Source organism: Microtus oregoni, unplaced genomic scaffold, assembly GCF_018167655.1.
Source record: "Microtus oregoni isolate MIOR12 unplaced genomic scaffold, Mior012 000023F_ref0000262, whole genome shotgun sequence".
Classification (NCBI taxonomy): domain Eukaryota; kingdom Metazoa; phylum Chordata; class Mammalia; order Rodentia; family Cricetidae; genus Microtus; species Microtus oregoni.
Window position 1 is genome coordinate 27497665 of NW_024543082.1, and position 288358 is coordinate 27786022.

At 39.6% G+C, this 288358-nt stretch overlaps 1 protein-coding gene across 1 annotated transcript; it reads right to left on the reverse strand.

Annotated features, from left to right (window-relative positions):
* Positions 1-266: 266 nt before the first annotated feature.
* On the reverse strand, positions 267-126979 carry Col8a1 (collagen type VIII alpha 1 chain). The gene is made up of 4 exons (XM_041673304.1): positions 126675-126979; positions 50757-50874; positions 8188-8521; positions 267-4841 (listed from the first exon to the last, which is right to left on the reverse strand). Exons 3-4 carry the CDS (start codon positions 8516-8518, stop codon positions 2932-2934), a joined length of 2241 nt encoding a protein of 746 aa, XP_041529238.1. The 5' UTR covers positions 8519-8521; positions 50757-50874; positions 126675-126979; the 3' UTR covers positions 267-2931.
* Positions 126980-288358: the final 161379 nt, after the last annotated feature.

Here is a 288358-nt window from a genome sequence, read left to right on the forward strand (position 1 = left end):
AGGTCAACTATCTTTCACCAAAGCAGAAGAAGACCAACACACTTGGGTGGAAAAACAAGAACGCAGAAAGAGTGTGAAGTAAGGACTACAGAGGAGCCCTGGACTGCTTGTATACAGAACCGTTACACTGAAGAGGAGTTCAGTGTCCTGTTTAAACTATGGTTATTCTTAGGTCCTAGTTCAGTGGCTCCTTTCTACCGGGGTGATTCAAAACCATTTTAGGTTCCTATAGTGTTAGTCGAGCAATATAAACAAGACAAGAAACATACTTTTAAAGATATTTAATGATCTGTTTTTCAAATCAGTACAAAAATTTAAATACAAAATTGATTTGCCATTAAGTCTCAAATCTATTCATGGAAACCCAAACAAGTTACCAGTCTTTTCATCACTCTTTGTTTCTGTAAAATATCCGAGGACAATTATCCTCTACAGACATTCTTTTCCCCTGTGGGATGTCATACTACTTTAAAACTCTGTGTTTAAATAAGAACAATGCCAGTTTGGTCTATTTCACATGGAAAAGCTCTAGTTAATTTTGACTTAAATAGGGATCATTAGTGTCCCTAGGCTGTAGAACATATAGTTGTTTCACCTGCTTTCACACTAATGTGTTAACATGATGTACAGCACTCCAAAGGGAAACGCGGGGACATAGATAATTACTTAAAACTCTTCTTTAAATTAAATGGAGTATCATTTAGCTCTGATATTAGCACCATGGTAGAATATACAGTATCCGGCATAGATTTTGCTCCTCCTCCATTTAAAAGTTTAGAAGCATATGCCTGATATATGATAACACACACATGCACACACACACACACACACACATGCACACACACATATAGGCAATTGAGTAACAACCAATAAATAAGTTGGAAAATATCTCAAAAAGTGAAATTTGGTTTAACTTAAGAGATAATTTCTACCTTTCTTTGTGGAGACTAAAATACCATACATGTACAGATAAGAGCAACTTTATGATGCGGCTGGCCCATCTGTCCGTCAAATCATTTTAATGTAGCATTTAACAGAGATCCCAGGGACCCCTGTGACTTCCAGTCAGTCACTCACTACAAGCCAGTGTCCTCAGGAGCAACCCAAAGGACAGCTATCCACAGAAATGCTGCTTACTTTGCAAGTGAAGGCTAGGTAGGACTCCTTTCAGATGAGAAAGTGCTTTGTACAATGAACCGTGAATGAGAAACCTTGTGCTAATGAACTCATTTGTCTTAAAATTTGAGAAAAATGGAGCCTGTGTATCATAAAAAGGAAAAGACGAAGATTAAGCCAGGATAAGAAAATTTGTGGTGGTAAAATAATTCAGATTTGGAATAGCCCAAGTTTTATACTGTATTTATTTGTGTCTTTTCCAATCTATGTCTATCTCTTCAATTCCTGACTCTCAAATTCTGAGGAGAGGAGATGAGATCATCGTTGCAGCCCCACGTTATTTCCCCAAATACCTAACAGCAAATGAAGAGGAAACTTTCAACTGCTTGTGTTTGGAGCAGTGCCCAAAGGATCTAGTCTGTGCCTTAGTGAGACTCTGAAACATTTCTTTCTCCTTTCAAACCTGTTTCGGCTGTGCTGCTGAGTGTGTGGTGACGTCATAGGCATGGGCTCCCAGAGCTTTGTGACATTCCAGCCACCTCTTCCAAAGGCTGATGTTAAAGAAACGGTCATTTCCCTACAATTTTAGTTACTATAGCTGGAAACAACACATCTGCTATTAAATATCAAATCTTTTAATTACTCTTTTAAAATTAATTATTTTTGCATATAATTCTGAACGTTTTTTTCCCCCCCAATTAAAAAAAAATGGCTTGGATTTTGGCAAATGACTTTGGAACCTCATAATATAAATCATATTTTTAAAATTCATAGTTACTTGGAAAAAACACAGCTACTAAAACACGTATGGACAAATGGAAACCTTACTACCATTGGTTGTATGGGCAAATTAGGGGGATTTTTTTTAAACACATGTAAACATAACTGATAGTTGCTTTTAATAATAAAAGTTCACAAAGTGGCAAAGTTATTTGAGGAAGACTTTTTAAAAATATGTTTATATTGTTTAGGCTATAGTATAAATTATGGGAAGGAAGAAGAAGAAAAAAGAAAAGAAAAAGAAAATTGGGTTCCAGAAAAATGCCAAACTGAAGCTCTTTAGGTGAGCTAATGCATTAACGTCTCTCAGCTAAATTACGAACCCTGAGCACTCTGCGTTATATCACACACTAGACCCTCACCCAGTTCTCGACAAAGAGAGTGCTGAGCAAATATGCAATGGGCCGTCGACACACCTGCTCCTCTGGGGAGACCACTAACGCACAGTTCTGACTAAGTAGTCCTGCAGCTAAACGCACAGCCTCTGACATGGAGAAATCGCCTTTGGACTAGAGATTACCATGGTCTTGGCACTACAGAACAACTCTCCCACATCCCACAGCAAAGCATCTGCACAAATAGAGAGGAAATTATGCAAATAAATACTGTATGTAGCTGTCACCGGGAACCTCTCAAGGCATATTCAAAAATACTTTTTCAAGGGAGCACAAGGAAGGAGTGACTTTCATTAGCTATGATCATCCAGACTGACATATTTTGACTGATTTGAATAAGTAGGCTATGAAATCATCATATAACGTGCAACAGCTAATGTGTGTCCAGTGGGCACAACACACATGTCTGTACTTGATCCATAAATCTGTCCCATCATTCTGTTACAATCTGCTGTGCACAGTATTAAACATGCATCTTAGTTTTTATTTGTACATGATGGTCTAAACTTTCACTTAAAAACAACTTTCCAACTATTTAAGTGTTTTGAAGCATTGTTTATAATTGGATTTTTTGATGTGTCATTTTCTTTTCTTCTATTAAATCTCTCTTTTTCTTTCTTTTTTTCTTTTTCATTTTTTTTTACATGGGATACAATAAATATCCTGAAAAGGAGGAGTGGACATATTGCCCGGCGTACAGTCCGGCCGCCTGTTCTGAGGGCATTTGTAGGAACACCCGGTCTCCAGGTCGGAGGAGCAGGACTGCACTCCCAGAAGCCTGGTCCAGAAAACCCTTCTTGTACTCGTCGTAAGTGTACATCACGGGTTCGTTGTTCTTGAAGAGCGCAACCCACACGTTGCCTCCCTTGCAGTGAACATGGTAAGCAAAGTAGTAGACACCCGGGACTTCACAGGTGAAGATGCCCGTCTGTGGGTTGTAGTTCTGTCTGCCGTTGTAGAGCAGCTTGTCAAACTTTATTGGGGCCCCCACCGGTGGGAAAGGGGCAGTCAGCTCTGCAGTAAACGCTGGCATCTCATAGGCTGGCCCACCGTTCTTGCCCTTCTTGCCCGCATAGGCATGCGGAGGTTTCACTCCATCAATTCCTAGTCCCATGTCTGGCAGGTATTCTCCCTGGGGCGGTGGTGTAGGGGGCATCACAGCTGGGGGTCCTGGGGGCCCTGGAGGGCCTGGGGGCCCAGGAAGACCAGGCTGGCCCTGAGGCCCAAGGGCACCAGGTTTCCCCGGGGGACCGTGAAGGCCTGCCACTCCTGGCTTCCCTACACCTGGAAATCCAGGGGGACCTGGGAGGCCTGGTTCTCCTTTGGGGCCTGGAATCCCAGGTGGTCCAATAGGGCCACTAGGTCCTACAATCCCTGGAATGCCTGGGGGTCCCTGTAGACCCTGATCCCCGGGTATGCCTGGTTCTCCCTTGGGTCCAAGCAGCCCCGGAACTCCAGGAAGCCCTGGCAACCCTTTGTGACCAGCTTCTCCCTTGGGTCCAATAGGACCAGGCAAACCCCTCATGCCAGGGGGACCTACTTCACCAAGAAAACCTGGCTTTCCAGGGAAGCCTTGGAGGCCTGGCTCACCCTTAGGACCTGGTGGACCCTGTGGTCCTGCCACCCCACCTTCTCCTTTGGGCCCAGGGAAACCAATAGCACCTGGTGGGCCCATGGGCCCTGGCATTCCAGGTAGGCCTGGTTCTCCAGGAGGACCTCCCACTCCAGGAGCACCTGCTGGTCCTTTTTCCCCTCTTGGTCCAAGAGCCCCAGGAACACCCCCAATGCCCCGGTCCCCTTTGGGTCCTGGGAAGCCTGGCTTTCCAACCCCTGGGAGGCCTGGGGGTCCAGGCAACCCTGGCAGTCCTTGCTCCCCTTTACCACCTGGAAATCCTGGCTGGCCAGGGATTCCATCCTGGCCCGGTTTTCCAACTCCAGGCATCCCGGGAGGTCCTTGAACTCCTGGCACACCAATAAGACCTTGTGGTCCAGGTTCCCCTGGAGGGCCTGGCTTCCCCAGGGGACCCTGGGGTCCAGGAAAGCCTGTTACACCTGGTTTTCCGACTCCTGGCAGCCCAACTGGGCCAGGAGGGCCATGCATACCTGGAGGACCCTTCAGACCCGGCAAGCCTGGCATCCCGAAGCCCTTCTCTCCTTTGGGACCCTGAAGACCCGGAGGTCCGGGTGGTCCTTTGGGCCCTCTTTCACCTTTTGCTCCTGGTTGCCCTGGTAACCCTGGCCCACCCGGTTTCCCGATGCCAGGAAGTCCATGAGGTCCTGGAGGTCCTTGTGGTCCTGGGATTCCCATAGGCCCGACTTCCCCTTTGGGTCCAATTTCACCTTTGGCTCCAGGCATTCCCATGGCTCCTGGCTTTCCAGGCATCCCAGGCATACCCGGCTTTCCAATTCCTGGATATCCCTGTGGCCCTGGTTTTCCTTTGATTCCAGGCATTCCATGACCTGGCAAACCTGGTGGCCCAGGTGGTCCTCTTGGTCCAGGTTCTCCACGGGGACCTTGTTCTCCTCGCAAACTGGCTAAAGGTATTTCTCCTGGAAAAGCAGAGAAAGGAGCAGGGAGAATGGTTATCCCTTATTTGAAGGAAGTAATAGTAGTCACTTAATTTGGACACATTTGCCTGTTATGTATCAAAAGGGAAGGCTAGAGATAATATGCTCATCTTCCCAAGCCTTCTCCTGTATGATACCAGGATTTTAAGAAAAATCAAGCTGCCAGGTTCTGCGATGTGTCTGAGTTGTTGGGGGAAACTCTTATATTCAGATGCTTGTATCAGCACTGGTTAAATTTTAAAAGCTGAAAAATAATCAAACAAAAATTTTCCACGTGCAAAAATTGAAGATACCATAGTGTATTCATACAGAATTTGGGAAGGTTCAAGTTATGTAATGAAAGGACCACCACCACCACCACCAACAACACATTGCCATTGAGCCCACATGGCAGAGGTATGGTATTTTCAGCTCATTTGTTTAAGGCACACATTTGTGTGTATTTTAGAGAATGCTGGAGTCATACTCTGTTTTTATTTTTTTAAACAGTTCTACTTGAAATTATATTGTATTTTTCCATGACTGTCTTATCAATTGAGAGATTTCATTATAAATTGACAAGTTACATGGTGTGTTTATGGGTTTCAAAGTATACAATTTATGAATAAAATGTGGAATAATTAAACCATCTAATCAGCATTTCTATCACCTTACATACTTATTTTTGTGGGTACAGCATTTGAAGTTTTTATTAGTTTTAAATATATATATTTACCACATTTGGTAATAGAATTAAAAATAAATAAAACAAAATCAAAATCATATTCTTCCTGCCTGCCTGCCTGAGGCTTTGAATCTCTTGACCATTGTCTTCTCCATCCATTCCTCTTCTCAACTCCTTATACCTCTTAGCATCTGCTATAGGAACCACCAACATTCTTGTCTCTGCTTCTGTGCATTGACATAATACTACATATTAGTCAGACCCATGGTGCTTGTCTATCTGTGCCCAGCTGGCTTGTATTATTTTTTTAATTTAATAATGCAGGGCTAAATGATGTTTCCTTACGTGCTGAAATATGGGTGATGAAAATCACTCTGCCATGGACCCAGGAAAAAGGGAAGCTTTTTATTTCGTGTGTGGTTTAACAACATCTCTCCACATCTATCTTCAAGACCCAATGGATTTGCTTAGTGTCTTTGACATGGTAGAAGGTTTCTCAAGCCTCAAATATACGATTTTGAAGAAATTCCTTCTCTTAGAAGTTTAGGTTTAATGAGCATTCAGTTCAGACTAGGAGAGAAGCTTGATTTAGAAAGAGGATATCTTGTTTCTCTTTCTGGCCTGGGCATGAGGTTTTGACTAGGTTACTTAAGCTGTCAGCATCACTGACTTCCTACGGCCATAGCCAGAATAACACAGCCGCATACTAGAGAATACATGGGGCAGCCCTCATACCTTGCTACTGAAATACAAAGCACGTGTGGGAGTATGCTGTGCTTTGCAGACAAACAGCTCTGGATATTCCATGCTCCTGGGAGAAGTGGGGGAATGGAGACATGAAATATGTGCTTCCAAAGTCTTCTTTCAGCCTGTAAGTCTGATCATTGTGCTATCTGCAGAACTACTGCCAGGAAACAAAAGAGAATCTTAGAAGCCATATTCTTCCCACGTAGGAGTAATCATCTGAATAGATACAAGAGGCACCAGAAGCCAGGCAGGCCATGCAAGAAGGGAGGGGGGAAAAGGACCTGGAACAGGCCTCTCTCAAACTTCCTAATACTGCAACCTTTTAATACAGTTCCCCATCCGTAAAATGCTATTTCATAACTGTTTTTGCTACTGTTATGAATTGTAATGTAAATATCTGCATGTTCCGATGATCTTAGATAACCCATGTGAAAGGGTTGCTATACACCCAAGGGGGTTATTGACCCCCATGTTAAGAACCTCTGACCTACATGACTCCCTAAAAGGTATACAAGCTCCTGGAGAGTAAAAATATGAGAAATACTTACATTAACACACACTAGTAAACAAACTGTAGTCAAGGGAAAATCTGATAACCTCCTAATATACATTAACACTACATGTGTGGAGCCCAGGGTGGCCTTGCGTTTGTGATCCTTCTGCCACAGCCTCCAGACTACAGGCATAGGCCAGCACCCTGAAGTATCACATCTTATTGCTCTGGGATCCCTGATGTTTATTTAGCACAGTTCCTGGAGCACTTTCCCCTCTGCCTGAGCATCTGGAATGACTGACAGCTGCAGTCACACAAAACCCCTCGATGCTTTAGTGCTGACTCAGCACCACTTGCCTTACGCCTCTGATTCTCTCAACAACCTTATTTTAAAGACCAGGGGAGTGAACGAATAATTTCCTCTGATTTCTGGGTTCTAGGCAGCTAGGCTTCTTCATGTCCTCCACATCCTTCATGGTGATTGCTACTCTATGGTTCCCATTTCCCCCACACATGCTATGAGCATCTCACAGCAAGGAGTACTTTGTAGGTGTAATAGACCTAATACATAGTCCTAGGAAGTGACGGGAAATTTTTCTGTGCATTTTAGCTTCCTAATGGCTTAGTGACAGACTTGTGTACTTTGGAGCAGTACTGAAAACTCTTAGGTGTAGCACCTAGTTTGTGAAATGCTTTCATTTGAGTTTTATTTTATATAAGTTCCCCAAAATATTATTTTCTTGACTTGGAAGAGTGACTTGTTACTCTTCTTTAACCCCGTAGTTTTATCCTTCTGCTCCTTGAACTCCCTGCGTCTGCTCAGAGTCTAAGCCCCCGCCAAGTGCTCACTAGAGAGCTGGTGACTGTTTAAATAAATTAATAATATATTTAAAGATAGACTCTGGTTAAATATGCTTTGTTCAGTCTGATGTTAGCTAAAATATTAAAACCAAATATAAGTTATAACTTTAACTTTTTATTAATGATGAAGATCAAACCCCTGTAATAATTTTTATTTTTAAATTAAAATATGATTACATCTTATCTCCTTTCCATTCTTTCCTCTAGCCCCTTCCATGTGCTCTCCATCCCTCTCAAACTCAAGGTTTCTTTTCCTTTACTTATGGCTGTGTGTGTGTGCGTGTGTGTATAGTGCATAAATATGTAAGTAAAACCTGCTGAGTCTATTTAGTGTTGCTTGTATGTATATGATTTCATGTTTGACCACTTGGAATTGCATAACCTGACCTAAAGGCCCTTTCTCTGTATCTTTCTTTAAATTTGAACTTTGCAAGAACTGCATGTGATTCACAGCAATAACAAATTTAAAAATAAAAGTCCTTGCATTATATTTTTCCCTCTCAGCTTTTATAGTTTAGGAGTCTGTAGCACTGCTATTTTGAAACTGTGTAATATGATGTTACCTTTGCCTTTCTTGGGTACCACCTCCTTGCCCATTCTTGGCACAGGTTGGATTTCCTTCATATATTGGGGTAGGTGTGGGTACTCTTTGCCATACTGCATGTGAGGCATCTCCTTGCCCATGGAAAGGCCATCTTTGCCCAATGGCATGTGAGGTACTTGCTGGCCCAGGGGCTGGTATTGTGGAATTTGCGGTGGTATCTGAGGAGGAATTTGAGGTGGCAGCGGCTTGATTCCATAGTAGGCACCAGCCTGAGCGAGCCTGACGGAGCTCAGTGAGATGATGGTGAGCAGCACTCCCAGCAGCTGTTGAGGCCTGGGTGGCACAGCCATCACCTGCGGAAAAAGGAACACAGCGACACAGTGAGGACCTGCAGGCCAAGAGACTGCTATCGGCTTAGAGACAAGAGATTACAGAAAGTGGGTACAGTCTTTATTGCCAGAGCTTTATAAGAGGAAGGACGATGAAATGAAGACGCTAGCTTTTAATTAGAACGAGAACAAATGCCAGAAGAGTCAGGTCAGTCAAATTAAGGCAATTAGTGGAATGTAGTCTAGAGATTGCTAGTGTCTCCAAATACCAATTCTGCAATTTCCCCACAATGTCAGAAAACCCAGCTTTTAGCGTGGAATAGAGAAACTCAGAATAAAGACATCCAGATAGTTGTGATGATTTTGTCAATTTTTGCCAATTGAATATAATTTTAATAGATGCTACTGCTGTTTTCTAGAAGGCTCCTTGGAAGCAGTGAGAATGCTCCTCCCTCTCTTCCTCCTTGCTGGCTGGATTGCTAATATACTTATTGCCTGGAAATGAACCAGAGCCCTTGGGACTATGTCATAAAAATCTTTGTATTGGGGATTGTAGAGCAACAAACTTGAGCCCTGGCTGACCATGGAGGAGCTACATCCATCCTTAAATTTATAAGAGAGAAAAATTGGGTTTTATCTCTTTAACACTTTGACTCAGATATTTCTAGCCTTGCTCAATAGGACAGTAATGGGTTTCTAACTGCAAACAGTTAAAAATGTCTGGTCTGTGACAGGAGAAGAGATTGCTCATCTGCTAGATGCTTTCCTGGTTGCCTTGAGGTGTCATAAATACATATAAATATGAAGGTACAATAAGTATAAAAACAACACCAAAAACTACAGAGAAAGGACATTCCATTTGATAGTGCCAGGCGGTCATTTTAAAAATCACTGCCGTAATTATGTACTTCTTGCTTCGATTTAAATACTATGAAGTGATTTGTTCAGAATTTGGTTAGCTGGAGCCAGCGTCCATTAAAGGTTATCTTTGAAGTTTTATGAAAGAAAGGAAGTTTACAAGGCAAATTAGTTGTATAAATAAGACAGAGGGCGATGTCTGACTATTCACAAGAACAGACTGTTTCTATTTAATGGTGCTCTTTGCAAGTAAACAGTTAATAGAATAAATATAAATGGGAGCTTATCTGCTTATAAAGACCAGATTGAGGAGACTTCTATGTGGTAACACCCTAGGGTGGAGACCAAACAGCCAGGGACATGCGATGTGCACTAATGGACATGAGGGGGCAGGCACAGCACACTTGGAAGTCTGTTTAGTGTCCTCTCTCCCACCACTGAGGAACCTGTACTGGTCCTGAGTTGGTGTTGTACTCTATGCCTTATTAAAAGACTAATTGCAAAATAGAGAGTCTCATAACACTGGAGAATGAGAAGGAGCAAGAGCATCACAATCATTGTTAATGTAACTATGTCCTGGAACATCTCAAAAAGACGTGTGTACAACTAATTTAACTTCTGTTTCCATGGGAGTTTTTCTTCGCAATTAACTATCTACCTAACTTAATTCTAGATTACGATGTTCGGCTTTGGCATTGAATTTGTGCCATCCAATTCAAGGGTGATGCCAGGTATCTGAACAGAATACAGAAGGATTAGTTAATAAAGCAAAAGAAGACAAAAACGAAACAAAACAAAAATCAAAAACCAGAACTAAGAAAATATTTAATGTGAATCCCTATCAGAAAATTCATTGCTTTCTCGTTTTTCTAAATATACAAATTAATCATTTCTTTCCTTCAGGGAATAAATGAAGTACATGAGTCATTAAATGATTTATAAAGCATTCTCCATGATATAATCAGCACAGTTTCAAGGAAGAACTGTTTATTTTAATGTCCGACTAAGACATGGACTGGTGAGAGGAGTTAGATATTATTGTTATCTTCTGCCCCTCTAAATGATCAAGTGGTTATTAGAAGCCATTTGGAAAGAACCATAAAATGAGTACTGGCTTATTTTTATTAATATTAAATTATTTTAGGTTTAAAAGAACATCTGCTGTAAAAAAAAAAAGTACACCATAATTTAGTAAATTCCTATCAGAAACAGTGCTAGGCCCATCTGAGAAGTACAAGGTTGAATATAATATAATCACTGAGTCCTGGCCTCAGGGAGCTACACTGGGAATGATGACAGAGGTGCATACCTTTAAGGAGTAGCAATGCACATTGGGAAAAGAATAAATTTTGCATCAACTTTAGTTTTTAAATCCCCTATTTTCTCATTGCTCTTCCATGTTTTTTTTTTCCAGAGTTAGTTTACAAATATTCAACGCAACATAAATTTCTCTAAAACTCAAATCCAGCATACTATACACCCTACTGTTTTCACCCACTGAGACGGGTACTTCAACTTTATTTTTTTGTCTAGATATTAGTTGCTAAGTAAAGCCCTTCCAGATCTTCACTTGTTAAAAAATAGGTCTCAGTTTTATTTGAAATTCTGCCTGATTTTAATATTCAGTGTCTTTAGGTACTCATTAGAAAGCTGAACGTGTTAATTCACACCAGAAATATATGGCAATCCCTGATAACAGAGATGCTAGGACTTCATTAGTATGTGATTCTACCCTTCAGGGTGAATGAACTCCGTTATTGAACCTTAGTAATGGACTCGCATGCTTGCCATCACCTTTCCAGCAGTTCGGCTGATGTGCTAGTTCACACTTAAATAATGCACTTGGGAAATGCTGGAAAACTAGAAGGCAAAATAATGCCTAAAAGACCAGGTAAATCCCCAGGACTCAGCAGGACTGAGTTTCCTTCTACCAGGTCCTCTCAGAGGCTTGGCCTTTCTCTCAAACCATCTCATCCAGTCAGCCTTCTATCATTTCTCTGGTTTTTTATTTAAGTAAACTCTGCTCAGTTTTAACTTGAATATTTATGGAAGGGCCTTGGTTAGAATTTATCGCCAGACTTATCCTTACTAATTTCCTTCTGGTCCCTGAAGATGGTTTTGGTGGTCAACGTGGTATAGTGGTTCTTTCATATAACTCAGAAAACACCAGATTTGCTGCCATATACAAACACCTATAGGGAAGAAGTAGCTGAGAACCCCTGCTGGGAAGTGATGGTGTTGGGTTTCCTTGCCTCTCTTCCTTTTCTAAGAATGGAAAGCACAATGCTGTGAGTTTTCTTTGCTAATTTTTTTTGCCATTTTTTCTTTTATGATTGATGTGTGTGTGTGTGTGTGTGTGTGTAATTGTGCATACATGAAAATAAGAATATCTAATGGGGTAGACATTGCATCTTTGCCGGCTAGGTGAACTAAGTGAAGGCTCTCATTCCCTTTGAGACATATACTCTGGAACTGAAAAAAACCCTCTGTTTGACTTTCAGCTCTGCAATTCTCCATATTAATACTTGAGCAATCCCTTATCTTCACTGCATCTCAGTTTCCTCACGTATGACACAAAAATTGCAATCTCTGCCTCTTTCTCAGAGTTGCTGTGAATAATAATACCAGTTCTTTGTAAGCTGGAAATCACTGTTTAAATTAAGTTATTACTAATGCAGCACAACAAAAAAGACCAATCAAAACCAACTGGAATGCCGAAGACTTTCAAAGGAAGACACCAACCAAAATAAATGAGAGGTTAACTGCAATAATGATAAACCTAATGTGAATAAAGCAATGATAGCCATTAAAATATGTTCAAATATGACAAAAAAAGAATAGCTGAACCAAGGCTGTAATTCATTCTGGTGTCAGATTTGCCAATCCTCATCACTTTGAATAGCCTCCTGGATATTCCTTGTAGTTTCCTCGTGTGACCTGTAATGTACACATAATACTACCATGATAGGTATTATTTTAGATGATCTAAGCATATCTTTTGTACATTTATCCTCATGAGATTTGGCGTTGCTATACCAAACAGTATTTACGTATTTAACCTTCAATCTTAGCTTTGTATCTAACTTAGTCTTGTTTATGTGTGTTTATGGTGTGATGGGGACAAGCCCCTCTTATCTGCCAGTCTTCTAGGGCTTCTTGTTCTGATATGGGCTTTCTCAAGAGCCTTAGATTTATCCCTTGAAGAAAGGGGAACGAGGCAGAATATTCTCCCAATATTTCCCAGAATTGCTTCTCTGTGTATCTTAAAAGAAAATTATCTCTTTGTTGACTGTATACTGTCCAAACTAGACCAGCAGGAGCAAAAGTAGGTGACTGCCAAACTTTGCCAGGACAATGTAGGACAAGTTCTTCAAAATCCCCTGCTTCTCAAAAATGTCTGTCAGATTACTAGGCCTATAGACCAAAGTTGGATGCCCCACTGTTATGTGACTGTCCAGGTAGCCAGCTGCTTCTGTCATCTCTTAAATTTGGAAATCACTTGCTCTGTACTTCCTGTCTATTGAGGTATTATTATGTCTTTCTCAGGTCTTTGATGAGGTTGAAGACTAGACAGTTGCAATTCTCCCTAATCATGGTAGAAAGGAAATTAAGTACAAAACTCTGGACTCCTCAGGAGAGAACAACTGATGGAGTATTTTCTCTATATTGCCAAATACAAATGGGCTGGATACTGTGACTGATATTGTAACTGTAATTCTTACTTGATAACCGGTTTTGTTGTATATAATTTTACTATGTTAACATTAAAACCTTCCTTCTTAATTAGACAAAAAGGGGAAAGCATGGAATAATCCTTTTGCACACCATGAAGACATGTTGCTCTTATTGTTAATAAAATTTTATAATAATATAATAATCCTGCCTAGGATTTTTAGGGCAGAGAGAATGCTGGGGTGAAGAAGGGCAGAGTGAGAGGAGGGTGTGTGAGACACAGAGTGAGCAGGATGGGAAGTACATACATGAGGTAAACAAGTCTCTGGGTAGATATAGATGAATAGAGATGGATTAATTTAAGTTATAAGAGCTAGCTAAAAACAAGCTAAGCGATCAGCGAAGCATTTATAATAAATATTGAAATTCTTTATGTGGTTATTTGGGGAGCTGCTGGCAAGACAGAAAATTCTGCCTACATTTCTTGGTTGCATTTTCCTGGGCAATTAATCCATTAGATACAATTAGTTATTGAACTATAGGTTTAATTTTTGGAGGGGAAGGACAGAAGATACAATGGCCTAGTAAAATGATGGAGTTTTATTTTATTTAACTCGATTTCTAGTAGTGGCAGGTGATAAGTTAAAATAAGTTTGAATATTGGATACAAGTGCCGTAAAGAAAGCCAAGCAGGAATCTCTGTCTACTCAGTTTTGTCTCGCAAATATGCAGTAGGCTGTCATTTGTTCATCAAAGCCTCCATGACTCAGTACATCAGATTGGGTGTTGTACAAAACAGAGCTCAGAGGTCTGGAGGCTGCAAAGTCCAAGATCAAGATGCCGATGACAGGTGTCTGGAGAGGACTGCTTCCTGGTTCACAGCTGTCAATCTTCTGACTTTCTCGCCATGTCAGGGGAGAACGGAGATTTGTTTTGGCTCTTTCCCAAGGACACCAATCACATTCCGAAGGTTTTTGCTCTTGTGACCCTATCATTTCTCATACATCTTCCAGCATCATACTGTAGGTTAGGATAATGACGTGGGAATTTGGTCACAAGCACAAATTGTATAACACTGGAGTAAGCACTCAAGGATGACTTGAAGCGGGAAAGCTGGGAAGGGCGGTAGTTGAAGACATCAATGGGAAGTAAATTATGAGTGAAGATTTGAATATTGAGATTTTAAAAAAAGATTTATTTATTTTAATATTAATGTGTGACTATTTTGCCTGCATGCATGCATGTATACTAAATGTATGCCTGGTGTCCACAGAGGCTAGGTTTTCAAAACTCCTGGAACTAGAGTTATAGACAGTTGTGAGCAGCCATGTGGATGCTGGGAACCAAACCTGGGTCCTCTGTAAGAACAAATGCTCTTAACCACTGAGGCGTCTCTTCAGTCCTTTGTTTATTTTAAAATAATGCCTCAAAAGAGGCCAAATGGGAGAAGAGGGACACACCTATTTATTAGAACATAGTTGTGAGTGTTTTATTGTTTCAAAAGTACACCCTCATCGTTGTCTATCCTCTACAGAGTGACATCTTTATTTTGTTCTTTTTTCCATTAGGTATTACTATTATTGTTTTTTAATCCCTCAGATTTTAAATCTACTTATATCATAGTGCTACAGGTACCATAATGAAGAGTAGGTAACCAACAGGAATTTATTCTTGTACAATTAAGGAGGCATAGAAGTCCAAATGCACTGTTGGGGTGAGGCCCTGTTGAGGGCTTCTCTGGGATGTATATGGGAGTCCTCATTGTATGACCTTACGTGCTCTTTTTCATGTGTGTTTTGTTTTGCAGTCATCATAATGACCCCATTTTAATTTAATTTACCCTTTAAAGAGCTAATCTCTAAATAAAGTCATAGTCTGGGGTACCAGGGATTAAGATTTCAACATAGATTTTTGAGGTGGGTGAATCAGTTCATAGCACCCATCTTCCTCTGGACAAATTCAATTTTTAGTTCAGTTTTAGGCCTTTTTAGCCTTCCATTATTTGCCTCATCCTACTACAAGTTTCACCAAAACTTAAATGTAATTGTAACCAACTTTATAATTTTTGATCCATTAGCCAATTTACTAACCTTCTGGAGAAAAAGAAACTGTGATTTTTAGCGTGTTTCTTGGTGCTTATTGACAGATCCTCATAATCAAAGCTCTTGAGATGGATAAGGACTTTCAAAATATTTCATTAAATCTCAGCCTTTGCTTAAAATAGTCCTTACAATGGTTGTTAACATAAAGCATTAATATTTTCTGTTTGGATATTAACAATGATGGGAACACTCATGAAGCAACCTATTGTCACACAACTTTGTTACTTTAAAAAAAATATATGAATAATTTGTAAGAAATACTTAAGGCTCACACCTTTAATCCCAGCACTTGGGAACAGAGGCAGACAGATCTCTGAGTGTGAGGCCAGCTGGGCAGCTGGGTCTACAGAGTGAGTTCCAGGGCAGCCAGGGCTACACAGAGAAATTCTATCTCAAAAAAAAAAAAAAAAAGTCACATATGGCAGTGTTCCTGTAGCAAGATGGGTTTGCATGTGTGTGCAGGTGTGAGGGGCTTAAGATATCCTGAAATTGATTACAAGGCCAGAAGACATGTGAAAATGTTCTTAGTTAAAAGGTCACAAGAACCAGAGACTTTGGTAGTTTAAATGTAATTGGTCCCTATAAGATCACAGGGAGTGGGACTATTAGGAGGTGTAGCTTTGTTGGGAGGATGTGTGTCGCTGTGGAGGTGGGCTTTGAGGTCTCATATATGCTAAAGCCACTTTCAGTGAGACAGGCCACTTCCTGTTGCCTTTTGAACAAAACAGAAATCTCCAGCACTACGTCTGCTTGCATGCTGCCGTACTCCCAGCTGCCATGCTCCCGCCATGATGGTAATGGACTCAACTCGGAAGCTGTCAGCCTCCACCGTAATTAAAGGGTTTTTTTTTTTTTGAGTTGTCATGATCATGGTGTCTCTTCACAGCAATAGCAACCCTGACTAAGTCAGCGCCCCACTCAGGAGTCCCATAAAAATACTAACTAAATTGACAGCTGTAATATATATGCAGAGGACCTGGTCCTGTGCTTGTTAATTCCGTCTCTGAGTTCACATGACCTTCGCTCAGTGAGGGCCTTGCTCTCTTGGTGTCCCCCATCCCCTCTGACTCTTACACTCTTTCTGCTGACTCTTCTTTGGGGTTCCCTGAGTTCTGAGGGCAGGAATTTGGTGGGGATATGCCATTTAGAGCTGTGTGTTCCAAGGTCTCTCCTTCTCCGTGTAATATCTGTCTGTGGGATTCTGTATTTGTTTCCATCTACTCCAGGAGAAAGCTTCTCTTATGATGACTGAATAAGACACCGATATATTGAGTAAAGGAGAATATCATGAGGAGTCATTTTATTGCTACTTTCTTTATTTTAAATACTAATAGTATTTGGTCTTACGCCAGGTCTCTGGGATATCTAGTCTCTGGTTCTTGGTCATGCAAGCAATATTGGGGATGAGTTCCATCTTGTAGAATGGACCTTACATCAAATTCGATGTTGGTTGGTTGCTGCCACAAGCTTTGTGCCACCTTGCCGCAGCATATTTTGTGAGCCGGACAGCAATGTGGGTCAAGGGATTTTTGATCTTCTCTTGAGCTACCTTTCTTCTGTTGGCTTGCCTTATCTAATTTTGATGTGGTGACTTTTGTTTTACCTTGTTATATTTTATTTCTGTTATGTTGGGATGTTATCACTTAGAAGCTTGTTCTGTTCTAATGACAGAAAAGGAACGGCTCTGGATGGGAGTGGAGGTGGGGAGGAACTGGGAGGAGTAAAGAGAGCAGGGAAAGTGCAATCAGAATATACTATACGTGAAAAGAATCTATTTTCAATGAAAGGGAAAAAAATAAAAGGTTATGGGACCATCCTTTGCCCACTCCATGGTTAACCAGAGATCTGAATTTTGTTGTAAGATAGATTAGTATTACAGATATAAATTACTCCGTAATTGATATTGATTAGCACTTTGGGATTATGAGGTTCTTTTTGTCATACTATTAACCAGTTTTGATCTAATTTAGTATAATATTAATATTCTTTTTTTTGTTTTGTTTTTTTGAGACAGGGTTCCTCTGTGGTTTTGGAGCATGTCCTGGAACTCTCTGTGTAGGCCAGGCTGGCCTTGAACTCACAGCTATCTGAATATATATATGTGAATTGAATTATAACAGATATATACATATCATGTTATAGTTCAAGGTAGAAATTTAAAACTCCTGTTGGTTCTAGGAGCACCACATCTCCATTTCATTTCTGAGGTACAGATTCATCTAACTACACACTCACTTTTTCATTCAATTCTGCCCTCCAAACAACTAAGCCTTCTTGTTGTTTGAAACTATGAAAATAAGATCTTGAACTAAATTTGGTGCTCTCTGTTCTTAGGACTAGTTATTCATGATGTCACGAAGGCACTTGTGAGGTGAATATGCTGAACCTGGTAACAGAATCCAAATAAATAAACCCATCAGATACTGGCCAATCAAGCCAATGGATAAATTGGGCTAGATCACTCAACAAATGTTTAATGATTTCAGTTCATCTGCCCATCTCCATATGTCAGGACTGATGAAAACTAAGCTTGAGGTGTATGTTTCACTCACAACCCCAGTTCCATTATAATTAAGAGCACCCAGCCACCTCACCTGCTGGCTACCGGCAGAGTGTGACCTCGTGGACATGCTGGACTAGAGAAGTTCATTAGGCTTTGCCACACACATAACCCATGAAATGAATGTACAAGCACCACATTCCAACAGCTCTCTGGAGGAGATTGCACAATTTCTGAATGACCAATTACAGTACTTCACATAGTCCCTAATATCTAATTGGAATCTCTTCTGCTGGACCTTATGCTCATTTCCTCTTTTCCATTCTCAAAGGAGGTGGGAAACATCTGGAGAATATTTTTTCTTCAAATAATAGCTCACATATTTGAAGCCTGTAATTAGCTCCCTTTGTTTCCTTAAGTGGAATATTGTCAGCTGCAAAACAACTTACAAAACACTGGAGAGAACCCTTGAAAGAGAACATTCTAAAGTGGGATTCTTCCCTTCCTGTGAATGAAAGCATCATTGTTTTCAGCCAAAGCTGTAGCTCTGACTTAGCCACCCATCCTGCCTGAGTATCATTTCCTTTACTTGCAGAATGAGGATGTTGGTTAGTAGAATTCAAGGCTTTTTGTATGTCTGATGTTTTCTAGTAACCGAGAATCTGAAGAAAACCTACACGTTCATAGGCAAATGGACTTCTGAGTTGAGATGATTAAGGTTTTTGATGTTGGAAAGCTAGATGTATCTCATACTTCCAATGACTTTTCAACCTTCTGTCTTAGAGTTAGGGATAGAATTTATAAAACCTCTTTATAAAATTTTTCAAAAAGATAGCAGCATCAGGTGAGAAAGCAAAGGAAGGTCCCAAAATAGGAAACATAATTCAGGAATAAACTTAATATGCCTTAAGGAGGATTCAAAGATTGAACACAAATGTGGAGGTTATTGAGAATTCTTTACAAAGTGGCTGTAAAGGCCAGATATGATATTTAATCCCAGCATTCAGGAGGCAGAGGCAGAGGCAGGCTGATCTCTGTGAGTGTAAGATCAGCTTGGTCTAAATAGCAAGTTCTAGACAAGCCAGGGCTACATAGTGAGACCCTGTCCATTCAAAAATATGTCTGTGAGTGATGTCTTCCTATAATGTGTGACATTAAAATTCTTGCAGAGTCATTCAATAAATATTAACTATGCCTTCTGAAGGAAGAGTGACAAATGAATGGCCTGGAGATACTGTTCATTCATTAAAATTTGGTCTTTCAGTAGACCCAGGTTTGGATTCCTGCACTCACATAAATACAAGGCTTCCCATGAAAAGTTATTGCCAGTCCATCAGTGCAGGGAAGTTGTGGTTGAAGTGCTCATTTGTAGATAGCATGAATTTACTTAATAAAGTAAGATGATAAAAATTAGACATTTTAGGCTAAAGTTAAAATCATATTCTGCAGAAAGACAAAAGCAGACTTGGTTTCTGAATGACTTTCACCTAACTCAGAGCTTTAAGAACCAGTGAGCCCTAGGGTGGCATTGAGTGTGGGAGACAGGGGTAGGGAAGACCAAATGTTGGGCCTCAGCTTCTCTTTTCTCCTCTTTTGTAATCCAACTGGCCTTCTGAGTGTTCCATTGGGGCATGGGGGTTTCCTGAAAAGGTTGAGGGGTTAGAGGAAACTCACATGACTTCATGGTGTTTCTTACTGCTAGAAAATTGGACAAGACTTTTGAAAACTGAGAAATCTCAACTATTAAGTACAGTGGGCTCAGTTTCCAGTTGACAGGAGGTAAACCCTTCACAGGCTTGTGTATGTGTGTGTGATTTCTGAAGACAGTGACCGCATGAAATGCCATTCCTTGTGTTCTGTTCTGTCAGGCATTGCATGATCTGCTCCACTCTGTCAGCCCATTCATTGCATGATCTGCTCCACTCTATCAGTCCATTCATTGCATGATCTGCTCCACACTGTCAGCCCATTCATTGCATGATCTGTCGGTGTATATTGAGATGATCAAGCCTTGTTGGCATTCTCTTTTAATGAACAAGCGTTATGTCAGTAGATTATTCCCTATGGCATTTTAATGAGAAACTGTGAAACAAACAAATACCCCAAATCAAGGAACAAATTTGAACTTAATTCATTTTCTGTATACTATCATGTTTATTAACTGAATCTCTGCATGTGGTGTAAGTGTCCTGTGCATTAAGAGAAGAACTTAGAGGCCATACTCAGTGTTGGTTTTCTTTCCAGCTCTTGGGACAGTTGCTTTGAGGACTTCAGTGTTTGGTATTTTATTTATTTCAATCCTATAACGATGAATGACTTGATAATAAAACGAAATCCCTAAAATTCTTATCCTACATGAACAAAATATTAAATCAACTCAACAGCTCTTAGAAAATAAAAGTAATCACCCTCTTCCAAAATGGACTCCTCTTACCCCTTACTCACCACTACACACAGAACTCATTTTTGGTCAGTATACTAGTCTTTCAAAAGTTACAATAGTTAATACTGAAGCTTTCTGAATTATCAAAGAATTAAAGAAAATCAAGTTTCTTGGTCAGTGGAAATATGTTTATTTTTTTCTCTGTTGCATGGTTCAAAAGCAGCAGAAATCATTCCACATTACTGCTCTCAACAAAGAGTTTAAATTTTAAATAATTTAGTCCTCAATCTGGGACTAAGCCTAAAACATCAAATTATGATAAATTGTCAACCACAAAAAGGGCAGTCTCTAAAATCTTCCACTTTGTAACCACAGCTCCATCTAGATAATTAGCCTGCGTGGTAACATCCTGCCCTTTGAACGCAGGCAAAGTACATAGTGCAACCAAACCACAGCTATCTTGGTATTGCAAGCTCCATTTATTTAAAGGGTGGGATTTATTTTGAGGGAGAGAGAGATGGATGTGCTGTCTGGGAGGAAAATCATAAGGTTTTTCAGTTAATCCGGGGAGCATTCTTTAGAGAAAATGGAAGTGGAGAAAGGATGGAGAATTATGTAAATATGCCAGATTGGGAGGATTCATGAGTTATACAGGCTGGGAGCGTGCAAGGATGTCTTTATGAGTAGAACTCATTACATGGCATAAGTAAGTTTACAGAAGTGTACCCAGTGCCATTGCAAAAATGCTTTGTCAAGTGTGATTTCTAAGGACACCATTGTCAATAGGATCCTGAAATAAATGAAAGACTCAATGGGTAGGTTTCTCTGAGCTCTGTGATGATGTCCTTATATGCATTTGAAGACTGTCTTTTACTAAATTATACAACAAAGGAAATGAATTAGATCAGATGGAAGCCCCGTGCCTGGAGGGAGTAGTGGAGGTGCTGGTCTGTGGTGAATGTGGTAGGCACAACTTGCCCATTCTGAACTGCCCACTACCTCCCCATTCACGGGAATGTTTCCTTTATTTGGGCAGCTCTTCCAGTTTGTGGAGGGAAGCTAGAAGTCTGTTCATGCTGTGAAACTTCAAAATTAAAAATTTGGCTCATTTGAACATTATCTGGTAGGAGCAAGGTCTCTCTACCAGGTGTCTCTAACATCTCTCATTATAAAATATTGTTTCTGGTATTTCATATACCATGCCTTTGTTTTCTAAAACTTTAAATTTCTGGCTTTGTTTCTTGCCACTGCCAGTGGGTTAATTTAATTACCAATTTCATACTATCTTAACAAATGTTAACGTACAGTATTAATAAACAAACATATATGAAAATTAAATAATAATATGCACCCAAAAAGTTTATGATCAACAACAGCTAAAAACAAGATATTCATCATATATATATATATATATATATATATATATATATATATATATATGCAGGATGAAGTTGGTCTGGACTGGTCAGGCTCAAAGTCCTTGAAGGAGAGGCATCAGAACTAAGAACAGAAGGGTAAGTGGGGATTGTCATCAGAAAGAGAGAAGTGGAACTCATCTCTTCATCCAAACCAAGTAAAAACATTTATGTGATGTTCTGAACTGTTAAAGAGCTGAAGTATGGATTGGTGGGTAAGAGCAGTAACTTTAAGCTAAACTACCTAAATGAAGTCCTTATTTATCCTTTTTTATGGTGCTGGTTGTGTGACCTTGAATTCTTGATGGTTTGGGGATGATGACAGAAGGGCCTAGCTCCTATCTTAAGAGGTTTTCAGTAGATTCAGGGAATTAACCCCAGGAACGAGCTTAGATCAAGTTCTCAGCACTAAACTGTCCTAGTTGTTAGTCAAATGAAGAAGAAAAGGCATAGGAGGAAAGAAGAAGATTGAGAAAGAGGAAGAAAAGGAAGAGGAGGGCGGGAGAATCTTGAACATATATTCTACCATGTTTTGTTGCAGTCTTATTTGAAGAATATGAATGATAATATTTCTTTTATTCACTTTTCTCCTGACCTGTTATAAAGATCAGGCAGACGTTTCTATGGTGATAAGCCCGAAAGTGGCTTCAGGATCTAGAGGTGTATTTTTGTTGCTGAGGGAAGTAAACCTCACAAATATGAGCTTCTATCCCTCAACAGCCATCAGTTCATTGTTCTTCCTAGCTTGATCTTTCTGTGCTTTGGGACTTCAGTAATATAAATATTGCTATACTGATTTCATATTTCGAGTTGTGCCTGAAAACTATACTCTCCACCTTTAGATGTCTGATTATTTCAAAAAACATTGAGTTTTGAATCTGATAAATTCAATCTGACAGGTATCACCTTTTATGTACATTCTTTTATAGTGCAACAAATTAACAACTTCAAATCCAAAGTACTAGATAAGTATGGAGCCATATTAGTCATGAACATTTGTCTAAGTGCAAAACATTGATTTCCTCTAAATTGATATAAGCTATGATTTATTTTGAAAAATAATTTTTTTTGAGACAGGGTTTCTCTGTGTAGCCCTGACTGTCCTGGAACTAGTGCTGTAGACCACGCTGGCCTTGAACTCACAGAGATCCTCTTGCCTCTGCCTCTTGAGTGCTGGGATTAAAGGCATGTGCCACCACTGCCTGGCTGAAAAATAAATTTTTATTCAAGAGCTCTAGAAGCTAGTGATTAAGGAGAGGTACACTTGACATTAAGTCATTCAGTTGGCCAAAAGTATAAGGCAGAATCTTCTCTTTGTGCAGTCTCTTTATATTTAGTTCATAGTTGTGCATAAAGTACACTTGATACATTCTTTCAAATGAATATATGAACGGTCTCATTTTCATCTTGTCCCTTGCCTAATCTAAAGGCAAAGTTAGATCTCGGGTACGTGTTGGCTGAGAGACCAGCATAGCCACTAATCTTTTATTGATAATGCTCTTCTTTGTGCATACTATTTTTATCCTTATGCCGCTAATTTCGTATTCTGATCATAAGAATGGAAAACGCTACACAATAGCCATTTTCTTTAGATGTTAATGGAGAGTGCTACTTTTGGTTTTGTAAACTTTATAATGAACAGAGAAGCACTAGCTGGTCTTAGAATAAATGAGATTTGTAACAATTCATTAATTTATGAGATCTTTATAAGATTCTCTTTATGATAAAGGTCACAGATTTGCCTTGAGCTAAATTATAGTATCAAGGAGGCTGATTTCTAAGTCTCCAATCTGATTTTAAGTTAAGACTCTCATATATCAAGTAATAATCTTTGAAGTTCTTCACAAAAGTAATTCCTGACAAGCCATCTCTGTATATAAAACCCTGAGTGGTGGACTAAGTGATCCCTAATGTGCTTGCAGATCCAAAGACTCATGGCCCTTTTCTTATTCATTGCTCCCTGTTAGCTGTGCTCAGTAGCGAAAAGGTTCAGGCAGTAGGTGGAGAGTTGAGAATGAACATGCAATCAATCCCATGGACTGAGGAGGAGGTGAACAGACACTATTGTTTCCTGGTCCTCTGTAGTGTTCAACAACATTTTGCAAAGCTCTATGTTTTTCACTGTGGTTGTTTGTGGTCCTCCTCTTTGCCATGAATTTCTGTCTCTTTGTGTGGAAACCAGCCAAGGATACATTGCTGGCCACCTACCCACCTTCTTAGGACGACTCCTCAAACTTATTTTCTTTGCTTTCTCCTCCTGCTGGTTTATGGCTTTCCCTTATGTAGCAATAAAACTCTTGGAGAGCCCTCTTAGGGATGAATTAATGCCACTTAAGTATGTTTCCGTTAGCTGCCCTTTGATGGTGCTGTTTAAAAATAAAAGGAGAGTTGGGGCAGCTTGGTTCTTATTGAAATTTTCCTTCTTTCTGCTTTAAAATTGCCATCCCTCAGAAACAGTTACACTCTAAGAGAGCTTCGTTAACACTGAAAAAATGTCTGGGAAATATTGTCAGGAGGCAAACTCACCATCTTTTCGTCATTTTTTTTCTCCGTTGGAAAAGTATTTACATTACAAGGATACCCAGCCTGTGTGAGCTTTGCTTGTATTCCTTTAAATACCAGAAAGTGTGCCTGGATTCCGCAGGAGATGAATGCCATCTTGTTCTCCATCTAATAGCAAACAGACTAAGGCTCTGTTGTCATGATCCCATTCCAGTCCTGCGTAGTCTGACTATGTACTGTATTTTAATAATTCATTTGAATCTTTTTTTTTTCAAGACAGGATTTCTCTGCAGCTTTGGAGCCTGTCCTGGAACCCGCTCTGTAGACCAGGCTGGTCTCGAACTCACAGAGATCCGCCTGCCTCTGCCTCCCGAGTGCTGGGATTAAAGGCGTGTGCCACCACCGCCCGGCTAATAATTCATTTGAATCTTACATTTAATCTATCCCCTTATTGAGACAGAATGTTCTTTAGGGTTTAGTACCTCTCTCTCATCCTCCAAGTTCTGAGAATTGGAAGATGAATGCCTTGCTACATACTGTTTTAGTTTCTTTCAATGATTGCTTTGTGCCACTATGAGAGGAACTGAAGAGGAGTCAAGATCAACTGGGATACTGCTTCTGCCTCAGTGGATATCCAGACAAAGACAGACATGCTTGAAAAACATGCAAAGAAGCCAGTGCCACCTCTGTTCCCTTTCAGGCAGCGTGTTCCCTCTTTCTCTCTTGTTTCCTCTTTAATTTGTCTTTCCAGTCATCATCTCTGATTGCCTTGCTCTTGACCAGATAGAGATCTGATGCCCATTTGGTATTCATAATCTCACCAGAACACTTGGACTCTGTGCCAGAACACTTTACTAAGGGCATCATGGGACACCTGAGTTAAAACTATTTTCTCTCCTTGTGGCAGACTTCCTGTAAGCAAGGAGACATGTCAAGGGCGGAAGGTTAAGGTGGTGCTAAAAATCAGACACCACTGCCTCAAGCCAAAATCCTTCTCCATTGGTCTGCTCTGTACTGGAAATTTCAACTAAATTTCCAGAACCTAGGAAAGTTAACGCAGCTTTGCAATTGTGCTAATTAGCTGACCCATGATTGAGGAAAGGTCAGGGGCACAGGAATATTGAGACACTCGAATGGGCTGTCTTGACTGGTACTGGGTAGAGAGTAATGCGAAGGTTCAAGGTAACAAGCACCTTGGGGAGAACAGAGACGTGAGAGGGAGGCAGGAAGCCAAGCCATGGAGTGAATGGCTGGTCATGATGGGAAGAATAATATGTAGCTATTGCATTACCACTAACAGGTAAGTGTGGTCGTATTCTAGAGGGATTCCTATATTCCTGTAGAGAGCATCATAGGAGTAGAGTTAACCTCCAGCAATGCTCTGTGGAGACTGGTTGTCCTCTAGGTTTGTGCATAAGATGAGAAGCTTTGGCTTCCTGGCTGCCTTCTTTCCCATTCTCCTATGGCAGGGGCCACTGTTTCCCAAACATGCATATATATGGAGTAAATACTGACACCTTGGTCACATCACGTAGCTAGAATTGCAAAGCTGTCTCCTAGGCAGGAACAAATCTGATTCTCTCTTCAGCTACACTGGATGAGTGGCCAGGAGAAGGCCAAAACCTAGGTTCTTCCACATCATGCTGCCGTTTTATTTTAGTCTCTGATCACATGTGTGTGTGTGTGTGGGGGGATGTGTGTGGGTGTGTGTGGAGGGGAGAGAGCTGACACTTCTTCAATTAGCACTTTAAATGCCTCACAGTCCAACGGACAAGCACCCTCTCCTGGAGCCTGACTTCCAGGCCTGGCAGATCATTGTGCGGATTCTTGGTCTGGAATGTGCCAAGGACAGCCAGGACCCTCACATTCGCTACTGCCTCCCTCTTGATAAATTTCTCCTAATAGACACCTCTTGGCCCTTTGGCATTGTTTGCGTAACAATCTCCAGCACCGTCCAACATTCTATTTAAGAGAGTCAAGTTCTCAACAAAGGATGAGAGAAAAGGGCCCGGCAGTAATTAATCAACTGATTTGTCCATTCAATGCAGTTCAGTACCCAGCAAGTGCCAAGCAGGTGCTGGAGACACAGTGAGTAGAGAATGAAGTCCTGTCCAGAAACCACTCACAGAGCAGGGCTGCCTGGCTGAGGACCCTACCACTCAGATTCCTCCCCTAAGTCAGTTCTATCTCCATGAGTAAGTAACGGGGAAACATTCAGCTCTTGGTTGTGTATCAGGCTGGCCAACTCAGTAAGACAGTAACTGCCAGCAGTTTTACAATCTCATGTTGGCTTCCCTCCACCTCCCAGCATGTGATTGGGCTTTTTCTACCGTCCAGTCCTTGATGTGTATCCACAGAAAACAAACTTATTTCAAGACCTATCGGACAAGACTTGCAAGGAATGTAAATAGAAGACACTGCGCAGCAAGCATAAGGAACATTTGAAAAATCTGCATGAATATTTGGCCTTATACAGAAGTACATGGAAACAATAAAATAATAAGTTAGTCATAAGAACTATAAGAAGTGGAGGAGTTACTAAACTTATATATTTCTGGCGTATGTTGATATTCTGGATTTTAAAAGAATCATAATATATTATAACAAATTCTCCTATTACTTGTTCTAACTTCTAATGTCAAATGGTTTGTAAATGTGATGGTTCTTCTTGGTTTGCTGACTACATCTGAAATTAAATAAAACCCCAGTCTCTGGGTGCACCTATGAGGGATTTTTTTCTTAATTCAATTATTTGAAATGGGAAGCCTCATTTTTAATCTTGATCTCTTGAGGTAGAAAGATCCACCTTAATCTGGGCTGTACATTCTGCTGGCGGCCTACATAAAAGACATAGACGGAAGCTTGCTCTTTGGCCTGCTGTCTCTCACTTCTGGAAAGTCCATTCCTTTGCTGGCACTGGAGTCTACTTCTTCAGGATACCAGTATATCCTGAAGACCAGCTGAGACATCAAGTCTTGCAAACTGAACAACTACTGGATTCTTGGACCTTCTGTTGGTAGATAGCCATTGTTGGACTATCTGGACCACAGTCTGTAAGTCAATCTAATAAATCCTCTATGTTTATATAGATTCATTCAATTAGTTCTGTTCCTCTAGAGAACCCCGACTAATACAATAGCTATGATGAAAATTTCTTTTTAAAAATTTGAAAAGTATGCACCTATCTGTAGCTAATCATCAAGTCTGTCATTTCTCCCCCTCTACCTACAGTTATCAATGCAGACATTTGACACAGAGACAAATAGGTACAACTGTGGCTTGTTTTTTAGTCCTGATTGAGTATAGAAGTAGCTATTTTCAGCACATGTTAAAGGGGCTTTTAGATTAAGCAGGTAAAATATATACTATGTGAAAAATACTAAATGAAAATCAAAGAACTCATATTACAACAGTTTCTGTTGACATTTATTTACTTTTAAATATGTATGCCTCTGTGTGTGCCACATGTATGCAGCTGCTACCTAATCCCCAGGGGCTGGAGTTACAGTGGTTGTGAGCTGCTCAGTGTGGGTGTTAGCAGCTGGACATGGGTCCTCAGGAAGAGTGGCAAGAGTTTTTAATGCCTGAGTCAACGCTCTAGTTTTTTCCTTCGCCAAAATACCCCAAATAAGAATCTATATGAATAGAAATTATGATAGGATTTAAATTTATCTTGTGTCTTATTTATGAAACATAGCCAGTGCTTTCCAAGATTGCTCACTGAGTCCCCTCATATGTGCTAAAGAAATCTCAGGTCAACACCCACTGTGGAGTTGGGGTACCCACATGATGTTATGAGGGGTATGAAGGGTCACCTGCCTCCCTCCTTATTATATAACAATTGAATTTTGTTTTATTCTTTTTTGTGTGTTATTTAACTTTTTAAATTAGTAGATAATTTTAAAACTCACAGCAAAATTGAGGGGAAAGAGTAGAGTTCCTGAACATCCTTCCTTTCTCCAAACCTGTCCATCATCAACATCCTGTACCAGAGTGGTACACTTGTTACACATGGTGAACCTACACAGGCACAGCACCCTAAATCCCTGATAACAACAGGAACCTCTCTTGGTATTGTACCTTCAGCAGTTTGGGCAAGGGATACTGATGCACACCTGCTATTCCAGTATCACCCGGCATAGTTCCACTCCTTTAAGAATCCTTAATACCCTGCCTGTTCATTCATCTCCACTCAGCCCCTGTAACCACCAAATCATGTTTTAAAGGTTTACACAAGCTCATAGTAGGGAGGATTTTCATACCAGCTTCATTACTGGCAGCGTGCCTTATGTAAGCTTCCTCCATGTCTTTTCATGGCTTGATAGCTTGTTTGCTTTTGGCGCTGAACCATATTCCATTGGCTGGACATTTTCCAAGTTATTTATGGACACAGTATTTTAAACCCTTATTTCGATTTCTTAAATCTCTCCTCTGCCTTAAGAAAACCTGGAAGGTACTCATGACTGATAATGATATTATTGGGTAAAACACTCGTCTTTTAGTAGTATTCCACATATGCAAGAAGAAGCGTGTGATGGGAGGCAGAAGAGTGAAGATCAACTGGAAGAACTCAGAGGGAAGTGGCTTGTTAATATTCTTGGATGATACCATGTGGTTCCCTTGAACCAACAGAACGAGTGAGCTAAGATTCTCTGAACACCTGTCAAGTACTATATTTTTGATTCCTGGGCATCTTCACAGTTAATCTGCTAGATTTTCATGAGTGGAACGGAAGAGGCCAACTTATTCTTAGCTATATAGAATGAAATGAGCACAGATCACAAATCCAGCTTGATATTCTAGAAAGGTTCCTGCTGAAACACACCTGCTGGTGGAAAGCACACCAGACTTGAGGAGTACCAATCTGAAATGTGCTTTCAAGTTGGCTCTGCTCAACATCTTCTTGGTCAGCATTTGCTAAAGTTGTCTTTCATGTCACCTGAGTAAGGATGGGTCACCAAATCACTGAAAAAAATCTTATAATGACTTCGAATCATCGCATGTAACCTAGTGCTGAAACAATACTTCTGGTTAAAAATGGTGTATTTTGACCAGCCTGGTCTACAAGAGCTAGTTCCAGGACAGGCTCCAAAACCACAGAGAAACCCTGTCTCGAAAAACCAAAAAAAAAAAAAAAATGGTGTATTTTACATAATTATTTGAAAATTGGTACGTTATGATGTATCAGTGGTTTAGAGCAGTGACTGCTTTTTCTGAGTTCAGTTCCCAGCACTCACATGGCAGGTTTCAACTGTTTGTGATGGGACCAGATGTCTCCTTCTGGTGCGCATGCAGACCAAGCACCATATACATAAAATGCATAAGCAAATCTTTAAAGTACAAATGTCCTTTATGACTGATTTTGTGGAAGTGTGATTATGCAAGTATTTTTATCATTTACACCAATCAAATAATATAATAATGTTCTGCCAAAAAATTTCTGATAGCTTCTTTACTTTTTTTTTTTTTGAGTGTTGTTTGTTTTGTTTTATAAAACCAACAAAATTCCTTTCCATAGCTTACTTATCTGCATCTTGGTTGGTGTATGTCTCGTGTTGTTGCTTCTTTTCCTTGGTCCAAGACCCAGTTACTTTGTTCACTGAATTCATCATTTGGTTGTGTTGTTCTTTCTGTGAGAATAGGGTCTAGCGAGGGGATAATGCCTTTTCATGGTAGGATTCCAGCCAAATGCCATCCCCAGTGAGAGGCCTTTCCTGATCATCCTGGCCAATGCACTGATCAGATCCATTCAGTTCATTCACAGCATTTTGTTACAGTTGATGTCACCCTGTGTATTAATTTCCTCATTGTTCCTCTTCCCCACAGTGTCTATGAGCCCATAGAGAGAGGAGATTCGTTTTGCCTTATTTACTGTTTATTTCCCAAGCACTGTGTTTGATCATAATGTGAGACATGACTGATTTAATGGATTGTATATAGATGGTACTCTTTGTTTCTTGGTATAAGAATATATATTTTGAGTGTTTACTTTTAGGCAGAAACACAACTTTTTCTGGTCTCTCTGTTTTTTTACCTCTATTATTAAGTGGGTAACACACATCAGGTTCCATGTCTATCTTTGGCTTCTGTATTCCTCAGAGCACACTTTGGGAGATAGCAGTTTGTTGAGTACATATTGGTAAGTGACCAAATGGGTTTTCAGTCAGGGGTAATGAATCCCTTTATAAACAGGCTTCATGGGTCCGTAACATGGCTCAGCAGGAACCTACCACGAAGCTTGAGGACCTGAGTGTAATCTCTAAGACCCACACAGTGAATGGGGAGAACTGGCTCCTGTAAGCTGTCTTCTGACTTTCACAGTTAGGAGATGGCAACATGCCCCTCCCCCGGGAAATTAATAAATGAATACAATTTAAAAACATTAAGGGCTCTGCCATTTTGACATTGGACAGAAGTCTTATCCACTGCTCTGAATTATCATACCATGGTATGACGAATATTTCAAACTGAAGGAAACTAAGGAAATCTTAGAACCAGGAAGGCCACTTTTTGGCCGTCTGCTGCTTTTCTCCACTGAAATGGGCACAAATAAATTGTACCTGCCTATCCTCAATGGAAGTCATAAAGTCCCTTATTTTAGAAGTGTCATGACCTATACCCAAAGGTCAAGAAGAATATAGACAATTCTGTCTTGCCAACTCCCTCTTTGTTTATTACCATTAGACCTTACCTTCTTCAATCATACTTACACATTACTGCCCACAAAAATACACAGTCTTTGTCACACATAGTTTGTAAGAAATGAAGGGGAAAAGGGACAACATCTTTTTCCAGGTTTGAGATAATTAGTTTGAGATAATTTTTTTAGTGCTGTTTTCCCTTTCCCTCTTTCGATAAATATGATTTATGATTATCAGTAGCATTATGTGACTCCCATCTCCCGTATGTTGGAGAACCTGCCTGGCCTCTCACCACATTAAGGATGCAGCGCTATACTCTGCTATTGTGATTCAGAAGCACAGTAGTCAGATGACTCACATGTTGACTGATGTTTTGATAATCAAATGAAGTGGTGATGATGGGCTGAAATCTGTTTGGGTCAGAACAAAAGGTTCCTGCTAATAAAATGTGACTTCGTGAAAGGAACGCTCCCCGTCCTCTCCAGGACTGAGCCAGGTCACCCTGGGCAGACGGGAGGTATTTGAGCTTTCTCTCTTTCTTTCCTAATCCAGAAACATGTTGGGCCTACCAGCTGTTACAAAGAACATTAATAAAAATTTTGTCATCTTAGAGTTATTGCTGTTCCTGTAGAAAAGATAGATGTATGTATTTTTAAATCTGGACATATGAAGGTTTAAAAAATATTGTTGTAGAGTTCTCCTGGCTACATTTCCTGTGTTCTTTTCCAAGCTTTTGACTGGAGAAACTGAAAAATATTTCTGTGCCAAAGTGAAATAGTAATGAAAACCTCATGTCCGAGGAGCTCTAGGATTAATAAATGGTGGCAAAGTGGGTAGGTCCTCAGCAGTCAGAGGTAGAGATTGCTGTAGGAAAAGGAGGTCTGTTGGGAGCAAATTCTTCCTGGGCTGTGGGATTAAACCATTTGGAGAAAAGGTGGACAGTGGTATGTATAATTCAACTATCAGGAGGCAGCATGTTTTAAAAGAATTCATGGTATTATTTACAATTTACATGTATACTTTAAAATCTTTTCAAGACGGGGTTTCTCTGCATAGCCTTGGCTTTCCAGGAACTGGCTCTGCATGTCCAGGTACATGTGCTCTTTACATGGTATACGCTTTGCTGCTGAGGGAGAATGCAAAGATATGCAAGGACTCCTAAGGAGTTAGCGCAGCACAGGGCTATGCAGCAGCACCACATCATCAAAGGGGCTTCTTTCCGGGAGGACATAGGCTAGCTCTCAGTGCACTGAGCTTATAAAGGAAGCTCAGTCAGCAGAGCAAACAGTAACTATAAAAGTGACACATTTCACTCTGAGGATTATTATTTTTCTTTTTTTTCAAAGGAAACGCCAGGGGCAAATGAGATAAGGTTAAAGAATTCTACAATGAGATAGAAACCTTGACATCCCTTCCCCAGTGATTTAGGGATAATTTGCTTCCTAGTCCTAACTGCATGAATTTGTTGAGCTGATGCAGTCTCAATTCTTCCTTCTTAAGTATCTTACAGTGACCCAGGGTCAAGTGTGACCTACAATGTGAGAGGAATTGAACTCAAGACCTCCTGGACTTAGATCCTGACTGCTTCTTACTGCTTGTGTACTCCTAGAGTATGGGAATAATAATCCTTACAGGGATCATATTTGGTAACAAATGTTGGATAGTTTTCTACTGACTAGTAGAAACTCAACAAAGGACAATTATTACAACACATATTATTTTTTTGAATTCTTACCATTATGCTTCCAGTTCAAAGGAATATTATATACTTTTTAATCAACAAATTTTGGTATCTTATGCAAGTCTATAACAAAATCATCCATTAAAAGTCCTTATCTCCTGGATTTGTTAAATTAACATCTGATGTAAATACACACTAGCTTCAGAAAGAAATTTCCTGTGGTTCTACGATATGCTTTGGATTTGATGTTTCAAACACTTCCTTGAAATAAAAATGGTAATGTTTCAATCCATTTGTGTAGGTATCAGAAGAGAAATCTCCTACATTAGAGCGGAGGATTAAGATTTGAGATGGAAAACACAGAAAAGAAATAGGAGGGAATTACAAAATGTTAACACTCCTAGGCACTCGCTGGGTCAAAAGTTAAAGACCAGAAGTTAAAGAAACTACTAAACAGAACCCTGGCCATCTCACTTCTGACTTAGGCTAACTATGTTGAGAAAATACCTTGTGCCAATGAAGTCAACAGTAAACCAGGTGCAATATAGTAAGTGCTTCAGCCTTTACCTGGAAGCAAAAGGAAAGAACACAAAGGAAGGAATTTGGGCTCCAAAAGAAGTTAAACAGGTATGTATGCTTTGAAACATCTTGGTGGTCCTGCTGTAATTTCATCTAGCTTCACTGTGAAGAGTTGAAACAGAAAATGGATGTTTGTGACTTCTCATTGCATTACTTGCTGGATGGGGGTGCTGGCTAGGGATTATGGGTTTTTTTTTCTCTTTCTACTGGTGTGAATTTCAGCAATTGTTGCTGACTAGTGCTAAAATTTACATCTCTGTTTTCCATTATTCCCACAGATAAGCTGTTGGAAAAAGAGAAGAATTATTGCATCAATAGCTAAGACTGTGTCTCTGAGTTTGATTTTCAAGCTGTAGGTTTTTGCATTCCCCACCTGGTGTTAACATGTATATACTGCATTCTGTTGGTACTGGTTGTATGTGGTTAACTATTATTATTAGCTATTCTCTTATATTTTTGGTTTTGAGCTTAGCCTTTAACGGCTGAGCCATTTCTCCAGCCCACCTATTTTCTTGATAATCATAAAGAGAGCTAGGCATGTTGGCGCACCCCTTTAATCCCAGCACTCAGGAGGCAGAGTCAAGTGGATCTCTTAGTTCAAGGCCAGGCTGGTCTACAGAGGTACACAGAAAAACCCTGTCTTAAACTATTCCTCCCCTCAAATCATAAAGAGATAATAATGTTACTCTATATCTTAGGAGACACAAACATTTCTACATTGAAAAATACCATATTTATGCTTATAGCAAACATTTATGGAAGATGTAATGTTTTCCAGACATCCTTGAGAGCTTTTACTATTGATTGAGTCCTGTAATCACTTAAACTGATGAACTAATTTAACCCTCAGAAAAGTGCCTCTGTGTACATGATTCCTACGTCCCAATTTCCTGTGAAGAGATGAGTATATAGGGCTTAAATAACACATTAAACACCCTAAAGGGACAAATAGTGTATTTAAATGCATGTACAACATTCTCGAATCAGTAAATAAAAGGACTAGAATTTGAGCTCATGAAATCTGTTTTCAGGTTCTAGGTACAATTACTGGAATTTATCTTCTCAATAAACATCTCTCTCTCTCTCTCTCTCTCTCTCTCTTCCTGTGTGTGTGTAGATAGTGTTTTTTCATATTTGTATCACATATAATATTTGAATTTGGAGCTTTTCTATACGACATTCTGTTCTTTATATTCAAATTAAGCTGCCAGATCAAAACTAAGTTATTGACGAATATGGTATAACTTCATTCATTTAGAAATATCTTTTATATGCAAGGAACCTTTCTGAGAAATTAGAAAAAAAGGCTAAATAAGGCCAGATATGTAGTGATTTACAAACCACAGATTCAAAAATTCTCATTCACAAAGATCCCGTTAAGAAAATCCAACTAGGTGTTCAGGGAACTTGAGGCTGCTGTGCTTTCTTAGGCTACCGGCAGGTGATTGCCATTGGGACTAAGAAGGAGGAGACTGCAAATCCCAAAGAAAGCAGAACATATTAGGCCAGCCAAAGACATGTCTTGTCTAGGTCAACCCCCCACTACCATGGCCAAATTCATGTCCACTTATGGAGCATAGCAGAGTGCAGAGGGCGAGCAAGTAGCTGAGTGAGTTCTTGGGTCATTTCAAGAAGCAGGAAAACAGATTGCTGGGTACAAAGACTCCAGAATCACAGTCTCTGGGTTCACCTACCAGTTTGGAATTGGGAATCCTTATTATTCAATGTTATTTCAGTCAAGGTTTGTTTTAAAAAGAAGGATATATTTATCTCATATTCCTTCTCTGTAAAAATAACATTTAGATCCTAGGATATAAGGAGAAATTATTTGTGAAATGCTAACCATGGAATTTCCCAGAGAGTAAGAGCAATGCAATAGCAATCATTATTGCCATAATGATGCAGTAGGTAGACATTTAGACAGGCAGGGGAAACCTCACTTGGAACAAACACAAACCCAAAGCACTCACCCCTGCTTACCATTTCCCAGAGACTATGTCACTGTCTAACATTTGGTTTATATTCTACAGAAATTTATAGCAATGAAATCTATATGTGTGTATTTACTCTCTTTAAACTTATTTCTACTTCAGAGAGTGATTCACTGTGATTAGTGTCTCTTTGGGATTATCTCATGGGCTATGCTTCTTTATTAGCTTTAGTCCTCTGGAACAGGCAATCAGGTGGCTGGTCTTGTAATTCAAATTGCAAACTGAATAATCCTAAGTGCAGTTGAGGTAGAGATACCTTGCTTTACATGAAGCCCTGGCTCTTGGGCCTCTCGTTTTAGATATTTTGAGATACATTTCAAGGCTATGTACAAGGGTGAGTGGTGTGTAGTGAACAGGCTAATTCTCACTAAGCTCTTCCAGTTGGGAAATCATCCCCAGGTACCACACAGATAGTGTGAACACACAGATAATTTCTTCCAGCTCCATTTGCCCCAGTTTTACTTGTGTAAGAAGTCAAAAGATTATGCTATGCAGAGCTTGTATCTTTCTTGAATATGCTCTGGATACCTGGAACATTACTTGGAAATCTGTTGTGGTCTCTGGTAGAACTGAAGGCAGGAGAAAGAGAACGATGGCCAGGTTGTTCTCCCTGAATCTCTATACTTTGATGCATTGTTGTAGGGAATTCAAGAAATTTAAATTTAGCCTTCCAGGTTTTTATGAAAGCATATTTATTTTCCAAGGTAGAGATATATAACATGTTATTTAATGGTTTGTTGGCTCAGTAAGTTTTAAATATCAAGATGTATGGCATGTGGACTTTCCTTTGAACTTTTTCCCAGTGCATCACAAATATTACCTTAACAAGGACATACGTAGTGTACACACACACACACACACACACACACACACACACACACACACCATGCTAAAATGTCCATGGTTTTCTTTGCCAATACAGAAGTGCTGAAGAAACAGAGCATCTACTGAAATTCAAGAACAGAGAAGTAGCATAGTATGAGAATGACTACCTGTTACCATTTTTATTTTTTCCATTATCTTGAAAATTATATTTCTGGGAAAGAAAATATGATCATTCGAATAAATCAAAACCAATAATGGGATAGTTTCATGAGAAGAAAGGCCTAGAAGAAAGCAGAGGGAAATCCCTAGAGGTCAATTGTTCCGAACATGGTATGTGTCTATTCTCTGTCAGCCAAAGTTGTGGTGTCTCAAAAATGATTGCTGGAATATCTGAAATTCTTAATAAAAATTCCAGGAAAACTGGGGGCTTCTGGAAGCATTTGTGAAACCAAGGATATTTAATTTTCTGTAAAAGTCACATGGACCAAAACAAAGTGTTAAGACATCAGTTAAGTGTGACAAGTTGTTCGTTTTCATTTTTCTTTTGTTTGACTGCCTCAAAGCAGAGAACAATGGAGAGGGAGAACCTTCATTCTGCCCTCATGGTTCTTGGGGGGAATGTTGTGTGGAGGCTCTTCTTGCTTCCTGAGGTGGCAAGGCTGAGCTCTTGTTTGGTGACTTTAGCAAGGAAGTGCCTTTCCCCTACATGGTTCCATGTAGAAGCCACAGTAGGCCACAACTTCCCTAAAGAGGATCAATGTTTGATCAAAGATATGGGAGTAGCTGTGTTCCCACTGCGTTGGTCTCAGAACCCTAGACTAATTTCTCCGATCTGAGTACACTTTGGTATTTGAGCAAGATCTCCTTTGATAAGTGTACCTCAGTCTCTCTGTTTACAATCCTTGTGGCCTTTTGGTAAATCCGAGATTCTCACGGAGCCTCAGTGTATCTAGGTGTACAGTGGGAGCTGCAACAGCCTGTCTCTGAGGCTTTATAAAACTGCAGACACAGTGCCAGCTTTGCTGCTGCTGCTTTTCCTCAGGGTGAGCTCTTTTCAAGTCATTTGTAGCATTTACAAAGTAGTCCTATATCAGAAACCTACTACTGGTCTTTTCTTTGAACAAGAAAGCCTCTTCTTATTCCATCCATCCCCATCGCTAACATTCGCAACATGCAGGTCTAGCTCTGAGGTGCAAGGGGAGCCAACATGAACTGAGGAGCTGTTGTGGGACTATTTTATACCTCTCCTCCAAGGAACTCCTGAGTGAAAAATGCATCTGGCTCCCATTTCCTGCAGAAGTTTGCTTATTTGAAATGTTTAAGAAATCAATTGATCCGACTTCAAACAAACCAGGATTTGCTGGCTGTGTAAAAGCCCAAACTCCTTTTGTGTCACTCCCAAGCCTGGACTTCACAAACACCCAGTTCCCTTCATACTTTAGCAGAGGACTTCTTCCTGGCCATTGCTCCTTCATGCTGAGCCAAGTGTCAGGCTGGGAAGGGAGGCAATAAATCTCTGTGACTCTTCATTTCTGGAATTTTTCCTGTTGCTTCTGATAAGGAAATGACAGAGAACTTCAGCTCTATGCATAGATCTCAGAGAAATGTAGAAACCAAATCATGTTTTGCTCACAAAAGAGAAAACAAAATGTGCTAAATTTGGCTTTGAGTTTATCCAGATGGTTTTCAGAGGGCTTGAGCGGTGGATGCAGAAATTATCTTTGTTCTAGACTAGATTGTACTTGGAAAATCTTAAAAATGAAAACAAATTCCTATCTTTCAAATATTTTGACTAAACATTTCTTAATGGGAGGAAAGCAGCAAAATTAGTCCTAAGAGGAGGTCTTTGCAAAGAAAAGATTTCTTGCCCTCTGGAGTAAGAGATTACTCACTATCTGTGCCTTTCATCTATCTCTCCCCTCATCTGTCTTGGTACTTCCCAGTTTCATACTAGGTTTTAATGACTGAAATGAATGTGATTGGAGACCAGCAATCCTTCCAAAATGGAAAGATTTTTCCATGACCTCTGCACACGATGTGGGAAAACTAATGAAGCCAACTTGGCTCTAGCCAACTCTATGCATGGCTACTGCAAAAAGACACTCTCAAAATAAAGCGAGGAAGACAGTTGGGCTTTGAAAAGCTTCTAGTTAATATTTGAATATTTCTATCTGGTAACATCACCGACAACATTCACTTTCTGGTATTTTAGTGGAAGTGGTAAAAGTTGCTTGGAACAAAAAGTTTCATTCAGCTGCCCTCATTTGCTTGAGGCTCAGTACCATAAGTGTAGCAAAGAAAGAGGGCAATATTTCTCCACGGGGGATTGGTGAGCATCGACATGACCTCAACTAACAAGTGGGGCCTCTCAAAGGAGCCAAGGTTTTGAGCCATACTACATGAGAAGCTCATTAAAAACCCATTTATAATTAAACATCCTGTCTCTAGAGGCTACAGCCTGTTTGGGTCCTGATGATGACTTTGTTGGCACCCAGCAACACAGTCAGAGATCCTGACACACTCACCGTTTTGAGCAAATTGGCCTATCATTCCTCCTACTTTTAAAAACAGTTGTCCTGAGCTTCATTGACTTAATTTTCTCTTTTAGAACCACATAGATGCAGCTTTTGAACTAGTGAAGCAGAGCCACTATTTAGCTAATAAAAGCATTTGGTCAGTCTGCAAATTACTTACCTTTGACCTCAGCATGTGTCTTTTACATATGTCTGAACGTGGATCTGTCTGATATCTTCAGAGTTCATTATCAAGCAAAGTACAGGCTTTCCATTTTAATTGTTACCCCCCACCCCTAGCCTTGTTTCTCATGATCCCCCATCCTTGCTTCTCATGCTGTAAATGGGAAAGGGTAGATGAGAGCATTTGGGGGTTAGAATTTGTTCCTGAACTTTCTACTTGTATAATAGGCTTTGGAAGTTTTAGGAAAGCATTTGGCAAATACAACTTATTTCCTTTGCATTTTCTGTGCATTTCTTTAACAACTATTTCCTCAGTGTTTCATATGAGTCAGGCACTGTGCTTCCCTACAGGGACAGATGAGATTCCTGTTTGCACAGAGTCCTGTTTGTGTGGAGGGGTCAGGCAATGGGCCTAATAAGGTCATTTTAGACAGAGGCAAGTGATGGAAGGGAGAGGAAGGAGCATGTGGGATGAGAGTGAGATGTGATAAATTCCAATAGGTAGTAAACAAGGGGTCTTCCCGAGGAGGTGGTGGACGAAAGACGGTAGCCATAGACTATTGCCTGGACAGTGTACAGGCACAGTGCCCACCACTGGGGATTCTGAATAGATTAATATGTGTAGAATATGTAGATCAATCCCTGCCTGGAATCTATAAAATGTGAACTGCCTTTCCTGCACTAAATATATTCATAGTATCTTCCAAATTCAAGTCTCCTGGCAGGTGCAGGGAATTATAGAGATTGACTTCCAGAAGCTCAAGTGACATACTCCCAAACAAGGCTTCCCCATGTGTGGTTTACAGACCATTGGTTTCTTACTCACTGGCCTTTCTCCTTGCCAGTCTGTTCCCATGGAACCTACTTGGGCAATCATAGAGGAAAGGTCAGAAATATACATTTTGCACAGACTTGCTGCAGCTGATTCTTGAAATCCGCATTGCTAATAGTTTATGTCTGAACTGTAATTGCTTCTGATTCAGCACTTTCCATGACATCAAGAATAATTGTCTCCAGTGCAAGGAACACATCAACACATCTGATGAGCTCAGTTTACTTTGTGAAGCCATGGTGTGCTATGGAGCTACATTCCACAGTTACCACTCCAAAATGCTCAGGGTATAACTTCACTGGGTTTTGATCTGACCAGGGAAGCTGTGGTTTTGGATCACCCCACTTTTGGCTATCTATAATTTGGAAGGTCTGTCTGATGCTCTTCAGTGCCCTTTTAAGACCTGCCAAAGAACAAAAAGGTTTTTTACCTATTATGTATAAGTGCCAACCAAAGTTTGCCAAAGGCTCTTGTATCCTGGAAGACATTCTACTTGTAAGTACATCAGGCTAAGTAAAATTCCCCCTTATACCGATTTAAAACATGATTTCCTCAAGAGGGGAGATGGATACGGCTTATTTTGTTATCTCTCCTTTCCCATTTAATGTATCTATTCATTTTCTCACTTTGCAATGACTCATAGGCATTTAAAAAGTCTTATATCCAAGGATCTCAAAAGAAACTTGGATATAAGGAGATATTCATACCGATTCCTGGGGCTGAATGAAAACAGACTTTAAAATCCAGATTGGTGTCTATGCTTCAAAAGTGTGAGACCTCTGTTTTGCTATCAAATACTTTCCTAAAAGGGGCTTAGTCTGGGAACACATGTATCCATCCATTTTCCTTTGCCTGTCCCAGTCTTCTCTCTTTATTAGTTTTTATTGATAACTATGTGAACAAATGCAATGACAGCAATGGAAAGAGGCCGGCACTGACCAAGAGGATGAGAGCGTGAAAGAACTCATGTGAGTTTAAGTCAATTTAGAATTATAGACACAGATCTTATAGCATAGGTTGATTGAGGAAGTGGTCAGAAAAAGGCAACTTTTAGGGCTGTCGGTCTGCCAGCCATTCATTTTTTTTTTTCTTTTAAAGCAAAACCCTTTAGGCTGACAGTGTCACCTCTAAGGACAAAGATGGGTGATGAATGTAGATCACATAAGAACCTGGGGAACCCAAGGCAATCTGTAAGACTCACTGTCACTGAATTACATCCTGCAATAAGCTTAAGGGTTACACCAGAGAGAAGGATGCCCTACACAAGCGCCCCCTCACCTAGAGAGAAAAGCTTCTGTCCTCCCCCTCCTCTGCATCTCACTCAACTTAGCCAAACTTGAAGCTTTCTTCATTCATTCAATGCTTTGCTGAGTGCCATATGAATACCAGGTACAAGTGGTATACTCTTGTTTCCAGATTCCTGCCCTTCCCAAGTCCCTGTTCTGACTTCCTTCAGTGATGAACAGTAATGAAGAAGCATACACCAAATAATGCCCCCTCCCCCACAAGCCGCTTTTGGTCACAGTGTTTCATCACAGCGAAGCCTAACTAAGACAGTGTCAGTGGCAGTACTGTTTGTTCTTGTGGCCACATTCCTTGGATAACCCGACTAAAGAGAGCTGAAACTGATTCCAAGTCTGATTCCATCTCAGTGTTCCCCCTTTAATGCAGCTGGGCTGCCTGTGAGTAGGAATATTTCTGTAATTACTGTACGTGAGATGATGTCATTGGGAAAATTCAGAAAGAATCGCCTTTGCTCACCTACGTTTGGGGGCTCTTTATAGAGACCGTTTGTTTCATCAGCTGTGTTTTTTTAAGTTAATAAAGGAACTAATTTAAAAAGATGCTCAAAATTATGTGTACTTATGATCTACAATATTATGATTTGGATTGTAAAATAGTTGAATCTAGCTAAATAATATATCTGTTACTTCACACAGTTTGTGTGTGTGTGTGTGTGTGTGTGTGTGTGAGAGAGAGAGAGAGAGAGAGAGAGAGAGAGAGAGATGATAGCACAGTTTTCATTTTTTTAAATTTCTTTTTCAGAAATGCATCATCAGTATAAATCACCCTGCTCTCCCACAGCGGACACTTAAATCGGTTTTATATGTTGCTGTTATGAGAGACTGCCTAGTGTATTTCTTAGCAACTGCCTTGGTCCAGTCCAATCTCTGGCAAAATCCATTTGCTAGGTAGATGATAGTTTTTACATTTGTAGTTGTCTTTTGTCTCTACAATGGAGAAAAAACTGTATCTCACTGAGTTGCTATGAATAATTGAGTATATATAAAGCATAGAGGGTCTCAACACAGTAAATATTAGGCATGTATTCATTTTTCAGTACTTCTGTACAAATGCAGATATGATCAGAGCATATTAAAGTTTATTTTTATACTTATCTTGAACATACTTTTGTCAAAAGAATTAAGAAAAAGAAAAAAGAAGAAAGGAAGAAAAAAGACAGACAGACAGGAAGACAGGAAGAAGCTATTTCGAAATCATTTCATCACCTTCCAATGTAGTTATTCAAAGGCGTCACTAGATGGCAATTGTGATTCATAAAACTAGCAGCAGATGGTTGACCTCAATGGGTCTGACCTTGGCAACAGCGTTTCCTGTGCTCTGGAGCTTTAGACTCAAGCTGTTCCTTCTTACTCCATGAGCCTTAAACAAAACTATAGCCAGCAAAGCTTGCCTTCTGTAGGTGTTCTCGGCACTCCTTTATGGGTGCTAGTCCTTCTAAGCGCAGCTATACTGAGCCAGGGTTCCCTTGCCAAATGCCTATCAGGAGTGTTTTTAGATCAGGTGACAATAGTCAAAATCCTGGGCTAAGAAGATCTTCAGTGATCTTAAAGTGTGTTCACTCGTTAGCATTGCCTGGTTATGTATTCAAAATGCAAGTTCCTGGCCTTCTTAGGTCTGGCAATCAGGAAGTCAGTGTTTTAATAAGCGTCTCAGGTGATTCCTGTGCCTGCTCAAGTTTGTGAACCACTGAGATAACAACCTTTCAAATAATATAAATGTTGGCCCTGGCAGATTCATCAGAGCACATTCCTTCCCCACTTACGTTTCACTTTAAATGAAACCATTGCCAAGTTATGACTCTTGTAAAATGTAAAAGGATGTACTGAAAATGATGGCAATCCCCAGCATTAGATGTGGTAGAGTCAGAATTTATTCATGTTGAATACCCCAGCTTTTCCAACAATGCATTTTACCACCCTCCTCCTCCAAACTGAGGCTATACACTTACACATGTGTCCTAATTAAAAAAACTCATGCATGCATTATTTATGCAAGAGTTTATTGATTTCAATATATATTTCTATTTGTGTGTGTGTGCGTGTGTGTGTATGTGTGTGTGTGTGAGACAACTTGTAGGAAGCATTTCCTGAAGTGTGGATGCATCCATGTAGTGGAGGAAGAGAAAATCAAATAAAAAAGCTATATGTAAAAAACTTACATGCAGAGAGTCTTGGAAGACAGGTGGATGCCACTAGAGATTAGGGAAGAAAGGCAAAGGTGGAAACTTTCGAGCTAAACTCTGGATGTGGCTGATGCTCACCAGATGAGGTAGTAGATCACCAGATAATGGAGAAGAACTGCTTTTAGAACAAGCCATCAGCATGTATATGGCCACAGAGTCATGAAACTGGGGAATAGCAAGGTTTGTTCAAAGGGAGAATGTAGTCAATAAGTTTTAAGCAGCAGTACTATGTCTATTAGCCATAGCTGACACTCATCGCCTGTTCATGTGAACACGGCACGGATCATTTTATAGCTGTTATCAACTTTGCACACATCCACTCTCAGCCTTGCATTACAGATGATAATAGACATGCACACATTGCAATATTTTCCCGGAAAGTCGGTGTTTCTGTTTCCATTTCTGAGAGGGACATTGCACTTAAAAATAGATTTAATATTTGCTTCTTCTAGAACATTCTCTGTAATGTGAAGTAAGTATACATTTGTAGAGAAAGATGAATACATTCTTAATATAATCGCTCTCCCCTGTTTTGATTTTTTATCAAAGTAAAAAATGCATGCTTTAGTCCTATTTTATCTTATGCAAGTAGGACCTTTCTAAGCAAGTACAATTCCTTCTCACTCAGCTCAGTGGCAACTTATAACTACTATCTGTATGGGTCAGCAACTCTTACTAGTTAGATACTAGTAACCAATAAACAATGTTTCTATAGTACTTTCCACTAAATTAAAAATGAAAAAAAATGCCTTACTTAGTAACATCTCTGCAAAATAGCTTTTTTCGGGGCTATTCAATTAGTAAGTAACCTCAGGGCAGGATAGCAGGAAGACTAGTAGTTGGCGATGAGTCTGGGTTTTAGTAAGAATGTGGAAGTGAATCTGAGAAAGTTGGAAGGGTTCTTCTTTTTGGAGCAAGTGTCTTAACACAATAGGACTACAATACTTTCTTTTTTACTTTTTAAAATGTTTTTTGAGGTTATATTTACATTTTCCCCTTCCCATTTGTCCATTGCATTATCCATAATAATACATACATAGATATCTATGTATGTACATCTTTCTTTCTTTCTTTCTTTCTTGCTTTCTTGCTTTCTTTCTTTCTTTATCTCTATATAAACACATATCTGTGCCTGTATGTATTATGCATTAGGTAAAAACAATGATGCCTCACATATACATGTGAAAATATTTTCACAATAATATATTTTCACACACATATGCCAAATATATACATATGACCTTCTGTATGTTTAGTGTTACTTGTTTGTATATGTTTTCAGGGATGACCATTAGGCAATCTTATCGCAAGTGCATTTTTCATAAGTGTATAAAATTAGAAGGTTTTTGTTTCTCTTTCTTTATTTCAGCTCAAGGACTAAGCGTCCGGTTATTCTTCATTTATCTGGAATGTTGGACGTGGCCGGGTTATCATGATAATAGGAGAATTGTGAGGGAAACGTGGCAAAGACTTGAGTCACTAGGAAGAGGAAGCTGAGTCATGAGTGACTAGCTGCTCTGAAACCACGGCTTTATTACATTTTTGTTTCTATTTTATAAGCACTTACTGAGAATGTGATTTTTCACAGTCAACCTTTGCATCTTATCTTCCCTGGTTAGAAGTGCCAACTACTAAACTGGAAATTCAAATTGTTCTGAAAAGTTTGGCAAAATTCAAAATACTGTGCATGGTCCTTCCTAGTAAGTACAGATGGTCAAGGATTACTTAGATTCTGTTTTTATTTTTTTAGCTATTTAACTTTTTCACGAGAAAATTATTTTTCTATAATGTAGGTTTTGATCTATAAAATATTTGTATTGGATAGAATAATTGAAAAGACAGCCCCGAGGATCTGTGTACTTATGAGGTAACAAATAAATGGCACAGAATACTAATTTCTGAGTTTTCACTGTAGCAAAATTTTAGTGTTGAATTAATAAAAGAATGTATTGGACCAGATAGGCCTCTATGAGTTGATGTAGGATCCTCAAAACAGTTCTGTAGTTTATCTGTTAGTTTCAGCGAGACCCTATTTTACCTCAAAGCTGCAGTTACGTGACTTATTTACACACGGCCTTTTGCATGTCTTCCTGGGTAACACAAAGGCAAATTCTAACAGACTGCATTAGTGGTTCATGGCCCACTTGTTGGAAGGTAAAAGAAGTGCAGCTCACAGCAGCTGCCTGTGCTTTTGAGAACGACCGTGGCCATGGCTGCTTTACGTATACATTACAACTTTAATCTTTAAACGTATGTTTGTGTCTGAAAGTGTCCTGCTACCTCAAGAGTATCTAGAAAATTTTTTTAAAAACTTTTTTTAGTCTTTGGTGCTTGAATAATCTACAGGGTGCTTTGTTCTGAATGAGAAAGAAACTATGATCAAGAAAGAATAATCTATAAATCATTGTTATTATTTTTGGTACATTTGTGATTGATAACAAAATTATATTTAATAACTATTTCCCATACCAGGGATAGTTGTCTTTCTAGTTCACATCAGTTTTGGAATCAATTGCAACAAATTTACACACACACACACACACACACACACACGAGCAATATGTGGTCACTTTGAAAATTTTGCATAAAAATTTAAATAAGGATGTAGAAGTATCTGGAATTCTGTCACCCAGAGCTGGCTATTGGTAACAGTTTTCTTTCTGATTTTATTCTGGGTAGGCATTAAGAACATTCTACTTGGAAATCTTTAAAAATTATACACATACTTTCAGTCTCTTATTTTGTGAATGACTAGAAATTGTGATTTGATTGGTGACTGTTCTCTGTGTGTGTGCATGTGCCATTCTTTGGATTCATTTGTTCTAGAAAGTATTTATTTTTTTCTCTCCAAATAAGAAGTCAAACTTCCAGAAATTCATTCTTTTTTTTTTTTTTAATGAGAACTTTTTTTTATTCACAAGGCTACTGCTCTGGGGAATGAGGTCTAAAATGATTTTATTTTTTTTTATAATACACAGATGATCTTTAGAATGTGATGGAAAACTGCAGTGGTTTGAAAGAAAATGTCCCCTAAAGAAAATGGCACTATTAGGAGGTGTGGCCTTATTGGAGTAGGTGTGGCCTTATGGGAGGAAGTGTGTTACTGTGAAGGCAGGCTCTGAGGTCTCATATATGCTCAAGCCATGCCCAGTAAACTAGACCACTTCATGTTGCAATGGGTTAAGATGTAAGACTCTCAGCTCTTTCTCTAGCATCATGTCTGCTGTGTGCCAGCATGCCACACCACGATTACCATGTTGACAATGGACTAAACCTCTGAAAAATGTAAGCCACGCTAATTGAATGTTTTTTTCCTTTATAGGAGTTGACATGGTCATGGTGTCTCTTCACAGGATAGAAAGCCTAACTAGGAGAATGACTCTCTCTTTTCTAACTCTTGTTTGTAAATGTATGCTCTTCACATGCGTACAAGCTGGTGCATTCTTTGAGGACAATCTTTCCGGTCAATGTCCCCATAGTGTTTACGACTGTCTCTGACCCAAATGCTGATAGAGCTGAAATCAGTAATACTGAGTGAATCCCAAAGAACCGGATGTTGTCTTGCTTAGCTGCATTGACTTCAGTTAGAACTGAAGAAGCAATAATAACGAAGAGTTTTGGTTTCTGTTTCCTCTTGCTGATTTTCAAACCTCTAAGGAAATTAAATGAGTCAATTTTAGTCTAGCTTTTAGGGTAAGACTTGAGCCCATATAGTAAATGACAGGTAGATGTTAGCTGTTAGTGTTTGGAATTATATTCTTCCTTGAAGATTTTTCAGTTAGATTTTCCAAAAGAGCTGTTACTTTTGGGGTTATAGTAAACAGGACAAAATTTACAGGTAACAAATTTAACAAATAATTATTATTTAGCTTCACCTTTACTAGTGTAACAGATATCTTTTTTACTCATAGTATTTATGGAAGAAAACTTTTTAAAATAAGCAGTGATACAGAACTATGAATATAATTTATGATTTTCCTGTGGAATTTTAGTTCCTAAGACTTTCATGCATGAAGCAAGTTTAAAATGAACTCCTTGTCATAGATGAGCATTTTGAAGCATCCAGGAGTGAAGCTCCATCTTTCCCCTGCATACAGAAGGTATACAAGTAAGGCTGACTCTTTGACGTTAATATACCTATGCTCTGATAGCATCTTGGGAAATTTGTTTAAGTCACATCAAGGCAAGTGCATACACAAGCCCAGTAGCATGAAATCATACTGCAGGCATTGAGCACTGGAATTTTCTGGTGTAGCACTACCCCACAGAAGCATGTGAATCATATACACACCTACATATCTTGGTAGCTGTGATAAAAGCTGTAAAGATGTAAAGAGACAGGCTAACTTACTCATACCGAGTTATGCACATTAACACATTAATTAAATCTATGCTATTTCATTCAACTCAGGATAGGACAAATATAATTTCAGCATGCGTTCTTTTTTTTTTATCTTGCTCTAGGAAGCATGATATATCTTCTATTGAGAGTATGTCTTAATGTCTAAGTTTATTATATTGGAAGACACCAGAGAGTGATGATGTGGGTTAGAGGGATGACAGAGACTAGCCCTGCATCTAAAACTGTCTGTGCTCTGATACTTGCTACCGCTATGACTATGAACAAGTGATTTAGTTTCCCTGAGTCTCAAATCCTTGTTCTTTATAATGGAAAATTTTATAATACTACTATATTTCTCTCAGGAGGCTGGGGGTAAGATTAAATATGATATTGTATGTGAAAGTGTGCTGTTAAACCATAAAATGCCATGCACATGCAAGGCATTATTGCTTCTTTTATTGTAGATTTTGCTCTCATGATTTGCCCAAGGCCACATTCCAAACTGGTGGAGAATGAAGGATAGTATCTGAGGCCTCTGATTTTCAGCCATCTGCTTCAGCTAAAGGCTGTTCATGCCAAACTAGTTTAAAAATGGTGTTTTTTTTTCAAAAAAATCTTGTATTTAAAGGATTGAGGAAAGAGAAGGGTGACATTAAGAAGTAAATTCCATATTGAACAGCTACTTGCATAATGTTTTGAGGTAAAAGTATATGTAAGGATATTTATATCCTTATATATATCTAGAATTATAGTCATCAAGGACTGAACTTTACTGATGTCATATAACATAAAACCCCATATTCTTCAAAGTTTCAAACGACTTTTGAATTAAACTATAGCTTCTCAACTCCATTTATCTCTAAAACAGTACAACCACAAGAAAGTCCTTCTGTACTGGACTTGATTAATAAATCAGATATGGATCAATTCAGCAAGTTTTCCGTGGATATTTTTGGTTACAGATGTACTTCATTAATACTTATGTGTGAGACAACACCACTTACAGTGTGGCTCCGAGAGGCACAGTAATGATAAACAGAAAGTGGGAATTTGTGGGCCCAACCCAGATTATCTGGTGCTCACTGTGTGTAAGGCATGCTAGATGTTTAATTGTCAAAAGAAGTTTGTTTCTTTTTCTTTTTTTTAAATCACTCACCTATATGCCGTTTCATTATAGAAAGTGTGGAATACATGTACCCAGATGTCTGTGGTACATGCATAGGTAATCTGTGCTTTAGAAGATAAAAATTGATCAGAAAAACAGTTCTGCTTAATTGGGAAACCCAGCTGACCCGAACTTGTGAGAGCTCACAAACTCTAGCCCTCTAGCTGGGGAGCAAACCAGGCCCTCTGCATTTAGGCAACAGCTTTGCAGCCTGGTCTGTTTGTGGGACCCCTGGGAGTGGGGCCAGGATCTATTCCTGGTTCATGAGCTAGCTCTTTGAAGCCCATGCCTATAGTGGGATGCCTTGGTGCAGCCTTGATGCAGGATGGGGGATCGATCCTGCCTCAACTGAATATGCCAGGCTTTGTTGACTCCTTACCCTTTCTGACAAGTAGATGGGAGTAGGTTGAGGAAAGACGGGGGAAGGTGGAGGAGGGAAGGGAGGGGAAACTATAATTGTTAAGTAAAATAAATTTAAAAAAAAATTAAAAATTAAGGAAAAATTTAGGAAGATCCCTTGTGTAATTTTGGAAGCCCCAGAGCCATATAATGGTCTGTATGCCTGTTATAATGTTCATATTATTTATGCATTTTGGTCATTTTTTTCTATTGTGTAAAATGGACATCTTTGCAGAATTTAAAGACATTGAAAAAACACTTAGACTTTTAGTTCTACGTGAAATTCATTTTGACAATTCATTTTGACAAGGAAAAAGATGTATACTCAAAAGTTCTTTATTTTCCTCTCAATCAGAACCCTTTCAAATGACTTTCAGATGGTTATTTTCATTAGAAAACCGGTGATTAAAGCTTCAGTCAGTTCAGAAAGTTCAGTCATGCCTGAACTTGCCATATTGAGTAGCGGTGATTTTTATTCCGACTCGCCGAACCACTGCTCTGGACTCAAATAGCTCATTGAGTCACTTTTACATTTTACTGCATTTGCACCTTAGTTTAAAAACAAAGAACTTAATTTTTTAAAAGTCTAATAAAATGTATTTTTGATCTTTCTACCACAACTTCCCAAGCAGTTCCCCTCCTTTGCCCTGTAATAATCACCTTCTGCATTTTTTATGATATAGCTGAACATTATTATTGTAATTTTTTTACTGGGTGAGCCTATCCATGTCCCTGGCAGCAAGAATTTGTCACAAGAAATCCAGAAGCTGAGTTTGTAGCTGGTTGTAACATCGACAGTTTCTCTGGAATTTAGCTCATAGCCTTCCCCAAGAGTGGATACAACCCATACCATGCCTCTGCCCACTGGTTTCTCCAACCTCCATAACCTTGAATCCTATAATCAATCTATTGCTAAAACAAACATGTATATTTTATTCAATGACTTTGCATTGTGAGTATTTTATTTGGAGAACGTCTGATTTTGATGAAACCCAGTCCAAATAGTTGGCAGTATCTATATTAAAAGTGTAATGTCTTAGTAAGATCATTAAATTGTCTGCATTCCTGCAGGTGTTCTGAATGGATTCATATTGAGACAGGTCATGATGTGTGGTGGGATGCTGTGCCGGATGTGTCTTTTTGTTCAAACGAGTCTCCAGCACAAGAGCACAAAGAACCCGAAGAATCTTAACATATCAGCCTTTCAATGATAAACTAAAGCTACACTGTAAAAAAGTCATTGTGCTGCTATATATTAGGAACTTGCAAGCCATGAGTCCAAAAGTCACACTTAAAACCAGGCCGCGGTAATAAGCATAGGGCGGTGTGGCTACTCTGGGATAACGTCTACTTGTCAGAAATGGATGCTATGTTTTGGACTTTTTTCTCCATCAAAGTTCAAAAGCTAATGATGTACTTTATACTTTTTGCTTCTACGGAGACATCACTTAAAGAATAAAAGATTCTGCCATGCTGGTATTACTTTTCACTGTGGATATATTATATATCTCATGTGAACAAAACCACATTTGTTCTGTCAAGCGGTGCTTCAAACATCCTAGATTGTCCTTGGGAAAATTCAGTCCATATCACTTCAGTCATCTGAAATGAATAATTTCTTCATTATAACTCATAATTCCAAACTATAAAATATCAGCTGGAAAAAAATGGGCCCAATTAAGAGAAATATGGTAATGGTAGAAAAACACATATAGACATGTCTGAGAGATGATAAGATTATTTTAATTTTCCCATTTGCACTGGAATTATTTATTTTACAAATCTCCAGATCTTTTATTACCTAAAATCCTTTGCTGAATCATGAAAAGAAGCTTAAGTTAGCAATTTTTCCCTGTACAATCTAGCTACTAACATCTGGCGAACACTTGGATACCTACTCCGGTCCTATGGAAATGATTATTCTGAGACTCTACTTCAACATGCCCGGACTTACAAATCAGCTAGACTTGTACTCTGCATGTTACTGTGAGTTTATTTTTTAAGCTTGATGTTAGTGATAGTCTCAAGTCTTTTTCAGCGGTGTAGATAGTATGGGAGACAGGACAATAGCTCTTGCAGAAAGGCTGGGTACCTATCTGCCTAATTGTTTAGGAACTCCATGGCAACAAGCCTCTGCTTCACCTGTGGGCCAACCCGTGGCTGGTGCCTTCCTCCCTCTTCAAACTTACATTTAGACTTGGCTGGCCAGGGGAATGGAGGACGAGTATTCCTCTTTGCCTCTTGTTGTAGCACCGCGGGCCTGGGGCCTGTCTCGTCACAGGATTTTCTTTATTTCCAGAACAGCTTCTGAAGTAGAAAAATGAGCATGCTTTTACTCCTTTGTATGCAAAGTAAGAAGGTAATTATTACCAACTATATCTTTCTATCACATGAGAATTTGATAGTATATACAACTTATTATATGAGAAATTCTATAGTAGAAATTTATAAACAAAATTTCAGTGCACATTCAAGACACAATAAAGATTCTTATGTATTGATATGAAGAGAGTGAGCAAGCGTGTGTTTTACTTTTATTTACACAACTCTATGTATACTTTTATAAATAGGTTACTATAGTTTAGATCTGGAATCTCTTCAGAGGCCCATATATTAAATGACTGTTTAGTCCATGTGGTCACTGGGAGACAGTGGAACATTTGAGAGGTGTGGCCTAGTAGGAGGATATAGTTCCCTGGGGGAATGCCCTTGAGGAAACAAACATTGGTACCCTGACATTTCTCCTTTGTTTTTTTGGCTATCACAAGGTGAGCAAGCCTCCTCTTCCACTCATTGCCACAATAATGTACCACTAGAAGCTCAAAGCAACAAAGTTAAGAAAGAGCTCTTGACCTGAAATTTCTGAAATCAGTACCCAGAAACACTTTTCCTTTCTTAACACATTAGTTAGAGACACACATGTATGAATTTGTACGAATAGATCATGCACCTTTTGTCTTTATTAGTTTTCATCACCATGGACTAAGTTTTCATTAGTTCCATTCTTGCTGACAAAAATTAGAGACCCTTTGCTGTGGCATTTCCTATATAGGAAGTCAGTTTGTGAGAAAGTAGTCTCCTTTAAGAAAAGTCATGCATTTTCCATCTCATTTGCATACAGTTGAATTAGAAGTTGTTCTTAGTTAGTTGTCAAAAAGGTCACGGTGGGCTGTGACTTGTGTAAATTTTCTTTCAGTGCTGTCACAACTCCAGCAGATAGACACACTTCGTCCATCTCCCCCATTCAGACGATTCACGGAGCATGTGAGATCCTTCCCACGGAAGCCAGGTTTCAGAACTTCACTGCTCTTCATAACAGATACTCTCATTGGAGAGTGTGCCCCTACACTCGGTAACTTCTGAAGCTGGTTTATGAAAGAACAAGAGGCTGTCCCCTGTGCTAGGCTGTGGTCCTTTGGAACATGGGCATCTGACGAGTATGACCTTCAGACCACACACAGAAGCTTTACATCAGTCTTTCACTGTCAGCTCAGTTCAGCCTTCCTTCCGCCCCTCACCCAGGAATCCTTTCCCCAAGACCACTCATTTCAATCTCAGTGTGAACATCACTCCCTCCCAAAGGACCTTCTTGCTCTGCACTAAAATAAACTACTCATGTTCAGGCATCTCTAACCTTGCTTTAATCCTACACTAGCATTAGAACTTCCTTCTTTGTGCATCATATCCACTTAAAGTCTGTTTTCACATGAACTTTCTTCTCTTCCAGTAACTTTCCTTTCCTTCCCCCTCCCAATCACATTCTCTTTCTCCTTTCCTTGACAGGGTTTCAGATAGCTCAGGCTAGCCTCAACCTCATTAAGTAGCTGAGGATGACCTTGAACCTCTACACCTCCTGCTTCTGCCTCTCAAGGAACTACCGGCAGGTACCAGCATACCAACCTCTAGTTCCCTACCTGGGGGGCAGTAAACTTGTTTCTTTTAGACAAAAGCATCTTCTTGTAATTAGAACTGGGCCTGGCACATGGTGCAGTGTTTTAAATACTTGTTAGACCCCTTCTAAATAAACACATCTTGCAATTCTGAAACACAGAACTCAGAGGGAAAGAAAACCAGTACTTGAGATTTTAAACACTTTATTTTCTTTTTAAGCCAGAAATTTTAAACTCTATGGGTATTTTAAAAGACTTTGATGGTTCTGATTAGAGTTAAGTACATTCTTTCTATTTGGAAGAAAAGAAAAACCCACAAACAAAATCACAGCAGCGTAAAATTTTTTCAGGAGTATGATGAGAGCTCCCTCGTCAGATCACATACTTTTGAAACTGTATCACCATTCAGCAAGGCTCTTTGCTTTGAAATGAAGAATGTTTATCTCTCACCAATATTTGATTGCTGTTGAACATGTGGTTATTTACTGGATAAGGAGAAGTCTTAGTAAAAAGACTTTCTTTTATCATTATAAGCGTTGAAATCAATCTTGTTTTGTTTTAATTTTATTATTTTGTTTTTTGATACTGGCTTAATTCAAACATCTAGAATAAGGTGGCATATTTACTGCATTTGGTAAGTGTAATGAGAACTGTTCCCTGTGGGACCACGCATTGTGTGATACAAGAGCCTTGTGGGTTGGGCTTCACTAACCAGGGATGATCTATGATCATAAGATTCTATAGTACTGAGATTTAGTTCTATAAAACCATTGAGCATAATGTGTATTGCTATTCTAAATTGCTATTTATAGTTGTGACATAACATTTCAGGAAGCATATAATATTTTCTCAGACATCTAGACATAGGTTTCAATACATATATCAACACAGCCTCTCCTAACCAGACTTGAATTTCCAACATAAAGCAGGCTGATGATATTCTTATGGCTTCTGAAGAAAGAGGGGATACATAATTGTGCCCTTTGGGCCGGTTCCTTGCTAATTGTGTTATCTGCCTTCTCTCAATTAATCCTACAACTGTGCCACAAATGAATAGAGACAGGGAGATGAAAGATTCTATTTTTTTTTTGCACAGCACTGAAGGAAAAATTTGGCAAACCAGGAATCAGTAAAACAAAACTGCCCAGTCTTATTCGATCAACATCATTCAGGTACTAAATCTCAACTTTTGCAAGGGATACCAAATATCACCTTACTGATGCATAGTGGCATCAAGAACAAAAACAATGTCCACTGCTTAATACTGCTACAAAACAGTATTGCAATGCACATTTGAGTTTTTGAGAAATGGATGAACTTAGGAAAAAAATTGAGTTAGGCACCTTGAAGCTACTGGAAGCCAGTCTTTCTTTCCTATAGAAAAGTCTATTGATTTAGTCCATGACTGATATAATGTTTAGAAGCGGAAAGAGCCCATTACCATTTTAATTAACAGAAACTCGAGGCTATATATTATGAAATTCCTTTCTACTGGAACAGGATCAAATCTTAATTAACAACTGAATCTTGATAAATAGAAGAAAGGAAGACATTCTAGGGTTATATTAAGCCACTAACAAGAATCTAGATTGCTAAATCGCTGGCTTTCTTTTAAGCATGATTAGTGAGACATTCATTTCCTCTTTCTTATAAAACACATCAATGGTCTCATGACTCCAGTAATAAGGTTCAAAGGGGCCAACACTGATTGATCTGGGAAAAACGGAAAATACTTGCATCTCTAAGGTATATATGGCATGATTGGATTATAGTACTTTGAAATGGGGACAATAGGAATGTGGAATCAATTATTAAAAATGCAAATGTACTTGAGAAATGGTGACTTTAGTTTGGAAGGCTAGAGGAGAGGGACTTCCATGGTTGGGATCTGAAATGACCTTCACTATAATTCAAGTGTTGATATTTGACAAAAAGTTTCCCTGAGATATTTTTACTGTTGGTGCATCTGTCCATCACTTTTTTGCAACATGTGTTATTTCCCGGGGGCATGCCATCTTCACTTAGGGAATAAGAAAGGCACACACTTTCTTAGAAAAGCAGACAATGAAATAACTCTTCAGATAGGCTACAATGTTAAGAATATAATGGTGGTTCAGGCCGGCGAGAAGCCACCCAAATAACACGGTAAAATAAACAAAGATTATGTCTTTTTAATTGTAAATGGTTAAAGGGAATAAGATATAAAGTCTTCTTTTATGGATGTAGATATTTGACAATATAAAACAAATCTTAAGCTGAATCAAAATATAAAAATATGTAAATTTCTAGGCTTAAGCTAGCTGTATTTTAACATTTTTGCTTTAAGTCATCTCATTATTTCCATTATGACCAGTTAACAATGTCTAGACAATGACTGATTTGGTAATCAATTAATTAAATGTAAATATCTTACCTACAATAATCTATTAAGCAATTTGTTTTCAAAAGTTAAAGGTTGGCATATTCCGGTTTAATTGACTTTTGTACCTTCAAAACACGTGAAAAATTTCAAATTTATCTTGTTACTGTTCTGTGAAATAACCATGAATTGGGAGAAGGAGGGAGAGAGAAAAAGATTTTCTATGATCTTGGGAAGGGACCAAGACTTTGAAATATCCCAGCAAGAACAGGATGAGAACCAGACTCCAGACATCAAAGCGTGGTTGAGGTCCAATTTTGGTGTGGTCATACTGACTTCAGTGTTCTAGATGATAATTTTATTATTATTATTATTTGAATGTGATAATTTTTCATCCCCTAAAAATGAAATTAAATTGCCTATTACCTAAGGTAAAATTTGCTTTTAAAAATCTTTTCTACAAAGTAGTTATAAATGAAGTTGTAGCAAGCAATACTAGTGAGAGCTGTTATTTATTAGGGTGTCTTATATCTAGGCTCTGTCTACTAGGTATACTTTATATTTGATTTAGTCTTCATCACACTCCCACAATATGGCACCATTTTTATTTTTAGTGTTTTTATTAAGTTATATATTTTTATCACTTAATATAATCTTTAAATAATATATACACACTCATTTTAAAGATTAACCTTTTAGTATTTTAATTATGAATATGTATGTATATACATCTGTGTATGTACAATCATGAATATGTGTATCTCTCTGTGTGTGCATATATGAGTATGTAGTGTATGTGTGAGTGTGTCTATATATGGGTTATGCATATCAACACAGGTATTCATGGAGGTTCAAGGCATCAGTTTTCCCTACACCTGAATTTATAGGTGGTTGTGAGTTCCCCAGAGTGGGCGCTGGAGGCAGAACTCTGGTCCTCTGGAAGAACAGGGTGCACTTTTCATCAAAGAACCATCTCTCTATCCCTTGCTTGTCTACATTTTAAAGACAGAAGCTAAGATTCCTTTCATTCTCCCCGGAACGCAGTGAATGGCTCGTAGCTGGTGCCTAGAAAATATTTCTTAGATTAAGTGAAATGTCATTTCTTATGCTTACCCTGAGGGACAGATTTCTGTTAGTCATTCTGTCCTTTTAAAAACACAACTTTGAAGATCCCTAAGGAAAAATGGAATTTTTAACCCAACAAGCAAAGTGGAGTGACTCACCCCTGTCTTTCTGGGTGAGTGAGGACCGCTGAGAGATAAAGGGAAGATTGAAGGGTATTTTTACAAGGATGGGTGGGAAGGTGGAAATACTAATTCTAGTAAAAATGACTTGAGCTTTCCATGGGTTAAAACCAAAGACATAAGGCAACCAGGATGCTGTGAACTTACAGTCTTTTGTGGGGGCACTAGTTGCAATAGCCCCAAGTGACCACCAGTGGTCTGAACTGAGAACCCCAACAAGATGGGACTTGCACACAAAAGATGGGAAGTTCATGCTTGGGGGCAAATGCCTAAATAAATGCTATCTTGTTTGTTTTGTTATTTTTAATTTCCAATCCCGATTTATTAGCCTTTCCAGTTGCTTGCTCACACTATTCAATCCCCAGCATCAATTATTCTTTGTTTATTCTCCTACACATAGGTGAATCAGGAGATTACAAAGACTCCTCTTTCTGAGTCCATTCTTTACTGCTTTGATCAATCAATGCACAGTATTTTTTTTTTAACTTTCAATCATACCAGGCACCATTGTTACCAAACGGTCCCACCTGCACATGTGTGCACGGTGTTGTATAAAGTAAATGAAACAGACTCCACACCTTGCCTCTAGGAGCTCGCAATAAAAACCAAACAATTGGTAGAGTGAAAACAATGGGCAAACAGATGGACAGCTGTGTAAACAGAGAAACAGAATCAATTAGAGGATTTGCTACAAAGTGCTAGAACCGGTGCTGTTCTCAGCTGCAACTGAAGCAAGTGAAATTCTCACTCTGCAAAAAACTTAATACAGTTTGTATTGAAGATAAGGAAGGAGAGACTGATGAGGAAGGAAAGAAGCTTCCCTCTGAAGCAAGAGGAAAAGGGTATTTCCCACTCTGCACTGGAAGGGTTCATGTACTGTTACTTTGGTCTCCACTATTTTCTAAAAGATTTGGTTGTAACCAGCCTGCAGAAGGAAAATGAAAATGTATTAAGCAGTGTACAGCCTGCCAGAGAGATTTCATAAGCCTCCTTTCTTTCCACTGGAAACCAGGCTAAAAAGAAAATAAAAACCAGAATGTATTATAATTGTACATTCCACTTATAACCAACGAGCAGATGCCAATTGATTTTCCAAGGAAATGATTACTTTGGGTTGTTCTCAGGAGCCATGCCACTCGCCATTCTGGGGCCTGCACTGGGCTTGACAGAAATGGAACTGCACCTACCAAGCTCAGCTGAGAGCAAATTCCTGCGTCTCTGCTCCAGCCACCCAAGGCTGATGGGTATCTTTCTTATTGTAAATACATCCAGATAGGAACTTGAAAACCTCCCCCGGAATCTTTTCCAAGGTTTATAAAGCCTTTGGTGCCAGGGAAAAAAATCTTTCCATCTCACTTAAATTCCTTTATTTGTAATTTAAATTAATTTCCTCTCCTTTCTTAATCAGAGAGGACACCAGGCATTGCTCCCACCCCCTACCTAGTCATTTCCCTACAGACAACTGAAACACACACCCGGGCCTGTCCTCAGACATACAGGACTTCTATTTCACGTCTATTTATAATCTTTCTTTTCTCTTCCCAACTTTGTTCTCTGTATTTTTTTCTTTCTATTAGAAACTTGTTGAAGAGCTCTTAGAATTGTCATTTCATTGTTGATTTAGTGAGGATTATTCTACAAACATTGGCATGTCAGTATATTCCATTTCTCTAATACCTGCCAGGTTTGAATTGATTAGGTCATACGAAAACTAAAGAGCTCCAGAATTTATGTTTCCTCGAACCTGGGAAGATGACCTCAAGACCTGGATGGCCACTGACTTGCTCTTAACAGTGTGTTTAATTTATCTCTAAACATCATGGTGGGAGAATGAAATTGTTTTTTACCTTTGAAATGAAATGATGGATCAAATAATTGTATAGTAATAACCATCTTTAGTACTCAACTGTTCTATGGATATAGTCCGAGTGTTCTTTTGGTCCAAAGAGAAATTATTGTCCCTTAATAGCCATTATTTTTGTTCTTGGTGTCATTTTATTACTGATTTCTCTAGCAACAACCTCAGAATTACAACTTGAATTTCTCTATTGAATATTTAAATACTTTTAATATAATTTCTCTCAGTACTTTTGGTCATACAATACATATATTTATCATTGGTTTTTTTCACATATTCCATTTTTTTTTCAGTAAATTATTGCCTGAATATTTTTGCAAAATCACTGATACCAAATGAGGTGTTTTTGCTTTTGTCTTTTAAGATCAAGTAGCTTTTAGGCAAGGAGGAAGGCAGTGTGCAAAACTGCAACTACGAACCTCTTCTGTCCATACGGTTGTATTTCTTCCCTTGCATGCCCAGTGAACTTAAAAAAAATGAATCTTTTGAGACTATGCTAACACCCAGATTTCCCTTTATTCCCCAAACTTAAATACTATAGAATTAAAACAAATATAACACCGAAACAATTGTCAAAAGTAGGGCTTTGAAAGCAGTCAGTGGATGTGAGTTTTTTGGAGGGTTGATCTTGCTCTTCTGTGATGATCCAGTAAGTGTCATTTTTCTCCTCCTTCCCCTTTAAAGCTTGTCACTCCCTCCTAGAAAACTTTCTGCTACAATATTTTTAGAGGTTTTGTGTGAAGGTAGCTGGGTATGATAGGGGCACCTTTCCCTTAGCAGTGTGGCCTGTCCTGCCCTTTCTCTAGAAGACACACCATTCCTTAAAACTATCTTCTGTTTGACTTGAAGAAAATGTTACAAACCTAATAGCTAATTAAGTAATGGAAGTCTGAATTCAGTCGTACTCCAGATAAGAAAGCAGAATGAATGCTGGTTGCAGAGTTATGTGTCTTTTCACCTGTGCTAAGGTTATCAGAAGTCTATGTATTTTGCCTTAACAAAATGACCTCAGTTTTAAGCCATTTCTGTTTGTTTCCTATAAGGATCTCCATGCCTTTCTCCTCCTCTCTCTCAGCCTTGACCTTCAGACTTCTTTGGTGGCTCTGAGGGACCTGAGCACAAAGCAGATGTTCTGGACTCTCTGGTTGACCCCTGTCCTGACAGTTTGTTCTATCTTATGCTACATAGCTCATACTCCCATGTATCTGAGCAGCTCAGAATTTTTGACCAATAGCCATGCCACGTGGCAGGAAGCCAGCTGTACTGGAGCTGGTGGTGAGCAAGGGAGATGGCATGCTCCTGTTATCGCTGTGTAACTCCCTATGTTCTGAATGGCTTGGGAATGCTCTCTCCATTCCTTTCATCCCTAAAGCCCTTTCTTTTCTTCAAGAGTCCTCTTCTGTTCAGTCTCTTTTTTGCTCTCTTCTCATTCTCCTTTTTACGAACTATGTATTTTAAACTTTATTTTACTTAAAATACAGCTACATCATTTCTCCCTCCTCACTCCAACCCCTTTCTTATTTTCCTCTCCTCTTTAAACTTCCTGGCTTCTTTTTCCTTATTATTACACACACACACACACACACACACACACACACACACACACACCACAAGCTTAATACGACCTGTTGAGTTCATTAAGTGTTGCTTCTATGTGTTTAGCCAGTACCATTTGGTATTAGATAGTCAATGGTGGCTCTTTCCTAGGAAGACTAACCTGCTCTTCTTATTCTTCTACATAGTCTATAATAACCAAGAAACCAAGAAGTTCCAAAAAGGGGAGGTTGGGGACTAAGTAATTCCTTATGGAGAACTTCTGTGAGTTTTTGTTTGTCAGAAGCTTTACTGTCCTTTAAAGTTCTTGACCTAAAGGTTCCTCTTTCCCATCTATTTTTATTCCAAACACCGCAATTGCCTCTTCTTAGTGACAGTTTGGTGCTAGACCCTAGGTTTTGGACACATGACTAGTTTTTTCGTTTTTCCTGCTCTCTCACTAACCAAAGAAGCAGCTCATTCATCCATGGCTCAGAAAGGTAGAAAAGACTGCTTTAATTTAGGTTGCCTCACTAACTTGGTGATGTCAGCTTGTATGATATATGTATATGAATATAATTCCCTTGAAGCTCCCTATTGAAGACCTATGTGTCATTACACTCCTTACATAACTTTATCACTTTAAAGAAAATTTCAAGTTAGCAGAGAGTCATATAAGGAAACTATTCATGAGAATACAGTGTATGGAACTAATAAAACCAACATGTGAAACACAAAACCTAAGAGTCTATACCTTTCTTGTATCTTCCTCTTCCTGAAAATTTCCTATGTGTCATTGAGTATTAGAACTCAGAACTCAGTAAAACTACATTCAATTCACTTGCTTCCTTTGCTATGATTTTGGCAGAGAAGTATCTGCTAGTTCAGTAATAATATGGTGTCTGGAAAATGGGAAAGGGTCAATGAGATGGCTCAGTGAGTGAAGGGGCTTTCAGCTAAATCCCATCCCTAATATCCACAAAGTAGAAAGTGAGAACTGGTTCCCACTTGTTGCCCCTTGACTTCCACACATGCACCAAGGCATCTACACTGTGACATGTGCCCCACCCAGACACAAAATAAATAGATAAATAAATGTAAGAGAAAAATGAAAGAGATTCTACAACTCAGCAGACTTAACTGGAGGTCTGGAGGTCTGGTGTAGGAGGCCCTTCTGTATTTGTGTTGTTTTCTTTGGTTATTAAAGAAACGGCCTTGGCCTAGTTGATAGTGCAGAACTCAGGTAGGTGGGGAAGACAGAACAGAATTCTGGGAGGAAGAAAGCGGAGACAGGGAGACGCCATGATTCTCCTGCCTGAGACAGACGCTAGTTAGACTCATGACAGTAAGCCACAGCCAAATGGTGATACACATTAATGGAAATGGATTAAATCAAGATGTGAGAGTTAGCCAATAAGAGACGAGAGATAATGGGCCAGGCAGAGTTTAAATTAATACAATTTCTGTATGGTTATTTTGGGGGTTAAGCTAGCTGGGCGGGAGGCGGCCAGGTCCTTCTATTACAGAGGTCCTCTCAGTGATCTTTGTATACCTGTAAGATGTCTGTGTTACCAAAACTGTTAAAGACAGGCCTAGTTCTGAGAACAATAGATGATTATGATTACCATTCTAACAATGAAGATTAACAATGTAGATATTCACAAATGAGCGCCAACACTGATCTAGCTTAAAGCAAGTGTCAACTTGGAAGACCCAGTGAGCATAGTTAGAAATGGCAAGTGATGTTTAGTTAGTTCCTCCTTTTATAGAGATGAATATAGATGAATGGTGTCTATAAAGATATTTGACACTTGCTTAGTGCTGAATTTTATTTGTGAAGTGTATCATTTGTACACTGTTTCGGACAAATATTTCCTTTTTAATTAAGACTTACTTTTTGAATTAGCTTACAAAGCAATAGATTTCCACATAGGGTTTTCATGAATATTCCAGATTGGTTGATTCTCTCCCTCTCCCTGTAACTCCCTGCCTTCCACCTTTTCCCCCATTTCCCATTATCTCTCTTTCCATTTTTATTTATTGTCTGTCTCCCTACAGCCCCCCCCTTTTTTTGTCACTGGGGTCCCTTTCTAGTTCATAAGCAACATTTTCTATTTATTACACTAAACAGATGTGATAGCTTCCCTAAGATCACTTAGTCTACCAATGACAAATTGCGATTCAGCTCCCAGGTAGACAGTACACAAACTTATGCTCTTTCCTCTGGGAAAAACGCTCCTGTTTGTGAAGAGTTTTACAGCACAACCTCACTAACATTTACCATAGCTTCTGGTTGCATACAGAGGTGAGAAAATTCAAAGTCAATGCTAAGGAATTAGACCTGTTGGAAATAATTAGGATTTTGAATTTCCTGTTAGGCTTAGGTCAGAGAGCCAAATAGCATGACTGGAATTTAAAAGGCCCTGAGTAGTCTTATGACTAATAATAGCATTTGTAGTCATGAGGCCTGAGACAAAAAAGGAGCACACAGGGAGCTCTGAGGTCAAGCATTCTGCTCCAGGAGGTTAGGAAAATACTTCTTTTCCTAGGTTCAAATGTCATGCAAAGAAATGCAAATGATTGACTACAGTTGCACCTTCTGCCACTTACTAATAGACCTTCTGGGACTATTGCAAGCCACCTGCTACATTTTCAGTCTGGAGTCTACTTGACTCAGCAGTGATAGCAGAGCATTATTGTTGAAATGCTAATCGTTTATTAAGGTCTTTTCTGTAAAGGAGTTCAGGGCATGCATGTAAAATTTCTAGTGAGGGTGGGCAGTTGAGACCATGCATTATCTTTAGATGGTCACTTAGTTCGCCAATTGCTTCCAATCATTCAGACAGACTTTGTTTTAGAAGCGATGTTTTCCAGTGTAACTCTCTGGGATCTTGTTCAAGATGTTCCTCATAGAAGAGTTTTCACAAGCTATAGAACAGGATTCTTCACCAGTGTAAAATTATAATGCCCAAGAAGTCTCTATGTTCATGTACCAATCAATTGCAGTTAATAAAGTCTATTAAAAGAAGCATACATTTCATTTTATGTTGTTTTGCACCTATATTTACCAACCTGTGTGTGACAGAGTATGATAAACTGAGATGTGGCATGACCTGCTTTAACTAGGACGCCAATAGATGTTGCCCTAATAAGTGGTCTGCTGACTGCAAATTCTTACACTGTGAGCTGCAAAGAATCATATCAGTATAATATGTATGACACTAATGGCGGTAGTCTGAGAGTTAAAGCATAAGACCCAAGCCTATTACAGACTCCATAAAATATGAAACTATAACAGACTTTCCAAAGATAAAATATTCAAGAGTCCACTAGCCTTGCGGTTGATTTTAAGATGAGACGTTTCAGGTCACCTCTCTAATCCTGCTTTTTGTGTTCTCATGTACTAATGGCTCAATTAAATTGCTCATTTCATTGAGAGGAATGAAAAATAAAAAGGCAAGAATTTGCTTATTGTCTCATTTTTGTGCATCCCAGGGAAAATTATTTCTCATTGCTATGAGTTTATGTAGCTCTGGCTCCAACTGATGTTTTGCTTGTCCTGAGGTACATGCACAAGAAAGGTACATTGAAAAGCTGAGCTCTGATGACAGATACAGATTCCGGAAGCATAAGTACTCCCTTATATTTCAAGAAAATATGGAATAAAAAGAGCACTCACTCTGCTCATCCACAAGGAGCCACTCTGAAGAATTGGCAGTATTGCTTACTGAAGTCAGACTAGGTTGCACCCTCCCCCATTCCTCATAACTTAATCAACCACGAGGTCTGTCAACTCTATCAATTATCTCACTAATAAATGCACCTCTGATGGACTCCATGGTTAGGGCCAGTCACCACAACTCTCATTTGTTTACCACATCAGTCTCTTAAACATTTTTCCTGTTTGCATTCTTGTTCTCTCCCCAGAAGCCACATGATTCATTGCAATTATGAGTCAGATCATGTCCCTCCTCTCCCCTCAAATCTTTCCATGGTTTTCTAATGCACTTAGATAAAACTAATTCCCTTGGTTTAGAAAGTTCTCTGGGAACCTCCAGATCCAACTGACACCTGACTGCTCTGAGCTTGTTCTAGAAAAACAGTGCCTTCTTGCTGATCTGGAGATATACCATGCCAGTTGAGTCCTCTAAGGTCTTCCCATCTACAATTTCTTAGGCTTGGAATCATATTTAAAAGGCTATTTAAATGTAGCCTTTTCTGGTGTTAGCTAAGCTGTTGTTCCCTTAGAAAGCATCCCTGCCTTCCCCCATGTAAAGTGGCTGCGACTTCCTCTCCAAGCTATAGTCTGTTTTCCTATTTATCATGTGATTTTCTGGTAGACTCACAAGTTCCTTAAGAGAAAAGGCTTCGCCTGCTCTTTTCTTTGCTGAACTTTACAGTCCGTCTTGGGTAGGATGAAGAATAGGTGGAAAGTTGAATGATGGAGAGGTGGACAGAAATATATTTCTAGGATTATTGCCAAAGAATGCAAACGGAGTCACTCACAGGTGGCTTGGAGGTACAGAATGGGTTTAAACTTACTGTAAGGCTCCAAAGCAAAGGTCCATTCCTCCTATCCTATTTCTTCATTACTTCTGTTGAAATTTTAGGAAACACTAGACACCTAAATGAGTCATTCGTTTCCTCAAGGGATGGACTTTAGAAATGTCTTCCTCCTCCTGGCCACCTGGTTCAAATGATTTTGCTTTCCTTCCATAGCAAAGGGCACCCTTGGGGGAAATAGAATACTGTGTATTGAAATCGAGGTGGGTCAAGGTTTAGAAAGTCAAAGGAGTATTGAGTCAAAAACAGATGGTGTAGATAAAAAAAAGCAGAAAGGAAAGAAAGATGGAAGGAAAAGAGCTGTTTTCTAATCACAATTGTGTGGTGATAGTCTCTGATACATTGATCATAAACACATATGTTTTAGACATGCCTAGGGAAAGATATCAGGGGCCCCTATTTATAATGGGAAAGACTGGATTTGTTGTCTTAGTACATCTATGGTTAGACTATTTTAGCTTTTTACCTGAACATAGGACCAGGCTGCCTTCTTCTGCACCTCCCCTCTCATCAAAGTCACAAGTTTCCAGGATTCTGTTTTTTATATAGCAAACCAGGTTACATAAGAACAATTTTCCTTAATAAGATTAATCCTTGTGGCCAGTCTGGGACATGTTGCATGATGATATTTATTTAATAGAACACTGCTAAATTTTTTTAAAATGTATTTTCTTCCCAGGGTTTGTAATACTCTTAAATGGTAAGTAAAGTAATAGTAACAGAGGCAACTTTATTCAAACAATACCAGTGGTCCTTAAGAGGGGATTTAATGGAGCTCATAGCAGCCATCTGGCAGGGTGCTTAGCTCACAAAAGGCTGCCCCGTGGCCTAGGATCAGTGGCTGAAAGCACTGCGGAGCCTATTGCTGGAGGTTTCAAGTAACCTTGCTAGAAGACTTTATAACTTTATTCCATAGAAGCTCATGGATCCTGTTTTAGGAGGTGCTAAACCAATTGGCATTTAACAAGCATTTGCTTTACTGGTTTCTCTCTTCCTTGGTCTATTTCTTGAAGAAGCACCTGGCATCTCGTAAGGTCCTGGAGCAGCAGGAAGAGAAGAAATATACCCTAGTCTAGTTGCATCTTAAAAGTTAAAGAAGCTATGGGGAGTGAGAAGTATTTAATAGGAAGGCGGGGTTGTTTTATTTATTTATTTATTAAAGATTTCTGTCTCTTCCCCGCCACCGCCTCCCATTCCCCCCCCATCAAGTCCCCCTCCCTCGTCAGTCCAAAGAGCAATCAGGGTTCCCTGCCCTGTGGGAAGTCCAAGGACCACCCACCTATCCCTGGACCCAGCAATACCACTCTTGGGAATATACCCAAGAGATGTCCTATCATACAACAAAAGTATATACTCAACTATGTTCATTGCAGCATTGTTTGTAATAGCCAGAACCTGGAAGCAACCTAGATGCCCTTCAATCGAAGAATGGATGAAGAAAGTATGGAATATATACACATTAGAGTATTACTCAGCAGTAAAAAACAAGGACTTCTTGAATTTTGCATGCAAATGGATGGAAATAGAAAACACTATCCTGCGTGAGGTGATGGAGGAAGGTCATTGTCTAATAAAGGAACTGCCCTGGCCCATTTTATTGGTTAGGACATAGGTAGGTGGAGTAAACAGAACAAAATGCTGGGAGGAAGAGGAAGTGAGCTCAGAGACTCCACCGCTCTGCTCTCGGGAGCAGACGCCTCAGGGAGATGCCATACTCCCAGCTCCCAGGCAGACACACGCCATGAAGCTCGACCCAGGATGGACTAGGCTAGAATCTTCCCGGTAAGACCGGTGCTCACCGATTATTAGAGATGGGTTGATCGGGATACCATAATTAGCCAGTAAGGGCTAGGGCAGAAGGGCCAAGCAGTGATTAAATGAATACAGTTTGTGTGTTGTTATTTCGGGCATAAGCTAGCCGGGCAGGCGGCTGGGGTGTTGGGGACGCAGCCCCGCCGCTGCCCTTATTACTTCAGTGAGGTAAGCCAGACCCAAAAAGAGGAACATGGGATGTACTCACTCATATTTGGTTTCTAGCCATAAATAAAGGACATTGAGCCTATAATTAGTGATTCTAGAGAAGCTAAATAAGAAGGACAACCCAAAGAAAAACATATAGGCATCCTCCTGAATATTAACCTTCATCAGGCGATGAAAGGAGACAGAGACAGAGACCCACATTGGAGCACGGGACAGAAATCTCAAGGTCCAAATCAGGAGCAGAAGGAGAGAGAGCACGAGCAAGGAATTCAGGACCGCGAGGGGTGCACCCACACACTGAGACAATGGGGATGTTCTATCGGGAACTCACCAAGGCCAGCTGGCCTGGATCTGAAAAAGCCTGGGATAAAACCGGACTCTCTGAACATAGCGGACAATGAGGACTACTGAGAACTCAAGAACAATGGCAATGGGTTTTTGATCTTACTGCACGTACTGGCTTTGTGGGAGCCTAGGCAGTTTGGATGCTCACCTTACTAGACCTGGATGGAGGCGGGGTTGTTCTTGATGTTTATTCTAGCTCTGTTATAACCACCTGTATGTACTTGGGCATATCATAGAACTTCTCTGTTATTTACTCTCCTCATCTCTGAAATGGGGACAATAATAGGGAACTTTCAGGACTGTAATCAGAATTAACTGGCATGTTTGTTGTTATGATTAGAATATGGCAGTGACATCCACAGGCTCAGACTTCGAATGCCTGTCTTCTCTGCGGTGACACTATTTCAGGAGACTGGGGCCTTAAGGGAGGTGGTGTCTCATTGACAGAGAGAGGTAAGCTTTTGTAGGTTATAGTCTGGCCTTCGGTTCTGGTGTCTCTGCTTCCTGGCTCACCATGGGGTGAATAACCTCCATTACACACTGTTGCAGGGATGGAAGGACTGCTTTACCGTGTCTTCCTGCCATGATGGGTTAAACCTTCTGAAACTGTGAGCCAAAGCCAGTATTTCCTGTCTTATCTTGTTACAGCTCGATATTGTAGTTTCCAATGTGTGTAACTAATGCCTATGTGAAGCCCTGGCTGAGCAGGGCCTCAGATTCCAGAGCAACAATTCCACAGCGTGACCTGCTATTATCAGAGTTCTTGTTCGTGTCTTCTGCTTCAGGTAGGACAAGTTTCCCCCAGTTTCTGTTTTCTCTACATTTGAGCCACAGCTACATCTAAATGATCCTATCTGAGTGATCACCGTCATTATTAGCACCAAGCTGAGGCCATTCAGGGACTTCGGATCTTTGGCAGTTAAAGCCAAGGGTAATCTAGCCAACCAGAGGAGCGGGTCACTTTTGGAAAGCTCTATGCCTAGATTCCCTTCTGTGAACTCTCATGAAGGCTATGGGATCCTTCATAAACCAACCGCTGATGAGGCGCTTAGAAACATCTGTCTTGTTTCTAGGAAGCTGCTAAATGTTTCTCCTTAGGTCCTCTCTGAAGATATGAGACAAAAGCCAATGCTGGGGTTCACATGCCAAAAGAAAGTGGCATTCTTTAGGTACCCCCGACTGGTTGGTTTTCAATTCAGGACTCAGGACTCACAGTCTTGGTCCGGATGTCCGGTCCAGTCAGCTGAGGGCTGAACCGTGGGGAGGAATCAGGATAAACTGGAATGACTTCTGCCATTGCCTTGGCCAGTGTGTTTTGCCAAGTGGTTTTCCCCTCAATTTTAAACAAATCAATGTTAAACAGGGAAATGTACTCCACATGTAGCTGATGCCTTTATCCTCAATTCACAAGAATGCCATCTTAGAGGTAGGGTTTCCAGGAATTATTCGGACTTTTTCTCTCTCTATCAAAGAAAAAAAAAACTATTTTAACAGTCACAAACAATTCTTCATAGCCTTGGTGGGGACAGTAAGATCTGATTGTGGTTTCTTCCACACAAATGGCTCTAAATGCATTTTCTCCTAACCTTTAAAAATCTTATTCCAAAGTATGACTTTATCCTCTTCCAACAAGAACAGGTTTTCTGCTTTGTTCACTTCCAAGTTTACCTGAATTTAATAGAGGTCAACAAAACCCTGAAAGGCCCAAGTATTTTTACTAGTGGAAAGAAAGTCACAGACCAGAAGCATTGCTTCTATTTATTGATAACATCAAAATGCCATTTTCCCCACTAACCCTGGTTGGGAGACATAAATCATAATTAGGGAGATGGACAGCTGGAAAATATTATTCCAACTTTGATGACTACCCCCCTCCAAAAAAATTACCAAAATAAGACTCTTACTACTTAGTTCTATCCTATGATTCTCTCTATCCTAGAGCGTTTCCTGGTACTCTGAAAGTTAAATTCACCTGATTTTTTTTCACGATCCTATCAGTTTATCACTGAGCTCTTATGTGGTTGCATTTGTTCATGGTCTGAGGACCAGACAGGCTGGCAAACTTTTCCTTTGCTATTTCTCTGCCAGAGTCTCCTAGGTATTAGGTCACCTCCATTTGTTTGTCTGGTGAGGACTGGCTTTCTCTTCTGGGGATGGATGTCAGACTGGTCAGACTGGTTCAATACAGGAATAAGCAACCTGGAACTGACATTGATTTTGCAGATGTGCAAAGAATCCCAGGAGTTTTTTTTTTGTGTGTGTGTGTGTGTGTGTTTTTTTTTTTAAATAGAAAGGGAGTCAGGGTGAAGGGAAAAGGCCCTGAGAAGAGAAGAGAGTGTTTTTAGAAGGCTGAAAACAAAACAGTTAATCATATGGTGAATCTGGGAGTTGTTTCTACCAAAGTGACCCACTTGCCCTGCAGTTTAGACTACAGTACAACTCTCTCTCTCTCTCTCTCTCTCTCTTTCTCCTTAACTGGGGGATCACTATCTTACTATTTTCCCCCTCTGGTGCGTTATTTCCTTTCCCAGGCTTTCAAACTGTCTCCTTCTTAATCAAAAAAGTAAATAACTTCGTTTGTAAGAGAATAAGGAAAGCAAGCAAACAACCCGGCAGCTAGATTGGCAAATGGAAGAATATTCTCGAAAGCCTTGCAATTATCTGTCTGAGGACAGACTTGTCTGTTGATATTTACAGAAAGTTAAGATGGTAACTTTCTCCTTTGTAGGTAATGCCCTGAAGTGGGGCCAGCAATTACATCATGAAAATAAGATTTTTTTTCTTCTACCTCACATTTGCCTAATTCATCAAGAAATTATGACTCAACACTTAAGAGTTACCAGATTTCTGTCAGTGCAGAAGCAGAAGTCCTGGACTCATATATAGCCTGGTTGTCATTGTTAAGTTTATCTCAGAGTTAGTATGGATGTTGACAGCTATCTATTGTCTCACTCATAAGATAGGAGTAAAAATCTTGATGATGATAAGAAAAACAGCAGGCTCTCATGTTTTGGGCCAACGTTAGCAATCCTGCACACAGCATCATCAGACTAACCTTGTCTACCGACAGTGACTGCCCAAATGGGTTACATTTGTAAAGGTTTGCTTGAATTTCCTTAGCTTCTGTATATTCAGTGTTACTTTAAATTTTGTTTACAGGACACTGGAAATTTAGTTTAATAATGTCCCTTTTATTCAGACATAACTATCTTTAACTTGAAGATATTTTTATTATTTCTGCATTTTAATGCTTGTATTGTTGGCTAATGGGGACAGAATTAGTGCATTCACTTACTTGTGACTTTCACTCAGTCACAGCCTGCCCACTGCTTCTCTTCATGTGCCACTTGTCATGTGGGTGGAGTGAGGAGAGAGAATATTTGGTGAGAAGCCCAGTCTGGAATCTGGGAAATCTCCCAGTTCTACTGATGACAACCTTAGTGTTACCACTAGTTCAGGGATTCCCAAGTCATCTTTTAGTTTAGCAGAGAACCTAGAGTTTTGTGTTTGTTTCAAAACTTTTTTTTCAGTGAATTAAATATGTGTGCACGTAGAAACACACATGTACGTTCATTGCAAAATACAAAGCTAAATGACATTTTAACAAGTAGATGCTCATCTTTAAAAGAGACATATTATCCTGAAATATGACCTGCTCATCTCCTCACACTGGAGAAGAGGGAGCAGCCTGTAGAATTAGAAGGAACTTTCTTATGTTTTTTTAAACGTTTCCTTATTCTTTAGATTTTGTATGCAAAGTCTTTTGTGCTTTAAACCTTCTTTAAGAAAGAAAATCTTTAAGAAGCAAGAATAAAACTCATCTTTAGTCATTGGCAATGCTTCTGCTGCTGTTCAGAACATTGCTAGTAACAGTGCAGCTCAGATAGAGTGGCCATAAGAGCTATATGATCAGATACATGAGCTTTTTTTTAGATATAGGTTTTTAGAAAGTCAAACTCTGTATTTAGCTTTCTTTTTCCATTCTGATATGTAAGGTGGCATGTACCTATATAGATTTTTTTCATGTATGTTGACACACATGTGTGGTTGCCATGAATGTACGTCAGCAGTTCTCAACCTTGGGTCATGACCCTTTTGGGGTGTTAAACAATTCTTTCACAGGGGTCACCTAAGACTATCAAAAACACAGGTTATGTTTCATTATGATTCATAACAGTAGCAAAATTACAGTTATAAAGTAGCAATGAAAATGATTTTATGGTTGGGGTCACTACAACATGAGGAACTGTATTAAAGGTCATAGCATCAGGAAGGAACCACTTGTCTAGGTACACACGCATGTGTGTGCAAGTGGAAGTGGAAGCCCAAGATTGATGCTGGGAATCATTCTCCATTGCATTTGTACTTGATTTATTGAGGCAGGGTCTCGAAATCAACCAAGAGCTCATCAGAATGGCTGGTTTTGTTAGGTAGTTTGTTCTTGAGAGCCTTTTCTTCACCCTTGGAGGCTGAAACTGCAGGCAGGTTGCCACCCAAGGACATACGTGGATTCTGGGGATTTGAACTCTTGTCCCGATGCTTGTGTGGTCAGTTCTCTAACCACTGAGTCTTCTCCCCAGCCCAAGTTATGGCTATAATTTTAAAAGTTAAATTCTTAATATAAATGTGCTTTATTGGGGGTTTTCTCTTAAAGGTGAAACTAGACTAATTCCTGTACTGAGGATTCCTTAAGAGAAAAAATAGCTCTTAAATATTTCCTTCTGTTTGGGTGAGTAGATACTTATTAGTACCTATTTAAGCTAGAGAGTGATGTCCTTGTTCTGACTGAAGTTATGTAGACATTCAACAGGTGGATCACTAGTGTCGTGAAAAGATGGGAAGAGCCAAAGGAGGGTGGAATACGACATTGAACTCTTTATAGAGCACAGGTGCTTAAACTTTCTGTACACAGGAAGCGTCTAGGTATTTCTTCAATCTCTCACCTCTGGTTCCTGGATATAGAAAATCCACAGGCCACAGCTGGGTAACATTGATATAGTGAATCAGAGAAGGGACATACAATACTATCATACATTATATATGTACACACCAAATATGCAATGTATATATATATATACATATATATGTGTATATATATATATATAACATTCTAATTGGTACACACTAATTGTTCATATTTATGGGGTACAGTGTAATGTTTCAATTTATGTAAACAGAGGATAGTGATTAGATCAGGATGATTAATATAGCTATCATCTGAGAAGTAAATCATTTCTTTATGTTAGGAATACTCAAGATCACCTCTACTAGCTGTTTTGAAGTTTCTGTGAATTCACCCTTATCCAGCTACACTCAGACACCCATCAACTATCCTTTCTGCATATCCTGTCATATTTCCCTGGCTCTAATAAGCACTATTTGGTTCCCTATTTGAGAGTATTTTACGAAAAGCTAATCTGAAAGTAACTATCAACTAAGATCTGAGGGCTGAGGGGCAGAAAGAGTAGAAAAGGCCAAGGAGGTAAAATCGGCAGGTTGTGTTCCTTTGGGGTCCTGATCCAACAGGCAGAAGATGGGCCTGGACCATTGCTTTTAGGTGTGAATGGGAGAAAAATAACGTTTCTTTGGGAGTGTACTCTCTATGGGCATTTGTACAGCAAAGTTTATTTTTCTAGGCAACATTTCTAATACCCCCCCCAAAGAAAGAAAAGAACGAATTAGACAGGGAGAAAGGAAAAGAAACTATGTGCCCTGGGTCTAATTTCACCCTCAGACTACTCCACCGCTGGGGATGGAGTGGTCGGAAAATGCCTTCCTAAGCAGAATTTGGTGTTATAATTAGAAAATTATCTTTTCCTAGAACATTTTGTGAAATTGTGCCGTGAGGTGTCAGCAGGTCTTTGTGGGGTTCTGTCCAGGCGAGATCGACTGACATGTAAAATCCAAGAGAGTTCCAAAAAAGCCACTGTAAAATCCCAAGTATGTAGAAAGAGTTTGGTGTGCTTGCCAGTATGGTTTTTCCGAAAAAGAAAAATTCTAAAGAGATCAAAGAAGGGCTGAGGAAGTGGGCTCTAGGCTCAGGCGGAAGGTTTTATCATCAGAGTAATTCAGGCTGGTGTTTTCTGGCAGGGCAAGTCAATGGGCCAAGTGGAGAAGTGAGCATCTTGGCTTTTGATGTGGGCAAAAGGGAATTGAGACTCAGTAATGAAGGAGAAATGGGGAATTGGGGAGAGACACTCTTCCTGAGCTATGACTCTGACCACAGACTGTCTCGAAGCATCTGGCATCTTCTTCAGTTTCCAGTTCTAGGATTGGGTTTGCCCAGTGTATCCTCAGATGTCTGCTCACCACATTAAATGACATGTCTTTGAGAAGAGAGTATAAGTGATGTAGGAGCATACAAATAACCCTCGGAGATTTTTCTTTTTAACTTTCCCTCCTTTTTTATTAGAAGACAAGTCAGGCCAAATGGAAGAAAAGGGAAGTCACAAATGGCGGTGCCTGAGAGGGGTGTGGAAGGGTAAAGGCTGAAGCAAGTGGGTATGGGCATTCACAGTAGAGTGAGGAACTCTGGGGTGGGAATTTTAGGGTCTAAATCTCAACTTTGCCACTTATAAGCTTTGTTATTTGGACAGTAGTAATTTGTCTTTTCTGTTACTACATACATAAAACAGAAATATCTATCTGAGAGTTATTGAAAAGATTTAAAAATATGGAACATCAAGTCTTAGAGCAGTGCTCTACACAGTGAGTACACAATTAATGTTAACTGTTATTTTATTGATCTTCTACATGCAGATAAAGACTTTTAACTATGTCACTTCTCTGAAAATGCCCTAGGTTGGGTAATTCCTGGGCTTGATCATGTAGATTCCTTTCCATGTCTAACCCCCTCTTCAATAGATTAGAAACCAAATTTAAAGCAGTGGACAGCCCAGTGGCCTCTTCCTGAGCACAGCTGCCACCCCTGTCAGGAAGACAGTGTGCTCCTCAATGAATGATTGAGACTTACAGGCAAAGACAAAGTGACCATGGTCAGCTTGCATAGGCTTGAAGCTCTCCAGTGTCCACATTAATATAGAGCAGGTAGTTTCTTCAGACTTAAAATCCACCATCCAAGGAGTAAAGGCGTGGCGATCCTCTCTAGCGATTGCTGTGTTACCACCCTTCTCTTGGGAGTACAGAAGATACCCTTTGTGCCAATAATGGGCTTGAGATAGGGGAGAAGGTGAGACTAAGAGAAAGAGAACAATGAGAGAGTGAGGGAGGAAGAAAGAAAGAGATGGAGGAAAGGAAGGGGAGAATGAGAGAGAATAATTGATCATGCTTGCCATGGAAGGAAAGGCCCTATCTGTGGCCTGTCTTCTGATGTGGGATTCCCCTCTTTATGCTGTTAATATCATTGATTAATCAATAATCTGTCTTGTGCCTGCACAGGGAATAGAGGTAGGCAGGGAAAACTGAACTGAATGCTGGGAGAAAGAAGGAGGTGTTTGGAGAAGCCATGGAGCCACTGCTGGAGACAGACATGCTGAAATTTTGCTGGGAGGCCACGACCTCACGGTGATGTACAGATTAATGGAGATAGGTTAAATTAAGATGTAAGAGTTAAAAGCTAGCACTAATAGGCCAAGCAGTGATTTAAATAATATGGTTTCTGTGTGATTATTTCAGGACTGAGCATCCGGGAACCAAGAAGCAGCCTCTTTACAACAGTTGTGCATTGTGCCAGAGTGCACACTCAATCATACCCCTTCCTGTAACTCTCCACGTCACTATTCTACTCTATTAATTCTTTTCCTTCACTTATTATTTAAAACCTATTTTATCCTACTCCATTGTCTGCTCCATGATATGCTGACCCAAATAGTTTTAGAACAAGGAAAGTTAGTTATTCAAGAAACACACATATAAGCTAGTTTAAGGCTTTTATCATGTAACAAGACTGGTGCAATGTCCTTGTGTACAATGAATTGCTTCCCGACTCTTTATATGAGAGTCTCTTTGTTCAGCAATTCCAATAAACAAATGGTAAGACACAGGGCTCAGTTATTTAGATGAGACACGAAAATATGCACATGAAGGTGACGGAGGACAGTCATCCACATTCTTCAGAGAGGGTAGCTATGAAATCTATGCTAGAAGTTCTAACCAGCCAAGAAATCAGAATTGTTCACTATGCTCATCAATCAGTGAAAACGTATTTGAAAGTCTGTAATTCTAAGGCTGGAATGCTACTTAGGATTGGGCGGTTTTCCTCTCATTTTCCTCAGGTACGGATGTCCTGTTTCAGAAAATGACTCTAGACTTTCAGTTTGTCTTAGTTGGATTCTAGTTAAGGAGACAAAGAGGAAAAAGAATCTACCCTGCAAAGGAGAATAATTCTCATTGAGAAGCACCCCCTGCTTTTCCGAGTAAGATTATGTTAGGAAAATAAAAGGCTGGAGATGAAGAACCTTTCCAACTGTCAAGAGTTCACGCTGTCACTGATTTTCTAGTGCTGAGGAGGGCAGGTACAGACACAAATGTGTAGATTTTTGGAGGCGGGTGAGGTGGGGTTATGGGGAGGTCAAGCCTATTTTGCTCTTTTCTTTTCCGAAGTGTATATAGAGACTACACGTTTTCCCAGGTCAACAGTAATTTATTTACATAGTCCTTAGATCAATGTATTTATGGTTAGAGACAATTTAGATGTTTTCTGAAAATGCCCAAGGTATTTCTGAAGGTAGAATGGAAGATAGTACAAAGATATAAAGCAAACTGAGCAAATGATTTTTGACATTTCAAAACAAGCACTATTTATCATCTTATTTTTTTCTAAATTGGCAAAATGACAAAATTAAATGAATTGAATAAAGAAAGTTTTGTTCAACCTTGACTATGTTCATTATGTCCCCCCACAAAGGATCATAATTGGGGTCAGGGTTTATGATTCCCCACATAGGAATGAAGTCTCCTTATTTATTATGAATAAATGAACTTAGGACATATTATCATTTTAGGAACATATATCACATTCTTCTTGTACAGACTTATGTGTATCAAATGATCTTCCTTGTATTGTATTTCTCTCAACCAGTACTGTGATAGATTTCTCTCTTGAGGTCTTAATAAAATGCTGTAGTATGAGCCTCCCTCTCACATCTTACCATCTCCCCAGGGCAATGATAGATTTATTTGCTAGCTACTTAAGAAAAAGGTAAAAACTTTGCTATTTGTAATTTGCTTAATTGGAATTCCTGAAAACCAAGATTCTCATATAAGTGTGTGCAAATAATTCAACTACAATGAAAGACAGGATAAATAAAATCAAGTGGTTTGCAGGATCTTCTTGATAACTCTGATGCTGCCCTTTAGTTCAAGAGAAAGCACATGAAAATCCAAAGAAAGAAATAATACAAAGGATTCTTTATTTGCTACTGTGAAGGGTTTCCAATGACATAAATCAGCAGTTGTGAATGGAAAATACAAATTGCCTATAGAAATGATGAAAGTTGGTCCCTCTAAGGCCTCTTTAATCCATAGCAAGGGAACTATAAATTTACTAAATTAACAAATAAACTTGCAGTTCTAAAACCTGGCTTTGTGTTAGAATTACCTGGGGATTCTATGTGAAACTGAATTTTGTGGGTCAAGTAACTCTATTGTTACTTTGTTTTTTAAGAGCTGGAAGCACAATAGCATATAACCAGTAGGAAAGGGTGTACAGAAAGTTGTATCTGTTTCTATGAATGTACATTAGTAGCAGAGGCACATCATCATAGTCAATAAACGTGCTTTAATAAACACACAAAGTGAAAATAAGATGGAAACATAGATTAGGGGCCATTTGTGTACATTTTTTTCTCCAGTGCTATGGATCTATTTTGGGGCCTCATTTATAGTAGGCAAATATTGGACTACTGAGATACATGCTAGTCTCTTATTGTATCTTTCAAAAAAGGAAATTATATAGATTTTCTTCCTCCAACTAGGTTGTAAGCTCTACCAGTGTGGAGTGGCAGCTTCCTCCCCTTTTATCTTTCTTCATAACTAAGTGGCCTAGTGACAAGCTTACTAAATTTATTTTTGAACCGTGACTTGATTGCTTATTCTCGCTCTTTTTCTGATATCAGTTTTTGCTATTTCTTTTACAAGAATGTTTGCAGTTGTAGTTTATAAAGAAAGTACTTGCTATCAGCAAGGAAAGAACCAGTTTTGTATGAAGAGGCATACTAATGAGGGATGAAGTGCTCACACATGCATATACAATCCTTCGCAGATAGAATTGTAAGCAATCTTATGTATCTAAAGATTTTCATTATGCTTCATCAGTGAGAATTTATAATTCTCAGTTTTGGAATTCTGTACTTCTCAAGCTAGGGATTCCCCTAGGTGCTGGAAGATTCTCAAACCTTCTCTCCATTGCTAAAGCACATCCGGGTAATTACATAAACATGTTTTTATCTCAGTTTCCTGCTTCTTAGGGGAATGCCAGGATTTGAAATAAATTTAGTAATTTATCTTTCAACTTTCTAATATGACTAATTTAACTCTGAATCATAAATCCATAGTTTAATAGCAGTAATTGTGCCAAATATTGCTTCATACACTGCCCCTTTAATGTCTTACATAGCCAGCAGGAAATATTTCATAGTTCAGATAGACATTTGGATATTTTGGGTGTTATTTTAAATTTTTGTGTAGTTTTATAGGATCTTGAATTTAATAAATACATTAATTATTGCATATTATACTTTCTTTCCATTGTAAAATCTCCAGAAAAAAAAAGTGTCTGGAAGAGAGACTGGTAAAGTCTTACAAAACAGATCTCGTCTGTTATGCTCAATGTATCAGATGAATTCCATGATACTACTCCCAGTTTTGACACTTTGGTCACGACTTTGAGATCTAGAAGTCAGAATCCTGAATGATTCTGCTTTTAGTCTCTGTTATAATGGTACATTCCCTGGATTCCTACCTTGTCTGATATTGTTTTCTATAAATATTCAGTGATTTCTGAGTGTTGGGTAAGGTTGTAGAAATTTTGGATATAGAGGAAAGAACCTTTGGCTCTGGTTTATATTCTGTAGAATACACAGGAAAAGAAACCAACAAAGATATCAATAATTATGAATTAGGGTGATCCTGTGACAGAAACAAATTCTGGTAGGGGACATGAGGAAAGAGACAGAGGGCAAGAACATTTTGTGGGTCTTTTTATTTTTAATTATCTTAATATTTTACAGAGATACTTGACCTCTACCACTGACTGCAAATCTTAGTCACAGAATGAGTAATTACTGATGAGAAAATTATTTTGGTTTTCTATTGAGATTTATTCATACAAAAACAAGAGACCATGAAAATTCAATTATCTTAAGACTCATATAAGTTTCATAACAGACAATGGCTTTTATAATAGTATAAAAAACGTGTAGTACTTCTCTAAATCCTAACCATTTTCCTTGCTAATGTCTTAAGATTAAAATGTCTTGTGAAGATTACTGTAACTAATATAAAATATCTCAGAAAAATTTCTTTTGGATGCCTATTAAATAATATTTTCAACATATTAGGTTAAATAAAATGTATTAGTAAAATTAATTTTATATGCTACTTTTTACCAGAAAGTGCATAGTGTATACACGTGGCCCTGAGTTTCTACTGAATAGCACTGTAATAGAATCTCATTATGATTAAGCACACTACATTTAGCAGATCCCTGATGCTAATCACATTAAATACTACAAGAGAGGTGAATATTATTTTTAAAAAAATCAATGGGGTATCATGACACTATTGGTTTTTTTTAAGTAAAGCACTCTGACTTTTTTCTAGGCAAAATGTAAATAGCGCTGAAAAAAATCGAATTATTCATGTGTCTTGCTAAGCAAAGTCCATTATGCTCAGTTGTTGGTGGGGATGGTTGTGTTGCGCTTTCTAACTCTGGTAATAGTTTCTTTTGATTGGGTTATATGACAAAATTCTAAAGAGGAATAAGAACAAAATGGAAAAGGAAAGATTGTCATAAAAAGAGATACCTGGAAAACAGACAATACTGTGAATGTAGGAGGTTTAAATGTGGTCATGATATTATTTCCCTAATCATTCACTGTTCTTTTTTTGTTCAGTCACAGAGGTTTCTAGCGGGGCTGTGAATTAAAATGTAGCATGGTAGTGCCATGGGTTTTTTGTCCTCATGTGGTTTTTGTTTATTTATAATTGGATTACACATACTGTGGTCGTGCTTTGTGTATAGGGGAGGGTGTCTTACTTAGGGTTCTATTGCTGTGAAGAGACACCATGACTTCAGCAACCTTTATAAGGAAACATGTGATTGGGGCTGGCTGAAAGTTCAGAGGTTTAGTCCATGATTGTCATGGCAAGAAGCATGATGGTATACAGCAGACATGGTGGTGGAGGAATAGCTGAGAGTTCTATGTCTGGATCAGCAGGCAGCAGGTAGAGATTGAGATACCTCAAAGCCCATTCCCTGTGTTAAACTTCCTGCAATAAGGTCATGCTGCCAATCATGCTACTCCCCGAGTCCCTGGAGGCCATTTTCATTAAAGCCACCCTAGAGGACTCGGGTGGGGGTCCTGCTGAGAGGTAGTGGAGAGGGCAGCAAGCCTTGAGTCTGTGTGCAGAGGCTTTCCTATTGCCTACAAGAGGAATGAGACATTAGCTAACACAACTCTTCTCTAAACACCTCCAGGAACAAGATAATTTCATTATTATGTTATATTACGCATTTTATATTATATTGTATTAGGCATTTTTTAACTTAGAAAAAGAGTTTTATTTTCTATGAAAAGAAAAGCATTGTTATTTATTTGTTGTAACATTAATTACATTGGCAAACTTATTCCACAACTTTGGTAACTTTAGTTTGAAATCAAACACTCAAGAAAACTAACGATGACATCTGGGTCCTGTTCCTACTTAGCTATGAGGCTTTAAAGAACTCACCTTATTTTTCTGGGCCACAGATTCCTTATCAAAAATTAATTTTTTAAATTAAAATTTCTTTTTTTAAATTTTTTTTATTTTTTAAATTTATTTATTTATTAAGGATTTCTGCCTCGTCCCCACAACCGCTTCCCATTTCCCTCCCCCTCCCCCGATCAAGTCCCCCCCCCTCATCTGCTTGAAGAGCAATCAGGGTTCCCTGACCTGTGGGAAGCCCAAGGACTGCCCACCTCTATCCAGGTCTCGTAAGGTGAGCATTCAAACTGCCTAGGCTCCCACAAAGCCAGTACGTGCAGTAGGATCAAAAACCCACTGCAATTGTTCTTGAATTCTCAGTATTCCTCATTGTCCGCTATGTTCAGCTAGTCCGGATTTATCCCATGCTTTTTCAGACCTAGGCCAGCTGGCCTTGGTGAGATCCCAATAGAACATCCCCATTGTCTTAGTGTGTGGGTGCACCCCTCGTGGTCCAGAGTTCCTTGCTCGTGCTCCGTCTCCTTCTGCTCCTGATTTGGACCTTTGTACCCTTAGATTGGCTGGTGGTAACAGATGTAGGTCAGTGACTTGAGGTGCTGGGAACGTGGTTAGAATTGATGTTCTAGCTCGGTGGAGAATTACACAAAGATAGACAGGAGGTCTCAGTTGAGCAATGCGATCCCAGGCAGGACTGACGCCATTGTTGGTAAATGGCCCACTTGCCTAGCAAGCTGCTAGATGTTATTACCTTTAGCCTTTCCATGGCAAATGAGACTGTAGCCAAGAAGGATGAAATTATTTTCCCAAAGCTCACATAATTGAGTAATGTACTCTCTAGAGGCATTCTTCCCATTATGACTAACTCTTCAATGGTAAGGTCACCTACAAAATCTTTCCTTCTTTTGAATGTGAAAACTCTTTTCCATAATTGTGTGTGTGTCTTCATCCGTCTTAGCAAGCATGCTAGGCCTAGCATTTTAATCATACTAATTCATTTGTCCAATTTCATCTTTAACCGTAAGTAGAAATTTCTTTTAAATTAAATTTGACAAATTAGCTAATTTTCAACTCATGGTCTTCCTCTCCATGTAGAATCCTCTTGAAGGATTATTATGTATTGGATAGAAAGGAAGCGTTTTCTAGGAGAAATAGCCTGTTTGCTTACACCACGGATTTGAAGAGCTGTCCATTTGTGTTCTTCAAGTATTAGCAGTCTTGGGAAAGTTTTTTTTTTTTTTTTTTTTTTATCTTATCCAGGTTCACATTCTGCTGGGCATTATGAGTTAAAGTGAAAAGTTAATGACTTCCCAAAGCAAAGTGAAAGCCGAGGCAACCACATTGCAGCCAGCTGAGAGAATTTCTATCTTGTCTTTTATGCTAATTTTTACCCCTATCTGATATCGTTTTAGTCCATCAGGGGTCCAAGGAAGTGATTAACCAAATGAATCCAAAAAACATTTTGACTCCAGGTGCTTAACAAAGCTAGTAGTAAACATTTGAAAACCTAAAATTTTCTACAATCTAGACAGACCTGTCTCCCCAGCACATGTATTTTAAGGAACTAGTGCCACAAAATACTCTTTAAAAACAAACAAACAAACCATGTCCAGATACATTTTTTTAAAAAATCCAAGATCGATGTGTATGTGCGTGTGTGTATGGGGGGGGGGGGCATTAATAGCTGGGTGTGTACTCTGAACGGCTTTTTGTGTGCTTGTCTGTGCACTTGTGTCCTTTGTGTCTGTAGAGGCCAGAGGAAGACATTAGATCCCTTCGAACTGGAGTTACAGACAGCTGTGAATCAAACCTGGGTTCTCTGGAAGAGCAGCTAGCGTTTCTAACTCCTAAGCCATCTCCCCTATCTGATAAATATTTTAAAATGAAACTAAATAAATGTAATTAGGGCAGACTTATTGATATATATATATGTATATATATTTCCTCTTTAAGCTTTATAAGACATGAGAGAATATCGAAATTTTTCTTAAAATTAGAAACTCCTTTTAACCTCAACAGCATCTCCTTGAATTTTTGGTCTATAAAATATTCTTTGGGACACATCATTTATTTAGTGACTCACTAAAGTGGTACACTAAGAATATTATAAATGCAAGCTTTGCAAAATTCTGAGAAAGGCTTTCTTTGTGAGTGGTGTAGTTATTACTGGAGGGCATGGGCAGCAAAGCAAATGCCCTTTATTCTCTACATTCGGCTGCATTTTTACCAGCAAGTAGATGACAATACAGCTATACTAATCCAGTCCAAAAATCTTTCCATTTCTCCAAAGAGTAAGACTCTGAGGTCTCCTTGAGTTCTTGCACTGCCTCACCTTACCAGCGCCTTCTTACAACTTGGCAAGGTTTTGCAGTTAGGTAATGGAAGCACTATTCCGTTCAGAAAATGAGTCCGCGAGGTGCCAAATTCAGACAGTAAAAAGAAAACATGAAATCCTACCTCAAGAGGGGATTCTATCATTAAAATAAAGTCTGACAATTTCCAAAAGATGCTGGGAAAAGTAGGCTCTTGTCCCATTTCGGTAGGACAAAGATGTACAGCTAGCCTGCAGCAAGTGATAAGCAGAGGTTGGTGAATAGTAACAGCTGATTCAGAAATGCCTTATCCCTCTGGTCTGTCTACCCACAGCTTTCAGGCTTACACATTTTAAACAACTCAATAGCATTCTAGCACCCAACTTCAGAGAGACCAACAGGACGATATATTTTATCCTGAATGCTGATGATTTTGGTAGCCAGATCCCAGGTCTACATATTTAGACTGAGAATTATAACCATTGTCTTCTTAAGATTATGTTTTAGTGCTATAGAAAATATATAAGAAGTATCTAGTACTGTCCCAGACCCCCAGAATATACTTGCTATATAGTGATTGAATGCAGTATAAATTAATGCTGTACATACAGTCTAATGGCACACTGGTCTGCTTCATGACAGGCTTGAAGGCATACAGAACACAGTGAAATTTCAGTCTTTATATCTGAAATAAGTTCCACTGTAAATTCTGTGATTTTATTCTTTTTTTCCAATAAAGAACTTTCATTCATTCATTCTTCAAATATATTATCAAAGGGTACTGCATGTCAGGCCCTAGTACGGGGCAGCTTTAGTAAGAACAGAAAGGAGCAAAGGATAGATAGTGTCTTCTGATATTTCATGTCTGATGGGGAAGAAAGAACAACTGAAGCGTGATAAGCACATAGCCGAGGTATGGAAAAATTTCGAGTGTAAAAAAAGAAGACAAATGATGACCCTTGTGGTGATTTCTCTCTCTGGGCTTTTAGAAAAAAACACTATTTGCATCGAAGATAGCAATTCTCTCTTCTTCCTCGGACCATAAGTCTGGAAGCAGAACCTTTCTTCTGCACCCAAAAGTCCCGTGCACATGGAAAAGTGGGGAGAAAACTCATGGTCAATGAGTGCCAAGCACAGAAATTCCGGGAGGAAGCTATTAATTTTTTTGTTTTCCAGGTTTCATTTACCATTCAAACTCTGATATAAGTAAATATTCCAAGAATACTTCCGAACAGGTAATATCCGAGAGGCTGAGTGGGCAGCCCAAGGCCACTTAGAGCACACTCTTCCACAATCTGCGCTCTACTTCCATCTCAAAGTCACTGAAGCTGTTTTCAGTAATTTCAGAGTTGGTGAAGATGGACAACCTTCGATTGTATGTCTTTGAATAAAAATCTTACACTTGAAGGTCAAATCCAAAGTTTCCCTTCCATATCAGCAACTAGAACTAACTAATACAGGAATCAATCCAAAGCAGAAAGCAGTGTGTGGTGGTGGTGGTGGTGGTGGTGGTGGGGGCTGGTTGTAGAACCCAGCTCACCTGGCTTTTATCATTCTTCACACCTTATTAATATCATCTAAAATGAGAATAATAGTAACACGTCCCTCACAGAGTTGCTGCAAAGATGAGAAGAGATATGAATATAATATGCAGAAGACAGGCCTGAATATGAGCCTTTCATAAACATGATCAGATGCTGGCCCCATAGCTGCTGCAAGCCTTCTGTACCCTTGGGTATGGAGGTAGTGAGCGTCTTCCATGGTGCCTTGGGACTCAACCAGAAAATTCATCTTTGGGTTGAAACCAAATTGCCACCTGCTGTTTTAATTGAGGACGGTTTCCTCTGAGTTTTCATCTTTGGAGGAAATAAAGAACAGCTGGTGTTTCATATTCCTGAGGACTTTTATTAAAGCCACACTTCAAAGTTTGGGTTTCTAGACTAAATATGCTGTCCTGTCGGCAAGCCTTCTTACCTCCTCTAAACTTTGTTTTCTTTCGCACAAATCTTTTATTTTTATTTTTAATTTTCTCCCTTGGCTACTTCCATCCGAGACCAAGGATTCTAGGGAACTTGGCTACTACTGGTGTGAAATTTCACAGAGGGCAAATATAATAGATTTTTTTCATGGGTGAAAAAAAAATTAGGGCCTACAATTCTAGAGGTACTGGAATATTTCAACAAGGGATGGGTGAGGTAAGAATTGCTAATGAAGTCATCCAGGAATGGAAAATCCTGTTGACATTCAAAATACATCACAAACCATATTCATGTATCATTTCGCCACAGTAATAAATCTTGTAGATGTTTTGCCATTTTGCTTTATTCTAAATCGAGACTCTGACTTCACCAGTACCTTGTGAGAGACAGATCAAACATTTTCATACCATTACAAACTAATTTGCAAACAGAGAAGAATATTCTGGAAAGAGCAGTGGAAATACCTTCTTTCTTACACTTGATAGAAAAGGTTGAGGGTGACTTATGTAAGGTCCTACACAAAGCCCATGGAAGAGTGAGTGCCCTGACCCCCATTTCAAAGGCATTAGTTACTCTGGAGAGTTATCTTTCCTGTTGCTGATCACAGCAGCTTGGAGTCTGGTGTGTGCACTCAACAGTGACAGACTGTCCTAGGATACTTTCCACACTTACTGGACAGATAGAAGTCTTCCATTTCCTGGGGATTATAGAGAGCAAATAGCAACAAGACAGTCGTAGGGAGGTTGCTGTTCTCTGCTTGTCCTTTTCGTGACTTTATATAAATGCCATTTCTCCTGTGTGCAACTACCACCTGGATTAAACACAGTAAGAACAGTCAGGGGAAAATATTGTTTTATATTCATAAATTGACCTTCCAGGGTTCTAACAATTATCAAATGACTGTCTTCAGGCACATACTGGATTTAGAAAATTGCAAGTTTGGCTCAAAAAGAAATAATCCTATTCTTCTATTTTTTTCTCAGCCTCTGGAAATCTTAGTGAAATAATGTATTATTAGCGTGTACATGATGGTGATGTCAGATGACTGTCCCAGAAGGTGCTGGGACTCTGTCCACAGTGGGTAGCCACACGGGAATGTGAGGATGTGTGTCAACATTTACATGGACAATACTATTTTTGTCCCTTCTTATATCATACACTTTTAATTCTAATAGGAGAAAGATTTTTTGAGACAGGGTTTCTCTGTGTAATAGCTCTAGCTGTCTTGGAACTAGCTCTGTAGACCAGACCAGGATGGCCTTGAACTCACAGAGATCCTCTGGCCTCTGCCTCCTGAGTGTTAGGATTAAAGGTATTCACCGCCATATTTTGAAGTATAAGGTAATCAAGTAAGTCCTAAAGAGATTGTGTTTGAATAAATTGTCTTGTGTCTCCGAAAGGAAATTCCTATTTAATTCATTCTGATTATACTGCTCTCCTTTCTCATAACCTTTCCTTAATAGTCTAGATACTGTTTTGATAGATAATTTGAACTATCTGTTCTGCCCCAGACTTACTTCTTATTTATTTCATTATTTTGCAACAGGTCCTATATTGCCCAGGCTAGCCTGTAGGCATAATTAAGGAAGTTCACGAGAGCCTGGAATAAAGAATAACAAATATTTATTTGGGGAAAAACTCACAACAAGAAGAGAGAGCTGTGGTCCTCTACTCTGTGGATAGTGGAAGCTGCGAACAGAACGCCTACCACCACTCAAGAGAGTGAGTACACTTCCTGTCTGTGCTTATCAGCCCATATGTAGTACCTCAGACCATACCCTAATGGTCTGGTACCCAAAAAAGCTATTGGCTGAATGAATTCCCCCAACACTAGCCTCAGACTAATTGTAGCTGAAGATGATCTTGAACTGTCTCCACTTCCAAAGTGCTGGGATTCCAGGCATGTACCACCATACCTAGCTCAGATTTCTTTTTAAAATAGTACACATTAAACTTTGTGCTATGGTAGTGTGCTATGGAGATTTGCATTGGTATGGATCTTGGTTTATTGATACAAACTTAAGGTCAATTTTGCTATATTGTATATATGTATTTCTGATCTTGATTAAGGTATTGTGTTTGTCTAGCTAATTTAGAAATGTATAATTAAGAAATATAAGTTAATAGATAATCATCTATAATAGTCAAGCTTATAGTCATGTTAGGTTTTCTAGATGTACAGAGATGTATTTCAGATGGATAGGCACTATTCAAACCTTTCAAAGACTACAGAATATGGATTTAAAATGTTTTTAATAACTTAGGACTTTTCATGACACAAGACACATATGTTCCTGGTGCACCAATCTACTTGAGGAGGAGGATGGGCATTGAAGAGGCTCCTTATGGAGTTTGATAGCCATTTGGGCAAGAAACTATGGGCCTGCAGGCTGAAGATGGATGCCCCATTAGTACAGAAGAACTCTGGGTGACTGTCCAGACAGTGAGATGTCTCTGTCAATTCTAGACTTTTAGGAGTTGCTTATAATGCACTTCCTGTTTACTTAGGTAATATTATGTCTTTCTGGAGTTTTTGATGGAGTTGAAGAATATATAAATATAGTTTTCTTTAGTTATGACAAAAGATAAAATAGATATAAATATTGTAACTGTAATTTTTGATAACTGTTATATGTAATTTTACTATGTTAAAGTTTCTTTTTATTTAAAGAAAAAAGGGAGGTGATGTGGGATTGCCCTCTGTATATTGTGAATACCACTGGTTAATAAAGAAACTGTCTCAGGCCTGCACAGGCAGAACTTAAGTAAGTAGGAAAAACTAAATTGAATGCTGGGAGGAAGAAGGCAAAGTTAGTGAGAAGCCATGTAGCCCTGCCAAAGACAGACTCCCAAACTTTACCGAGTAAGCCACAGTCACGTGGCGATACACAGATTAATGGAGATAGGTTAAATTAATGTGTACGAGTTAGCCATTAAGAAGCTAGAGCTAATGGGCCAAGCAGTGATTTAATTAATACAGTTTCTGTGTGGTTATTTTTGGAGTCTGGGCAGCCCGGAAACAAACAAGTAGCCTCATACAACGTGGTGTCTATCTGCAATACTAGCATTCTGGAGGCAGAGGCAGGTGGGTCTCCATTAGTTCAAGGCCAACCTGGTCTTCAAAGTAAGTTCCAGGATAGTGATAGCTACACAGAGAAACTGTCTTGAAAAAGAACAAACCAAACAAAGTAATGAGAGAGAGAGAGAGAGAGAGAGAGAGAGAGAGAGAAATAGTACACATTAGAAAGAAATAAAACATGCCTATAAAACAAAATAAAACCAGACAAGTTGATACCTGCTTTTACTCTTTGGTAGACCTCTGCATGGCCAATGAGCTGCCTGACTAGTCTTGGACTTTCCCTTCAGTCGAAGGAAAAGGTGCAGATGCCTCCGCTTCCATACTCACAACTGCCTTTCCTTTCTACGTCTACCCTACACCAGGGAGGAATATATCATTCCAGACACTTTCATGACATGCTGTAATGTATCCAAGTCCTTGGCCAGGTCATGGCTGAGAAACAAACCAGCTGTTATTAAAGAATTATCACTGGCCAGTGATTCAGCCCCCAACATTTCAGACAACTTGTTTTGGGGATTGTGTGGCAACCTCAAGCAGAGAAAAGCAAACTTGCTCACCCACATACTGAGGGGTCAGAAGCAAGGGATATGGTAATTTGTTCCCCTGTTTAAATGTCTTCCACCCACTCAGAGCCACATGTGGGAGTGAAGGATGGGGCTTAGTCCTGAAGGGTGGAGTACTACTTGTCCCCCTCATTTCCTTGTAGGGATGTTGGGGAGACCAATGAGATCATGTCTGTGCAGTGGATTGACTGGAATGTGCACATGTTGTCTATGTGAATTATGCTAGGAAGATTTTTTTAACTTCTCTTTTCTCACAAACCATTGGCAACTTGTGGAGATTTTCCCATGTCCTTGTGCTCAAGTCCTTCTGCCAACATACTCTGGGTAATTCATTTGTGGTCTGCGTGTACATGGCCAAATCCTAGCCCTTTTGTCTTGTGGAGCCTTCCCATAGAAATCTGGAACTGTTCTGAGTGCAGAGCTGTATGGAAAGTCTGGAGGAATCAAGAGAGATTTGCAGTTGGCCTTGGGGTCGAGCGTATTCATCACAGCCTAAGATGGTATTTGAGAACTCTAACCCTTGCCTAAGACGGTATTCAGAAGTTTACGGTTTCTCTGAAATTGCTTTCCTAAGCACCTTGTAAAATTTTATTTGACATACTACAAGATACTCTGTGTAATGAAGCTATCTTGGTTTCATGAAAGATTATATAAGAGGCCTTGAAATTATCATATGTTAATTTATTCTCATTTTATACTTGCCGTCTAAGACAGAAACTCAAAGGTTTCCAAGGAAAGTTTCCTGAAGTCCTTTCCTAGTCAATGTTCGCAGAGTATTGCTGTCAACTTTTCAAATGGCTGTAATATTTTGCCATTACTCATATGATGAAGAAGGAAGACTTGGATACATTTTAAAGAACACAATTGTTAAAAGTGAGTACGGGCTGTAAATGAGTGTTTAATCCTAGCACTCAGGAGGTAAAGGCAGCCCACCTTGATCTACATAGCCAGTTCTGGGCCATCCAAACAATAGTGAGATCCTACCTTTAAGAAAAAGTGAATTATATTTGCTTAGATCTGTATCTATTTAAAGCTTAGTCCTATTTAATCTTCATAATTTTTGAAATAGTCCTTCCTTCCTTTTTTCTTCCTTCCTTTTTATTTATTTCTTTTTGACAGGGTCTTTTTACATAGCCCTGGCTGGTCTGAAAGTTCTGGTGATCCTCCTGCCTCAGAGTTGTAAGTATTGAGATTACAGGATGTGAACAAAATAAAGATTTTGTTTATTTATGTGCATACATGTTTCTAGTTGTGGATATGTGCATGTGCACACAGAGAGCTCCGGATGCTGGAAGAGGGAGGTGGGTCTTCTGGATCTGGAGTTGTAGGTGGTTGTGAGCCCACTGATGATAGGTCCTAGGAACTGAACTGAGGGCCCCTGCAAGAGCAGCCAGTCGTCTTAAGCACAAATACATCTCTCTAGCCCCTCCTTTGTGATTCTTAAACCTTTTATTTTCATTCTTGACTTTTCTGACTAGAAACTTTACTGTAACTTTTGTAATAGCCTTGCTAAATTTTGACACTGTGATTAGGCGGAGTCGATAAGCTCCAGGGAAGGGGTTTCTGTCTCTTATTTCTATTCTCTTGAACATTTGCATAATATTGGTATTTTTAAAATCTTCAGTACTTTATTAATAAGGCTATCTGGATATAGAATTTTCTTTGCTGGAAAGTTTACAAAAATAGGTCTAATTTCTTTACTCACGCGTTTCTCTTTCTGTCTGTGTCAGTTTGATACTCATGTCACATAAAGTATTTTTATTGGCATAAACTCTTTTATACTGTGATGATTTTTTAATGTTAGCTGACATTTTATAATGTCACAAGTCCCACAATGGATAATAATGCTTATTACGAACAGTTCTTTGAATTTTTCTAAGACATCGCAAATGGTCTGCTTTATTCATTCATGACAGCATGAAATCCTATTGTGTGAATCATGGCTTTTTTATGTGTCACTGACTTCACATGCTTGCAGTAACATGCAAGTATGCATTCAGTCACAGATGGGGTCAAAATACTATTGATAATTGTATTTCTAGTCTTGTAATTTGGTGAGTGGAGACCCGCAATGACTATTTTAATGTTTGAAATGTCACCTTTAAGCTGCCTTAAGTATAGAAAAATTTCCAGGGTGAATTGGTGGATATATGTACTCCTTAGGTGAGGAGTGTGATGTTCAGTAGGGATGATAGGAATGTTACCAACTTAGATTTCTCTGGAGCCAGGCATCTCAACTTTAAGCAGTATGGACTAGTAATTCTACCATAAAATTGAGCATCTTTGCTCTCATTCCAAATCTGCTGAATGACACTGGCAGGAAACCAAGATAATCAAAAAAATTTTTTTTGAAGTCACTTGTCTTTTAAGTAATTAATTGATTAATTAATTAACTTTTAAATAGGGTTTTGGGTATCCTGAGTTTGGCTTGTACTCACTATGTAATCAAGAATGATCTTGGCCGGGCGGTGGTGGCGCACGCCTTTAATCCCAGCACTCGGGAGGCAGAGGCAGGCGGATCTCTGGGAGTTCGAGGCCAGCCTGGTCTACAAGAGCTAGTTCCAGGACAGGCACCAAAAGCTACAGAGAAACCCTGTCTCGAAAAACAAAAAAAGAATGATCTTGAACTTCTACCTCTCTTTCCTGACTTGCTCCATCATGCCTGGTTCAGGTGAACTGGAGATGGAATCCATGCATGTTAGTGGTGTGGGAAGTCCTTCTGTCTATGTGTTGCTTTTATTGGTTAATGACCAAATCTGTTTTGGCCAGTGGCTTAGCAGAATAGGGCAAGGCAGGAGTTCTAAGCAGATAGAGGAGGAGTGAGTAGGCGGAGTCAGGGAAAAGCTCCACAGGAGACAGCCCAATGAAATTTTACCCCTTAAGCCACAGCTTCTTGGCGATACACAAATTAATGGAGATAGATTAGTTTCAGATATAAAGAGTTAGCCAGGGATATGCTTAAGCTGTTGGCCAAACAGTAATGCAAATAATATAGTTTCTGGGTGATTATTTCGAGTCAGAGCCGTCAGGAAACAAACAAATGCCTTCCACCAACATGTTAGGGAGTGCTAAAGAGCTTAAGATACATCTCCAGTCCTGTAGCATCTTTTTGTAGAAGATGAGGTGCAGTTCATACTACGTTATTTTATGGCCTCAGTGCTTCTCACAGCAGAGAACAGACATCATAGTCAATGCTTTATATTCCAGGGAACATCTAGGAAGTTGATCTGAATCTATGAACTTCTCAGAAGCATCCCTGACCTTTTAAAAGATTTTTCACATGACCAAAAGTAAATTAGGAAAAAAAATTGACCATAGGAAAAACTATCTCAAAGGAAACTTCAAAATACTCCTTTTCTATGATTGTGGCTCTTTATGTCATGTCTCCTATAGAAGTCGGACCAACTTCATTGTGCAGCATCAGCTGGAGCCACGTGAGATGCTAAGAACAAAAGTACTTGCTCACACAGACTATCAAGTGAGTAGAGGCAGCTAAACTAGACCGCATGCCTATTGGTAGGCTGCCTTTGACAGACCAGTGAGTTTTGAGCTAGATGGGACTGTAGAAATCACTACAGAGCTTTAATATTCTCTGAAAGAAAACTGAACAATAACTATTAGACAACAAAGGGGGATTTTCCTTTAAAGAAAGCCAGGCCCCCAAATTCTAAACTGAAACACAGATAAGCTAAAAAATCTTAGTTACTTTACACATGATTTTAGTTGCTTGTAAACAACTCTTGGCAACATTCACAAACTAGCAAATTTCCAGTGCACTTATAAAGTAAACTAACTCACAAATGTTGCTTTTGATGGAGAATTTCAGCAACATGTTTGTTAGTTAAATATTCTGATTTTTTTTTTTTCTGTGACTGGCTATTGTGAACTCATTCACATACCTGGGTGTCCGCCAGGGACATTTTCTGGCATTTTCCCAGGTGGTGTGTTTTGTGGATGTTGTTGCTTTTTCTGAATAAAATGTAGAGACTGAGCTGAAGGGTTAGGTTAGAGAGGGTGGGTCACAGCCAGGGACTGGAGGGCCTTCCATTCAGGCGGTGCAGGATATTGTTCTTGTCAGCCACACCTTCAAGAATTTTTTTTAAGGATACAATGCACTTTATCACAAAGGTATATTAAAAATGGAACAGAAGCTGGGTGGAGTATCAATTCCAGAGTCTAAACCCTTTACCTCCTAGTTGATGGGGGAGGGGTAAGCAAGACATTCCTTGCCAAGCATGTTGATCTTGGCCCACAAGACTGGTAGGGAGGTGAGAGCCTTCTCCGGCCACAAAGTTGAAGGGCTCTTAATTTGCCTCAATTCCTCCATTCCTAGGATCTATGAACAGTCTCAAAAGATACTTGATTGAAAAGGAAAAAAGTTATGTGTGTTCATTATCTTCAAATCATACATTCAGTCAAAATTCAAGCCGTCATGGAAGATGATTATGTCAGGTTATGCTTCCTTTTCTTTGCTTTGAAATACTGTGACTTCAGAGTTTTCCACAAAACCGTGAAGGCGTTAGGCTAAGTTCTACAGAAATCTGTGGCTAGCAGAATAGGAATATGAACTGTGGCTTCTAAAACGTATTGAGGTCTATTTTATGTATTTTCTGTATTGTTTTACTCAGTTTGTATCATAGTCTTCTGTGGAGGAGATGTGACCAACAGTGCAGGACTTACTGGCCAGATGTGGAAACTGAGGCCCATGGGAGTTCAAAAGCTTTTCCATGGTCACACATTCAGTAACAGAGGCTGGACTCCAATCCAGACATCCCAATTCCAGAGTCTGAAACCTTAATAAAAGTCCCTGCTACTTCTTAAAAATAATTGCACATAAACTGATGTTTTAAAAGAAATAGCCCCAAACCAACAATTGGCTCAGAATCAGAGTAAATGGAAGCCAGAAGATTAAAGTAAGAGTAAAAAAAACCAAAATTTTCCCCTTAAAAATATTTGCTTCAAACTTTACTTTCATATTAATGGTAAGATCTAATACTGCTTAGCATAGTAAACAGTATTACTGTTTCATTTTATTGACACTAAAGGCAATAAGTTATTTTAAAATATAAAGGCAAATATAATGATTTAAAAATTTATGGATGATAGTCTTACAATATATTTTGAGCATGATGTCCTTAATATCTTAGTCTGAAATATAACTCAGAACATTATTTGACTGGAAAAATTCAAGGACTTGTAATAAAAAAGAACAGTCAAGACTTTCTCATTTTGATGCTAAGATAGGTAATACTGAATTGCATTGCCTGTTCATTAGTCAGGTGTCATAATTGATAGATTTATGATTTTGACTTTTTAATGTTTGTGGACAGGGTTTTGGTCTGTCTCTGAAGTACTGCCATGCCTATGTCTATAATCTTTTGCTCATTATGAAGTGTTTCTTAAGTGTTAGTTCACAAAACTGGAAGCATCACCAGAATGAATGACTAACAATTTAAGAACTGAGTCTACTACACACTGTCCCCCCCTTCCTCCGTGTGTGTGTGTGTGTGTGTGTGTGTGTATGTGTGTGTGTGTGTGTGTGTAGGCCAGAGGGCCAAGAGTCTGAGTGTCCTTAGGGGCTGTCCACTTAATATTTTGTTGTTGTTTTTTAAACAGGATCTTTCACTGGTCTGTATCTTAAAAAGCAGGTGAGACTGTCTGGCGAGCAAGCCCCAGGAGATCCATCTGTTACTCCCTCCTAGGTGCTGGGATTACAAGTGTGAACTACCATGTTCAACCTTTGAAATTGTCATTGAATGTGGATTTTAGAGATTAAACTCGGGTCCCTCTCTTTGTACTGTAAGCACTTTACAAACTGACTTTAATAGCCTTAAGAAGTGAGTCTATTTCTTACTTCTAAGGTACTATTTCAATACACCATCTAACTGTAGAATAATCAGGTTATTGTGTCTTCGCTCTAAAATGATTTATGAAAGAACTGGCTGACTGAGCAGATGGGGTAGGCATTCTTTCTAACTCAGATTAAGTAATACTTAGAGCTACAATATGATTTTTCGTTCAAGCTACAAAGCTGAGTTGAGAAGCCAGAAAAGGAAATCACTAAGAGAGGGAATACAACTGAAGTGATTTTAGAGTACAATGACTGATGCCAAGCAGGCTAAGGGTATTGTCGTGGATACATGTTTTAGAAGCGAATGTCATAAGCTCTGCATCATAGCAAGATGTATTGGGAAATAGTCTATGTCATTCATGAAGGATGCTGGAACAGACTACGTGAGAGGCAGTCTTAAGATACATCTTGGAAATATACTGTGAAACAGCTAGTATCCCTTGAGCTAAAGGTCAAAGGTCTCTTGTAAAAATTAGAACATCAAGTCTTGGATACATGGGTGACCTGAATTTGCATAACCAAGCAATCTTCAAATACAGGTTCAAAGTGAAATTTCTTTCTAGAACCATTAAGTCTTGTAGCTTTGCAGGAAAGGAAAATGGAAAACCAATATTGTAGGAATGTCTACACATTAGGAAGTATTAAACATACAGATGGGGATCAGGGAGTAGTAAGCTAGAGATGAGGATCACAGAGTAGAAGGACAGAGATGGAAACTATCCTCTTTCAAGATGAGACCATTAACCCTAAGTACAAAGCATGAGCAGAAACCTACTGCTTTGAGAGTTAGTTGAATGAATAGGAATGATTCTATTAGGTAAACTGTTGATAGTATAATTATCTAAAATACATTTAAAACTATGCATATTTAGTCATCACTGACTACAGAAAGAATAAAAGAAAAATGGGAAAACTGAAAAAAAAAACAGCTTTTAAAGAAACAGAATTAAATATGAATTTAAGAAATATATTCCCTAAAAAGGAAAAAAAAACCCTCAAGACATAAGGCATAAGAAAAGCATTTGCGATGTAACCAAAGACATAACATTTGAATAATGACACCAAGGCCAGGTTTTCTAACCTGTCTTCCAGGTAGCTTGTCTGAAAACACAGGTGATGCTAATCACTCAGCTGTATCTAAACTGTAGAGAGTCCCTGTGCGTTAGTGTTGTTTGCCAATGGGGAGCCTGTTAGGGTTCAGAGGTCTGGATTAATTGTGTTTGCTCTCATAGGTTTTAGGCTTGGTGCCTCAGAATTACCAGGTTCCTGTGTTCCTTAGAAGAGAATCAAATTGAATAGCTAAAAATCAACAACATTGTGTTTTGTTTTGCCTCCCTTTTGCAGCTTTGATGGAATCTGGATAATTAGCTCTTTTCCTCAAGATTGAATGTATGACTCCTAGTCATTGTGACTTGTGCTGAGCTGAATATTGGGGTGCAGGCATCTATCTATTTAATTCCCTCCGGATAGGCACTGGATCACACTTTTCATTTTTTGATGATTCTCCATCCTATTTTCCATCACAGTAGGATTGATGTACCTTCTCACCAATGGTGAGCAAGGTTTCCTGTGCATATCTTCAGTGTTGCTATCATGTGGACTGTGACAAAGAAGCGTGCATGCGAAGGGAGGCCGCGAGGCAGGACCGGGCCAAGGCTGGATGTGTTGAAGTGCACAAAAGTTCAGTCAGGAAACCCAAGGGCAAAGTGGCTACTGTGAATAAAAACTAGGGCTCATACAATGACCTGGATGTGGCTAAAAGTAGATTTTTGGGTGTTCTTGCTACAAACCATGCTAAATACATTAATAATTTATGTTAAAAACATCATGGTCTATTCATTCCAGAGGTAATTTACCATGAATGTGTGTATGTATATATTTTTAACTCGCCAATTACAAAAAATCATAAGCCTACTCAAGAACTTTATGTTTCCTGCCTTAGAACAGGACTTTGGTGAGTTCAAGTTCAGAACCCATATTTTCCCCAGAATGAAGAGAAAGAATTAAATTAAAATACTGGTGATTGCCCTGTGTGTCTGTCACTCCACTCCCCACCGATATTCCCCTCAAAGAAGGAATCACAGCAAAAACTTAAATAGTGTGTAAACAGCCTATTTCTTTCCCACCAGGTCTGTCTTGAAAGCTCTTGCTGTAAAGCATCTCTGTGAATGCCTTTTCACACTTACAATCCCTTCTTTCGTTATTGAAGAGACAACTTGTGTTTCTAGTGTGAAATATGGATGTGGGATTTCATTTTTATTACTTTAAAGTTTTTTTGTTAGTCACTTATTGAATATCTATCATGTGCTTATATGTCTCTTATAAACAGCTTACTGCTTCTGAGTCCTAGTTTTTCCCATTTAAAATCTTCAAAATGAAAATTTGTTGAAAATAAACAGTACTGTTTCCTTCAGTTTGCATGTGTGTGTATATTTATATCCATATCTAATCTATATATCTTTGACCTATTTTCTGATGTTGAACCATTCTGCCTTAACTACAAAGACATGAACAATGCTGTGCTTTTTAATGCTTCTATGCAATTATGGATCGTGCTCTTACCTGGGATGAACTTCTGTCTCCATCACTGACTTGATAAATCTGCAACCTTAAAATTAAGCTGAAATGGTACCCTAGTCTTCTCAGTTTTGCTTACTTTGTTCCCCTAAACTCCCCCTTCCCTATACCTTTCTGTTTTTATAGCATTTACCATGTTTTATGAAACTTTGTACTAACGAAATTCCAATACAGCCCTAAATTATCCCTGCCTCCACCGTGCTAACACACTCACTTGGTTGCCTTATTAGCTTGCACAATTGGATAAAAGAGGCAGTGTTGAAGTGGTCCAGGTGGCAAGGAAATGAGGGTGACCTTCAGTTAACTCATAGCACAACCTGATGGCCTCATTCTCGGAGTTCCCAGGGAACTAAATCCTGATAACAAATGTGTATTGTTTTAAGTCATTGGTTATGCAGAAATTTGTTTGTTAACATCTCTTTTTTCACTTTACTTCAGATGATAACCTCCCTGGACTTGACGCCCTGCCCTCTTTGATTTTGTATCCCCAGAAACTAACGCTGTCTGGCGTACAGTAGCGGCCTCACCAGTGTTTGTGAATGAGCTGATAGCAAAGCAAGATCACTAGGTGCACGGAATGGAAATCAGCTGCAATCAATTCTGGGTTCATCATTTCCTTCAAGTTCGGAGTCTCAGGAGCTTTTGTTTATGGGAAAAACTAAAGGGTTAGACACAATATAGTTTAACTTGGCTCCAGAAGTTTCTTTATCTAGTTTTTCTCCTTCAGAGTAGGTATTAATGACATGTGTAAGGTTGTGCTGTGATTCAGCAGATGGCTTGATCTACAATAGATTACTTCCATGTTGTGATAGCTTTTCATTCTGATGGGCAAAAGAGTTAGAAATTTTAGAAACAATGACTGTACTTTAAAAAAAATATCCCCGAAGGATTAAATAGCAAGAACACAGAAGTTGGAATGAATGTATAAAGTACTGAAATCAGTTTTAAAAGGGCATTTGATGACATGTAGCACGACATTTTACAGCTTTTTAATTAAGTGAACTAAGATCCAGATAACACAGTTTTAGGCAGGAAGTTCTTTTTCCATGCTGACAGGAAACATTTGTTTTGCTTTAGCCAGACAGTTTTGAAAAATGCTATTTATAATAGCTTTGCCAAAGTAGGGGGGGAAGTCTACAAATTCTCATTCATTTCTATCTTTTTTTTTTTAATTTTCTGTGTTATCTTTTTTAATGTTTCTAGCTGATTGGAAAGTCATGATTCACAGTCTCAAAGACCAGCGGTCAAGATGCTTCCCTCTCCGGGCCAGCACATTTGGAGAGGAGAGATCTCCTTAAGTGCATTAGATAATTCTTGATGAAATCATTGTATTCCTGAGTTGGAGTTACCTTTCCTTCCTCCCCACCCTCTTGCTCATGTGTTATTTCTCCAAGAGGAGAGGAAACAAGCGCAGATGACACTGCTTGCTATTTAAAAGAAGAGGCCATAATAAAATGCATCATCTTGAGCCCCTCATCTGCCCCTCTCTTGACTCTTCTTTCTTTCTATTTTAATCTATGTAAACAGATAATCACTAGAACAGCAGTTGGAAAGGGAATTAACGATTTCGTGTGGTATTGCAATAGACTATTTATGTATTTCTTCTTAAGCATGTTTTGTCTTATTATTTCTTATTATGAGGAAGAAATGGGAAATGATCAAGGTCAAATCCATTACATAGTATTAAGTAACTGTAAGATAAAATACGAGAGTGGAAGAGAGAGGTCCTTCCTGCTAATAGAAAGCAATACATACTCTTCTAAAGAAATTTATAGAGTATCTACTTGAAGGAATAGATAGTTCTGATGGCTGTAGCACCTGGGAAACTAGCCAGCACCAACCCCATAAGGATGCAGAAGGAGTCAAAATGCACAGGGGTCTGTGTCTCAATGATCTCTTCAGAAGTCAGAACATGATGCCACAAGCTTTTTCTACTGTCTTTCAGATTGCAGTCTGAACTTCTGACCAACATCTGTAGTAACTAATCCTGTGTCAAGAGTTTGACTCACTAGTACTCAATGTCCCCATCGCTGTCTGCAGAACAAGGTTCTTTGTTAGCCCTTGAGAGAAAGTGCAAACAGCAGAATAGTGATGAGATATTTTCTTTCACAACGTGGATACAGTCCAGGAAGTCTGAGAACAGAAAGGTGGCAGATCTGAAGAGGCTTACTGATTGCTTTCATACGCTAATTCAGACTACTAAAAGGGCCTAAAAGAATAGGCTGTTTATTTTGTTTAACCTTCAGGAAGCGATGAAAGGAGACAGAGACAGAGACCCACATTGGAGCACAGGACTGAATTCTCAAGGTCCAAATCAGGAGCAGAAGGAGAGAGAGCACGAGCAAGGAACTCAAGACCGTGAGGGGTGCACCCACACACTTAGACAATGGGGATGTTCTACTGGGAACTCACCAAGACCAGCTGGCCTGGGTCTGGAAAAGCCTGGGATAAAACCGGACTCTCTGAACATAGCGGACAATGAGGACTACTGAGAACTCAAGAACAATGGCAATGGGTTTCTGATCCTACTGCACGTACTGGCTTTGTGGGAGCCTAGGCAGTTTGGATGCTCAACTTACTAGACCTGGATGGAGGTGGGGGGTTCCTTGGAGTTCCCACAGGACAGGGAACCCTGATTGCTTTTCGGGCTGAGGGGGGGGGACTTAATTGGGGAAGGGGGAGGGAAATGGGAGGCGGTGGCTGGGAAGAGACAGAAATCTTTAATAAATAAATAAATTAAAAAAAAAAGAATAGGCTGTTTAACTAAGCCCAACGTGTTTTTTCCTTACTACACATACTTGGCAAAGGGCAACAAAATGAGGGAGATTTGGGGACTGATATCCTTCACCTGTGGAGAAGTCAGATATTATAGTGAGATGCTCTTCCTTCACAAGTGAGATTGTGGGTACACTCCCTCCCAATGCCAAGTGAGAGTCTGGGAGCTAGAGATCAGAGTTCCAAGAATTCCTCTGGTAAATGTTGAGACTGCCTACAAGAAGGAGAGCCTGCACCTGCTCCTTGGCTTGAAAGTCTGAGAAATGGCCATACCTAGAAGACAAAAGAGTGTGGAGATCAGAGTCCTATTTATTTCCGAGGTAGTGTGGGGCTGAATGAATTCTCTTGAGAATGAGATGGGCCTGAAAGAAGGTGGCTGTGGTGGACTTCCGAGGAGGGGACAAGATCTGCAGTGAGCATGGCAACTGAGAGAAGCTCAGGTGGATGCTGTTTCTGTTTTAAGAAAGTGTGTGCCAGACAAGTGAGATGATCCCTTTCAATCCTTGCTCCCAACACAATTCATGAAAGTTCGTTATGTGTCCCATGAGAGGGGAAGATTGAACCCGAAATGGCACATACAGAATATTGATAGCCAGATGGTATTTCCTAAATAAGATGCATCAGTTAATGTGAAAGCAATTCAAGAACAGCAGATGAAGCAAGGCAATACTCCTTCTTCCTCCCTAATAAAACTCAAGGAGTTCAGTGACCACAAAGAAGAGGTTGAGAAACAGAGCTGGGCTATGCACAGCATCCACGAGAGATAAGAGAAGGGGCAAAGGAACAGAGCACAGATCCAATCTTGAGGTGAAGAGAGAGAGATTTGATGTTCATCTGAGGTTCAGTTTTAAACTGATCACTGCAAGTGACCGGAAAAATATAGAATCTACTCAAGATGCCGTTAAAAGACAGTCAAAGATGATTCCACAGAGCTATTGTGAAAGCAGTAATTGAAGAAGAACATCTTGTTACATTCATTTGCCCAATGCATCAGAGTGGAAGGTCTGCATTGCTCCTAGCATTGTCAGAAATTCCAGGGATACAGCAAGCAGGGAACTAAAACAAAATCTGTTTCTGAGAGCTTACACCAAAAGGGGGAAAGGTCAACAATGAACAACAAAATACAGGACAGTTGCATGCCGGAGTCCATCTGATCGTATTGCTTTTTTTGTGGTGGGAAAATCCATTTGTAAACTGTATTCAGTGGGTTTAAACTCCACTCAGGTCCCAGCAGAATTCTTCTCAGACCCCGGGCTGAGGTTGCTGCTATGCATAGTGAGTATGTGCACAGTAACAGAGTTTAGTGTCCTGTCATTTCCAAATCAATGAACTCTGGTAGAGTGCCCACCATTTGCTGAAAACTGTGGGAGAGGAATTGATCCAATTGGAGCAAGACAGACCTGAAAGTCATAGACTCAAAGATGGCATGAAACAGCAAGCAAACTCATTTTTTAGATGCATGAGCAGAATTCACAAAACAGTCTACATAAAAAATTCCAAACCCTACTCACAACCAAAACCTGGTTTCAATAATGGGATCTTGGTCTATATTTCTTGTGGGAAATTTATATTTAGCATCTTCAATACTTTCTTAACAATTCAACTTTTTAATTTCAGAAGTTGGCTAGAGGGGAAAATGATAATGGATATTGTTTGGAAATAACTTAAAAGTCAGAGTGACATTAGCTTGCTTTGGTTAGGGATGTGGTAAATTTATAGTTTATTGCAATGAATGACAAATCCAAAACATTGCAGCCACCACAATGAGCAATGTTCCTTAAAAAAGAAAAAAGAAGAAAAAAAAAACTTACCAGAAAATACAAACAGTGCTCTACTTTCTTGAACTTTGTAGCCCAGTGTTAAGAGAGACAGTACAGGAAGTCCTAATTATGAGGAGACTAAGGGCAAACATCAAAGGCAGGAGAGGCTGTCACTGTGTCTGAAGAAAGCAAGCTCATGCTTCCGGGGCTTTAAGTGGGGAAGCTATGTGACAGACAGGCAAACATAGATGTTAACTCTGATAGGGTACCAGTCTCGTTCCTTATTTTTCTTATCTGGTGTTCGTTTACACTTGGTGGATAGATTCGCTTCCCTAGAGTATGAAGACATCCAAGTCTGAAATGGCATTGTTTCATTTGTGTTAGTGAACTTTGGGAGCTTGGTTATTCCTTTCCTGATTCTGACAGCTATAGACACAGTTGAAAATAGGCATTTTGGAAAACCAGAGGGCAGAATTACCTATCTTAAAAATAGTGAAGCTATTACTTAAAAGTCTGAATTACAACTTCTAATACAGAGAGCTAACTTCTCTGAACCCATGGGAATTATACGTCTTTATCAAAATGTCTCATATTTTTAAAATTCTTTTTTTTATCCATCTTATGCAAAATCTAAACCTCATTGAGAGAAGAGGGGTAAATATACGTAACTGAGAAGCAATCTTAGCTCATAGTGGGTATTAATAATTTTTTTCATGATTGACAAAGATCCAGAGAAACAACTTAACCGTCCGTGGTTCAAATTAGTCTTTAGATATCTGCTTGCAGTGGAGAGTTGTCCTTTCCACAGACTTTGTGGAGGGTGCCATGAATACCTTGCAGAGACTGAGTAGAAGGGACCTGGTTACCTAATCAGATAATATTGGTGTGCTGGTTTCAAGTACAAAGATCACAGCAATGATCTGCATCTGCATTTATTTTTAGCCTCAAAGTTTGTTGTGATATACAACATTCATATAAGAGCCAGATGTGAATAAACATAGACCAAGAGATTACATCCCTAAAATTTGAAGAAATATTTAGAGATAAAAACGCAGATGCTCGTGTGGTTAAGTCACAGAGCCATTTCCAGGAACAAAATCACATCTGGCTTGCAGGACTTAAGTTCAGTACTAATTACTCTCTTATATTAAGTTACACTTTCTAATTTAGAGGAAAATATAAAATATTACTGTTTAGAATATAGCCTGAAAAGTATTGGGAAAAAACTGGAACACTCTATTGTGGCCCTCATTGTTTTCAAGGTAGCCCTATATCTATCCTGATACATATACCATTAGGTACATTAAATGGTTCTGCATTGGTTAGTTAAAACCTCAATGGTTGTATGTGCTTCTTGAACTTTCAATAAATTTATAAGTGTAGAGATAAAAGGGATTAAGTAAACCCTCTGTAAACCCCATAATTTCATAAGAGGTAACTCAAGAAATTCAGTCCCTATAAATTCTACCTGTACATATTTACAACTTATTTGTATACACTTACATGCAATTAATGTCCATATACATGGACATGCATTTAATATTTGAATCATTAAAAATATGAGATTATTGCTATGGATTGACTTGTGTCCTCCCAAATTTTGAAGCTCTAACCACCAGTAACTTAACAAGTGACCTTATTTAGTTAATAGGATGAAATTATATTGGAGCAGTGTCTCCCTAATATAATATATGTCCTTATTAAAAGCAGAAATTTGGGGGCACACAAGGAGAATGCTATGTGAAGATGAAAGCAAATGTTGAGGTGATGCGTTATGTACACACTAAGGAATGCTGAAGATTGCCACTGAGCCAACAGATGTTGGTAGAGAGACATATTTTCTTGTGGCCTCCCAAAGAAACTCAACATTTGCATGACTAGATCTTGGATTTCCAGAGCTCAAAGCATTTTTCTATATCATCTAGTGTCTACATTTTATGGTTTTGTCAGCCTTATAAAATTAATATAAGTATATTACTTGGAAAATTGCTTTCCAACTCAAAACATAGATCTAGTTCATTCCAAATCAGTATATGCATATATAAAACACCTTTTTCATTGTTGCAGAAATCTGTGCAATGGCTGATTCCCATGTGAAAGACTTGCATATTTTCCGTGTCTCTTCACTACTAATATAACTACCATCTTTCTTCTTTCTAAAAGTAGGAAAAAAATATTACATGAAGGTTACAAAGAATGAAACTTAATGTAAACTATAGATTCTGGGTAGTAAGAATGTGTCAATGTAGGTTTATCAATTGTAGAAAAATATGCCACTGATGGTAAACACCTTTCAACGTATGTTTTAGTCATTTGTATATCTCTTTGAGAAACATCTGTTTAATTTTGTTTTTCAGTATATTTTTATAGTTGTTTATTTGATGCATTCTTATAGTTAGAGTATTATTTCCTTCTTGGAGCTATGATTTTTAAGTATTTTCTTCCATTATGTAGGCTGCCTTTTCATTCTGGGCTTTTTGGTAAGTACCATTATTCTTTTTTTTTTTTTTTTTTGATTTTTCGAGACAGCGTTTCTCCGTAGCTTTTGGTTCCTGTCCTGGAACTAGCTCTTGTAGACCAGGCTGGCCTCGAACTCACAGACATCCGCCTGCCTCTGCCTCCCGAGTGCTGGGATTAAAGGCGTGCGCCACCACCGCCATTATTCTTGTATCACAAAACAATCATCTGGGTCATTGTACAAGTATCCTATATTTAAGTGGACTAGATTCTTGGAGTGAAGTCACTAGATTGAAAAATCTATGAAAATGGTGCCAATTTAGACTCTTACTAATGGTCTAGGGTTGTTCCCCCCTCTTTACTTTCTTATCAACATATAAATTAGATCTACTTTAAAAATTAACATGGAAATTGAAAAAGAATATTTGCATACATCACCACTGTGTCCAAACAGTCTGAGCTTGTTTAATATAGCTATTAAATAAATTTCAGTCAATTCATATTTTTTAAGAATTTAAAAGGGTTCATTTGATAAAAAACATATAACTTGTAATTTGATACTACTCTTATCCCTGGGGTTAAAATCCATTATTTAATTTCTGTTAATGGCTTTATAGCTAACATTTCATATAAAGTGGTTTATTTTAATAAATTGTGCAGTTTTATAAATCAAATAAATAAGTCAGTTCTAGTTTGTACCTAACAAGGTTATAAAAAAAAAAGCCAGTAAGTATTAATGATGTAATATATGTCAAGGATCCAACCACAGGATTTAGAATGATTCCCGTTGTGAACATCACTGTGATACCATACACTTCCAAGTTCAGGGACCAGAAAGGCTGTGTGACTATACAGATGAGACAAACAATTCTGGGAGACAATGATGCTGTAATTGAGATCAAGATTTTGCCAAGAAGGATATTTGTTTCGTGATTACGTTTTAAAAGAATAATTACAGAATGACAATTATGGTTTTAGATGTTGATATGAGAATAGGAAAGGGTAACTTTTTTCCCTTTTTCAGCCCTACCACCAATGTACAGACACCCATGGTTCTCACAATAATAGCAAAGGGATACAAAACCACGCTGCATGCATGAATTTCCTCTTCTTTCCCTTGCTGGAAACCCTGTACACTTGTAAGGCATCATGCTGACTTGTCCTGAGTCTGGGTTGGAACGTAATGCCTTACTGTTTCTACAGTCCTCTGCTGCAGTTTATTAAAAACCAGAGAAGTTGGACTTGCTGCTTCCATATGGCTTTCTTAGTTTATTGGCTCTATTTGCTTGTAAAAATATGTTTTCAATTACACGTAAAAAATTTGATGCGGACTACTTTGGGGAAGTCAAGATGTATTGTTTTTCTTGCCCACATCACATACGTTCTATTTTATCAGGAACTTAAGGTGCAGTGTACTGACGTCAAATGGTCAGGGATGGAGCAGGGTCTTCAGAAGAAGGTGAAGGATAATCTTAAGCTATAAATAAGGATAACCACAGAAATTGAGTGTTTATTCTGGATTCACTATAAGCATTACAGAATGTGGGCATGACCGTAAATGACAAAAATATATGTAAAACCCAAAGGAAAAAATGAGACTATTTGGAGCATATGATCAAAACAGGAAACATTGGTTTGAAGTGAACCACTCTTCCTCATATAGAACTTTCTAGATATTTTTTTGGCCAGTAAGCCATATCTAGTTATTTTTCTCTGACAACAATGTAAAATTGGAAGGGGCTTTAAAACCACAGTCTCAATGGGACTAAATGGAATATGTTTGTCTTTCTCAGAGGAGTAATCATTTACGGTGAATTAATAGTTATTATTATTAGCACTTTGTCCAGGTCCTGGGCAAGGGATTGTTTTATTGAGTGTTCATCTGTCCAGACAAAACATACAGATGAATTATATTGGGCCATGCCTCAAACAGGAAAAGGAAGGCAGCAGTGAGAGAGTAAGCGAGAGACTAAATTTCCATGAACCCCTGCGCTGGGCCCTTCATACACATCTAGAGGTCAACCATGAGTCAGCTAGTCATTAGCTCATCACAGATGAAGCAGAGAAAAGTAGCCTAATAGAGTATCCAAATACACATATAAGTGACTATGGTCTCACTGTGTTTAACTAACTGCCATCAGTTACTCCTTATTCTTGTTTCCTCGTCAATGACTATTTTGTTTCACTTCTGGCTTAGAACTTAAAACATCTAGAATTACAGAGAATGCTTGTTAAAAAATATAGATTTCTGGCCACCAACCCACTGTAAGGTTGAGGTTCAATCAATTCAAGGACAGAATCATGGTGCAGTTCGTTCTTGGACCAAATTTCAAACACTTTAAGGGAACTCCCCAGAATGAGGATGAGAGAAGCTGGCTAAGGATTGTGACGATCAGGTTTATTTTCATTATGGGTTGGGACTAGGTATTGCACTAAAAAAGAAAGTAAAAGAAAAAAAGGAGAAAGCAAATAATCCTTTATCTTCCCGCTTCCTTATCAGACAAGATGTGAGTTAGTAGCCTCATGTTCCCACTACCATTCTTCCTTGGTCTGATTTGTTTAAAACTCCCTAAAGCAGGAGTAAAAGTAAACTCTTCTTTCCTTAAATTGCATCCTGTTAGGTCAGAGCAATGAGAAAGGCAGCTAACACACTAGCACTACAGCAGTTTATGGTTGTTGGAAACTTGATTTCTGACTTTTTCTTAAGTTTGATTTTTATGGTGTGTGTGTGTGTGTGTGTGTGTGTGTGTGTGTGTGTGTGATGTGCAGCACATTCGTATATATGTAGGACAAAGGTCGATATTGGGTATCTTTCTCAATTGCTATCTTCCTTATTATTTGAAGCAGAGTCTCTCATGGAAACTGAAGCTTACCAAGTTGATGCCACTGTCAGCCAGCAAGCTACAGGGATCTTCCTGTCTCTGCCTCATCAGTGTTGGGGTATGGTGCTGGGCCCCCTTTTTCTTTTTTTGAGGTTCCCAGCTTTCATATATGTATATAGTTTATCACACTTTCAAGCAATCACTTTTTCTACATGCCTAGTTGATTGCTGATTCTATTTTATTTCTGCTATTTTATTGTATTTTTCTCTGATTTTGTTTGTGTATCATTCTTTTAGTCTTTTATTTAGTCACATGTACATCTTACCTATACATGGTTTCAGGACTCAACTAGTGGAGTCTATGGGCCAGGAGGGGAGACAAACAGGCAGAAACACTGGCAGTGTCAGATGTTACAAGGAATGTGGACAATGTAAGAATACCCAGCAGAGTCATCCAATTCTATGTAAAGGGCCAAAGCTGTTGAGAACTGGGAGGCAAGGAGAAAGTAGGATATTCTAGGTAGAAATAACAGAGCAGCATGAATAAATGTCTTAAGTAATGTGAGTTATGACACTTGCAAAAAGAACTGTAACTATTGGGTCTAGAGAGATGGCTAAGTGGTTAAGAGCAGTGCCTGCTTTTCAAGAGGACATGGTTCAATTTCCATCATTCACACAGCTGCTTATGACTTTAACTGTAGTTCTAGGATGTTCAAGGGCACCACATAAGCACATGTTGTACAAACATACATGATGTGGGATTCCCCTTTGTATACCATTGGTTAATAAAGAAACTGCTTTTGGCCAATGACTTAACAGAATACAGCCAGGCTCGAAAACAAATATAAAGAGAGTAGGTGGAGTGAGGGAGATGCTATGTAGCCACTGAAGGGACAGATGCCCGGGAACTTTACTGGTACACCATGAATCTTGTGATAAAATAATAAAAACGGGTTAATTTAAGATGTAAGGGTTAGCCAATAAGAAGCAAGAGATAATAAGTCAAGAAGTGATTTAATTAATACAGTTTCTGTGTGGTCATTTGGAGTCTTGGTGGCTGGGAACGAACAAGCAGTCTCCGCCTACAAATTGGCACCCAATGTGGGACTAACTACATCCACATAAAATCTGAGAAAGTTCAGAAAGGAATTCTAGACATAAAAGACCAGAGTTAAGCATGGCTTCTTGGTAGCTGGTATTTTTTTGTGGGGGATGGGCTCTGTTTGCTGGCAGAGAGCAGGAGCTCCATGACTCCTTTAAGAGAGGTCTTCCTGACTCAGCAGTGGCAAGGAAGGCTGAGCAGCTTCTTTAGGAGCTGGCTTTTTGGTTTGCCAACACAAATGGCTCTGACTCTTTTGGGAGGTCTGGCTACAGAGCATTTAAATGGCGTTTGTGAACAGAGTGATACAATTTGCTTAATGGCAACATAAACCTTTTGTGTGCCTGGAAATGGGGCTGTGAGCCTGACACACATAGCGAGCACTGAATGGATCTCTGTCATATTGGAGTAGGCAGAGACAAAAGGAAAAGAGCCTTAGTCCTAGCCATACTGCTTAACATTTTAAGAAGTGGTTCTGGTCAGAAAAGGATTTCAGATATGCAATAGGACAGATTCAGACCTCTAAATGAGACATAGTGTATTTAAAAATATACGTAGGCTTGTAAGAGAGGGGAAAAGGAAAATAGATATATAAAAGGAAGTAAGTGGTTTTAGAAAATAAAAGAAAGTCTTTAAGGAGACAGAGTACAGACAATCATAGATTAAAGAAGTTAAAAAATAAGCCATGTAAATATAGAAAATTCACAGAGACTCTGGATTATGTATATTATTGTGCTTTCATTCAATTTTTTTTTTACTGTGAAGAAACTAAGTACAGAGAGACATTTAATTGAATGGGCTGCCAGGCTAAACCAAGATATATATGTTAAAGGTATCTTGACTTCAAAATTTGGGTCTAAGGATATGTTGCTTTGGAAAAGAGATTCTTTTGTTTCACAGAGGATGAGAACCTGTGCATTTCTTCTAGAGTAGTGTTGTTTGATGTACCAAGACCCCTTGAAAGGTCTCTGTGAACCATGCCCCCCAAAAAAGTTCTACCAACCAAAAGCAGGGAGAAGTATGAAGAGAACTATGTCTAAATTCCCTAAATGATTGCTTATAAAAGTTTGTTTACATTTAAAGGAGGTTATAATATAGAGATTTGCATTGGTATAGATCTTGGTTTATTGATACAAATTTAAGGTCAATTTTGTTCTATGTATATTTCTGCTCTTGATTAAGGTATTGTGTTTGTGCAGCTCATTTAAAAATGTAATGTATAATTAAGAAGTACAGGTTAATAGATAGTCATCTATGATAGTCAAGCTTGTAATCAAGTTAGTTAGGTTTTATAGATATATAAGACATATTTCAGTTAGATAGATAATCTTCAAACCTTTCAAAGACTAACAGAATATGGTATTTAAGATGTTTAAGAACTTAGGACTTTTCAAGACAATGAGACACATCTCCTGGTAGCACTAATTCCTTCAAGAGGAAGATGGGCATAGAAGAGGCTCCTTATGGAGTTTGCTAACCATTTGGGTAAGAAACTGCTCTTGCCTGAGCTACTTGATGGTATGTTATATGAACTGGATTTGCAGGACCCACAGAAAAATGACTACTGAACTTGCCTAAAAGTAAGATGGTCCTTCAGTGTTCCTACTTCATGAAAGAATCTGCCAGACAATATAGGCAGAACTGTTTTTGAAATTTCCTGCTTCATGAGAAAATCTGCTAGATATTATGGGCTTGTATGTTGAAGATGGATGCCCCAACATTACAGAAGAACTTTGGGCAACTGTCCAGGCAGTGAGATGTCTCTGTCAATTCTAGAGTTTTGGAAGTTGCTTACAATGTATTTCCTGTTTACTTAGGCAATAGTATATCCTTCTGGAGTCTTTGCTGGAGGTGAAGAATAGATAGTAATAATATAGTTTTCCTTACTTACAATAAAAGATAAAGTATAAATATTGTAACTGTAATTCTTGCTTGATACCTGTTTTATTATATGTAATTTTACTATGTTAAAGTTAAAACCTTCCTTTTTATTTAGATAGAAAAGCAGAGGTGATATGGGATTTCCCACTATACCATTGGTTAATAAAGAAGCTGCTTAACAGAACATAGCCATGCTGAAAAAGAATATATATATATATATATATATATATATATATATATATATATATATATACAAATAGAGAGAGACAGAAAGAAAGCAGAGTCAGGGAGATGCCATGTAGTCGCCAGAGGAAAAAGAGGAGAGCTGCCAGTCAAAACCTTGTTGGTAGGCCACCAGCCTTGTAGTATAATTATAAAATAATAAAAATGGGTTAATTTAAGATGTAAGAGCTAGCCAATAAGAAGCTAGAGCTAATAGGCCAAACAGTGATTTAATTAATACAGTTTCTGTGAGGTTATTTCAAGTCTGGCCAGGAATGAACGATCAGTCTCTACTTACACATCTATGCAGACAAAACACCCATACACGTAAATAAACAAACCTAAACAAAAAGTACTGTCGCTAATATTTAGGTTAGTGACAGTAGGTAGTGTGGGAAAGAATAGGGCTGAAAAGACAGCCAGGTGCTGTCAGTGGAAAGCCTTGTATATCCTGAGATAGAGTTTAGATTCTTAGCATTGTGAGCTGTCTCAGAAAGCACTGAAACAAGAGTGAATCACAGTCTGATTCATACTGGGAAAGTACACTGCATGTGGCCTATGGATCAGTAAGTCTCAAAAGGTGATGCTAGTGAGGGGTCAGAGTTGATCAGAGCAAAACCTTAGGAAGAGAAATCTGCGCCACTGCAACAGGAGGGAAAGAACGAAGGGCAGAAAGGACTGCAGATTGGATGTGTGTCCGGCAATAATGCACTGGTGTGCTTCTTCCTCTGTGGGAGAGAGGAAGACATCTTGAGATCTTTTTCAGACCTTTCAGTGATGAGATTTTAGTACTGACACAAATTCCTTAACATAAGGCGAGACAGCTACATAGTCTTATCAGGAATGATACTAAATATTTGGGAATGTACTAACACTATCCTTTTTCAGAATGACAATAGCTTTCAGCATTAAAGTGAAACCCAAGAAACTACAATAAAGCCTTGATAAGTCTAGTATCTCTTAGATATATCAACATGCACTATGCTAAGTGGTGACAGACTCTGTAGAAGAAACATTCTACAAAAGCCACAACACATCCTATTAACCTTGGGCCTGTTACCTAATTTTAGGATTGTAAATCTCCTAGTGAAAACTCTCAGTTCCTATTCAAGTTTGTGAATGAACCTCATGTATCTTGAGCTCTAAAAGGAGTCAGTTATTTATATGCACAGAGCCTATCAGGTTTCCCTATATGTCCTAAAAGCAAGTTCAAGCTGAGAGACCATCTATGACTTTAAATGAGTAAAGACTTTTTAAAAAAAATATAGGAAAACCAACTCAAAATTCCATTCAAAGGCAAAGTTCAAACTCCCCCTCCTCAAGAAAATTCAGACAACAGAAAAGGACTTCGGCTGGGCCAGGATGCCCAAGTGGGCTTTACTCTCGAATGCACATTGGGCTGACTTTGCTAAAGACATTTTCCACTCATGGCCTTCCAGAACTCAGAGTTCAAAGCTTTATAAGTACTTTCTTTATGCAGGAGCAAATTGTCCACAACACTATTAGAAAAAGACACGAGTCAATGTATTTGGCTCTTTGTTTCTTTGTTGTGTTTTTTGGAAAAGAAAGATTGTAAGGAAGAAAGGAAAGAAAGACTCCCTTTACATCTTTTTCTTGAGGGCTGTTTGCTTAAAAAAATAATAACCCCAAACTAGGCCATTATTGGAGTTTATGCTAAGCATTTCCAAATTCTGAAATAGGAACCAAGTCCATGGGATTCCTGTGACACCAACTTTTGTTTTTCTCATTATACAAACAGATACGTTGAGACACTCCACAGTGAGGTAATTTCTATGGTCTCAGCTGCATTTGATAAAAAGAAGCATGAACTCAAGGTTTTGAATTCCAGGTAAAGCCTTTGATCATGCTTTTACTAGAAACAGACAAACACAAAGTTGATAATCTCTTATGCTACAATCCAGGGAGGTGAAATTTGGTGGCGTAAGACAAGTTCTATTTCACGTCATTTTTACGCATACTTAAAAGGGAGGTCAATAGAGTTGCTTCAAGTTTCCAGACTTTTTAGGAAATGAGACATTTTGCCTAATTAAAATTTTCTTAATAGCTAACATGTTTAAGAATGCAAAATGCTTGTTTTATGCATTTAAAATACATAGTTTCCTCATTTTAAAATGAATTAACAAATTCATACCAGTTATGATTAGTGATGTTTTCCTACAGTCAGACAAACAATTGTCCCCACAGTGAATCCCACTATGCTTTTGAACTTCTTACCCTAGCCCTTCTTTCCCCTCTTGATTTATGACTAGGTCTCCACAGTTTTGTCTTTTTGTCAGCTCATCTGCTATCGCAGCCCTCCTCCTCTTCCAATGCTCTTCAGATCTACTCTGGTCTTTGAGCTCAGTAAAGCATGCTCGTTAGAATTATTTGTCAAGGAAAGGTGAATAGGCTTAGTGAGGACTTACTGGGATTGATTATGAATAGAAATACTTATGACCACTGTCTTGTGTTTTCTGAGCATTTTTGATATTTTTTATTATTAAATATATACTGTAGAATTAAGAGTCATTCTCACATTCCTTGTGCCTTCATTTGCCAAGTGGCATTTTATTAGCGCCTGTCCCTCGCAGCTATAAGCAATGGGTACAGGTAAATCAAACTTTGATGGTGTCTGCATGGGTTCAGCATGTGACAGGTGCCCAATAGCTATTCGTTGAAGGAATAAATGATGTTGAGATTGGAGTCCTAGCTAATCAAACAGAGGGTTCAAACTTGAGTAGCAGTTTTTGAAATTCTTAAAGCTCTCCTTCCACTTTCTTTGGGAATTAAAACACATTTAATTTTAGCTTACAAGTTTCCTATTGAGGCAATGAGTTCTTAGTGTGCTTCTCTTGAGGGATCCTGAATTAAATGATTTCTTGATAATCAATATATGGTGCTAAAGAGGTTAGAAACTTTTCTGCAGAAAAATGAAATTCAAGCAAAATAGGAGTTTTACATTTAATGCTGTAATGACTATGCATATGATTTGGAAAAGCATGTTACCATATAAGTGTATAAATACAGGGACCAGGATACCTATGGCATGCTTATCTTCTATCTCAGTTGTTATGAGTAGTGTTGTGATAATGGGATGCATGTGCAGATATCTCTTTCATATACTGACTTCACCAGAGGACTACTGCAACTAAACACATTCACTAAAACAATAGATTTAAAATTCAACATACAAGAACAACAATAAAGTCTATATACTTTCTATATATCAATCGTAGCATCCTATTCTGTGTGGGCTCTGAAAACCTTAGTAGGGCTGCAAGAGAATAAAAGGAATGAAGATACGGAAGAGCTGGGATCAGGTGGGCTGTGCCTGTGCATTTTCTGATGGAGTGGCTTCTATTAGACAACAACCTAGAAACTTCGGCTAATTTATTACAGACAGCACAGGAAGAGGAGTTGGCAAGAAAGTCTGTGTAGGGGAATAGTCTCAGGTTGCATATATGTAAATCATTGTAAATGTTTGGGAGGAAAAATCTGTAGTTTCTGGTTCTTGCACATACTAACAATGTTTGCACAACGTGAGAGGAAGGGTTTGCTAATTCTTAGCCTAACTTGTAGGGAGAAGGCTTTGCTGTTCCCATGGGTCTGAGGCATTGGGTCCTTGATGTGTCTGTGCCCATGTCAACAATATACATTCACTCAGGACTTCCTCAACTTCCCACAACCAACAATAAGTTTCTTTAGTACATTAACAAATTTGCTGAGAAAAAAAAGTAAAAACAATCCCATTCACAAAAGCACCTACTTCCCCAAATACTTAGAATTAAATAAGGAAGTGAGAGTCTACTGCAATAAAAATGCCACAGCATTTTCTGACAGAAACTGATGAAGAAGATAAAAATGAAAAGGCTGCCCATGTTTATGCATGGGAAGCATTAATATTGTAGAGATGTTCACAGCTTCCAGAGCCATTACTTGTTTATCTCTTCTCTCCCCACATTTTCATTATGCAGCCTAGGATGATCTCTAGCTGGAGATTCTCCAACCTTAGGCCCTTTAGTGCTAGGATCAGACTTCTGCCCTTTTATACCCAGAAATCCATGCTTTCAGAAAAACTTTTGCGATTGTGAAATCTTGACCCTTAAAGAGCCCCTGAAGAACTTTCTGCTTCCCTGCACTGTGGTTGGCACTCCCTGTAGAGCAGCTGATCTTCCCTGCACTGCAGCTGGACCTTCTTGCACTGCAGCTGTTCCTCCCTGTACTACAGCTGGTCTTCTGTGCTTCTAGGGTGCTCTGCAGCATAGATAAAATAGTCAAGACTCAGTTCAGGTCAGTAGAAAGAAGACTTTGGAGATGAGGTGAACGAGGCTACTACTTGAGTTCCAACACTCCCCTAACAATGGTGAGTGATTTATCTCTCTAAGGGTCTTCTGTCTAGTGTGTGTAATAGGCAAATACTTCTCCACTCAAATCTAATGAAGAATTAGATACAAAACACCTGCCATCGATTGTTTCTCTACAAAGACCAACTATTACTGTCATTTCTATTTGTTGATTTTCTTCACATCTAAATGTTCCCAGGTTAAGGCCCTTACTAACACTCTTGCTGATGTACTGACTATAAATTTAATTTCATAAGTGTAAAACACAAAATAGCTCTAACACATTTGTTCTGAAGCAAAGAAATCAAAGATTCTTTTCTTTAGCCACTGGCCCCTGTTTGCAGATGAGAATTTTATTGATATGTATTCAAATGTGAATTAAGCACATGTTGAGTATTTTATAGCTAGATATTAAAAGTTTATAAGTTAAATGTTATTTCTATCTTTAACATTGCCTCTAAAGTTTGCATACGCTCCAATTTATAAATATTTTGCAAGACAGGGGAAAGTACACACCCATAATTATTTTGTGATGTCAGATGGTTAACAATAACAGGATAAATTCTTTTCTTTTATTATTTTAGAAAAGTTTTCATTGAAGGTTTTTACAATCACTCCAAATAAACTGAGCTCTAACTAGAGAAGATACAGCTGATTGCTTGGTTTATCCAGTGGTTCTTTTGTCCCTGCCTGATCTTTGTTGAGTCACATATAGTGTGGCTGGCATCTGATATCATTAAACACCTCTATACACTGTTGCTACTAGAGATTCATTCAGAGGTATTTTCTGAAAGGCTCATTAACAAGTCAGACTCTTTTCTGCAGCCAGACAGCGTGATCACTTTGTTCTTGGCTTTGCCCAACACAGACTTTGTATTGCATGGTTGGTGTGTTGGCATGATGAATTCCTGAAGGGCCCTCAGTGAGCCAGTTAGTGCCAGGGCCACATCATTGCCAAATTCCATGGACACACTACCTCCTCTGCCCTGCTGGCTCTGGGAAAATCCATGAAAAAGAACTACTTTCCTTCAGAAAGTGAGGTCTCAGAGAGTGAAGAAATGCAAGACTCTGCTAGCTATCCTTCTTTCAGATACCCAGGATCAGTTGTTCTCTGCAGAAAGGGTCATGTTGAAGACTGAAGTAGTTGAGTACCTCAGTAGGTATTAAAACCACCCTTTCCCATGAAGGAAAAGGAGATGAAGCTAGGAGGGGTTATTGTGTGTCTTCATTTAGTTTAAATTACTCCACATCTCATTTTGTTTGTTCAAGACACAACCTTGATAAACTACAGAGGTGAAGTTTTTGATGAGAGTTATAGACACACCCAGGAATCAAGTCATATTTAATAAAGATTACTGCTGTCACAATTATTCATTGGGAATGAAGAAAAGCATGTCTTATTTAGCTTTTATTTCCACAGTGTTCATTCTTACAAAAGACTGCGTGGCATAAGACATGAAAAGTGAACTATTCTGTGCTGTTTCACACAGGAGTCACTAGTCACAAGTGGCTACTAAGTTTACAGTTAGAGACATTGTTCTAATTTGCTCTTTTTTTTTGCTGTGGTAATCGCCCTGACCAAAAGCAACTTGGGAAAAAAGGAAAACATTTATTTGGCTTACCTATTCCCCGTCATCATTCATCAAGGGAAGGCAAACTTGGAATTCCAGCAGGACAGGAACCTGGGGTCAGGAACTGAAACAGAGACCCTGGAGAACCCGTTTACTGGCTTGCTTCCCCTGGTTTTCTCAGTTTGCTATTTATATATTGTAGGACCACCTGCCCAAGGGTGACACCACCCACAATGGTCTGGACCCTCCTACTTCAATCACTAATCAAGAAAATGCCCTCCAGACATTCCTGCAGGCTAATACCTTGGAAGTGCTTTTTCAACTGATATCTCTCTTCTCAGATAATTCTAGTTTGTGTCAGGTTGACAAAAACTTAACCAAAGTAAAGAATAAAAGAAAATAATTCAACACATCTATTATGTTAAGTTCACTTCAACTGTGTAGTAGCTCTCCATATCTGAGTGGTGTCTATTACACTGGACAGCTCAGATGCAGATTTCTAACATTGTGGAAATTCTGTCAAACGCCCCTGTCAAAACTGTGCTGGGGAAACATGTTACTGACATTTGCAGTAACCGTCAGTTTAGAACCAGAAAAGATGAATGGAAGCAAAAAATGTAGAAAGTCTTTAATTAATAAGATGAAGACATATGACTGTGTTGACAGGTAAAAAAAATGAGAGCTTTACATTTTTAGCAAAGGAAACTAAAAGAAATATTAAAAAAAAACCTCAGACCATCTGGTTCAGTTCAAATTCTTGCTAGAAACTTGTGAGGGACTGGGTGGAAGGACAGGATGACAGACTTGACTGTCAAGTCACTTCCATTTGTGGAATGGAAGCAGTTTCCATCTTGCCTATATTGATTATATCACATAATCTTGCCTATATGTGATTATATCATGGTTTCAAAGACTCAGACCAATTGCATCTTTTTAGAAGAATTTGTAAGGGTAGAAAAATGTGCACTTAGAATCTTGCCATCTACTGTGCAGCTCACTTTATTACCCCTTTCTGGTTTCTTTATTTCCCTTATATTTACTAAGTTCTCTCATATGGAATGCACAGAGCGTGCAGAGATTAATTAGACATGAATCCTTCTGCAAGGAGGTAGACGCATAAATGGGGATCAGCATTATCATGTGATAATGAGCCTGGTGCCAGGCTGCACTCAACGTACCAAAGAGCAAGGAGAGCTACATAGGTCAACCTGAGTAGACTGAATGCAGACGTGTTTGGTCTGCATAGTGAAGACGTGACTTGAATCTTGGAAGGGCAGTATAAATAAATCTAATCAATAAAGTGAAAGAATACTTCAATCCCAGAGTGAGAGTGAAAGGCAAAAACAAGGTCAGTATATCAGAATGTGGCCTGGAAAAGATCTAAGATGCTGGATGTCTCCCTATGTTTCTCTTGTGAATCACAAAGGAAGGCTTGGTGCACCCTGTTGTCTGTGTCACTGAACAGCAGGACCAGCGATCGTGGCTGCTTCTCTAGATGACTCAAACGGCGTGGAGAGTCATCTATATGCTCTTGCCTTGCACCGTCTGGTTACAGATTGTAGTAAAAGCAACTCCAGGGAAAATGATCTGGGGACACACTCAAGTTGGCAGGACATGTGAAAGTGCTTTTGTTGCGGTCTGTTTCTCATATAATCTCATGAATTTCTATTGCCTTAGAAATGGCATGTTAGACTCTCCTGTGCTGGATGATGGCTACAGATGACCTGAAGTCAATCACATGGAGGGAACTGCTGGAGAAAATTTAACTCTCCAAAATTACCCCAGGGAGAAATGATAGGTCCCTCCCCTCTCCCTCCCCTCTCCTCTTTTTCCTTTCTAATTACAAAACCCTTAACGTTTTGGCTCTGGAATTGCAACATGTTTTTAGAGAAGAAAAAGTACAAAAAAGAAAAATAAATTAAAATCCCAGTGTTATACAAGAAACAGAGCCAGTCAGCAGTGTCTAGGAACAGGGCCACTGGAATCCTCTCACTTTATGAGTCAGAGGCACTGTCCCAGGGTGCAGGAGATTGTCTCTCCCTTTGAGGATCAGACATCTTTAGAAACAACAAGGAGAAACAGTTCAGGGACAGGCTTTGCAATGGGACCTACAAGGTCATACTGACTCTGCTGTTTCCAAGCTGTGTGGCACTAGGCAAATTGCTTTGCTTAATTGAATGGATGCTCTGTTTTCTTCTTGATTAAGTTGGGATATGAGGAACAGAGAGGTAACAGGACCAGCGCCTCCTTTGCTAGATAACTTAGAGCATGAGTTTCTTTCTTTCTTTCTTTCTTTCTTTCTTTCTTTCTTTTCTTCCTTCCTTCCTTCCTTCCTTCTTTCCTTTCTTTCTCCTTCCTTCTTTCCTTCCTTCCTTCCTTCCTTCTTTCCTTTCTTCCTTTTTCCTTTTTGTGAGATGAGTTTTTTTTTTTGTGTGTGTGTGTGTGTGTGTGTAGCCCTAGCTATCTAGAACTTGCTTTGTAGACCAGGCTGGCCTTGAACTCAGAGTTCCACCACTCTCTGTCCCCTGAGTGCTGGGATTAAAGGAGTGCACTGCCACACCTGGCCTTAAAGCATCTATTCGTTTAACTGTGAATGATGGGATTACTCTTTCTTTTCTCTTGGATGACTATGAGTTACTTATTTGCTTGATGAAAGGGTGCTTAATTGCCATGTTTGGGTATACTGGCCTCTATATGCTAACTTTGTGAGGGCCAAGGGAATTCCTAAAGCTCTAAGAGAAATAGAGAAGTTTACAAGGTGGCAAGTCCGAGTGTCTTACACAAACTCAGTAGTCCCAGAGATAGTAAGTTGTACTTGAACATCAACATGTATCTTTGAATTGTTGAAATTAGTTCCCTATTGATAGTATGATTGCAAATGATGAGAGTAAATCTGCCTAATCTCAGATGACTAGTGATTATAAAGATGAGACAGACTGTCAGCTCAGAAACTGATGAACTAAAGTATCTAAGTGCCTTGATTATGAAGCTCGTCACTCACCATTGGCCAGGCCTCTGAAACAAAATACTGAGAAATGAAAATTCAAAGAGAAGGAAAAGTCAATTTCAATATATTCAGGACTTTAGTTTTGGTAGGAATAAAAGCAATACAGGGAACTAGAGAAGGAGGGAGGGATGGCGGAAGGAAAAGAGGAAAAGAGGGAGAGACAGAGAGAGGGGAAAGAGTGCAAGAGCCCGAGAGTGTGAATAACTGTAGCATTTCTGCTGTTGGGATTGCTCTATTATGAAGAACCGAGAGCATGGATAACTGTAGCATTTCTGCTGTTGGGATTGCTCTATTATGAAGAACCGAGAGCGTGAATAACTGTAGCATTTCTGCTGTTGGGATTGCTCTATTATGAAGAACTGAGAGCGTGAATAACTGTACCATTTCTGCTGTTGTGATTACTCTATTATGAAGAACCGAGAGCGTGAATAACTGTAGCATTTCTGCTGTTGGGATTATTCTATTATGAAGAACCGAGAGCGTGAATAACTGTAGCATTTCTGCTGTTGGGATTGCTCTATTATGAAGAACCGAGAGCATGGATAACTGTAGCATTTCTGCTGTTGGGATTATTTTACTATGAAGAACTGATGTCCAGACCAAGGCATCTCATCGTGTTGTTTCCCTAGAGATTTAGCATCCTGGCATGGTTCCTTACTCATGGCTTGTTAAAGCAATACCCACTCAGCGTATATTACACAATAACAAGCAATACTGCTAACACCTTATTGCAGCAGATCTTAAAATAATGAAGTGGGAAGTGATTGCCAAACTGTCGTCAAACTCTTCTATAGAATACTAAACCCAAGAGTTATTTTAAAGTAGAAGAGACTCAAGATCAAATACTAATTAAATGCCCTTTTATGTCCCTTGTAGCAATTATTTAAAATTCACTTTAGCAAGTGTGGACAAGAAGAGATACAAATTTTATATGTTAGTTATTTTTTATTTTATTTTAATTCTTTGTGTCGTGTGTGTGTGTGTGTGTGTGTGTGTGTGTGTGTGATAGGCCGCATGTAAAGGTCAGAGGACAATTTGTGGAAGTTCATTTTCTCTTTCCACCATGTGGGTCTTGGAGACTGAACTCAGGTACTTGGGCATGGTGCCAGGGGCTTTTACTCTCTGAGCCGTCTCTCTGTTTCAACAGTTATTAATTCCTACCCATAAAACGTATCATTTTTATTTATTTATTTATTTATTTATTTATTTTTGAGACAGGGTTTCTCTGTGTAGTTTTCAAGCCTGTCCTGGAACTAGCTCTTGTAGACTAGGCTGGCCTCAAACTCACAGGAATCTATCTGCTTCTGCTTCCAGAGTGCTGGGATTAAAGGTGTTTACCACCACCGCTGGCTAAAGAAATGCAATTTTTAAAAATCAGTTCTTGTGAAAGTCCCCTTTGGCAGGTGATTAAACATCACTTGGTAAATATATAGAATTTTCAAAACTCTTTAAACTATAACTTAGTCATTATTTTTCTCTTTTCACTTACCCTTGGCCTTGTCCGACTTCCTGCTACAGTTGCTAATTCCCTCTGCATTCTAAGAAAGAAGAATACTCTTGCTCTATCCTGGAAGAAGACACACCTACTTGAAAGTCTATCTTATGTTGACTGGCTCTCCATAAATGTCACAAGCCATTCCCAGGAGCTATGTGTGCCATCCAGTCAGTATTCTGAATAAATAGCTCTGGCAACCCATGGTCTGGCAGCATTGCTACTTATAATACATTGTAAGATGAAGATAAATAAACCAAAGCACAGAGATGGTTAAGTGGTTTGCATAGGGCCCCAGGGAGTCAAGGTGGTTTAGGGATTAAAATACTGAAGACTATCTGGGAAGGTGAATTCTCGAGTCACACACCTACCACTGTCATAGCTTCAACTCTGGTGACGTCACACTTAGCCAGAGGATTATTCTGCTTTCCTGCAAATGTCATAAGTTTTACAAAGCAAGCACCCTTTATCTGACGTGCCAAGGATCCCTCCCCCATCCTAATTGATCTCTATCCCCCAAAGGGTGATGAATTACGCAAGCATCTCAAGTCTTAACAAGTCATCTCCCCACAGCTGTGCAGTGGAAATGTTCAACAAGGCATTCACTTCAGTCTAGGCAAGACCTTGGCTGCTCCCTGGGGAGATCCAGAAGGAGGGGAGTGCTTCTGGGCTATCTTGGTTGGAGACGCTTGGCTAGCCTATTTTTTGTCTTTTCTCTTCCAGCTCCCTTGCAGCAGGGGTAGGCCTCGTCAAGGCACCTTTCCTACCCTCTCGGCCAGTCTCTCATTGATCATCAGCTGCTGGCGTTTGTTTATTACTGAATTGAGCATTTAGATTTAGTCTTGGCTGGTGGTGGCCTTGGAAAGAACATTTTCTAAGACTGTGTTGGTTTTCTTTCAAATAAACTTCTGCAAGCCTGGACATTTCTGGCATTGCTGAGAAGTGAGTGATTTATTCTTAGAGGCTTAAATTAGGTTCAAAAAAAAAGAGAGAGAGAGAAAAGAAAACTAACAATGCAAAGGACATTCTAGCCACTGGTTACAACAGATTCTTAACTCTGCTCAGAAAAATCTTAACTCTTAAGATCCCCTCTGGTCGCTGATGTCTTTTCCAGACAATCAGCATACTGGCTCCCCCTACTGGTAAGCAACTCCCCCATCTACTCATTGGGCCATGAAGGGTTATAATAAAGGGAACTAGGACCCTGGGTCTGCCATTTTTAAAGTAGGGGCTGAGGATACAATAGTGTATTTTGCTGAAGACCCATTTTCTTGTCTCATTCTTTCAACCTTAACAATTTTGGTCACAAATTCTTAACTCCACTAGTGTCCCTCTTTCTTAACTTCTTGGCCTTATTTTATGTCTGGTCAAACAAACAAACACAAACCAAAACCCAAAAACCAAAGGCAACCACACATTTGGGTTGATATTGTTAGCATTATGACTCTAGACTTTAAGATTGGGCAAACACAAAATAGCTATGTATATAAAAATATAGCAATGTACAGTTGACATTTTGAATTTATGAAGCAAATTTAGATTTACTATTAGAGGGTATAAGCTAATGGGAGGAATAGAAAATTAAAGGGATAGTGGCTTGCAAATGTGTTTCAGCTATCCCATCCACATGTTCTTTGCTTAGTTCTTGAAGATTTGAGGTCATCTCAGAGAACCGAAGGCTGTGAGACTTAACCCCTCTATGGTCAGGGAGGAAAAGCTCCGCATAAACCAGCAATAATTAGCTCAATTATTCACTGACACACATTTTCACAAAAAAAAAAAACAGCTGTTTTATCTAATTAACAGAAGGGACCAGAGAAGCTCCTCAACAAATTGGATACATGCTATTGCCTGGAGAAGCCAAAAGCGGACACCCACACCCAGGCCTATTTAGTTAGAGCCCACGACATGATTAATTGTAGTCTCAGCACTTCAATGACCCAATGCCTAAATACCCTGTGCCAACACATCAATGGGGTGCGCAGGAGAGGCACTCTTCAGAAAAGACTTAAAGGAATGTTTGTACAATGTTTAAACTTTGACCGCGTAGATTTTTTAACATACAATAAATCAGTTTCAGAAGATAATTGCTGTGGCAAAGGCAGGCAAACAGTTGGCAGGCATGCTCAGAGTTAACTGAAGAGGCAACTGGAGTAATATCTGTCCACTGATTCAGTGTGAAGTGTTTCTAGTAAGTGACATAAGAATGTTCTTTTCTATCTTCATAGTATTGTTTGGTGGGGTAACTTTATGCGTTACTAGTAATTGTATTATCTCAGCAGAGAAAATTTTGATGCCTTGACACCCATTAAGTTACTACCCTGGGTCAGCCTTAAGTCTAAAGTGAGTTCAAACCAGGCTCTTTCCCCAGTTGAGGGAAAAGGTAAGCAAGAGTTCAAAGTCTTGTAAGTCTTCTCTGTGTGCCCAGCCCTCAAATGACACTATACCTAAAGAATACTGGTATAGACAGTTCATCTCCAGAGGGTCTGGACAGACAGCCACAGATGTCTGTAGTTCAGTTCTCCAAACTGCTCTGGAGCTTCCCCCTCTTCCACACCACAAGTGTGAATGCTTGGGGCTGTGCCTTTCTCTCACTACACTCTTGGCTCCTGGATTTCTCCCTTCTGTCTCCACACACGTCAGGCCTGTACCCTCCTGTCACTGTGGATCCACCATTTCTCTGATTGGCTGTTGTGTGCATTTGCCTTTCCTCTCCTTAAAGAACTGGGGAAGGACAGAATCAACGGATAACACATTGTCTTTTGGGAGGGAACAGTATAAAGAATATTATTTCAAATAAGTATTAATGCAAATAATTACTCAGTGTTCTTTTTCCATGTAAATATTGAAACTAACTTTTAAGCATGTTACAGAAATATAATTCTAGAGCACAGGTAAAAGTAGGAAAAATTACCCAGTTCTTCAGACAAGGTGATTTTCCAGCCATCCATGAGGTTATGAGGTTATGAGATCATACATTCCATAACATAAGAGGAAACCCTAAGCTTGATACATCCAGAATTTGAGTGCTTCTATGTCCCTAAGACTACATACGGGTCTTTCATAGGAGCTGAAAGTAATGAATATTTTCTGTTTAACTTTTTTCCCCTATTCACTTACTCCCCAACTCAACACAGAATTACCAACTAGCTAGTATATTTCAGATTCTGCCATGGAAAATGGCAATGAAGTTTCCTATGATGTTAATTATCAGTAATCTCAAAGATGTTTGTGGGGGTCATTTCATATCTTTTAGACACATTCTTCAGTAGAGCTATAGCTGTATCCTGAACTTCCCCCCATCTGAGAGCCCCATGCTAAGTTCTTACAGGCTACTCAGAACAGTTAGGGACATCCCAGATTCCCGTTGAGCGGGAAGAAGCACCAGTTATTCAAGATGTAGAACTGGCTAGGGAGTTTTGTCCCTTTGCGCCCCAGCTTGCTATACTCATCTGGTGTCCTTGTGAATGACATCAATGTTTCTGACCTTTTCCATCTCTAACATGAACTTTTAGTTGAAATTAGGCTCAAAGTCCTTTCCAGGAATTTTATTTGTATTGTCTGAGTTCTTTACTAACCTTCCAGAAGTTTGAACTTACTGAAAAAATAAAAGTTCCCCCAAACTCACCTCAAATAATTTACTGGAGGCCCAAAGTAATTCTTGATGACTTTTCATCCATGCATATAAGTTAAAGTTTAGAAAACTATAAAACTTTCTGACTTGATGGAGTCAACATTTATAGTCTGTTTAAAAGAAGTATGAAGAGATTTGCAGCAATGAGAAAAACCCCAAGAATGAATGCCATCCTCTGTAACGGTGCAGGACACCCCTTCTATGGGAGAAGCAATGCCAGTGGCAGCCAGGGATGGTGACTGCAGCTGCAGCAGGAGGCTGGCTGCGTTTTCCAGGAAGAACAGGGGAAGCAAGTGTCTTATAAAAGCTCCTCAAGTGGCTTCACGGGGGTGGGGGGGCTCCTGCCAATTGAGCTAGCGGTATTGGATAGTATTTTAGGTGATGACACTGTGATTAGTTTGGGGGAGTGGGTTTGTTTTACTTACTTCAGTTTGATCTGATGCAGCATCAACGGCTTCCTGGACTGGGGTACACAGGGCTTCCAGACTGGAGATATTCCAGACTCCAGGGACCCCTTTCATTTTTCATACAGGACCTCCACCCTTAGACAACAGAGTTACTGAAGCCACGCTGCAGCCTCTGACCCAAAGGTTTTCTCTTGGTACTGAAGTGTGGCTAACTCTCCTACCTTTCAGTCAGCTTCATCTCTCCGCAAAGGGAAGGGGACCAGCAAAGCTCTGCTTTAGGACTGTGGGGTGCAAACTGCAGTTAATTCGAAAATCTTAAGATAGTTTATTAATTTTATTATGATGATGAATATGATTATGTCCTTAGTATTTGATAACGACTTGTGAGCAGCCTCCCTACCCCCCCACCGCGAGCCCCCCCCCCCACTAGACGCCTTATGTATCAAAAGATACCCGTTAGCACAATGCTAAGAGGAAGATTCTCTAAATTCCAGAGACATTCACTGTCCTCTTAACTCTTCCGATCCTCTACTCTACTCAACAGAACAGTTCATTTTGTGAGGCTCCTCCCAAACCTCAGGATCGGTCTGTACTTTCTTTAAATTATGTACACAAGGGGACGTGGAAGGACATACTAAGATATGTTTCTCCAGAGTCACTTGGAGAAGCAGAGACTGGAAGTCTTAGTCATTCTTTAAGCTGCCATACTAAAGAAGAGGAGTAATTGATACCCCTAACTTGAAAACATTCACTTAACACTGTCCCCTTCAGGTTTTGAAGGTGTTCCCAATAAAAGATGAAAACATGGTGTTTCATATGCACAATACAGCTTGAAAAAAATAAAACTGGCAAAATTCCTGTGAGTTTGAAGTAGGTACACTTGAAGTCATTTCAGGTTTTAGAACCATGCTGCTGTCTTCTGGAGGAGAAGGAAGACTCATGAGGAAGGTAGTAGAGATGCTTCTTACATTCTGAGTGGCAGTGCTCTTATCAACTAGGAAAGAAAATTCAAAGAGAAGCTCAAGAGCAGACACTTCTGCTCTTCTTCAGCCTCCAAAATTCTGCATAAATAAGAGGTCGTGTTTGATAACAGATGGGGACCATTCTCTTAGTGAATGTCTATGATTCTCGCAGCTTCCCTCTCAGTTTTGGTTGATTTTACTTTCCTGACCTTTATTCTTTTCTTTATAAATAAAAATAAAGTAACATATGCCTTCTGATCATGCAGATACTTTATTTATTCATAAATAGGAAAAGAAATCTAAAACATGCATTTCTCCAAGTGGGGCAGGCATTCAGAATCTGAAGGGCACACTTTGAGTGTCTCTGATGGAGGAATGCCCCCTCTTGTTTACTTTTAGGGAGTTATCAGTAGCCTGCTGCAGTGACATGGGCTGGGTATGGCCACACACAGGAAGAAGAGGCTTGGGTTGTCCTTTGACTTTTTGTGCAGAAGGGGTGATATTAGGATAACTAAATAATATCTCGCCACTGATTTTTCTAAAGTCATAAGAGGTAAAGTGCCATTGTACTCAGTACATACCCTATGGAAAGACTCCTTTTGACTGCTGATGCCCCCTGGGAGGTTTACAGCATGAACAGTCCAAGATGCTCTTACTATTTAGTTAAGGGTGTCAAACCTCACAGCACACAGGGAAGGCGGTTACTGTTGAACTGTTCTTTTTTGTTGTTGTTGTTCGTAACTGGTCTGCCCAGACTGTCAGGGAGAGCAGAAGCAAACCTTCAGAGAATAATTAAAGCCCTCAAATACAGCTTTAACAGAGTTCTGTCATCCAAGGGTTTGCCCCTTAGAGCAGTTAACTTTGATGAGGGAGAGCAGTGGAGGAAAGCAATATCTTTTTACCCTGATGGTGCTGGGCAGGAGGAGTCAAGTACCACCCTAAAGGAGGAATTAACTTGAGTGTACCAAATACTTGGTTTGGCTTTGTCTCATACCTTTGTCTTGACATGGTTGATTGCTCATGTTAGATATAAAGCAAGCGTATTGCACTGCGGCTAGAGATAAAGGTATTTTAATATGCACAGGTCACATATTATCTTGGCCAAGAGTAATTTTATATCATTATCTTAAAGGAAACCACACTCTGCAGTATTTTTCCACTTGGAAAAAAAAACCCCCGTAACATGACAGAATGCTCCACATGTAACTCCTTCACTGGAAGAGTGGTATTGACGCCCTTCTATCTGAAACAGTTTTTAAATCATTTTTGTTATTTCCTTTGATATCTGAAAGCTAAGGAGAATGTTTAGAAAGACCCAAGTCTTGTGTTTCTTTAATAGGGAGGTGTTTTACATATGTACTGAAATTTCCTTTCCATGTGAAACAACATACAACGAACAGGCATGAAAGTGTAAACAGTTCTCTCCCTTTAAGAACCTTAAGGGCTGAAATGGTGGGTTGGTTTCCTGACTGGCAGCCCAGGCTTGTCTCCTCCACGTGCAGCCTGCGGCAGTTCCCCAGATGGAACCCTTGAAGAGGGCTTTTCTCCACGTGACAGTATTTCTTCCCACAAAACCCACAGAGTATGGTGGCAAACTTCATGGCCCAAGTTCTTACAGAAGTCACTGTCTCGTTTGTTTTTTCCTCTCACAGGTGCAGGGCACTCTGGAAGAAGAACAGATCAATCCCCACCCACCCACCCATCACCTCTGCCACCCACCCACCCATACACCCAAGGTCTTCTCCCTGCTGGAGAGCTCTGGGGGAGTCAGTCACTAACCAGGCAGATTTTCATTTGCTACAGGAGAGCAGAGGGAATGGGAAGGATGAAAAGCTCCATCTGACGTCTTCCTGGCGGGTCCCTCTATACATCAGTCTGTTGCCCAGGAAGAACGGTGTAATCTGGCTTGCATGCTTCTCTGAGAAGCATATTGAAACACTTTATGTTTTAGGTGTGTATAGCTGTCACGGAGTTCTCTCCTATGCTTCCTTCGTCTCCACGCATGTCTCCTTTGGGGATGTTCTGGAAAGGTAGCCCTGCATTGGCTCCTCCTGCCCCAGCTTGTAAACTGGGATTTGTTCTTTCCTATCTACCAGCCACCTGATTACTGTCCCCAGGCAAAGGGCACCGGTTCACATCATTTTTTCCAAGCAGTTAAACCTGAAAAGATACTTCTTAAAGGACCCACGGAAGCTGTCTTGGGGGTTTGGAAAACCCCGCAAAATCGTCAGCAGACCTTTTTGCTGTGCTATTTTTAGAAAACGAATTGTGCTCCTTTAAAGTGCATTTTTTTGACAACGGGACGGTTTTCCCTGCCTCTACTGATATGTGAAATATTTGCCATCAAAACCACAAGCATCACACCTTACAGAGATACATTTAACCTCAGCAACAGTCAGACAGACCAGGGAGGCAGGGGAGGGTGACTTAAAAAGAGAAAAGATTTTTGTAATAGAAAGGCTGTTGTTTCTGCCAAAAAGGAATTTTCATTTTACTGTTCAAACAGAAGTTTGTTTTCAAACCAGTTACTAGTTAAGAAACTCACTGTTCATCCCAGCATCCTTATGAATCAGCTCTCAGCGTGTTGACCAGAAGCGACTCACTCCGGGCGGGCAGCAACCCCCTGTAGGTCAGCTGCTCCTAGAAAGGTTATCTTACCTTGAGCTCCTAAGATCTGGGAGACAGGGATTCGGGCTCCCACGGAGAGGACCGAGGAAGGGCTCTGGACCTCTGCGCTGTGCGGGTAACTTGCACTTGGCTTTTATGGACAGGTGGGCGGAGCTGCTCCTCACAGTAGGTGGGCAGAGATTGAGCCCGGCGGCCGGCGGCGGGCCGGCTGCCCCCGTGGAGTCGGACACTTGTCTGGGGAGGGGCAGAGAGGGTAGAGACCGGAGCTTGCCGGAGTGGGGAGAGTCAGGGACGTGGGAGGGCGGAGACAGGAGTGGAAACAGAGGTGGGAAAAAAAAAAGTAGAGAAAGGCAGAGACTACAGAAGGTTGGGGAGGAAATGAATGGATTTTGGGAACTGGGAGCCAAGTAGCGGTAGAAGAGGAGAGAGATGGGGATCTGATTCTGAAAGATGGGACAGGTACTAGATTGTTTTCCAGTTTTGCGTGATATTTTTGGCAGGGAGGGAAACCGTGAGCGACTGTCACTAATTAAGGTGTTTTCCCTGTCATCGAAAAGCCAAGTAACGGGCCAAGGAGAACTGAAGGGTTCCTTCCGAAGCGGGGCAGAGCGACGAAGATGGGGGTGGTGGGGGTGGTGGTGGTGAGGACTCGACGTGCAGGCTGCGCCCAGACAGCGGTGGGAGGGGATGGGCCCCGGGAGCCCCAGGCGCCCTGCTCCTGGGAGCTGGCTGCTGCAGCCCGGCCCACCCCTCCTCACTCCTGCCAGGCTCCTTCCACAGAAAGTTCTTCTAAGTGTGCTGCATCCAGGCCGCTCCCGAGACTGGCGCAGCTGTGAGGTCCATCTGCAGAGACAGCTCCGCACCAGCCCGTTTCTTCAACATCTGCTTATGTAACATAGATGCCAGGGCTTGCTGTCCTCTGGTTATTTTCAGTATTTAAAAAACTCTCCGTAGCTAGCCATTGAAAAACTGTGTCATAGCTGTTTCTCCGCTTGTTGTAAGCATTAAGAGGATTTAACCAGCAAGTGCGAAGGGTCATGCTGAAGTTATTAAGAAATATATTCAGAGAAAGAAAAACAAGGTCCTTTCGCTGCTGAGCGGTGACTCACTTCCCAGCCCAAGTTCGATTTTTTTTTTTTTTTTTTTTGCCACGAAAGGAATCAAAGCGTCTTAAAAGAGAACTTTAGACTTAGAGATGGTGATATGAGTACTCAGATGGATAGCCTGGGAGAACTCGCACACATATATGAGACCAGTGTTCACCCGGATTTCCAGGGGAAGGGTCTGTTCCATGCGGTGCTGTTTTCTCTCTTATTGTCTAGTGAGCTTAAGCTAGCAACAGGTCGAGCCACAGCTATGGAGTTTACAAACTCTTGCGCTCCTCAACGCGCAGCGCGGGGAGCTTATGACTTGTGGTCCTGGGGACCTCTCCAGCGAGTTACAGAGAGTTGGGCACTAAGTTCCCTCAGCCTCTTCTCACAGGAAGCTGCTGGACCGCTCACCTGGCCTGCAGTCTCCTTCCCCCAGGTGTGAAAACAAAACAAAATCAAAATGCCTTAGGACTTAACCATATGATTCTGTGGGGACAAAAATCGTCTTTCCATTAAGAGCCACCGGCCTAGCTAAGGTCCATAGTGTAAGAAAGAATTTTCAAAGAAGCTATTAAGAAAAAACCTGTGCGTGCCATTGGGATAATAATATTACCTGCCGCCACATGTGGTAAGTTTACACTGGACTTAGTTTTTTTTTTTTTTTTTTTTTTTTTTTTACAGTACTCCCATCTGTCTGCCTGGAGAGCTCAAAGCCTCAACTGATGATTCCCTTGGTAAGAATTCCAAGCTCAACCCAACTGGATATACTTGGAAGTCAACAAGTAGAATCTGATGTGATTCAGAGAAAGAGGACGATCAAGGATACACGAAATGGAAACACATTTAATTCTCATTAAGATGCAAATTTGACATCGAATCAGATATTTAATCAGATATATTCATCAAGTTTGTCGTACTGCTTACTTGCCTCAAAAATTATGATTTTTTTTTTGTTCCTGGACTTTCTATTCAGTTTTATTCAGAAAACTCTTTGGGTGCAACAAGCTATACTTACTGGTTTACTAGATGGCAAAACATAAATGCTCAATAAATGTCACCCGGATTAACTGAATAAATTATTCTAATGAGCACGGCTGTAAGGACAATGACCAGTAGTTGTGCATTTGATGAATTAATGAAGAATGAAAAAGCTAAAACTTTCACACAAACTCTTTTGTGCGTTTGGTGTTTGTTACCTCTTTTTACTTTTTTTAATTCAGTTTTTCTCCATAAATTTTTTATATCTTTTAAGGCTGTGTTCAAATCTTTTTAGTAAAGTCTATGAAGCAAATAACCTTTGTTACCAGAACTGGGATTAAGACGATATTATCTGTTCTGGGGGCTGAGCCATGAAACCAAATATGATTTTAGACGCATGGCGTCACTTCTTAAGAGTCTTTAACATCGTAAGAAAATGTATTCTGAGAAAACAAAACAAAGCAAAACAAGAAAAGGACTAGAAGAGGGTCTGGGTGGTAAAATGAGTTAGCAAATATTCTCAGAGGATTATAGAAAATAATCCTTTAATGCCCCTCACACATTCCAGTTCCATGGCGTAGTGGTGAGAAAGAAGGTGGTGGGGGGACGACAAGAGGAGCACAGAAGGTGATATACAGCTGCAGACTGGAGTTTTCTTCCCCCCTTTCTGCCGTTACCCCATTATGTTGAACCTGAATATCCAGCCAACAGAGCAGAGGCCCTCTTTTCATTTTGTTTGGATGGTGCCAATGATTAGTTCATTTCTCCAGTTCGCACTTGCCCGAATCTGATTCAGTAGCAGATGTGGACAACAAGTTGTGAATCCAGGAATGGATCTCGGGGCAGACTCACAGAGTGCTTTTCCTAGAATTTCTCCAAAGGGACTGAGGCTTGAAATGGGACCCTTGGTGAAAGAAAAAAGATCTAACAGCAACAGGCTAAATGTCCTGAAATTGCCATTGTGTGGACGTACCAACAGCTACACATGATTACCATATCTGCAAGTCCTTGATGAATGTAAATCTTTTCCAACGTGTTGTGTGTGAGGATAATTTATGATTATCATGTACATACATACACACACATCTTAGGAATGGATATCTGGGAGTGTGAGGTATTTAAAGCAAAGGAAAATGGGAGTGTGAATTTGTTGTCACAGAGAGAGGTAAAAGCATGCAATCCTGGCAACGGAGTAGTAGAGACTGCAGGGACAAGGCAGCATTTAGCTGAGCCGTAGCAAGTAGCATGGATAGAAGGCATTGAATAGTATTGTTTTCCACACAAGTGTGTGTGTGTATGTGTGGTGTCTTCCGATCTGAAAAAGGCATACATATTCAGAACACAGTGAACTAGCTATCAGGATTTTGGAGCAGGGTTGTGTACTAGAACAAGGAGGTTAAGTAGTGTAAAGCGGTGATGAGATCAGTGGGTGGAAGGCCTTAAATGTTACATCATTTGTTTAATCTGCTTTGTAGACCATACAGAGTCAATGAAGACTTTTTGAAGAGTTACTAGGGTTTTATTTTTCTTGAATACTGGTTATTTACTGTAACTTTACAGACGAATATGTACCTATGTGTAGCCATGTGTCCTGAGACACTGCACACTTAGAGAGAAAACAACATACCTGTGTTTTGTAGCTATGGAGCCTTGAGCAAGGTGGCGGAAACAGTGGTTGCTCCAGCTCTATTATTGTGCCCTGTGTAGTTGCAAGAAGGAGGCGGAAAGGTGAGACTGCTCTGGGCCACAACCAGGACATGGTGCTTACATAAGCTTAATGCAAGGGTGTCTACTCCATGGGCCAGAGGAGCCCAGCTAAGTTATCCTCCAACATGTATGAGCTCCTTTACTTTTCCAGGATTTCTGGTTGGAAAACAACGGAATGCAGCTGTAAAAGCTGCATATCCACGCCCGCGTTTTCACATAGCTGACTTTCAGTTGTGCATAGATTTCCCTTGGTGAATTTCAAACTCTGACAACTCCTGTCACTCCTAAGTGCTTAAAATGCAGATTTTTGGTATAAGCTAGGATTGCAGACAGGTGTTTTTTACTGGAAACAAGTCTGTCTATTTGAAGTACAGAAATTTGCTTTCTATCAATCATGTCTGTGCTAAGCACTGACAAATGTGAATCTGGTCATTAAGGCCCTTAAACTTCCAGCTTTCCTAGGTATTTAAGATAGGCTTTTATTTGCAAAGATCAGAAATGCATTTACTGCACAGAAAAAAAGCACACTTCTCATTTATTCCTCAAGGCTGCTGGATTTTATGAGTCACTATTTTCTTGTTGGCTCAGACAATAGAGCTGACTGACATGGGAGATCCCACAGATGACCTCCTCAAGATCCCACCGGCTTTAAACAACCCCCGATTACAAGATAGAAAATCTGTGGCTCAGGTCTTGCCTTGGTAATGAGAATGTGGTAGTAGAGTTTTAACCATGTTTGAAAGTAGTTTCCATTAGTATAATATGAAGATGCTTAGCCACACACTCTTTAAGGTTTCTGTCGTGATATGCATGCACACTTCATACATCTGGTCTGTGGATACCCTGCAAACCGCTTGCCTATGATGTCAAGCAACATTCAATGACACACAGGTTGGATTTTAGGCATTGGCATAGGTTTATAATCCACCATCCTAAGGTTCACTACAAGGGGATGCATCCAAGCAGTAAACTTCATCTGTATGCAAGGCCCAGAATCCTAAAAGGTGAGGCTATGCCACTGTCACATAACAAAGAGCACTGCCTTTCTGAGTTTCACAGCTTGGCAGAAGTCTCCCAGACAAAACCGTTAGTTTTTTAACTCTTTTTCTTGGAGTCACATGGTACTTCTTCAGCTGAGAGAACTATAATGACACCATATAGATGCCTGTGCTCTGAAAAGTCTCCCCACTGTGTCAGACGTACTTGAGAGCCAGATAAATCTGCCTTATGACTTAGGAAACTATTCGAATCTCACTGTAGACTCTTCCCTTGTCCAAGTGCTGTACTGTTTATTAATTTGATTAGGAAAATTGTATTGCTCCCCCTTCTGTGATAATTAGAGTTAAAACCAAGACCCCGCACATGTTATGCAAGCTGTCTACCACTGGGCTACAACCCTAATCCTGACTGCCATTTTTACTTCGGACTAAATTACAGCATAATAAACTACTAGAATTTTATTAAGGCTTTGGAACCTTTCTCTAGATCTTACCTTCTCTGTAACAAGTGTCTTCTGAAGTACTTACGACCTTTTCTGATTCTTCAATAACTTTCTGCATGGGAATTCTCCTGTGGGGCAGTGCACTGGGGGTACAGCAGTGTAGGTCAGGGATGCTGCTGCTGCTGTTCATCAAAAGTGAAAAGGTCAGAATCTTCCACGCAAAAAGGACATAGAGCTCTGTTTTGCTATGTGCTGTCTTGGACTCTACTTAAAATATGAGAATTATTTTAATCATAGCCTAGACTTTCCTTAATGAATAATTTTAGTGTGTGTGTGTGTGTGTGTGCACACGCACTGTATCAATTAATTAATCCAATGGTTGTGGAAAAAAGGTAGATACCATGAAACCCTAGTTTTGCTTCTATTAGATTTTACAAAAGGAGTTGGAGTTACTTTCTTTTGGTTTCATCTTTTTTTTTAAAAAAAATCATTTACCTCTGCATTATATTTTATTAGTTTATTGAGCTTTTAATTTAATTGGTCTTTTATTTGTACATCCTGTTAGAATTTCATTTTTATTTGATTGTCTGTGCTGGACTTGTTGCAGAGTTTCAGGTGGGTACTGGGATTACGTCTGGTCAGTAAGAACACTGTTCAGGAAGAGAGGAGACCCTCCACTCCCTACTATCTCTGTGACTAGACCAGGAATATTATTATTTGTGGGGACACTTCTGATGATATCACTGCATAACTGAATACCAGTTTTGTCTTAATTTGTATATTTTTCCTTTTCTTTCTTTTGAAGATGATAACATTCCTAACTGGCACAGTTACGGAGAACACAAACTCCTTGAAACCCAGAAACTGTGGAAGTCAAAACATTGGCACAACATCAACAGTAATAATACATATTTGGTGACTTGTTTCCTTTTGAACCTCTGGACGGTACACATTTAAAAAAAATTCTGGAATGTGGTGTTCTTTATTCTATGAATGGAAAACAAAATATAGGCATATGTCTAAAATTAGTAAATAGTGAGTATTTGAGACATCCTTTTTAGTACTTAATATGGGCATTTTGGGGGGTCTGGAAATTGAAATGAGGGGTCATAATTTTAAAAGATGAAACCATTGTGAGTGGGTTTACTCATAAAGTAAAAGTTTCTCCTTTTATAATGTTAGTAATAAGCAAGAATTTAGGGACTGAAGAGGAAAAGAGGGACCTAGCCTGCTATAATGAGTGCTTCATTGAGATGAACATCAAATTTTCTATTCCCTCTGTATAATGATGATGTTCTGTGCAATTCCATTTCTGGCATATCAAGAGATGTTATGCAGAAATATATTTTACATCTATTTGTGTTCCAGAACTTCTGCATCATTAAAATTAAGTAGATTTCTTTTAAAACATTTATCTTTTGAAAATTTCCTATGTGTGTACTGTATTCACATCATTTCCCTCCCATCCTCCCCTTAGCTCCACCTCTAATTTATAAATGTTCCTTCTTTAATTATTATATATGTCAATATACATATGTATATGTAATTTCAACCTGCTTTGCTTTGTGTGTGTGTGTGTGTGTGTGTGTGTGTGTGTGTGTGTGTTTCGGATTGACCCCTTGGGACTGGATAACCTATCATGGGCCTTGTTCCTGGAGAAGACTGATTCTTCCTTTCTAAGCAGCCATTATTCAATCTGTGGCTCTTCATTTAGAGGTTGGGGCCTTGTGAAATTTACCCCATCCTGTTAGTGCTGTCAGATGGTGCCCTTGTGTGTTGGTCTCATGTAGGTGACAATACTGGTAGGATTTTATGGCACCCTGGCCCTGTCCTTTATAGAAGACGCTATCTTGAAGCAGATAAGCTAGCCCTCTGATTCTTAGAGTCTTCCAGCTCTTCTTCATAATGTTCCATGAGCCTTAGGCATAGGAGTAGTATTGTGGATCTATTAGCCGTGTCTCTGCACCAGTGCAACTATGCCATGCTTTGACTTGATGATGTGTCTTTTCAGATTCTGAAAGGTGGATATTATATATGTTTTCTCCTCCTAAGGTTATTGATTTAAAAGAAAAAACAACCCATACTCTGCCAGCTTGCCAAGGGGACTTCTCACAGAGTGGGTACAATGATATATCTAAGGTGGGAAATCCTGTGAGAAAAAAAACCCTGCCATAATAGGGTGACCACAAATTTGGACATTGCTTTTCCATAAATACAGATATTACCCGAGGCTTCTCAAAATATTTTCATGTGTTTTGTCTCATTTTATTCTCATTAGCTATACTTAGTGTAGTTTAATTACTGTTTTCCAACTTGGGAGATGAAGAAAGGAACTAACTATGCAATAGTTCTTTAATGCTAGAAAAAACTTAGTTCTGTTGGGGAGAACACATAGAGCTGTGGCTGAAGAAAATATGTAATCCTGGAGTCGAGTTTTTCTCCATTTCTTATTTTGCAGACATTTTCTTTTGTATAGCACTGATCCCAGAGGAAACATTTCTAAGGTGTGTGGTGATGGCTTAATGATTCTTGATACCTTAGTCCCAAGGTATGTCTTAGTTGGTTTGACTCAACGCAATGTGCCAATACTTTTATCTGAACTAAATAAACAGACACAATGTTGGTTCGTAATGGAATCTGGCGAAAAGGAGTCCTTACAGAAAGTCAACCAAAGCATCTCATCCAAAGATCAATATCATGTACATATTTGTAATAGAAACTCATTGGGGATCATTTAGAAATTTTTATTTACTCTTATCTTATCTGGGAAGGGAGTGATTGGTACTAAAGAGATTCAGTTCCTGATGTCATTGAGTCGTACAGATTGATGCCATTAAGAATCAGATTGAGTCATTAAGCTCAACATAAGAATGAGGTAGAGAAATAAAATTATAGAATTCATTTAAAATAACAATCTCCCAGCAATTGTAAGCATTAAGCAATACAATACATTGAAGCAACTGCTCTGCCACCAAAAAGAGAGTCCTTTGGGGTGGGATGCTGTGCCCAAATCAGACTGAGACCCCAATGTTATCTAGATCTTTTCTGAAATCTGGCTAGAGAATTAGGGTCAGTTTGACTGGAACACTTAACAAGCAATACAAAGCACTGGACAAAGGATTCTTGGGATGCTGAATTATTCATGACTCAAGGAGTATAACTTGAGGAATCAGGTGGAAACTTGATTTGTTAGGACAAGTTAAAAGTCAACATGTGTATCTTTTTTCTTCCATTGCACATTATCAACTCTTTAGATCTTGGCAAGGAAGAGGGAAATTCAATGAGAATTTCAAATTTAGTTTCATCTTGCATTTGGTATATTGGTGCAGTAAAGAAGCTTATCTGGGTGGTAGGGGAAGTTAGCATAAGTTTTAAGTTTAGCCAGAGATAGTGTCTATTAGTAGAAGTCTCAACTCAACACCAAGGCCCAGAAGAACCTGTAATTCTAGTGGCAGGCCAAATTGATCGTTTTTGGTTTTTGGCTTACCATATTGTGTCAAGTCCCTAGAGCAAGACGTACAAGGCAAGGGGTTTAAGACTTGTGCCATTTCCTGTAGCTCTCGCATTGGATTAGTAGGGCTTGCTACTATGGTTCTATTTGCATCATAAGAATATTTTTAGAAAATCTAACTTGTGGCAGCTTGCCCATTATTTTATGTTGGTTTATAGTATATGGGTAATGGAGAAGGAATGGCTTGATTTCCTGGAGATGAGTATATAAATGTCTGGGTTATCATAAAACTGACTATGTATGCTCTTCACTTGCCACCCTTTCATTAATGTCAATTTCCAAAAAGGAACTGCCAAGTTTCTTGGCATGCACATCTAGTATCCATATATGGGAATCATTAGACTATGTAAATGCAGCCTTTTGTACTCATCTGTGCTTTGTATTCACTGGGTAGAGTTACTCAGTAGTATAAATAAACTATGAAGTCCTAGACTAAGAAGTTCTTTGGACTGGGGAATAATATAAGTTTTATTTTAAGTGTGTTTGTTGCTTCCATATGAGTTTTTGTTTATGTTTTGGATTACAGCCATTGCCACCACTGTGCAAAAGCCAGGAAGAAATTTCATCGGGTGTTTCTGGTAGAAGTTGTGAATTATTATACTTTTTCAGTTTTCACTGGAGCACATTGAATCTGTGAACTAAGGAGCAGCACACCCACACAGCACAGACCTAAAGCTTCCCTTTAAAATAGTTGTTCAACAGGTAGAACGTGGCCTTACCTGGTTAGATTTCTTAATAGATAAAAACCCATGCACAAATGCTCACACTCTCCTCTAGTAAAGTATACCAATCCCCTGTTCTACTTTGTTTTTCAGTAAAACAACTGGCCAATAGTTCTTCTTCAAGAAAAGTGTCAAAACAATTTCGATTCTCACATTCTAAGAACCTTACATTCATAAGATACATATATTCTAGCATGTATCTATTTGCTTGTCATTTACCTCTTTATCTCATAAAAGAAATTCTGACAAACAAGAACATTTTCAGATTATCAGGATAAGAGCAACTATACATGGGGATAGCCTTCAATAGTTCAAAATATATTAGAATGAAGACGTTCTCCTGTTTGCTACCATACTTATTTGTTTATGACTTGACCATCTTTATAATTTTTAATACTTGGATATGGTGGTAGGAAGAGTAACGGTCCTCGTCATTGAAAACATGTTACTTTATGTAGTAAAAACAAAACAAAACATTGAGCTTTGGTGTTAAGATGGGGATTTTTATCCTAGGTTAACTCAATGGGCATGACGTAAAAGTGTAATTAGAGGGAGAGATTTCAGAAGTGGACAAGGGACAGAGAGATGCTTCTTCACTTGCTTTTTGAAAGGGCTTCATGGACCGAATGATGCAGTCAGTCTATATTAACTGGAAAAGACAAGGCAGTGAATTATTCCTCAGAGACCCTAGAACCCTATTGGCCAGATGATGCCTTAATTTTAGACAGCCAGAAGTATATTCAATGTAGATTTACATATCTACAAGATAATAAATTTGTGTTGGTCATAGTTCCTCACTTGAGATATAGAACAATTTTCTTTACAGCCGCTGTTCAAGATACACTGTAAACAAGCAATGTACATGAGATCAGCAACTGTTTGCTTTAGAAGTAAATATGTTCTCTGGATTCTCAACACAATGTCAAAAATTTTCCTAAAGTCCCATTTAAGGAATGTGCTGGTTATTTTTTTTTTAACATTTTGATATAAACCAGAATCATCTGGATAAAGAGAATGACAATTTAGGAATTGGCTCCATCAGATTGCCCTTTAAGAAAATTCGTGGGAGTATTTTCTTGATTAATGATTGATGTGGGAGGACTCAGCTCACTGTGGGCAGTGTCAATTCTGGACAGATGTTCTGAGTTGTATAAGAAAGCAGACTGAGCAAGCTATCAGGAGCAAGTCAGTAAGAAATGATCTTCAGTGGCCCTGCTTTATTTCCTGCATTCAAGTTCGTACCTTTGGTTCCTTCCCTGACTTTCCTTCATGATAGACTTTAAGGTGCAGTGAATTAAAACTTTTCCTTCTCCAAGTTGCTTTAGTCATGCTATTTATCTCAGTAATGGAAAATTAAACTAGAACAAGACAGCTGTGTAGTTTAAGTATGTAATTACACACATGGAAGGTAGCCAGCCATTGTTATGTGTTCATAACTTTCTAAAACAAGCATTGGGGAATAACTTCACATGTACTAAATATATCTAGAAGTGTATTCTGCTAAAATAGGGGTTTCTTGAAGTATACTTGGTTATAAAAAGGCAAAATGACGAACTCTACTGTTTTCTCATTTTATTTTTCTAAAGGTTGATGAATATAGGAACCAGAAAAGATACTTAAAAAATTCTAGACTCAAATAAAAATCAAAGTACAATTTACCAGAATCTTTGGAGAATAGTTAATTCTAAGAGAAAAGTTCACAGCTATGAGTATTTACATAACAAACAGAAAAATGTAAAATAACCAAATTAATAGGCCTTAAGCTCTTAGAAAAACAAGATCTAGGCAAACCAAAAGCACTAGACCACACAATACAGCAGAGAAAGAGGGGGTGGGGGAGAGGGAGAGAGACAGAGAGAGAGAGAAAGCAGGTCATAGATAATTAAATGGAATATAAAAAGAGCCTACATAGAATTAACACAGAAGTGCCATTTTTTAATAAAATAAATAGGATTAAAAATCCCTAGCCAATCTAACCAATGAGAGAGAAAACCCAAATTAATACCTCTAGAGACGAAAAAGTGAATGTAATAAAGATTCCAGGCCAGGCAGTGGTGGTGCACACTTTTAATGCCAGCATGAGGGAGATAGAGACAGGAATGATATGACTGGGCAGTGAGAGGAATATAAGGCGGGAGAAGACAGGAGCTGGGAGCATTCAGTCTGAGGGCTTGTAGAGGCAAGACACCCCATTCTGTCTGAGAATTTCATAGAGTAAGAACTATTGGCTGGCTGTTCTGCTTCTCTGATCTTTCAACTTTCACATGCTAATATCTGACTCTGGGTTTTTGCTATTAAGACCAATTAGAATTTGTGCTAAAGAAAACCTTAAACCAAACTTCTCAATGGACATAGACAAAAAAATTTTCCCCAAAAGAATTCAGTTTAGTTTCATTGCAAGGATGACTCAACACATGCAAATTAATATGTGAAATCTGCACAGAGATAGAGTTAAGGGTAGAAATCACATGATAATCTAAATAGACGCATAGAAGGCTTTTGACATAGTTCAACATTCTTTGATGATAAAATTACTGAAGAAACTAGGAATAAATGGAACCTACACGAACATAATAAAGACTACATAGGACAAAACTCTGCTGTTTATGGAGGAGCGGGCCAAGTCCCACCGCCCAGCTAGCTTAACCCCCGAAATAAACACACAGAAATTGTATTAATTAAATTACTGCATGGCCCATTATTTTTAGCCTCTTATTGGCTAACTCTCACATCTTGATTTAACCCATTTCTAATAATATGTATGTCACCATGAGGTCGTGGCTTACTGGGAAAGATTCAGCATGACGGACCTAGCAGCTCCATGGTGGCTCTCTCACTCTGCTCTCTTCTTTCCAGAATTCAGTTCTGTCTTCTCCGCTTACCTAAGCTCTCCCCTATCAGAAGGCCAAGGCAGTTTCTTTATTCAACCAATAAAGGCAACACAAATACAAAAGGATCTCCTACACCACTATGCTTAACATCATAATTAATAGGGAAAAGTTGAAAGCATTTGCCTCTACAATTAGGATCAAAACAAATGTTCCCATTCTCTCCCCTTACTCAACATAACGCTTTAGTCTAAGCTACAGAAAGATTAAAAAAGAAAAGGGACACAAGTAGGAAAAGAGGAAGTCAAATTATCTCTCTTGTGGGATGATGTAAACCTCTGCTTAAAAGACTAGAGACATCACCAGAATATTCTTAAATATAATAAACACTTTCAACAAAGTACCAGGTGCAAAAATCGAAACAAATATGCAGAAAGCACCACTTTTATACACTAATAATTAGCTTGCTTAATTAATTAACTTGCATAATATGTTTGTTGTTCAGCTATAATTTATTATGATTCTGTTTCCTCTTTTATACAAGTTTTCTTTTTTTCTGGAATCATTTGTCTATTTCCATTTTTATTCTATACAGTTTGTCTACCTTTTCTATTTCCCATGTTCTCTGTTACAGTGGTCATACATACACCAGTATTCTTTCCTCAGATGTTCAGGCATTTGGCTAGTTTATTAATTTTTTTCCCTCTGAGACTTTGCCCTTTGAGTCTCTGTTCTGCTCCATTCTAGAGTTCTGGTCTACTTCAGGTACTTTGCACAGCTCTTATGCTGGCCTTCGCCTTCACATTCATTGTCTGGTAGTCTTTCTTTTTGAAGGTAGTTAACTTTGCTCTTTGACAATTTTATAAATGTATATAATACATTTAGATTGTTCTCAGTTTCCTGCTCTCTTTTATATTCCCCCTCCTGGGCATCCCACCCCTTCCCTACCAATCTTTGCGTGTTAACTGCCATGTGTCCTATATCTTTTCCCTCTCCTTTGGAGAACATCTTCTTAACTTTCCAATGAATGAAATGGGGTAAATTTACTTTTCCCTCATCTTTAACTGACAGTTTACCTAGATATGGAGTTCTAAGTTGAAAACAATCTCTCAAAAACGGAAAGACATTTTCCTTTGTGTTTTAGCTCCCATTGCAACACTGAAGGATCTAAATATAATTCTCATTCTTTTGTATGTACCCTTTGCTCTCTGGAAAATTTTTGTCCTGGGCACTTGTAGATAGTTGTTATGATGTGTTCTCAAAGGGCCTTTCATAGAGTACTCGTATACTGGGTTCTTTCATCTGTGGAGGCATATCTTAATTAAAGAAATCTTGAATTATTTTCTTTTCACATTTATTTTGTGTGATTTTTGAAAATATATCAAGTGCTGAAATATCCTGAACTTTCATAGTTTCATCTTTCCTATTTTTGTTTTTGAAAATAGGGTTTCTCTGTGTGTAGTTCTGGCTATTCTGGAACTCACTTTGTAGACCAGTCTGGACTGGAACTCACAGAGATCTGTCTGCCTCTGCCTCCTGAGTGCTGGGATTAAAGGCGTGCGCCACCACAGTCCAGCTTTATCTTTCCTAGTTTAAATTTTTTATTATAGTTTTGAGAAATGTTCTTGGTTCATATAAGTGCTTCATTGAATTTTGTGTATTAATTATTACATGCATTTCTATTTTGTAAGAATAATTTATTATTTTTAGAATATTTACTTTTTAAATCACTTTGACTGATTTAATCCTATTTCTTTTTATATTTTTGAAAATTTAAGCATTTGATGTTTATTTTTATTCTGAGTATTTCCTCAGTTCCTAGAAATTCTCAGTCTTTTGGGTGGTCTGAATATGAATCGACTCAATTTTCAATTTTTGTTGGTCTTCCTGTAGCCAGCTCTGCTGGTCCACTGCCAAGCTCTCCTTTGTAGGTTAGTACCCACAGTTTTTGGCTCGCTGCTTGCTAATGGACCTCACTTGCAGTCTTCTCTAGAAGCTGCTGATCTGATAAATCAATACAATCACTTTTTGAGTATGCAACTTTGAGGATTCAGTGACATTTTCAAATATTAGAGACTTATTTTAAAGATATGGTCTTTTTTTTTAAAACCAATCAATGGCCATTTCTGGTTGAATGAGCCCTAATAGAGAGATTAAATGAATCTTGAGACTAAAAGTATAAACAAGGTTGATCCAACCCACCATAACTCTACAGCAAAGAGATCTATGTGTCTGTAGATTCTGGCTCCCAGAAGGGAATGTGAATGCAATAAAAACTCAATTTAATTTCAAACTGTAGATGAGCATTGCTACCTGGGTGCATTACCATAGCAGCAGGCAAAGAAAGAAAGGGCTGTGTTGGATGGGGTAATTGTGACCCTGTTTATCAATGAGGTGCTAAAGTTGCTGTTAAATGATGGGAAGGAAGAATATTTTTGGCACTCAGATGATCCACTCGGACATCTCTTGTTTTTCAATGTCAAATGCTAAGTGTATGTATTTATAAGGGAAGTAATAAAGGTTTACTAATCTGGGACTTTGACTACTTAAGGATGAAGGCCAGTGTCATTTCATTCATTAACTGTCTAGGTAATCAGAAATGCTAATAGGACACCAATGAGTCATTTTTTCCTCTCTCTAGAGCTCCCTCTTCTTCACTTCCAACCCTTCTTTCTTTCCTTGCTTCTGCAGTTACTCCAGGTCATGTACTCACATAAAAATATTCAGAGCAAGAAACCATGAGTAAAGAATAACGTGCAACGTTTGAGTGTGGGATAACCCATACAGTGCCTGTTCTCTAGTCCCATCCACATCCTTGAAAATTTCATTATTTTATTTTTTTCAATTGACAAATAGAATTCTAGTGTGTGTGTGTGTGTGTGTGTGTGTGTACACGTACGTATCACATTTTCATTATCAATTCATAAACTTAGGGACATTTAACCCTAAGGGCATAGTAGGGCACAGGTGTTATGAAGGGTGAACTGGGAAAAGCCAGGGAGGAGGTATAACTCGGGAGGGAAAGAGAGGAAGGAGGTATAAATGATACCAAGTATGTTTGTAAAAGCCATGAAGAATCAACATAAATATATTTATTATTATGTGTATTAAATGAAGTTACACCACTAGTGATGATAATTCCCCAATGAGCCATAGTCTATCCAATAAAAATCCCAGTAGCCTCCTTTAAAGTTGCTGGTCCTGGAAGCTCTAGAGAATTCCAAAACAATATAGGCTATTTTATTGCCATTGTGTCTAGCTGCTTTCCAGAATGTACAAGGAAGTCCCTGTGAATGAAGACATCACACACTTTGGACACAGGGCTTGGAGATACAGAGCTGGGACTGACCTGGAAGCCTCCTCTCTAAGAATTAGCTGTCATAGTTCTCTAGGTGCTATGCAAGCTGCCAAGGGAGAACAGCAATCAATAGTCCTACGTGGCTGTAGAGCTTGTGAATCACCATGGCCAATATAGCAAGAGAGCCACAAAGGTGCAATGCCATATGGCACTTACATCTTGGGGCTATCAATGGCCATCTAATTAGACTAAGGCCTGCTCAGTAGGAGGGAATTCATGCCAGGTACTGTGAACTCAACCAACTCCCCATGGTTGGTTAGGCCATGGAACCCAGAGGGGAAACTGGTATGGACACGTTTCTAAACCGGTATGATTTCTGCTCTCATTCTAAATTCCTCTACCTGTATTCACAGATAAGGGCCACCACCTTTTACAGCAGAAAAAGACCATCACAAAAAGTCATAATTGTTCTAAACATAGAGAGAAACTGCATTTTGGTGTCCAGGTTTAACTCAAACATCTACAAGATACCCCTATACCCAAGGCTCAGGAAATATTATAGAAGAGGGGCTGGAGGGGGCTGAAGAGATGGCTCAGTGGTTAAGAGCATTGCCTGCTCTTCCAAAGGTCCTGAGTTCAATTCCCAGCAATCACATGGTGGCTCACAACCATTTGTAATGAGGTCTGGTGCCCTCTTCTGGCCTGCAGACATACACACAGACAGAATATTGTATACATAATAAATAAATATTTTTTTTTAAAAAAAGAAAAGGAGCTAGAAAAAAATCTAAGAGCCAGAGAACCAAGGTGTCTGTTGTGAGATATTGTTTGTATGTAGGACAAAGAAGCTTGTAACATGACGGCCTGCTTGTTGGGGTTTCTGTCCCTCCTTGTCCCCCAGCCATTTAGTCCAAGAGAAAATCACACAGAGAGTCTACATTAGGTTATAAACTTATTGACCCATTAGCTCAGGCTTCGTATTAGCTCTTATAATGTATATTAACCCATTATCCTTATCTGTGTTAGCCACATGGCTCAGTACCTTTTTCAGCGGGGCAGGTCACATCCTGCTTCTTCCATGATCTGGGCAGGACTTCAGGAAGAGCTTCCTTCTTCCCAGAATACTCCTATTTTCATTGTCCCACCTCTACTTCCTATCTGGATTTCCCGCCCATACTTCCTGCCTGGCTACCAGCCAATCAGCCTTTATTTAAAATATAATGGACAGAATATAGACGATTGTCCCGCACCAGAAGAGGAAACCATGAAATAGCAACAATATGGTTTTCTAAACAAGACCTGCATAGTAAAATTAACCATTGACATGCCAACATGGGTGGGGGAAATTTTATGAGGTCACACCCATTAGATGAAGAGCAATAGGCAATTAATGAGTGTCAGGAGAGGGAGAATTAGTCTTCCCCAGGAATAAGTCCCATAATTAGTTATCTAATACAAGGAGTCAGTCCTAAAAAAAAAAAAATCAATAATTTGAGAGGGGCCATGGGATGGTTAGAGGAAAGAAAAGAAAGAGGAAAGTATTATAATTATATTTTAATTAAAGTCTATTTAAAAATAAAACACATATACATACAAAAACACTCAGTGGGCTCAACAGGTTGTAATTATATATGCGCATGTATGTATACATATAAGAATAATACTTAAAAAACAATATAATAACAATAGAAGGAGTACTTGGAGATACAGGAAGGGGAGCATTGTGGGGGTCATATTGTGGTAATAAGGGAGAAAGATGATCAAAATATATTTATGAATATGAAATGTCATAATGAAACCCATTAGTTTGTGCAATTAGTAAATGCCAATGAAAGTGGTAAAAGATATAACAAAAATGCAAATAGGGAGGAACCGTCGAGAAGGGGCAGAAAGATGATGTGTATCTCAGAACTACACTTAACACCCAGATAGTAATTCAACCCACTAATTGTCTTGTAAAACTTCTTGGAAAACCTGACCAAGCACAGCCTTAGAGAATCCTCCGTGCAGTAAATTTGTGAAAAAGGCAAGTGCACTGAACTGAACAAGGGTGAACTAGAGAAGATGCTGTGGCTACAAGTTGGGATTTCATATAGTAGGGTGTCTACCGGGCCTAGAGCTGCTGAAGATGCTCCTTTGTTTGAAAGATTATCCTAGGCTAAGGGCAGCCTCCTGGTTCAGAGGCACACAGGAGATCTCAGTTCTTTCTGTGAGTCCCAAGCAGACTTGCAACCACTTGGTGATTTATTCAAGAATACATTTAATCCCTTTCCATCAAGAAGGGACACGTTTGATACATTTTGTCCTCCATGGTTCTTTGTAAGATCAGCTCTAGGAAAGGCTAAGAGGCCTCAACCTACCCAAAGAACTACAGGCAACAAAGGAGTGCTGAGAACGGGAGAAATAGTCTTCCGCAGGGAAGAGCGCACCAATCGATTTCCCAATCCCAAATACTCAGCTCCGAAAAACATGTATACACAAGTTACATTATACAGACTGAGTAGGTTATATTTAGGAAAATATGCATATGCACATACTTTATGAGTGTGGTTTCTGATATTACCCAGTGATGCAGTCTCACAGCAAATTTCCCGATTGTCTGGCTTTTGGGATTTTTCTGCCTCCTCTTCTGCAGAGTTTTAATCTTGAATACCAGACAAAAGCTCTTGTATTAAATAAAGAGCGAGTGCCTAATTACAAGGAGCTCAGAGGTGCGACTATCAGCAGGTGATTGGATTGTGATGGCTCTGGCCCCACAGATTAATTAATCCATGTGTGGTTTTATACCTTGGGGGGTTATTTTGTGACGGAGAAACTTTAGAAGGTGGAATCTATGGCATAGGTTACAGGGGGTGGGGCGTTGAAGACTGGTTTTGTGCTTGCCCTGCCCCCACTTCTCACTATCCCTGCCCTCATCTTTCTCTGCTCCTCTCATGCTATCAGGTGTGTAACTTTGCTTCACCATGGGTTCTCCTTCCTTTCTAAGAGTAACGGAGCCATGCAGCTGTGCATTTACACTTCTGGAATTATAATCCCAAGGAAATCTTTTTTTTTTCCAGGGTTTAAATTTTTTTATTTGCATATTTAAAATTGCATCCCAATAATTAAAATCATTTTAACAAAAAAATGGTACTCGCATTAATCTGCATTTTACATCCTGCAGGATACCTTGGGCCATCTTGAATTTTACACTATATTTCACCACCTCCCACCCAGCTTTTTCCTTCACCAACATGCAAGTTCTTTTCCCTCCCTGCCAGCCAGACCTGCAGATGGGTGGGAGAGGCAGGGGAGAGGCCTTCCTGGTCAGTAGTTCTGATTCTTTGATGTGAAAGGGGCAGCGCAGTCATTTAAACTTGACTCTTTGAATCTTACAAAGTTAAACAGCTAAAAGAAGTAAAATAAGAAGGCGAAGCTTTTGGAATGTATAGTGCATATTGGCTTTGGTCGTCTTGTTACAATTTTCCAGCTTGCTTCTCCTGTTCAATTGTTTCTTTTGAAAGCAGAGAATTTTTCTCTTGCATTTCTATTTTCTTCAGTTTCGATTTACCAGTTTCTCGATTTCAGGCATATCATATTTGTCAGACATGGTTGCACGATGGAGCCGAGCACGGAGAGTTGATCTGCTCAGAGGCTGCCTCTGATTGTCCCAAGGAAATCTTTTATACTTTATTTTCTTAGGTATTTTCCTACAATAATGGCAAGTTGACCAATACACCTAGTAAATATTTCTGCTTTGATCAACTTCCTATAGACACCAAAGATTTGTAAGTTAATTGTGGCATCTATGTCTTTAACCTTTTGTAGACAAATATTCTACCTCTAGTTTTTAAACACATTATTGGCACCAATAAATTTGGATCAGGAATTGTTGTGATATAGCTAGTTTGAGGACCAGGTATGAACATGAAATTTAAGTGAAGTCACTCTTGGTATGTCTGGCTGGTCCCTAGCCATTAGGTTTCATTAAATAGAGGCACACATTATTTATGTTCTTTCTCCCACATCTGCAGAACTCCTTTCAGAATCAATGAGAATTACAGGCTGTTAACACAGTTGAGAAGTCATGTAAGACTTTATTGTGTTCTTTGATAATTTTGCCGGAGGACAGAATTAATATTTAAGTGATATAAAAACACCTATGCTATGGAACAGCATGTCATGGTTCCAAAGGACTTTAGTCACCTAGTTGAATGCATCTGACTCCCAATTTACTGGTACATCAAGTAACTCAAACTGAAAGACTATAATTGTTAGATTAAGAATAGTTAGTGGTAGAGTGTTTGGAAAGATAGTTTAGGCACCCAAATACAAGCCTTAGGGTCTGAGTTCAATCTCCAGAACTTGTGACAAAGGCTGGTTAGGATGGTGAATGTTTGTAATCCTAGTTCTGGGAAAGCAGGGACAGTTGGCTCCTTGGAGCTTGATGGCCAGCCAGTCTAACTCAGCTGGTGAGTCCCAGGAGAGTGAGAGACTTCTTTTCAAACTAAAGGAAGAAGCAAACAAGCAAAACTCATAAGGATTGTATCCAAAGAGAAATTCTTGAGGCGATGTTCTGTTCTCCACATGCACACACACACACACACACACACACGTGCATCTGTACACACATGAGTACCTATTCCCACACAAACACACTGGTATGCATACAAAGAGTTAGTGGTAAATGTAGGATTAGCGAATTCATCCCAGTGCAGGCATATTTCAAGCAACATATCTTCAGTATCTGGACATTATAAAAGGCATTGAGCCAATCAGATAAGAATAATTTATAATGATTTCAATATTTTAAAATTTCAGTCAACTGATAACATAAGTTGGTGTTGTCATCAATTTTGTTAAAAAATTAAAGTGATCAAACTTTTAGCGTAGATAAATCTTCTCCAGTGCATTGAAGTTTGCATGAGAACATGAAGTAATTTTAACCTTTAATTGATGAATAAATACTATTACTGGTCTAGTACCATGAGTATGAGCTTCTGAAGTTGAATGCACACAATGTAAGAGATAGTTCTGTATGTTCACTGACCCGAGGATAAACATGCAGAAGAATATTCTTAGATCAAATTCCTTGGGTCGAGCTGGGCGGTGGTGGCGCACGCCTTTAATCCCAGCACTCGGGAGGCAGAGGCAGGTGGATCTCTGTGAGTTCGTGGCCAGCCTGGTCTACAGAGCTAGTTCCAGGACAGGAACCAAAAAGCTACAGAGAAACCCTGTCTCGAAAAATCCAAAAAAAAAAAAAAAAAATTCCTTAGGTCGGTTTTAAGGACATTTAATTTTTCTGACAGAAATTCAACATGCTATAAAATATGATAATTCAAAAGGCAGATGAATTACTCTCAACCATGGTGGTGGTCTTAGAGCATTTTACCCACTGTGTGTTGTTCTTCTTAGAATTTTTAATATGTATTTTTCAGTTGGCATGCAAAATAATAGGTTTCTTCACTACATTTTTGTACATGCTTGGTTTTATTAGGCCCTCATTGCCACACAATCCTCCCCCCACCCCACCCCTTCCAGTTCTCACCCTTTGGCTCATCTGCTTTTGGCCTCAGGGTTTCCCTTTCTGCTTCTCATCACATGTCTGTTATCTTATTCATGTCCTTTTAGTAAACAATTGTCAGAGACATCTCCGCTATTATTCTCAGATTACTTTTTAACTTTCATGTGTTTTGTTTTATTTTAAACATAATTCTTTATTGATTCTTTGGAAATTTCACATAATGTACCCCAATCTCACTCATCTCCCAGCCCCTCCGTATCCTCCCTTGCCCCTACAATATGTCCCCCCAAATTAATTAAAAAGAAAGAAAAACAACCAAAAAAAATCTGCCTCACTCCTCCATCTTTTCAACACTTCGTTCTTCATCCCAGTGGCATTGAGAGCTGTGGTGTGTCATACAGTATAACCCTTTTGTCCAATTAGCCCCCATCTGCAAACTGTTCATTGCGATGAGTTTTGTTGGTCTGGTTTAAGGCTTCTGGTTTCTAGTACACCATCATCACCAGGTTGAATCCTCATTGACACTCCTCTTGGATATCCCGTTGTTGCTGAGTCATAGAGATTCTGCAGTTATCGTTCTACAGGACCAGTCCCTTTACTCATTCTAGAAGGTCAAAGATGGGGCAGCTGTTAAGGTGGGTCAACTCAAGGTCCAGGATGTAGGTCTGGGTGGTGGTTGAACTGGTCAGTCCAGGCCACTGAAACCACGCCCTCAGGTGAAGGCCAGAGCCAACAATTAGAGGCCCATGCCATTGAGGGCCAGCTTTTCTATGCCTATGGTGCAAGGTGGGGCCATCTCTCCTGAGCTGGGGTTAGTTGTCCCATGGATGGGGAGGGTGGCACCAGCTCTCCTGTTATAGTTTCTAGTGAGGGGCAGCCAGCTATCCCAAGGCTAGTGAGAGACAAGGTTGGCTCAGCATAGTCCTTGAATCTCAACATGATATGTTGGTTCCTACGATTCTGTGTGGCAACATGAGAAATGGACATCAGCACAGATCCTGCCAGATGTCACACCCAGACATGAAGCATGGCAGCAGTCTGGGCCCAGCCTGTGTGGCTCTGTGGGGCACTTGGATTGGCTTGACCCTCATGGTAGCAAGGCCCTTGGACATCATCAGGGCCACAGGTAGTCACCTAGACCCCTGGCATCAGCATTGCCTTTGATGGTATCAGGAACCACAAACATCAACACAGGCCTTGACTGTTGTAGGGACACGAACCCAGACAAGGTCATCAGCAGCGGCCCTGGCCCAGAGGACACAGTGGCTCCAGTGGCTACACAGCCTTGAACACCAACATGTCGACAAGATGCAGCCTAGACACTGGGCATCCATGTGGCCTTTGGTGGCACCACAGGTCATGAACATAACAGACTCTGACTGTGATAGAACCGTAGAAGCAGATCTGGTTCCCAGACAGCAGCTCAGGATCAGATGTCATCAAGGACCCAGGTGGCAGTGCAGGCAACTCAGATGGCACGGTCCTGGTAGCAGTATGGCCTTGGACACCAATATGGCCCCAGGTGATATCCCAGAACCCTGGCATTGTCATTGCCTTTGATGTTGGCAGGAGCAACAGACATCAACAGAGCTCAATTTTTAAAAACCGAAAATAGATTCTTCTTTCACACAATACTATTGTTTCCCCTCCTTTCACTCCTCCAAACCCCTCCTACCTCCGCTCTCCCCCAGATCCAGTTTCCCTCTGTTTCCCTTCAGAAAAGAGCACTGATGTAGGATTCCCTCTGTATGCTGTGAATACCATTGGTTAATAAAGAAACTGCCTTGGCCTGTTGATAGGGAAGGGTGGAGCTAGGTGGGGGGGAAACTAAACTGAATGCTGGAAGAAAGAAAGTCAGTGAGAAGCCATGTAGCCCTGCTGGAGACAGATGCCAAAACTTTACCTGGTAAGCCACAGCCTTGTGGTGATACACAGATTAACAGAAATTGATTAAATTAAGATGTAAGAGTTAGCTAATAAGAAGCTAGAGCTAATGGGACAAGCAGGGATTTAATTAATACAGTTTCTGTGTGGTTATTTCAGGACTGAGCAGCCTGGAACTAACTAGCAGCCTCCCTACTACAGAGCATGCCTCCAAAAGACAACAACCAATCACAACAAAAGAAGATACAGCAAGACAGTGTTTCTCAGTCTTCCCAATGTTCCTCATGTGGGGCTGTCCCCAAACCATAAAATTATTTTCATTGCTACTTCATAACTATAATTTTGCTGCTGTTGTGAATCAATGTAAATATCTGATATGCAGTTGGTTTTAGGTGATTCTGTGAAAGGATGTTTCAACCAAAGGGGTCATGACTCACAGGATGAGAACCTTTGCAATAAGACAAGGTAAAAATCATCACATTGAAACTGGACAAGGTAACCAAATAGAAGGAAAATAGTCCTGTCCCCAGTCAGATTGGTTATGGTTGAGAAATAAATGAACAGTCAACTATTCTTTAAGACTCTAGCCATATATCCTCTGCTTGCCAAAATCAATCTTTTTTCAATACCAAGAGTAGATTTGACTGGAGAGTCATAAAGGTGCTAGCATTACTCTATCAAGAGAAGCACAGGTTAAACTGGTGAAGAACACGTATGTATCTGGGTTAAAATTAGCAAGGAATTGGGGCCGCACAACTTTTTGCTGGGAACTGAGCAGCCTTACAGCTCCCAAGGGACTACAGAGTATTTTATTATACAAAAGAGCATTAGTCAGAGAAGCCAAGAGTCTGCACAGCAAGAGATTAAGGAACTGACCTAAAGGACTGAACATGTGGCAGTAAATAGCAGAAGCAAGAATAAACCACACTGCAAACTGAGTGTTGATGGAAACATTTGAAGAAGGACTGCTTTTCATGTCTCCTTCCCCAAACTTGGGATCTAGTTCCACCTAAAGATGGCACACTGAGATAAAGCCAAATATGAGGGCTCAGCAAGAAGGGCTATCGCAGACTCTAAGCCTCTCATGCCTCTTCATTCTGCACATTGCAGTTAGAATATGGATTCTCACTAAGCTGACTGGATGGAATGATTCACACACATGTACAATATGCACACATATACACAAACACAGTTCAGAGGGACTCTGAGTTAGGTCCGAGCCACGTACGCTTAGCAATGAACGGATTAGCTTAGAAAAGAGATTTGAACAAAGCAGCATGCTTTCCCAAGCCTAACTTACCAAAATTGTTATTAGTCAGAAAAAGTTACACACGTTCCATTCCTCACATGGGGTTCCCAGGTTTTCCCTTCACAGATCTTGACCCATGTAGTTCTGTGCTCCCTGAGGTCATCCTTGACTCTTCTGTTATCTTATCACTCCTGCAGGGTTGGTGATAGTTCTATAACCATGAGGTCAGTGAGTGTGTAAGCAAAGAAAAGAATTAAACAGCTTTCCCTTTATAGGTGTGTGTGTGTGTGTGTGTGTGTGTGTGTGTGTGTTAAACAAAAATCTTAAGAAGAAAATGTGTCGGTAGATGTTTTCAAGCAAAAAATTTTAAATTCAGGGAACAGTATAAGTTCACACAGAATGTTTTTGAATTGTGGTATTATATAATTTAAGTTGTCATACAACTAAATCGGAAACCTCATGAACATGTAGAAACACAAGAATCTTGATAAGAACTATTTTCTTCTAGCCTTACCACAACATTGTAGATGACTTGAAAAAACCATTTCTCTGGTTCTCAATTTTGTTGCCTGAGCCGCTGAAGTTTTTAGACTAAGGTTGCATGTTCTTTTCCAGTTCTGCTCATGATTTATATTTTGTTTCTCACATATAGTTTTGACACATAATTGGTACCCATCCAACAAATACTGACTGATCCTGGCTCTCACAGAGCCATGTGGTTTTAAGGGAGAGAAGTGGTCCCGTGGGTTGGCAAGCGAGCAGAGGAGGATGTGGATGAATAAATCTACAAATTGAGCATCTCTCTGATGTACATCGTAAAGATGATCTGCTGGGCGTTGGGTATTTGATAGTACGCATAACTGCTTTCGACAAGCGTAACTGCTAGTGATAAAAGTTATGTCAACATCGGAGAGAGGTGTAGAACAGCAGTACCTAACTTCTTAGGGAAGACTCAGAACTGAGACACAGAGAGAATAAGGTCACTAGAAAGGGCATCCAAGAAAACCGGAATAGAATCCAGTCTCCAGAAGGTTCTCAGCTGAGGTGTAAGAGATTCCATTGTAATTGGCAGAGAACTTATTTGCTCTCTACATGAGAAGAGCCAGAGAGAACAATGGAAGGGAGATTTAACTAAAGAAGCAGGGCACTCCGGGAGAGAGCAGAGGGTGGATGCAGTTCACAGGGATCTCTGCCTCCTCTTTGTATTGATTTGCCACTTCTTGTCTCAAAAAAAAAAAGGTTGCTGCGTTTTCTCTCCTTTGTGACTTTGTGTTACTCCCGAGATATGTGTCATTTAGATCCCAGCGCCTGGATACCACTGCAAACTTGTGTTTGCACCCTTAAATTCAAGGACTCTTACATAGATGCCCCTGAGAGATTCTGAGGACAGAGCTGCTTTGGGGGACTTGGGAAAGGACCAGTCCCTTTGATTTCCCAGGAAAGGCTACCACAACAAAGCGCTGAAGGTCAAAGCTCAGTTTTACACTGAACAAGAAATTGCAAATTTTGACTTTTTGGTGAGTTCACGGAGAGGTCACCAGGACCAGTTCCTACACACACTGCCAGTAACAACAGATTTGTTCACAATGCAGGAAAAAAAAAAAAAAGGAAAAGAAAGAAAAGAAAAAAAAATCTGGAAATTGTTTCAAAGTCTCTATGGATGAATTTTAATACTTGATGAAATGATTGATCAACTGGCTGTAAAATTTGATCAGACAAGTCAAAGAACGAAGTGTGGTTTAGAATGTAACCATAAACATAGCCTCAGGCACAACAAGGTAAGGCCCATGCTTGCAGTATTGAGCAGAGAGTCTTGTTTTCAGAGTAGACTCACAACTGTTTCAGGCTTTTTCCTGTGTCTGCTGTCTTTAGATGGTGTCCTTCTGCACTCTTGACTCCCTGTTCACTCTTCTCTGCTACTTTAGATAATAGTCTGGGGAACCCAGGAAACCAGGCTCCAGCCTCAATAGACAGACTGTCTACAAAGCTCACAGCGCTGCTGAAAGCCCAGGTCATCCCTATTAAACATGAGATCCTCTCTTGACCTGGCAGAACATCACAGATATCCGTGTTTGGAAAGACAGCATTGTTCACGTACAACACACTGTCCAGAGCATCCTGCTCTCAAAGCTTGTACCAGGCTCTCCGGGCCTTTTCCAACAACAGTCCTTGTAGGAGAAGGGGGGAGCTTTATCAAAGAGCCACGATTTCAATCAAGGACGGTTGTTTTATATTTAATGAACCTAGGGTCAGAGGAATAATGGAAAAAAAGGGGACTTTTAATCCAGAGACAGTGGAAACTATAGTTTTATAACAGTTGGGAGAATGTGTCCAGATAAAACTCAGCTGGAAACCCATGGTGGAGGAGGAAGAGAAAACAATGCAGAAAAGGAGATCGAAATCCCTTTCTACCACCCAGTTACTATAATTTGAGGTGCGAGGAGGAAAAGCCCACTTTTGATGCTGGTTTTCAGGATAGAGGTTTTACTGTTTTTAATGGAAGCATCTCCACTATATTGGAACTGTGAGTCCTCAGAGCACAGATCTCCTTTTGTATCCTTTAGGGACCATAGACAGCCCAGCCGGTCCTGGCTTTTGCTTTTTTACATGGTGGGGTGTAGTGCACAGATCTCCATAGCTGTACTTCAAGCGGGGGCCTGCTGCGCCCAGCGGCTGTCCTCTGGCTTTCTCAGCCAGCAAGTGTGTTCGATAGCCTTGTCCTGGAATGTTGCCAAGAGCTCCAGAGTGGCCTGCTGAGAAAGCCCTTCCGAGGGTCAGTCGGGAAGGAGTCATAAGAAAAAAAAGGTGAGGGTTAATGACTCCCTTCGAGAGGCTTGCTGGCAGGGGTGTTGACCTCAAATGGAAATTTCAGAAGTTTCTGTACTGCTCACCAGAGCATTCCTGGAGTTGAGTAGTGGAAAGCTAGGCCAAGCATAATGTAGTGACTCCGCCGAACACAGCTCCGTCTCCAGGAACGCATCATCATCATCAAATAGCATTTATTAAAAGCCCACACGCATATGGTACAGAACAAACCACATTAAACAAGCACAGTGAGTCGCTGGCCCTCTGGAGGGCCACAATTTAAAACACTGAGAAAACAACCCTTACTTCTGTTAGGCTACATCTTCACAGCTTCAGAACACCAGGAAAGGAAATTAATATGAGTGTTGGTGCAAGTATGTATTATTACACTAAAATATCAATCAATACAGACTGATTATTTGGACTTTCTCAGTGGGTGGTAGAGCACTGTTTGCTGATGTATTATAAAAGCAAATCCTATTTCAATGCTATAAAGTAGTGTGTGCGTGTGTGTGTGTGTGTGTGTGTGTGTGTGTGTGTGTGTTCGTGTGCTTATGAAAGACACAGAGATGGAAGAAACAACTTGGGGTTTAAATAAGTTAATTAATTTTCCCATGAAAACAAGGCTACTAGCTCTGAGCCAGAATTTGATTCTAGGCTTACTGAAATCTAAAGATCATATTGGGCCATATTTCCATTTCCCCTGGAAATAACTGTCTGAGGTATGGTGACATGTGTTTTTAATCCCAGCATTCTGGAGGCAGAGGCATGTGGATCTCTAAGTTTGAGGTTAGCCTTGTCTACAGAGCAAGTTCCAGGACAGCCAGTACTACACAGAGAAACCCTGTCTTGAAAAACCACAATCAAAACCAAAACACCAAAAAATAACAGTGAGCTCTGGGTAGTTACTAGAATATTTATATTTATAATTTTACATACATCAATAGAATGACTTTATCTATGACTACAATAAAGTCCATAAACTTCCTAATATGGCTCTTTACTTGAAATAGTACTCTTTTTTCTTTTTTTGTACTTTTTCGTTCTATTTTTAAAATTTCATTTTGCGTTCCATCCACAGTTCTCCTCCCAATACTCCTGCCCCCACCTCCTCCTCAGCCCACTCTCATCCATTTCTCCCAGCGTGTAAGGACTTTCCATGGGGAGTCAACAAAGTCTGGCAAATTGAGTTGGGTCAGGACCAAGTCCCTCCCCCTGCATTAAGGCTGAGTATTGCATCCCTTGATAGGAAATGGGCTTCAATAAGCTAGCTCATGGACCAGGGATAGATTCTGGTACTACTGCCAGGTGCCTCACAGAGAGTCCAAGCTTCACCACTGTCTCCCATATATGGAGGGCCTAGTTTTGTTCCATGGAGGCTCCTTAGCTGTTAGTCTAGAGTTCGTGAGTTCCCTTGAGCTTGATTCAGCTGTCTCTGTAGACTTCTCCATCATGTTTTTGACCTCCCTTACTCATATATTCCCTCCTCCCTCTCTTTGATTAGGTTCATGGAGCTTGGTCACAGCTACTGAGAAATTAGGTAACAAGGAAGACCCTAAGAGGGACACATGAATTGCCCAGGGTAGGGGAATTAGATGAGATCTCCTGGGTAAACTAGGGTCAGAGTGGGAGGGGGATGGGAAACAAGATCATGATGGAATGGCATGGTTTAGGGGGGAGGGGTTGAGTGGGTGAGCAATGAAAGACAGATCTTGATAGGGAGAGCCACTATGGGGTTAGGGAGAAACTTGATGCTAGGGAAATTCCCAGGAATCCACCAGGATGACCCTAGTTAATACATTAATACTCCTAGCAGTGGAGAGGGAGCCCAAACTGTCCTTGCCCTGTAATCAGATTGGTGAATACCCCAACTGTCATCATAGAGCCTTCATCTAGCAGCTGAAGGAACCAGATGCAGAGATCCACAACTATTTTTTCCACTAATGCAAGAAGCGTCTTCTTTGGCATGGTAGAAAGAGTAGTGGGAATGGTAGTTCTTATTAGTCTGAGACTAGAATAGTTTGTATAGAAAGCTGAATGAAGAATAAAACATACCTAGGTAACAGGGCAGGATTACCTCAACCATAGAAATTCATGCTTCCTGTATCAAGTTGTGTTGGTTAATAACTCAGTTCAAAGGAATAGAATAGAATTTGAAAAAGTTTTAGTACATTCCCTTTACTAGCTTTTCCCAGTTAAAGCACATAGCCAAAGGGAGTTTGGGGGATTGCAAAAATAGTATTAGTTTGAAGACTGTGATCTTCTACCATCAGAAAAATTCCCTGCCTATGAGGACTGAGCATGAAGAGATATCTTGGAAGATAGATAGGTGAAGATTCACATAGGTGAATTTTGTAGACAGTTCTGTTGACTAGTTATTGGTCATCTTGATACAAGCTAGAGAACCTCAATTGAGAAAAATGCTTCCATCAGATTGTCCCGTAAGAAATCTGTGGTGCTTTCTCTCTCCCTTCTCTCTCCCTCCTCTCTTCCTCCCTCCTTCCCTCCTTTCTTTCTTCCTTCTTTTCTTTCTTCCTTCCTTCCTTCTTTCTTTCCTTCCTTCCTTCCTTTCTTTTTTCCTTTTTTCTTTCTTCTTTCTTTCTTTGATTAATGGTTGAAGTAAAAGGGCACATCCAACTGTGGATGGTAGAACCCTTGGTTAGGTAGTCCTTAATGAAAACAAAACAAACAAAAAACTCCACAGTATAAATAGCCCTGAAGAATAAGTCATCAAGTAGTACTCCGTCACAGTCTGTATTTGAGTTCCTGCCACCAGATTCTTGCCTCAAGTTCCTGCCCTAATTTTCCTCAATAATGGACTGTTGCCTGGAAAAGTAAGATGAAATAAACACCTTTGTTTTTCCAGTTGTTTTTGGTCATCATTTCTCGTAGTAATAGAAGGCAACTCATACAATAGAAAAACAACTTAGAGGCAGAGAGAGAGTCAGTGTGAAGTTTATACAGTTGACAAGACACATCTTGTATGAGCAAGCTTAGCTCTTAGGTCATTAGCCAAAGGCTTTGTGTAGTCACCCCATATTTTTATTTACTAATGGCTGTGTGATAGTTTCCTCCAAGAATATTATAACTAACTATGTTGTCCCATCTTCATCTCTCTGCCTTTTATGAACATTTTTTTGATAACTTCAGTCTTTATATTGCATGTTTGAGGATATTGAGTATATTCTTTCTTTACTTATTATGTCATTTTGTGTCTTACATTGATATTAATTACCATATTCTTGTAAACATTTCAAGAAATAATAGTCAAACTACTAATTGTTGAAGTGTGTAATAGATGCTGTGACCCCCTCCACATAGTTTCTTCAGGTCTGAGGCACCTATTTCTTCATTCAAAATAAACATTGCTGAAAATACCTCAACATGGAAGCTCTCTGCAGATTACTTGGACGAAGGGTGCTTTCTTTCTTCAAGAGTGGTCCTTCTTCTTTGGATGAGCTTATACCCCATAATTGATAGATGCGTGTTCTAAGGTCTTACCTCTCTGAAACTTCTGAAGGATCAGATCATTTTAGCTTTATAACTTCATGTGGGACCAACTGATGCTTTAGCTATAAGAATAGCACACTAGAGTTCCATGTTCAACTACTTCCTCTTCCTAGTCCTCACTCTACTTCTGAGTGTTGCTTCACCTTGGAATTTGTTTTCCAGAGAATTCTGTTTAAATACCAGTTACAGTTTTCTAAGAAACAGAACTTTAAAATGTAGTTGTAGAGTTAGATTACCTACTGGCTAGAGAGAAACCTCCGTTATTGGTGGAAGGTGGGGTTCTGATTGCTTCTTTCAAAAGTAGTCATGTGGGAGGGGACACCAGTATATCATCAAGCAATAAAAGAAGTAGGATTCTTTTTTGTTATCAAATAGATTCTTTTCTCATAAATACATCCTGACTTCAGTTTCCCCTCCTCCACTTCTTTTAGCTCCTCCTTCTCCCTGATATGATCCTTCTCCATTTTTGTTCAGAAAGGAACAGACCTCCAAGAGAAAGCAAACAAACACAACAAAAGAAGATACAATAAACAAGCCAAAAGCCTTCAAATTAAGGCTGCACAAGGCAACCCAATAGGAAGAAAGGGGTCCCAAGAGCTGGCAAAAGAGTCAGAGAAACACCAGCTCCCACTGCTAGGAGTCCTATAAAAATATCAAGTTCACAGCCATAACGTATATGCAGAGGACCTAGCAGAGCTATGCAGGCCCCATGTTTGCTGCTTCAGTCTCTGAGCCCATGTGAACCTTGCTCAGCTGAAACTGTAATTCTTATGTGTGGAGAAGTTCTAAAGACATAGAAATCGTCCTGCCAGTGAGTCATACCGTTTTTAGTAATCATCAGAAATGTACTGGAGAAACACAAGGAATAGATAAAAGGCGATTACTCACTATTTAATGAGACAAATGAAAGTCAAAGGGCTCACTTGACAAAATGCAAAGAGCATTATCTCCTATAACCAGAAGGAAAAGCGAGCTGTGGACTAACTTCAGGTCTTCATATTGGAGTAGTATAAACACTCAACAGGTACTAAGTAGAAAGTTAGGTGGATCCTGAGACTTCCAGAGCTAACTTCTGGGCTAATGTCTTACAAATCTTGAACCGTTAGATTTCCTTGAATTATCTGGGCCCAAAGATTTGGCTCATTCCATAACTAAAATGCTGGTCCCTTTTCAGTTTGAGGACAGCATACAGACTTTTGAAGATAGCATTATTTTAGTAACTATTCTTACTTCTGTCACAGGACATCATCCAAATAATTAGAGTCAGTTCAAAACATGGTCCAGCAAGAAATATCAAGTCTTTGGAAACTTCCAGAAAGCAATGTTGAAGTCTGGTGGAGGTTGGATTTGTAAAGCTATAAGTTAGTATATTTATTTTTGGCAGTGCAGGGAATCAAATCTAGGGCTTTGCACATTACACAATACCACTGAACAATAACCCTAGCCTACTGTAATTTTTCAAACAGTATTTTGGAAAATATATCAACGACTTTAAATATACTTTTATATTGATACAGAAATTCTTTTTTTGATTTTGCTTGCCTATGTTTCTTTGATAAAAGTTAATAGAGGGTGGCAGGTGAACAGAATGGAAAAACAAAACAGATACTCCAGGCATCAGCATTTGCTTCAGTAGATTCTCAGGCATCAGTACTTGGTATTTGCTTTTCACTCTGCCAGGAATATAGGAATTTAAGATCCAGATTTATTTGTCACAATGGAACAGTTACTAGATGGAATCTTCTTTGGGTAAAGAAAGACCTGTGAGCGGCATATTCAAACATATTGGCTTATTCTCTCACATTCTGTATACTCTGCAAAAAGAAAGTATAGCTGACTGGCATTATTTATGTCACATTCACTATAATCACTGATAATTTGTAGAAATTTTCCCATTGAAATGTTACAATAATTTCAACAGTGAAAATTCACTGAACCCAGTTGTATATACTAATTCTTGCCCTCCCAAAATGCCAGAGAAAGGCATCTATTCATGCTTCCATTAGGTTTCTGATTATTCACCAAACACACACACACACACACACACACACACACACACACACACACACTCACCATTTTCCACACATAACTTGGAAATATTTTAAGGTACAAAAAAGTAAAAAAAAAAGAAAAGAAAGAAAAAGAAAACAGGGAATCCAAGAGATGAAGAACCTTCCATATGTTCATATGACTTCTAATATTTTAGGGAGTAAGTTACATGTGCCAAATTTGATTTTTATTTTCGAGTTAGTGATGAAGAGTTGAATGTGTCTTCAACAGAAGTGCAAGATCCTGCAGCATGTTCTTTAAAGTCATTAGCAACTTGCTAATAGATTTATTTTTTATTTGAAACTATCATGCTGAAGTTAATGTGTTTGTAATATATAGAATCTTGTTGTACACATGACCAGATGATTTCTTCAAAGGGTTTCAAGTTAGATTTAGGTCCTTAGGTCTATGCAATATTTGTATGTGCACAGCCTAATTTGCTACTAATTAGATGGCTGAAAAAAATACTCTGCTATTTAAAATATTTATGAATTCTCAAATGCAGAACTTGTCATGAGATAGAGTACAAGGTAAAAATAAAATTATATCATGTATAGTAAACACTGCTGAAAGAAAGGGATTGTATCTAGACTAACAATTTTGAGGTTATTTTTAATTTCCCTTGCTATTTTTCTCACACATCTACAACTCTCTCTGTGAACCACTGTTTGTGACTCTTTCTAACTACCCTTTAAAAAGATGATTTTATATATATGCATATATATTTATTTATGTAAATTGATGCTGGTTATCATGTGTCTTTGGCTAACCTTGATCTTACAATGTAGCTGAGAATGACCCTGTCTGGTTCTCTGCCTCCACCCCTGAGCACTTAGGTTCAGCATCACAATGTGAGCCAATGGTATTTGGAGTCTTACTTGGTTTTGTGCATGGGAAGCAAGCACTATATCAAATGAGTTATATACTTATCTCCTCAATATAATTTTAGAGGCAGAAATGGCCTAGCAATTTTGGTATTAAAAACACCAGTTTCTGAACATACATTGTTCCTAATGTTACTGTGAAAATTAATTTTTTTTGCCCCAAGTGTCTAAATAACGCCTTTAACAGTATCCACTAATAGAGAGTCCTCAGAATTCAATCTCTCTCTCTCTCTCTCTCTCTCTCTGTCTCTCTCTCTCTCTGTCTCTCTTTCTCTCTCTTTCTTCCCAACTTCTTTCTCAAGGACTGAGCAAGCCTGGAAAATCCCATTCTAAACTGATTTCTCTTACTCTTTGTTTCTGGAATGCTTCTTTTTAGTGTAGAAAGTGTCTGATTCAATACTTAGTTGTTATTGCTTACTCTCTTTTAAACGGAGTGTGCTGTTATCTGCTATGTCCCTTTGAGGCTGTTCAGAAGGCATTTATATATATAAATAATATATTATATATAATATAGATAAATATATATAAAAATTATTTAAAAAATCTGCTAAACTGTTGAATGTTTGTGCTTCAGTTTTACTGTCAGAACTGTCACACAGCCCGATTTGAGGTTATTTAGTTATTTAGTTCTCTTGGCTTTTGATTTCATGCTTGCCAATGCAGAGTTCCAACAGTCCATTTCTTGTCTTTAAAAACAGTTAGTTTTTGGTCAGAGCTGATTATACCCAGAGCAAGGTCTTTTAAGGCAGCTCCAGAAAACGAGTATAGGAAAAAGAATCTGGGAACATGTGTTCTGTTGCTGGATTCAGTCTCTGAAAACTCTGAATCAAAGTTCCTCCTGTCTGCCTCAACTTCTCCATCTTGTACATGGGGATGTGCCAGAGTATAGGGATAGTGTTTTACAAGTCATATGTTCAAATATTTGTAAGGCCTTGCCAATTCCTTCACAGCCCCATTTGACACTACAGTTATTAGAACAAAATGTATTTAAAAGCAGCACCTTGCAAATGCACTGTGGGAAATGATAAACCAATAATTATGCCTAATACATTATTTCACAGACCAGAAGTAAACTATACAAAATGGACTCGGGTTCCTTTGCACTGAGAAATCTCACTGGACAAGCCAAGTTAGATGCTAGATGAATGCAGAGTGTACGGGTGTGTTTGCACATTTAAAATCCAAGTATTCATGACTTTGAGTGTAAGGAAGGTATTTTTTTAGCTAAAATTACATTGGTTTAGATTAGCACAATACACAGTTTCTATTTCCTGACATTTTTAGCATACATGTCCCCAATATGGACAGAGGTATATTGTCTCTGAGGCTAGAAACTTGGACTTTCTGCAGTACAGCCTTCTCTGCTGGAGTCATGACATTTTTCAACTGTGTCTCTTGCATATGCTTTGGTTTCATGAGCCTCCCCGCTGCTTGACTGACCTTTTCAGTACCACATGAAACCGTCAGTTTCTAGTGCTTATTTGGAATATTTTCAGAGTGAGCATATGGATTTTATAGTAAGTCTTTATAACACCATCTGACTCCCTGGTCACTTTTTCTCAGCATAATATTATTTGCATTATATTGAATCATGTATATTTTGCTGGGCTAGGATGAGATTAGACTGTAATACAGAGAACGTGTTATAAAGCCATTTATGTAAAAAATGAGAATCTGGAAGAACACCACTGCTGTCTAGTTATTGACTGGCAGGGTATGTGATAGACACCACTGGCAAAGAACAGAATTTAAAATGATTTAGTAGGAAGAGTAAAATATCTTTACTGAAACCCAAGGAGCAAACTTCTCACATCTTTCTAGAACTTGAGCAGAGGGCATTAATATTTATGTCCATTCTTATGAAACGCTAAACCTTCTTCATGTCGTTGGATTGGGGCTCTCCAAAACTAATGTAAGAAAATACATGGAACAGATAATCCCTTATATTGGAAGGATCTAAATCGGGGCAATTATGACATCTCACCTGGTGGTTTTTATCACTGAGAACAACTCTGGAATTGTTAGTTCCCAGGAGACCTGTCAGAAGCTGGGCAGGCACAGATTTGGTGTGGTGGCCATCTGTCCTCACCCCTGGCAGTGCACTGCAGCGAGGGAAAGTCTGCATGCAGACGGGAAGAGGGTCAGAATGGGACCACCCAAGAGTGAGTGTGGTGAGTGGGGCTCAGGCAGGAATCATCAAAGGAGCCCCACCGATGGCTAATCCATCCAACACAACCTCTTACAGAGCCATTTATAATTTATTAAATGATTTCCTCCCCATTTCCTCCTTTGAGCCTCACAAAGTCCCCTTTGTCTAAACTAAGTACATAAAAGCACTCCTATTTTATAGGTGGGAGAATTTAGGCTTGGGGAGCCAAAGGAACGTGCTCGGCATTATGAAGTCCAGGGAAACTGGGGCTCTTGCACAGTTCTGGGGACTCTGTTCCAGTGCTCAGTCCCTAGAGACCATGGGCAAAATGAGGCAGGAAGGAAGGTGTGAGCAGTAGAAACAATGCCATTGTTGGCCTGGGCTTAATATCAGGCTGAAGGGCTCTGGGGCATCTTAGTTTCTGAACTATGCAGATGCTGAAAATTCTCTTTAATGGTGATTACTGATGTGGCCACTTATGTTTTTGTCTGAGGGAGTGAAAAGTCTGTTACCATCCAAGCTGTTAAAATACCAGATGTGCTCAGAAAAGCGCATGGCAGATTTAAGTTGCAGAGTACCATTCTTCCCAGGTGAAAACAGACGCCAAATTTTAGTCTTTACTGAGGTCTATTGCTTGTTGCACACAATAATTAGAAAAGCAGTTGGGATGGGAAGCTTTCCCTAAGCCCCTTCCTCTCCTTCTGTCATTTCTCTCTAAGTGTCAGGACCAGGAAACAGAATAAGTTGTGTAACTGGGGTTGCTTGTAAAATAAGAATTGCTTGCAAGATGGCCCCTTCATTCTGGGTTAGTGCTGCCTAACTTTTGAGTGGTTTAACCACTCTGTTAAAAACATGACTGTGTCCAACAGTTCTGATTTAACTACCTTGAAATGCCATTCACGAAGCTCAACTCTCCATCAGAGGACTCTCCCTTCTGCCCATCCTTGTCAACTTATGTTCTCCTTGCATCTGTCTGTCACAGAAATGACTTTTTGATAAAAGCCGAAAGGGAAATTTCTAGCAAGGCTTCATGAAGGAGTTGAAGCCATGTGAGATTTGTTTGTTTTTTAAAGACTCTATGTCCTCTGAGAAGAAGTAACCACTTCACAATAGCACTGGTAATGTTTGTTCTGGAAACTGAAGGGCATACATGTTCATGAGTACATTATATGTATATACAGAAAAAAAGATATTTGATATTTTATTCTATGATTATTAAGTCAGCAATCAGTTATCAAAACTTAAAACTTGCCTTACGAAGTTAATTGATTTACCTAGAGCATCCGGCTCTCGTTACCTGGTAACTGGTTTCTTACTGAGCTCATACTGCTGCCCACTTCTTTTTAGGGACAAGGAGAAAATATTCTAATTCTTCTTTTTAGGCAACTGCATTAAAGGAAGATAAGAACAGAATATTTACAGCAAATTGAGATGGCCTGGTAAGTGTGCAAATTTAGAAACTACAGATAAGGAAGCAATGCTTTCCGAGAAAAGACAGGCTTTTCTTGAGTCTTTGTGAAGTTTCCAAGATGGGCCAAAGCCTGGGGATGCAGCTCAGTGGTAGACTGGGTGCCTAGAATGCACAAGGCCCTCGGCTTGATCCCAACACTGGAAGTGACCAGAGACAGTTATTTTAGATTTCTTACTGAGGCACAGACAATCTCTTATTTTCCATGGATTGTTTTCAAATATAGGCAATTATTTGAGGTGTAAAGATAATAAGGTAGAGAGGATTATGACATCCAGGTAAATCTTGACACACTCTACTTGGTTTTCTGAGAGAGTTTTTTTCCCAGGAAACTGATGATGGTCTCTTGTAGGTTAAGTGTGAGATGGCATCGTGGGAATAGTGAGGAGATATGGCTTGGAATTGATGTTTGGGCCCCTGTCAGAATTCATGCTGAGATTCTTAGAATTGGTAGTTGCTAAAACAGTAATAAATAAAGACATCTCATCACACAATTTAGAAACCCCTAGAAAAGCAGGCTTCCGCCATCAACCTCTTGCTTCAATTCTACTGACTCTTTTCAAAATAAGTCAGGGACCCCTTGCCTACTAGGGAGACATCTTAAAGGTTTTGAGGCTCCTCATTCTCCTAGATAATAGTTTGATATATTATTATTTTTGATAAGTTATTATTTTTTCAAAAACACACGAAATGTGAGAAATCCTTCCAAACACCCAGTAAACTAACTGTGATTAGATGTCGTGAAAATGTTCTGTTTCGATCCTCTTCATCCTTGCTCCAAAGGGAGTAAACAATTGTTACAGACTTCATGCATATTTGGGAAGTGGTTGTTTTGTTTTTCAGGATGCTTTAAAAGTAAAAAGTCGCCGGGCGGTGGTGGCGCACGCCTTTAATCCCAGCACTCGGGAGGCAGAGGCAGGCGGATCACTGGGAGTTCGAGGCCAGCCTGGTCTACAAGAGCTAGTTCCAGGACAGGAACCAAAAGCTACGGAGAAACCCTGTCTCGAAAAATCAAAAAAAAAAAAAAAAAAAAAGTAAAAAGTCAGCAGCAGCTTTAAAGTAAGGAAATGGAAGAAAATGAGAATTGCCCTCCATTTGTTGAATAGCTTGAGCACAATCTGTTTGAGAACTGATAACAACCCAACTGAGACCGAGAGTCTCCTTTCCTCTCTCTCTCTCTCTCTCTCTCCCTCCCTCCCCCCCTCTCTCTCTGCTCTGTATCTTATGAAGATCCCAGGATTCATTGTGAGGGCATTGAAAGAAAACTTGTCAAGTATATCTATAGTTGAAAACTTCGAGAAAAGTTTTGCTGCTTTGGATTGGGGAACAGCCACAGTAGTTTATTGTACAACTAAGAAGGATGCTCTGGAGAATAGTTGCACAACTACCTTTATCTGTGTCTGACGCAAGTGGGACTTCCTGAGTGCAAACATATTTTGTGGGAAGGAGGGGTCTTTGTTGGGGAAAAAAAGCAGTGGAAAAAATGGATGCTTGGAAAATACATAATTTAAACTGTTGGACAAAGACAGCTGGTTCTTTTTTTTCTTTTCCTACCAAGCCATTTCCATTTAGGATTCAAAAAACCACAGTTTGATATTGGATTTAGAACTAAGTTTGTAAAAAAACACACTGCCCCAAACACGCATGGAATTCCCACTGATAAAACACAAAGGATGGTGTGACCTTCCAGGGAGGTCTCTCTTTCTGATACATCAGTTGACCAGCAGACAGCCTGTCTTTATTCATATAAAAATGTGTTGCTAGATTGCAAGTGATTCTGGCATGGATATTTGATTGATTTTCTATCTCTTGTAGTAACTCATCATTATAAATGCTGAATAACTAAATAATGTATTTAGTACTACAACAGTAAGACTGCTTTGATTTCCATGGGTTGAGGCAGCCAGGAAGCAGACATTAACACAAGCTTGAACTTGCAAGAAGGTTTTAGGGGAAAAGTCAATAAGCAGAAACGAGGATGGTGTTGAGTCTCCAGAAGATAAGAGACTGAAACACGGGTTAGCAGCAAACGAAGCAAATAGTCCTTAAGCTGAAGTTGCCTACCAGAAGGTGTGGCATGCTTGCTCTGCTCTCAGTGTCTGTCTTGAAATAGCTGGAGGAAAGGGTGGTCTAGGAGAATAGGCAGTGATAGGATTTGAGGGTGCAGTCCTTGGGAGTGCTGACTACCCTTCCTGCAGAGGGAGATCCAAGAGTACTATCTCCATGACACTATAGAGTCCTTGATCAAAGATGCCTGTCAGTTTAGTGATAGAAGAAGGTTTCCTTCTTGGAAACATGACTGACTATAAAGATCCACTGACAAAATGCATAACAAGGGCTTGGCACAGCACATTTTACATGGTGATTGCAAAAGAAGAAACTCTTATTGTCATTAATGGCATCACTTGCCTAGCTACAAGTCATTGAATCTATTATGTACTAAACACAGTGACAAGTATTTTAAACACAAGGGTGAATACAAGGAGCAAGTTTATGGAGAGAAGGGAGTTTTAAGCCAGGATGTGACATTTACTAGTTGTTCTACCATATTTGCTATGGTATTGAACGTTTCTGAGCCTCAGTTTCCATGTCTTGCCATTCATTTGTGGTGACAGATGGATTGATCAAAGGGAATACGTGTACCTAATATATAACCCAAATGACTTAGTTGTTGCTTCTTTGTCTAAGAACCTGCCAAAATTATGTTGAAAGGCTAATCTATGGAAGACTCTGACAAGGTTTTCAAGTCTTCAGATTGATTTTGAGTTTGGCCAAAGGAAAGGCCAAGTGGGAGAAGACAGGGAGGTCAGGGGCATATCCTGTGGCCCCTTTTCAGAGGGAACTGTTTGTATCCCTTCACCAATCACTATTCTTCATAAGTTAGCGGACTCCACTCAGCTTTCCTTCCAGAGTCTAGTCATTACTTCGTACTCTGTCTGTTACAACTCTCTGGTGGCAAGATCATCACTTGTCAGTCTCTCTAGCTAATTGAACCAGTGCTCATAGTTCCCTTAAAAATTCACACAATTGCAAATCATTCTTCATTAATGCAATCTTCTTACAAGTTAACCTTCTTTGAGTAGGCTTGTCCTATTGCCCATCTTTGATCTCATAGTCTCTTTCTGTGAAATAAATGACCATCAGTTATAAAAAAAGCAATACATTTGTAACAAAGTACATGAAGGCAAAAGGGTGAACAGTTGCCCTGGGTTTAATTACAAACTCTTTCAAAGGACATGAATTTTGGAAACAGATATGTTAAGACCTAGGGTGAAATGAGTAGTAAAAATGCCACCGTGATTGCTGAAGTTCTGAGTGATTGGGAAAGTATTCCTTTCTGACCTTCAGATCAGAGTTAGGCAAACTAGCAGCCGAAGCTATTTCAACTGTAACAACACAGGCCAAAAACATTGTTTATGGAAGGAGATTTCACTTTTTGGTTTTTGGAAAGGTGCTTCAAAATTCTTGGGCAAAAGACAAATCGGGGCAGCTGATTTTATCTTCTCTGTGTGTGTGGGATTCTACTTGGAAGAATCTTCTAACTAAAACTGAAGATGTTTCCAGGCAAGATCACAGTGACTCCTGTTGTGCTCTCAGGGAGTGGTGGGCAGGCAGGAAAGTCTGATGCCCTGGGAAGTTTTGTCTGTTTTTTTCCAGCTGGCAAGAAGTCCAGTGTCCATGGAGTAAAATAGTTCAAAATCAACGGCCCCAGGTAGAAGAACGTTATTAAACAACGGCTGGAAAATAAGACACTATTGGTGTGAATGCAATGACTCTAGCCAGCAGACAATTCCAAACAGACCTGCAGAGGGTTCTTTAGGAGATCCTCGGCCATGTGATTTTGTGTGTTTTGAATCTCAAAGACCAGATGTGCAGCCCAGATGACACCTGTAGACTTGAGACGGACGACTGGGGCTCATTCCCTGCCTTTGGCATTGAGAACAAATGAGGAGGATTCTCTCCTTGGGTGGGAGAAGTTTTCTTTAATGGTTAAAGAAGTTTTGGCTCCTAGTTAGGAAGTGGCCACATGCTACCCAGATTAATTATATTTTAATGGATGTGAGTGAAACTATATAATGGAAGAGAAATTGAGTTGGCTTAGCTTACAATGAGGGGAAGAAACTCAAAGTGTTCAGCCACTGACACAATAGATGCCAGGAGTTAAGAAAGCATTAAGTCAGGCTCTGAAGGCTGTGATGGGGAGAAGAGCCCTCACTCCATATTCCTGTGCCTGCTTAATCTCAGGCATCTTTCACAGGTTGTCTAGACTCTTTCTGTGGCCTTCCTTCAGGCCACTATTAACCTTTCTTTGAAAGGACTTGGCAGGCTTCAGAACACACACTTCTGGCCACCAGTCCAGATGTTCTCTTAAGATAACCAGAAATATGGGGCTTTAAATCCTCTTTGGATCAAGTTGGGGCCATTTTGACAAAGCCAAGTTTGTGGTGGAGGGCAGGAGTGACTTCCTCTTCTAGAGAGGTTGTATTAAGAGCAGAGAGAATGGCAGTTGGATCTGTGGAGCAGACGCTCTTGCTCAGTACTTACCAGTCACAGTTACTGGGCAAAGTATGGCTTCTATGAGGCTGATGTGTAAAATGGAGCCATTTTAAAAACTCACTTTGCATTATTGAGGCAAAAATAAATGAAATGGTATTTAGATATAACTTTTAAGTTGTATCTTAGTATGTGAAGACTGCTAATCGTTCTTAGCTGTATGTGAAAGATACTTTTGTTCTTTTTCAATCTGTCTTCATCTGGGTTCTCATCTGCTCCATCCTCCTTTAATGATGAAAGCCTTGTGTAGCCAAGTTTAACCTCAGATTCACTATGCAGTTGAGGATGACTTTGGCTTTCTTATCTTTCTGTCTCCATTTTCATTGTGACAGTGTCACTGGCCAGTTTTAGGCAGTACTAGGGATCAAATCAAGGGCTTCTGTCTAGCATGCTGGGCAAGCACTCTATCAGGTGAGTGCCTTAGCCTTTAGTGTCATCTTTTTATGAGCAACAATTTCTTTGAGGAGTTGACTTCTTGGCAACTGATTCATTCATATTTACTGAGGACCTGAGTTAAGCAAAACCTGTGGTTCAGGCTAAGAAAGCTATAAAGGTGACAAATGTTGCCCATTCCTAAACATATAAGTAGAATCTGTTGAATCATAAAATGTTAATTATGTGTATATAATCTCAGGGCTGACCACTTGGAATTGGGTAACCACCAGGGGCAGCTATTGCCTGGAGAAGGGCAACACGAACAGACATGCTAACTTGGAAGAAGTTCTTCTCACAAGTCTAGACAAAGAACCACAGGCAACTCAAGAGAGCTAGGAGCAGGTGCTCCTGGCTTTTTTTTTTAGTTTTTTTTTTTATTGAGAAAAGGAAGAAAAAAACACAAGTTTCCACCTCCTCCCAGCCTCCCATTTCCCTCCCCCTCCTCCCACCCTTCTCCCCCTCCTCCCATCATTCTCCCCCTCCTCCCACTCCTCTCCCCCTCCCTCTCCAGTCCAAAGAGCAGTCAGGGCTCCCTGCCCTGTGGTAAGTCCTAGGTCCTCCCCCCTCTGTCCATATCTAGGAAGGTGAACATCCAAACTGGCTAGGCTCCCACAAAGCCAGAACATGTAGTAGGATCAAAACCCCATGCCATTGTCCTTGGCTTCTCATCAGCCTTCATTGTTCGCCATGTTCAGAGAGTCCAGTTTTAACCCATGCTTTTTCAGTCACAGTCCAGCTGGCCTTGGTGAGCTCCCAGTAGATCAGCTCCACTGTCTCAATGGGTGGGTGCACCCCTCGTGGTCCCGACTTCTTTGCTCATGTTCTCCCTCCTTCTGCTCCTCATTGGGACCTTGGGAGCTCAGTCCAGTGCTCCAGGGTGGGTCTCTGTCTCTATCTCCATCCATCACCAGATGAAGGTTCTATGATGATATGCAAGATATTCGTCAGTATTGCTATAGGCTAGGGTCATTTCAGGTTCCCTATCTTCAGCTGCCCAAGAAACTAACTGGGGACCTCGGCTTGGGCTCCTGGGAGCCACTCTAGGTTCAAGTCTCTTGCCAACCCTAAGGTGGCTCCCTTAACTAAGAATTGTGCTTCCGTGCTCCCCTATCCTACCTTCCTTTAACCAAATCTTCCTTTTTTCCCCAAGTTCCCCCCACCTCCCCTTCTCCCTTTTCTCTCCCCATCTCCCCTTACCCCCATCCCACCCCACCCCCAAGATCCAAATTTTCTCCCCGGCAATTTTGTCTACTTCCCATAGCCAAGAGGATAACTATATGTTTTTCCTTTGGTTCAACTTCTTACTTAGCTTCTTTAGGATCACCAATTGTAGACTCCGTGACCCTTATTTATGGCTAGAAACCAATTATGAGTGAGTACATCCCATATTCATCTTTTTGGGTCTGGGTTACCTCACTCAGAATAGTGTTTTCTATTTCCATCCATTTGCATGCAAAATTCGAGAAGTCATTGTTTTTTACCGCAGCGTAGTACTTTAATGTGTATATATTCCACACTTTCTTCATCCATTCTTCCATTGAGGGGCATCTAGGTTGTTTCCAGGTTCTGGCTATTACAAATAATACTGCTATGAACATGGTTGAACAAATGCTCTTGTCATATGATAGGGCATCTCTTGGGTATATTCCCAGGAGTGGTATTGCTGGGTCCAGGGGTAGGTTGATCCCGCTCCTGGCTTCTTATGTGGGTGCCAGGGATTCAAATTCGGCCCTCATTCCTATGCAGTAAGCCCTTTACCCACAGAGACAAAGACATCTCCAGACCTCCTTTGTCTTTATATCATTGTTGTTCTTTCTGGAGTATGGCGATATTTTATTGTGGCATGGATTTGAATTTCCTGATGTTTAATAATAGGGAACAGTTTTTCTTTTTACATATTTGTCATCTTTTCTCATATAGTGCAACCCAACTACAGTTTCTCCTCCCTCCACTCCAGCCTAGTCGCCCAAACCTACCTTCTCTCCCCACCTGGATCTACTCCTCCTCTGTTTATTATAGATGTATGCTTCCTCCAGAACATGTTATAAACACACACTCTTGAATATTAGTTGGTTATAGATGTATGGTTTTATTTGATATTTTCTGTGCTGACCAGATGGTTTCAGCACAGAATTCTACAAGATTTTCAAAGAAGAATTAATACCAATACTCTTCAAATTGTTCCACATAGTAGAAACAGAAGGAATATTCTCAAACTTTTTTTTTAGAAGGCTACAATTACCCTGATACCCAAACCACACAAAGACATTACTAAGAAAGAGAATTACAAACAAATATCACTCATAGATGTTGATGCAAAAATACCAAATAAAATACTGGTAAACTAAATTCAAGAACATATTAGAAAAATCATCTGCCATGACCAAATAGGCTTCATCCCAGAGATGCAGGTATGGTTCAATATACGAAACTGTCAATGTAATCCAGCATATAACAAACTGAAAAGAAACAAAAAACTCCACATGATCATACCATTAGATGCTTAAAAAGCCTTCGACAAAATATAACATTCCTTCATGATAAAGGTCTTGGAAAGAACAGGGCTACAAGGGATACCTAAACATAATTAAGGCAATATACAGCAAGCCAACAGCCAACATCAAACTAAATAGAGAGAAACTCAGTGTTATCCCACTGAAGTCAGGAATAAGACAAATTGCCCACTCTCTCCATCTCTATTCAATATAGTACTTGAGGTTTTAGCTAGAGCAATAGGACAACAAAGGGCGTTCAAGGGCATATGAATCAGAAGAGAAGTTAAACTCTCACTATTTGCTGATGATAGGATAGTTTACATAAGTAACCTCAAAAATCCTAACAAAGAACTTCTACAACTCACAAATCCCTTCAGTAATGTAGCCGGATACAAGATTAATTAACAAAAATCAGTAGCCCTCCTTTATATGAATAATAAATGGACTAAGAAAAAAATCAGAGAAACATCACCCTTCACAATAGCCACAAATAACATAAAATATCTTGGAGTAATTCTAACCAAACAGGTGGAGGACCTGTATGACAAGAACTTTAAATCTTTGAAGAAAGAAATTGAAGAAGACACCAGAAAGTGGAAAGATCTCCCATGCTGTTGGGTAGGTAGAATTAACATAGTAAAAATGACAAAAGCAATCTACAGATTCAATGCAATGGTCATCAAAATCCCAGCAAAATTTTTCACAGACCTTGAAAGACCAGTACTGAACTTCATATCGAAAAGTAAAAAACGTAGGATAGCCAAAACAATACTGTACAATAAAGGAACTTCTGGAGGCATCACAATCCTTGACTTTAAACTCTACTATAGAGCTACAATACTAAAAACAACCTGATATTGGCATAAAAACAAATAGGAGGACCAATAGAACTGAATCCATGGCCTGGATATTAATCCACACACCTACAAACACCTGATTTTTGACAAAGAAGCAAAAAAATATCAAATGAAAAAAAGAATGCATCTTCAACAAATGGTGCTGGCATAACTGGATGTCAACATGTAGGAGAATGAAAATAGATCCATATCTATCACCGTGCACAAAATTCAAGTCCAAATGAATAAAAAACCTTAACATAAAACCAACCGCACTGAACCTCATAGAAGAAGAGCAAGTGGGAAGTACATTAGAACTCATTGGCAGAGAAAACCACTTCCTAAATATGACCCCAGTGGCACAGACACTGAGAGAAATAATTAATAAATGGGACCTCTTGAAACTAAGAAGCTTCTGTAAAACACAGGACATGGTCAACATTACAAAATGGCAGCCTACAGAATGGCAAAAGATTTTCATTAACCCCACATCAGACAGAGGGTGATATCTAAAATATATAAAGAATTCAAGAAATTGGTCATCAAAAGAACAAATAACCCAATAAAAAATGGGGTACAGACCTAAGCAGAAAACTCACAACAGATGAATCTAAAATGGCTGAAAGACACCTAAGGGAATGCTCAACATCTAAGCCATCATAGAAATGCATATCAAAACAATGCTGAGATTCCACCTTATACCTGTAAGAATGGCCAAGATCAAAAACACTGATGACAACTTATGCTGGAGAGGATGTGGGGTAAAGGGAACACTCCTGAATTGTTAGTGGGAGTGCAAACTGGTACAACTGCTTTGGACATCATGGCGATTTCTCAGAAAATTAGGAAACAATCTACCTTAAGACCCAGCAATACCACTTTTTGGCATATACTCAAAGGACAGTCAATCATACCACAAGGACATATGCTCAATTATGTTCATAGTGGCATTATTTGTCATAGCCAGAATTTGGAAACAACCTAAATATTCCTCGACTGAAGAATGGATAAAGAAGGTGTGATTCATTTACACAATGGAGTACTACATAGCAGAAAAAAATGACATTTTGGAATTTTCAGGCAAATGCATGGATCTAAAAAACATCATATTGAATAACTTAACCTAGACCCAGAAAGACAAACATAATATGTGCTCACTCATAAGTGGCTTTTAGGCTTAAAACAAAGAAATACCAGCATAGATTCACAATATCAGAGAACCTAGACAACAATGAGGACCCTAATCTATATGGATCTAATCTATATGGGAAGTAGAAAAAGACAAGATCTCCCAAATAAATTGGGAGCATGAGGATCATGGCAGGCGGTAATATGTGAACAGGGAGGAAGGGAGTGGAGCAGAGAAAAATATATAGCTCAATAAAAGCATTTAAAAATTTATATGTTCTATGGGATTGCACTGACTCTGTAGATCATTTTGGATAATATGAATATTTTAACAATATTGACTCTTATAGTCCACAAATGTGAATATGTTTCCATTTTTGGACATCATTCTTTGATCTCTTTTATTAATATTTTAATAGTTTTCATTATATAGATCTTTTGCTTCCTAAGTTAAGATTTACTTCCAAATGCCTTTTATAGTTTTTGTATAATGAGATAACTTTCTTGATTTCTTTTTGGGATAACTCTTGGTGTATAGTGATACTACTGATTTTAAATGTTGCTTTTGCACCTTGAAAAATTTCTAAATATATTTAGTAGTTCTAAGAACAATTTTGGCATACATTATTTGTGCCTCTCTATATGAGATCATGTCATCTACTTTTTGTTTTGCTTTTCTCTCATTTGGGTGCTTTTTGTTTTGTTTCCTGCCTAATTTTTCCAACTATGATATCTTTGTTGAATAAAAGTGTTGAAACTATGTGTCTTTGACTTCCTCTGGATCTTAGAGAAAAATCTAGAAGTCCTTTAAAGTTCAGTATAATGTTAGCAGTTGGCTTATTGTATATGGTTTTCATTATGGAGGATTACATTCTTCTATATGTTTTCATTCTGGAGGGATATTGAGCTTTACCAAATGCCTTTTATGCATCTACTAAGATGATCATATTGTTTCTGTCTTTCAATCTCTTGTGTGGTATATCATATTTATTGATATGCATATATTGAGCCAGTTTTATGTCTCTAGGATGAACCCTAGCTGAACATAGTGAATCAGGCTATAGTATGTTGTTGTATTTGGTTTTCTCATATTTTCTTGAGTACATCTGTGTCCATGTTCACTAGGATATAGCTCCATTGCTTTCATTTTTGTGGTATCTTTGTCTAGTTTTGAGATTAGAGTAATGTGTGCTTTACAAAGTACATGTAGAAGAATGCTCAAAAAATTAAAAAGAGTTAGAATTAGTCCCGTAGATATGTGGAACTCATTCTCATTATTTGTTACTGGTCTAGTCAAATTTTCTGCTACTCGACAATTCAGCTTTGGTAAGGTGTGTGTTTCTAGATATGAACCACTATCTGTATTTTGGGTTGCCAAGTCTTTTGGGTTATAATTATTATAATAGTCTTTACTGACTTTTGTTGTGTAAATCACCGTGTCTTCCTTGTAATCTTCAATTTTTTTTTTTAATTTTCAAAATAGAGCTGAAATTTATTTTCAGATTTTAAGCTCCAGGGTTAAGAGAAAGAAAAATATTCAAGGAAATTCAGATATACCTGAGAATGTGGATATGAGCGTCTCAAAAAGCATCATCTTATTTGAATTTTCTCTAACTTTTTTCTTAGTTAATTCAACTAAAGTTAATTAAGTTCTGTTTGGTCCTCTTTGCCTCTCAAGGAATCAGCTCCTTAGATGTCTGTTGTGGCTGCAGTTTTGTACCTCTCTGTTTTCATTGGGCATTTTGGGTTAGGGAAATGGTTCTCAAACTGTGGGTCATGTGACCCCTTTTGGAGGACACACAACCCTTCAACAGAGGCTACCTAAGAACATTGAAAAACACAGATATTTACATTTCAATTAATATCAGCAGCAAAATTACAGTCATGAAGTAACAACAAAATAACTTTATGTTGGGGATCAGCACAACATGAGGAAGTGCTTTGCAGAGTCGCAGCATCAGGAAGGTTGAGAACCACTAGGTCAAGGGATGGTGATGCCTGACTCTGCCTGTTGCACATGCATCTCTGAGAGAGGCCCTTCACATCATTCAAATGCTCTGGAGAAATCTGAGTATAAGTTGTTAGCTATGGCACTCTGAATGATGGGGTATTATATGCACTGGCTGGTAAAGGTGGGTGTGGATAAACATGACAGCATTTTCTAAAAACATTGTGAGAAGGTTAGGTAAGAAGTGAAGACCCAGAATTCTCTACAGAATTCTGTGGGTCTCAGGAACAAGAATAAGCTATGGCACTGGAATGAGTCAACACTATCCACTCTCTTGTCATTGGCACACTGTACTTCAGAGTTCAGATTAAAGGCCTCTAGTAAGACATCGGAATAAGAAAAAAAAAACCTCTTTTTTGTGGGTTGTTTATCTGGAAATATACAAAATTAAAGTTGAAGTTCATTAGTCTGCAGTAGAAGGTAATGAGACCACACAGAGATGTGAATATTGCTGAGAAACTGAAGATAGTGATTGGGACCTAATGATGTGTATTCAGGCAAGACTCCATCCATGATGATGGCAACCTCACTCCCATAGTTCCAACTTAGACAATAAATTTCATTTTAGTGTAATTTTTGTCATAAATTACCCATGACAGTTTTATATTACTTGTAATCAAATAGTGGGCAAAAGTTTGGCCACCCTGATGTTACTACTGTGAATATCTTCTATACATGACCCATGACAGTTGTAATTGCATTTTGTATTTATGAAGTTGCCAGTGTCATCCGTGACCTTGAAATAAAGGGGCCTATTCTGACTTATCAAGCAGGCTAATGTATTCACATAAATGTTGAAAACAGAGTTCTTTTTCTGGCCAGGAGCAGAAAGTGAGGTCAGGGATCTGAGGTGCTTTGGCTGGCACGGGGATAAATAGGCCACATGATGCTGTACTCAAACTTTTGGGTCATGGAATTTGGAGGAGAAATAATGGATGGATAATTTTGAGCCACACAGTTTGTACTCATTTGGTAAGAAAGCAATAAAAGAGTCATACAGGACCCAAATAACTCATTCGGTAGTTTCTGCAGAGTGTCTGCCTTTTATGCAATTTCTACTGCTTCATGAACACAAACACCAAACAATATTAAAAATAATTATGTGAGAATCCTCTCTGAGGGGTTTATGGCCTCCCCATAAAGTATGCTTGCTACACTGCTGGAGATAATGTTTAATTTCTCTCTGTTTTCTTGAGCCTTCCTGGCAAACAATAGATACTCAACTCCTATTTGCCTCACTAAATTGGCTCTGCAATACAATTGACTTAGCAGCATGCCCTTCTGTGGAGCAGAGAGCCAACAACTTAGTGCGGGCTGGAATTTATGCTTGAGGAATGCTTTGGGATGTCTGGCCTTGCTTTCAATTTATATTACATGTGAAATAAAAGAAATAAACTTTTAAATGTTTAGTTTTCCTCTCTTTCCATTCAAGTTGCATGATCTAGCATGGTATTCACAAGGATTCCTGTTGGGGTTCTTAGGAGTACTAACTGTAAGTCTTTATGTTTTATGATTTAAATGTTCCAATTATCAGTACATTGAATACTTAACACCTGAAGCACATTCAGCAATCAGCAAGTATTTGCTTCTGCTCTAACAAATGTAATTTTACTGTACGTGATGAACATTTTTCCCCTTGGTAATTCTAACATTAGTAAACAGTCTAATGACCGACTATAGGCTCTGTAATTCTTTTTTTTTTATTTCTGCTTCTTTTTTTTTCTTTATTTTTATTGAGAAAAAAAATTTCTGCCTCCTCCCAGCCTCCCACTCCTCCCCACTCCCCCTACTCCTCTTCCCATCCCCCCACTCCTCTCCCCCTCCCCCACTCCTCTCCCCCTCCCTCTCAAGTCTGAAGAGCAGTCAGGGTTCCCTGCCCTGTGGAAAGTCCAAAATCCTCCCCCCTCTGTCCATATCTAGGAAGGTGAACATCCAAACTGGCTAGGCTCCCACAAAGCCAGAACATGTAGTAGGATCAAAACCCAGTGCCATTGTCCTTGGCTTCTCAGCAGCCCTCATTGTCCGCCATATTCAGAGAGTCCGGTTTTATCCCATGCTTTTTCAGTCACAGTCCAGCTGGCCTTGGTGAGCTCCCAATAGATCAGCCCCACTGTCTCCGTGGGTGGGTGCACCCCTCTTGGTCCTGACTTCCTTGCTCATCTTCTCCCTCCTTCTGTTCCTCATTGGGACTTTGGGAACTCAGTCCAGTGCTCCAGGGTGGGTCTCTGTCTCTATCTCCATCCATCACCAGATGAAGGTTCTATGGTGATATGCAAAATATTCATCAGTATGGCTATAGGATAGGATCATTTCAGGTTCCCTATCTTCAGCTGCCCCAGGAACAAACTGGGGACCTCGCCTTCGGCACCTGGAAGCCCCTCTAGGTCCAAGTCTCTTCCCAACCCTAAGATGGCTCCCTTAATTAAGATATGTGCTTCCCTGCTCCCCTATCCAACCTTCCTTTATCCCAATCATCCCGTTGCCCCAAGTTCTCCCCATCCTACCCTTCTCACTTTTCTCTCCTCATCTCCCCTTACCCCCATCCCACCCACCCTTAAGATCCCGATTTTTTGCCTGGCAATCTTGTCTACTTCCCCTACCCAGGAGGATAGCTATATGTTTTTCTTTGGGTTTACCTTCTTATTTAGCATCTTTGGGATATCAAATTATAGACTCACTGACCTTTATTTATGGCTAGAAGCCAATTATGAGTGAGTACATCCCATGTTCATCTTTTTGGGTCTGGGTTACCTCACTCAAGATAGTATTTTCTATTTCCATCCATTTGCATGCAAAATTTGAGAAGTCATTGCTTTTTACCGCTGAGTAGTACTCTAATGTGTATATATTCCACACTTTCTTCATCCATTCTTCCATTGAAGGACATCTAGGTTGTTTCCAGGTTCTGGCTATTATAAATAATGCTGCTATGAACATAGTTGAACAAATGCCCTTGTCATATGATCGGGTATCACTTGGGTATATTCCCAAGAGTGGTGTTGCTGGGTCCAGGGGTAGGTTGATCCCGAATTTCCTGAGGAACCGAAACACTGCTTCCCAAAGTGGTTGCACAAGTTTGCATTCCCACCAGCAATGGATGAGGGAACCCCTTCCTCCACAACCTCTCCAGCAGAGGATATCATTGGTGTTTTTGATTTTAGCCAATCTGACAGGTGTAAGATGATATCTCAAAGTTGTTTTGATTTGCATTTCCCTGATCGCTAAGGAGGTTGAGCATGACCTTAAGTGTCTTTTGGCCATTTGAACTTCTTCTGTTGAGAATTCTCTATTCAGATCAGTGCCCCATTTTTTAATTGGGTTAATTAGCATTTTAAAGTCTAGTTTCTTGAGTTCTATATGTATTTTGGAGATCAGACATTTGTCTGTTGCGGGGTTGGTGAAGATCTTCTCTCAGTCAGTGGGTTGCCTTTTTGTCTTAGTGACAGTGTCCTTTGCTTTACAGAAGCTTCTCAGTTTTAGTAGGTCCCATTTATTCAATGTTGCCCTTAATGTCTGTGCTGCTGGGGTTATACATAGGAAGCGATCGCCTGTGCCCATCTGTTGTAGGGTACCTCCCAATTTCTCTTCTATCAGGTTCAGTGTGCTCGGACTGATATTGAGGTCTTTGATCCATTTGGACTTGAGTTTTGTGCATGGTGATAGATATGGGTCAATTTTCATTCTTCTACAGGTTGACATCCAGTTGTGCCAGCACTATTTGTTGAAGATGCTTTCTTTCTTCCATTGTATACTTTTAGCTCCTTTATCGAAAATGAGGTGTTCATAAGTTTGTGGGTTAGAATCTGGGTCTTCTATACGATTCCATTGGTTGACTTCTCTGTTTTTATACCAATACCAAGCTGTTTTCAATACTGTAGCTCTGTTGTAGAGTTTGAAGTCAGGGATGGTAATGCCTCCAGAAGATCCTTTATTATATAAGACTGTTTTGGCTATCCTGGGTTTTTTGTTTTTCCATATAAAGTTGATTATTGTCCTCTCAAGTTCTGTGAAGAATTTTGATGGGACCTTGATGGGGATTGCAATGAATCTATAAATTGCCTTTGGTAGAATTGCCATTTTTACTATGTTGATCCTCCCAATCCAAAAGCAATGGAGATCTTTCCACTTTCTGGTATCCTCTTCAATTTCTTTCTTCAATTCCTTAAAGTTCTTGTCAAATAGATCTTTCACTTCCTTGGTTAGAGTTACCCCAAAATATTTTATGCTATTTGTGGCTATCGTGAAAGGTGATGCTTCTCTGATTTCCCTCTCTGCTTCCATATCCTTTGTGTATAAGAGGGCGACTGATTTTTTGGAGTTGATCTTGTATCCTGCCACATTACTAAAGGTGTTTATCAGCTTTAGGAGTTCTTTGGTGGAGTTTTGGGGGTCGCTTATGTACACTATCATATCATCTGCAAATAATGAAAGTTTAACCTCTTCCTTCCCAATTCGAATCCCCTTGATCCCCTTATGTTGTCTTATTTCTATTGCTAAAACTTCAAGCACTATATTGAAGAGGTATGGAGAGAGTGGACAGCCTTGCCATGTTCCTGATTTTAGTGGGATGGCTTTGTGTTTCTCTCCATTTAGTTTGATGTTAGCTGTTGGTTTGCTGTAAATAGCCTTTATTATATTTAGGTATGACCCTTGTATCCCTAATCTCTCCAATTCTTTTATCATTAAGGGATGTTGAATTTTGTCAAAAGCTTTTTCAGCATCTAATGAAATGATCATATGATTTTTTCTTTCAGTTTATTTATATGATGGATTACATTGATAGATTTTCGTATGTTGAACCAGCCCTGCATCTCTGGGATGAAGCCTACTTGATCATAATGGATAATTTTTCTAATGTGTTCTTGGATACGGTTTGCCAGTATTTTGTTGAGTATTTTTGCATCGATGTTCATGAGTGAGATTGGCCTGTAATTCTCTTTATTGGTTGAGTCTGTGTGGTTTTGGTATCAGAGTGACTGTAGCTTCATAAAAGGAATTTGGCAATGATTTTTCTGTTTCTATATTGTGAAACACATTAAAAAGTATAGGTATAAGCTCTTCTTGGAAGTTCTGGTAGAATTCCGCATTGAAACCATCTGGTCCTGAGCTTTTTTTGGTAGGGAGGTTTTTGATGACAGCTTCTAATTCTTCGCGACTAACAGGTCTATTTAGATTGTTCACCTGGTCCTGGTTTAACTTTGGTATATGGTATTTATCTAAAAAGTGTCCGTTTCTTTTACATTTTCCAGTTTTGTGGTGTACAGGCTTTTGTAGTAAGATCTAATGATTCTTTGAATTTCCTCTGTGTCTGTGGTTATGTCCCCCTTTTCATTTCTGATCTTATTAATTTGAATATTCTCTCTCTGCCATTTGATTAGTTTGGATAGGGGATTATCAATTTTATTGATTTTCTCTAGGAACCAACTTTTTGTTTCATTGATTCTTTGGATTGTTTTCTGTGTTTCCATTTTGTTGATTTCTGCCCTCAGTTTGATTATTTCCAGTGTTCTACTCCTCCTAGGTGAGTCTGCTTCTTTTTTTTCTAGAACTTTCAGGTGGGCTGTTAAGTCTCCAATGTGTGCTTTTTCTGTTTTCTTTAAGTGGGCACTTAGTGCTATGAACTTTCCTCTCAGGACTGCTTTCATAGTGTCCCATAAGTTTGAATAGGTTGTTTCTTTCTTTTCATTGAATTCAAGGAAGACTTTGATTTCTTTCTTTATTTCTTCCTTGATCCAGGTGTGGTTCAGTAGTTGACTGTTCAGTTTCCATGAGTTTGTAGGCTTTCTGGGGGTAGCATTGTTGTTGAATTCTAACTTTAATCCATGGTGGTCTGATAAGATGCAGGAGGTTACGAATATTTTTTTGTAACTGTGGAAGTTTGCTTTGTTACTGAGTATGTGGTCAATTTTCGAGAAGGTTCCATGAGCTGCAGAGAAGAAGGTATATTCTTTCCTATTTGGATGGAATGTTCTATAGATGTCTGTTAAGTACATTTGATTCATTACCTCCATTAATTCTCTTATTTCTCTGTTAGGTTTCTGTCTGATTGACCTGTCCATTGGTGAGAGAGGAGTGTTGAAGTCTCCTACTATTAGTGTATGCGGTTTGATGGCAGCCTTGAGTTTTAGTAATGTTTCTTTTACGTACGTGGATGCTTTTATATTAGGGGCATAGATATTCAGGATTGAGACTTCATCCTGATGAATTGTTCCTGTTATGAGTATAAAATGTCCCTCTCTATATTTTCTGATTGATTTAAGTTTGAAGTCAACTTTGTTAGAAATTAGTATGGCCACACCTGCTTGTTTCTTAGGTCCATTTGCTTGATAAGCCTTTTCCCAGCCCTTTACTCTGAGTAGGTGCCTGTCTTTGTGGTTGAGGTGTGTTTCTTGTAAACAGCAGAATGTTGGATCCTGTTTTCTTATCCAATCTCTTAGCCTGTGCCTTTTTATAGGTGAGTTGAGTCCATTGACATTAAGTGATATTAATGACCAGTGGTTGTTAACTCCGGTCACTTTTTTAGTAGTAGAGTTTGTGTGTTTCCCTTCTTTGAGTTGTGCTGGTGAAGGGTCTCTAGATGTTTGAGTTATTGTGGTCATTGTTGGACTCCTTGGTTTGTGATTTTACTTCTATTATTTTCTGTAAGGCTGGATTTGTGGCTACGTATTGTTTAAATTTGTTTTTATCCTGGAAGATTTTGTTTTCTCCATTTATAGTGAACAAAAGCTTGGCTGGGTATAGTAGTCTTGGCTTGCATCCATGGTCTCTTAGTTTCTGAAGTACATCTATCCAGGACCTTCTGGTTTTCATGGTTTCCATAGAGAAGTCAGGTGTAAGTCTGATAGGTTTACCCTTATAAGTAACTTGACCCTTTTCCTTTGCAGCTCTTAATATTCTTTCTTTATTCTGTATGTTTTGTGTTTTGATTATTATATGGCGAGGAGATTTTTTTTTTTTTGGTCCAGTCTATTCGATGTTCTGTATGCTTCTTGAACCTTCAAAGGAATATCTTTCTTTAGGTTGGGAAAATTCTCTTCTATAATTTTATTAAATATATTTTCTGGACCGTTGAGCTGCACTTCTTCTCCTTCTTCTATCCCAATTATTCTTAGGTTTGGTCTTTTTATTGTGTCCCATATTTCCTGAATGTTTTGTGATGAGAATTTGTTGGTTTGCTGTTTCCTTTGTTCAGTGTGTTTATTTTCTCTATGGTATCTTCAGTGTCTGATATTCTCTCTTCTATCTCTTGTAATCTGTTGTTAGTACTTGTCTCTGTAGTTCCTGTTCGTTTACCCAGATTTTCCATCTCCATCCTTTCCTCAGTTTGTGTTTTCTTCATTGCTTCCATTTCATTCTTCAAGTCTTGAACCGCTTCCCTAACCTGTTTGATTGCTTTTTCTTGTTTCTCTTGGTTTTCTTGCGTGTCTTTGAGTGATTTATTCATTTCCTCTACCTTTTTGCTTGTAATTTCTAATTGTTTATGGCAGTTTTTCACCTCCTGTTTAAGGTCCTCTATTATTTTCATATAGTTCACTTTTGAGTCGATTTCTTCTAATTCTTCTGGAGTAGGGTGTACAATTCTTCTTATTTCGGGATCCCTGGATTCTGGTGGTGTCATGTTGCCTTTCAGGTTGTTGGAGGAATTCTTGCATTGGCGCCTTCCCATCTCTTCCTTCAAATGGAGCCAGGAGAGGCCTGGTGTCTTGGTCCAGTCTTTGCTGTGATTGACTCTCTGGGTGTATCTCTTCAGTGTAGAAGCAGGAACCGTTCCCGTCCAGGTGAACTCCTCAGCACCAAAACATGGACGCCTGGTAATCCAATGACCCGAGGACAAAAGGGGGAGCTTGGGGGACAGGGTGGGGACGAGTAGAACACAGGACACCCTGCCGCACAGGCTGAAGGTGCATGTGCTCCTTTACTGGGGGTCCTTGAGGCCTGCCACTTACTAGGCTCTCACCGCTCTGGGTGGGTAGCCTTAGTGTAGGAGCAGAAAACTGTTCCTGAGCAAAGGACCTTGCAGAAAACGAAGACTTGGGGGCAGGGGGGGGGGGGGCGTGTGTAAGAAAGGCAGCCCTGCAGAAGGAGCTGGGGGAGGGGGGTTTGTGCTCTCTTCCGGGACAATCCGCCCCTGGATAGCACACACTCACCAGTCCAGATGGGATTCCTCAGCAACTAAACAGGGCTGTCCGGTAGCCCAATGATCCGGGGACAAAAGGATGAATGGAGCATGGGGGGGGGGGGCGGTATCCAGAAGAGCACAGGAGAGCCTGGTGCATGCATGAGCTGAAGGTGCCTGAGCTCCCTTACAGGGGACCCTGAGGCCTGCCCAGTAGGCAGGCACTCACCGCTCTGGGTGGGTAGCCTTAGTGTAGAAGCTTAAAACTGTTCTTGAGCACTAGGCTCTGTAATTCTTGATTGGACAAGGCATCCTGGTCCTTCCTTTGCATTGTTGATGCTCCTGAGTGTGCCAACTCTGTGTCTATCATGATGGAATCTGTTCTATGCTCTCTTCCAAATTGTATTTCACAAGGGAAAGGGAGCAACAATTTTTAATGACACTTTGGATCTCCAACTGACATATCCCTTGAGTAGTGTTAATTGCTGCCATTATCTTCAAAAACAGTCATCCAGTTGGTATTTTAGCAATGTGATAAATATGGAGAATGTCTCTTTTGCTCTAATTATTTCTGTCATTATAAACTTGGCAAGAGATAACATAGTAAGGAGATATTGGCATTTAGGCAAGCTTGTATTTACTCTTATGACTTAGAATCATGATGACTTTGATGGTGGTATCCTCACAGTGACCCTGTCTGGTTTAGAAGTTCTGAAATTGGCAATATTTCATTTTTCCTACTCCTGCACACAGAAGCAGCAACATTCACCAAACACTCAAGTTTTGATTAGATGCAACCACACAGTCATGGGAAATTTTTATTTCATATTAACCTACTGATATTTATTACTTATAAACTAGTTTTTTTTTTTTTGGCCTGGAAAACTTTGCTGTATATATTTTTCTTTCTGTGTTTTCTTTCTTTTTCTCAATACTTTGTTGTATTTTGCATGATCAAGTTTATTTTCAAACTTAAATAAAGGAGCTGTTTCTCTTTTCTGTCTTATTAGAGAACTTTGGAACACATGCATGACCGTGTTCCATGTTTTTTTTTTTTTTCTGGTTCAAATTACTAGAATTGAGAACTTAGCCTTGGCATTCTAATAATAGCAAAACCAGTGAAGAATCATTTCCTTCCCAACTGCAAAGCTTTCATCAATCTCCCCCATGTATAACTTTTTAATTAGGAAGAGAAACAGTCTAGTCAGGCCTGGATAATAAAATATAACAATAGTTAGATCATGGGCCCTGGGAAAACCTAGTACTTTTATTCTGCTAAATGGACATAGTAACAAACTGCCCCCTAAATTTTTTTCTTTCTTTCTTTCTTTTTATTTATTTATTTATTAAGGATTTCTGCCTCCTCCCCGTAACCGCTTCCCATTTCCCTCCCCCTCCCCTGATCAAGCCCCCCTCCCTCATCTGCTCGAAGAGCAATCAGGGTTCCCTGACCTGTGGGAAGCCCAAGGACCGCCCACCTCTTATAATTCATGTTCCTGGAGAAGCTAAATAAGAAGGTGAATCCAAAGACAAACACATAGGCATCCTCATGAATATTAACCTTCATCAGGCGATGAAAGGAGACGGAGACAGAGACAGCGACCCACATGGGAGCACCGGACAGAAATCTCAAGGTCCAAATCAGGAGCAGAAGGAGACGGAACACGAGCAAGGAACTCAGGACCACGAGGGGTGCACCCACACACTGAGACAATGGGGATGATCTATCGGGAACTCACCAAGGCCAGCTGGCCTAGGTCTGAAAAAGCATGGGATAAATCCGGACTAGCTGAACATAGCGGACAATGAGGAATACTGAGAACTCAAGAACAATCACAGTGGGTTTTTGATCCTACTGCACGTACTGGCTTTGGGGGAGCCTAGGCAGTTTGGATGCTCACCTTACGAGACCTGGATAGAGGTGCCCCCTAAATTTTTATCTACCATAGATTAGTTTAATTCTCAACTTTCATCAGAGAAACTTCTTTTTACAGTAGATTGAGATTAGTATAGAAACAAACAACAAGTTAACATTCAGAGAATAAGAGACTGTGGTGTATTTAAATGGGACATCTTTATTCCATCTTATTTCACCAGGGCACAAGGATCATGGTGAAAGATGAGGGAGAGAGACTATAAGAGTCAGCAGGAGTCAACACTGGTAGTGAAACAGGCATGGCACTGCAACTGCACACATGAATATACAACAGTTGGGACTGCAAGCATAAGACCTGCACAAGATCACACCAGTCGAAGTCTCTACAGGGATGGGAAAGGGCTTGTGATGGCCCACTGAGGAGCTATTGGCAGGTGATGGCATCTGGGAGAGGGATAGCTCCTTTTCTTCCAGGATTAGCATCTGGGAAGCTACCCCGATGCCAGAAGACAATCTTACTTCTATACACACATCACATACAGAAGTGCTCAAAGGGACCAGTGGATACTAAATTGAAGAGGGGAGAAGGGGATGGGAGAGAGGGAAGAAGGGAGGAAGAGAAAGAGAGAAAAAGGGAGAGAGAGAGAAAGAGAGAAAGAGAGAGAACGAGTTGGGAAGAAAAAATGGAAAGGTATAGAGGAATAATTAGAAAGGAAGGAATGGGGTTTGGATTGGGTCCAAACACATTGCGCATATATGGATATTAAATAAAGTATTTAATAAAAATATAATAATAGTTATTTAGAAAGAAATGTATATCTGGCATTTAATAACTTAAATATATAATGTCACTATCAGCTTAATGTTCAACAATTATATGATGTGTTAAATACCTATACAAACCTCCCTATTAAAAAGTTCTAGAAATATCATATAATGAATCTTAATTGCATAAATAAACAGGCAACAAAATAAGCAGCCATGATAATTTTTATATAGTCAAATGCAGAAGTCTAGAGAATCCCTCTAAAACTTATGAACTAGCAACTCTTGGCATTAGCTTCCTTATGGAGTTATAACAGAAAATAAAAGCTGCAGGATGCTGAATCAAAGTCCTTTGCTGTAATCATAAAAGCTTCCATCAACGCCACTCCCCTCTACTAAGGGAATGTGATGGGTGGAAAATATGCAAGAGATGAAGAGATACAAAGGAAAAACAAGATATCTGACTTAAGTTTGATTTCAGTTCTACAAGGAGATAAAAAAGACAATGGAAAAATACCCAGAGATGATGACTGAGAAGTTTTCTGAATTGTTGAAAGCCATAAAGTCCCAGATGCATGAATTCTGGCAAGCTCAAAGCAGATACTTAAAAAGAATACCCAGGAGACTCGCTCTTTACAAATACTCTTCTCCACCCTTCAGTTAGATGGACAGGGGTTTAGAGTCACCTTCTCTATTGTCCCTGTGTGAAACCTGAGTTTTCCGCTTAGATTTCTAACAGTTGCAACTGATTGTCTGCACTTGTCTCCACGTTCACTGGATTCACGTTTCTTTCCTTAGCACACTGTGTATTTTCCACGTAATTCTGCTTCCTCTGTTCTCTTTCCTGTAGGCAGACAATGAAATGTGGTATATGTGGAAAGCAGTAACCATGCTATCAGGAAACACTTCTACTTTTCCTCATTGCAGTGTAGCTTTTGCCTCTTCCCTTTCGTTTTGGAGAAGCAGTAACCTGGAACAGGATAATTGTGGTCTCAAAGTCACAACAATGAAATCGGCAGTGGTATATCTACCTATCTGGCTGTGCTAATGACAATGGCGCTGTTAACACACCCTAATGGGAGAGAAGAAAGGGTCATCAGACCCTTCCATGAGATTCCACAAGCTTCTCTTTCCTGTTGCACAGCTGTACTGGTCTGGATCCGTGCAAGAATAAATAGGTAGAAGGTTAATTGAAGGTGACACTCCTCGATCTCCTTTTCCCGATGCTGCTATGCATGATGGAACAGGACCTTGAGATGATGTAGGTATTTTGGTTCACCTATGCTACTGTAAGGAACCCATCACCCATGCACAAAAAAAAAAAAAAAATCATTCCTTCTCCAAGCTACACTAGGATGGTATTGTTCCTTTTATGTGTTGTTGATTTCCTGTTTGGGGTGAATAAATATTGTTTACATCACACCAGGAAAGCAAGTACGACTCTCATTCAAATGTAGTGCTACATGTTAGACCTTCGTCCACGGTCTTTGTTATGGTGATGATCCTTCTGTTCCTAGCTTATTCAGGGCATTTTTTTTCATGAAGGGATATTGAATTGTGTTCATCTCTAAGGAGATGATCATGTGATTTATGTCTTGATTTGCGTGGCTTTCAGTGGTATCTGTTGCAATGTCTTCTAGTCTATCTCTACTGTTTATTAATTCCCATCTTCTCATTATTCTGGCTCAGGGTTTGCCAATTTTATCTTTTCAAAGAAACAACTCTTGTGACGTTGGCCAATGACGACTTGTGTTGTTCTTTGTTTTATTAATTTCCACTCTGATCTTTATTATTTCATTCTGTCTTCTAATTTTGGATTTGGCTCCCTTTCATTTTTTTAAAGCCTTGAGACACATAATTAGGTTGAAATATTTAATGTGGACACTCATAGTTACAAATCCCCCTTTCAGAACTAACTGCTTTTGCTGTATTCTGAAGTTTCTGATATACTTGGTTTTCTTTCCTTTTTTTCCATTTTAAAGAAGTTTTAATTTCTTCTTTTAAAAATTTGTACTTTTTTAGTAGTACAATACTGTACTACTAAATAATTAAAAAATGTATTTTAAAAATATGCATTTACTCGTTGTTTATAGCTTCTTTGATACTTTTTTCTTATTTTATTTCTTTGTGATATGATAAAAGAGAAGAGGCTGTTTTGATGTTTTCTGAATTTGTTAAAGTTTGACTTAAGGCATAAATGTCATTTATTTTGGAGAAAGTACCATGAGCTGCTGAGAAGAGTGTGGGATCCTCAGCTGTCAAGGGAATATTCTGGAGATGCTTTGAGGGTCCATTTGATATACGATGCAGTTAGCTCTTGGGCCGTAAGGGCTTTTTAGTTTTTTTTTTGTAGCTGTTTCTCCATAGATAAGACCCTGGTGTCAAAGTGACCTAGTATCTTTGTATCTGTACACGTCTGTAACATTATGTTTAGCAGCATTTGTTTATGAATTTGATGCACATATGCTCACTGTCATCATATGTTCTTGATGAATTGTTCTCTTTATTAATAAGTGTTGGCCTTCTTAATCCCATCTGGTTAAAACTGGCGTGAAGTTTGCTTTGTTAGATGTGAATGTGGTAACTGCTTGCTCCCATAGTCCTCATGCTTCCTTCCTTCTCTTTTCATCTCTGGGTATCTTTGCAAACAGCACAGTTTTAACCCATATGTCTGTCTCATCTTTTAATTGGATGGCTATTTTTCTCTATGGTGATTGTGTACATACTATGCTCCCTGTCTCATCTTAGAGGTTTCCTTATTTACTGCTACTAGTTTCTGACTCTCTTCTGTAACCCACTGTTTACTCCATCTGTCTTTTGATGATATTTATTTATTCTGTCTTTTGGTGATATTTATTTATTCCCGAGCTCTTAAGCTTGCATATTTCCTTCTTTATGTGAAGTATTTCTTTAAGCAAAAGAAAAAAAATATCAGAAAGGAAAAGAATGTGAGAAGTTGGAAGAGTACAAGTAAAAGATTATTATGAAGTAGAGAAAAATACATGAAAAAAAGTAGACAGGAGTCAGAAGATGAATAAAGGATAAAACAGAAATGATTTGAAAGTAAAGTAAAAACAACCTTAAATATACAGAAAAGATTAAAACAGAAAGTACAACCGTCCCAAGTATTGGCAGAGCTGCCTTCCAGGTTTCCTAATATTGGAACTAGGTCTGGGTGGGAGGGCAGATCATATCTGATATTTATTGCAGTTCCTCTGAGTTATAGGGCTCGTCAACAGTGTGCTGTCAGCAGCAGGACAACCTTCATTTTAGGGCACTTCCTTTCCTTGCAAGACAAGAGCTGTTGCCTAAGTAAGTTGGGTCACACAGGTTCCAATTAACCCAGAGGCTTCCCAGTTTGTGAATCTAGCAGTGGAAAATTTGCCAGTCTAAAAAATCCTTAATTCATGAATGAGTTTGAGAAGTTCATAGATTACTTAATTTTGCACTGTCAGGGGAGACTTAAGCAAAACCTGCCATCTGCCTGTCAATCTTAACGTCCTGAGATACTGCCCACTAGTAAACCTTACTTTGTAGAGAGGAGGCTATGAGAATCCAGCAATACATTGACTCTCAGTCAGGCCCTGCAATAAACCACACAAGATAGGGAGGCCGCCCTGGAGGCTGAGCAATCCACCAGCTGTATGCTGGCAGTTCTTACTGGGGTGGGGGAAAAGAAGGTGTTGCCAGCCCTGCAGCTTAAACTGCCCAGAGATTCTGCATTTGACCCAATCTTCTCAGCTTTCCTTCCTGGCGATTTCCCACCAAGACACGTGGCAGTGTCCATACTCCCTGGATTGTAATTTTTCTTTATTTTCAGGGCCCCCAAGTAGCCCAGTTTCGAACAAGAGTTCCCCTTTTACGATGGTGTCCGGAGATGGCACTCTGAGTTATGTGGATGATGTGACAGATTTTTTTTTTTTTCTCCAGTGCAGGAAGAGTCGCTGTCGAACCAAATTACCACATTGGGTTTAATGCTTAGCAGAACTGTGGATCTCTCTCTCTCTCCTAGCCAGGGATGGCAATCTATCCCTGGGCTATCATCAGGGCTGCTTGACTTCTCCAGCAGTTGTCGCTGGAGTTGCAGTGGTGTGGACCCTTTATGCTTTTATCTACTTCTTCTTTCTACCCATCCCAGCTTCTTGTTAGAGGGGTACTGACAACTTAGGTCACTTCTGTCATCTCTTCAAGTCACAGTGTCTCATTCTTCCTTGAGGACTTAGGAATGCTCTCATTCATTGTTAGTGTACCTTGGCCCAATTCTGACATTACTAGAAAAGAATGTCCAGGAGAACTATGTCTTACAGCCTGACAGCAGGCAAACGGATGGAATTATAGCCAGTGAAAGAATGTAGAAGGGAAAGATTGGAAGTCAATAGCTTGACAAGCCCTTCCACCTTCTAAAATATAATGGTGCTATATGGTCCGTCTCAAAAGATTTCTTCCTTGCAAATGAGCATAGAGGTGTGTGCATGTGTACACATCTGTGTGTGTTGCATGTGCGTGTATGCACGTATGCTTGTGTGCATGTAGTGATTAGTTTATCAATGTTTCATCTTCTACCTTATTTTCATTTTCCCTGACACATTTCTCTTCATTTTGTTCATTCCTTTGTTTCTTGAGGAAAGCTTCTGCAAAACATTAAAGCTTTGCCTTGGGATCTGCTTTCTGGAGGACCCAGACTGTGACATCTGCTATCTTTCAACTTCTCCAAAATACAAACAGTGTTAGCAGTTTATGCATTCATTTAAAAGTACATTTTCATCAGTATTTGAAAGCACAATGAAGTAAAAGAGAAAAAATACAAGAATGTACCTTCTGCAATGAAGGTAAATACAATTTCCTTAATTATGTGTTTGTGTGGGTGAGCACATTCATTTGTGTGGATGTTTGTGACTATGATCTCATATTGTGATTTTACATGTGTTTGTTTGTTTTTTTTTCTATATCATGATTGAAAGTGCTTAGAAGCCTCTGCTCTAGGTAGTGGCTACTTACAGTGTGAATTCAGTTTTTAACTATGTTTTGAACAATATGATGCTTGAGCAAAATGATGCCCTATCTGTAGAAAATTTAATGGCCTATTTATCTACTTTAAGAAGTATTAAAACATTACAAGAGCCCTCATGATTTTTGATACATAGGAGCAGTTTATATTTGTTTAACTGCTATGCTAGAGAAAGAATCCTTTGGAATATTATTACTTTTGACTAGAAGTATGGTGCTATATCTTCCTTATAAAAATCTGGATAATAATGAGCATACTATTATTCAGTGGTGCTGAGATGTGTTTATTTAGATGCTTTGAGAAACAATGACTGCATAGTCATTTTTATTTTTCTAGTAATCGTCATTGATAATCCAGGCAACCAGCTTACTACGGGTCTTTGCTTTCCTTAATGTTGTCTGTAGTTTAAAAAAACACTTTCACTTACCAAGTGCATGGGTTGGTTGGGTCTTTTTTGAGTATCCTGATGTGCTGAATGCTGACGGGGGAGAAGAAAATGTTAAAGTGGCCATGAACTTCCTCACTTTGAAAGCTCACACAGAAAGCAGGTTTTAGCTTGTACTGTATGTACTGGTCTAACCTGAAGATATTAGCTAAACACAGCTGAAGAGTTGTACTTGGTTAAATATTCTGAGATAAAATACTCTGGCCAGACATTTGAAAGGGAATAACAAGTAAAGTTTGTGTAGACACATGACAATCTTGAACGTATGATCTAAAAATCAGCTATGATTCTAAAAAAAAAAAAAAATACGATCCATGTCTTTACAGACTCCTAGTAAAGGGAGTCTGTAAAGACATAGACCCTATTCAAAACGTAAGGACACAGTTGCCAAGCCCCTAATGAGTTTGTTTTAATTTTTAAGTAATTCCTAAGTAGCCAGTAGATAGACCCAGCTTTCTGACTTGGTAGTCATAACATAATAATTTCTATAACTACTGTCAAACTGTTCAAGAGCTTAATGCCTCTGGAAATCTCTGAGGAGAAATTCTAAGTTCATGCTATCTCCACCCAGATGGTCAGGTCATTAACGCTCGGCAAATTCTGAGAAAGCCTGCTGTTTCTTCCCCATGTAATTACTGTACAGTAACTGCTGAGCACCACTGTGTCCCAAAAGTAATTAGTTTGTAAAGTGCTTTGAGTATTTAGCAATGCACAAGAAGTCATATGCTCAATGAATTTAAAAATATCGTTTAAGCGGAAACACAAACATCAGTTTCATGCTTATAGAGGGCTATTTCACGAGGAATGTACTGGACAGAGGAGATTTAGTGCAACATTCAATTTTTCTCAGCAGTCAGTAGGAAAGCTAGATATCATGAAGGTGGCACATGTTTTATGGGGCAGACCTGCTGGTTACTTCCATGTCTGTCTGTTCAGAAGTACCATTTGGGGTCTATTGGTCACTTGAATAACTTTTTGTAAGGTACTAATTTACTTTTTCTGTGCTCATCTTTATTTCCATAAATATTCAGTGTCTCTCATTAAAGGCTATAGTTCATCTCCAGACCTCTTGACTCACTTAGGTTGAGCACAGTCCATGCCAGTATTGAACTTAAGTCTTAGAGGCTCTGCAAATCTAGTAGCTTGTTTTTAAAAAAAAAAAATATTTCTGCTATTGCAAAGACAGCAGCCCTGCTAGTCTGATAGTCTCAGAAGAATATTTAGAGACATTGAGAGAATCATCCATTTCAGCCCAGTCTAGGTTAGTTGGCCAACAGTAGATCTGCACCACATGAGATGAATAAATGGCTATTGCAGTACGTCTCTATTGCTTTGTGGGTGTTTGTTGTAATGAATTATAATAATTGACTGGTGGGCATTGTAAACTCATGTATAATTTTCACAAAGTTCTTTAGCCCTGTCATATCCACATCATGTATTAAATAATGAACAAACAGAAGCTCTGAAATTATTCTTGAGCTCAAGTTCTACACATTTTTTCTTGGGTTCATAGAAAGTTCTAACAGAGGACATCGCCTCACAATTATGCAGTGAACATACACGTTCATTGACTTTTTGACCAAGATCTTGTCTGAAGTCAGTTTCCATAAATTACACATCCACTAATGTGGATATAAGATATAAGATGTAAGAGGCTTTCTATTAGAATTCAATTGAGTTATAGAAGCATGTAAAGACACATTCACCTCAAGTAGAGACACTTTTGTGTAGTAGGAGGAGCAGTGGGCTGAGTTCCTGCCCAGCTCTGCATGGCTAGCTTTACCTGAAATAACAACACATAAATTGTATTCTTTTAAACACTGCTTGGCCCATTAGCTCCATACTCTTACTGGCTAACTCTCACATCTTGATTAATCCATATCTAATAATCTGTGTAGCACCGCAAGGTGATGGCTTACCGGTAAGATCGTAACCTGCATCCATCTTGGGGAGGAGAGCTATGGCGACTGCCTGGAGAGGAGAGGCATGGCATCTGCCTGAATCTGCTTCTTTCTGCCCGCATTCTGTTCTGTCTACTCTGCCTACCTAATTTTTTGTCCTATCAGGGCCAAGGCAGTTTCTTTATTAACCAATGAAAATAACACATAGACAAATGACCCTCCTCCATCACTTTTGCTTCAAGTAAATTTGACACAGATAGAAAAAATTCATATTCTCTATTTTTATTTCAAGCAATCCCGTTAACATACATTCCTTGAATTATTTTCTTGAGTTTAAACAGGCACCTGAGTGTCCTCAGGGAATGAGTGTTCTTCCCAAAGGGGTAACCCAGAGAGAGCTAAGCTAGCAGAGTGTACTCATTTTCTGTGGAAATCAGTACAACCATGTTCCTAGCTTTGGAATGAGACAGCTCAGTTACTTCTCTGGAGAGATTAATTCAGCCGTTCCCAACCTGTAAACTGTTTCAACATTCACAGGGTATAGTGGTAGGGAAATTGTGAAAAGAATCCTACTGTAAGAGACATATTAAATCAAAATTCTGGGACAAAGGCACTACAATGTTCACTTAAAAATGTTTCCTTTATGATTTTGATGTTCATAAAATGCCCTAGGAAATAAACCATAAGTGGCTCCTTTGTTCATATCTGCCAAGTTTAGGGGGGTCATTGAATTGTGTGTTGGTATGCCATGGTAACCAGCCAATAAATGCTCCTGGCACATATCAAATGCCCACTGTGCACTAGAATTAATTTTCAAACCAAATAGACAAATTCCTCCATCAAGGAACTTTCATTTCTCTGAAAAATTCCTTAATCTACCACAGCTATTCACCTTCTCAAAGAGAACACATTTATCTCTGTCAAAAGTCCAGTTATAGAATTTCCTAATCTCTTCAGGGATTGCTAAAGCACCTCCTTCCTAAAGATGTCCAAGAAAAAGCCCACTGTCCAGGTTGAATGTGTTTCATTGGTGGCCTGATTTTTTAAGCCTATAACAACAGACCCATGATTTCCCCTAAACATGTTCCAGTTATTGAGATAAAATTGTTTATTCAGCTTAGCACATTGAATTTGAGAAGGCTGTTAGATGTAGAAAGTTTCTTTAGCCTAGAAAGTCTATACCACCTGTGCTCTAGATTTTTCTCCAAATATATATATATATATATACATACATATATATATATATATATATATATATATATATACAGTGAGCTGCAAGATCTCAACCTAAGAAAACCAGTATTTTATTATTCTGATAATGCATGAAAAATTATATGCTTGGAATTTTACTGAATTGTTTTTATCAAATCTGTGAGATTGAATAAGTAAAGTAAAGAATTTAATGACTACTCTGTAGTAACTCAATACTCTGTGTGAATTCTGGAGTATGACTTAGGTCACCGTAAAGGATCATAATTCCTCAAAGGCCTCCAAGGCACAGTGACTACTTAAAATTGACTGACCTTTCAAACACATCTCAGCTCAGACCCTTATTGCTATATCTGGGATATAGATATCCCAGAGCTTATCTAAGATATTGAAGTACACCCTGACAGACACATGTCCAAATTGTGTTTGTGGATGCACAAAAGAATTGTCACAATTCTGGAGGCAGTAGATAGCCCAGGAACCCAACCTAGCAAGTTTTTCCATGATAAGGATGAATCTTGAAGTGCTGACACCGGGGTTATTATTCTTCATCCATCCTCTTTAAGTGTAGCTAGCCATCTATCTGAGACTTCTAAGATTAACAAATGCTAGTGAAGAGCCATGGATTTTTTGAACACTAATTTGACTGAGTGATGTTCAAATATACTACCTATGAGCCTGAATCTATGTTTGTCTACAAACTAGACCTCAAGGATTCTGAAAATATCACAGCAGAAACATTTAATGGTTAGGTTTAGTTCTGATATAAAAAGCCACAATGAGGATTGGAAGTTGGGGAACCCCCTAGCTGCTAACATTAGTTCTATAGTAAAACCACAACTGGGCACTAGGCTGGGAAGCCCTGGGGAAAGGAGCTGTCCCTAGTCATGGTGCTGACTCTCTACTGCTTGTTTGCCCTTCAGAAAACGGAAAAGTGTCTGTAAAAAGCCTGATGGTCTCCATGGGTTCCACCTAGAGCAGCCGAAGAAGTAAAGACAAATGAGACAAGAAGGAAGATGTGAGAGGAAAGAGGAGAGGGAGTAATATTAACAGATGTAAGTATAAGTTGAATAAAACTGTCCGATTTGATTGGCTGCTCTTTTTCTAGGCTTTTGTAGCAATCAAAGAAGGGTGTGTTGATTAACTTTTCATTGTTGTAACCAAAACACATAGAAAAATAAATTAAGGGGGAAAGTATTTATTTTGGCCTATGGACGGTTTCAAGAGTGTCAGTCCATTATGGTGGGAAGATATGTTCATCCCACTGAAAACAGGAACTAGAAAGAGGAGAATGGTGGTATACTACTAGATTTCAACCCCTGCTTTTATTTCATTTTTTAAAATTAACTTTTTAACATTTTCCCATTGGTGTGCAAAATAATAGGCTTTAGTATGACACCATTTTCATATACACACACACACATACACACACACACAACAAATTACATTTATTTCCAACAATTATTTCTGCCCTACCTCCATTTTCCATTTGATTCACTTACTATCTTTACGCAAACATCACTCCTTCCACTATGTATGTATATGCATATACATGTACAAACATATGCATGCATGTTTCAATCTAGATGTACACATAAAAGAAATCTCCTTTCTCCTGTTTTATTCCCTCTGGGCTTCCAGCTCATTGTATGGTGCCATCAATATTCAGGGTAGGGTTTCCTTTCACAGTTAATCCTCTCTCAATTAACACTCTCACAAACCAGCTCAGAAATATGCCCCACCAACCCCATAGACATTTCTTAATCTAACCAAGATAATGACAGATGAGGATTAACCATGGCAAGGCTCTTTCTACTTAACTGTCAATGAGGCAAACCAGTTACAACCTGATCTTAAGATTGTTTTGCCATTTACTCAATAGTTCACTGAAGGAAATGACTTGTCAAGGTTTCAAACCCAAGGTAAAAATGAATTTATTTTTAATTTTGCGATTTTAAATGACTGTTCAGTGTAAAAAGAGGGGTGGATGGTATACAAAAGGATAGTAGATCTCCAAGATATAAGACAAGGAGTCTCAGGCCAGCATAGTTTCTGCTGTCATCTGAAGTTATCAGTTACGCTTCTTTCCAGCAAAATCAATCAAGTGTATGCAGTCTAATATTTTAAGTGTGCAGTCACCCTCACATGCTCACCAGTGGAAAGACATCTTAAAATCTCCTCTTGAGGGTAGGAACAGCCTTAACAAAGCTTGCCATTGTGTCCTGAAATAGATGGCTCAAGTCCTCACTTTGATATTTTCTTTAAGATCTGTGTCTGTCTCAAGTGGGACTGGCCACCCCGTGGCCATTTGTTTCCTGCATTTCACCAGCTATGGATCCCTGCAATATTTTCCATTTGTTGCAAAAAGAAAGTACCTTAGTGAGGGGTGAGAGATATACTTATTTATGTACATCAACTTACTTCCAACCAGCTAGACTTGGAATTCAGGATGATACAGGTGAGACCTGTCTCCCATGTCTTACCTGCATCTCTGTGTCTTGCTCTGATACTACTGAGTACTGGATACCACATAGAGTCTTGGCTCTCCCAGATCCTTTCAGTAATTCCTGGATATATCTTACAGCTTTTGTCTGTTTTGTGTTACTATATTACAGGATTCCTGTGATTGGATAATGCATAAATAACATGGGTTTATTTATGTGTCTAGGACTGGCCACTTGCAATTAGATAACCAATCAGTGAGCTAATCCCTGAGGAAAACTGATTTTTCATCTCTCCATAACTATTGATTGCCTGCACCTCTTCACCCAAGGGTAGGCCGTTGAGAAATAATTCCCATCCACTTTGGAATGCCAATGGGTAAATCTTGTTCAGGCAATCATATTGTTGAGATTTATGGATGCTGCTTCCCTGTCATGTCCAGTAGCTGCTGTCTACCAGCAAATATCCTTATCCTCTGGCTTTTGCAGTCTTTCTACCCCTGTTCCATGATGCCTCTGAATCTTAGTGTTGTATTATAAATATCTCACCTGGAATTCGTCACCCCATGGCCATTTGCTTTCTGGATTTGGCCAGTTGTAGATCTCTGTACTAGTCCACATTTGTTGTACAAAGAAGCTTCGTTAATGAGGGGTAAGAGATGTGATTATCTGTGAGCATGAAGACAGGCCTTTAAATACAGATATACAAAAAGAAAAACAGGTAATGAATTTGAGAGACAGAGAGATCATGGTCAGGGCACAGGAAAAGATGAATGAGGGAGAGGCAACAGTGTAAATGTAAATACAGTATTCACCTATGAATTTCTCAAAAGACAAAAAAAATTTACACTTAAAAAAAAGAACGGAGATTTATTTCTCCGGATTTCAAGGCTAAGTAGTCCTAGGGTGAGGAGCTTAAAGCTAGAAAGTGCCTTTTTGGTGCACCAACCTATAGCAGAAACTGTGAAGGCAAAAGAGGGAAAGAGGAAGGAGAAAGGGGAAGATGAAGTCAGGGAAAGAGGATGAGATGCAGGAGAGGGGGAAGAGGAAAATCAGAAAGAGAAGAAGATTGTGGGCCCATATTTCATACAAGATATTTGCAGCCAGGCTCTCTGGCCATGCTTAATTTCCAAGGCAGCTGCAATTCTGCCAAACAAGCTATCCACCTGACAAAGACAAAGGATGCATGGCTCCTTCTCTTTTGTTAAAATGTAGATCACCTGGGGAGAGATGTTGATTCCAAAGCTGGTGACTGAAGGTGCAGATGTTTCGGATGTTTCAGTAGTCCTGCGGTCCCTGGAAAGGAGAATATTAATGAGTATCTACCTTGGTTTACCTGGGGGATAAGAGGTTTATTTGAATAATAAATGCGGATAGATCTTCAGGAATGGATGAAGCATGAGATGCCCTTCCAAGATTGCTGTGTGAACTGTGTCTCATTATTTCTCGTGCCTCCGAATCAGTCGAGTGAGGGAAAAATAGTTTCTATGTTGGGGCCACGGGCCCTGATAGAAGAGGGACAGAGGGAGGGAGAGTGTAGTAAATAGGGGTGGCGGGGCTGCGTTCCCAGCACCCCGGCCACCTGCTCGGCTAGCTTATGCCCCGAAATAACAACACACAAACTGTATTCATTTAAACACTGCTTGACCCATTCTCTTCTAGGCTAATTCTCACATATTAATTTAGCCCATTTCTAATCATCTGTGTGTAGCACCCCAAGGTGCGCTTACCGGGGAGATTCTAGCCTAGTCCATCCTGGGTCGGAGCTTCATCCCGGGAGCGGGGCATGGCGTCTCTCTCAGGCATCTGCTCCGGAGAGGATAGCTGTCGAGACTCTGACCTCACTTCCTCTTCCTCCCAGCGTTCTGTCCTGTCTACACCTCCCACCTAACTTCTAACCAATAAAATGGGCCAAGGCAGTTCCTTTATTAGCCAATGACCTTCCTCCATCAGGAGAGAAAGAGAGAGAGATGTTAGAGAGCCCCCAACATCTTTCATTTATAGAAACCTTGCTCCATGGATCATTAATATGTTGTAGCCCACCTTGGTGAATTAATGACTTCTTAGAGAGTCTACATCTCAGCACTCACACTGGTGATTGGGCTTTCAGCCCATGAACTTTGTAGGACATATTCAATATATATTACCTACTGTTATTCTTTCGGTCCCTGCCTTAGCCACACCCACTCCTTTTTCACCTCTGACCTCCGCCGCCATCTTTCTCTCTCTCTCTTCCGTTTTCTCCCGGTGTACACACAGGGCTTTGCCTCTCTCCTCCTCCCCCCCTCAATAAATGCTTTTATGGCTACTTTCTGTGTCCATGGTCTGCTCACAACTGCCGCGCATTGGGAATTCTGCTGTGTGGCTTCCCGGTCACGGGAACTCTGCCACCGCTCTGGTGCCAGACTCTGGAGCTGGCACCTGGCACCGCTGGGGACCCGCCGGAACTTGCTGCTCCTCTGTGAGCCCGCCGGGCAGGGGAAACCCCTGGATTTTAAGAATAACACATGGTGCCATGACTCAGATGATTCGCCCACCCTGGACTTCCACCCGGGGCCAGAGTTCCGGCTTTAGGCGCCATCCGGGACTCCGAGCTCCCTCCCCGGGCAGAATCAGGACCCGAGGCTCTTTTCTACAATGACCCATGTGTTTCATCTGCCTGGACCCGGCTCCTCCAAACAACAAATCAACTAATTGTGAGTGTCCTCATTTCGGCTAGCTCAACCATCTCTTTTGACCCAAGGGATTGACCGTTGAGCTCCCAGCAACCCTTTGCGGTTTCTAGGGATGGGGGAACCTCCAACCGTGGGCCTTCAGGGCCTTGGTTGTTCCCTTCACTGGCATTCAATTCGGCTTGTCTCCTGTGCTAAGCCCATGCCTGGGACGGCGCCTGGGATGGCGTGGCCTTAGCCAGCCCCTCATCTCACCCGCACCTGGAGGCCTGGGGTCTCCAGTTCTCCCTCTTTTTCTCTTTTCATTCCTTTTCTTCCTTCTTTTCGTTGTAACTGCCGCTATGGTGTGGCACGCTGCTACGGTGCAGCCTGACCTTGGCTGAATCCCTCCTGCCCGCAAGTCGATTCAGCCAGGTTATAGCACCCCCCCTGTGAACTCGGACGGCAGTTCACAGGGCCTGGGTGTTCGTGCCATCTGCATCTCGCCTTCATGGGGAGCTGTTCTCGTTGTAGGCTTGAGGTGCCATGGTCTTTGCGGGTGTTTTCAAGGCCTTGACCATGGGAGCCAAGCCATCCAGACCTATCACTCTGGCCTCATGCTTTAATGCCTTACACTTATCCGTCTCTGTCCAAATAAATGGCCCCATTAAAACTATAGACGGCCGTTTTGGGTTCCAGCCTTTTGCCCTTCCCCTCTGTGGCTTTTGTTATGGCATGGTGGCTCTCCAACAGAGCAGACTACATGTGGTGGTCACCATCTTGGCTGAGGGCCAGATGGTTCAGGTGACTTTTTTTGCTATCTTGGCTGAGGGCCAGGTCACGTGACCACACTCTCCTGATTTTACTCCCAGCTTTCATTTCAGACTTTAAAACCATTGTCAGTCCTGCCACTAACCTTATATTACAAGCAGTTTTTTCCTTCTTTCTGCCTTTTTACAAATGTAAATCTTACCTGTTGAGAGCCAGTGCGGTCAAGCTCAGACCCAACTTTCCAAACAAATTCTATACTATAGTTATACCTAATAAACAGCCCTCAACTGCTCAGAGATCTGGGGAATGTGATATTTAAATATTTAATTATTAAAAACTTTTCACAACAACAACAAAAAAGAGACAGGTTGGCTCCTAGCAGCAGCTCTCTGCTTCCTCCAAAGAAGACAGAAGACAGACACTTGCAGAACAACATCCTTCTGCATTTCACTTCGACTGCAGAGCACTGACCATTGGGCAAGCCTGCCTTTCGTCTAAAGTAAAGACCTCTAGACGTGGACAGAATTGCTGGAATCGACAGCCTAGCTGCTCTGGTCTATCTCCTCTGTTTGTATATTCACTGAGTAATTCTAACTACAGTGATGCTTCTATTTCAACTGATTTTAGCAGAAGAAACATCTTGGGCCAGAGAAGAAGCAGATAGCTTTGCTAGAATGCTCCCGTAAGGGAACAGCTGTAGCGGCTCTCCAGGATAAGAGCAAAATCCCTGTATCCTGTGAGGAGGCCATCCCTCACCCCACCCCAGCTTCAGGTAGCCTGGCTTCCTTATATTCAGGACACCTTTCCTCCAGGGCTGAGCTATCCCATTGCAGCTCCAGCCACTAGAGCTGTTCTATTGCAGCTCCCCTGCCCCAGAGCTGTCCCACCGTGGCTCTACCCCCTCCAGAGTGATCCTATTGCTGCTCAACACCCTTACCCCAGAGCTGTCCTATTGTGGTTCTAAGTATATCCTGGTTTCCCAACACCACTACTGTACCACATTCCCCTACATACCTCACTGAAATTTTGAACATTAACAAAGGTATAAACTTTTTAACAATAAGTCTTTATATGTTGTCTATAAATTCTTTAAATTCTTCCCAATGAAAGCTTAATATGTAACTTATCGGGTACTTGCCTTGTGTCTTCATCTGTTTTATGCTTTCTGTGATAGCACAGGCTAATTTATAATAAAAAGAAATTTATTTCATAGCTTTTTAGATTGGATGGGAAGACAAGGATTGAGCATCAGGTGAGAGACCTCTCATCACATGGTCCCATGAGGGAGAAAGGAAGGGCAACAGAGGCTTTAGGAAGCCCAAATCACTCTTCTATGACAGCACCAATTTCATTAAGAGTGAGAAAGTCTCATGGTATGAGCTTTTCTTGAAAGTCTCACTGAAATACTGTTGCATTGGCAACTGCACTTGAATGAGTCTGGGCAAGAACAGCTGTATAAAAGATAACGCTTCATATGCATTGTATCTTTTCATCTTAAAAATTCCTGAGGAAGTGTTACATGGAGAGCCAGCCCTTGTTCCATCCTGGCTGCCCAGCTAGCTTACACCCAAAATAACCACACAGAAACTGTATTAATTAAATCATTGCCTGGCCCATTATCTCTAGCCTCTTATTGGCTAACTCTCACATCTTGATTTAACCCATTTCTATTAATCTGTATATCACCATGAGGTCGTGGCTTACCGGGAGAGATTCAGCATGTCTGATTCTGGTGGCTCCATGGCAGTTCTCTCACTCTGCTTTCTTTCTCCCAGAATTCAGTTCTGTCTTCTCCTCCTACCTAAGTTCTGCCCTATCAACTAGGCCAGGGTTTCTTTATTCATTATCCTGTGAAAGCAACACACAAACAGAAGGAACTCCTGTACTGAGGAAGGGCCATATTTTGTCCAACTTTACAACAGATAGAAGCTGCTTGTCAAAAAGAAAACATCTCCTCGATTTCATGGGTAGTACTTGATACGGGCCTGATTGCAATGTCTAGGTTTAAATATAATTATGTGATGCTTTAGGTCAGCTCACAAAGCACTAGGTTTCATCACTGCATCTTCCTCTCGGCCATTGTTCTTTGCTCACATTCATGCCTAAGCTTTTCACTTTCACCTGCCTGACCTTGGATAAGCTACTTGCTTTATTCCAGCGTCATGCTGGCAGCTTGGTGGGCTTCCAACTCTTTATCACCTGGAGGAGCTTGTACTCTTGGGTTTCTGATCAGCACGCAGAGTCTGCAAATTACCCGAGTATAGCAGCTGAGACAGCAGTTTTGATGGCTGTAAGAATGAGTATGAAATGAACCCTTGTCCTCCTCTCTTGAGATCTGTCCCAGCTGTGGGTTTGCCTGTATGGAAACAAGAAGGTTTCTACTTCATTCAAAGGCAAACAAATGAGTGCATATGGGTGTCATCTTGCGTCACAGTGAGGTTCCTCCAAAAACTCTCTGAATGTGGCTCAGGGGTATAAGGGGAAAATGGAGGTACCATTTATATCAGAGGTCAGAGGTAAATTTTAGAAATTTAATAAATATTGAATTCTGAGAATAATTTTTGGCAATGAAGTCTAAAAGCCAGGCAGGATTGCCCTGTATGCATTTGAGTTTGGAAAAAAAAAGGCTGCACTGTTTGTGTGTGTGTGTGTGTGTGTGTGTGTTTGTACACGTGTCCAAGCTTGCTTTCATGACATGATTACTGTAGCTCACAGAAGTTCAAGTTTTTATACAACACTTTGTGCTGATTTCTTTGGAGCTCTTACATGGACTTCTTATGCATTATGAGTGTTGGAGGAAAAAGGAAACTCTAAAACTACTTGAAGATTTGAATCACTCTTATCTAAAATGTATTTAAGAGTTTTCTCAAACAGCAAAAGGAATTAATTAAAACCTTCCATAAAAATCCATTGAGCAGCTAAAAATAAAAAGCACTGTAGATAATAAATAATAGAACCCTTCAGATTAATGAGTAAATACTTCCAACTCCTACACTGTAAAGTACCCTGAATGAACATATAATTACATCATGATTACTATTATTATAACTTAACAAGTCATTAATCTTTTGTTCTATACAAAATAAATATATTATGTATTTAAATGCCATCATATCCATGGACTCTACCTTTTGTGATTGCTAGTCTGGAGTTTGACTCCTGTTTCTTATTCTTTTTTTTTATATTTTAAGTTATTAATGAAGGAGCTATTTTAAATGGAAGACGCTTCCATCTTTCATTCAGAAGAGTATCTTATTAATGACTGATATTTGCACCTCTGTGAAGGCCATCCTGAGCAGTTTCACTTTGAGGCAATCTTTCAAATCACTGGAGTTGGTGAGCTCCTTCTAAGACGCTTCTTGCTTCCTCTTTCAGAGCCCCACCTCCCTCTGCAGACTGCCCTCCACTGAAGGACTTGTTCTGATGTTCTCTAATAGCATTCGGCTTCATATGGGTGCTGCTCAGAGCGTAGCAAACTCAGTCTCTGACAGTTGTTTCCCCATCTTCTCTTCCTTTTCATCTCAGACAGTCTTTTCTTCACATTGTTCTGAGCTAGAACCCTTTCTTGTTATTACTAGAAAAGGAAAGAATAGGGATACAGTTTCTTACCTGTTCTACCACCAAATCACCTCTATACTCTGCATTTTTTTTCTTTCCATGTTAACTGGGCATTGTCCTTCTTAAGCGGAGTCATCTATTTTTCTACCAGATCTCTGCTTTTGCTTAGCTTACACCTTGTCTTGAAATTATCCTATTTATCTCTAGAATGAACTCTTGCATTCCTACTGGATCTTTCTAAGAGCATATAAACATACAGCAATATGTTTCACTTGAAGCAACAAACATCCACACACGTGTGCATGCCTCCGTGCTTTGATCTCCTTTCTCTTCAATCTTTCTCTATTTCTTGACTTTTTTCTTTTAATATAAAATAAATTTCCTGGAAGGACTGCCTATTTTTTGATCTCTATTTATTTTTCATTTCTTCTTGGAGTCATTGTAGAGTGGGTTTAGTTGTCTTCATCACTTCACTAAAGGTGTCTTTGCTAGTGTCACCAGTGACGTTGGCATTTTAGAATCCTGTGATCAAATCTCAATGCTCATTTTGACATCTTAGGTCATTTTGAAATATTCTTTCAAAACTTGAATTTTAGGTACCATAGTTTCTGGTGTTCTTCTCAGGATTCTCTGCTTGTGTTTCTCTGTGTCGGTGTTGGACATAAGTCATTGTTGGTTCTTCATCCTTTACTGCTCATTGCACTGAGATCCTCTAGGGTTTCTTGGACCTCATCAGGTCTCCAGCTCAATTTACTTTTCAGGTCATCTGATTGTATACATATGTTTTAAACACTGTATCTCCAAGTTACACTTCTTCTCTGAACTCCAGACACATCTATCAACTACTTCCCCAATTTCCATATGAAAGACCAACATGCAGTTTACATGCAATGTGAGCAAGACAAATTCTGATATTTCCCTTGCTATCAGTTGATTCCTGAGTAACCGAAGTCCTGATTTCACCCAAGATGGTTACAGAATTACTGAGGTCTTTCTTTCTAAAGAGTCTAATTTAATCTTGAGCTTGTTGCTTCTAACTTTTAGAACCTTCCCCTAGTTGAAACTTTTCTCATAGTCTCTAATGTCATTTTCCTAGGTCAAGCCCCAGTGGGTTTCCTCTTTAGCCTCCCCTTTAAATATCTATTCACACAACAAACAAGGCAGCTAGCATGTATCTGTGCTGCTTCCTGTGGTGAGTTGTGAACTGAAGCAATCTGGACAAAAACCCTTGCTTTAGGGGATTTCAGCCCTGCCCTGGAGAGATTCTTCCTTAAATGCCTCCCTGGTTGTTTTTTGTTCCCTCTCCACTTTCCCATTCATTCTCTACTTAGCAGTTACAAGAATCTTTGGGAAAACTCCAAGCAAGATCACATTACTTGTGTTCAAAGCCCTCTAGTGTCTTCTCTGACCCCACCGTCATCACTCGCCTTCATTTATTCCAACCACACACAAACACGCTCAGCTCCTTCCAGTTTCCTGGACTTTGTACATACTGTTCTGCTTGCTTAGAAAGTTCTTCCCATGATTTCTGTCACTTGTACTTTTACTTCATTAGAAATCTATTTAAATAGCATTCCAGAGTGTCCACAATCACTCTTTCTTTAAAAACTGTCACTATTCTCTATCTCTTGACTTTCCGTTGTGGCAGTCTCTCCTTAGCTACAGAAGATACATCCCAAGATCCCCCTGAAAACACCCAGTGAATGCTTTACACTACAAGAAGTATCAAACCACACAAATACTTTTTCTTCTATACCTACAAACCAGTGGTAGAGATTAGTTTACAAATTGGGCATAGTAAAGGATTAACAAATGCTACTAATTAAACAGAACAATTATACATAATACCCACCCTGCAATGAAAAATGGCAAGTCATTTTTACTTCTTTGGGTTTCATTTTCTGCACAGCGAAAAGTCAATGGTGAGACTTATAGTTGTAATTCTACGACTCTCAAATTTTGTGAATGTAATGTCTTCACAGTAGTTATAATTCATTTGATGAGAAGAGGATTAATATGTACCCTCACCCCAAGAACTGCTGGAATGGAAATGTGGGAGTTTTCTTTCTCTTTATCCTGCCAATGCTGACATCCCCGCCAGGAGGGGAGACACAACATTTGCATCTGCATAATCATTCCAGTCAAGAACTTTCCTAAGGTGCTTACTGAAAGGATGAAGCCAGAGTGGGGAAATAACATAAGGGAAGAGATTCAATGCCACTTTGATCAGGAAGGTTATTACATTTGTTTTAGATCTTAATGCATACCCACTTAGGTCTGCAATCACTTATGATATGTGGGGCAAAAGTCCTAGTGGGAAAAAATAGCGTGTGTGCACGACTCCATCTGTCTGAGCCTTTGCCAGAAACATTTATGAATCACTTGTCTCCTGATAGACAACTTGCTTTCTTAGTTTGCAATCATATTTCTCACAGATGTTGCCTTTGAATTAACCATTGTCTCAGTTCTGAATATTTTCTTGATTCGAGACTGTAGTATAGGCAAATTCCACCTACCTTCAAGACTGGCAGTAATTGTCCAATAATGAAGGAAGAGGATATTTGAGGCAAGCCAAGGAGTTGGGATCCAGGATAAGGGACAAACACTTCTGCACAAGTTTGGTATTTCTCAAGTCCTGGCATGGGGGATGTTTACTTGCAGGTTATGCAAAGTCTCAGCTTGGGTCCTGGAAAAAATGAGCTGGAGACTTTGCCTGAAAGGAGTTTCTTGCTAGTTTCTGAGGACATCTTGCTTTTATTAGGACATAGCTGTTGTCATGTGTTCTGTCTTGAGAAATGAGGATTTCATTCACCGTACAGAATGCATACCTAATGTGGCTTTTATTTTCTACCAGTTGACAGTCTCCTATGCACAAGCCCACGTTTAGACACACTCTTTACAGCTGACACATTGCGGAGAAATGTAGGAAGGTTAGTAGCTTTTGTTCTGGCCATGTTTGGAAGTTACCTTCCTGACACAAAAATATATTTATTTTTCTCTTTTGGAGTCATTTTGCCATTTGCCTACTCGATTTTTTGATTGTCCATCAACTTCAAGTAGAGTTTTCCTTCTCTCTCTCTCTCTTTTCTTTTTTAGAGATAAAATATTTATTTCAAGGACCTGTAAGCTAATTTGTATTGCTTAATGATACCATATCTGAAGGACCAACAGCACTTCTCGATTCAGATCCATGAACTCAGAGTCAAATGCAAAATTTAATTTCCTTTCTAGAGGAGCTGGTGAAAGCCTATTGTGAAAAGGTTATGAGAAAAAGCTTATCTCCGAATGGCAGCCAAGATTCAAGTCATTTAAGACGTGAAGCATTTGGCAACAGAAAGATGGCTGTCGTTACATAGGAAACTGAGTGCATTAGTTCTGGGCTAAGATAAAAATACTTTAACTGTCATTGTTTCTTAAAGGAGCAACACAGGAAGACAGAAGAAAGTTGAAAAAGAGTAGCTTTACCCCAAATGGTGGAGTATGTTTTTCTTTTTCCAATTAAAATAAGGGAGTTATAAACATTTTATGACTGGGTTAAGTACATCAAAGAGAAGTACACTTGACTAGTAATTGTCATTTAGGTAAGTCTGTAGTCCTTTAATACATTTGAGTAAGAAGAGAATAGAACTTTATTTTATGGTCACAGAAAGACAGTTGTTCTTTTCTTACCATATCATTAGCAGACTGAAGTCCACGACTTAATGGAATCATTACCAAACTTGTATTCTTAATAAACTTTTGGAAATAAGGGTTAGAGATGGGTCGCAGAGGCATTCTTGGCCTGAGCTTCCTTAAGCCTCGGGAGATGAAAAAAACTGCTGGAGATATGTACAGTCTAGTGTTTAGGAAACCATTATTTTTGGAAGCTGCAAACCCCTAGTCCTCTCAAGTAGTTCTACTACCTGCCCTCCCCAGTAGTTATTACCATGCTAGATGGTTCTGACAGCATGTTTATGTTTTCGGAACTCCTTGCAGTGTTATGGTGTTTCTTTTCTTGGTATGAAAGGACACACCCCCAAAGATACCCTCAAACTTTCCGCCAACATATTTTCTCATAAGCATGCCTTTTCTTTGCCTACCTCACTCTCTTTAATGATGGATGCACACTTGGCTTAGATGATCTTTTTTGTTTTCTCTCCTTTGGTTGTGAGGAAAGAGGGTGCACATTCATGGTCATGGAGGAGAGACTCAGGGAAGCCTACATTTAACGCTATGGGTAGTTAACAGACACCTTTATAGTACATGTTCAGTAGGCAGTCATTAAACACTCGCTGGGGAGAAGCAGACGTAGACAAAGACTGACTGGGTTAGAATAACCATGGTGGTTTGGAAGCCAAGAGTCTTAGAAAGGCTACCCGACACTGTCAGACTTTATGACACAGGCTTTTAGCAATAACACTGTTTGTTTGATGAGTAGCGGGTTTGGAAGTGGATGTTTAACATTTAACTTCAAGCATGGAGAGATGACAGCCCGAGTGCAATTTGCAAAATGCCAAGATTTGCAAATATCTTTGCCTATTGCATATTTGCTTTATTTTGGGAAGAGGCTGCAAAAGGAGCTTTCTTCTCATGCTCCCTTTCTTGCCTCATTTCTGTCTAGAGGAAGCTGATATGAAACGAACTGGAAACTTTAGCATTCTCTTTGTTCTTTGTTAACTATTATTAAAACAATATGGAAAGAGCTCTAGACTGGGGCTCATAAACCCCTGAGTCTAGTCTCCAATCAACCACATTTTCCCATCTGTAAAACAGAAATAATATCAGTTGCTTAGGGTGGTAGTGAAGATTAAATGAGATGGAGCACATCAAACCTCGGGTACAGGGCTTTTCAAATACTGAGTGGCCACAAGTGGGGCTGGCCATAGGGATGGCGGTGGCAAAAAGGATAAAGGTGAGGGACACTGAGCTACTTAGTATGTCTCAAGAGTTTCTTTTTTAGCTACCTTGAATAATGACTGGAAAGAGCATAAAGACATCAGAAAAATTACTCAAAAGTATCTGCAAGCTACTTAATGGTAATGTGTGACACGAATTGTGCCTAAGTCCTGAGACCCCCAAGAAGATCACCACGGAGCCACACACTTCGGAATGCAAAAGCAAGGCTTAGTTTGTTATGTGTGGGCTAGCACGGGTCCTCTGCCTCGCAGTCTGGCACAGCAGATGGAGGGAGAAGGACCCCACCTGCTATTGCAAGGGGTTTTTATATAAAGACCAAAACCACAAAGCAGTCACAGATTACAATTTCAGAGTAACAAATTATTTATCCTATATCACAATTGGCTACAGATTAGGTAAAGCTTAGCTGTTATTCTCTGATAGGCTGTCACTGCTTGGGGGGGGTGGGGTTCTTCAACCCTGGCAACTGTCACCGGGTCAGTACTCAGGACATCTGCTGACCCTTTGCTAACATAGGGTCTGCCTGGAGACTTATCTGATTGGTCCATTATTACTCAACTGATAGGGGAAGTTAGGTGGTCAGCATCTTGTCAGCAGTTTTGTGTAGATTGGTTTTTTCTTTCCCATTAGTTAATATTTGCCCTAAAAGGGGGCTAATGACCCCCGGCTTTCCTCAGGGATGGGGGTAAAGTTCAAAGTTCCACAAGGTCCCAACAGAAAAATGGAATCTTTTTCAGCCTCTCAGAATGATAGGACTGATGGCAGCGGCCAGTCAGGATAAGCATCAAACGTGTGTCTCTGTAATCCCTCCAAAACAGCAATCAGTTCTGCTCTCCTTTGCTGTCTGTTTCCTCACTAGGAGTCGAGCGTCGGGAGGCAGAACAGAGCCGAAATAAGCCAACAAAACAGTCATCAAGTAGTTTATTTTTCTAGCCTTGGAGTATCACTTTCAAAACCTGAGAATTTCGTTCCACATTTCACAGACTCTTTTACCTACCCTGTCATGAGTGCCAAGAAAGTTGTTGATTTAGCTTTCTGTTTGTGAAAAGGAACACCAAAGTGGGCACAAGCAGGCACTCCTGAAGTTAGGCTGATAAGCTTGCTACAAACTTGCAAGTCACTGTTTCTGGGTTTGTTTTGTTTTAAAAACACAAAAGACTCTCAGCTGGTTTATTCTTATCACAGGCAGCAGTGAGCTTCCAGACTGCTGTGTTGGATCCCTCACAAATTCATTACATTCTGTTAGCCCTGTAGTCAGTGCTTTCTGTCAGGGATCTTCAGGCTTACAAGGGTTCAAACCTTAGTTAACCTTCCCGGCTTAATTCCACCGAAGAAAGGTGCTATGGAAATTTCTCTGGATAGTCTCAGCACCTTCTATAACCTCAGAACTCTTCTATCACACCAGATTGGACTTAATTGAATTCCCCTTTCTTTCCCCTTTCACTGGCAGCACTCATACAAAATGAGTCCATGGAAAAAGTCAGGGGGGGGGGAGGTAAGAATTTGAATTTGAATTTGGATTACTTAGGATTGATCATCAGTCTCTGAAGGCTTTGCAACCTCCCCTGTTCAACCTTAGAGGCCGACTGTATGTACGCTTGTCAGCTGGCCAGTCACAAGATGCTAGCTCTGTAAATTGCCTAGACGACACTAAGTTAGCCTCAGCCCTTTGCCAAGGAGGAAGCAGATAATTCAGTCCGTGGCATTCATTCGCTCTAAGTGTTGTGCTCACTGAGTTTTTCTGTAGCTCCCTTGTTAGGTTTTAGCAGCAAGCACTTGCCAGCAATCAGTATAATCAGTGTTGGCAAAACACAGATGTTAATGCCTTTTAATCAGCTAGGCTTTTGGAGAACTTGGGCCGAAGCCTGGAATAATCCTGCTTAGCCCTACAATGAATGAATGGTGTGCAGGCTTTACGAATTTTCGTTTTAATTAACGATGGCGATAGAAACGACATTCATGTTCACAGTGATAGAGAAACCGCAAAGTCATGTGTTGTGTGGGCATGTGGGAGTGTGTCCTGACCTCTCCACATGTTTCACATTCTCAACTTGCTTATTATATTTCCTTCTGGCTTCTGTATTATTTAGCAATAAGCCTGGGGCAAGACAATGATACCAAATGCAAGTGGAGCAAATAAATCATACCACTGTGAAAAAACGAGCTATTAATAGTTCCTTACGACAGTCCACACTTCCTAGACACCCGTATGTGAACCGGACTGACCAATTCTCTTTCATAACCCTGGCCCCTTTGGCTGTGGGCCTGGTGTCCTTCATTCCTTTCCTTTCACAGCGTCCCGGGAGGAACTATGGGATCTGATGTCCTGAGATAGAAGGTGAAGATATTTCTACTGCTAGAATATCTGGGACAAAATTGTTAAACCTTGGAACTTAGACATATAGTAAAACTAAAAAATACCACTTTGCCTCTTGACTCTGGGAAAAAAATGTGTTTAGTGAGCAAAAGGAATAATAAAAATTATTTATCACATGTAAAACAGCACTGCATTTTAAGAGCAATGCTCAGCTAAGAAAAAATCCTTAATTAGTATATTTGAAATTTTAGAATCTCTCAATAAATGTTTGTGAATACCCTAAAATCTTTTCTATGGGTAGGCGACGATAATAACGATACATCTGTAAGAAAATTAATTTCATCGGGATGTTTTTGTCTAGTTTTTGCTTAAGCATTTTTGCTGGTATTTTTCCTTCATACCTCTGCAGACTCCCTGCATGTCATCTCTGCCTGCTAAGTTGTCTTGCTGGCCCCATGATTCCTTCTTCTAACTTTAACACACACACATGATGGTAATATGACACATTGCTGCTCCTCTTGGCATTTTTCTCCTTTGTAGAGATTCCATATTTTGTCTTTTGTTCAGGATCAGGTGTAGTTTCTGAAGGTGTGCAGCTGAAACTGGCCATTTAGCTTGCCAGGTAATATCAGTTCCTTGTTTATCAGGATTTGGATAAGTGTGTGTGTGTGTTTTGTATTTTAATAAATAAAGCTTGTCTGAGGATCAGAAAAGTAAACAGCCACACTGGCCAGCTTTTCAGAACAGGCAGGCAGCAAGGACACACACCTTTAATCCCAGTAGCCACACTAGTTTGCCATAGAAACCAGGCAGTAGCGGTGCACACCCTTAATCCCAGAACTAGAGAGAATTATAAAACAGGAGGAGATAGCTTCAAGCTCAGTCTCATTCTGAGATTCCTGGAGGCAGGATCGCCCTTTCAGACTGAGGTCGAGGTAAATGCCAGTGACTGGCTACTTTGTTTTTTTGGTCTGTAGGTTGAATCCCAATATCTATCTCTGAGTTTTTATTAATCATGCTTCATATATATTTAGTGTATATATTTTTATATTTATCATATATATGATTTTCCTATTTCCTCTGAAAGGTTAGTATCTTGACCTTGGTTTCGAAGAACCTGAGTTCATCCTCTGGTTCTCTTAACTGTGTGGTGTGACTTACCACCTTGGAGCTTCAAGCTTATCTCATCAATAAAATGAGGAGAACATCAGAGACAGCATCTCACAGTGCAAAAATAAAGGGAGAAAAATCTCACACAAAGAGCTTAGTGCAAGATTTAGCACACTTCATGAATGGTAGACATTATATTTAATTAGAGTAATTTTAGATCATTACTAATAAAAGCTTAACTGCTTTTCTACCCCAGTCAATATGACTCCTCTTTCTTCAACCTCAAACCAGGTTGGGGTTCTTCCTGTGCAGGGAGACTCTGGAATGTCTGTCCTGAGTCAGGAAGAGTTGATGGCTAATGTGTCAGAGGTATTTCTCACACCACCAACTTACTTAGCCACTTACAGAAAGTGTTTCTAAGAAGGTTAGAAACTTAAAAACAAATTACCCAGTTAAAGGATGTGAGAATTGTTGTGGTACTCACTGACATAGGAAAAGGATGAGCAGAATCAACATAGTTGTAACACAAGGGCCGGCTTGTTGGGGTTTCTGTCCCACCCAGTACCCAACAGCCAGCAAGCCCCAAAGAAAATCACACAGAGATCTCCATAAGTTATAAATCTGATTGGCCCATTAGCTCAGTCTTCTTATTAGCTCTTGTAGCTTATATTAACCCATTATTCTTATCTATGTTAGCCACACGGCTGGGTACCTTTCTCAGCCAGGCAGATCACATCTTGCTTCTTCAGTGGTCTAGGCAGGAATGTGGGAAGAGCTTCCTACTTCCCAGAATTCTCCTGTTCTCATCACCCCGCCTCTACTTCCTGTCTGGTTGAACTGACTATACTTCCTGGGGGGCCAATCAGTGTTTATTTAAAACATGATTGACAAAATATAGACAATTCTCCTGCACCACATAGTTGTTCTGGTTTATGAGTTCTGAAAAACAACACTATCTGGAGTATCCATGGAAAAGGACATGGAATTCTAGATAATATCCTGCTAGAAAAGCCTGGAGAAGTATTTCTCATAATTATCAGTAGTGACAGTAATATTAAATTGATGGCATAATGAATACATTTATATAACAAGCTATGATTAAGGTTATATTATATAGGTAGAAATTAATGATCATTCCTAATAATTAACATAACTGACTATATAATAGTTAAAAGAGAAAATAGACAATTTGTTTCTTTGTCTTTTTATTACTGAATTATAAGATGCAAAGCTGTAAAAACATTACATATAGGCATTAGAAGTATCACTGGATCTCTCTTACTAATAATTTTATTATAAAAGATTGGACTTTCTATTAAAATACTATAGTTAGAAATGTTTATGATATTAATTTACAATAATAAACTTGATGTAGTCATGCTTCACAGGCTTTCCACCACTGATTTTCACAATTTGAAGGAGACTTTTGAGAAGCTGGTGCTGAGTCTTCTTTGTGGACATCAGATTTGTGTGGCTGTGAAGGGACTTGCTGAGTGATGCATGCAGGAATGTAAACTGGCATTATGATCTATTTCTATAGAGTTGGACCCTGGAGTTCAAACAACACCAAAGATTACGGCCAACAGGCGAACTTATGATTTTAATTAAACACTGGGTCTTAGAAAATTCTTTTTATTGTAAGAGATTAAGAGAACGCAAGGGAAGCAATGACAGGATATGCCAACTCAGGTTGCCACAAGTCAATGGCGCAATTACAATGAATCAAACTCTCATAAAATGATCAAGGTCCCATGCTGAACTGTGATAGTGTAAACTACACAGAGCCCAGAACACATGAGGTCAGGTTCGCAGTCAGGCACTGTATTTGTATCTTTAAGCAGAGTCAGTTCTAGAGTTATTATCAATGGCCGGGACAATGCAGTCTTGTCACCAGACAACACAGGACGGTGGAAAATGACTGACTACACACAGAAGTCCTTGGTTTTAGTTTCGACTTTGTCTTTTGATAGTTGTGTGGTTATCGCTAAATATTTTGTATTCTTTCCTATCCCAACGTCTTGATTTGGGAAGCCAGTGGATGGACCTAGATTATCTGTACCCCCCCCCCCACCCCTTTTAACTCTAAAAATAGGATTTGTTAGTTCTGACAGGCAATCTCAATTTTCTCTCTCTCTGCTTCTGTCTTCTCCTTTTTCACTCTTATGTCCAACAATACCCAAGCTTTCATTGGCAAAGTGTTTAAAAATATGATGTTTAATGTTATTTTGTACATAACTGTTTTTATTTAGACAATGAAGAAACACTACCATTCCTCAGATCAAGCGGTTGATAGATATGGTGTTGTCTGTATGTCTCGAGGCTGTAGTTTTGTAGGAATATTATTTTTTTTTTTACTACTTAGGATGCACAGAAATTGGATACAAGAATTCATCCCAATTACCAGAAGATTTTATTTTCATTGAATTGATACTTTTCTAGTTTCTTTTTTTCTTTCTTTTTTTTAAAAAAAAACTTAAACTATCCTTCTGCAAAAAATGTAATTTAGGGCAAATGTCATATCCAGAGTTTAGGTAAATTTAATCATTTTCCTTCTGGATGAGAGACACTGATTCGTTTTTTACTTTCTGGTGCAGCAGTCTTCAATAGGAGTGGTGATCCTGCTTCATAGGCTATATTTTTCAAAATGGTATTGGCAGTAATAACAGTATCATAAAAATATATCCATCAAAACAAATCTCTAATGAACAGTTGGTCCTGTTGTCTGATGTGGTACAGCAAGGCTGAGGCTGTAGGGGATGATCCAAAGATGCCTCTGGACTCTCAGAGGAAGCCTGTGTTCCTATCCACGGAGCCTGGAAAGAGAAAGTGGGTGTTTACAGATTCTGGCGTGGACAAAGACTAGTACCTAAAATTCAGATGCACTTACTTTCCACTTTTTAAATGTCCTATCATGTGGAATGCACAGAAGGCAGTAGGACCAATGTCAGCTAAGAATCTAAAGCTGAGGTAAGCCTGTGTGTGCGTTCAAGATAGAGTTCTACAATTTTCTGTTCCTGAGATGTGTGACATTTCTCATTTCTATCATACAGGGATGATGCAGGTATCTACAGAAGGCAGTAGGACCAATGTCAGCTAAGAATCTAAAGCTGAGGTAAGCCTGTGTGTGCGTTCAAGATAGAGTTCTACAATTTTCTGTTCCTGAGATGTGTGACATTTCTCATTTCTATCATACAGGGATGATGCAGGTATCTACAAGACTAGTTAATTGTGACTTCTGTGTGTGTGGGGTTGCATTAATTTAATACACATAAAAAATTTACAATAGTCCTTGGCATATAGCAGGGACTCAGAAATTGTTATATACTATTACATGTATAAAAATTTTCACCCAAGACAAATACATTAGGGAAGAATTACCTTATATTTCTGTTAAAGTAAATGATTTCATTTTTCTTTCCTTTTGGTGTTGAATTGAACCTTTGTAAAGGGTGAAAAACATGATCTAATTTTGGTAAGTAATTAATTAGGTGGAGACTGTTTTAATGACTTTCCTGGATGTCACTTTTGTCTGTGGGTTTCAGGCTCCTTATGCAAAAAAAAAAAAATAAAATAAATACAAAACAGATATTGTGAGGCTGAGCTAATGGTGTCCCAGAACACCAAAAGCCTCGATTGGTGGTTCCAAAGATTCCTCAGCAATTTAAGAGTGCCAAGAACGAGTGGGCCAAGACAGGGAGTTATGGCTCTCTGAAAACCCAGAAGGAGCAGCTCCCAGTCTGCACTTGACATGTTTGAGGGTTTAGAAGACTGGTTTGTGGTACTGCTGAATCCCCAGTGTGCTGTGTTCCCAGGGAAGAAAACCAATAACAACAGAGCTCGCAGCTCTACCATTTTCTAAATGGGCTTTCTTGCAAGTGGGGCTCTGGGAGGAATCTCACAATTTCCTGCCACTTTGTCTCTAACGGGTAAGCGGGTAAGCGAAGAGAGATACTCTCATTCTGGCTTTTGCTCATAGACAGGGGCGGGGGAGGGCTGCTGTGGGGGAGCCTGTGCGTGTGCTTTTCCTTTCTGCTGCCATTCCAAAGCTTGCTTCTAGGCAGTGTAGCTGTATGCAGCTTGGCAGCCGTCAAACTTCAGGTCACATTTAAGTTGAATTTCTGAGTGTTACCTGTCTGGGGGTCGGCCACGGAATATTTCTTACCCATCTCTTATTTTCAAGGAGGACATAAAGGGGAGGGGCAAGGTAACAACTGAAATGGGGCGAGGTACCCGCACCCCATGTTGTGTCTCAAAGAATGACACACCTGTGCTTCACGTTCCCGAGCCTCTCCTCCAGCTCCGCAGATTGTTGTCTGAATTTGCTACCATCATTCTTGTTATTTTCGGTAGATTTGGATGTAACTAGGATAAATAATTGTCAATAATTCTTTAGGGACTCGATGGCTGTTTTTGGCGGGTTTTTTAATTAAGTCTTTTGAAAATGTTCTGTTTGATGAATATTGGTGCTCTAGTGATCTAACCTTATTTTTGAAGTTCAAAATAGCCTAGGCTTCATCCTCCAAAATGCAGTAATTCATATTCAATAATCCCTTTACTCTCTTTAGTTCATCTTTGATGTTCATTTTAATATTTTCAGGTCTCGTTCATCATTAGAATGGATTCCTGTGGCTTGTCAGCTTCCCCAACACAGGAATTGCCTGGAGACAGAAAGACTTGAGTTAATAATTGCCTTAGCTTTGAAAGTGTAATATTATGGTTTGGGCATCCTTACCTTTTGAGTACCCAGTGTTCTCTAATTCATTCTATAGTGCCTGAACTGTCACATATAAGTAATTGGGACCATAATGCATTAATAACTGGGATCTAGGGGAATTACTTTATATCACCAAAATAGCTGGCAAGAAGTGAAAAAAAAATGATCCTCAGTGTGAATTTCTTGTTTTATCCTATAGGTGATAAAACTTAAGTTAGAAGAGCTTTTTAAATAAAAATAATGTTTTTTGACAATTTTATTTAAAATTATCTATCTATCTATCTATCTATCTATCATCTATCTATCTACCTACCTATCTATATACTTGCTAATCTACATGCCTATCTATACACATAATGTATAGGAGTTTGGAAATGATCAAGAGAGAGATTTGCTTTAATGAGATAAAGTATATCTGAAGAAAATATTTATAAGGTAAATAAGGAAGCATAACTTTTAATAAATTCAGTGACAGTATAATAAGGTAGATGGGTATAAAAAGGGCAAAGCTACATATGGGGTGTTGTGTCATAAAGCTAATTAATGATCTAAAACTAATCCTAATGATGGATAAGTTCTAGGTGATCAATACATATTTTCTCCCTTCCTCTTGTTTTACCACCGTATACACCATTAAACTGTCCTTGCTCCTTACACAGTCTCAGTAATGCTCGATCAGGGGATGTTAGTCAGGCAGATTAGATCAAGAATGTTTTGAGAATGGCATGAGCACTAAGATCGGAAAAACATAGACTGTGTACAAGATCAAACTGCCATTGGGTTTGGAAAGGCAGGGAGACAGCTGAGGAAGGACAGTTGCTTCCTGCATAGATTGCAAAATAATTAAATCTTCCTTCTGGTTCAGAAGCCCAGGGAACCGCGACAACTCTGTGGTTTCTTTGGGACTATGCTATGTATATACTTCAAGCATGAGATTCTATTAGCACTGCAAAACGTAAGGATGTAGACCTCTCTGAGTGGGTTGAGTTCCACCCCCTTTGTTCATTAACCTTCATCTAAGTTTAGGATGATTCTAAAAATGCACAAATAGCTGAGTTTCTGCTCATTTTAATGTGATGTAAAGAAAGTATAACTCTCGAGTGTCATTTTGCGCACTGGTACATTGAAGATTGAAATGTGGGGAATGTTTGAGTCATAGGCATAGCTGATGGTTATTTTTTTAGTTTCCTCCCTGTTAACGTGGTCATTAATGTGCTGTGATAAAACATGCAGCCATATGGTTGAGTGTGGCTTCTTCTTATTAAAGAGGCCATGGCGTTTGAATATATCTCCAGCTCTGTGACACATCCCCTCCCTACTCTTCATTCCTGCCTTGTCTCCTAGTACATATACAAATACTGCTCGTGATAAGATAGATTGCCTTGCTCTTTGATCCACATGTGCCTCAATACCTATGTGCTCCCTATTCTTTCCTTCTGGAGTGCTTGTTCTTTCTTGCACAACTGGAATCCTTCAGTGTTCCTTTCTTGGTGTGAATTAAGGAATTGTTCCTTTGGGATTATAATTCTATGTCCTTGTGGCATTTTAAAAGCTCCTTAAGTCAGGAAAATGTCAGTGGAATATTTAAATATCTTCTAAAATACCCCACTTAATATACAGATGATTTCTTTTTTGATTTTTATTGAGCTCTACATTTTTCTCTGCGCCCCTCCATGACTCTCCCCTCCCCACTTCAACCCTCCCCCAAGGTCCCCATGCCACCAATTTACTCAGGAGATCTTGTCTTTTTCTACTTCCCATGTAGATTAGATCTATGTAAGTCTCTCTTAGTGTCGTCATTGTTGTCTGAGTTCTCTGGGTTGTGGTTTGTAGGCTGGTTTTCTTTGCATTATTTCAAAGAGTAGCTCTGAGGGTAAAGATCCTCCAGAGCTACCCTTGACCTTAGGCAGTAATGTCTGAAAATATGGAGCACATTGATTTTATAATCCATGCCAGAAATCTAAACAGTTTCATCTCTTAAGATGACCGAAAAATTTCTAATTTCAGAATTTTGAATTCAAGTATTGCATTAAACTTCTGATTTTGTTTTATCCTTCTTTAAAATATGTGTCGTTCAACATTAAATCAAACAAACAAAAGACTGAAAAAATTGTCCAACATTCAAATGTTTAGAATTTGTCCTTTCATCAGAAACAATGTATTTATTTCTACTAAATTCTTTTTATTTTGGAAATTTCAAAATCATGTCCAAAATTTGACAACTTCTTTTGCCTTACATCCAAACTTTTTATGTGATTCCTGTTGACTGCTTATAGAACCTTTATTCATTGTTTAAATTTTAAAATATTGTCAATTTATGTTTTATGCTTGTTCATGATACATCTTGATCATTGCCTTACTGCATTTGCTCTCATTTTGTTCTCATTTACATCAAACCTATTTTCCCTCTACCAGTCACTTTCCTATATTCATTACGTTTGGTCTGGTTTGGTCACCTATTTAGTTTAACCAGGACTTATCTTTTACCACGCCTTTTCCTTTTTGGCCACCAACCAGCTCCCAAATCATGGCACAGAGACAGACTTATTATTAGTTTTGAATTCTTAGCCTAGTTTAGGCTTGATTCTGGCTAGCTCTTTTAACTTAAATTAACCTGTTTTTCTTTATCTATCTTTTGCCCTGGGACTTTTTACTTTTTTTTCCCATCTATAATATCTTACTTTCACTGCCTCACATATCTGGTTTTCTGGATTCGTGCCCCTGGCATATCCCTCTATCTCTTCTCTCATTCCTTCTCCTCTCGAGCCTAGATTTCTTCTCCTATTTATTCTCTCTGTCTGCTAGTCCAACTACCTTTCTTCCTGCCAAACTGTTGGCCACTCATCTTTTTATTAGACCAATTAGGTGTAACAGGAGATTGCTCATTCGTTTCCCTGATGCCTAGCCCCAAATAATCACACAGAAATTATACTAAATTAATGCTACTTGGCCACTGACTCAGGCGTATTCCTAGCTAGCTCTTATATCTTGAATTAACCCATTTCTATTAATCTATGTATCAACACAAAGCTATGGCCTACCAGTAAGGTTCTATTGACTGTCTCCTTTGGCAGCTACATGGCATCTCTTTGACTCCACTTATTCTCTCTATATCTCTATTCATATTTCCTGCCCAGTTTTACTCTGCTAAACCATTGTTAGTGAATGAAGCTGTTTTGACCAATGGTTTAGCAGATCTTGTTCCATCAAACCACATCAGTTTGGTAGGGATCCACAGGTGCTCGTTTTCTGTGTAAACAAAAGCAGAACCTCTTTTCCAACATAATATATCCTTAGATTCAAATTTTGAAGTTAAGATACCTTTAAAATATATATATTATATATAATATATATATATATTATATATTATATATATATGTTGATTTAGCTCAGCAGCTCCTCAAATCAAATATCTCTCTGAAGTCAGAGGTTTATTTTTGTCTGAATCTGTCTTTATTACATATTTGCACTCATTTTCTGACCAGGGGAGCTTTTTTCTTTTATAAATGCTAAGGTGGTGTGGAAAGGACCAATTCCATGACCCTGCCTATTGGCTCTGCCCCATCCAACATGGCAGAGATATGTTCACTGCCTCTGCTAGCCATGCTTACAGCCCAGCTCTAGGGACTCATTAAGCAACTAGTAGCAAGCTGCTCACAAACCCCATTCTAGTGAATGCCTTCCTGAAGGAGCCAGAGTTAGTGCTGCCAGCAGGAACTAGGAAGCCCTTTCTTAAAGAAGATGAGCAGTTTTTTGCTTTTAATGCTTACTCAGATAGACTTCTATTAAAAGAGCTGCACCTTTGTTCATTGCCAGCAAATAGAGCCTTTCTGAAACAAAAATGTAGCTACCAAAAAGCTGCACTTAGCTCCCATTTTTGTGGATCTAGAAGCCCTGTTTTTTCTTCTTCCTTCCATTCTTTCTTTCTTTTTTCTACCCAGCCTGGGAGGTCACCAGCTGGTTCCCTGGCAATGTACTTCCCTTTTCCCTGAATCCATCAGTTGCAAAAGTTCAGCACTAAGGGTTAAGGCCCACTGAGATGCTACTCCATCCATGCCTGGATGTTGATGGTCCATTCTTATGCAGACCCAATGTAGGCATCTGCAGTTGTTTAGATGGCTGTGATTGAAACTGCTGTGTCTTGTCCAGAGATTCTGTTTCTTAGTCCTTCTCCTTGTTTTGGGGCTCTTACACTCTGTGTTTCTTCTACACTTTTCCCTGAGTCTTAAAGGGAATGCTATAAATGTGGTCTTTAGGACTGAACTGTCATCTGTCACTGATTCTAAGCACTTTGCACAGCCTGTAGAGTGTACATGTATAATCTGTACATTTGTCACTGGTGAATGCAAAGAGAGCATATCTTGCATAGCAGGTTGATCTCCTAGTCCATAGACTTCATATCTGGGTAAGACCATTGCAATCTTTTCTTCCCTTGCAGCCTGCCTATGCTTCTGGGATTATGAGAGTTAGTTAGCTGTAATTTGTTCTTTTTGAAGACACTAAGAGTAACAGAAGTCTAAATTTATAGTTTTGTTATCACATTCATTATCAAAGACTCCCTCTCCCCCCATTATCTTCCTAGGAAGAGAAGTGAGATACCTCTAATACTTAACAAGAATCAAGGAGAAACTACAAGGATCAGGCAATGTTTTTGTTTTTGTTTTTTTTCCTCATAGATCTTCCTCTTAGTTCTGAATCTTTGTTCACAAAAGATAAAACAGCTGGGGTTGCCTTTGTCCTTCAAATCATAACCACAAAACATGAGAAGAGCAGGCTTGTTGATTTTTAAAGGGCAGATAGATTAAAATGCCACTTTGCATTTACTAGGAAATCTGAGGACTTCAGAGGTTAAGGCCTAATGTAAGCTCATATATCTGTCACCTCAAAAACTCTAAACCTTTTAGAGCCCAGTGAATTGTCCTGACCAAAACAGAGAGGATCAGAATCTATCAACTTAAGGCTCCGTAAGAACGTTGGTATGTGCATTTGCCTTGGGGCAAAGATGCACATATTGGTTACATCTGCATGTCTCTCTAAACATTTCCATACATGTGGATATGAATTATAAAGACCACTGATTATGAGATATACATGGTATGAGCTCCATGTTTCAGTGTCTGATATCTAATTCCCATATCCCACTTAATCTCTCTTCTTTGGGATATTGCCTCCAGCATACCACATGCTAACTGAAGACCAAAAATGGAAAGACACAGGACAAGCAGTTTATAAGCATTCCTTCATCTTTGTACTATACTGGTATTCTGTTTGGTTGTTTATGTTTGCTTGTTTTTTACTTTCCTTTTTATTTGTTTTTTGCCAATTCGTCAGAATCGAGAGTCATTTTGGGAAGAGGGACTCTAAATTAAGAAAATTGCTTCCATATGATTGGCTTAAAGGCAAGTTCGTCAGGCATTGTTTTGATTAATGATTAACGCAGCAGGCCACAGCCCATTATGAAAGTGTCACCCACGGCAGATTATCCTGGGTTGAATAGGACATTAGGAGTAAGACAGTAAACAACATTCTTCCATGGCATTGCTTTGGTTCCCTGCATTGCATTCTTGCCCTGAGTTCCTTCAATGGTGGACTGTAATGTGGAAGTGTAAGCTGAAATAAATTATTTTCTCCTGAAGTTGCTTTTGGTTATGTTTATTATTATTATTATTATTATTATTATTATTATTATTATTATTACAGCAATAGAAACCTAAGACAATTGGCTTAAATAGAAAAATAAATCTAGAAGTAGCCTATTTGTTCATTAAATGGAATTTTTTCTCAAATGGACACTCAAAAATATTAAATTGTAACAAACATACGAGATTTGCCTATAGTGAAAAAGAAAACTAAAACTCATACTTCTATGCTCTTGAACCCCACATAATGACTTGTGCATGTAAAAATATTCATATTTAGGGACTAGACTGATGGCTCAGGTTTTTCAGAGGATTCAGGCTTGATTCCCAGCATCCACACGGAGCCTCAGTACCATCTGTGACTCCAACTCCAGGGCTTCTGATTTCTTAGCAAACAAAAACCAAAACCAAAGTGGCATTTAAAACTATCCTGCTTTTTAAAATTCAGCAAGCTCGCTCTTCTCAGGTTTTGTGGTTACATTTTGAAGGACAAAGACAAACCCAGTCATTTTATCTTTACCAAATGGAGTTTCAGAAACTGGGCCTCAGTGGATACTTGGGGGCATGTGATATGTACACATACATGCATATCACATAAAATAAAAATATCTTTATAATATGCATTCATTTTTAGTCATTACAAGTTTTCAGAAATAAGAAAAAATAAATAATAGTTGTCACCTCTATAGAGAACAGTTGGGCTTATGGGATGAGGGGAAACCACATTTTTTTTAACAATAAATTTATTTTATTTCCCTGCCACAGTTTCCCCTTCCCCCTTTTCTCCCAGCCCCTCCATCACCCATTGTTCCCGCCCCCAACACACTCCTCTGTCTTTTCTGTTTAGGAAAGGGAAGGTCTCCCATGAATATAAGCAAATCATGGCATATCAAGCTGCAGTCAGACTAAACAGCTTGCCTTGTATTAAGGCTGAGCAAGGCAAACTAGCACGAGGAATAGGGTCCCAAAAGCCAAGGAAAGAGTTGGCTACAGCCCTTTCTCCCACTGTTAAGTGTCCCACAGAAGACCAAGCAACACAAATTTACCATATGCAGAGGATCTAGGTCAGTCCCATGCAGGCTCCCTGGTTGTTGGTTCAGTCTCTGTGACCCCTAGGAACCCAGGTTAGTTGATTCTGTGAGTTTTCTTGTGGTTGTCTTTGACCCTTTTGGCTCATACATTCCTTCCTTCCTCTCTTCATCAGGATCTTTTCCTTGTGTTGGAAGCCTCTATGATAACAATTGGACTAGGCACCAATAGGGTCACAGGAGACGGCCAGATCAAGTTTTTGCTATTGTTAGAGGTCTTCACTGGGGTCCTCCCTCTAGATTCCTGGGAGATCCCCTTTCACCAGGTTTTTACCTGACCCCCACATCCACCCTCCTTTCCAGTAGTCTCCTTCAGTGTTTTCCTCCCCTGTCCGCCTCTCCAACCTGATTGCTCACGTTTGCAACCTCACCAACCCTCACACCACTCTGGAAATCTCTTTTATTCTATTTCCCCCTCTTATGGAGATCTGGGTCCCCCCATGAACCCTCTTTATAAGCTAGTCTCCCTGGTTCTGTGGTTTGTAGAATAGTTATCCTTTATTTTACAGTTAATATCCACTTTTGAGTGAGTACATTTTTTTGTTTTTGTTTTGGCTCTTTGGGAGCCCATCACCCCGTTCCCAAATAAATACACAGAGGCATATTCTTTTTTTTTAATGTTAAAAATACTATGTCTTATAATTACTTTATTAACATATGTGGAGAGCAACAACATCTATAAGAATAGTCATGTGATACTTAACGATGGGTACAGAGTCTGAGACACACTTCCAGAGATTTTGTCATTGAGTGTACATCAGTGAACTTCTACAAAGATTGCTAAGACTTCATGAAACAATATACTCTCACAGGACCACCTCTGTATATGCCTTATACACTTGACAGATACATTTGCACACACCCTGTGATGATATTTCAGTGTCTCTTCTTCCTCTGTTTTCTAATGTTTTCATATTCTTTCTTATAAATGCTTGGCCTTAGCTTGGCTTGTTTCTAGCCAGCTCTTCTTAATCAAATCGATCTGTCTACCTTTTACCTCTGAGCTTTTGTCTTTCTCTATTCTATATACCTTTCCTTACTTCTTACTCAGTGACATGCTGTGTAGCCGGGTGACTGGTCCCTGAAGTTCTCCTCTTTTTCTTTTCTAGCTCCTTCATTTTCTCTTTCCAGATTTCTCCTCCTATTTGTTCTTTCTGCCTGCCAGCCCTGCTTATCCTTTACTGCCAAGCTATTGGCAGACCAGCTCTTTATTAGACCAATTAGGTTTTTTAGGGCAGGCAACGTATCATAGCTTCACAGAGTTAAACAAATGCAACGTAAAAGAATGCAACACATATTTGCATCACTAAACAAATATTCCACATCATATAGAAATGTAACAGATCTTAAAATAATATTCCACAACAACATACCATGTTTGTCTTTCTCAATCTGGGTACCCCACTCAAGATGATTTATTTTCCTAGTTCTGTCCATTTGCCTTCAAGTTTCCTGTGTCCTTGTTTTCAACTGCTAAGTAGTACTCCATCGTGTAAATGTACCACATTTTCTTTATACATTCCTCAGCTGAGGGACATCTAGGTCCTATTCTAGACATTACAGGCAAAACTACTATGAACACATCCACATGGTTTTGGCATAGAAAAAGACACGTAGAATTGAATTGAAGACCCAGACAAAAATCCACACATCTGATTTTCAACAAAGAAGCCAAAATCATACAATGGAAAAAAGAAGGCATCCTCAACAAATGGTGCTCTTCTAACCGAATATTGGCTTGTAGAAGAATACAAATATCTACCACTCTACACAAAACCCAAGTACAAATATATCAAAAAGCTCAGTGGTACCACTCCTGGGCTAAAGGATGCTCAATCATACCAACCAGGAAACTTATCTTTTACTATATATTAGTTATGTACAATATTCCTGTCCTACCTGACATACATACATATCCCATTAAAGTCTTGTATGTGACATAAAGATAAAGCTATTTCTCTATCTTACCATTTTATTTCCTCATTTTATCATTGTGTTAATAGTTCTCTATCAGTTTGATTTCATATCCAATTCCCTTCCTCTCTAGCTGTCATGGAAGGACAACATGCAAACCGTAGTCTTTGGTGTCCTTGGCTTTTATTTAAGTTTTCTTGATGGGTAAAACTGGAAAGATAATGGAAGTCAGAGCAGGGTCAAAGCTGGGGAAGCTTCTTCCCCTTTGCTACTGGGAAATGGCTCTGGCTCCATCTGTCCAGTGTGTCCACTTCCAGTCATAGTTGCTTCTAGTAGGTTACCCTGTCTGTGTAGTAGCACCTTTGGTGAGCACAGCGTACCTCACTGTAGACAAGAATATCACCCCTTCCCTTGTCCTTCTGTCTCAATAAAATATATCATCAGCTTTCTGCTTTTTTTGTATTCTTTAGGCAACATTTCCTGTTCCCTTTGCTATTCTAACACTTTCTATTTTCTGTATTATAACATAAGTATGTACATTTACTTTTATGTCAGGATTTTTGTTAACCAGGTACTAGCTGATAAATTCACTGTGGAAAAAAAATGGAATCTGGAGAGAAAAATGGGGCTGGAGAGATGTCTTAGCAGTTAAGAACACTTGCTGCTTCTTGCAGAGGACCTGGGTTCAGTTCCCAGAACCCAAATGACACTTATAGCAGTTCCAGGGGATCTGGTATCCTTTCAGGTTTCATTAAGCACCAGACATAAACACAGTACATGTATGTATGTGTAGGCAAAACACATACACATAAAATAAAAATGAATGGTCTTTAAAAAATTATATTTTCTCAGTCTTCAATTATTTTTACAAATAATTTTATATTTGAAAATTTTATTTACAGTCTTATTTTTTCTTAATTTAAAAATATCCCCCTCTCTCTTCATCATCATCATCATCATCATCATCATCATCATCATCATCATCATATCTATCTATCATCTATCTATCTATCTATCTATCTATCTATCTATCTACTTATTTTTATGTGTATGAGTTTTTTTTTTGTCCTGGACATATGTCTGTGCTCTAAATGCTTTCCTGGTGCCTGCAGAAGCCAGAAGAGGGTATTGGATTCCCTGGAACTTAGAATTACAGATAATTGGATGTGAATCACCATATATGTGCAGGGAATTGAGCCTATGTCTTTTGGAAGAGCATCCAATACTCTTAACCTCTGAATCATCTCTCAAGTTCCAGTTTCCCTATGATTTCCAAGATATTGCTAAAGATCTAACCTGGTGACTTTGACTGTGAATTAAAGTTAAGAATGTCCTAGACCCATGGCCCCAGTCTCTTAGTTTGGCTATTTTGATTTTAATTTCCTTTAACTTGAGTTGTTTGAGAATGTTATAATTCTTGGTGTGTTAGCCTTAATTTTTATACTTTTCTAGTATTGTGACACTGTGATTACAAGATATCATCTATGCTAGTCTATGTTGTGGAATTTACTGAGATTTTCTTTGGTGGCTATTATACCGCAATTTAACCAATTTCCCATGTACCTTTAAAAGTTACTCCATTTGGCTTTTTAAAAAATGTGTTTTATGGTATATTACTTAGTTCTTACAGTTATTGTAGTTATATCTTTACTATAAACTATATGTTTCAACATTATAAAAAATTCATTGATTGATTAATAATATAATTTGTTTTTAGTTTGAACATGGTTTCTTCAAATATAATGTAGTTTTTTCTAACATGTTTTTTTCCCTTCATGGATGTTCAATTTAAATCTCAAATGCATTTCATATATGTTTTCATTTGTCTCTAATTATCTATAGTGATTTCTCATTCTTTATCATTTTTCTATTCATTTTACTTGAGATTCTCAAATATGATCTCTAGAATTAATTCTGTACTTTTGATGGTATTCATTTAAAAACTTGTACTTCTCAAGTGCATTTTATTTTACAGTGTATCAAAGTTATTTATAATCTTTTCTCGCTGAGTTCCTTTCTGTTTTTCAAAACAGAATTTCTCTGTGGAATGGCCCTGTCTGTCCTGGAATTTGTTTCATATACCAGGCTGGCCTTGAACTCACAGAGATCCTTCTGCCTCTACCTCTCGAGTGCTAAGATTAAAGGTGTGTACCACTACTGCCCAACTCTGACATTTTGCTTTTTTTTTTTGTATTTCTATTGGCTCACCTTTTGTTCTTAGAAACATACTTTATTATTCTAAATATGTTTTTCAAATGGTTCTATTTTCTTTAATTTAAAAGTTTTATTGAAAAGTATTGGAGGCAGTTGTACATTTCTTCTACGATTGTTGCATGTGTATTACTTAGACTACCGTTTTCATCGTATGGTTGTATACATGCTGTTCTATATCAGCTCCTCTCTGCTCTTTTTCTCATCTGGAAACAAAGCCATTCTCTAAGAGAGAGCTGCTGTTTGCTGAACAGTAGTCTGAGACAGTGCTTGGAAAGCAGTGGTGGGTGGCAGAAATCTTTGTTATGATTGTGCTTCAATTCCCTTCTTAAAATTTCTCTTCGGAGACAGTTTTATTCATTTCTCTCAGTGATAGGCTTATCAGTTTATTTGTCTTGCATAGCAATGTCTTGGGAAATGAAGATTGTTAATTTTACTTTACCCATTTTGAACTGTAACTTAAAACAGCAACCGACTGTTACTGCCACCTCTCCTGTCCCTGAGCCAGTTCACTGCAAGGAACGATGATGTGTCTACTTCTTTATCCTTTTGGCCTTACGTTGACTGCCACTCTATACAACTTGCTATTCAAACAAGGAATCAATGGCCAGGCACCTTAGGGCCATATCCCCTTCCTTTCTAGAATTCCATTCTCTGCCTGAGGTCTGTTAAGGTATGCATCCATTATGCTGGGTTGAACCCAAGTCTCATTATATTCCTCATTGTTTTGGATTTGGTACTGTGGTGGCTAATACAATTCAAAGTGAAATTTCTATGATTTAGTCAGAGTTTCAGAGAGGAGAATAAGAGTTAGGAACACCTTTTCTTTGCAGGCTCTAACTGGAAGTCTTATGACACCGGCTGTCAAATTTGTAAAGCAGATTTGGAGCCCTTGTGGTTTCCAACTTGGGAAGTTTGGAGGAACTGGCTTTAGAATTTTAACTGATACATGTTCAGGACAGCGATAATAGGCTTTTCTATCAAATTCCAACTATAGACTATGTGTTTAATAGCACAGCCATCCTTGGGCTTCCCTAAGCAGGACATAGATTTGAATCCCAAGTCATGAGTGCCCTTTAGAACTGTGCTTAGTTCTTCATGTAAAAAGGGAAACTGGCTTGTGTTGTGTGATACAGCTGTATAAAGACTTTCCAAAAATTCAGTAAAAATGTTTACGACCATTGACTCAAGGGGAAAAGTTTTATTCACCTTTTCCTCCAAATAACCAATCTCAACACAAGTTTGATTCATCTTTCCCTCATCTGCAGTCAGCCTCAAGTGTTTTACATGTAACCGATACATGATCTTATATGTTCATGATTTTATGTGCAGGCACTGCTTCCGCATGCAGTCCTAACCATAGCCTTTAGCTTTAAACTACTCACTCAGTAGATCTCTGACCTATCAGACTAACCTTTGCCATTTGTCTAGTAATATTCCACCTGGATGGTTTTCTCTCCAGCTGGTTCAACTTCAAGTTGGACAATTTGATGGCCTTTTCATTTCCACCTCAGTTTTCCTCTTTCCCCCAACATAGGACAAAGATTGGCTCAGTGAATGCTGTGATTCCTTGGGCAAAAGGGTCAAAAATCCCTTGAAACTATGATTTATGTTCTTCTAAGGAAATGAGAGATGTTAGAAGTAGCAAATTCTTTCCCTCTGTCTTTCTGTCTTTCTATGTCTGTCTGTCTTTCTCGCTCCTCCCTTTTGATATCGAGAATCAGATTCTGCAGAAACTTTCCACGAAGTATTTGGAGCTCTGGTTGCACATTAAAGAAATCTGTGCTGTTGTAACTTTCCTGGGGGAAGACTTAAAATATGAAATTTCAGAAGCTGTATCTCAGGAAATAATTTAAACTATTGCTTGCAGGCTGTAACCACAATTTTCTTTTTCCAGAGGTGCTATTTCTGCTGTTTATATATTGCAAGCTAAGATGCACACTGAGTGCAAACCCGAGTTTCTGCTGGGAGCTAAAACATAACTCCCCTGGAAATGCCATCTATATCAACGATATGTTATGATATCTAAAAAATATTATTATCCTTTTCCCAAAAGTAAGTGATGCTGTCAGTTTGTTGAGAGAAACCTCTATCTTCAGAGAAATTTTAGGCATTTACTGAGTGTGAATTGAGGTTACTGCCGTGTACTTGGGAAAGTTTGCAGACATGTACAGATGTCCCAAGATTTAAAAGAGAAGGACATGGTGTTTTTTTCTTTCTTTCTTTTTTTTCAATTCTTGCAACCTGTCTTTCTTTAAATCCCTTGTGTAGTAGACTGAGCTCATGGCTTTGTAGATAACTATAAATGTTCTACAAACACAACCCCATCCCAGATCAAGAAGAAAATGAATTGTAATCAAGTAGGACGTTTACCTTAAAAATCTGCCAGAACTAAAGACAAGTGTGACGGTTAAACAACAAGATGACAACAGCCTGCTTTACAGTATCTGCTTGCTGCTCTGGGGCTTGATTCCAGGGTTTGCACACAACCTGGACTGAGGTACTACAGCTTGCTGCCCCTAGCTCTCCACAGCCTGTCTAGCCATTGCAGCCTTCATCACTCACACGGAAGGAACATTTTTGTCCTTATTTGGTAGAAGGCTTCTGTTGCTTCCATTTGATCAAATCAGTGATTTATACAGAGTTGGGACTGTCATGCTGCCCTCAAGTACAGAACCTTCCTGGTGTGTCATTTCAATAGTGTGACGTTTGAGTTTTCCAGCGATGATTGGAGACTTGGGCACAGGTGGCCACAGAATTCTGGTTGGATACATCCCATGGGCAATGAAGTCTGTCTCCTTTGCATTTACACCTGCATAATTTCTTTCTTTCTCTTTAAAAAAATTTGTTGAATTTGTTCTTCGACAGCTTCATTATATATATATATATATATATGAAGTAAGTACATTCTAATTGCTGCTAGTCGTCACCCTCCAACTCCTTCCCATACCTCCTCCCTTCAAATCCCTTTTCCTGATTCATGCCTTTTTACTGAAACCCACCAAGTTTAACAGGATTGTGTGTGTGACCCTTGAGCCTAGCTTTGTTTCATTTTTCTCATATTCTATTATGTAACAGAAGTCTGCTTATTCTTCTCAGTGACGGCTGCCGCTTTCCTTGCAGATTAAGCCTGTCAGAGTGCTGCCACGGTGCAGGCCTTGGTTTCTGCATGCCACAGATCAGGAACTACACTTGAAACCCAAGATTTTCCAGCCAGTGTGGGGAGCCACCAGTATTCTGACTCCAAAACCTATGGCCTCTTCTCTATGTCAGTTTCTGGCATTTCATTTTATTCTTCACTACACAAGCAAGGGAGAAGCAGAAACTGCTTTCCTTTGCATCTCTAACGCTATACTGTGGCCTTTGGCCAGGGGCTTGATTTACCAGAGTGATTTCCTAGTTTCTAGGGACTAAAGTGGGTAAAGAATGGCTACCTGCGGACTTCAGAAGTGATGCATGGTTGTTGGGAAGACTTGTCAAGCTGAGCGATGAAGACTGCGCCTGCATAAATCTCGCTGACACAAAGCAGCCCACAGTTTATGGGGCTGGTTTTGCACAAGGGAACAGATCGCTTAGGTTAAGACCATTTGACTCTGCACAGGGGCTGACCAGTTGAAAACGCCTGCCGTCCGTGACAAATCTCAGAGATTTGATGAGGGAAGGAGCGAGCGGATTTAGCTTGGCATGTGAAGCTTCAGGGAGAAAGCATTTCAAGTATGCAACCTAGGCTTGTTTTTCGCCCCCAAAATGGACGAATATGGAAATCGTGGCTCCCAGAGACCATTCCGGAAGTCCTTCACATTATTATAAATCCCATTTTTCTCATAACCTAAATGTACATGCGGTGTAGTTACTAAAACATCCTAGGTATGTGCTTATTAAAGATCGGGCCTGTGCTATGATTTTGTCGCATCAATGGTAGTAAAACAAAATTGGCTGAGACGGAGTGCATGTATGAGAACTAGTCTATGAGTGCTAAGTCCTAAGATTAAATGACTCTTCAAACACTTGAACTAGCCTATCACATTACTGAGCTTAATCAATGTAGTCCGGAGTTAGCTGTAAGTACTGAGTCCATTCGGACAAGGAAAACCTGGGCATTTCATGAAAGTCGTGTAATATATATATCCCAATAGTATATATATATTGGGCCTATGAAATCAGAATTAAACATTCCTTTTTAAGATCCTTCTCCTTTGTAAAATAAAGTTTTTTTGTTAATAACATTTATTCACAGTAAACATATTCAGAATCAACAAAGGCCCAGGGACAACAGAGACAAAACAGTCACTGAACTTCGTGAAATCTGTGAGTGCAACAGAGTCATTGTTTATACCCCACCCCAACCCCATAGTCCCAATCGTCCCAGTTCTCATGCCCGAATCCTAATGTCCCATGTGACTGTCTCAGGCCAGTCACTGGCAGCCTCTTAACCGTCAACTTTATGGTCTCTGGTTGGGCAATGGTGTATGTAGAGACCTATTCTTGTTGATCCCCTACTGGCCTGTTTTTTAGCCCTAAGTTGTTCTCAGGCAGATTGTAGCACTAACCTAGCACGTGTCACTTGCAGGCTTGTCTTTCTCCGAGTACAGCAGGATGGAGAGAGGCCCCTTCTCTTTAATTGTTGACTAATTCTGCCTAGGAACATTCATATATCTTGATACTGTCTGACATTTTCTTCTCTTTTAGGCTGGAAGAAAAGTCTAATAAAGCAGCAAAAAAGGAGAATTAGATGGTTCCCATTTGGTTCAGGGGACTGTTTTTAATTTTGTTTTTGGAGAAGTAAGTGTCAGAGAACGGGCTTTTCAAGAGAGTTTTGGAGATTTTGGCTGGCATGGGTTCTTTGGGGCTCATTGGGGAGTTAGATGTGGAGTTGGGGAAGGTCTGCTATTGACTTCTAGAAGAATGTGGATTGTTTGGCATACTGGATTTCCCAGGGCCAATGATATATGGAGATTGGCTTTTCAGGTTTGATGTTCTACTCTGCAAGGTAGAATTTAACAGTGCGAAGGCACCAAGCTTCTCTCTGGAAGTTCTGGACCACACCAGGCTCTGACCACACAGTAGATAGAGCTGAGGTAGTATCTGACCCAAAACTCCAGGTGGATCAGCCACCCCGTTCCTGTCTTCACTGTAAGCAGCTGCCTTCTGGTAGGGAATTGGCTGGTAGCTGGATTGTTCTAATTATAGGAAAATCCAAGACAATCTCGAGTGGGGGCAAGGAGTGTGGTAGCTGATGTTAGCCAGACTTACTTTCAGTTTGGAGTGAATCATGAGGAAATAAAAAAGATTCAGAATTCAGCCTATATAGAGAACAGCATGGGACTTCTGGAAGCTGAACCTCGGGCACATGGGTACAGAGAGCCCTCTACCCTTCACTAAATATGTGTTTTGCCATGGTTTGGGTTTCTACGAAGTCAGGGTGAGAGGTAATACATACAGAGTGTTTTCATTCTTTTGGCTTTGATGGAAACTATCTGCATTAGTCAAGATCCAACCAAAAAAGGAAAACTATCTAACAGATTTAAAATAGTGGGGATATGGTAGAGGGACTTCATTATACTTATGATGGAAATCTTGAAAAACCAATAGAAACAGAAGCATTTTATATATTAGCAATGAAGAAACCATAATAAAAGAGATAGAAGGGGAGCATTTTTGTGGAACTCCTAACTATAGTTGGATTTTCTTGTCTCGGAGACTGAGGTAAGCAGAGTTAGAAGTATCTAGGCTTTTCAGTATCCTTTCAAGTTACCACTCACTAGCCAATGCCAGAAAATCACTGGGGACCTGGGGGAAAATAGCCTGCAGGGTCAATACCTCTGACTCCTGTCATAGAAGAGAATGGGGACAGGAGAGGGACAGGGCAGGAGTCATGCCCTAGTCCTCTGGGAGGTCTGATAGAGGAAAATTGTGCGTGTGTGCGTGTGTGTGTGTGTGTGTGTGTGTGTGTGTGCACTCGCGCGCATGTGTGTGCGTGCCTGTGTGTCTTGTGTTTGTGTCTGTGTGTCTATGTCTGTGTTTCTGTGTGTGTTGTGGAATTGTGATGGGGAGAGCGCAAGAAACAGAGAAATTCTTAACTTTTCTTCCAGAAGAGCGAAGTTTATGCTGGCTTGATACTCAACTTGCAGACCAAGGGATCATATTTAATGTGAATTCATTTCACAGACTTTAATAAACATTAGACTCGGCCACAGTTCAGATGGGCTTATCTCATATTGTACTCCAGATGAGGAGCAGCAAACAGCATTTTATCCTAAAATGTCCCTGATAATGGAATTAAAAGATGCTTAATCTTTAAACTGAAATGCTAGTACTTATTTCTGTATTATAGTAATTATGGAAGAAATAATCCCAGAGGAAGCAGATATATTTCGTTTAATTTATTCATGATCTTGTCACCAGGAAGATAGATAAAATTATTTACACAAAATATAAATTGGATTAAAGGTGTAATGTAAAAACAACTATTAAGAGTTAAAAAATGCTTAATTAAACTTTTTTCTTTTTTTCATTTTTATGTCTCTTACTTTCTCTGTTTTCAGCCAAGAGAGACAGTACTGAAATATCATTAAAAAAATGTTGATTTTGCAGTATTTCTCTGCCCTTGAGAACAGGAAATACCTAAAATTCTGTTAGTAAGATGGCTCTTAAGAAATTTCTCATGTAATTTTTGTAACGAAGGGAATTAAATATGTTTGGGTGAACATTAGCTTCAGGGACTTTGTCACTCTGATGCATCAGACTCATTGACATTTCCTCGAAATGTTCTGTCTTCCATGTGTTAGACAATTATATTTAAGATCAAGTAATGAGAGCAATTGAGTCTGTGCTGGTTTTGGATTTCATATTCCTTATGAATGTGAAACAGATTAAATAGGGACACTAGAGAAGTAATGGATTCCAACAATAATATCAGTTGTAACAAAAAGGCCAAGTGAGTGACTTCTCAACAGCATTAAACTGTTACTGCCTTTTCTTCTCTTTTGAAGGCGAGACACCGTTAGCTGTAAGGGAACAGTGAGCTCTCTGAGGACCTCTCAGGCTACCTAAGCAGAATTTTGGTTTACTTGGGGGATCCCTGGTTACTGGACTCATGGAACTGGTTTAACAATAATTCATTGAATAATGTCTCATAGAAACACAGGACAAAATCTGCTGTGTATTTCTGTGCTGTCCTTACATAGCTGGGGAAAGAATTGCCTAATGTCTTGGTATTTAACCACTTGCTATGCATACTTGATGTTCGCACATATCTTTCCTAACTGCAGATAAAGTGTTATATTCCAATCACTGTGTGCCATAGGCATGGGCTGCACTTGACTGACAACCGTGGCTGTGAGTGACACCTGAGACTTCACGGATTAGTGAGGTCAGTGTGGGCATTTGTGTCAAGGGGGTCCTTGCATGCTCATTCTCAAATGCACCCCCTGCCTCTCTGTGTTGCACCTAAACTGATCTGAGAATTACTTCTTGGGATTCCTTCGAACAATTGGATTTTTCCAGAGACTGGCACTAAAGCCTGTGTTGGGATTCAGAGGATGGGAGACACTGCTTAGTGTTTGAACCTCAATCTCTGCCATAGGAGCATCTCCTCACTGTTTCTAGTGTAGCAGTCTAGCCCCTGCTGGACGGCTTTTTGTGGCCCTGACTCCCACTGTCTGAGACTGAGAAGCTGAGTGCCAGCTTCTGCCTTCTTTCTAGTGTCATCTCATCTCACTTGCTCTCCAGCTCTGGCAATCACAGAAGTCTCTTGCAGTAAGATCTCGCAGTTGGCTGCTTCCCCTCTGATGACTGCTTTTGGGCTCCTGTAACACACTTGTGAGTAATATCCCATTGTAAAATTTCTCTGTGGAGTTACTAGGTACAACCACTGTGTTCTTTTCTGCACTGTTAAGGACACAGAGTCTGGTGGGTGTGAGTTCATGTCTATGTTTGACTTTGATGGACAAGGCATTTGTGCAAGCCGTTCAAACTGTCCAAGGCATTTTCCTCACCCATATAGTAAGGTCGCCTCTGCCCTCCAGCATTCGTAATGGAGTTTAAATAATATTCCTATCATGGTAACTGGAACATTGCAAGCGTGTAATAAATCTCAGCTCTTAGGTTTATGAGTAAAACAAAACAAAACAAAACTGGGCACATTCTCTAAACTTTCTAATACAGAGACTCCTAGAGAAACAAGAAAAGCATTGTGATTATATGAGTAAAACATCCATTTAAGAGGGTGTGTGGGTTGTTGGAAAGGTCACAGAATACAAATTGAAGTTGTTTGGACATACTGTCTATGGAGAAGAGCGGATTGTCTGGGACAAAAAGATGAGACAAGGGTGTATTCCAGGGGAAGGGTCAGCTGGGAGACATAAGTAAGTGTTGGCTGAAGGGCCTTAAGGCGTGCCTGCGGAACAAGTAGAGTAGGCAGCAAGTAGTTACAAAAGCTGAGGGCACAGAAGGATAGCTTCCGGCTGTGGGAACTGTCAGCAGATTAATGCAAACGCAGAATACCCTGGGAGAAAACTCCCTTGTGAGAAGGAAAGAAGCCTTGCCTGTCCTCTGTTCGCCACCCAGTTTTGCTAATACTCTCCAACATGCTACCAGGACTCTCCTAGGACTGAAAACTGACAACTGAGTCAGGCCCAAAAGCATGTAAGCTCACCCCTGGTTATAGAACCACATCCAAGGGAAATAGTCCGTCATTGCCCAAGTTTTAATTGAGTTAAATATATTTTACTGTATTTATTTACGGGAAATATCAAACAGAGAAATACACCCATTAGTGCACTAGGAGTTGTATGATATGATGGATCCGTTTGCATAAGGTCCTACGGGAAAACACTTTGGCAAGGATGATTACAATCTGATGTGACCTTGAAAGGTAGTAGGGTGGCAGTTACTTCTTCTTAAGTTAAATGTGCAGTAAATCAACACATTGGCAATAAGAAATGACACGTTTTTCAAAAACTTAACAAAACAACCACATAGAAACAACACAGTGCGTTATGAAATAATGAATTTGAAACTGTAAAATGTGATACAAATGGAAGATATTTTTATTCTAAAAGTACATTAAGTACCGCATCAAGAGTTGGCGTTAAGTCATGAATCATAATTTTAATTTTATAAAGAAGGGAGTGTCAGGCATTTGTTTCTTTGATTTGTATCTCAGTAAATTATGGTGTACTACTACTCAGTGGGGCTGGAAAATAAAAATCTAAAACAGACTTCAGACTGTCTTTGATGATGCTGCGTTTGGTAGGAATGTAAACATCCAAGTTTAAAGGTCTCAGTGAATACATCATTCTCCACGCAACACCAGGTACAGGTTTCCAGAGGTTTACTCATTTTCTCACCACAGAGCAAAGAAGACCAGCCCATCCTGTGTTGTCTCATCTTGTCTTCATCTGTAGACTGGATTGGTATTAAGGGACCTATAGATGCAGTTGCTCAGGGGGCAAAGCTAGACAGAGGGTACCCCTTGTTTTGTAGAGCAAGTACTTTAGTCAGTTTCCACGAGTGATCCAACTGTCTTGGCTTTGAGAGAAGACTGGATGAAGCCTTGCTCTTATAACAGGATATTCTTCAATAATACTGTGGATAGAGATTTGGGGATGGATGCATGAACACTTCAAGTCAGAAGAAAAATACCACTGGTTCAGTTTTATTGATATACATGTTAAAGTAATATTTTGTTTACAACCATTTTAGGACTCTCCCTTTTAAAAGCTTACATTATTTTTTAGAGCTCATGTGCTCATTGTCTCTGACTTACGGTTTTCAATGTTAAAGTAACAGTTCCCTAAAAAAGTGGAAAATCGACATGTTCATAGACAAGGGTGCTGCTTTACATGAGATAAAACAACCAAGAAGTCTATTGCCGAAAACAGAACAGAGCTCCTTCTGAATATGCCTATGTTCTGGGATTCGAATTTCCAGTGATTACCCCTGAAAAGTATATTCAGTTTCAAACAGCTTCCCCAAGTATCCTAAAAGGCTAAAATACATTTTGGCACTGCTCATACAAAAATTAATTTGTGGTTTATTCAAATTACTGTACACGAGGAGAAAATACTTCAGTAAATTAGTGTAAACCAATTTTCTAATGTTTCTCATTTGCCTAATTGCTTTCCCAAGGAATAAACATAAGCAAATGGAAAGATATAAAACATGCCTATGACTACAGCGTTTCCTCCCACGTTTTCATGGGGTGATTCTTTCTTGAATCCCCCATGGATAGTGCTCTATCACCCATAAGAGCACAACACAACAGCCATTTATCCCCAGCTTTCTCCTTCCTCTACTCCTTTTCTTCAAATCCTCCTTCACTCCCTCCTCCTTCACTTCCTCCCTCCTTCTTTGACCCCCTTCCTCTGCCTTTCCAACCTAAACAAAACAACCTCTATTTTCTTGGCACAGGGTATTTTGGGTTCAAAGGGCGGCTGTAAATAGCACATTGGGGGAATAAATGGCTTTTTGACATCAGACGTCATGGCAGAGGAGGATGGGGAGTGTTGAAGAAACAGTAAATCCATCATTCCGGCTGTGTGAAAACAAGGTGGAAACGAAGAGAGAAAGGTATTGGTCAGATTGGGAAAGAAATGAAGAGAGAAAGGTGTTGGTCAGACTGAAAGCCCACTAGTTCTGGGTTGGCGTTTCATTCTGGATGACAGGGGTCTCTGTCAGTGGTCTCTACATCACAGCACATGCTCCAGGGTAATTTGAAAACATAAACATGAATTAAATTATAGGTTCATCTGGACTAGCAAACATCTACAATAAAAGAGACTTAACTAGGATTAAAGTTTATTTCTCAGTTTAGTGACAATCCAGTCTTAAGCAGCAGAGACTAGTGGACTGGCTCCACAGAGTCGGGGCTCCATACCCTTCTAGGCTGTTGCTTCTTCATTCTTAGACACTGTCCTTGTCCATGCAGTCCACATGTTTGCCTCTATTTCTACATGTCTGGTACAGAAAGGGTGGGTAGAAAGGACAAGGTCTCAGTTGAAATATAGATTTCTATTAGCATAAGACAGAATATTAGGGATCTAGGGCCAAACATGATCAACTGGGAAGTGTTGACTGCATGAAAATAGGGCATATATGTTCCTCTTTATCCCCTAACTGTCTTAGCACTGGCCCACATCTGCAGGATTCTGAGCTGTATACCCTACAGTCCCAAAAGACACAATTATATCATTTTATGCAGAGATTCTGTTACAAAAATATGCAAGATGATGGAGAAGAAGTAGCATGCACAGTGTTAAGGGAATTGTGTTTAAATCTCAGCCTACACATGTTATGTTATGATTTGCATGTGAAATGTAGCCACTCCGTAAAAATATGAGGCTTAGCACTGAAAGCTTGATTTTTAGCTGATAGAGCGATTTTGGGAAGTTCTGGAAGCTCTAGGAGATGACTTACCTGGAGGAAACAGATCACTAGGGATAGTCTTTAAGAATATCTCACCTCTCTCCTTCTCTCTTCTCCTTTCCCCTCCCCTCCCTTATTTCCTTTTCTCTTCTCTGCTTTCCCCTCCACTCCTCTGCTGTCTTCTACTCCTCTCTTCTCCCTTCCCCTTTTTCTCCTTCATGATGTGAAGAAGCCATTGTGCTATCTTCTTTCACATAAGTGCCTGGGACTTAGCAACCATAGAATGAGTCCCTTGAAACCACGATTCCAAATAAACTCTTCCTCCTTTGTTTCATTTTGATCAGGCTTTGTTTATTGTTCATGATGAAAAATGACCTAATATACAGAGGTCACCAAAATCTTCAGAGTCTTGGTTTTAATTGCTGTTGATGAGGTTATGCATAACATTCAATGGCCCCACCACAGTGCTAATTATTATGATTAAAGAAAGTGAAAGGTGTTCTCTTTGTCTTGCTGCTAGCATGCACTGTAAGCATTATCTATGTTTAGGTGTTATGTAAACAGGCTGATACATTAATAAAATAATAGAATAGTGTAACTAGGAAACCAGTGTGGAAAGGACAGGACTGTGACTTGGCTCACATCTTTCTACGTATTACCTGAAATATGGGAGGCCCCAAAACATCTTGGGCAAGTTTACATCTTATCTAACAAGTTTTACCTCAAACCACCACATTAAAATGTTTTGAGGGAAAGTATCTCTGTGAGTTGGGGTTTTTCAAATCTTTCTTGTCTCATTTCTTTTAACTCTCTGTGGTGGTGACAGAGTAAAGAATGAAAGCATGGTTTTAAATCAAGCTGGTGTTCTCCCATTATCAGGAAGAAATCTGTTATTTAAATGTGTGATGGTTGTAGTTTTCATTCTCTTAGATCTAAATTATCTTCATACAGACCAAGAGAACAAAACAAGCAGAATAATGGGTTTCTCCAAGAGAAGGAGTTTCAAAGAGACTAAAATAATAGAGTGGTATTGAAATCTAGTTTTCTCAAAAAGAAAGGGAATTTATTTCTCACTACAAATATAAGAAAACAAGCTTGGCAGACTTTCTTTGCAGTGTTTTATTGAAAGTCCTCAGCTAGAAAGTCAGAGTCAATTTTAAGGATGTTACTTATTGGGACCTTTAGATCTCTGCTCTTGTCTGCTTTCTTTTTGCACAGAGGGAGGAGACATGTAGGATCATGGAAAACATGATTCTCACTCTGCTTATTTTCTTCTCTCCACCCAACCCCCAAAGTGGGAACAGGAAGCAGAAACACCAGACTGTGGAAGCTCTTGGGGGAGGGGGGTTGTTCTTCGCTTCTCAGATGGATGGGGTACTACTACCAGTTCCTCACAGAGTTGAGTTCTTTCCATGTGCTATAGAATACGAGTTCAACCAGGTAAGTCTTGGAAATGGTTTTATGTCAATACCTGAAAACTAGATCTGTGCTGCCAAACTGAAGACAGGCTTCAGGAAATCACAACATACTTCTATACCTCAAGAAAGATACATCTAAGCAATGAATTTGGACAATGAAGTGGCAGAAGTCATGAAGCTGGTTGGTCCAGGGATCAGTTTCTTTTCAGCAGATGCACAGTTCTATGCTCCAGAGAGAACAAAGGATCAACAGAGGGAAGTAGGTGAGTCTTTGTGCCACCCAGGTGGCCTCTTAGGAAGGCAGAATAGGAAGGGGAAACACTAAAGGAAGTGGGAAATTTTGACCCAAAGGAGAAGGCTTCCATTTGGAATGGAGGTTTTATTCCTCTGCCCTAGTAGTGAATCTATAGAAAGACTACATGGCAACAGTGCTACATGCATATGCATTGCTAAGTAAACATTTCAGGGTTGTTGCAGGAGTTTATGTCTGCCACTCTGCCAGAGTGAGTACTGGTGTTGCTGGTGCTTAAACTATATGTCATTTTTTTATTGATGGATTCCAAATCCCATACTCTATTTTGCAAAAAGGAATTCATCGCTCTAGAACTCCTTTAATTTGTGATTTTTTTTCCACAACTAGATGAAATTCTTTCTACCAGATGAATGGTAGAGAATGTAAACTTTCTAAGAGAAATCCCACTTCATGAAGCCTTGTCAAAGAATTTGCAAGTGCCAGAAGAGGTCAGTGAACATCCTGTGCAAAGGACAGAAAATGCCTTTTGCCAACCAAAGGTAGAGCCTGGAGGCAGAGCCAGGCTGCTGGCTCTGTCTGCTTTGTGCCTGCTGTTGAGCTTGGCAAAGCCTGCGTTGGCATTTTATAAAGTATTTATTTGTTAATGCTTCTGAGATGGTTTTGTGAATAAGGAAAGTTCCAGGCAAGTCATTTAACAAACCTGTCTGGTAGTACAAGACCACTACTTTCTATTCGTTACTAGAATGGGTAAAACATTTTACATCTCCTGTGGTATTGGGGTTAATAATTCTTTGTGATACTACTTTGGAGGAACAGCCTTATTTTCTGCACATTCACAGGGTGTAGTTTTTTTTTTGTTAATAGCTATCTACTACAAAAATAAGCTTCTCTGGTGAGGATATAAAGGATGCCTTTATAACTCATGGATATAAAGATCAGTATTTAGGGGGCACTTTAACACTATTTTCATAATAATAGTAACCTCCTTTAAGGCCTATGATCTACACAGCCATCGGTTCTTTTTCTAGCTAATGATATTAGACAAGAAGTCTGTATTGTGGAGTGGGTCTTAAATACAAGCAGAAAATGGTCTGTTACTTTTATAACATTCTTGTCTCTATTGTAGCCAGTCGTTATTATAATCAGGGTTCTTAAGTGGGCAAGAGTATTGATTGCTTTTCTACCCTGGAAGCTTGCATAGTACTTTCCAGCATCATGAAAGGTAGCAAGTAGGGATTAAGATTCCATTCTGCTACCAGATTGATTTCTTGGAGTTTTCCTTATAAAATATCAATTGCCGATAGAGAGAGGTTTCATTAAAGTAATTTCTCCTTATGTATTATATTTGTTTTCTGTGGTTTCTGTTACCTTATGGTCCAAAAGTATGAAAATTAAAATTTGAGAAATATATTTCTGGAATACATATGTCCACTGTTCATGACAAAATTTTGTGTCATTTTGCTGTCTTGCCTGGGATGTCAGTCGTCCTTTTTGTTCAGAGTGTCCTTTTCCAGACATTAGTCACTTACCAGTCATCTCAGCAATCAGATGGGCTATACTGAAGTGTTTATATTCAAAAATCCATGTTTTACTGAAAGATGGTCCTAGGTGACATTTTAAAGTGTATATAAATTTAGAAATCCACTGGGATTTTGATGATAAATTACTACAGCATAAGGTACCACTTTTGGATATATATCCAAAGGATGCTTACTCAATCATGCCACAAAAGCATGTGCTCAACTATGTTCATAGCAGCATTGTCATAGTCAGGAACTGGAAACAACCTAAATGCCCCTCTACTGAAGAATGGACTTAGTCATGATACTATTCATACTTTAAAATTCATAGTTAGACATCTATAGCCCACCTGCTTGGGAACCTGGAACAGAAGTTCTCTTGGACCTCTTTAGTTCAAGGCTAGCCTAGGCAACACAATGGCACCATTGTTCCTTAAAAACAGAGCAATATAAAACCAAACCAAACTATAAAAAAAAAAACCTTGATGAATGAATTCCATTACCTGAGTGTAACATGAGGGTCCTGCTTGTTTGGGTTTCTGTCCCGCCCAGTACCCCACAGCTGGCAAGCCCCAAAGAAAATCACATAGAGATCTCCATAAGTTATAAAGCTAATTGGCCCATTAGCTCAGGCTACTTATTAGCTCTTGTAGCTTAAATTAACCCATTATTCTGATCTATTTTAGCCACATGGCTCTGTACCTTTTTCAGTGGGGCAGATCACATCCTGCTTCTTCGGTGGTCTGTGCAGGAGTGGGAGGAATCAACTTCCTCCTTCCCAGAATTCTCCTGTTCTCATTTCATCATTTCTACTTCTTGTCTGGTTTTCTTGCCTATACTTTCTGCCTGGCCAATCAGCGTTTATTTAAAAGATGATTGACAGAATACAGACAAATCTCCCACACCACCCGAGACTTATCATGCACATGTTTTATGTTTTTTTCCTTTCAGCATAGATTCAAGCTGCAAAAGAAAAGGGACTGAGAAAAATGTGTATACATTTACCTATATTTATATATGTACCCGCATTTAAACGGTATATGCACACATGCATGTATATGTGTGTGTTATGTAAACAGACACACTCTGTTAAACGATGCTGGCTATGTATCCAACAGTCATGAAGAAAGTCTTGAAACTTGATTCAATTTATGTTTTTCTTCTTTTTGTTTCTGGTACTTTCATTTTCTACCCCCAGAGACCTTGACATTTTCATCATCTCAATTGTTTTACTTTCTGCTTTTTAAGCAATTAGGCTGATATTATAATGACTTCCCAAAAGAACCTGGTGCTAACCCATGCATTTCACTATGACTATCAAAGTTTTTCTATGTCTTAGTTTTTCTACCAATTAGTTTCATGAACTGTTGCCTAGCTAGAGTTTTGTGAATTTGCCTTTTTGGTCTAGTACCACCTTGTGATGTTCACAAGCTATTATAATAATAAGTCAAGGTGTCTATTTTTAATTCTGTGTGATTGTTCTGGGAATTTTCCTACACTGATCAATATTAAATACAACTCTTTGGTACTCCCTCCATTTCACAATCTGTTTAATCTTATTTTGCACAGCTTTACTAAACTTCTAGATAGATCCTCCTGTAAATAAAAGGAAATTCTTGCTTTAAATTTAACGTTGTATTTCTTGCTCTCATTTCAAATGCTTATGACTTCCTATGAATGTCAAGTAGACAAAACAATGTAAAAAATTTTAATATCTCTGCAACTCATAAAATTGTAAAATCTAATTTTCAGTTTGACACAAAATTCAAAAGCAACTCAAGCTATCGAAATGCAACTTCTTGGAAACACTTCCAAATTGATTCCAAATTCTCTTTTGTAGTTATGGGTCTCATTTCTCTCCACATATTTGTTAATTTTGTCCTCCCCTTTCCCAGGTTTTAGAACAGTGAGAGCTCAGATGAGTTCCATATGGCCGTGGAATCACACGCTCATCAGGTTAGACCCAGCTTCACAGTTTCTCCCGTTCTCTACCCATTGCACTTGAAATTTTCCTTTCTGCATATGTTTGCCATGGCATGCTCCTCTCTTCCCCCACCTCTATCTAAAAGAGGAGGAATACTGCATTTATTATATTTCATTACTGTGACAAAATACCTAACAAAAGCAATGTAAGTGAAGCAGGCAATATTTTGGTTCACCGTTTGGTGGACCATCCATTTTGGTCAGAATACAATGGCAACAGCAGGCCTGTAGCAGCTCAGAGGGCCAGGTGATCTTACTTCTAATCAAGTTGCCAAACAAATTAACCATCACAATTATTAACTTTCAAATGACATATTTCCTATTAGAACAAATGTATTTTAATGCTACTTTCCCCAGTTCCTTCCTTTTCTTCATGTTTATTTCTGGAGTTCTCTGGGGCTATAACCCCTTGGAAGTTACCTGAAACAGTTTCGGTTCTTGTTTCATTTATGTTACTGTGATAAGACACCCTTCCCAAGGGCAGCACAAGGGAGATACAGACTTGTTTGGCTCACAGTTTCAGGTTTCATTCCATCATTGAAAGGAAGTTAAGGCAGGAACTTAAGCACCTGCTCGCATCCCATCCACAGCCATGAACATAGAGAAATGAGCATACTGTGCTTCCTGCTCACTTCTCTTGTCTAATGTTTTCCTAGCTCACATGGTTCAGGATGCCCTGCCTAGGGAATATGATGGCCCATGGTGACCTGCATAGATTAACAATCAAGATAATCGCAGACATGCTCACATGCCAACTTAGTCTAGGTTTAATTGCTCAACTGAGACTCTGTTGGGTGACTCTGGGTTGTGGCAAGCTGCTGTTTAAAACTAATCATTGCATCTAATTAATGGTCATACAAAATGTTTTCACCATTTTATGTCAACAACTATAGGCTTCCAAAGTCTCTCTTTCTTCCCAGGTCAGTTCTTTATCATTTTTCTTTGACCATGATTTACAACATATAGCTAGCTCCTGCTTACAAAACTTACTCAGTTTGTAAGTTCCCCAGAGTGTTGTGCCTTAAATTGACACTGAACTCTAGGTGCAGCCTAGAAGCTTCCCTTATTTACTCTAAATTTACAAATTTTCATCCAACATGTTCCAAGATTGTGTGTGATGAATATTGGGCACCATATTTCATCACTGACATAAAACAACCTACGTGTTGACTTACACCATAAGCCATACTTTAATTCCTCATACCTCCTGCCCTCCACTACCCAGAACTCAAACTGATTTTGGACTTCAGTGAAGGAATTTAAATGATCTTTTTCAATTCTCCTCTGCTGTAGGAAATCCCAAGGCCAATAGCCTTTAAGTTACCTGCCCACTGGGGCATGGCCTCTTATACTATTTATGCCAATGTAAAGCATGCACCGGCTCTTTTTTATGGCTGGGGAATTCAGTTTCTGTTCTCCGTTCCAGCAGAGGATTCTGATTTGTAAGTCTACCCCTAAATAAATAACTGTCCATTATTCTCAATTATGAGCTAGTGTGGGATTTCTTTTAAGGGTCCTTCTTCACTCTTTTTATTGCCCAGCTTTGTTTAGAGATATGTTTGATGTCTTTAGTGGATTCTATAAGAGATTTATTGATTTCTTCCAATTTTTGTTTGCCTTTTCCTCCATTTATTTGAGGGAATTTTTTATTTCCTCTTTAAAAGTCTTCATCATCCTCATAAAGTTACATTTAAAATCATTTTCTTCTATTTCTTCTGGGTTAGAATGATCAAGTCTTCCTGTTATATGACAACTGGGTTCTGGTGTTACCATGTTACTTTTTAGATCGTTGAATGAATTCTTGCATTGGTGCCTACCCATCACTTCCTCCAATTGGTGCTGGCAGTGTCTTTGCCTCTTGATCCAATCCTTGCAACTGCTGTCTATTTCTTTGGGAGTTGTTCTTGGTCTGTTCTGTATTGTCTTTGCCTGTGTCTCAGGGAACTGCTGAGGTCTCTCTTAGCAGGCTTTTTTGGTCTGCTTTCTTGGTCTGCTCTCTTGGTCCACTCTGTGCTTCAGAGTTCCTCTGAGGTCACTGGGGATAGGAGAGCTCAGGGGTGGAGTGGAACTTGTAGTCTGATGGATGGAATGGAGGTGTTGGAGCAGCCTACCTGCAGGACGCTTGCCTGTTGGCTCTTCAGAGGATGCTAAAGCACTCATAATTATTTCCAGTTTTCCAACACCTATGTAAATTTGTATAATTCTCTTCCATATTCTGATATGAAACATGAATAAAAATATTTCCTGTGAGAGAACTAAAACAACCTCTTTCCAGGTTGCGAATAATTCACGGGCAACTTATAAAAATTAAAACTGAAGCTAAAGGAGGGGTTATTTTGATACATTTCTCCACAACATCCAATCAGCCCTTGAGAGAGATGGGAAGATGTAAACATCACACGGTTTGTATCTCCTCCATTTTCTAGCGAGAAGCAGGGAAAACAGGTTCATCTTATCTCATCTGTCACTGAATCATGATAATTCCTCATAGAACAGTTGACTGTTCTCACAGTATTGACCACTCTGGCCAGCAATGCTCTGTGGCCTGTTATCCTTTTAGGAAGGCTACTTCCATGCTTCCCTGTGTACAGGACAGACAGAGAATAGAGATTCTGTGAACTATCCAGCTTTTCATTGACTTCCCATTTCCTCACTGGCACACCTTACATTTATGTTTAAGCTACAGAGGCAAGAGGGGGCTTACCCCTGATGGGTTGTAGAACACGGCTGGAAACTTTCCTTTAGTATTTACTCCCGTTAGTGTCTCTAATACAATATTCATTCTGGGGAGCATGCTCAGCAGTAGAGAGAGAAGGAGATCAAAGAAGAAGTGTGAGCTTTCACTGTCTGTTTCCTATTGTTTCTCCTCCATTGTGGGCTTCAAAGGGGACCTAGAGCTCAGGTGTTTACATTGAGAAAATGAAAAGACCACCTGGGAGAAAATATTTTCAAATCAAGCATATTATAAAGGAGTGAGATTCAGAAGACAGAAGACAAAAGAAAAGTCAATAATAAATAGGGAATCTGATTTCGGAAATAGATAAAAGACCTGAGCACTTTGCCATGAAATCTGGTAATAAACATGTAAAATGGCATTCAGCATCACCAACCGTAAGCAAAAGTAAGTGATGTCAATGTGAGGTAAGGAAAGCAGACATAGGAGACAAGCTTAAAGAACAAAAAGATAACGGATCCCATCAAATATAGGAAAGAATGTACAATTCCTCACTATTGCTGGTGGGACTGTCGAAGGGCGCAGACATTTTGAAAAACAATTTGGCAGTTTCTCAGCCTCTAAATCTAGCAACCACTCTAAAGACTTCCTTTGGGAAATGAAAGCATATTCACACAGAAGCCTAAACAAGGTTTTCCTAGAGGCTTCATGTGTAATTGCAACAACTAGCAACAGCACAACCGTAGCATAACTGTAGATCAGAACAGCGCACAGTTATGCAAAGCAAAAAACTACCAACACATGGAATAGCACCGATGGGTTTCACATGTGCCCTGGCAGTGAACAAAACCAAGCTTAAAAGGCTGGCTTCTATGTAATTCCATGTATAGACATTAAGTCAAGGGGAAGCTATAAGGACATAAAATAGGAATACCCATCCATCCACATGTAAACACGGCATACACAAATAGACATATTACACACGTATATACGTATGTAAAACAAAGCAATAGCAGCAGGACAAAGGTCATACAGATCTGCTCTGTTGTGAGGGCCCACTTCTTCATATGATGTTCAGAGTGGCATGTTTTTTCAGCAGGCGAACTAACTCCATTCATATGTCTTTATCTTAAGAGCTTAACCAACCTCCAAAGGCCTCTCCTCCTAATTGCATCACCTTGGCGGAGGGGATTTCAGCATGTGAATCTGGGGTCAGGAAATGGACATTTATTCCATTCTGCAGACAGACAATTCTCATTTCTTCCCAAGGTTGGCTCTCAAGGACTTTTCTCTCCCCATGGAGTTCTTCAATGCAGAGCTGCATTTAAACTGCAGAATTACAGTCACCTGCTGAGAACACCTTGCATTATGAATGTCTCTGCCATATATTTAGGACAACCCAAGGGCCAGGATTTCTCCATGATTATTTTTCACACGTCCTTGAACTCCAGCCCCAATTTTGCCCTTGGAAAGTGTTCAGCCATGATGAAACACACATAAGTGAAGTATGTCTGGTATGACCACACTTTCCTGGTGCTTTATAGAATCGTGAAGTTTGAAAAACCACCAGTCCAGATCAGGTTTTCCTTGTTTGTTCATGAATCTGGAATGTTCGAGCTGGAAGACTCTTAGAGTTCATCTAGTCCAATTCTTTATTGTACGGAGACAAAAGCTGCGTTGCCTGCTGGCCATTATCTGGTAACTTCAAGCATTCTCTGATCTTACATTCCTTGGGTTCCATCCAGACCCAGGTCTAAGATACGCTGTGCTCCTAGAGAAATGAATTCCACTTGGATAAAGCAAAACAAAACAAAAGCCCAGACACCTATCTGACTAGCAGACAGGAGTATAAATATGCAGTTCCGAGGATATATCAGCCATCAGCTATGCTGCGGTTCAGAGAAATGAGGCTTGTTTAAGCGGCCCTTGGACTTTCCTCTCAGGTCATTCAGTATTTGGGTTACTTCAGGGTTTCTGGCAGCCTAGTAATAAGGGCTTTTGATGATCTATTTCATGTATTTAGACATTGGGATATAGCTTCAGTTTAGACTGTAGCTTTGCTTTAGAAAGCAAAGCCCAGCTCTCTTCAGTACTGCGTTCCTGCATTTGTCCTTAGAACATGGCCTTTCAGGGAGTTCAGGGCTCTCTGCAAAAAGAAGCCACGATGTCAGGGTCTCTGCTGCCCTTTGTTTGTCAGTGAGAAAGTTCATGTCAAAATCTCAGAACTTCTAAATCTGGGGGTCTTGTTATTGAGGGAAGGTGGGAATGTTTGAAGACAGGCTTAGGTAGGGAAGTGAGGTTGCCCAGCTCAGTGGCTCTGTTTCCCTCTTTTAACCCATCTCTAGGTTAAAAGACATTCATAATGCAAGGTGTTCTCAGCAGGTGACTGTAATTCTGCAATTTAAATGCAGCTCTGCATTGAAGAACTCCATGGGGAGAGAAAAGTCCTTGAGAGCCAACCTTGGGAAGAAATGAGAATTGTCTGTCTGCAGAATGGAATAAATGTCCATTTCCTGACCCCAGATTCACATGCTGAAATCCCCTCCGCCAAGGTGATGCAATTAGGAGGAGAGGCCTTTGGAGGTTGGTTAAGCTCTTAAGATAAAGACATATGAATGGAGTTAGTTCGCCTGTTGAAATACTTCTAGGCCCTCAATTAATTTGTCATTTGGATAACTCGCTTGCGATGATGCCTCTCAGGCGAGGAATTGTCATTTTCCATTTTCACTTAACAAAATTAAATGTGGGATTTGGTTCCATTTATGTCTTTCTGTCTTGTGAAATCAACAGAGACTATTTCTGTCCCATGAATTTCTCTTTGAATTGAACTAGCAAATAATCGGGTGCATATGACTTCTCCAAAAACTTGTCCTTGTCTCTAGGGTATAGAGAAGAACTAAGTCATTAGAGTTTGGGGTTCACTGTCCTCCCCCCCTCTTTTCTTCCCTTCCTTTCTGTCTTCCCTTTGAGACTATAGCTGCACTGCACGTTTTTAGTGAAAGGATTCTCCGAGCATGGATTAAGGTGGGTGAGGTCTTATGAATGTGCATCTGTACCATTAGCTGGGTTCTTGGCCCCTCAGTTCTTCCAAAGGGACTATTAGATCTAACAAGTAACTGTGTGGCGAGGGACTCATGCAGATCTCGACAATAAAATATCAGAGATGGGCAAACCAATTGTTGCCCAACTAACAGAGGGTTTCCATGGAGACTGTCAAGGTGCCGTGTTTGCACAGTTGGCTCTTAGATGCCTGTCTCTCGCTCCAGAGTTGTGAAATTTAGATGTGCCCCTGGGCTGAACATGACTGTTTGTTTTCAGTTCTAGTGTCTGTCCCTCACATCTCATTATCTGGGGCGTCACTGGGCATGAGTTCTCTAGTTAACACTGCTTTCAATAAGCCTCCTAAGTCAAAATAGTAATGAAAGTCCATCAAAGGAGCAAGCATTGGCAATGTTTAGCCAGTTCCCCAAACCCCTTGGAATGAATGCTGATTTATCCTTAGGAAAAACAAGAGTAGAACAAGAAGTTATTTATTAAACATTAAAATCATGAAAGTGCTTCAAGAGTAGTCGTTTATTAATGGGTTCACCTCCCTGGACGCCTCTCCAAAGAGTGCCATTTGTACTCGGCTGGCTTTGTTTGGATGTAAGGAAACCTATCTAATGAAAATCCCATGCTATGGACGGAGCTAGAGAGAGCGGTGTGAGGGCTCAGACCCAGGCCTTCAGGGGTCAGACACTGTGGTACTTGGTTTGCGGTGGAATATCTGGAAAAAGCATTGGTTACATTTTTGAAACTCTGGCTAATGAGTCCCAGTCGGCAAAGCCGAGCTGCACACCACACAGGCAGCAGACCATCAGCTAGCTTCCCATGAATGCAAAGATGTCATGGAAACAGGTCTCGCCTTTTCATGTAACCTGGCAGCTCATTTCTCCCTTAATTAGTCACAATACCATTTACGCAAAAAATACAAACAAAAATTGTTATTTTCTTAAAGAAAATTGCATTGGAACTCAAGACTTTAATTTCCAAGTATGTGATATTTTCTTTCAAAGAAAGCTTGAAGGTCAGGGATTTTTTTGGTGGTCTATTAGCAGTGTTTCTCAGGGTTCCTTGAAGGAAAGTGTACTGACGAAGGAGGTGCCTCACCTGGCTGGTTTGGTTGCTTTAAGAAGCTAAAAAAGTGTTTTGAACTTTGCAAAGAGTTTGGATATCCAGTATTTCAAGCAGACATCCTTTCATGGTTCAGATGAGGATGAAAAGGATTAGAGAGAAATGTCAGAATACTACTTCTTGGAAAAGCTTCCAAGCCGTCCATTGCCCTCTACCATGTCTCAAATTATATGGAGGAGAACTCAAAATCAAGTCAGTCTGTGAAATGTGGATCCCTGTTTTGCCTCTTGGCTTAGTTTACCATGGTGAAATGTAGGCTCCAGGAGTTCAACAATGAAAAAGTAGCTTTCTTTTAATGAAGATCTTCCCACATTTGTTTATGTAATATCTTCCCTACTGAGAAAATAACTTAATGAAGCCAATGTATAATGACAAAGCTACTGAGTAGCAAATTCCAGTGTCAGGGTTCTCAGATCCAGGTGGTTCCATAACACACTGAACTCTATACTGTAGACTTTGTGATTCAACTGAGGACTTTCAGAGAGGTAACTGGGAGGCTTATCTGTGCTTTCTAAGATTTTGTTTAGCAAATCATTCTCCTGAATCTAGTCATCTTGAATTTATCCATCCTTAGGAATCCGAGTTTGAACCAAAGAAAAGAACCCCTGAAGACTGCATGATGTTCAGGTTTCTGGGTGTGTTTCCGGCAGGATGCTTGGACTTGCTCTTCTTGTGGTCAAGGTCAAGCCAAGTTGAGCATGTGAGAGATGAACCTTAAAAAATTACGTTTGTCCCAGAAAATTAGGAAAAAAAATCTACTTCAAGACCCAGCAATATCACTCTTGGGTGTATACCCAAAGGATGCTCAATCATACCACAAGGACATGTGCTCAACTATGTTCATAGCAGCATTATTTGTAATAGGCAGAACCTGGAAACAACCTAGATGCCACTCAACCAAAGAATGGATAAAGAAAATGTATGTATTTACACAATGGAGTACTACTCAGTGGTAAAAAATAATAACATCTTGAAATTTGCAGGCAAATGGTGGGATCTAGAAAAAAAAACATATTGAGTGAAGTAACCCAGACCCAGAAAGGCATAACATGTACTCACTCATAAGTAGCTTTTAGACATAAAGCAAAGAAAAACCAGCCTACAGTCCACAACCCCAGAGAAAAAAACAAGATCTCCTGAGTAAATTGAGAACGTGGGGCCCATGGGAAATGGCAGAAGGGGAGAGAGGAGGAAGAGAGGGGAGCAAACAAAAATGTATGACTCTGATGTGGGATTCCCCTCTCATGCTGTGATTTCCATTGATTAGTAAAGAAACTGCTTTGGACCTATAGCAGGGCAGAACATAGGTAGGTAGGGAAAACTAAACTGAATGCTGAGAGAAAAGAGCCAGAGTCAAGAAAATGTCATGCAGCTGCCACCAGAAACAGGCATGCCAGAAACTTGCCAGTAGCACACTCACGTGGTGATACACATATTAACAGAAATGGGTTAAATTAAGATGTAAGAGTTATTCAGTAAAAAGCTAGAGTTAATGGGCCAAGTAATGATTTAATTAAAACAGTCTTCTGTGTGATTATTTCAGGGCTGAGTAGCTGGGAACAAATAGGCAGCCTCCTACAACACAGCTCAATAAAAACAATAAAATAATTACATTGTATATTTGCTTTTTTCATATATGCATATGTGTTTGTGCATGTGCACCATGCCAGTACTATGAAGGTCAGAGGACAGCTTGAAGAAGTAGGTCCTCTCTTTCCACCATGTGGGTATCTGGGACCAAGCTCAGGTCATTAGAGTTGTCAGCAAGTATCTTTCCCCATGAACTATCTTGCTAGCTACCCTTGATTTCTTATATTTTGTGTTTTCATCCCTGATTAATGTAAAGCCATAAAGGAACTTCATAAAAGAGCTCTATGTTAGATACATATAGACACATAATAGATTCCTAACTATTTTTTTGAAAAAGGATAGCTTGGGCTCCAGATATAAGCATGTATAATTCAAACAAGTAAAGTAGATGTGTAGAAATCTTATTTTAAGGTATTTTAGCTGGGTAGTGGTGCCATATATCTTTAATCCCAGCACTTGGGAGGCAGAGGCAGGCTGATCTCCAAGTCGGAGTCCAGACTGGTCTACAGAATAAGTTCCAGAACAGCCAAGGCTTCCCAGTCTCAAAAGTACAGTAGATTGAAATAAAAATTAAAAAGATGTTTTAGAGGCAATTGATGGGTAAGTATCTGACAAATATTTATTTGTCAATCAAATTCTTTTTTGTTTACTACTTTTCAGTCTCTGAATTTAGGCCAATGTCCTGTGTGGTGCTTAAAACATACTTTAGTTGCCTATATAATGTGATGTAAGAAGGAAAAAAAATTCTGTGACCCTGATAACTCCTCTCTTCCCTTAGTTTCAGAAATAATATAATAGGGTTTTTCTATGTAGCCCTGGCTGCCCTGGAACTCAGTCTGTAGACCAGGCTGACCTTAAACTCAGAGATCCACCTGCCTCTGTTTCCTCAGTGCTGGAAACAAAGGCATGTGCTACCACTGCCCTGTAAGGTGACATTTGTTGGGTGGATTTGAAGTCTTCTCTTGTTAGAGAGGAATATCTCACCATTTTAGAAAAAAAATGGACTTTCAAAGATCTTGCAAATTAGTTCAGTAGCCAGCAACTCTGGAAACATGAAATAGGAAGGAAAGGCTTACTTTGTTTTAATTTTTTTTAAGCAAAAGGATGGCACTTTATGAGATAATGAGGCCCTGGAGTCTCAATTACCTTCCAAGCTCCTCCCTGGCATTATTTTTAGAGTATCTGTGGAGTGCATTGCATCGGGAAGCATTGAGGTGAGGGAGTCCTCTTGATTCCATTGGCAGGAACTCTATTGGGCATCTCAGTGTTGCGAACCTCTGGAAAAGGGTACCCGTGTGACCCCAGGGTAGGTGCTGTGTCGAGGCAGTACCCCACTTATGAAAGGCCTGCTTTCCTGTGTCACTCTTTGCTCACATCTGACAGCATTGCACCCACAGTGTGCAAGGCTAATGACAGACTCACAGGCCTTTCCTCTGTGTTGCAAGTGGAAGAATTTAGTGCTCAGCTCTTAAGAGGGCGTATTTGAATTTAAAGCATGGCTTTGTGCTTTTCTAGATAGGGTGTCTGTGAAATGAGTAATATAGTGACACTTAGCAAAGCAGGAAGCCATGCAGGCCAGCTATTTGGACCAAGAATAGTATATACAAATGAATGTGAGTTATTGTAACCATGCCTCCTATCATCCTATTAAAAGTAATTTGTAACTGGATATGAAATGTCTTATTGAAGGCCAACAACAGTCAGAATTAATTCATTTAAACTTATCAAAGCCATAGGATTTATGCAATAGAATATTAGACTTTAAATCACCTTTGGACATCCACAGAGAGAGGCTCCATTGGGTCTTCTTCAGTTACTTTTCCCGTGTATATCATGGCACACTCTTGTATGCATTTCAATAGTTTGGCTGTTGAGATTTGAGCTGTTAGTCTTAATGTTCTGCTTTTTTAGTCCTGTAGAACTAAACTACAATGGCGTATGCCAAGACCCTTCTTTTCACTGTTTATGTCTGCAAACTCCCCCTCTTCTGGTTAACCATTTTTTTTCTTAACAATTCTTGCTTAAGAATCTTCTAGAGCCTTATATGTCCAGATAACCAGTGATGGGGGTTTGAGCCCTTTGTCTATTTTATTTCCTCAGGCCATTAGCTCATGGGTGGAGGTGCAGAACTGTGAAAACCTAGACTCTGGTCAGGATAAATTAAGTTTATACTGCAGAGGTACTGGGAACTCTGAGGCAGGGAGTTTGCTGAAAATCACAACTTTGCTTGACTGACTGTCTCTGTGAATTTTCTGCTTTGGAGGGAGTCGTCACCTCCACATCTAACCCTGAACCTCCAGTGTAAGACACTCAGGTGACTTTTAGTGACCACCTCTACTAGAGAAGAATGTTCCCTAAGAACAGTGTGCCCTCTGATGTACATGCACATTTCTTCATATTAAAAATGCATGCACCAAATTGTCTTGCCTTTTTGGTGTGATCACATGCTCAAATCTCCCTGGACAAGCTGTAGAAAGCTTATGGGTTACAGTTTCCCGATTTCTTTCCTTTTTGTTGTAATGTTGACTCAGTGACAAGAAATATGACCTGTGAGGTACACAGCAGGTTTCTCAACTTTCATCTGGAGGAGAGTATCTTTTCTTCCAAACGGTTTACTCCCCCTCAGGAGCTCTGGTCACCGATTAGCTCATGCCAGGGAAGAGTTTGCAGAGTAAGGGATGGAGAGCTGAATTCACCCAAGGCTGTGTAGAGAATCTATCCTATGAGTCTGCTGTGAACGGAGACTGTGTGTTGTTTTCCGACCACCCAGACCTGAATAATAACAGAAACTCTGTTAATTACAACATTGTTTGACCAACAGCTTAGGTATCTTTTTAGCTAGTTCTTATATCTTAAACTAACCCATTTCTATTAATCTATGTATCACCACAAGGCTGTGGCATATTGGTAAGGTTCCTGCATCTTTCTCCTTCAGCAGATACATGGTGTCTGCCTGATTTTACCTTATTACTCCCGGCACTCAGTTTAGTTTTCCTGCCTAACTCTATTCTGCCATGCCATAGGCCAAAACTGCTTTTTTTTTAATTAACCAGTGGTAATAAAATATATTCACAGCATACAGAAGGGAATCCCACATCAGTCTGTAGCTAGGAAGGAGAACATCTGTCTACCTTATGAAAGGCCCTAGTGTGCTCGTTAGCAAAAACAAAACAAATTAATGTGCCTTCTATGTAACAGTGGTATGTTATACTTTCTCCACAGTATCAGGTATGCCTTTATTATTTATTTTATCGCATTTTTAGCACTTGAAAGGCTTTGGAGGGATATACTTCATTATAATTTTCAAGTATATTTCTCATCTGTTTTCCTTATCTTTAAGGCAGGAGAGAATTTGTTATCAACTTGAAATCAGATGCATAAAAATCTTACTTCAAGTTTGCACATTCTTTTACTGTGCCCTAATGGAAAAAAAAAACTTAATCCAGTTCCTCCTCATGACTCCCAGATTTAATGAATTTTGTAGCAAGTATGAGGAAGGACAACTAACACTAAAGGCCATTTGAAGGACTGTAGAAATACCTGCCGCAGAAGAAACGTTGTAAAATAAAGACATTTATGAGAGACATCTAAATAGAACCACCAAATAACAAGGGAGATAATGTCCGAACAAGACATTTTTCACTAGCAAATTAAATTTTCCATGCCAGAATTGAGTTATATCTAATTGAGTTGTAGGCCAAAGGAACTCATGGAAACTTCCAAACAACTCAGGCTATTCCCAAGGCTGTTGATTACTCTCCACAAACTGATTGTAAAGTTCCATTGCTGAAGACACACACACACACTCACATATACACACACATCTATCTATCTATCTATCTATCTATCTATCTATCTATCTATCTCCTATCTAATCTATATCTCTTTATATATGAATAAGTTGAGCTGATACCTACCTAGAGCCTTCATCTTACTGACTAGTGTTCATAGCACTAGAAAGTACTCTGTATAACTACCAAAGGAGAAAGTAACGACCAACCCAGCAAGCTATAAGAATGACCTGATGTGGTATTCTCCTCTGTATGCTGCGAATATGTTTTATTACCACTGGTTAATAAAGAAACTGCTTTGACCTACAGCAGGGCCTAATATAGCAAGGTGGGCCATACAGGTAGAGATAGAGGAGGAAAGGAGACAGAGTCAGAGAGATTCCACGCAGCTGCCAAAGGAGAAGGACACCGGAACCTTACTGGTAAGCCACAGCCTTGTGACAACACACAGATTAATAGAAACGGGGTAATTTAAGATATAAGGGTTAATTAAAAAAAACCTGAGCTAATAGGGCAAACAATGTTGTAATTAACATATAGTTTTAGTGTGAGTATTCAGATCTTTGTGGCTGGGAAACGGAAAGGCAGTCTCCACGGTTTATGCAATAATGGCACAAACACTATGCGAGTAACTAACTACTTCCTCATTGGTTCTAAGGCCCACTCCATGAGCTGGAACCCATGCTTGACACCACTCTGATAGCCAAGAACCTAAAACTGCATGAACCCTGGGGTAGGGAAAAACCAAATGTTCTGCTAAAGAAATGTGGCCATAAAATGACTTTTAATGACATTCTTCTACTCTACCTAGAGATCAGTGAATTGCTTAGCCATCGTCAGAGATGCTTCCTCTTGCAGTAAATGGAACTAATACAGAGATCCACAGCTAGACAATGTGCAGAGGGCAAAAGACTTTGAAACACTCATTTTTAAATAAGATGACTCCATCAAGCACATCCTCTCATTGTTCCAAGATCTTTGGGAAAGAGGAAGGAGAAAGATTAAGAATCAGAGGGGATCGATGGCTCTAAGGAAACAGTGTCTTCCAGAAACAACAGGACCGAAGCACCTATGAACTCACAGAGACTGTGGCAGTATGAACAGGGCCAACACAGGTTCAAGCCCTATGAGGTCCCAGAACTGAGAGGGGGAAGTAGACACAGGCTTCCACCCTGAATCAAGAAACTATCTGCTATTGACATCCACTTCCAAAGAAAAAATGGTTTTCTCTAATAAATTTTATAGGATATAGTAATTACACTTTAGGGTAAGACCCATGTCCAGCAATAAATGGTCAATACAAAACAAACTCAATGGTATTTTTTATAGGTTTTTGTGCCTCATATTACTTGAGCATATTTTACCATACTGGTTTTTGCTTGAACTATGGTTTCTGATTTTCTGTTTTTTTTTGTTTGTGTGTGTTGTAATTTTCTTTTTTATTTCTCCTTCTCATTCTCCTCATCCTCCTTCTTTTTCTCTTCTTTATAATCTTCTTATTATTTGCTTTTTAAGGAGAGAGATAAAGATAAGGTGTTGAATTGGGTGGATGAGAGGTGGGAAGATCTGGGAGGAGCTGGATATTGTATTTTAAATTTCTTTCAGTTAATAAAGGCCGAAGTAAAGTAAATGTTTGCTTTTTCTGTATGCTGTGGCACCCACATCTGCCATTGTATTAGCATTGATTTCTTCAGCATACTCATTCAACAGTTTAAAGTTGGGTATGTTAGTTCTGTCCATTATCTGTGTGTTAGTTTTATTAGTCAGTGGGCATATTAGTTAGCTTCTTGTCACTGCTACTAAATGCCCAAAGTGTTAAACTTACAAAGAGAACTTTATTTAGAAAATGATTCAAGAGAAACTTTATTTAGCACATGATTCAGGAGGCTTCAGTCTAAGTCTGGGTAGCTCTTTACTTTAGGTCTCTAGGAAGAGTGCTGAATGACAATAACAGGGAATGGACTTTCAGTAAAGAAGATGATTCTCAGTTTTCAATATTCCTGTACAAAACTTTGCATCCACACTCCTGAGAGTAACTCCAATAAACTTATTAGTTCACCAAGTTAGACCTCAGTTGCCTCCTGCGTTTGGTCTGTTTTCAGTTGCCTGTCTGGAGTGAAGAGATGTTTGTTCATGTCTCCTGGGGAATAGTGTCTCTAATAGATTAGAGAGAAGTCATGGATGACTAATGTACAATGGCTGTTTGTTGACCATTGTGGGTATTGTGAAGCAATAATCAAATTTAGATATTTTGTTCTTGTTTCTTTGGTATGCTGGTTTGAAGGAAATTAATTAATAGAATGCTTCAGTTAAAGGCCCAGTCCACATTGACTGGCTTCAACCCTTCTTAATTTTCAACTTGCCCCTGTCAGAAAGCTGCCCATGACTAGAACAAGTCTCTACCCTTGCCCTTGGCTCTGCATTTGGAATGTCAAAGGAGCTCCAAAGAATGGCTTCCTCTTCTTCAACTTAATTGGAACTCTGGAAGCCTTTATACATACTTAAGAACATCAGAGTTCTTGAATAGACCCATTCAACACTGTTTTGTAAGGAAGAAAAATATTAAGGAACACATAGAGTAAGAACTAAAGGGTATCCTTGGGGACATAAAGCCTAGTATTTGGTTGGAACTCTTAAAGAATTGCTTCTTATTTTTATGTATGTATGTGTGTATGTCTGTATGAGTTTATGCGAACTGTTTATGTGCAGAGACCATAAGATGTCAAAACCCCTGTAACTGGTATTACAGGCAGTTGTGAACTGCCTGATATAGGTGCTAGGAATCAAACTTTGGTCTGCAAGATCAGTAAACATTCTTAACCTCTCAATTGTCTCACCAGTTCGCTGTTTGAGTTCTTAGCTGACTTTCCATTAGATGTTTCTCTTGAATAAAAGTGCTAAAAATTACCTCTGGTAGACTGGAAGACTACTTGGTAAAAACTCTCTCGTTTGCCAAAGAGGAGTTTCTCATCTATCTATTTTGAGCATTTGGCTCAAAATGCTACTTGTGCTAGAACTGAGGGAGTTTTAAAAAAAAATGGCAAGTTTGCGTGACATGTGCAAAGCCCTGGGTTCTGTTGTCAGCATCATATAAAATGGCATGGTGGATCGGTGTGGTGGTGATGTCTTCAGTACTAGCACTAGAGAGGTAAAAAGCAGGCGGATCTCTGTGAGTTTAAGGCCAGCCTGGTCTACAAGGTGAGTTCCAGGGCAGTGAAGGTTACATGGAGAAGCCTCGTCTTGAAAAACCAAAACTGAACAAACAAAAACAAATAAATATAATTGAAATGGAATGGAGGCACATGCCTGAAATCCCAGCACAAGGGGTGTGGAGGCAAGAGGGTCAAAAGCTCACCAATTCACCCGAGAGACCCCAGGTAAGGGACCTCAGTTAGGTATCTGGGGGTTCTCTCTGTTTCGGGGTCGTGCCATAGTCATCCACATTCCACACTTCAGGTCCAAGCTTTCACATTTTCCTGATGTAGGGACTTGGAACCCTGAACTAAGGTCAGATTCCAGACACATAGTTGCCTAAACTAACAGACTGATAGACAATCTTGATGCTGTGCCTGCTCACTCCCAAAGAGATCCCCTGTCCTTTCCAGTTATTTTCTTTTCTCTTTCTCCCTGTGTTTCCCTTTTCCTATTCAGGCACAAGTTGAGCCTCACATAAGACATGGAGAAAATAACTGCTTATTCTCAAATATACTATTGTGAGACATGTTCCTCTACCCTCCCTTCCTCTCAGTGCCTGGTTGGCCTGCTTTGCCCTCTCTCCAGGATGTCATGACTCTGCAGTCAGGCAGTAAGTCCCCAGATCTTTCCAGCAGTCATGCTGGCAGCCTGGGAGACTTGAATCTCATTTTGCTAAGTAGTTTGGCGCTCAAGAGACTTTGCCTCTTTGCTCCGAAGTCTGGCTTTTAACTTCTGGGCTGAAGGCAGCATTCAGTTTTGTACAGATGAACTCTCACCTTCTACAGAGCTGCTCCACTTACTTCCCCCCACACCCACCTGAACCGCCGAGGCGTGGCTCCTCCTGGCAGTGAACTCACAGAGTGAACGGATTTTTAACTGGAGCCCATTCATAGCAAAGCATCTGTGGAAATGTGTCCACAATCCAAAATAAGGACAAGCACAATTTTTGAGTTTCCCAGGTTGGTATTTTGTGGATTTGAAGTTGATGAGGAGACCAACACATGCTCAGTGGATGTTAATCCAGATGTGATCAATAACAAAATAAACACTGCAGTTAGAAGCAAGTGACATCTGTCATTCAGAAGATAAAAGATGTTCTAGAATGTGGTCTTATGTAGGAATTTTCAGAACCCTCAAGCAAGTGGGAAGTGCACTCTGGCTAACTCTTTATTTCTGTCTCTGATCCACACTTTCTGTATATCTGTTCTATTTTCTTTATCGATCCTTCTGCCTGTGGGTAGTAATTAATATTGAGCTAACTTCCCATCTTGGCTATTAAATTTCTGTTTGGTTCTTTTCATGGTTTCTCTTTGCTGTACTTCTTACACTGCTGTTGTATCACCTCTGATTTCACTTAGTTGTCCATGATCTTTCAAGCTCTTTCAGCCCTGGTCCTCAGGATGAGCCCAACGATCAGGCAGGTCTGATGTGGGAGTCCCCTCTGTGTGCTGTGATTATCATTAATAAATAAAAAGCTGCTTTGAGCATATAGCAGAGCAGGGCAGGGCGGAGCAAAGCTAGGCGGGGAGGACTGGACTGAATTCTGGGAGAAAGAAGGGCAGAGTCAGAGAGAAGCCATGGAGTCTCCAGAGATAGACACTGGGAACTTTAGCTGGTAAGCCACAGCCACATGGCCATACACAGATTAATAGAAATGGGTTAAATTCATATGTAAGAGTTAGCCAATAAGAAGCTAGAGCTAATGGGCTAAGCAGTGATTTAATTAATACAATTTCTGTGTGGTTATTTTGGTTCTGGACGATTGGAACAAACAAGCAGATCACCCTAACACAGGTCTTTCCAGTAAATCTTGGTCCTGGGTCTATTTGGACTAGTTAAAATAACCAGAGGCTGAAGATGAAGAATACAAATTGGGTTAGTTTTTACATGTACCCTGGAGTCATGGTACCTAGTGACTATCTGAATCCCTGAAGTCTAGCCTGGGACTTGACACCATTGCATATGACTTGACTCTGGCATGGGCATGGGCATGGGGACTAAACTTCAGGGGCCATCTGGAACCTGGGTTTACAGGAACAATACTAGAGCCTGGGTCTCCAGGGACATTGGAACTGATGCTTCTGGTGTTAGACCTTAGATCTGACCTCTAGAGCAGAGGGACACAGGAACTAAAGTGGAAGATGAGGCTTTGGAGGCTGTCCAGGTAAAGAGTCAATTACCTGGGCTGGGGGGTGAGCCCAAAGCTGGGGTATGTCATAGCTAACCTGGTGTTCGGGAGAGTTCTGAGCCTTAATCTGTGGATCTAGAGTCTGGAGCCGTCGGGGAGGTTTGGTGCTAGGACACGCCTGGGCTTGATCTATAGGAGCAGTTCTGGGGTTGCGTGGATGAGGCTGGAATGAGAGTATGTGCAAAGCTGGCTTATCAACTGGAGTTGTGACACTGCGGGCTGGCCCAGCTGGGGCGGTTTTGAGTCTCTTGGCATTGGGCATGTCTGAAGCGTGAAACTCTTCAGATGGCTGTGCTGAGAGGCCTGGAGACTAAGTCCTGGGGGCGCTGGGATGGGCATGAGTAGTGAGTCTGCAGGGCAAGACTAGAGACTGGGGCCGTGGGGCACAGGAGTAGTAGTGGGACAGGCCTGGGAGCATGGTCTCTGGATAGCAGGCTGGAATCTGAGACCAAGAGATTCTCTCTGCTACACAGTTTTACCTTAGGTAGCCCAATTCCAAGTGTTTCAGTTATGTGTTTCATTCTGGTGACAAAATACCTGCAGAAGGCAGCTTAAGGACGGAAGAATTTTTTTTTTTTTTTTTTTTTTTTGGCTGATGGTTCAGGACCTGCAGTCTATCAGAGCAGGAAAGCAGGAAAGCCATGATGGCTGAAGCCAGAGGCAGCTAGCCACAGTGCATCCAAAGTCAAGAAGCACAGAGTGCTGAGTGCTTGTGTTCAGCTTTTTTTTTTCCTTTTTCTTTTCTTTTCTTTTTTTTTTTTTTATTCAGTCTGGGAACCCAGCCCACAGAATGGCACCACTGGCATTTAGGGTGTGTTTTCGCACCAAAGTTAATGTCATGCAAATCATTCTCACAAATGCATATAAAGATAGTTTCCATGGCGATTATAAATCCTGCTAAATTGATGATTAAGGTTAACCATCACCTGGAGGCTAAAGCAAAGTACCCTCCTCCAAAAGGTACCTCCCCCAGTGGCTGTGGTACCTGGGCTTGTGTGTGTGTGTGGGGGGGGGGTGACAAGGTATGTATGCAGCAGGGACTCTTCTTTAACCCTCTCTGATATTTTTATTTTATTAAATATATGCACTATATCCAAGTGCTAGTGTCTCTCACTCTCTGAACTTCTTTAGCTCATGCGTGGACAGTTGTTAAAACTGAGCAATTGAAAGCCCTATGGTTATTAACTTTCAGAACAACATTTTTTTAATTTCTTGAGAATTTTATGAGGTGCTTATTAATTATATTCACCCAATTCCTCCCCAATCCACCCCCTCCCTACCCATTGAACATCATATCCTCTTTTCTTCTCCTTTTCTTAAAGGAGAGACAAGCATCAAGTTTTACTTCCCATATACTCCTGGGCATGGGGCACTCTTTGGAGCTTAGTTGACTTTCCAGGAGCCACACCCTTAAAGAAAAATGAACCCCCTTCCCCAGTAGCTATACACTGTCAATAGCTCCTGAACTATAGGTGGAACTTTGTGCCCTTTTGTTGTGGGCTGGGATTTGTCTGACGTGAGCTTGCAGAGGGCTTGTGATAACTGCTGTAAGTTTATTTGTGCAACTCCCCTGTCATGTTAAAAAGAAAACCTTTCCTTTGTAGACGTCTGCCCTTCTGGCTTTTACAATCAATCCTTCTGCCCCCTCCCTTTCTGCAATGATCACCGAGTCTTGGAAGAGGAAGCTGTAATCCAGACATTCCATCTAAGTTCTAACATCCATGGCCCCTTAGTTGCTTCACTTTGATCAATCATAAGTCTCTGATTAATAGACATTTGTTGCAAAGGAAGCTTCTATAGCAAAGTTGAGGGATGGATTAGCCTATAAGTCATTAGGAATCAGTTTAATAACTTTAGAGTTATGTCCAGTATGATGATGAGGTGGTGGTTACCTTTGTCTTAGAGACCTTAAGAGAGATGCTTCTGTTTTCAGAGTCTTCAGAATAAACAAATTCTCTATGTTTCTTTTCCCTTTCTTTCATTTGGAAAGGAGAGAGGTGAGAACAAAGACTAACAAGCATTGCAATACTTCTTGGAAAGCTGAGGATTCACAGAACTGAAACTTGATTTAGGGCTTCAGAGGGTGTGGACTCGTGGCTGTAGAGCTCATCAGCTTTCAGTTCTAGAGTCTCAGGGAAGACAGTGGTCCTCTTTTCCTGAACTCAGAAGTTGCCTATGAGTGACAGGAGGCAGCCAATGATGCGTGAGCAAGAAAAACGGGTATCACATATAGCCCCCTCACTGGGGTGGCAGCTCCTGTTCTCGCCCACTGTCAAATTTACCAGATATGACATATTTCAGACAGCGTAGTGTGAGTGGAGGGCTGTGCAAATCTGAACACAGCTACTGCAGGGAGGCCAGCTACTCTGAGAGAATCTTAGACTTCAGAGGAGTTTCCTTTGTGCAAAGCTTTGAACTGCTAGTGGGAAGTGCAGACAAAAAGCTGAACAATACAGAGCACTTGGGGATAAGACCTATGTTCCTTTCGTGGTATCTTTTGTTTTGTGCACTTCTAGGCAGCCGAACCTTGAAGTTTGCTCCTTATTTTCTCTTGTCCTTCCTCTTCCTCCTCCTTTCAGATTCCTCTCACTTCTTCAACCTGTCCTTTTCAAACCAAGAAGAGCAGATGTGTAGTGTTGCAGCTGTTAGAACGGACAGGCTGCTCCGTTTCTCCCAAGGAACTGTCCCTATTTCTCACACACAAACCCCAGCCCCTCCTTATTCCAGTGTTTTACCCCTGAGTAAATCAGGGAAAAGAGAGAAAGTGGCCTCCTCAGGAACCCCAGACTCCCACAGGGCCAGGAAGTCATGTGAAGTTTCAGAAGGTCCAATAACCTCTTTGGAAACTAACAAACCTGATGTATGCCACCCACATAGGCAACTGCAATACAGACTCTGCAGAGCTGTTTCCTGGCAAGGTGTGATGAGTGTGGTTTGGTCCCCTCTCCCCCAGAGTCTGGAAATAGCGTATTTCAAGTGACCGAGAAGGGAAGTGTGCTGCAGAAGTACTTTAAATTGTCTCTGTGGCTTTGTGTGCCATTTTGCCTCCATTCCATGGTCTCCTCAAGTATACTCTCTCCCTGAGATTTTAGAATTTGTATCATGATTTTGATACACACATCATTTTGATTTTTTGATTTATTTAATTGTGTATAATCACAGATTAATGTAATTTTCCAAAACATTCATTTACAAACAAACCTACTACCATATTTCAAAAAATACACAAAGCATTATAGCTAAAATTCACAAATTGATTATAAGATGTTACCATTTAAGGAATTTATTGACTCTGAAAATGAAGTTATTCTATATTTTAACAACACACTATTTCTAAGAACATTTCCCCCTTGATACTGTTTCTTTTCTCTCAATTGGAAAAAAAATCACATGTGATAAAATGTGCTGAATATGCCAATAAATCTCATTCATTGCTAGTGAAATATTGGTATTCATTAGTAAAATAGCAATTTAGGACAATTTGCTGAATTATATTCAGTTTTATAGTCTTACTAAATCAAAAGATTGTAAAATTTGGTCAGGCTCAACGTATTTGAATGTACTCCATTCAGCAAATGTTAAAATTTTTGTTCACTTCTGCTGATTAATTGTGTTCATTAATTGATAGTCTAAAAGCCTTGCTGTATGTTTCTGACCAAGGAGTAGAACAGCAGAGAGAGAACAGTTTGAACTCAAATTCCGTCTAATTGCTTCAGCTTGAGGTCTTTCTGAGAGCCCATATTTAACACTGCCATTATAGTGAGGTTTCGATTGATCCAAACTTATGGGAAAGATAAAGGAATATCTCCATGTCCAGTCTTGTTTACTCAAATCTCAGCTTTGAAATTCAATCCTGAATCTTTTGAGTCAATTCCAGATGAAAATCATACTGCAAATATTAAGTTTAAAAGGAGATTTTGCCAAACTCTATCCCCCGCTGTACTCAAACAGTCCTCATGGCTTTCTGAGATTCACAGATATACATGTGGACATGATTTGGTTTGGTGTAGATAGATTTGAGTGTCTGTCATACACAGAACTGAAAATTGCTTATGAATTCTCAAACCATTCACTCTCAGCATCTTTTGTTTTACTTTCTGGAAAGGTCATTTGAGACTAAGAAAGCCCGTAGGAATACCGAAATCTGTGAAACTGAGCACTCAACTCCTTAAGTAGAATAAAAATCAAAATGAAAGAAAAGTGTTTGTCACTCTCTTGTCTACTCTTAGAGTTTGTCAAAATTATTACTTCTCTGAAGGGCCTAACCTTGTTTGCTACCTGGCTTCTGCAAAAATAATTGGTTTTGAGATTGGATTTTGAAGGCAATTAAAGCTAGAGGATTCTAGAGGTTTCTCATGAATGCAATGAGTCTTATACCTCCTCATAGAATTCCCTAGACAGACTGTGTGAAGTTGTTTTTTCCACTTACTTTCTTCAGAGTGTCACACATGAAAAGTCTTTTTGAATAGTTTATTAGCAATATGCTCACCATGGGCTTTTGTAATTTTATTACAAAGGAGAAAAAAAGCAGTATTTCCTTACTCATTAAAAGGCTCATAGATGAGGAACTTGTTCTAATAGAGAAACAGGGGCAGGGAAATGTCCTAGTGAGCTAAGGTTCTTCCGACCAAACTAATTACTTGAGTTCTGTCTCCAGAACCTATATAGTGGAAGGAGAGAAGAGACTCCTACATATTGTTCTTTGACATTATTTGTATGTTTGGTGTGACATCAGTGTGAACATAAATAAATAGTGAAGTGGTTTGAGTAAGAATGTCCTCTATAGCCTCAGATGTTTGAATACTTGGTCTTTAGTTGCTGGTACCATTTGAGTAGTGCCTTAATATTTTCTATTGTTGTGAAGAGTTACCATGACCACGGCAACTCTTAAAAAGAAAACATTTAATTGAGAGAGTTTGCTTACAATTTCAGAGGTTCAGTCCATTATCATTTTGGCAAGGAGAATGGTAGCCTGGAGGCAGACAGGGTGCTGGCTACATCTTGGCTTGCAGGCAACAGGAAGTCTACTGACAGTCATATGGAGGGAAGCTTGAGCAAAAGAGACCCCAAAGCCCACCCCCACAGTGACACACTTCCTCCAAAAAGACCATATAGGAGTTTTGCTTTTCATGTAAGGGTCTAATAGCCTAATCAGAGGTCAGAAAATTATTATTGTTGTTGTTATTATTATTAGAGACAAGGTTTTACAGTATAGCTTTGGCTATCCTGGAACTTGCTGTCTAGAGAAGTCTGGTTTCAAGCTCACAGAGATCTTCCTTCCTCTGCCTCTTAAGGCTAGAGAATTCGGCCTGTGTTGTAGGAGCTGCGGGCTGTGTTCTTGCCGCCCCAGCTCCTGGTTGCCTGGCTAGCTTATATCCCGAAATAACAACACACAAATTATATTCTTTTAAACACTGCCTGGTCCGTTAGTTCTAGACCTTACTGGCTAATTCTGATATCCCCATTAACCCATCTCAATAAACTGTGTAGCACCGGTCTTACCGGGAAAGATTTAGCATGTCTGACCTGGCGGCTTGCTTCTTCTTCTTCTTTTTTTTTTTTTGTTTAAACAGCAAAAGGGGAAATGATGTGGGAGTGTCATATATCAATCTGTTGATTTCATTGGTTAAGTAATAAAGAAACTGCTTGGCCCTGATAGGTTAAAAGATAGGTGGGTGGAGTAAACAGAACAGAATGCTGGGAGAGGAGGAAGTGAGCTCAGAGGCCATGCTCCCCTCTCCCGGGCACACACGATGAAGCTCCAACCCAGGATGGACGTAGGCTAGAATCTTCCCTGTAAGCGCACCTTGGGGAGCTACACACATTATTAGAAATGGGCTAGTCCAGGTGCGAGAGTTAGCCGAGAAGAGGCTAGATATAATGGGCCAAGCAGTGTTTAAAAGAATACAATTTGTGTGTTGTTATTTCGGGTAAAGCTAGCCGGTGGTGGAAGCTGGGTGGTGGAATGCAACCCGCAGCTCCTACTACAGGCCTGGTCAAAGAATTCATTTATAGATAACTTGAAAGGAGATGAACAGGACAGTTAGCAGGAACACTCTGTTTCTAGGGGCCAAGATACCATATATAGGAGTTACATTTCTTTGCACATGTAAAACTTTATTAGTTTTCTTTCTTTTCTTTTTTCTTTCTTTCCTTCTTTCTTTCTTTTGTTCGTTTGTTTCTTCTTCTTCTCTCTATTTATTTGTTTTTTATTTATTTTTGACATTGTTTCTCTGTGTAGCCATGGCTACCCTGGAACTTGATATGTAGACCAGGCTAGCCCCAAATTCACTGAAATTTATCTGTCTCTTCCTCCTGAATGCTGAGATCAAAGGCATATGTTATCATTCCCAGGCCATTAATTTTCTGAAGGGAAATTATTTTTTCCTTTCCTTTTGGATTTTTTTGAGGAAAGGTCTCACTGTGTAGCCTTGGCTGTCCAGGAATTCACTAAGTAGATTAAGGTTGGCCTTGAACTCACAGAAATCTCCTGCCTGCATTCTCTAGGTGCTTAAATTAAAAACAAGTGCCACTACACCGGGTGCCAACTAAAATTCTTCATTAAACTATTCCATAACAAATGTCATAAACTTAAAAAGAACTACTGGCCTATTCAGTTGAGCACTACTGCTGGAGTGGGATGGTACACTAGACTAAGTATACCACTTATAGTATATTAATGCCCTCACATTTAAAACATACAAACCATGTCCATGTGGGGGTAGATACCTACTACATATCTTCTTTCAGGAACCAGGATAGGTTAGGCCACTTTCCTATGCTGTGGGGTTATCAATCAATCATTCATCAATTCACTGTACAGGTGGGGCAAGCAAGAGATAAAAAAAAAATAAAGCAGCCCATGCATTCTCTTGGAAGTGACATGCAGGATGTCTCGCACTCTGTGGCCAGATACATTTATATAAGTACCCTAAATTTTAGAAAGTCAAGGATAAATAATTTTATTAGTTCTCCAGAAGAAAAACCTAAAATGCTTAGTTTATAACATTATGTACTACCATGTTGAATCTGAATTTGTGCAAATCCATCTAAATCCAGTAAATACTGAAGAGTATTTTAATTAGGCATTCATCCGAGAGACATCTAGACTGAATCTGTATGTTTAGCAAATTTGTCTTTCACAGGCCTGAATATGAGCTCAGATGTAGCAGCAGAGTTGAAAGGAACAGGTGATTAGACAACATGCCAGAATGTTTCACTGTTGGGGAAGGAAGGACAGATCCTGAAAGTGGATCAAGAAGTAAGCTAGTAATACCACTCTTGGGAATATACCCAAGAGATGCTCTATCATATGACAAAAGCATTTGTTCAACTATGTTCATAGCAGTATTATTTGTAATAGCCAAAACCTGGAAACAACATAGATGCCCTTCAATGGAAGAATGGATGAAGAAAGTATGGAATATCTACACATTAGAGTACTACGCTGCGGTAAAAAACAATGACTTCTCGAATTTTGCATGCAAATGGATGGAAATAGAAAACACTATCCTGAGTGAGGTATCCCAGAACCAAAAAGATGAACATGGGATGTACTCACTCATAATTGGTTTCTAGCCATAAATAAGGGTCACGGAGTCTACAATTGGTGATCCTAAAGAAGCTAAGTAAGAAGGGGAACCCAAGGAAAAACATATAGCTATCCTCTTGGCTAAGGGAAGTAGACAATATTGCTGGGGAGAAAATTGGGATCTTGGGGGTGGAGTGGGATGGGGGTAAGGGGAGATGGGGAGAGAAAAGTTAGAAGGGAAGGAGGTCGGGCCTTAGGAAAACAGGAGTATTAGGATAAAGGAAGGTTGGACAGGGGAGCACTGAACCACAATTCTTAGTTAAGGGATCCACTTTAGGGTTGGCAAGAGACCTGACCCTAGAGGGACTCCCAGGTGCCCAAGCCGAGGTCCCCAGTTAGTTCCTTGGGCAGTTGAGGATAGGGAACCTGAAATGACCCTATCCTAGATCAATACTGACGAATATCTTGCATATCATCATAGAACCTTCATCTGGTGATGCATGGAGATAGAGACAGAGACCCACACTGGAGCACTGGACTGAGCTCCCAAGATCCCAATGAGGAGCAGAAGGAGGGAGAACATGAGCAAAGAAGTCGGGACCACGAGGGATGCACCCACCCACTGAGACAGTGGAGCTGATCTATTGGGAGCTCACCAATACCAGCTGGACTGTGACTGAAAAAGCATGGGATAAAACTGGACTCTCTGAACATGGCGAACAATGAGGGCTGATGAGACGCAAAGGACAATGGCAAGGGGTTTTGATCCTACGTAATGTGATGGCTTTGTGGGAGCCTAGCCAGTTTGGATGTTTACCTTCCTAGATATGGACGGAGGGGGGAGGTCCTAGGTCTTACCACAGGGCAGAAAACACTGACTGCTCTTTGGACTGGAGAGGGAGGGGGAATGGAGTGGGGGGAGGGGAGAAGGGTGGGAGGAGGGGGTGTAGGGTGGGAGGAGGGGGAGGGAAATGGGAGGCTGGGAGGAGGTGGAAACTTGTTTTTTTTTCTCCTTTTCTCAAAAAAAAAAAAAAAAAGAAAAAGTAAGCTAGTGTAAGAAGACACCAAAACACTGCAAAAGAGGTCAGGAGAGCAGGGCAGAAGGCCAGCTTTAACCTTTAACTTGACGATATACTAAATTGTTTGTTTTCCTTAATAAAAGATAAAGATCCAAATAGATATTTCATGTGAAGAACTTTGTAAATCTTAAGCACGGTGCAGCTCTCATAGGGAAAAAAATGCTAGTATGGTTCCTGCATATGACCAAGCTATGCTTAGGTTTAAACAAATCTCTGCTTGCTTCTCAGAACCCAGAATTGGTGTTTGGCATTGGACCAACTCATATCACTGTTTTTCAAAAGACTTATGTCAGCAACTTTAGTTTTAAATGAAAAAATGTGGTATTAAAAGAAAATGTTTTATTACACCTCACAGAATCATTTCTCACCACTGAACAGAAAGAAAAAAAGACAGTGTACAACTGAATATTGAAGAAAGTGACAGAATGAGAAATGAATACTAGGCAGAGAATGACCAGAGGAGGAAATGAAATTCACCAAAAGAAGGGAAAGGGAAAAAATACAAAAGAAAAATGGAGGATGCTGTCTCTGTACACTGGATGTTCAATAGTATTTGCAGGATGCTGTATCTCCACACTGGGTGTTCAATAGTATTCGTGACTTGAACAGCCAAACAACCAGCCTAGCTCTGATGAATTCTTAGTGGAGGGCAGGGGAAGAGTCCCTAAGTTAAAAATAAGGTGATTAGGTCTTAACTAGAGCAGTAAAATGAAAGGAGATGAAGAGAAAAGAAGACTAGATATCCTAATTTGCAGATGACATGGTTGTATGCATAAATACTCCAAAGATTCCACTAGAAAACTTCTACAGCTGATAAACATGTTCAGTTAAGTAGCAGATACAAAATTAATACACAATAATTGTTACCTTCTTTTTTTATTTTATTTTTTTATTGAGAAAAAAAATTTCCGCCTCCTCCCTGGTTCCCACTCCTCCCCCCTCCCCCCACTCCTCTCCCCCTCCCTCTCAAGTCTGAAGAGCAGTCAGGGTTCCCTGCCCTGTGGAAAGTCCAAAGTCCTCCCCTCTCCATCCTGGTCTAGGAAGGTGAACATCCAAACTGGCTAGGCTCCCACAAAGCCAGAACATGTAGTAGGATCAAAACCCAGTGCTATTGTCCTTGGCTTCTCAGCAGCCCTCATTGTCCGCCATATTCAGAGAGTCCGGTTTTATCCCCTGCTTTTTCAGTCACAGTCCAGCTGGCCTTGGTGAGCTCCCAATAGATCAGCCCCACTATCTCCGTGGGTGGGTGCACCCCTCTTGGTCCTGACTTCCTTGCTCATCTTCTCCCTCCTTCTGTTCCTCATTGGGAGTTTGGGAGTTCAGTCCAGTGCTTCAGTGTGGGTCTCTGTCTCTATCTCCATCCATCGCCAGATGAAGGTTCTATGGTGATATGCAAAATATTCATCAGTATGACTATAGGATAGGATCATTTCAGGTTCCCTATCTTCAGCTGTCCCAGGAACTAACTGGGGACCTCTCCTTGGGTACCTGGAAGCCCCTCTAGGTCCAAGTCTCTTCCCAACCCTAAGATGGCTCCCTTAATTAAGATATGTGCTTCCCTGCTCCCCTATCCTACCTTCCTTTATCCCAATCATCCCGTTGCCCCAAGTTCTCCCCATCCTACCCTTCTCACTTTTCTCTCCCCATCTCCCCTTACCCCCCTCCCACCCCACCCTTAAGATCCCGATTTTTTGCCTGGCAATCTTGTCTATTTCCCCTGCCCAGGAGGATAGCTATATGTTTTTCTTTGGGTTCACCTTCTTATTTAGCTTCTTTAGGATATCAAATTATAGACTCACTGACCTTTATTTATGGCTAGAAACCAATTATGAGTGAGTACATCCCATGTTCATCTTTTTGGGTCTGGGTTACCTCACTCAGGATAGTATTTTCTATTTCCATCCATTTGCATGCAAAATTTGAGAAGTCATTGTTTTTTACCGCTGAGTAGTACTCTAATGTGTATTCCATACTTTCTTCATCCATTCTTCCATTGAAGGACATCTAGGTTGTTTCCAGGTTCTGGCTATTACAAATAATGCTGCTATGAACATAGTTGAACAAATGCCCTTGTCATATGATTGGGCATCTCTTGGGTATATTCCCAAGAGTGGTATTGCTGGGTCCAGGGGTAGGTTGATCCCGAATTTCCTGAGAAACTGAAACACAGCTTTCCAAAGTGGTTGCACAAGTTTGCATTCCCACCAGCAATGGATGAGGGAACCCCTTCCTCCACAACCTCTCCAGCAGAGGCTATCATGGGTGTTTTTGATTTTAGCCAATCTGACAGGTTTTACCTTCTTATATACCAGTAACAGACATATATTAAAAAGGCATAAGGAAAAAAAGTCCATTCATAATAGCCTAAAAAAAATCTTGGAATAAACCTAACTTATACAATGGAAGCTTCAAAACACGGAAAAAAGACATTGAGGAGAACACCTGAAGACATATCATACTCATGGAGTTTAGGAATTGCTACCCAAAGCAATCTAAAACAACAACAACAACAACAACAACAACAAAATCAATGAAACCTCAATACAAATACCAGGGACTTTCTTCATAGATACAAGAAAAATTTCTCAAAATGTATTTGGAAACATAAGCCAAATAGAAAAAGGAATCCTGAACAGAAGGGACTACTTCTGGGGTTATCACCATACCTGATTGCAAATTACTATAGAGCTATAGTAATGAAAATAGCATGATACTAGCACCAAAATAGATATATAAATCAATAAAAATAGAGAAACCATGTACAAATCCATGCAACTATAAATACCTGATTTTTGATAAAGATATAGAAGATATATACTGGATAAAAGAAAGAATCTTCAAAAATGTTACTGGGAAATATAGATTTCAGCATGCAGAAAAATTAAACTAGATCTTCACCTTTCATCCTGCATAAAACTGAATAGAAATGGTTAAGGATATACATATAAGGTGTTGTGCCCTGGAACTAGCAGCAGAAGTAGTAAGGAGTACGCATCCACTCACCCATAGGCATGGGGAAGGGCTCTCTGAGTAGGATCACCTAACTGCAGGACAGAAAAGCAGCAATTGACAAACAAGAAGCCCACGACTAGTAGTCACTTCTTTTGGAGTTTTTGATTAATGGACTCCTATAGATTCTGCAAACAATACAGGCTATTGTTATTGTCCCCAATTATCTTCTAAAACTTAACAGTACAATCTCGTTGCTGAATTCACTTCATGTTTGAATCACAGCACATGAGGAAATCAAGCAGATACCAACGTTGAAATTTTATTCAATCGTAAGCTTTCATAATGCCGGAAGGTACTATATATGCTACAGGAGGAGAAAAGTTGTCAACAGTTTTACCCACCTGTGAACCCTATGAGTTACAACAATGACTGGCCTGGCAAGACGTTCCTACTGAGACAATAGTGGCATGAATATTGTAAGAGTTACTAAATCACTTTCAGATTGGGTTTAAAGCCTATTCTATGAGATGAAAGTCATGCCTCATATTGTTAAGTGGGTCGAGAACTCACAGTTGTGTGGCTCATAGGCCCTAGGGGACGATTGTCTTAGTAAGATTTCTATTGCTACAATGAAATACCATAACCAAAAAGTAAGTTGGGGAGGAAAGGGTTTATTTGACTTATACTTCCTCAATGTAGTCCAAAGCCTTGGTAGGAATCTGGAAGCAGAAGCTGAGCAGGATGCAGAAGCCATAGAGGGTGCTGCTTACTGGCTTGCTCCTTTATGACTTGTTCAGCATACTTTCTTATAGAACACAGGTCCAACAGCTCAGGAGTGCCATCACCCACAATGGGCTTAGCCCTCCCTCATCAATCACTAATTAAGAAAATGTTCTACAGGCTGGTCCACAGCCCATCTTATGAGGAATTTTCTCAATTGAGATTTCCTCCTCTCAGAAGACTATACCTTGGGTCAAGTTAACTTAAACCTAACCAACATAACAACCAACTTTTATTATTCTGCTATACAGACATAATATTAAACTGACTCCTAATGATTTGTTGTTGTACACATATATTAAATCCATCTCTCAACTGTTATCAGAGGAAGCTTTGTTTTTTCAGTAGGTGGTGATTAGTATAGAGACCCACAACTGCCACGGAGAGAGAAAGGAGATGTACTCAGCCCTAAATGGTAAATCTATACTACTACCCCTCCTCTCAAGGTTTCTCACTATCAAAAGAGGGTGGGGAAATTATAATAACATGAAGTAGTGAAGGATGGATGTGAAACAGTGTTGTTAGGACATAGGTCTTACACAGATTAACTCACAGTGTTAGTGACTGTATGTATAAGACCAGTCAAAAGCCCAGCATGGATGGGATGAGGGTACTCAAAGTCTCATCCCAAGATAAGAAGCTACTGGAAACTGAGGGTTGCTAGGGAAGGGAGAAACATCTTTCTCCAGGGGTGTGAATGCTAATATATGGCCCATGCTCCAGTTGATGGTCCTACGCCTATGTGCATGCTAGTGGCACTCAGAGAACTCAGTGACTTTAAACAAAGCATAACAGAACAATGCATGAAGCTGTGTGGAAAAAGTGGTGATGGGGACATGGTAGGAGTTGAAGAGGAAGAAGTGGAGGTAGATTTGCTCAAAGGACACTAAGTGCATTAGGAAGTTCTCAAACAGTAACAAAAAGAAACCCACAGTTAAATGGACCTTGAGGAATGAAGTTTAAGGTTGACCTCTGACCTCCACATGCCAACACATATGCATGCACATGCATCCTCCCATGCACGTTTTCTAAGTGTATACAGTATTCACGAAAAGAAAAAATATGATTTACTTTCTAGGTTCATTTTCACTCACTACACTAATGTATATATTGCTGTCTTAAATTACTCTCTACACAGAGTTTGGTTCAATGCATGGTCAAAATTATCTTCATAGCTTTAAGCTTCTCAGTCTTCAAGTAATCTTATAGCAATATTGGCCTCTGTTAAAGAACCTGGTCCACACACCCAGCATCTTAACTTGAAAGCATTTGTTGGATTTAAGCTTGACTTTGTTATAAACATCACAAACACGCAGACACAAGGAATGTCTTTGAGATTTTTCCATTGTGTAGACCAGTGCTGAAAGCTTTCAAACTGAATAGAGCTTCATGCAATTCATTTTTCTCTCTCTTACCATTTCAACATTGCCAAGAACCTGCAGTCCTGAGCAAGCCAACTTTGGGGAACTAAAGAGCCGAAGGTTCAGTGATATTACCTTTTGAGAATGAATTCAATTTCATCTCATTATGGTAATAAAGAACTTTAGAAGAAAAGGAAAAAAGTATGACAATAATCTAGGAAGCTTTAACATACTGGAAACATTTTAGTCTTCATAGTTTCAAACATTAAAATATAAGTGATATGCATTTCCCTCACACATACAACATACATGCATTTATGTAGACTTATAAACTGATATGCTCATGACAAAGTTTCGTTTGATATCAGCTACAGCTCTGGGGTATTGTGTATGACTTTAAAACCATACTCTTGATTAACTAGATTATTATAATATTTATAGTATATTACTATATATAATATATATTATACATAGTATATATAGTATATTATTTATAGTATTATAGTATTTATCCACTATCCATAAAATGAGATTGAAATTAATAAATTAGCAATGCCTTTTGAGTGTAATAGCTGACTACCATCTTTAGAGTCTTCCTCTCTAGGACATTGTTTGAAGTTCTGTGGAAGAACAAGCATAAAGCCAAACTTGTTTTCCTGAGTAGGAAAGGAACATGTGAGGGTGATGTTGCAACCTGAGTACAAACAGGAGCCAGAGCACAGTGCTGCAGGATAATGACAGAGGGACTGTGTTTCTTGTTTCTGTATGCCTTTGTTTATTTCACCATTTTCCTGTTCATATCCAATAGTTACTACTTAGCAACTGAATTAATTTTTTAAGATTTATTTTATTTTTAATCTTGTATGTGTGTGTGTGTGTGTGTGTGTGTGTGTGTGTGTGTGTATGCTATATGTGTGGGGGTGTCCCCGAAGGCTAGAGGAGTAAGGATTCCCAGGAGTTGTGGTTACAGATGGTTGTGAGCTTCCTGATGTCGGTACTGGGACTCAAACTCTGGTCTGGTTCTCTTACCCTCTGACCTGGCTCTCCAGCTGAGAACTTGATTTTTGACATACACAATAGATATGGAATGATACTTGGCTGCCAGTTCATAGACTGCACCCTACCATTCCAGTCACGGGAAAACAGATAAAGGTTCTACCATGAGGGAAAAAAAAATCTTCTGAGATGAACTGATGATTTTTCCCTTGGGATATTGGGAAATTTTTTCTCCTTGAGAAATAAGGTTTGGAGCATGTCCTCAAGCTAAGTTCTTGGGAAACAAAGAAACCAGCAGAGTCTCTGATTGTTTTGCTGCGTGGGAGTTTGGTGAGATAAGTTAGCCACCTTAGGGACTTCTTCAAGAGCGTAGATAATTTGCCCCATGTGACCCTGGCTCAGTTCTAGACATCTGATGCAGTGCTGCAGTGTGAAGAGGTAGTCCAAGAGCATCCCAAAGGCAAAGTGAAACCTGAGACAGAGAAGTGCCTTAGGCACTCCGTTTGTCTCCAGATCGAGACATTCATTAGACTAGTCTGATGTCTACAGTGGAGCTTGAAGGGCTGGATGGAAACTTACGAATGACAGAGTTGGAAATTTTGAACTCTTACAATTTCAATATTTGGTTTTCAATTCAATATTTGAGATGGCTGTTGCAAAAAGAAGACTAAGACAGATATGAACTGAAACTTAGACATCCCCAATACAGGTTGGCTTCTCTTGGTAGCCGCTACATGATTTGATTAAAGAGAGGGGTATGTTCTCTGGTGAAAGATATCATTCTTCAATAATTATCATAGTTTAAAATATTTAATGTCTAATATACCTTCTGAAATAATCTGAAATATTAGTAATCAAGAGAAAAAGTATCAAATATAGTAAACTTAATAGAAGAAATGATCAAGATGCCAATATATAAGGCAAGCCATTCAAAATACTTAAGAATGGATGGATTGGGTAAATCACAGAGGATAGGAAAAATAGGCAGAAGTGTGGAGAATTATATTTGATTTGAAACATAAGGATACAGTCTAGAACTAACAAGACAAAATCTCTCATACTACAAATATGATAGTCGGAGTTGAGAGTGTGAAAGAGGGTTGAAGAAAGATTCAGGGAGAATATACAAATCAAAATATAGAAATAATTACAAGAAAAGTTGAATGAAAAATGCAGAATGATAGAGAAATCTAACATACAGATAGCAGTGTTCCAAAAGGAAAAGAGACAAGAAAGCAACATCATATTTGCCAAAAGTGATGAAAGATACCAGTGGAGAGATTCAAGAAACTGGGAAGTCCAATGATAAACAAGAAGAGTCACACCAAAGTCTTCAATGAAATCTTTTCAAAATCAAGCACAAGGATTAATATTAAAAACCCACATTTTCAAAAGAAAAACTAAGACTAAAACATAAGTTTTTCAAGAGAAATGAAAACTAAAAGACGGTGAACCCGTATCTTTAAAATAATGGAAAAGAGCAATAACTAATTTTATTTTCTCACAAATTATTGTACCTCTAGAAAAGTAAATATACTTTCAGTCAAAGAATAACTTAAGAGAATTTTCACTAACATGTGTATCTTTGTAAAATTAAGTGAACTGCCTCCAGTTCAGTGTGCTGTGTGTTCCATTTTAACTCAGTTCAGTTAAGTCTCTAATTTCTACCTTAATTTTATTGTAGTAATAGTATATGTATTAGAAAGAATATAGATGGAATTAATATTTAAACTTAGGCCCCAAGAAGCTCGAAAAAACTCACCCAAACTAAAGGGAAACCATGAAGAGCAAAAACATAAAGAAAGAAAAGAATGGAAGCAAAGGTCAACAGAGGGAGCAAAGGTCAACAGTGGTAGCAAAGGTCAATAGTGCTATTGTCAATCCCTAACAAAATTCAATAAGTTCTAGCAAGATTGGTGAAAAGGGGGTTCACAAGCTTCTAGAAATGGAAATGTAGTTATTATAATGGACTTAAATGGATAACAAACAACACTAACACATAGGATTTAGAGAAAGTGAACTCATGATTGAAAATACCCAACAGCTATTTATATGTCTCCATAGGCACATAGATGTGTATTTATGAAAATAGATTAAAAATTTCTCAACTTATTCAGAGGCCAGATTTTACCAGGTGAATTCAAACATTCTTTAACAGACCAGAACAAGAGGGAACGTGCCTATGTCTTTTAAAGAGATTCCATAAAGGTATTATAAAAGTGACAATGATACAAAAATAAAGTTATGAATTGTGCTTTTCATGGGCACTGATGTTCACTTCTAAAGATTGTATTAACAAATTCAATTCAGTAATTCATGAAAATAACGACACTGAAAAACAGCTTTTATTTAGGTACACAAGAGTGGTTTAACATTACAAAGTCAACGTGATTCATTACAATGACTGACCTCCCAAAACACTGGATCACTAAAACGGAGAGCACAGAGCACACTGAGTGTTAATTATGATGAGAAGCCGCCATGTCTCTAGCAGTGTTGTCTGTGAGGTCCTGCTGGGGTGAGGACTGAATCAGTAAAGTCAAACTAGAAAATGGCTTGGCAATATCTGTTAAGCTAAATCATGGCCTGGCTTGTTTTAATCAGTGGAAGTTTGCATATAGTTTTATCAAAAACCGTGACTCATGCTAAATACTTTTGTAGCAGTAATCAAAATAGTAAAACACTGAAAAAGCATAGTGCCTGTCCAGAATGGAGTGAATTAACTAAATTGGAACAAAATTACTAAGTAGAATAACAGGAAACACTCTTACTAAGAAATTTTAATGCTATCCTGAATATAGGGGGTTATGAAATTGTTATACTAATACATACTTACTGATAATCATCATATAGAACTTTGTGTAAAACAATAATTTATCATAATTATCAAAATAATAAGTAATCATGTTATTTAACCACTTATTAATAACACAAATTTACTAATGAGATAGATGTGGTTGTTTATTTTCACACAAGGAATTTAGTCCTGGCTGAATATTTCGCAAAGCAGTGCATAGAGCACCTTTCACAGTTTTCAGAGCGCCTCAATATTCTGATTTTACAATACTCAACACTGAGCATTCTGCTTCATATAAAATGCATATTATAAGATGGCAGAAGTATGTGTAGCGCCTTCCAATACTTGTTGGAAATTCTATCCTAATTCGAAGCAAAAGTTAACTTAATGGCTTTTAAAATAGAAGTTCACTCAGCAATTCTACAGTAATTTTAAATAGCAAGCAGTCCAACATGATATCATACAAAGATACACTAATGAATACTTACATCCCTAGGAATGACACTTCTTAGAAGATGAATTTTAGAGAGAAAAAAGAGTCTAGTAAGGGTAAGACTCGAAAGTGTGGTGAAGGAGGAATACTGGGAGAAGTTTATCAGTATTGGATAGTTTTGCCTCATGTCTCATTGTGTCTTTTGGGGGTGTATACAGAGAGTGATAGGGCCCATTAAACACTTTATAGTGTTCATCCAATGAATCAGATTAAAGAATTTTTTTTTGACATGTAAGTTTGTACTATTTTTCAGATAGGTAAATAGGGTCGGAAGATGTTTTACCCTCAGGATTGAAGAAAATAGTTCTGATGTGGCGAATGCTCATACTTCGTCTCTGGGCCGGGTGTGATGGTTTACTCAGGAGATTGAGGCAGAAGGACATGAATTCAGCGTTAGTCTGGGCTACACAGCTAGATCCTGTCTCTAAGATAAAGTGAGCATGTCCCTGAGTCTGAGCTTGCTCTTTGGATATGTTTCATACAGTGTCTACAATGCACTGAGAAGAGAGAGGGCCTCATGAAGGACAGCTGTTTTCCTTAGCAACTGTGACTTAGTCAGAAGACCTTGATAGTGTGTGTACATCAGCTTGAGTCGAAGTCAATTCTGCAGCGTCTTTTTAAGAGCCTGGCAGTTCTACCACCAAATATAATATTTTTCTTTTCTCCACATTACTACACTACTGACAAGTCTTCACTTCAGAACTCATCATTCAGAAATGTGCGGTTGCTTCCAGAGTGTGTCTAATACTGTTGGAACACACATTTCAGGAAGAAACGAGAGGCCCGGTCTCTCTCAGCAGTTCCACGGAGGGTACTGTGCGCCTTTGGTGAAGTGTTTGGCCTGCAAGAGGCAATGTTCCTGGCTTTTGCCAAGTTGGCTTCCCTTATTCCCATGTGGCTCTCCAGTATCCGAGCAGAGTCTAGTCTCCTGTCAGCTCGAGGTTTGGGTAGTGGTGTCCCTTTAGCCACAGAGCTACCAAAACTGGTCTGTCCCTCCACTCTCTTTAATGGTGTTTTGAGACTTATTTTTTTTTTTCCGTTTTCAAGAACATTAATCATATTGACTCTTTTCTATTTTTTAAACATATTTTTTTTCATAGTCTTTGGCCTGGAATGGAAATATCACCACTGGGCATCAGCAATCACAAGCTTGGCAATTTTAGCAAAGCTGGGAGAAAACAGGACTGGTGGCCAACTGAGTTGTCCCAGTCATTAAGAGTTGGAGAGAGTCCTGATCCAGTCAGGGTTCAGCTCCTGCTACTTACCACTGTTCCTGGCAATGGCGATTGTTGTGGCTGTACTGGGGGCCGCTGGGACTCTGGAATCTGGGTCTGTGATGAGAGAGGGGAAGTCCAAGTCCTCCCAAAAGGGAGATGCCACAGAATAACCTCAGAATGCCTCATGTGGCCTGCATGTACCTGGGTCTTTCGCCAGTCTGTCCTTGGCTGCAGTGTCCCTTAAACCTCTCAGTGCCTATATGGAGTTCCATGGCCTCAATGGGCAGACTCCCTCAGGACTCTGGGTTTATTATCATGTTTTCAGGGAAGACTCATCTGCCTACCCTTCCCATCGCTTGTGAAACTCCCAAAGAAGCACTCAGTTTCTGGGGAGGAGGCAGCAAAAGAGAAACAATGCAAAACCAGGTAAAAAACTCTGGAAGAGAGATATAAAAGTTTGAAGACTTTCAGAGATGGAGCCACCATACCTACAAAGTCTCTTCAATCATTCAGTGAACACATAAAGACACAAAGAGTCCCAAACAAATAGAGTAACTTCCAAAGTCAGAGATAGTAATGTCATGGCCAAAATTTTTCCCACAGGTTGAGATTCGTGTTTGTTTTTTTCTTACTTTCTACGTATCTACACCCCCCACACACACACACACACATACAACACCACACATGCATGCACGCACACACATACACGCTCCTTCAGGTTTCAGTTAAGAAAACTGTATCATTTTAAAATTCTCTTCTATGTACTCATACTACCGAAATTATATAATACCAAGTGACCTTTTATTCCATGCTTATTTGTTAGGTCCAAGGATTGTTTCCTCTTGGCAACAGCAAATTCATCATTCTCTAGTTTTCCCACCTTAAAAATTAAGGAATTTTCTTTGACTGCCTCTGTTTGCCTGGCAGCGTCCTCAGTCGAAAACAAACAAGCTGTTAACTGGTAAAAAAGAAGGAGGGAGACAAAGCTTCAGAAATTGTGCTTAGCCCATCTGGCCTCAGAAAAACATGGGAACTGGTGATCCAGTGCGTCCGGCAGGATGGCTGCCTTTCAAGGGAAACAATATCTGGATATTTCTATGTCTAGACCACAGAGGAAAAATGCTTCCTTGGTAATTAACCCATTGAAAACAGAGAAAGTGCATGTGACTCTGAGAAACCAAGGTAGAGGGGAGTTAGAGAGATGCCTCCTGCTCCAGGACCCAGCCTAAAGGTGGCGCTGTCAGGGAAGCATCTAAAAAAGGCTGTGTTTTAGCACTTTAGGTACAAAAATTGAGAAGGGTAGGGAGTGACAAGTTGCTTGCTTCATTATCTAAGTGATGATTTTTTAAAATTGTACTGTTCCCCATTCTTTCCACTTGCTGGACATTACTAAGGACCTTGTGAGAAGATACCTTTCAAGGGTGAGAACCTGAGGCTCTGCAGTTAAGACCTAAAAAGTATTTTCAATGAGAATTAAGACACTAAATGTTGGTTAACCAAGTAGCTTGTCTGAATCCTGAGAAATGCTCATGAGAATCCTGGTGGCATTATGAATCATGACTTGATTTATATCAGTTTTTAAGGCCCCCTTTAGCATCTGAAATAGCTAGATATGAGTTGGCATGTATCACCTAGCTCGATAATATATTTTAAAATTACTTTTTAGGCATAGGTGAGGAACAATACTGATTGCTAAAACCTGTGGCTAGACAGGTCCTAGGCCCTAGGAGAGAATCTACTCTTACTATCTTGTTAAATGGACATAGTATTAAACCAACTTATTATGACTTTATTGTTATACACATAGATTAATGCATCTTTCAGCCTTCATTAGAGAAGCTTCTATTTGCAATAGATGGTGATTAGCCCAGAGACCCCCAACTGGCCCAGGTAAGTAGAAGACTACAGAATGCTCAGTCCTTAAAGGACCATATGTACTACCCACCCCCAAAGACTCAAGGATTATTGCAGAAAAGGGGAAAAAGCATATAAGAGTTCGAGGTGGTACATAAATATAAGAAATCACCTTCTGGACACAACAGGGCCGTGAGCTTATGAATTGACAGTGGTTGCCATAGGCTAGACAAAACTTGTGCAAACCCAAACCAGACTATCATGGAAGATGAATGGCGATTTCAGTGACTGGCAGATCCTGGATGTTAGACTTGTTCTTCAGCTGAATGAGGGCTGTAACGCTGAGTTTTTACATCTTGGGGAAGCAGGATTAATTTGTGAGATTATATACATGAGGTCACCGCTGATCAAGGGAAAGCTCTTCAGAATGTCTCACTATAGACGATGAGAAAAATTGCTGGGCAAAAATCAGGAGTCAGAAGAAAATAGAGCCTTTTATTCATGAAAGAAAGATGCTTAGCAGCCTCAAGGAGGCAATTTCACCATGGGAAGACTGGTGAGTGACAGCGAGATAGTCTGGTGAGAATGCAGTATGTTCTAATCATTCTAGGCCCGTGAGAATTGTAAAGTAGTATAGATTTCGATTGTGAATTCAGTAGGAAGCTAGAGATTTGAAAAGATTCAATCTATACTTCACAGAATTCATGCTGATGTGTATGTAAAAGAGAGACCAGGGAGAGAGAGAACAGAAAATGGTGGAGAGAATAGCAAAGCGGGTGCTGGAATTTGACCCAGTGCAGAAGACTATCACTTAGAGACAGAGGTGATGTCAGTGGCTATGAAAATTACTTGATAGAATGTGAGCAATAATTTGAAGGTATAAATGACTAATAGTAATATTAATCTATATCATGCATGGCAAGTAGTTTTATCAGGGAGAGAAGAGAGAGATGTTAGGAAGGGCTGCTAGGTTTCTAATTTTAAAACTAATAGAGATTTTTGAAGTGGCACATGTTGGAGAAGGGTCATATTTAGGGTAAGAGGGTCTGGTTAGATTATTTGATTTGGAACATTTTAGTCAACACTGAGGTTCCAGTGGGTCTCATGTTCCAAGTCCTTCTTTCCTAAGTCGGGTGTCAAGTGAGAAGAGTTTATTGACTCAGCTGCAAGGGTGACAGGCCTTAGTTGTCACTCCCTTGAAAGAAGCAGTTTATATAGTGGATAGGGGTGGGCACAGGAATCCACAGGATGACCCCAGCTAAGATTCTAAACAGCAGTGGAGAGGACACCTAATCTGGCCTTCCCCTGTAATCAGTTCATCATAGAACTTCCAATCAGCAACTAATGGAAGCAGACACAGAGATCTAATGGCTGACAATAGCCTGGTCACTTTGTTCTAATAAAGATAGTCCGAGATGTGCATCTAGCTCCAGAGTTGCTGTGTTTTAGACCATGCTGGAGGAAGGTCTTGTTGGTTTCCGACTGCCTGGTTAGCTTAGACCTGGAATAATCACACAGAAACTGTGTTAATTAAATCACTTGACCTATTAGCTCTAGGTTCTTATTGGCTAACTCTTATATTAATTTAACCCATTTCTATAAATTTGTGTATCGCCACATGGCCATGGCTTACCGGGTAAAGTTTCCAGCATCTATCTCTAGCTGCTCCATGGCTTCCCTCTGACTACGCCCTTCTTTCTCCCAGCATTCAGTTTAGTTTTCCCTGCCTAGCTCTGTTCCTATAGCTCTGCCCAAAGCAGTTTCTTTATTTATCAGTGGCAATCACAGCACACAGAGGGAAATCCCACATCAAGACCACACTATTGTTGGTACTGTTTACTCATGCTTCATTCAAGGATGGATCCTAAGACACTCTTTCTTTTTCTTTTTTTAATTAAGAATTTTTAAATACAATCTTTTCTCATTTTACATAGTTATCTTATTCCCACTCCCTCCCCTTTTTCTGCTCCACTCTTCCCTCCACCCCATCCCACCCTACCCCAGTCCACTCCCATGGGGAGTCAACAAAGTCTGACACTTTACTTCATGGCAAGACTAAGGTCCTCCTCCTCTATTTAGACTGAACAAGGTGTTTTTCCAAAGAGACTGTGCCCCTAGATGCCAGCTCAAGCACTACAGATAAATCCTTGTCCCACACCAAGTGGCCACACAGATTGCCTCAGCCACACAACTTTCCCCCACATTCAGTGGGCCTAGTTTTGTCCTCTGCAGGTTCCCCTGCTGTCAGTCCAGAGTCAGTGAGCTCTCACTAGCTCAGGTCAGCTCTTTCTGTGGATATCACCATCATGATCTTGACTTCTTTGCTTATATTATTGCTTCTCCCTTTCTTGGGCTGATCTCGGGTAATTCTTCCTAGTGTGTCACTGTAAATCTCTGTATCTGCTTCTGTCAGTTGCTGATTGGAGTTTCTATGATGACCATTAAGGTAGTCATCAATCTGATCAGAGGGGAAGGCCAGTTTAGGCATCCTGTCCACTGTTGTTTAGAGTCTTAGCTTGGGTTATCCTTGTGGATTCCTGGAAATTTCCCTAGTGCCATGTTTCTCACTAGCCCTTTAATGGCTCCCTCAATCAAGATATCTCTTTCCTTTCTCCCCATCACTGTCCTTCTCCCTTCTTGAGCATCCTGTTCCCTCATGTTCTCCTCCTCTCTCCCCTTCTCTCTTCCCTCTCTCCTTCTCCCCTCCATTCTCCCCACCAAGCTAAAATTAAACAATGTAAAAAAATAAAGCATCTTCAACAAATGGTGCTGGAATAACTGGATGTCAACATGTAAAAGAATGCAAATATAACTATATCTACCCTGCAAAAAACCTTAAGTCCAAATGGATCAAAGACCTCAACGTAAATTCAGCCACACTGAACCTCACTGAAGAGAAAGTAGAAAGTAACCTTGAATGTATGGGCACAAGAGATCATTTCCTAAATATAACACCAGTAGAACAGATACTGAGAACAACAATTAATAAATGGGACCTAAGACACTCTTTAATAAGCAACCTGGATTTGGGGATATGAGTCTTTGAGTAACAGCTTAGAAAGTTGATAGCAGGATTAGCTCAGAACCCAGGTGATAAAATGGAGTTGATAAAATGACCCAGGTCAGCCGGGCGGTGGTGGCGCCCTTTAATCCCAGCACTCGGGAGGCAGAGGCAGGCGGATCTCTGTGAGTTCGAGACCAGCCTGGTCTACAAGAGCTAGTTCCAGGACAGGCTCCAAAACCACAGAGAAACCCTGTCTCGAAAAACCACAAATATATATATATATATATATATATATATATATATATATATATATTGACCCAGGTCATTTGCTGTTGAAGGGGGCCACTTATTGGTTCCCAGCTGCTCAACCCAGAAATAATCACACAGAAACTATGTTATTTAAATCACTGCTTTGCCCATTAGCTTTAGTTTCTTATTGGCTAACTCTTACATATAAATTTAACCCATTTCTATTAATCTGTGTATCACCAAGTGGCTGTGGCTTACCAGCTAAAGTTACAGTATCTGTTTCTGGCAGGGCTACATGGCTTCTCTCTCTCTCCAACTCCTTTTTCTCAGTATTCAGTTTAGTTTTCCCTGCCTATCTAAATTCTGCCCTATCAACAGGTCAAAGCAGTTGTTACCAAGCTCCATGCTAAAACTATACATACTATGTTTATTCAACTGTGTGATATTCTATTGTGTGACTATATAATAGCTACCCATTCCAGCTAGTGGGCATTTGAATTGTTTCAGGTCACTAGAGATTACTAATAAAATTGTGGGATAAATATGAGGTTGTTTTGTTATATGTTTAACTTCATGATAATTACTAAAACTGTTTTTCAAAGTGACCACACTGCTTTATACCCTATTTATAGTGTGCTTTCTTGCATTTAGTAGTTCCAAGTGTGAAAAAAAATGGATGTTAAGTGGTATTTCATTGTGGTCTTTATTTTTCAGATTACTGTGAAATAATTTCATGACTTATTTGCTAAAATATACCTTCTTGAGTATGTGTTCTTTGTTCATTTTGGAATTAAAAATATGTTCTGTAATATAGGCATAAATTCTTTGCTCATATGAAGTTTGCATATATATATATATATATTTATTTAAGACAGGGCTTCTCTGTGTAGTCTTGGCTGTCTTGGAACTCATTCTGTAGATCAGGTTGGCCTCGAACTCATAGAGATCCACGTGCCTCTGTCTCCCAAGTGCTGGGATTAAAGGTGTGCGCCAATACCACCTAGACAACAAATATTTTTATATAGTCTGCCACTACCTATTTCTTACTCTGTGTATTTTAAAAGGACAGGTTTGTTATTTTCTTACATTTCCTTGAATCTAAAAATGAATTGTTGATAGTTTTTCTATTTTTCATTTTCAGGATATTGCTCAATTGTTTATGATTTTCAACTTTTTTAATGAGAAGTCTCTTGTAAGTTGAGTTCCTGCTTTTTAGTAGTCGGATGTCTTTTTGGTTATTTTGCCTTTTTTTTTTTTCTCCTGGAGCTCAGGACCAAACCCAGGGCCTTTTGTTGGCTAGGCAGAGTGCTCTGCCACTGAGCTAAATCCCCAACCCCAATTACCTTGTTTTATTTTATATGTTTTTTTTTTGTCTTTTTGGGGTGTCTTTTTTCTTTAACTTTTTTTTTAACATTTTAAGTCATAATTTATGCTTTGCCAATTTAATTTTAAGCTGTCTTCTTGGGTACTATGAAGTTCTTAGAAAGGTAGTTTTATTGTTGTAAGTAGATTAGGGGACATTTTCTTTATTTTCCCCTCCTTTTCTTCCTTTTTGTTTGTTTGTTTTTAGTGTTTGAGGGTTAATCATGGGCATCACACATGCCAGGTAGGCAGCTCCCGAGCTCTCTCCGAAGCCCATTTGAGCACTCTGGATGTTTTGTTTTTCATTCTGTCCCTTTTTTGGTATTTCAGTTATACCTCTTTAGACTTTTTCATGTGTGTCAGAATTCTAGGGCCTTCCATTAATTCCCCCCCCCTTTCTATTTGTGATTTAATTTTGGAAAATTTTTTGACTGATGGTCAAGATTACCTATTCTTTTTCCTGTGTATCAAGTCGATGGAAGAGCTTTTTGGCAATATGTTTACAGCTGTAATAGAGGCTACACTGGACAGTGAGATTGCCTTTACTGATACATTGAAGATGAGATTAGTGTAGAACTTTCTTCCTTTTTTTGTTTCACTAGGGCCTTGCTATTAAGATTTTCCTAGTTTCATGAAATAAATTGACAGTGTTTCTTTCACAAATTGCTATTGAATGCACATATGTATATACATGCATTCCTGAATATAACCTGTTTGACACAGC

What these genes read in the sequence shown, in the direction of transcription:
- Col8a1 (XM_041673304.1), bottom strand. Translation starts at nt 8,518, where the DNA reads ATGGCTGTGCCACCCAGGCCTCAACAGCTGCTGGGAGTGCTGCTCACC. An exon ending in GGTACCCAAGAAAGGCAAAG is followed by an intron (nt 4,842 to 8,187) that starts GTAACATCATAT and finishes CTGCTTTTCCAG; the next exon opens with GAGAAATACCTTTAGCCAGT.